The following is a 238,794-nucleotide window of genomic DNA, read 5'->3' on the forward strand; positions in this document are numbered from 1 at the left end:
CTCTGAAGTCAGCTCCCTCTTCTTTTCCTGCCTGGTTGTTCAGAGTACTGTACATCTGGGATGTGTGGCTGGGGCCCCAGGGCTGACGCAGATGCAGGCGTCCATCTTCCGCCCCATCTGCCCAATGCCCGGCTCCATCCGGAGCTTAACACCCCAGGCCATGCCGCGGTGTGCGGTGTGCATGCCTGTGGTTAGAGCAGGGCTGGCTGGGGTGCCAGGCTCTCGTGGGGAGCGGGACCCGGCTTGGCGGGGGCACCGGTGCTCTCACCTCTGCAGGGAGGCAGTCCTGCTGTCCCTCACCCCACCCCACCAGGGTCCTGTGGGCTCCGCCTGGTCTCCCCCATCCCGTCCCCTCAGCTCCCCTCTCCTGGTCCCCCCTCCCCGCCCCTCCCTTCCCCAGGGCAGCCGCACTGGAGCAGGAAAAGCAAGTGAAGCAGGTGCCGCCAGCGCCCCCTGCCAGGCAGAGAAGGCTAATAACAGGAGCGCACGCTCGCCCCGGCAGGGGTGCAAACCAAGAGAAAGCCGACTGGAAGAGCAAAGCTAAAACTCTCTCCTCTCCAGTTGTGGACATGGGCTCGGGCCACAGTTTCAAGACAAGGACATGCAGTTTGCTCTGTGTGTCTGTGTGTGTGTGCGCGTGCGTGTGGCAGCCGCAGCCGCTCCCGGGTGCCACCCCAGGGTGGAGAGCTGGGGCGCGGGGTACAGCTGCAGCTGCCGCGGGGCGGGAGGAGGCGGCCAGCCTCCAGGAACACCGTGACACAGGCTGGCTGCGGCCGGGGCTGCGTGGGTCACTGGCAGGCTCTCCCTGACATAACCATGGCATTGGACACGAGGCCCGGAAGACTGGGAACAGACAGAACGCAGTGGCGGCTTGACTTGTCCAAATCTGTGTGTCCCCAGCCGCCACGCGGGGACGTCTGGACTGTGGACTCTGCAAGCCGTGTGTGTGCTTAGATGTCGCAGGCAGCTCCCAGGTTGATGGAGGTTTTTCAAGGATTCGTTGCCTGAGTTTTTAAAATGAGTGATTTTAAAATGAAAAAAAGAAGTCTGTATTCACTGTCGAAGCGTGACGCACATCAGCAACGGATGTCAGCCACTAAGCACACATAAACGCCGGGCTCTGTGTCCTGATCAGACCTGTGGACTTTTCTTTTGGAAGTGGTGACATTCAGCCTTGGGAGATCCATATCACAGCCACGCGCAGAGACGATGTGGTGGCATCAGGACCTGACGCAGCCGCCGGGAGTCAGTCCGGTGCAGGGACAACAGGCACTGGAGATGAAAGGCCCTCACCACCGCTGGTGTTTGCTGGAGAATGGCTTCTAGACGCCCAGTGGGGCCGAGCCTCACACCCCTCACAGGACTGCGGGCCCCTCCCCCCAGGAGAAAAGCAGACCACCCCCCATCACAGCCCAAGGAGAAAGGAGGGCGCTCGGAGGAGCGGCGCAGGCCGCTGAGCACGGGGGGGGGGGGGGGGGCCCACCTTGCACGGCCAGGCCCCGAATGAGGCGAGACAGGTAAACACGAGGCCAGGGACAGAGGCGTGCCGGGCTGGGCTGCTTGGCTCTGCTGAGGGTCTAGTTCAGATCCCTTGTCCTCATCTCCGAGAGGGAACAAAGCACCATCTCTTTAGCAAGTTCTGGAAAAACGAACCCCACTGATGACCAAAGATGGGCACAGAGGTTCCGATGAGTGCCCCCCCTCCCCGCCAAAGTGTAATTCTGGGAATCATTTAGCTCCATGTGTCTCAGGGAGGACAAAACATTCAAGACTCGCGGAGATGGCACCTAATGTGCCATGCCTGCACCCCAAGCGTGAGGCGTGGGGGTCCTGGCCAAACGGGGTACAGAGCAAGACTGTTTCAGGAGGAAGAGGGAGGGAGGGGAGGGGAGGGGAGGAAGCGGGAGGTTGAAAAGAGAAAGAGGAGGAGGGAGAGGAGAGAGGAAAGATGGTGTGGGGGAGGGAAACCACATGTTCTCATTCTTTTGTCCTTTCTTCCTGACCCTCCTGCCGTGTCAGCGTTTTCAGTCCACGTGCAGAGTGCTTGTTGAACGTGCCCCGCGCCACGTGGCTTCTTCACACGTTCACGGCTCAGGCTTCAGACTGAGGCGTGGAGCTTGTCACAAAGATGCCAGCCATTGTTTTTGTGCCACGCCAGAATTGAAGCGCCGTCTCTCGCAGGGCCAAGGCGGGCAGTTTGCTCCCGCAAGCAGGTAATGGGGAAGAAGAGGCTCTCCAGAAGCAAGAGTGTTGAAGTCATCCTCAAACTCGGGTCAAGTTGCTCCTGTCTGCAGCCAAGTCAGAACAAATTGTCTTTCCATTTACCAGGAAAGGACGGGGGCGAACGGCGTCTTGACAAAAGCCAGCACCAGAGGGCGCCATTCTCCTCCCTACGGAGGCCACGGAACTCGGGATGCTCCCCAGGGCCCCACAGTCGGCCGGCTTTCTAGAACATGCGGGAGGCAGGCAGGAAAGCTCTAAGAGCAACAAGGCTCTCAGTTAAGAGGCTGTCTCAGAAAGGTCTGTATAAAACACGCCCCCAAAGTGCTTTTCTTTAAATGTGTAAATGAGACGCAGGAGGGAAAACAGGCGCTTGGTTCACCTTTTCCTCCCGGGAGGAGCTGCTCGGCAGTCAGGATGCCCCACCCTGCCTGCCCAGCCGGGGGAGGCGAGAATGAAAGGGGGAGCTGGTGGGGCCTCTGTCGGGGGGACCTTTTCCCGCTTGGTGCACACGCAGCTCTGCCTTGGGGTAGAGGCTTTGCAGCCACCGGATGGCTGGAGGGGAGGTAGGAGCCGGCCCTGACTGGGGCTGGATGGAGCGCTCAGTGTGGGAGAGTCGGAGGGGCGCTGGATCGCGCTCAGATCTGCACGTGTTACTACTGGCCAGCAGCAGCAGCAGCAGCAGCAGCGCCTGTCCTCTGTCGTAATTAACTTAGAAAAGGAGCCGGTGCGGCCCGGGGACCTCCGCGCCACGGGGAGGTGGGGCAGGGGGGAGGCGAGCGAGCCAGTCCTAATGGCTCCCCCGCATCCAGCTTGATTGACCGAGGCGAGAACAGCTTGTTCCATTCTTGGTGGCATGAGCGTGGGATTTGTGACAGCGTAGGTCAGCGTCTGTGTTCCTGTCTCGGGGAGCGGCCGGGGGCTGGTGGCGCACAGCCCGGCTGGTTCCCGCTGTGAGCACCGGGCAGAGCCCGCTGGTGGAGCGGTTGGAGCACGGGCGCGGCCTGTGTGTCGGCGCACACACGGCTGGAATTAGCAGACTTCTGGCTGCAGGTGGCTCGCTGGAGTTCCTACTAGGTACCTGACACTGCATTAGGCCCCAAGAACTGGAGACAAACAGGACACGCACCCCGTCCCTCCACGCCGGCCCAGGACAGAAGACGGACAAGCAATGGTTCGAACTAAGGTTCATCTAACTCACGACCCAGAGAAGGGCAGCTGTGGCCCCAAGTCCCTGCACTTCCTTATACTGACTGTGCTGATGCTCCCAAGAATCAATGTCACCTTCCTTATTCTTCATTGATCTGTTCCCTTTGCTCAGGTTTTTAGTGTCGTCCTTTAAAAATTCACCAAAGAGGGTTGTCAATGACACCAAAGTCAACATTTGACCAAAAAATTAAAACCATGACATGAACCTAAACCAATGGTGTCTTCTGGAATGCCTGACCAACCTTTAGTTCTGATTTGATTAAAAAACAACCTGGAATTAGGGAGAGAAATTAAATCAGATTCTACCCATCTCTGTTGGCAAATCACTGAAAATGGTATCCAAGTATCACACAAACAAGCGTCTTCTTCACAGCTCATCGGCACAGCTGTTTTCCCCTCATAGCCGAGTGTCTGTGTGGGTCAACTCTTCAATACAACGTGAGGAAATCCACACAAGTGCGCAACATGGCGTGTGCTCAAAACCTGCGTACAAGACCATGTCACAAACTATAGTTAAGAAGCCAAGTGGGAGATTCGGCCCTGTTCTCTGCCCAGACGGGAACTGAGTGGTCAGTGCACCCTACAGACGGGGTCTCTGTGTCCGTGGCCGTGAGTTAGCTTTCCAGCGAGGGAGACGGCCCTGAGGGCTTGCCTGCTGGGTGGAGCGTGGGGGTGCATCCCCCAGCAGCCCCCCCAGGGAAGCTTTACCATCCCCTCCTCGCTCCGTCGGGCTTTGGTGGTATGAGAAGAGTCGTACACCAGCTACAGGAGCCTCCCAGGCTGCACGGTGGTTCTCGATGTATGTCCGGCTGTCACCCGGGCCGTGGCCTGTCCTCTCAGTCACAGCCGCTGGCCCCTCGCCCCCAGCCCGCACGGCCAGTGGCAGGACTCTCTCACGGGGCTGGTGGCTTTGTCAGTGGGACCTGTGCCTTTATACAAGAGGCTGCAGAGAGCTCGCCTCTGGCCGCGGGAAAGCCGCCTTCACCAGACAGCCCCTGAGAGCCTGGCTCCCTGGAGAGCCAGCCTCCAGAACCCCGAGGAAACTGAGTCAGCACCCAGGTGTACCTGACTCCCGCCTTCTGCACGGACCAAGACACTCCCCAGCCCTCAGCCCTCCCTCCAGCCAGCTCCCTGGCCTGGTCCCTGCCCCCGAGGTGAGCACAGGGGCGTTGAAAAAGGGGCCTGCTCCTTCCTCCTCACCATCTGCAGATCTTCCACAGACCTGCCCGCCCCGGACCCGCGCTGCCACACACCGGCCTGCCACCCACCGCCCGCCGCCCGCTGGCCCCACACACGGCCCGCCACCCACCGCCATGCCGCCCGCTGGCCCCACACACGGCCTGCCACCCGCCACCCGCTGGCCCCACACACAGCCCGCCACCCGCCGCCCGCTGGCCCCACACACGGCCCGCCACCCGCCACCCGCCGCCTGCTGGCCCCACACACGGCCTGCCACCCGCCGCCCGCTGGCCCCACACCGGCTGAGGCTTGGTTATTTCAGTCATAGTGTGTGAGGTTTGCTAAGAGAGTGAGTATCTCAAATGCCCTCACCACACGCACATGTGCACACACACGGGCACACACGTGCACACACATATGAACATAACAACAGGAAAACTGGTAATTGGTTGGTGAAGGATGGGCTAATTTAACTGTTGTAATCATTTCATCATATATATATATGTATATGTGTATATCAAATCTATACCAAATCACTACATCATACACTTGTATATCAAATCTATATCAAATCACTACATCATACACTTGTATATCAAATCTATACCAAATCACTACATCATACACTTGTATATCAAATCTATACCAAATCACTACATCATACACTTGTATATCAAATCTATACCAAATCACTACATCATACACTTGTATATCAAATCTATATCAAATCACTACATCATACACTTGGACGGTGCACAATGCTCATTTGCCAATTACAGTGTGCTTCAATACACACGGAGAAACATTTAGGTGAAACTATGGGCACGCCCCTTTTGAGGACGGATGCAGGGGAGAGAGAAGCTATGGAGGCGAAGCATCTGGATCGGAGCCGCGGGCTCTGCAGGGCAGCGTTTGCGGCCCTCCAGGGCTGGCTTCCAGATGCTCTTCAGGCCACGTTTAGAAGCACGCAGCTTCATCTCTGTTTCTGAGCTTGTTAGAAGCACAATGTGAGCTACGTATGATCGAGTAATGGAGTTGAGTTTCAAACAAAACATCTTGACCGGGGCTGGGGCAGCCTGGGCCGCAGGTGCTCCGTCACGCCAGTCCTCCCTGGAGCCCGCGAGGTTGGACTGACATGGGTGGTTATACGGCGGGAACAAACCCGGGCTGCAGTCAAGGTTTGTTCTTGCAGAAACAGGCCGACTAATGCTGCTTCATCACCTTCAAGAAATTGGATACGGATGCTTTGTGAATGCTACAATGGTTTTGCAAAACCCGGCGACTGCCAACTCCAAGGAAATAGGATAGGAAAATCAGCCACTGCAAAAACATTGGTGCTCATGGAAGATCGTGTAAGTGCTGCTGCTGCCTCCTCTCCTCGCCCTCTCCCTGCTCCTCCTCCTCTCCCCCTCCTCCTCCTCTCCCCCCTCTCCTCCCCCCTCCTCCTCCTCTCCCCCTCCTCCTCTTCTCCCCCCTCTCCTCCTCCCTCCTCATCCTCTCCCCCTCCTCCTCTCCCCCTCCTCCTCTCCCCCCTCTGCTCTCCCCCTCCTCATCCTCTCCCCTCCTCCTCTCCCCCTCCTCCTCCTCCTCCTCCTCTCCCCCTCTTCCTCCTCTCCCCCTCCTCTCCCCTCCTCCTCTCCCCTTCCTCCCCTCCCCCTCCTCTTCTTCCTCCTCCTCTCCCCCTCCTCCTCCTCTCCCCCTCCTCGCCCTCTCCCTGCTCCTCCTCTCCCCTCCTCCTCCTCTCCCCCTCCTCCTCCTCTCCCTCTCCTCCTACTCTCCCCCCTCTCCTCCCCCTCCTCATCCTCTCCCCCCTCCTCTCCCCCCCTCCTCTCCCCCTCCTCCTCTCCCCTCCTCCTCTCCCCCCTCCTCCTCTCCCCCTCCTCCTCCTCCTCCTCCTCCTCTCCCCCTCTTCCTCCTCTCCCCCTCCTCTTCTTCCTCCTCCTCTCCCCCTCCTCATCCTCTCCCCTCCTCCTCTCCCCTTCCTCCTCTCCCCCTCCTCCTCCTCCTCATCCTCTCCCCCTCCTCCTCCTCTCTCCCTCTTCCTCCTTTCCCCCCCTCCTCCCCCCTCCTCATCCTCTCCACCCACCACGCCGCTCATGTCTTCACAGCCCAGGGAAATGGCTGGTGCTACTAGATTGTATTAGTGTTGGGCAACCCTTCTCAGTGTGGCTAACAAAAAATGTTGCTTCTTTGGAAAAAATTATATTGAACGAAGTTAGCCAGACCCAAAGAATCAGGCTGCATGTCCTCCCTCGCTGTGGGGACCAGAGTGTGCCTGTAAATCCACAAGGGAGCATGCTGGTAACTATGTGTGTATATATGCACAATACACATGCGACAACATACTAAATAAAATACATATGTATGTATATATTAAATAAATACATATATGTACACACACACTGGGGTACTGTGAGTCCAAAGAAGGATATTCATAGGAGTGGATCACAAAGGCTCAATATAAAATAATATTTTTCAAAATGAACTCTAAGTTGTTGTTGTTTGTGTTTTTTTTTCCTTTTGTTAGTTTATCTGTCTGGGGGAGGGTAAGAAATGGAGGGACAAGGGGTGAACAAGTGCGGCCACGGTACTCTCTAGACACTGTGTGGAAAACAAACTATGTAACTTGTAAGTGGGGTTGGGACGGGGAAAACTAGAGAGCGGAGGGAAGGGGTGGCGTGGTTCAAAAAGAAGTGAATTTGCTCCTGACTTCTGTAACTGTGACCCTCTCTGTCACAAGCACAGATTATAGGTTTTACAAAAACTTCTAGCTTCAGAGAAAGAAAATAGCTGGCTCTGAGTCGTTGGGGGGGATCAAGGACCGCCTTTTCAAAGTCGTCCAGGAGACCAAGCTGTGCCGTCTCGTCTTCTTCAGTCTCCTGTGCTCTTCCTTTTCTCGCACACCGGCTTCCGGCTTCCTCCATTTACTCTCTGGCTGACTGCGTTCTGCTGCCATCTCGAATCCGCACGCCAGGGCATGTTTCAGTCTCCTCACAGGTGCTATACTCTTCTACCTCTTCCCACACGCGAAAAGAAAAAAAGCTTCTTAGTAGATGGTTGCTGGGGGCGGGAGAGGGAGGCGAGGGCTGGTAAAGATGGACTGCCTTCAGATGTACATAACTGCTACGGCTCAACAGCCAAAGACTTTGTCGTACTTGGAGCAACATCCAATACTACATAAAATTACAGCTCCCTGGCAAGAGACCTCTAAACAAGGTAGGCCTGTGTCCAGTAACTTGCAGGTGAGAACTCGGATAGGATTTTATGTAAGTCTTTTTTTTTTGGTCGGTCGTGGGGCTTGAACTCTGGGTTTGGGCGCTGTCCCTCAGCTCTTCAGCTCAAGGCAAGCGCTCTACCACTTGAGCTACAGCACCACTTCCGGTTTTCTGGTGGTTTATTGGAGATAGGAGTCTCAGAGTCTTTCCTGGCTTTGAACTGTGATCCTCAGATCTCAGCCTCCTGAGTAGCTAGGATGACAGGCGTGAGCCACCAGCGCCCGACTTTTATGTAAGTCTTTATACCATGATTTTAATTTGAATCACCCGATCAAAATCCACTCCTTAGGTTTCCCTGTGTTGTGGGCACACAGGTGTGGGCTCCTCACAGGTGCGGGATCCTCACAGGCCCCTCACAGGTGCGGGATCCTCACAGGTGCGGGATCCTCACAGGCCCCTCACAGGTGCGGGATCCTCACAGGTGCGGGATCCTCACAGGTGCGGGATCCTCACAGGCTCCTCACAGGTGCAGGCTCCTCCCACGGATGGCCTCTCACCTCTGGGCTGCCCTCCCACTCAGCTGTGACACAAAAGGAGTTAATGGAGCCACGTTGACACTTAGGCTGCCACTGCTTAGCTGTCTTCTAGGAAAGCAGCAGGAGGTTGGATGGCCGGCCACCGTGTCATTTTGGAAGGTATTTAGTCAGTGGAAGATGGGGCCATGGGTTCAAGCCATCTCTTATTCTCTGGACATCTCCCTCATGAGTAAAATGATGGCTATACAACATCGGGGTCTGCTTATGAATGCATGAAATACATGAGTAAAACAAAACGCACTACTAAGGAAAATAGACTTTTGTTGATACAGTTCCATTCAACAGACACTGGAGCTAACCCTAATAGGTTTCCAATGCACAACCGGAAATGCTACCATTTCTAAAGAACGACCAGGAAGAGAATATTCTGAAGAGATAACACTAGCAGTTGTTTGCCAAAAATGTATCTTCTAGTTGCTATACTTTGTCTTTTCTTTCTGTGTGAGAAACAAAACAGCAGATCAGTGTCTCCCTTTTTTTTAACCATGTATGCTGTTCTTCATGCGTAGATGGAGGACAGTTACAAATCCTGGAGAAGGGGCGGTGTGTGCCACGGCAGGGAATGCCGGGCTCAGAGGAAACTCCCTGGAGGGTTTTTATGGAGTTGTTGAGCACAATGGCCCAGGAATTAGGGTAAGCCAGGGTTGTGAGCAGATCAGCCTTCTGATAACAGCGGTAAAAGGAGTGGGAGAGAGTCTGAGAGGAGAAGGCTTGTTTCTTACGATTCTAATTTCACATTTTTCTTGCCCAACCCATCCACCACCTTCATTTGTGGCTTGTCTGTTTAGGAAAGGTCTCTCCTTTCCTAACTTAAATTAGTCATTCTTGAAAGAAAATCAGCCTAAATTCTCAAGTGGCTATACTGGGGGTCTAAGCATCTTTAGTCGTCCCAGAAAACAGTCTTACTTTATATTCCTTTCACGGCCCTTAAAATCATACATAGTTTCCATTTTATTCTAAAGGAAAGTGCATTCTATTTTCCCAGAGAAATCTTACCTCTCTCTTCGATGCTCAGTGTCTGAGCCTCTCTTTCTTTTTGTTTTTTGTTTTTGTTGGTCGTGGGCCTGGGTGCTGTCCCTCAGCTCTTCAGCTCAAGGCTAGCACTCTACCACTTGAGCCACAGCGCCAATTCAAGCCTTTTCTGCTTATGTGGTGCTGAGGAATTGAACCCAGGGCCTCGTGCATGCAAGGCCAGGGCCTCATGCATGCAAGGCAAGCACTCTACCACTGAGCCACCTTCCCAGCCCCCAAGCCTCTCTTTCTTATGTGGGAGGTCTGTAGCGAGCAGATAACTCATTCCTGAAATCCAGACGGCTTGTGTAACTGGCCAAAAACCAATTGTAAAGACCATCATTTATGAATTTTTAGTTTGCATCAAATTTTGGATTTTTGTTTTGTTTTGTTTTAGAAACAGTGGAATGTCCACACTGTGTATGGAAATTCTGCACTGAATAAAAAGAGATTCCAATGTCTAAATGACTTACTGTTTTCAAAGAAAGACCGCAAATCCTTTCTACCCACTTTTCTCCCCTGGGGGTTTGTCTATTTCCACAATTCTAAGTATGGAGTTCAATCTGCAATAATCCTGGTGAGGCCCTGCTACCAAACACGGCTTCTGTCATTCCACTGGAGCGCTTGAAGAGGCACTGCCACCAATGCTGTGATGGTGATGACGATCATTTACTGTGTGTTGTACTCAACACTTTATGACATCCTAATAAACAGTCACAGCTGATCACCTGCCAGAGGCTATACTGATAGAAAGCCATGGAATCAAGTGAATCAGTCTCTGGAGCTTGAACGTCGCATGATGTCACAATCTCCCCAGAGGAGAATAATTCAGAGATGCACAGGGTGACAGCAAAGCTAAGCCCTAAAGTTTCCAGTGACCCAGAGTTACACAAATTTCACAGCCTCCCCAGGGGTAACCAGTGCCCCATGATGTCCCAGCAATCTCAGCTACATGGAATGCTGAGGAGGAGGATTGCAGTTCATTTGAAGTTAGCCTGAAAAAAGGGTAGCAAGATCCTATCTTAAAAACACAAGCGAGCCTGGTGGCTGAATCCAAGCTATGTGGGAGGCAAAATTAGGAAGATCATAATCCAAGGTTAGCCCTAGGAAAAAACCACAAGAGCCTTATCTCAAAAGTAAACTAAAGCAAAAAGGGCTGGAGATATCTCTCAAGTGATTGAGTACCTCCTGGCAAGCTCAGGCCCTGAATTCCAACTCAGGACTGCCCAGTGATCAAGTTACAGATCAGTACTGCCCAACGACTAAGTTCTGGATGAGTACTGCCCAACAACCAAGTTCCAGCTCAGTACTGCCCAAAGACCAAGTTCCAGCTCAGTACTGCCCAATGACCAAGTTCCAGCTCAGTACTGCCCAATGACCAAGTTCCAGCTCAGTACTGCCCAATGACCAAGTTCCAGCTCAGTACTGCCCAATGACCAAGTTCCAGCTCAGTACTGCCCAATGACCAAGTTCCAGCTCAGTACTGCCCAAAGACCAAGTTCCAGCTCAGTACTGCCCAATGACCAAGTTCCAGCTCAGTACTGCCCAATGACCAAGTTCCAGCTCAGTACTGCCCAATGACCAAGTTCCAGCTCAGTACTGCCCAATGACCAAGTTCCAGCTCAGTACTGCCCAATGACCAAGTTCCAGCTCAGTACTGCCCAATGACCAAGTTCCAGCTCAGTACTGCCCAATGATCAGTCAATCAGCATGGAATGCATCTGCTATAGATTTGCTTTCCCTTATTTCCAGATGGGATCTCTGACTTCAAATTCTCTCTTCAAGTCGGTGGCTAGGATAATCAGTGTATTTTCATACCATTCATCCACTAACCCATTTCTACTCGGTGGTTCTCAAGTCTGGCTCCCAAAACAGCATAAAAACCAAACCGAACCATAATACCCCTGCCCATGCCATTTCACAGACACCAAAGGAAGGTCTTTGGAAATGTAATATGGAATTTTTCTAAAGCTCCCTCTGGTGACTCACATACAGCCACATTTTGAATCATGGGCTTAAAAATAAAAGCCAAGGTTGCTTCTCACTCCAAACACCAGACCCGCCAGGACATGAGCCATCTTTCCTGTCTCAACATAGTGGTTTCTTGTGCCATGCCAAGAGAACTGAACTCTTCTATACAGTATAGTAATTTCATACTAACAATATATGGTAATAATAATCACCAGTATAGTAATTTGATGAAATTCCATTCAGGTCTTATCTGTCACAATTTAAGTTCAGGGCAGTCTAAAACCTGTGCTGTTCATTTCATACTGAGTCTCTATAGAAAGGCTTGAGGCCTGAACCACAGATCTCCATTATACGCTGTGTTTTTACGTAGCAGCAGATCGTGTAGCTACTGATCTTCCTAGAACTTTCCTTTTCTCTCTGGCTTGAAGCCGCATTGAGGAAACTCTCCCTTTCCCTACTCTTTTTCCTGGCATGCAACATTAAGATGTGCTATTTCTTCTACAAATCTAAAGTCATTATTTCTGGAATTCTTCTCTGCTCCCAGCTGTCTCTGTTGCCTTCACCTTGACTCTCTAAAGTACCTGCCTCTCGCTGATGCCAGGCACATTTTGTTTCAGACACAGAAATGCAAAAGAGCGCCAGGGATTGGGGGTGTGTGTGGTGCTTTGCCAGGCCTTCCCACAATTTGAGACTGAAATATATCCAAAAATTCATATAGAAACATAAAAGATCCCATATAACCAACACAATTCTAAGCAAAAGGGAGCAATGCCGAAGGTGTGATAGTAGCTGACCCGGGTATGTGCTAGAATCAAAGTAAGTGAGAGCATGACGCAGTCAAAGGATGCAGAGGACAACAGAACGGAATGAAGGGCCCAGCAAAAAGCCTAGAGGTTTCAACCATCTGTTTCTCAACAAAGGCGACCACAATGTACGTTGGGGAAACAAACAACAACAAAAAGAAAACAGCCTCTTTATCAAATGGGTATTGGAAAAACTAGAAACAAACCTTCTTCCCCAGTCTGTATGAAAAATGTATCCAAGACTTTAATGTAAGACCTAAAATTATGTAACTATTAGAGAAAATATAAAGGATATACCTTTCAAGATCTAGATCTAGGCAAAGACTTGAATGACTTCCAATAACTCACTAAATAATAGCAAAAATTAAAAACTGAACTCTTCTGTACAAAAAAGAATCAGCGCAATGAGGAGACAGCCCATCGAACAGGAGAAAATATTTGTCAGTTATTCCGCTGACACTATTACTATCCAGAATGCATAAAGACCTCAGTAATTAAGCACCAGCCAGGCATGCACAAGTCCATGTGATCAACCCAGGGCACTGTAAACAGAAAGAAAAGCAACCAACAAAAGAGAAAATAGCCCATACAATCAACGGTCAAGTGATCAGAGCAGATACTTTTCAAATGAAGAAGTACAGACGGTTAATAAATACACTTTAAAATGTGCAGAACGGTTAGCCATAGCAGAAATGCAAATCAAAACTACCAATGAGGAGAGCGATGGCTTTGGGCAGAGGGCAAATCCCAGTCTGATGAGAGGACCGACAGCTGGGCACGGAAGAGGGGGATACTGAAGTTCCGGGTGTAGTACAACCTGAGGTAGCGCTTCCTCTTCTTTGGGGAGCCCTAAGAAGACCTTCAGTTGGCTGCATGATACTCTCCCACATTCCCTTCTTTATACCAAATTTACTAATTTAAATGTTAATCTCATCTTAAAAAATGATTTGGAAGAAACATCTAGAATGTCTGACCAACCATCTGGGCACTCTGACCTAGCCAACATGACACATAAAAAACAGTCACAGATGGTATTTGAGCAATTCTTTCTATGAAAGTGAAAGAATTCATGTTTACTGAGAAAATATTGAATCATGGGCCAACATACGTGGGGAAAAAGAGTGAGTGTGTGGTTTTTCTTGCATCTACTTTCTTCTTGACAACACAACCAACAGATATAGTAGAATGAAAAGAAATTGTCAACCTCCCTGTTTTTAGCATAGGTAGACCAGTTGGCCACTTGTCCTTCTTTCCTTGCGCTGAGCAAAGAGCACCTGCCTTTACTGCTTGGTTCTAGCTGCGCATGGGTTCTGGGTAGGGGTGGTTGTCAAAGGCAGTTGGAGATAGCTTGGAGAGTGAAAGACCACACACATGAAGTCAGCATGAGGAACATGACCTCACCCCTCACCACAATCACATAGTCAGCCCCCATGGAGAGTGAACAGAGACTCTTAAAGTCAGAAAGGAGTTCCCAGTGACGATGAACCATCATTTGAATGAGGCATTCACGGAACTGTGAGGAGAGTAATTTGACCTAAGTGCAGAAGGTCGGGCAATGATGCAGTGTGAGCAGACATGGGGCATCAGGAGAGGAGCAGACAGACACGGGGTATCAGGAGAGGAGCAGACAGACACGGGGCATCAGGAGAGGAGCAGACAGACACGGGGCATCAGGAGAGGAGCAGACAGACACGGGGCATCAAGAGAGGAGCGGACAGACACGGGGCATCAGGAGAGGAGCGGACAGACATGGGGCATCAGGAGACAGCAAGCACGGGGCATGAGGAAACATGAGCCCATGGGCCCTTGTAAACCAAGACGATGTTTTAACTCCATCCTCAGAGAAACAAATCTGTTCAAAGTTTTCAGCTCTGGTGTGAAAGGCAAATGAAAACAAAAGCAAAACAGCTGATATGCTTGTCAGCACACCTAGTAAGGACATCAAACTTCCCTGAAAACAACCAAGATGCTAGATAAAATACGAATAAAATGAAGGGACAGGTGGAAGGTTGACATCAAAACTCTGTGAAGTCAGGAACTCGGACTGATACACGTAGCACAGAAACCAACTTTTGGCCTGAGTTCAGCTAAACTTGCTTTTCTTTTATTTTTTTTGTAACCTTGGTTTAAGGGAAAATGAGTCACACTGAGCAGCCAAAGTGCGGGAGTGAGAGCGGACCCTGAGTTCACAAGGCAGGCCCACCGTCCTCCTCATGCAAACCACCACCACCTTCCCTCACTGCCAAGGAACGCTCCCCGTGGCAGCGACGATGCCGAGGAGGGAACAGAGGGGGCCCAGCACAGATCTGCCGCTCAGACGCACATGTGGGGCACGCGGCGGGGCGTGTGGCCGGGAACACGGCGGGCACACGGCGGGTACATGGCGGGGTAGGCGGCGGGGCGCAGGGCAGGCACGCGGCAGGCACACGGCGGGGCGTGTGGCAGGCACACAATGGGGTATGTGGCAGGCACATGGCATGCAGCGGGGCACACGGCACGCACGTGGCAGGCACATGGCCAGGTAAGGCCGCACACCTGCTGACTTCAAGTCTCCCAGGCCTCGTGGTAAGCGCCTCCAGGTTCCAGAGAAGTGACGTGAGTGAGTCTACATAGAGAAGAGATGGCTTTATCCTGTACATCAACACATTGCCACACATCACCCTACAAGGACAAGCTATTGTAGTAAACATAATAAACAAAAGTAAGGTGCCAGGGTGGGTGTGGAGGTGCATGTCTGTGATCTCTGTGCTAGAGAGTGAGGCAGGAGGACCACAAGTTGAGGCCTGGGCTGTATGGTGAAACCCTGTGCTCACACAGACACACACACTCACACTCACACACACACGCTCACACACACACACACAGAGGTACCCTGTGCTCACACAGACACACACACTCACACTCACACACACACGCTCACACACACACACACAGGTACCCTGTGCTCACGCAGATACACCCACACACGCTCACACACACACACACACACACACACACAGAGGTACCCTGTGCTCACACAGATACACCCCACACGCTCACACACACATACACATACACACACACACACAGGTACCCTGTGCTCACGCAGATACACCCACACACGCTCACACACACACACAGAGGTACCCTTTGCTCACGCAGATACACCCCACACGCTCACACACACATACACACACACACACAGAGGTACCCTGTGCTCACACAGATACACCCCACACGCTCACACACACATACACACACACACACACAGAGGTACCCTGTGCTCACACAGATACACCCCACACGCTCACACACACATACACACACACACACAGAGGTACCCTGTGCTCACACAGATACACCCCACACGCTCACACACACATACACACACATACACACACACAGGTACCCTGTGCTCACGCAGATACCCCCCCCCACACACACACATACACACAGCTACATCAACACAGGATTTAAAACCACTGGAAACAAGCAGGAGAAACACCCACAAAGAATGCACACACATACACAAACATATGTACATACACATATCAGCTATATTTATTCTATTCAAAGTAACAGAATTAAGTTACAAATGGACAGCTAAAATTCCCTAGAAAAAGTTAAGGGATTGGATGAAAAATCAAGAAGAATATCAATAATCAGTATTTTAAATAATGACTGGATGGTGTTAATAACAGCTTAGTCAGAACTAAAGGATCTGTGAACTGGAAGTTATATCAGAAAAAGAAATAAATCCACAATGGAGAGAAAGTAGGAACATAGGAAAGGTTACTGCAAGGAGGACTGAGTAAGAGAGTCTAAGTCCAGAAAACGGGCTGGATTAGAGGTAGCATGTGAAGCAGTAATTGTGGAGAGATTTCCAAATCTAGCGAATTCACTAGTCTCACAGATTGAAGGACCGTTGAACAATTGTCAAGTTGGATGAACACAAAGCCATCTGTAGGCACTTGGGTCGTGAAAGCACTCTCCATAAAGAGATGATAAACGTTGAAGATGATGTGCGTGCCAAATTCCCTAATTCGTTGATGAGCTAATGTACATGTAAGGCAAAATAACACGCAGTACCACGTGGCGTGTCAGTGATAAAGCATAAAGCAAACCTTACGGAGCGCCTGGGGCCCACGTGAGGGGGTGAATTTGAGAAGGCCGTGAGCCGCCAGCCCGGGGTTGGAATGCTAAGGATCTAACGGGACCCGTCTGAAACCTGGTGTCGCCACTTGACAGAATGCAGAGGGCCCCAAAGGGAGGGAAGCATCGTTCTGTCTTACACTTTGGGGGTCTAGCCCATGGTCGGCTTGCCCCCTTGGTGCAGGCCTCGGGTAAGGGGCCGGCAGCATGTGGAAAGAAACACCGTGCACTTCATGATGGCCAAGAAACAGAGAGAAGCAACGGGAGGAGTCGAGAGCGTGGTGCATAGCAGCCAGGGACTCTCCCGCCGGACCTGCCTGCCACAGCCCCCCCCCCCGCCCGCCCCCAGCCCCATAGCCATGGATTAAACCATTAATTAGGCAGCACCTCGTGATCTGTCTCGGGAAACAGCACTGAGGGATGGACTCTATCCATCTCAGGCAGCGCTGATTTGGTCAAATTTACAGTCAAGGCAAACCACCCAGGCCACGAGGTCCCTGTTCCTGGGAGGCTCTATGTGAGACTCTTCAGTTAGCTAGTTTGCTTGCCTTTCCTCCCTCCGTATTGTCTCTTGAGTAGTCAGCACCGTGTTGTTCTGTGAAGGGGGGTTTTACCAGGTCTTACGAGGGCTCCTTGAGCTTACAGATGAATATTCTCATCTGAGCTAAGGCCTTACATGGATCAGCTAGCACAAAGTCCTGTGCTTTACCTAGGAACAGAGATTCCAACCTAGGTCTTGCATTCAAAAGTTCCGATTCTTTTCAGGTTTTGTTTCAAATATGTTATATTTGGGTTATCAGAAAGACACCTGGAAAAAAATCTGGGTAAAATAAGTATGCCCCAACTATCAAAAAAAAAAAAAAAGCCAAATACCAAATGAGATTTATTCAGAAGAGAAACTTCACCAATATGTTGTTCAACTTTATCTGTATCATTTCCTCTTATGATTCACTCTGTTTCCCATGAAACAGAGTTATACTTCTTTGCCAAACAAAGACTACTGTAGTGCAGGTAAAAAGGGGGAACTCGAGAGAGACTGTTCTTTGCAACCTACAAACTCCTGTTTCAACGTGACCCACTTGGCATTTTTTGAGTCACTTGCAGAATAGATTACAACTTTATGGAAGTCAAAAAATTTTAATCAGGAAGTGGCGCTGTGGCTCAAGTGGTAGAGCGCTAGCCTTGAGCTGAAGAGCTGAGGGACAGCGCCCAGGCCCAGAGTTCAAGCCCCACAAGTGACCAAAAAAACAACAATTAATCAAACCCTTACTGTCCTTTTAAGTCCTCCCAGCTCCCCTCCCTCCCCCGGCAGCCCCTCCGGCTAGGAATCCTTGGATCAGGGAGAACTCTTGTGTGGAGCAAACATGGGTTGGATAATCTTCATCGACTTTACCCTTCAGTGGTAAAGAAGAGTCACACGGGAGTTGTGCAGGGGGATTTCCTCTAGATGGACGCTTTACATGAATCACTGCTTAGTGCGCCCTGGGCCTCTCCACGCCTGCCTAATCCCACACAATGGAAAAATAAGTCAGCCCCGGCGCATTATTGTGCCGTGTCAGTTTTAGACAGCAAAATTGCCTGCTGCCATGTGGTGCCCGCGGTAGAGGAATGCCTTGCATGCATGGCTGCTCCTTCCTGGTGGAGCCCAAGGCGGTGCGCCCCAGCGGGAGGCCTCGGCACTCAGGCGGCGACTGCGCCAGCGCGCCACGACCGCACGGCGGCGCCTGCGGGAAACCAGCAAGACGCCCTTCACGCAACAGTTACAGCAGCAGGAAGTGGGGCCCGAGCCCTGGCCCCAGGGCTATGCCTCACCACTGGCCATCTATGAAGAAGAGGGGAGCGCGGTGGGGATGTGGGGGGAAAGCTGGCTGCCGGCTAGAACGCTAGAACGAGGTGCACACTGGCCCCGCACCCGCGTTCCCAGGCCGCTGGGGTGGCGGCAGCCTGAGCCCCAGGGTGCTGTCATTGGCGGCACAACCTGTGGTTGTCCAGAGGTCCTCAGGTTACTGGGGGTGGGGGTGGGCGCCGTTAAAGGGCTCCTTGGATCCCCTTCCTTGTGGTTTCTTTTTCGTTTGTGATGGCTGCTCCACCTCACACGCCAGCTTTGGCAAGGAAGCCCGCGGGCCGTTGGCTGGATTCTCCAAAGCCCGAGTCTCTCTACAGACCACCTGCTATGCAGGATGCTGGCCAACCTGTGCTATCTGTTTTGGGGTCTAGACCGTATTGATTTATACATTTGCTATTGCTTTTTGTCATATATATATATATTTTTTCAGTAGAATGGTGCAGTCTGAATTCAATAATCATGGTCATTAACTCATTTGTTAAGTATTCACAGCCCATCGGTGGAAAGGGGACATTAGACCGATCAGATCACATAGAGTCGCTGAAGCCATGATTACAGGTAATACTGTGAGTCTTCGATTCTGCTCCTTTGTCTCTCTTCATGACGCTGTGCTCATTGCCCTGATCACTGTACCTTGCCAGTGAGTTTTGAAATCAATGAGGATTTATCAAGTTTCCAACTCTGACACTGGTTTTTGGTTGCAGTTTCCTTTGTAACATCACATGAATTTTAGGACCAGCCTGTCCGTGGATGAAGGGAAAAAAGCAGAATTTTGATGGGGATTTAACAGAACTTATATGCCAGTTTGTAAAATAGTTCCAGCTTTATTCAGTCACCCAGTCCATGAACATGGGATATCTTTGCATTCATGTAGATCCTTCATTTTTCAAAAACAATGTTCTGAAGTTTTTGGTGGAGAAGCCCAGAAATTGTTTCTGTTAAATGCATTCTGAAATATTTTATTCTTTTGATGCATCCATAAATAGAATTGTTCCCTTTATTTCATTTTGAGGTAACTTATTACCTAAAGCACAAATGATTTTTTTGAATCTTAACCACTTTGCTGAATTCAATTATTCTCTCAAATAATTTTTTTCTTCAGGATTAGTCATATAACATTGCATAACATGCAAAATTTGAATGTTCCACCCATCTCCCTTTTTACCTATCTAATTGCACAAGCTTGCAATCCAGCACCACCTCCACTAAGAGGAAAGAGCAGGCTCCCCGCCTGGCTCAGAGCCTCTGTTGCAGATTAATCAATATGCCAGTCATTGAGTGCTTCATGGGTACAAGCAACCACTCTATCACTAAGCCACATACACGGCCCTCCTGAAAGCTGCCGCGACTGCTCACGGTCCACCTGGAGCCCGAACGTGCTAATGTCTGAAGTACTGCAGTGTCTAAGTATATAACTGCTTGTTGACGGTGCCGACTCTGGAGTGCTGATGTGTTAGGGTCAGCTCATCTTCTGTTGGGCTTCGTCCTCTGGGACCACAGCACTGACTGGACAGTCATCACTCTGCACTGGCTCAAGATGGGACTCGTTCATTTTTGGCTAATGCTGGCCACGTAGCCCTATGCAGGTGCTGCACAACCGTGGTCCTTCTATGGGCTCTGCAATCCTTATTTGAACCTTTGCCAACCCAAAGTGTTGTGGTAAAATTGTAAAACCAAGGTCCACTGACCGCTGGCATGATCCCAACCCTAAGTGGTCTTGGTGCCGAGGAGGAAGGGGCAGTGGACATTCACTGTTCTCATCAACATGGGATCTTGGTAGTGGCAACAGATGGGTCTGAAATGACCATCATGAGACCTATTACGTTATACACTTACACGAACAAAATCCCAAACTTGGCATCAACTACTTCTTAAAAGTACTTGCAAAGAATTACCACCAGAACGAGTGAGAAGCTAAACGTCTCTTGAAGGCTTTGTGTCGAGTCACAGTGCGAGCTGTTTGTAAGTCTCTTTGTGTCTTACCTCATAGACGGGCAGAAGAGAACGTGGGAAGATGGCTCAGAGCCTCGGAACAAAGGGAGGGCTGGATCCGTGATCCCGCCCCTGCTCCGGAGCGCCAGGGCCACTTGACATCCCAGGGACTATGCGTCCGTCCTCCGAGGGGTCTGTGGGCAGAAGCCGCCATGCTCACAGCTCCTTCTAGGGGTGGGAGAACATGTCTCCTTTTTCTACATATTGAAAAAAATGGGCTCTTGAAGCACTTTTGAAAGGTTATATTATGGGATGCGGATTACGAAACAAACATTCCCCAAGTTCTCTTCATTCCTAACAACCACTTGCATTCAAGAGGGCAAGCTTTCTTCCCCTCTCTCTCTCTCTCTCTCTCTCTCTCTGTCTTTTTAAATTGCACCTACTGGCCCTTTCAATAAAATGGAAATAGAGTTTAATCTTTCACTACAACGGGAATAGAGCCTGCAGCTGCTATGAGATCTCAGGGCAGGGAGTCGCGCCGCGGTAGTGTGGATGAGACACCGCACAAGAAGAGCATGCACACCCGGCCCACGCCCGCCTCTCCCCGTCTTTCAAGGACCCAGTCAACACAAACGAACAAAACATTTACTGCCCAAAGTTCATTACCAAGTCTGCACACTTCTCTGAGCCTCTATTTACTTACATAGAAGAAAGTGAAACCCAACGAGCCTATAAGAATCCCCTCACCTCCCGCCCCCGCCGCCCCGGCAGTGTTGCAGTTGAAAACTCGGCCTTGTTGCTGGAACAGGACGATGAATCTGAATGCCAGCACACAGGGTGGACCGGGCTCTCACCGGAAAACCTCACGCCCTGGGGTACAGCGCAGGGTGGAGAAGCCTTCCCAGAAAGAGCGCTTGGGATCCATCCTCATTCTCCCTTCTGGCTGTGGGGTAATACGACGATCAGACTACCTGGCTTCTTAAAGACCACCTTTTAAGAGCACATGGTCTAATCGTGGGGAGAAGCCTGTCACCTCCATGTGCGGCCATCACAAAGCAGAGCCGGCTTCGTTCCTGCTCGGCGGGTCATGAGATGCGCCAGACCTGGGCCGGTAGGAACTGATGACGGAAAAATTCCAGACCACCGATGGTGGTGCTGTCCTACGATGGCCCCATTCAAACTGCTCATAATGTGCCCAGAAGTCATTAGCCAAGGAGCTGAGTGAGCTCCACCAAGTCACAAGTCACAGGCCAGGCGGTGGAGATGCTGGGCAGCGCCCGGCCCCCACCCCCGAGTCTCCACACTGCGCTCCTTACACAGCACCACGGCGCGGAGCCCGGACAGCGGCAAGCCACAGGCGCTCGGCCTGGCATTCCGGCAAGCAAGCAGCGCAAAGAAGGAGCCGTCAGCACTGGAGCACTGGTGCATCTTTCTCCCTTCTGCGGCTGTTTGGTTATTCATCACTTGCAACAGCCCCTTTCACTGCAGAGAGGCACACCGCGAGGTTTGTGCTTAAATAGTGAACTGACGGAGAGCCTAGACCTACAAGGCGGTCACTGTGCACCATTCCCCAGGGGCCACTGTCCCTGCGGGAATGGACGCGAGTCCTGCTTCTCAAACTTGGAGAATCAGAGGGCAAAACTTCAGAGTATGTAACTACAGTAACATGTGCGCATTTTCCCCAGACAGAGCCAGACCTCCCATACAGGGTTTCTTCCACCTCCCCCCCCCCCCTTTCTTAATGTTAGGTTCTAATCCAGTGAGCTCTGCCATTCAGGTCAGTTTGGCTCGGCCAGCAATCTGTTAGGTCTTCCATCGGAAGGCACTGAGCAGATGGAGGCCTGGAGCCTTTTGAGATGTGGCTTAGTTTTCTCCTAGTTTAAAAAATTCTTTCGCTGAGACTGTTGATCCTCCAACTTGAGTGCCCCAAATGCATAACCAAACACTTACATGCATGGGACACCCACAAAATGTATGTTGGACTTATACCCTTTTCCCCTTTTCTTCTCTTCCCTCCTTCTCTCCCTCCTTCCCTTCCTTTCCTTTCCCTCCTTCCTTCCCTTTTTCCCTCCTTCCCTCCCTCCCTCTCTCCCTCCCTTCATCATCTCCTTCCTTTTCTTTTTTGGAAAGAGTGATTTTTATTCCTTCAAGCCTCTCAGCTCTTTTGGCAGGAGTCAGATCTGTGTCCATCTGGCTTGTGGTTCTAAGCATGTAGTGCATGTATCTGGCATTTAATGCACATTTGTTTTATTAAATTCTCATGTTCTTCGTTCCTTGTAAGTTAAACAACTTATCCTAATTTTTCAGTAACTTTCTTTCCGTGAACCCCTCCCCCCTCCAATGACCCAGGCAAATGGAGAGCTGGTTCTTCTACTGTGGCCGGTCAGTTTGTGAACTGTCTCCTGAGAATTTGTACGTGACGTTCTGCTGGGTCCCCGGTCAATTTAAGTATCTTTCTCCTGATATTTCTTCTAGACGCTAACTGAAACGCTCTCAGAAAGAGATTGTTTTTCCAGCCTCTTTGCAAATATCTACTAATATTACCCTCATATGACTGGAGTTATCTCGAAGAATCTTTTATCTGGCAGAAAATAAATTCCTTGTCATTAAAATCTGACTCACAGCCCTGCTAAAGTGACCGATGGTGGGGTGGTGGGAAGGGAGAGGAGCATCGTGACCCAGAGAGTCCTGCAAGGTCAGGCGAGTCTCACAAAACATCAAAGTGGAGAGAGCCATTTCCCCTGCGTGCACCATGGTCCTGCATCTTGTAACCCTGCTTTGATGTCGTGGAACGGGCAGTTCCATTTTTTTTTCTTGTTGGCTTTTGTTTTACATCTAGAGGTGTGGTGGTAAACGCTGGAGAAGGCAACCGTGATTCGTAGATGATTTTGTGTCCACTAGTTTGAGCTAAGGTCCCCTCTACCCCCATCCTGGCTAAGTAGTGCACTTTCCTCTCTGCAGGCCCAACAGTTCCAGAGGTTTCCACGCATGCCCATCTCCTCGCCACAGAGAATGGCAGTAAATCGCCAGGCACCTGGCTCTCATTTTTGTGTTCATTTGTGTACGTGGTATGCTCAAACAAACGAGATGTTCAGAAATAAAACCATTCTTCTGGATTTCTTCATGGATTTTTGGGGATTTCTATCATGAGTAGTAGATTTGCCACTTGTTTCTTAGCTTCCTGCCGAGCCAGCCGATGGTGCAGTAAGCACACTGTCTTCTGCTGGTGGCGTGCGTGGTGCTTCCTGGTTTTGGCACAGCGGCGGGTACCCTAATCATCGCTGTATTGAAGAGCATGTGGCTTTTTGGAGAGGAAATTGGCAGCATCTGTAAGTACCTACTCCCTATCCAGTGCCACGTCCTGCCCTGACTCCCAACCCCCCAAGGAACGGGGGTTTACCATGAGGACACCTGAGCCATCCCTCCCGTCCTTTTTCAGACATTGCTTTATGCTTTTGGCCTGTATCAGTCTCAGACCACGATCCTCTTATTTATGCCTTCCACATTTCAGGTATGCTAGATGCCGACCACCATCCCTACTTTGTTGGAATAGCGTCTAAATAACTTTTTATCTCAAACCACCGCCTCCGACCCCCATCTCCTAAGTGGCTGGGGTAACAGGTTTTGACTACCACAATTAGCACATCGACTGACTGAGTCTAACTGAGTCGCACTGGCCTGCTGCCTAGGCTGGCCTCAAACCACGGTCCTCCCAATCTCTGCCTCCTGAGTCACTAGGATTACAGGCATAAGCTACTGTACCCAGCTCCTAGATAGTACTAATCCTTAGAAAACTGCCAGTCTGGGAGGGGAAGATACGCTGTGATTTAAATGTCACTATAATGTTAGTTTGTGGGGCAAATTTCATTCGCTAGTTCAACACCCCTGCTGGAGGTAAAAGTATGAGTGGAGGCAGAGCCACAGGTCCTGCTCCCGAGACTTAGACACACACATACACATGCACACACACCACACACACACGCACGTGCACACACACACGCACACATACAAGCAGTCTCAAGGGAACAGATCACCCGCTAATAAATGAACATGTATGTCAGGTGCTCCGAAACGCTGCGGGCCACTGTCAGGAACAGAAGAACGTGGGGGTGGTGCCATTGCTGAGCATCACGGCAGAAGGCGTCCACGAGAGGGGGCAGGAGAGCCAGCGGGGAGCAAGTGGTGCAGTCCCCGTGCTCCCCGCAGAGTCCTGCGCAGTGCACAGCGGCTGCCGCCCCTCCGGCCCCGGCCCCGGCCCCGCCCTCCTCCTCCGCTGGGGACACACAGACGGACAGACTTCCGTGTGGTAGACAGTCATTCTTTCATTTTTATACTGCAAATATTTTCTTCAAATTTTTTTTCTACAAGAATTCCATTCAGTTTTTTTTTTAATTTTAACTTGCTCTTGTGAAGAGAAATTTCTCAGGTGTCTTGTAATGAAAAGACTCCTTTCTGGAGAGGTCGCTTTGACTTCCTCCAGACTCATTCCAGATGTCTCTGTTCTCGTGGGTTCCTGGCCCTCCCTCTCCAGGAGCCCGGCTTCCCGCCCGGCCCCAGGAGCTTCAGGAAAGGCAGCAGCTGCCCAAGGCCTGTTGGATGCAGCCTCCTTTATCCGCCGCAGCCCTGGGCTGGGAACGCGGTGGCCGCCGGCTGAGTGTGGGTGGCCCTGGGCTGGGTGCTGGGGGAGCGGGCCTCGGCTGGGGGGGGACTTTCCTTCAGGGCACCAGAGGAGCCTGGGAGGCATGCACTGGCGAGCCATCGGAGTGTGGATTCGAAGCGCTTTGGAGGGTGACTTGGTGACGAAGTCTCTCTGCTCACAGAGAACGATGGCTGGGAGCACAGGATGGGGTGCCCGGCACAGAGGGGTTTGTCCCCAAATCTACAGTGGGCGTCAGGCCAGAAGCGTGGCCGGGAACGTGGCCCGCTCCACGCCTCAGTCCCCAAGGCCCAGGCCCAGGTCCTGGCTGAGCGCCGGAAACCTCTGTCTGGTTTTCTGAAAACACCATCCTTGGACTTAAAAACCCAAGTGCACCCCACACAGACACCTGTCAGCTCTCCGTGTGTGACAGCCCCGCCCCCGCTCTTCACCCCCAGCACCCCCGCACTTCCTGGGCTTGGATATTGAGTGCTCACTCACTGTCAGAACTCGAGAGGCAACACCGTAGGAAATCAAGTGTATGTGCTGTTCATGACACACACACACACACACACACACACACACGTGTCATACATGTACACGTGCACATTTAGTTTGGGGACGATGAGACACTAAGTTTGCCCGCACAGCATGAAGGCATCTGGAGAGTCACGCTTGCACATGGCCTCCTGCAAATTTTGAGGCTTCGGTTTTGAATGTGGGATGTTAATTTGTTTTTCTTCTCTGTCTTTCCAATCCCTTGATATCCTGTAGGACTCATTTCTACTTTCCCATTGTTATATCCAAGAACAGTATTGGAAGAAAAAACATGGTTTATAAACATATACTATCTGACCCAATGCTCCAAAAATCAGGAGACTTCATAAATCACAATCTGTTTTTAAGAGCTGGTTGTGTAAACAATATAATTAGGTTCTCTATGTACTATCCATAAAAGATATCTCATTAATTAACAGTGATCATAAAACGGATGACAACTCTAGAGTAAAAATAAAATAACAGACTTACATTGCATAAAGTCCTAAACAACAGAGAGGGTATGAAATGGGTAAGTTTAGGAAATGCATCTGGAAATTCCAACCCCGAACTCAGAAGTGCAGTGACTTCTCCCTGCCGACGGCGCTGGCAGGGATGGGGTGCGCAGGAGGCTCGCACGGCCCTCGGCTCCAGCCGCTTTCTCTGTTTTATGGCCCTGTAACATCCCTGCAGGAGTATGTCATTCCAACCCCAGTCACAAGACAGAGAAACCCTCTCCCGCGACCTCAGATGCCTGCCAGCCAACTTTATGGTTCTTTCAGGAATCCGTGATTCACTCCGGATGCATGAGTGGCCAACGCAGCCCTGTGAGCCGCCTCGAAGCAGAGCAGCCCTGAGCGCAGACCTCCGCCGGAGGGACCGACTGCGTGTGACCCCCGCGGAGAACCGGCCCCAGCCCTGTGCCACACACTCACACACACGCACACACACGCACACGCGCACACACACACACACGCACACAGACTTTACCCCAGCCGTGTTGGTGCCAACTTCCCCCCCAGCCTCCTTTGGAGTTCGCACCTGTCGGTTTTCGGTGCAGGACATGGGAGGGAGGATGGAGGACTGAGGGGTGCGGGACCCGTCCCGCCTGCAGCCGTGTCCCCGGACAGGAGCTGCACTGGCCCGGGATGGCCGCAGAGCCGTCCCCAGGGGAGAGGCCAGGGCTGAGTTTTACCATCGTCACCTGCCCTGTGGGACCCTGTTCTGTCTCTGGGCTGCCCCCTGCACCCCAGGCCCTGCTCTGCTCCCGAGGAGCCCCATTGGATTTGGGCTGTAGGAAGGATGCTGGGAATTCCAGGCCTCGGGGGAGGCTATGACGCAAGCCTTTCAGGCGTCAGTCCTTCTTTGTCTCTTTGGAATATGTCTCTACCTGGAAAGGCCAGCTTACCCCATCGCAAAGACCCTCTGAGCCCCTTCCTTCCCCCTCCCACCGTCTCCCTCACCCCCCTGGGCCTCCCTCACCCCCCCCGGCCTCCCTCACCCCCCTGGGCCTCCCTCACGCCCCCCCGGGCCTCCCTCACCCCCCCGGGCCTCCCTCACCCCCCCCGGCCTCCCTCATTCCCCCCCCGGCCTCCCTCATGCCCCCCCGGCCTCCCTCATGCCCCCCCCGGCCTCCCTCCTCCCCCCTCCAGGGCCTGCGTCCAGCCATGCTCCGCGCTCTGTGTCAAGCAGCCCATATGGGTCACAGCTCGGATTCTTCTGAGATCGCCCAGGTCCTCCTGCCCTCACTCCTAAATCTGATCTTGGTCTTGGTGTCTCGGAGTCTCTGTGAGACTCCCCTGCCCCGTCCCCCAAGGATTCTGCAAACCTCTGCACAGTCTCTAGCTGCCATACACTAAAAGCCCACCGGGGCTGTGGGATCCATCTACTCTAGTCCTTTCTAAATGCCCCAAATTGACTGTCATATCTGACACACAACGTAAGTATGATTTTAAATTTAAAAAAAAAACAAAGTGAATGTGTGAATGGCAGCAAAACGGGAAATATAGTGGGTGTGGCTGTGTATCACGTGACACCTAGGAGGGGCGGGTGTGACACAAGGCAAGGGGTCACGTCTCTTAAAATCTGGGTGACCGCTCACCCCCACTCCCGATCCCTCGGTGCGCTTATCTTCCCCAAACCCACATGTGTTGCGTCTGGGAAGACCTTGCGTTATGACCACTACACTGTTTGCCGATTTTAATTCCTGCCTTTATTCCAGAACCCCAGCCCAGGGCTTGCAGCCCAGAGATGCTCCAGAAATGAGGCAGGGAGGATGCTTTGGAGCTCAGCCCTACCGCAGCGTAAATTATCGAGGGACACGTGGGCGCCCGGCCCCCCTGGCCGCCCCGCCGCGGCCTCTCCTCCACCCGCAGGCCCTTACCCACAGCGGCTACCTGCTCTGGGCCCCGGTGTCTGCCAGAGCTCTAGGCCGACTGGCTCCGGCTTTCCCAGACTCCCCGGCTCTTGTTGACATTCTTCTCCAAGGATTTCATAAAACTGCAAAACCACAGGGCGGGGTCAGCCCTGCTCCCGCACTGGGAACGCTCACAGATAAAAGACCCAGTGCCCCGAGCATAACCGACATCCAACATGGTCCCTGGAACTTTTTAATCAGTCCCTATCCCAAAGAGGGATGGAACCAAAAATCAATCAATACATCAATCAATACATCAATGCATCGATCAAAGCCTTGCGTCATTCCCTGCAGCTGGGACCTGGGGCTGCTGGCGGGCAGCGAAGGCACCTTCACAAACAGCCCCAGAGTGGAAGGGTAACGTGCGCTTAGTGGAAGGGTAACGTGCGCTTAGTGGAAAGGTAATGTGCGCTTAGTGGAAGGGTAATGTGCGCTTAGCATTCACGGCCACAGCCATTGTCTTCCCTAAGCTGTGACCACAACGGGACATGGCTTCCCACTTAGAAACCATGAGGACTTGTGTCCTGCTAAAATGTGCTACTTATTAGAAAAGGACAGTGGCGGCCCAGGGCATCTCTTCAGGCCTCCCCCGGGAGCCAGCCAGGGGCCACATCTCACCCTCTACTGCAGAGAATTCACATCCTGCCGGGCACAGTGGCTCACGCCTCTAATCCCAGCTACTGAGGAGGTGAGAATCAGGAGGATCACCATTCAAGGCCAGCTTCCCTTACACCATATGTTAGCCAGACGTCATCCCAATCCAATATCCAGATGTGGTGATTCATGCTCGGGATCCCAGACAAGGACAACCGAGTAGCCAACCTGCCGGTACCGGAGGCAGCCTGGGCGGAGGCCTCCCCGTGGAGCACCTTCGGAATCCTGCCTCAGAGGATTCTTGTGGGTTTTGTCTCTGCTGCACTAGTTAGTGTCATGTCTGCCTGGGCTGCTGTAATAAATACTTCTCTCCCCACGGTATGGCTCTTGGGAGTCCAAGGTGAACTGGCCCTCCAGGAGCAAAGGGGAGAACATCACTTCCCTAGTGGCAGCTGGACTCCATGCTGCAGGGCTCAGGGAAGCCCGGTCCTCCTTGTCCCTGGCCCTTCCTCCCAGCCCATGGCTACTGCCTGCCTCTCCTCCGCTCCAATGGCCTGTCAGAGCGAGGAGAGGGATGGGCTGCTCAGGCCACGCTCAGGGCGCGTGCTCCTGTTCTCTTCAGGCTCAGCCCGCATTTGCCCACGCCTTGCTGCTGGGTCATTTCCCCGCCCGCCCGCTCGCTCGTGAGCACAGCTCACCGCCTTGTGACTAGATCATGGATCTGTGCCTGTCTCTCCTGCTCTGCGTGCGAGATCAGTCCCCGGCCTCGCAGTGCCACGGAGCTCACCTCAGCACACGGCCTGCTCGCACAGCCCTGCCATGTAGGCCTGACGCAGGTCCTGTGACGGATGGTTTTTTCCTATTGTACTCCTTTGATGACTATAAATTCTGGAGACACAAGCCAAATACTTTGGGGACCAACAATATAGAAAAAAGCAAAAGGAAATCAATATAACTATGTACGTTGTACTTTGTAGCTGAGCAGCAAGACCGTATCACAGGCCAGCTTTCATCTGGTCTGCTTAGGCTTCGTCTCCCTTTATGCATGTGGAGTGTATGTGTGACCAGAACACACACACACACACACACACACACACACACACACACCACACACACACACACACACACACACACACACACACCCCAGGTTATTCAACCGTAAAGAAGATGGATACAGGGGAATATACGGGCGCAGGAGAGTTTATGGTAACTGTTGACTTGGGCACCATGCTTTGAAGATCTTTCTGTATTGTGCCGTGGCTAAATTGAGTTGATGAATTCACTATGGCTTTTTATAAGCAAATACGTGTACACACACACACACAAGCACATCTGTATACACATGTTTACACACACGTACACACATGCATGTATAACTACATGTACACATGCACACACATTTTTTCATAGATTTCTTTAGCTTCAATGTCAATCAAATGTCCTATGTCCCTTAATGAACTAAGAGGAGAGAATGAAAAAGGCTTGAGGCAAGATTTAGGAGAAGCCAAAATTATTGGCTGGAATAGAAAAGCAGGAATAAACAGAGAAGGTCACAGGTCATCAGGCAGGTAGTTGGGCGGACAGTGGAATGAGGTGAGATGGTTGTAGGTCAGGAAACAAGCAGCTGAGCCGGGCAATGGGGTCCAGCGCTTATCCTTTCATTTTTTGCCCAGAGAATCCTATTAGATGCCACAAATTGTAAGAAAGCAGCTTTATCACAAAGCTGATTTAGATGGAATTACTTTTTCTAGGCAACCAATTGCCTGACAGCCGCTCTGCTCTGGACTCCCGCCCCGCCCCGTCCCCGTCCCCCCGTCAAAGGCCTTCTGAGGTGTGGGAGGGGAATCGCGCACTGTCCTCTCTAGATCTTGATGTTTGAGAGGAGGACTGGGGCTTGGGGAAGGGTGTTAGAGTTAGTTGAACAACTAGGTTCTCCACGGCTTCACTGTAAGGCTTTCTTAACACCTGTTAAGATGCTCGGAGACTTGGGTGATGAGCTACTAATCTTTCTGCCACTAAAAGACCACAACTGGAGGGAGCAGGCACAGTGCTGGCGTCTGTAATCCCAGCTGTTTGGAGGCAGAGACTCGGAGGATCTTGGTTCAAGGCTAGCCCTGATCAAAAGTTAGCTAGACATCACGTGAACAGAACGTCCGGTGTCATCCTGGCCGGCCTGAGCGGAAAGCGCGGGAATCTACCTGAAAAACTAGGGGAGTACAAAAGGGTGTGGCACAAGGCTGGTCTAGTGAGCATGAGGCCTGAGGACAAACCCAGCCGGGACACGGTCACGTGTGAGGCCCAGGAACCAGCCAGGACACGGTCACGTGTGAGGCCCAGGAACCAGCCCCCTTTCAGCCCCACACGGCCCGCGAGACCAGGCCTGCCCGGTCCCCAAGTCCGTCCACTGTACCACATCTCCTCTTTCACATCGTCTTGCTTGTCTTTGTGTCTATGTAATGGTCCAAGAGCTGAGCAAGTCAAAGTTTAATAACTAGGTTCTACACGCACATCTCTTCTCTCAGAGATGTTCCTGATTTCACTCTTCTGAATGTAGACATTCCCCCCCATCCCGACATGAACACCTCCTGACACACCAAGTGCACTCCGGTGAGGCTGCTATCCACGGTTCCTCGCACACCCCAGCTGTGCAAATCTGTTTCTTTTCCTGTGCTTCTCAGACTGGGAAAGGGCCCTTTGTTAACTCTGTATCCCTTAACATCACCCCTGCTCTTCCTTTCTTCCCCGGCCACACGTGTCCCAGGTCCACGCTCTGCTTGTTCAGCCCCTCAGTCATGTCCTGGGTGTGTGATGGCATCGAGTCTCCTGGACCCATGTTCCCTCCTTTCCACAGCTCTAATAAAGCAGGTGACTTCCTGTTAGAGTGCTCGTGTGCCGGCCCAAGGGTGGTACCCACGTTCTTTGTCGTGGAGCGTACCACACCAGCCCCTGGTGCATTTCTAATAAATATTTAGTCAGTGGACCAACAAGTGACTGGATGGGCAAGGGCCACATGCTTCCAGCACGTGCACACATGAATTCTCCTTGGGCTTCAGAGACTCCCACCCAGGAGCAAAAGGGCCTTGAAGCTCTGTGATAGACAAGACTCGGTGGGTATGGCTGAAGCAGTAGAGCGCCTGTCTGACCAGTGTGGAGCTCTGAGTTCAATCCTGGTACCCACACACACAACAAAAGGTGGCAAGGCTGGCAGGGCCGGGGCGGGGCGGGGTGGGGGGAGGCTCTGGGCCGTGGCTACCTTAGTCAGAGCCACCTCAGTCCACCTCTCAGTTCTATCTCTGGAGATGAGACAGGGCGTGGCCCCAGGTCAGCCATGGCTCTCGGGTCACAGAGGACAAGGCCTACAAAGCTGACCAGGCTCCCTCCCTGCTGTCCTCCCAAGCACCGGGAAGCTCCCAGCCGAGGAGCGGGGTTACAGGGGCGCCCCTTTTCCAGCACAGAGGGAGGAGGCCACCCCAGGCTCCTCACGCATGTCTGCCCCCACCAGCGTCTGGATGGGCCGGGGCTTTATGTTCTTGCACGATTTCTGACTTTTACAGAATCAACTCCGTTTCCAAGGGAACCGCGCAGCTAACACAGAGCAAGAGAGCACCTTCTAGCCAGCCCCTAGCAGAAGAGTAAAGGCGCCTATTCATCTGCCCACTCGCCTATCTGTTCTGAAACCTCTCAGCCTTCCACTGATCTGCAAGCCAGCCTCCCCCTGCACGCAGCCAGCCGGGAGGGGTGCGACCTCTCAGCCTCCCCCCTGCAGCCAGCAGGGAGGGGTGGGACCTCTCAGACTCCCCCATGCAGCCAACAGGGAGGGGTGTGACCTCTCAGACTCCTCCCTCCATGCAGCCAGCAGGGAGGGGTGCGGCCTCTCAGCCTCCCCCCTGCAGTAGGGAGGGGTGCGGCCTCTCAGCCTCCCCCTGCATGCAGCCAGCAGGGAGGGGTGGGACCTCTCAGCCTCCCCCCTGCATTCAGCCAGCAGGGATGGGTATGATCTCTTCCGTGGAGAGGGTGTGCAGGGTGCCTTGACATTAGGAGGTAAATTACGTCCTCGTGGATACCGAATGGTACCAGGAAAAAGTCATTTACCTTCTCAGGCTCCACACGCCGGAGGACAAAGCACTCACCTAGACAAGCAAATTGCTTTCCCCTCCCGTTCTGAAATGCCATCCTGACGTGGCATTCTCTCTCTTTGCCAGGGCCATGGGCCGGCTGCCTTCTAGCATTCATTTCGATGCTCTTTCTCTCCCTTTCTGCATGCTAGAGAGCACGGGACAGAGCGAGTCTGGCTTTGCTGAAAGCGGTGGCCCCACCATTCTGGCTCTGTTACCCCTGGGTCCGCGTGGCTCAGGCATGGGCGTGTCCACGTCTACAGGAAACAGTGCATTTCCAGGCTGAGCACAGCCTTGAGACACACACACACACACACACACACACACACACACACACACACACACACACACACACACACACACACACACACACACACACACACACACACACACACACACACACACACACAGGTTCATCCCCTCATGTACAGCCAGCTTCAAACAGCCTGGACCAAGTAGAGATGGGGTCTCTTACAACAACTGGCACAGCTGCATTCTGGAAGTCTTGGGGCTGACCCCAGGGGCCACTGAGAGATGGCTCTATCCCTCCTCCCGACAAGAGGTTGCACACGTCCCTGCTGTACGCCGGGGACAGCAAGCCACGTCCTCAGAGACCCACCGTCACACTTGAGCCCATGCACTAGGGGCTCATGGGACCGGTTGTGTCATGAGAGACACAGGTGCGGCACAGGCCTATGACATGGAAAAGAAGCAAATGTTTACAGAATTACAGGCAGGAGCAAACATTAGACACGGATCAAGATGGGCAGGTATAAAAATACACAAGGCTGTCCTGACGCATCATGGTTTTCATGGAAGAATTAACTTCAAAAAGGCCGGGATGTTTGTGGTTTGTTGTATTTCATTTTCTGGGAATGCTACTATATTAATTGAGAGAAATAAAGCATAGACCACAAGGCTTCACAGGGACACTTATTAATTTCCTAATATGAGTTTGCCCTGAGCTTTATTTAGTTTTCAACAAGGCTTGAGTTGGCAGACGTGGGAAACTGGCATTGAAAAAGTCACAAATGTGGCATTTAAAAGGTGGAATGCTTCTAAACTATATCTATCTTAATCTTTTGGAAGAACACCTCCCGGCCCAGGATCTCTGGAGAAAACACGGAACAGGACTATTAGGTGAGGAACACCAGACAGTGGGGACACGAGATGAGCCTAAAGTTGACTGCCTGCATTTAATTTCTAGGATGCAAGAGACGGACAGGCAGGCAGGCGGCAGGCCCGCCCCTGGGCACAGCCTGGTAGACTTCTGTAGACATGCCATCCTAGGTTGTAGAGAGTCTGAGATCAGGAGGATCACAGTTCAGATCATCCACGGCCAAAAGGCTCTCACAGCTGCACTGAAGGAGTGGCCCCTGTGAGCAGCGCGAAGCCCTTCCTGGAGGATCTGAGAATCCAGACACAGCAGTAGGTGCAACTGGCAAGCCAGGCTGGGGGTGGGGCGGAGAAGCTGCAGGGCAACCGCTAACGGGCCCCACAGCGCCCCTTGGCCATCTAGCCCAGTCTTGACATGGTCTCTTTGTCAGAAGACCAGCCAAGGCCAAGGAGAAAAAGAAACGCAAGGTCACGCTTGGGCATGCTAATTATTGCTCTGATTTGATTATTAGGCATTCATTGTGCACAGGTATCAAAGGATCACACTGTATGCCTCAAAAATACTTCAAATGATCCACTGCTAGTCAAAATTATAAAAAATAAAATAAGGTGAAAACACAGTTTTAAGGTACAGAAATAGAGCATTACCTACTCGAGTCTCATTTGTTAATGGCCAATGAAGCGCATACACATCAACTGTAAGACACACGAGGCCATATTTTCCAAACCTGGAAAAAAGTGTTGGCCAGAGAGAGAGAGAAAATAATCCAACACATGGAGTGTGGCAGACAGGCTGACGGAAGTGTGAGCAGTCTGGCCGGCTCCGCGCTGGGAAGGGGCTCCGCGCTCTCTGGCTGGGGCGGAGGGTCGGGGTCTCATCCCAGAGCGGAGCACAGAGCCCCCAGCTCCTCATGCCGCCGCCGCGGACCCTGGCCATGCGCTCGCCCGTGTGGCTCTCAACCCGGGTCGCGGGGAATGCTGGGGAGCCCCACCTCAGGGACCAAGGCGTGACACAGGGAGTGCAGAAGAGGGGTCGGACGGAGAGAAGGTGCCAGCTGGCCAAGCAGGGCACTGGCCAGGGCCACCTGAAACCAAGCACGGCGCTGGCCGGGGCCGCCTGACGCCAAGCACGGGCGCTGGTGCGGGTCCCTTCCACAACCCCCACGGCATCATTTTACACCAGGAATGAACAAAAGCCACAGCACACAGAAGCCTGCAGATGCCCTCCACACACACCCCTACCCTCCACACACACCCCACCCTCCACATACACCCCACCCTCCACACACACCCCTACCCTCCACACACACCCCACCCTCCACACACACCCCTACCCTCCACACCCCCCTGTGCCCTCCACACACCCCCGCGCCCTCCACATACACCCCTACCCTCCATGCACCCCCATGCCCTCCACATACACCCCTACCCTCCATGCACCCCCATGCCCTCCACATACACCCCTACCCTCCACACACACCCCTACCCTCCACATACACCCCTACCCTCCATGCACCCCCATGCCCTCCACACACACCCCAAGCCCTCCACTCACACCCCTACCCTCCACACACACCCCATGCCCTCCACACACACCCCTACCCTCCACACACACCCCTACCCTCCACATACACCCCTACCCTCCACACACACCCCACGCCCTCCACATACACCCCTACCCTCCATGCACCCCCCCATGCCCTCCACATACACCCCTACCCTCCACATACACCCCTACCCTCCACACAACCCCACACCCTCCACATACACCCCTACCCTCCACACACACCCCGCGCCCTCCACACACACCCCACACCCTCCACATACACCCCTACCCTCCACACACACCCCACGCCCTCCACATACACCCCTACCCTCCACACACACCCCACGCCCTCCACACACACCCCCTCCCCGCACCCTCCACACACACCCCGCGCCCTCCACCCCCCCGCCCCCCTGCACCCTAGGTTTCAGCCCTGAGAATACAAAGACAACCCCGGACAATACAAGGACGATGCCCCGTCCCCCGGACGCTGCAGTCCCCGTGTGCAGCCATGTGACAGTCACTTGTTCCACGTCATGGGTGGAGAGGAGGGGGGGGTGTCTCCGCCTGAGGGCAGGGGGAACACGGCCAGCGAGGGGCTCCTCCTCCCCCAAGGCCACGGCCGCCGCTCTAAGGGCAGAAGTGGTGGCGTGGCTCAGGTGGGAGAGTACCAGACTTGAGCAAAAAGCTAAAGGACAGCGCCGAGGCCCTGAATTCAAGCCCCAGTTGCTGGCATAAAAACAAATAAACAAAACAGTAAGGAAACAGTGCTACTCTGTTGCTTTGTATTGGCAACTAGTATTTTCCAAAAGTCTAGAATACTCCTATCCAAAGTAAGTTTTCGTGGACAGTCCAGTCTTTCATTTATCTTGTTCTTCTCATGTTGGCTAGTAGCAACTTGCCATATAGAAATTTCTAGAAGTTACTTGCTGTATTCTCTGTCTGTGCTTTCATGCCAATTGTGGATTGGGGCTTTTTTCAACGTACCCAACGCCATGTGCTAAAAATTACAAACGCGTAGAATGACCTCTCATTCTGCCTTTCAAGTTCAGAATGACTTCACAGCTTGTGTCTGGCTGGAAGTCAGAGGACTGAGCTCCCGCCATGAGACCCACAGAGCCGTTCGTCCAATATCATAAAAATTTCATCTCTCTAATAAAAACAGCTTGTTAAATGTGTCATCAGATGTGGCTTAAAAAAGTCTGTGCCTTGTCACCGTTTTCACTCAATACATCTGCGCGTGGCGCAGCTCTCAATTCAAGGCTGAGAGCCGCAGACACCAGGTCCTACCTGGCTGGGCCTGCGGGCCGCCTCCCGTCTCGGGGTGTCCTCCGGCGATCCCCAGCCTCCTGCCCGCGCACAGCGGGGGCACCAGTGCGCGCGCGCACTCTCGAGGTCTCCCTGCTTTTCCTTGGAACACTGTCATGCTGCTCTTCCTGCTGAAAAAAATTCAAGAGTGAGTTCTATCATCCTCGCTCAGTGTTTCATAGAGTCTCTTTGCAAACCAGCAGCTGTATTGCTTTCTCATGCATGTCCAAACACCATTTTTTAAATATAAATTAACTTCTCAGCAAAGCAAGGATTAGGCTACTCTGAATTTAAGTTCTGGTAGAGTCTTTCTTCCCCTTCTCAACTTCTTGGCCATCTTAGTTATCTTTTCAGTGTGGCCACAAGCGCTTTGGACTCTACCCTTCAAATCCAAACCCTTTCCAAAGTAATTTCCAAGAGAACATGCCCTGCCTTTGGCAGGTGACCTTTTAGCTTTTGTGTAAGACTGGAGAGGTCCGCTCTTTGCAGAGCTAAGCCTGGCTTCACCAGAGCCCTTCTTGTGGACGGACAGCATACGGCTGACCAGGCCGCGGGCTGCTGAATGAAAGATGTACTAATCTGCTTCCTGTCCTGCTAGCTAATACAAAGAAAATGCCTGTTTTTTAGCTTGGAATTCTGAAGGGAATTTGAAGATAAATACAAGTACTAATCTTGCTTACACTAAAAAGGCACAGTAGGAGGTTGTAGTGATTCTAGAGGCTATTGACTTGCATTACCTATTTCTAGTTCTCAAACCAAAGAACTGTAATGCTGTTAATTTTTCCACAAGTGCAGCCCCGAACCACCCAGGTTCAGAAAGCTGCTTCCAGACCCTGGGTGCTGGGCCTCATCCCTGGGGTGTACATCCTAGACCTCTGGGCGGGGCGTGAAGTCTAAGAGCGGGAGATGAGCTGGTCAATCATGCCAGTACACGTGTGAAATTCTACAATGCATGTCCAGACAGACAAAGGCTTCAGGGCCCATGCTGATGCTCTGCTCATTTCCTGTGGAGAAGATCAGCCCCCTCCCCTCCCCTGCAGTGCGTCCCTCCCCCCCCCACGCATGTACCCGCATTGCCTCTGCAGGTAGAGTGCATGTCCTGCTGGACTTAGATGCGAGGGTTTTGCGCCTGTGTTTTGGGATGCCACTGGGTCTTGGCCTAAGACTTTAGGAATGTTATGTAATCGTGACAAGCTAGTTTTATGGAACGCTTAAGAATATTTCATGGTAGCGATTGTTAATTGAAAATTACAGGTTCCATTAGAATGACATTCTCATTACAACCATGGGAAACAGTGAGGCCTGTGGGCTGAAGATCTGAAGTCTGTGAAACTACAGCTAGTTTCTAGATGCTCTCAAATGTTCCTGAAACGGCAAAGATGAAAGACAGAGCCCGCATGCCACAGCAGCCAGCTGCCACTCATGCCAGTTCCCCTTAAGCCCAGCTTTGTCTTTCTATTGTTTGAATTTTCTGCAGTCAGCCTGGGTTCAGAATTGTTACATGGAACATTCTAGAAAGAAACAATTCCTAAGTGTAGCATCATGTTGTTTGGGGTAGTGGGCTGAAACCTAGGCTCACGTCGGATGTGAATCATTTCTTCACCTACAGCATCCGTGCTGTATGTCAGCTGCCTAACGGCGGCCTCAGCCAGCATCCTGCAGCAGCGAGTGTGTGGGGCCCAAGCTCCCGCCTTCTGGTGCCCCAGCATCCGACACCACAAAACGAAGGACCTCCTTCCACCCAACAAGGTATTTTGAGACACAGAACTTGGATGGCGGTGTATTGTTCTGATGGTTCTGTTTTATTACTGCTGTTAATTTCTTTCTGTATCTGATGCCAACTGGGTAGACACAGCTTGAAAAATATTTAAACAAAACTTGAAGTTTCCATTTGGAAACCACAGAACAACACATCCCCTCCATTTTCTTGGGCTTGACATTAAATGTCAAAATCCTTAACTTGGCCAAATTGTACGTGTGCTTCAAACCAGTAAGTGAAGAAAGCCATGACTTCATGGCACAAGAGTTTGAACTCACTGGTGTATGAGGAGACTGTCCAGACACTTCCCAGGGCAGGCTGGCTTTCTGATTCACTCACGTTTATACATCTTGACCTGAATTGTGGTAACCAAAGCAGGTCTTGACCCTCTATTCAACCCTACATCCAACCCCAGGGAGCCGGTTCAAGCAGAAAACCTTTCTTTGGCCTTCCTCTTATATCAGATTCTAGCACTACTTTTAGTGTACTTAGACCGTGTGAAGGGTCTCAGGGGCAGCACCCCTTCTAGACTCCCTGGCATGGGAGCGTCTGTGAAAGTCTCTAGGAAGAAGTAGTTAGGTTGGAGTGGCCAGGTGTCATTTTCTAGCCAGCGTTAGGAATTTTGAGTATTTCTCCTGAGGCACTGAAGCGCCGGGCTGGGCAGACGGCGCTGGAGAATGCCCACAGGTGAGTGTCACGGTGACCCAGCCGGCGTGCGCGGCGGGTGAACCGGCCGTGCTGCAAGCCAGCCGGCTCTGGGGAGCGCAAGCCCCAGCTCACCACACCCCCTCGCTCTCCTGGCACCTCTCCTCCCTCCCACGGTCTCTCCACCAGCGCTGAGCTTTCAGCCATCACTCCTGCTCTCGTTCCTCGCTCACTACCACCCCAGCCTTTCTTTCCAGACAGTGATCACCTGGGAGGGATGCGGGGAAGTCACCGAAGTCGGTGTGCACGCCTGAAGTAGTGCGATAGCTATCCCGATACACACGAAGAGTCTGTCCAGCCTCACTCCCCTTACACTGCATCAGGTTCCAGCCGAAAAGCTTTGGAGATTGCCTGGAAATCTCCAGCAGAGAGTAAGCTTCCAGAGAACAGAGACTTTGTTTATCTGCCTTGATGCCACACACTGTAACTCACCCAGCAAAGACACAGGTGGAGGACAAGCCATCGGTCATCCCAGCAAAGTCGGCCTCCAGCAAACAGCCAGGACAAGAAACCTCCAGCGGGGCTCGTTTGCACACCTGTTGGGCTGCATTTTCCTCTCCGCACTTTTCATATCTCTTCTCTCTAGGTTGTCATTAGACATAGAGCCTCATTTCTTCTCGTTTGAACCTATAAAACAGAGCCCTAACGTTGCTGGCTTGTGACATCACTTACCTCCTTACATCTGATCCGTTTCCTTTGTGTAGACAGAACGCCTCTCCCTCATGGAGCATATGACTAAAGCAACATCACCACAGGACTTTGAAATGTAGCGATTTGTCAAGACAAAGCACATTCAAAACACACGCTAGTAGCTCCCATCATTTCCCACAACTTTAACGTTGCTTATCCGAAGCTAGAACTTTCAGGACATCGGGCCCACTATTTAACATTGAGAAATGCATACATTTTTTGCTGTTAAGCTCTTGAAATGCCAGCTTAAAATTTAATCTTGGAGAACATGCCTCCTCCAATATATATATATATATATATATATACACACATATAAATATATACACACACATATACATATATATACACACACATATATATATACATATATATACAATAAACTGTGTGTATATATATATGTATATATATACACACAGTTTATTGTTTTCCTTTCATTTTGAAAGCAACTTACTTTCTAAACACTCTGGGAATTTTACTGTCGCACATTTCAGTCCCACTACTGCCTTTACCCAGGCAGAGGCAGGGACAGGTCTTTGGTGTAAGAGGCCATGTGGCTAGATGGCTGAATTATATTCTCAGATGATAAGGATTTCAGCTGTAACAGGTTTGCAGGGCAGCAATGACAGATTTCATATTGCCAATGGTCAGTTCCAGACCTCTGTAAGTGTCAGATTTTACCACGTCACAGCTGAGTAGGGAAGGCTGAATTCAGGAATGAGGGTCTGCTAGAGCCAAACATTTAAATATGTAAGGACAGATGAATTCAAAGCCATGAGACAGGAAGGGATAATGTAAGGAAGCCAAGCACTGGACAACTCCTCCACCAACAAGAATTAGCCAGCGAGTGCAACTGCAAAGAAAACAAAAATATGATTTAAGGAAAAGCACCAGCGAGACGCAAAAAAAAAAAAAACTATAAAAACCAACCAAACAGGCCACAGAGGTGATGAATGGATTTCAAGGCGAGCGTGTTGCAATGGTGGAGAGTAGATTAAATGAGAATGAGAAAGGAACCACCATAGTTCTCCCAAAGTAGAATTTGGTCCTCTCTCCCCCTCCCCAGGCGGGCCCCCTTGGGGACAGTGTTGGAAGGTGGAACCACTGTGCTCAGCCTGCATTTCCTGGTCCTCAGGTCTGCTCAGGCCCCTGCTCGGGGACTGGACTCTGCCTGTCCAGCCGTCACGTCCTGCCACATCAAGTGTTCGTGGGCTCTCCCAAGCATTCTGCTCTCCTGGTCCTTGCTTGGTCCTCATTCCTGCAGATTTACTGACTATTTTGCCCACACTGACGACTCCCATCTATAAGCTTCTCCTGGCTAGCAATATGTGACTAACTTCATCAAGGAAGGATACAACATGCCTGCTTTATTATGGGAACTGATATACACCGACCTTACATTTCCAGATCTACTTCCATCCGCACCTTGTTACAACACGACACAGACCATGACTAATCCCCGAGGATGAATATGCCTTTTGGCTTTCTTGGTCAAGGTGTTAATGGTGCAAGTTTCTTTTCAGAAGCCTTACCTTTCACATCTTCTCCATTTCTTCTCAGCCCCAAAGAACACGAGACACACAGAGGCGATGCATCCTCGAGCGTCACCCGGGAAACGGCGTCACAACACCCTTCAGGAAATTGGACACCTGTTGCTTCTCGTTCTCTCGTGAAACTTCCTAGAAGATAAAGAAAGAAAGAAGCATCACTGCATGGCACCAGTCCTTGTTTTCACCCACATAAAATGATCCTAGAAATGTAGATATTAACAACATTTTCACTGACAGTGTGCTACGTATAGCACCATCCAATAATTTTCTGCACTTTCCAGGTACAGAATGATGAGACAATCTTTGTAAATTCTCATTCCAAGCGCGCGTCCTTCACATGATGTATAATTATGCTCATTTCCTAGAGGCAACTGCCACTTATTTCTTAGGCAAGGGGCTTTTCCTTCTATCTATCTATCATCTCCTCATTTCTACCTTGCAACAAGGCAATGTAGCAATCACCCCTATTTATAGCTGGAGAAACTCAGTGCTATTAAGTGATTTAGCAAAAGGGGCCCCACGAGAAACCATCCACAGGTCTCAGGAGCTCACGAATCCATCAGAGCTCAAAGGAAAATTTCTACTGGATGTTTAAGATTAAAAATAACAAAGTCATTCCCCAGGATGAAGGCACTGAGATAATGAACTTCCAGCTCCTCGCATGGAAGAAGACCGTGGGGCTTGGCGTGTGACAGCACATGGCTCAGAGGCAGAGCACTGTGGTTTAGATCGGGCCTACTTTGTAAGGGAATGCCAGGAAAGCCCCTGTGCCTGTTTCCTCATCTACAGAATCCACACACTAACAGCACTTCTATCCTGAGCGTTGTGTGAATTGTGAGGTGCTCACCATATGGGTAACCTTTGGTCAGCTTTCAGGACAGACCTGATTCCTGGTATTTTCTTCAGTGCAACCCCCTTTGTTGTAATTGGCGATGCATATATGGAGAGCGCTGTGGTGGCTCAATGATCTCATTTGTGTTCCAAGTGTTTGGTCTTGCAATAAATACTGTCCGTCGCATGGTGCAGATAAGATGCTGAAGTGACCCGTGTAACAGCAGCAAGCCCAATCTTTCCCTTTTTATTTTTTTTATAAACTGTGAAGTATTCTGCTTAGATTTGTCTAGCTTAGCCCTTGTTCCTCCTCCTCTGCTGCTTTGGCTGGACAGATGGCCTGGGTTTCACACAGGCCTGCGTCCGTGCCAGCTTCCTGCGGCGGTGGACCCCATCCCCAGGCAGTGGAGACAGGACTCCCCAGCGTGGGACCGAAGAGCACTGATGCTCAGCCAATACACAAACAAATCCCTGCCGCGGTGGGTCATGCACTGGCCCACGAGGTACACGCTGCTCAGCCACTCTGAGCTCTGAGAAAGTGCCATGAGCCACCGCTGTGCCTGCTCCCGGCTGAGAAAGATCAGCCTGAGAGAGAATGTAAACCAAGCGGAGAACGGGAGGCCCGCAGCCCATCACCTAACCCGTGCCTGGGAAGGACAGGGTCTAATTAGCAGCCCTCTCTTTAGTGACCAAAGCCTCCATGTACCTGGCGAAAGGCCTGAAGACTATGGGAAAAATATCACATGTGGAGATGGCAGGATGCTGGGCGTGAGGTTTTCGGGGTGCAGGGGCAGATGGGAGGCAGTGCCAGCTTCCGGGGACAGGGTTGGAGGATAAGATTACAGGTGTAGGAATCCTACAGCACGTACGTGTGCCTGCGCAGCACAGAGCTTTCTACTGTTCCTCTTCACGGTCCTGTCTTACACGCATGTAGGAGCTCAGCTTAGTCTTATTTGCACCTTCCACTGTAGCAGCCAGGGGGCTCGGCTTGGGGCCTGGGAGCTACAGGGAGCCACCTGAACCCCGTCCCTCTCAGAGCGAGCCCGGGAAGGTCTCTGCTCTGTGCGTGGGGAAGGAAGGACTTTGTCTCCCTGTCTGAGGCTGAGGCAGAGCGGCCAGCCCGTTTTCTGCAGTGCCATCGTGTCAGGCTGACCCATTTCTCTGCCAGGCAGGAGGTTTTTTTTCCTTCCTCCACAGCAGGTTGTACTGGGCGTCCACCACCGGGCTGCAGCTGCAGCAGGAGGGGCTCCGGGCGGGAGGGGGGGGAGGGGGAGGCTGGGCAGGGGGGAGGAGCGGGGGAGGGCAGCGCCCCATGGCCGGCACTGGAAGCTTCATCTGGCTTCTCATCTGCCCAGGCTCATGATTGGATCTGCCGTCTCATTCCTCGGAGGCACTGGCTGTGCCAGCCCAGGTGACTCATGCACCTGAACACCAGTGAAACGCGTCTAATAATCAGCAATTTTGGCCACATGATCATATAGTGCTGCAGAATCAGGCATTTTCTTCTCTCTCCTCCCTCTCTTCTTCTTCTCCTCCCTCTTTTCTTCATGGTACTGGGTTTGAACTCAGGGACCCCTGCTTGCTAGGCAAGTGCTCTACCATGTGAACCATGCCTCCAGCTCTTTTTAAATTGGGGGTGGGTGTCTCATGTGTCTGGTGTCTGATGGCTGTGATTTATAAACCTGCACCTCAAGTCTGCCCCACACTGATTAAGCCAGTACCGTGAGCGGCGATGATGGACAGATGCCTGACCGCGCCCACTTTCTCAGCGTCGGTCACGTAGGAGAAAATGGAAACCTTAGTTTAAGTGCCCCTGTTAGTTGTACGAGCCCCTCATGCCAGTGGCTTCTGCCCGCTGGCCACCGATGCCCACACTCGCTTGCAGGGCGCTGCAGGGCGGTCCTCTTTGGATTCAAGCCATGAGTGGGCTCTGAGAAGACTGTGTTCTCCCGCAGTGTTTTGCCACTAGTCCCAGCTCACACATTTAGTGCGGGACAGACCACATTTAGTGCCACACACAGACAACTCTGACTCCAAACATATGCTCTTCCCCAAAGCACACACTGACGCAGCCAAGGGGGTGGCGACACGGTCCTCCCCAGGAACGTTTTAAAGGGTGGCCAGTTCCTTTTGTATCTAATCTTGGTTAAACCCGCATTACGTCTCTGTCCAATGCGAAGTTACTTTTCTCCCTCTAGAAACCCTGGGCTTCTGATGAGCTTGCTCATCTATCCAGTCATTAAATACCAAGCTTTTGAGCCAGACTCGTGTTTCGCACACAGTTTCAGAAAGTGTGGAAGTAACAGTGAGGACCTGCAGGGACTTTGCAGTCTAACTGGAGAACAGACATGCAAACAAACAAAAACTCAGAGGCAATAGTAATTAGAAAAGAGATAATGAAATAAGAGTTATAGTGGGTGTCAGTGGCCTGTAATCCTAGCTATGGAGAGGCTGAGATCTGAGGATCATGGTTCAAGGCCAGCCTAGGAGGGAAAGTCCATCTTATCTCCAATTAACCACCAGAAAACCAACAGTGGCGCTGTGGCTCAAAGTAGTAGAGCGCTAGCCTTGAGCTGAAGAGCCCAGGGACAGCGCCCAGGCCCTGAGTTCGAGCCCACAACCAACCAACAACAACATCAACAACAAACCAGTTATATCCAGCTGGTTGGCAATGTCATGCTCCTCCATGGCAGGCAGAGGTGAAGTAGTAGAGACAATACTAGGGTTCATTTTAGAGATGCTATGTTTGAAACGTCTGTGTGACAACCAAGCACAGATATGGAAGTTGGCTACAACAGGTTTAGAGCTGGGAGACAAGTCTCCAATCAGAAACCTCTGCAAGTTTCCATAGCCAGAATAACAAATCTAAACTGAAAGGTCTCTGGGCACAGAGTTTCACGATCTGGACACCAGATCTCATCCCTCCAGTCACAGTGGGCCACAGCACATGGACTGTGACCATTCGCAGGCCAACCTGAAGCGGGGAGGCGGCGGCAGGAGGCCGTGTGCCGGCCGTGGGTCTGAAGAGGAGACATGGGCCTGAGCAGGCAGCTGCTTCCTCGGTCTATGAGTTTCCTGGCAAATTTCATGAAAACCATCGATCCTCCCCCAGAATGAAGAAGAAACACATTTTTCGAGTGACTGTGGAGTTCTAGGCCCTCTGTGACGGCTCAGAGGTTAAGAATCCCTGGTGAAGATGAGTGATGCTTATATCTCTCATCCCTGGCATTCGTGTAAGCAGAGTTGTTTGGTAGCGCATGAGCTGGTGAAGATGGTGCTCGCTGCCATGGTAGCAGTGGCAGCCCGGCATTAAGATGAATTCTGCTGCAGTGCATGCGCCCGGCTGTACCAGACTGTGGGGAAATTTGCAGTGAAACAAGAGGGAACTAACCCACCTTGTTCCAGTTCCTAGAAATGGATACAAAAGAGATTAAGGTTTCTTTTCTTCTTCTTTCCATCTGTTTTCTTGGCTTTGTGTCTGTGTGACAAGTCTCACAGCTTTTTGTAAAGTTACGATGCCTTCCAGACTCTGTGTGAGCGGTCTGGTGGCAGTCTCGTAAGGCCGAGGATATTGAACTTGACCTTCGGTGTGGACGAAGACATTGAATGCCCATTGAGAAAAATGACAGGGGTGGCCTGGGTGATGGTGATACAAACAGCTCAGTTTGGTCACGAATGGGTGAAAGCCCTCTGGACGAGACCTGCTCCTCTCATTCTCGAGACTGGCCGTCAGGGATGGATGGGTAGGATGCTCCATCCAGCAAACTTGATTACAAGCCTTATTTGATTATTTAAAACATTTCCCACATTCCAATTTAATTCTAAAGTCCTGACTTTCTCACTTTCCCCCTCTCTTTCCATCTGACATTAGTTTTCCAACAAAATCTAAGACATCTCTAGCTTTTGATATTAATTTGTCTCTGTACAAAGATAATTAGATTGAAAACAATACCTAGGATCAAATCACACTCTAACCCACAACTGTGTGTATGCACTGGAATTAAGTTCCCAAAGTGCAGCCCATGCTTTTCTAGAATCAGCTTCCAAAACACCCACCCCAGTCTAGATCAAGCCCTCTGAACTCCACTCCCCGGCTCACAGAAATACTCTCAGCAATAAGCACCTTTCTTTGATAAGAAAACAGCATGCAGCTACACAGTCAGCTTCGCAACAAACAAGCAAGGAAACACCTTAGGCAGTGAAAGTCCAATGAAAATGTCTTTGTAGATTTTATCTAGACATAAGTTGGATTTTCTATTTGGTTATCTACGGCTGATTCCGTTCCATATCCAGCTTCTTCCACTATTGCTCAAGGCCATGTCCCAGTTCCCGGGTCATGTGGTGTCATATGCATATCTTTAAGAATATGCTTCTTGACAGGTTATACTTCTTTTTTATATCCCAAAATCCGTGATAGGCAGAGTTTTGGTTTTCCAAAGCTTTAGAGGAGCCCCACTTACGAGTGGGGCCGGGGGAGTCTACAGATCATGCAGCACAAATGTAGCCTGCACAAAGGAGGCCTGTCCTGGAGGGGCTGCAAGCCCTCCCCAAGATGACAGAGGCTCGCACACACGCAAAGCGAGTGCTTGCGTCTTCGTCTTCGAAGGAGGACTACGGGGATCAAGCTGGTGTGGTGCTCTGCTTGTATGTGGCGGGAGCCTGTGGGACGGTGTGCCATGCCATGGACCGCAGCTGGTCAGTCCACCACAGGAACGCCCAAGATGGACGTTCACCAGCACGATCAAACTAGGCAGAAACTCAGGGTATTTGGTTGTTTTTCAGTGATTTCCACTTTATACTAGTAAACAACTGTAAAAAGAGAAAACGGGCCAGGCACCAGTGGCTTACGCCTGTAATCCTACTCAAGAGGCTGAGATCTGAGGATTGCGGTTCAAAGCCAGCCTGTGCAGGAGACTGTGAGATTCTTATCTCCAATAAAGCACCAGAAAACCAGCAGTAGCAGTGTGGCTCAAGGGGTAGAGTGCTTGTCTTGAACTGAAGAGCTAACCCAGGGCGAGAGTTCAAGCCCTGCGACTGAAGAGAGAGAGGGGGGGAGATAGATAGAGAGAGAGAGACTAAGGAAACAATCATGTTCGGGAGAGATTAGGCAGCTCAAGGTGACATTCTGGGGGCTGGGAAGGTGGCTCAGTGGTAGAGCGCTTGCCTTGCATGCACAAGGCCCTGGGTTTGATTCCTCAGCACCACACAAGCAGAAAAAGCCAGAAGTGGTGCTGTGTGGCTCTAGTGGTAGAGCGCTTGCCTTGGGCTGAAGAGCTGAGGGACAGTACCCAGGCCCAGAGTTCAGGCTGAAGAGCTGAGGGACAGCGCCCAGGCCCAGAGTTCAGGCCCCACGACCGACAAAAAACCCCAAAAACATGATTCTGGCTTCCTCTGCATGTTTGACAGCCTCATCATCAGGCCGCTCTGTGGTATTTTGAAGGCCAGCTGTCCTTACGTCCAGTAAAGCCAAGTGAGTCAAGCAGAGTATAGGTTCTAAAGGAGGAGAAGCAGAATGGACCAGAGCCACGGCCAGTACACAGCCAACACTAATAATAAACAAGAATAATGACATGGACATCTAGGAGCTGGTTCACCAGCCTCCACAGTGAAGAATGGCTTTGTCTAAATAAGGCATCGTAAACCTAACCACATGCTGAGTTTCGCAAGAGCAAACACATTTACTTTACTTTCAGAATATTCATTTTTTTAATTTCAGTTATCTATTTCTAAATCTCAAACGTTGAACTGACAACTGATTCCCCATTTCCATGGTAGAACTCCTATGCATTGTTTGCTGCCTTCTGTATGTAGTTTTTTACTGTGATCCCATCAGCAGAGCCATAAATCCACCATGAACTAGAGGAGTTTATTGAGAAACATTATGGCATTTCATATCAAGATCTTGGGTCTAACCAGCTAACTTGGGTTGTAAGAAAAGTCAGTGTAATTTCGGGCTTTATGGAATCTTACAAATATTTCTGGTAAATCAGAAATACCAGCTTCCCAGATCCCTGAAAAGATCTAGAAGTAATTCAGTCAATCAGAAATCTTTAAATTCACTCTAGATTTTAAAAATAAGACTTGAAAAATGTCTATCAGAGTGATTATTTTTAAAACTTCAGCTTCAACAGGGAGAAGATAAGAATCAATGAAAATGCGTACTGTGGACAAAGTTTTTAAAAAGAAAGAAGTCATGGATCAAAGATTAAGAAGAATACTCTTTGTTTCTGGGCCATTGTACACACCAAATCACAGCAATTAAACTGATTAAAAATATAAATTGCTTTTTTTCATTCTCACCCTCTTTTAGACCCTTGCCATTCCCTTTTTATGTTAACCATCACGGAGCAATTGAAACTTTCCTAACCATTCCCTGACAGATTCAGCACTCATCAGAAAATGCAATCACGTATGATAGATAATATTACAGACAGTAAGCTCACTGTCACTATACTTAATAGTACAGTTCAGTTTCTTCATGACTACCAGAAATCTAGGAAGCCTGTGTAGATGACAAATGGCAAGTTCATGTTGGGAGAAACGCTCCCACAGCTTCAGCCATTTGTAACTTCCTGTTCCCCCAGGATATGATCTCAGAATGTTTGTCAAAACCTATTTGAGTTTTGTGTTCTCCCTTAGCATCAAGAAATCTAAAATGTCATCTTTTGTTTGTTTGTTTGTTTTTCCGGTTGTAGGGACTGAACTCTGGGCCTGGGCGCTGCCCCTCAGCTCTTCAGCTCAAGGCAAGCGCTCTACCACTTGAGCCACAGCGCCACTTCCGGCTTTTTCTGCTTGTGTGGTGCTGAGGAATCAAACCTCATGCATGCAAGGCAAGCGCTCTACCACCAAGCCACCTTCCCAGCGCCCAGAATCATTTAAAAATTTAAATCATTTAAAAATCACTAAAAATATCTATGTAAGGATAAGGAATTTTTGGAGATGAAACTAGCCAGACGTTTGTTGGGTAAGGAACATGTAACATACCTTTGGAATTATCTTAAGAGTGTGAGAAGAAAAAAGGTCAACAAAAAGCCTCCTGAGATTCTCTGACAGGCAATTGTCAGCACTCAAACATCACATGGGGAGTAAAGAATTACTTCAAGCACGACTTGAAAGAGTCTAGCCATGAAACAAAATCCAGAATACACTGGACTAATTTCTAAAGTGGCAGCTCATCCTTTCTTTTGCTGATCTGTGAAATATATTTTAGGGAAAAGGAAAACAATGTTGATTAAACTATGAGTAAGTTGAACAAGTAGCAGGAGGACACAGAGGCAGGAGACAAGGCTAGGAGGTGGACTGAGCCTTCCCTCATTTGGAGTTGCCTTGCCCATGTACTGTACTTTTTCACAGCAAAGGACAGCTCACACCAGCAGGGCAAGTGTGTCCAAGCCACCACTCTCCGGCAAGATGAAAAAGAAAGGTCAGAGTACTAACGAGGGGATGATGAGGAATGGGCCACTGCGGGCCATTTGAAGGACTTTGACCTTTACTGAAAGTATAAATCCTGAGCCAGAAAAATGACCTTTTCCTATTCAGTGGTTGGAGAGATGCATTATTAGTATATGCATCATATTATTATATATTATACATTAGTATCTATTGCTATATGCATCATTAGCATATGCTAGTGTACATTCAAAACTCTTGGATCATATTGTGCCCCTATTTTCCCACCATTTCTAAACTTCAGATGGGAAAGATGGCCAAGATAGTAAGAACACAACTTCATTAATGCAGAATTATAATTTAAAATGGCTCTAAGCTGGGCACTAGTGGCTCACACCTGTCATCCTAGCTACTCAGGAGGCTGAAATCTGAGGATCACAGTTCAGAGCCAGCTCAGGCAGTAAGTCTATGAGACTTATCTCCAATTAACCACCAGAAAACCAGAAGTGGTGCTATGGCTCACGTAGTAGAGCACTTGCCTTGAGCTGAAGAACCCAGGGACAGTGCCCACACCCAGAGTTCAAGCCTCATGATTGACAAAAAAGGGAGGGGGGCTCTAAATATAATAACTTAGAGATCTTAAATTATAAGGAAGGGAAGAACACATGTTCACTTAAAAGGATCATATGGGAAACCATAACTAGAACTGATTCACTGTGATAGGGGAAAAAGTGCATTATGTGGAATTTGTAAATATTCTACACATGAAGTCAAATGGTACGATGTGAATCTACGCTCAGAATTTGTAAATATTCTATACATGAAGTCAAATGGTATGATGTGAATCTACACTCAGATGCTGCAGTCAGATAATACGACCAGACACAAAGCTCTCACCTCTGTAGGGATCTGAGGAAAATCACAAAGCTTCTGAGCACCAGCTCCTCCCGTCAGTTTTGCGTCTGTCCAGATTTCCACAAAGACTGGAGGGACAGTGGGAAGAGCCCCCTCTGGATGGCTTAGTGACTTCTGGCCACCCTGGCCACACCATGACAAAAATGGAAAAGTTCTTAGATTTTTCTGGCCTCCTCTACCCAACGAAATACTAATTCTAAGGGACAGTCATTTGCTAGTCACAGTATAGCTACATTCAGCTGTGCTAGAATCCTAGAGCCTGAATCATGGTGGTAATTTAAACTTCCAAAGTGAAGGAGCATGGGCATCTACTTAAGCATTAACTAAGATGTTGGAGTCCCTGATAAGCCAATTTTCTTGACTTTTCTTTCTACTTATTTTAAAAATTTGTGTCAGAAAATCTTAGAAATGCTTTGAAGCAACTCACAGTTATATTCTTTTTTTTTTTTTTTTTTTTTTGGGTCCGGTCGTGGGGCCTGAACTCTGGGCATGGCGCTGTCCCTCAGCTCTTCAGCTCAAGGCTAGCGCTCTACCACTTGAGCCACAGAGCCACTTCCGGCTTTTTTTTTCTTTTTGCTTATGTGGTGCTGAGGAATCGAACCCAGGGCCTCAGGCATGCAAGGCAAGCGCTCTACCACTGAGCCACCTTCCCAGCCCCACAGTTATATTCTTGTGTCTGAACATCAGGTATGTTTCTATTCCTTTGTGTCATCTCCTCCTGCACTGGCTAGCTCGCCCCTTTTTGCCCCACCTGGTAACATTTTACCCATTCCTCCAATCCAGCTGAAATAGTTATCTTTGACAACTATTTCACCTGGGCACTAGCCCTTTGTTATTATTTAATAAGATCTTGGAGAGAGAAAGCAGCTCTAGAATTTAAGATTCTAAATGAGATCAGCGATGTTTATCACCACGAATCATATTTCACTAAATATTTGAGCACTGTATACAAGTACATTCACAATGTACAATAGGGAACGCAGTTCAAGCTCAATGTGCTGTGTGGAAAAGCCAGAATCCTGGAGCCAAACGGTTGGATCAGAATCTAGGGAGGGACATCTACTGATTGTGGGAAGTTAAGCAACTTGCATCTCCATTTTAGTTTCCTGAAATTGAGGGCAGTACGACTATTGGCACCTTCTCCCATGTGTAAGGAAAATTAAACAGCAGGCGTGAGGAGGTGGTCTCTGCCGTAATGGGTGAAAACAGTTAAGCAATGGCCCATGGGCAATGTGTGCTGCCACCCCTCCAGTGTCACAGTACCCAGACTTTCTCAAATTTTGGGCAGTCCTTTCACCTCGGACTTCAACAGCAAAGTCACTTTTCCTGCCCCCGAATTAACGTCTCAAATAGAATTACAGAATGCTACCTGAGTGAGACACAGCATCGGTGACCGAGTGCTGCATGAAGTAAGCAGGAGGAGGCCCTTTGTGAGCAGCTAATGCCAGGCACTTGCATGGAGCGCCATGCATATTGGCAGTGCTCCCAGGACAAACGCGAGTGAGTTTCTAAGCTGAACTTGAAGGCGATGAAGAGATTAACAATCTTTTTTAGCAAATAACTTTTATGGTAAATCCCGACTTCCAGCACATTCGTCAGCCATGTGCTCACCTAAAACTCCAGTCCCTGCAGGTCCCCAGAGTTCAGCGACGGCAGGTATACCCAAGAAGCTTGGCAGAGAAAGGGAAAACTGGAAGAACTTGATTAACAAGAATGGGGTAATGATATGAGCCAGGTACACCTATCTTCTTCTTCTCTTTTTTTTAAACACACACATACTTTGGTTGGGCTAGCCTCTGGCCGATGACGGGATGCACACTGAACAGAACTGGTCTTTTCACTTTTCTGTTAGCATATATTGGTTGTAGGAGGGAATTTCAATGTACTGTTTCCATCCATGCTGGCAATGTCCTTTGCTCAAACTCACCCCCTCCATCTTCCCTCCCCTCCCCCTTCCACACTTCGTAGAACAATTTCTCCCGAGTTGCCTTGTAAACTTTAAGTGTTGTTTTCACTGGTGAATACTTTCCCCAATGATTGTTATATATTGCTCTCTGGACAATGTATAGCAACGTATAAAAGTCGGTAGCAATATGTCATACAACAATAGACAAGTCTGCGTACCCCTTCCAGTCCCAGTACCTGCACCCAGAATAGAGACATCACATTGCTAATGTAGCTACAGAAAATAGTCTGGGAAACAATTTTTTCATCTACAAAGTCCTTCAAAGTTCTTAAAATAACTAGGGGAAAAATGAAACATTACTGAGGACTATGATTTAGGCACATCCACGCATGCTCTTCTATGCTACTAGCATGGGTCACGTATCTCCCCCCAAGTTCCCACGTGATCTAGGGTATGTCATCTTTATTGTTAGCATTAGGCTTTAAACACAGGCTGTATGTAAAACTAAAGACTGAAAAAGATTTCTTCTAAAAAGTCTGGGTCTGTAAAAAGGAAAGAAAACAATTTGGGACTTGCTGGTAGCATGCCAGGACTCTTCAGTAGGACACTGTGACCCAGGGCGTTGAGAGACAGAAATACTTTAGGCAATTTCTGGTTTTTTTTTTTTTTTAAATCACCAGCTTGTTTGAGGCTGATGCTCCTCCAACCTTACTTCATCCAAATAAGTAACACAAAGGAAAAAAGATTGTAAAATAGGTTAGAAGAAGATTCAAATGAGTTTTAGTAGAATATTATGTGCCGAAATCAAAAGGGGTCTAAATTGTAGCTTAAAAATGTCTGCTCCCCACACATCCCAGGATGGAAGAATCTTTTTTTGGAGGGAGGGGCTGTTCACATCAGCATATTTCCTCCCAATCCTTGACCAGATGAACTACTTGTTCCAGGTCATCAAACCCTTTAACGATTTAAACTCTCAAAGTCAGAGAATGGGTATGGCTGGCCACACATTGCTGTCAGTTCAGATGGCAGAGAAAAGTAAAGCAAAGCACGCACAGACAGACGCATACAGACACACAGATGCGCACATGTGCATACCACACACATGAACAATTCCTTCAAAAGCTCAGATTGAGACTCTTTTCAACTAAAAGCAATAAAAATATAATTTAAAAATATATAGAAATGATCCAGTCACTTAAGCCTTCACACATGAAAAGACTCTAGAATCCAGCTTATCCAATCCATGAAGAGACTCTAGAATCTCACTATCCAATCAATGTAAAGACTCTAGAATCTCACTATCCAATCAATGTAAGGACTCTAGAATCCAGCTATCCAATCCATGAAGAGACTCTAGAAATCCAGCCTTCCAATAAGGTCTGTGTTATCACCACCAGCCTTTCCAAAGAGCTCGTTTACAATGCATCACAGACGCCCTCCACCAACTGCCGTTGAGCTCATGGACAGAGGGTGGACCTCATCTGACCTTGACTTGTGTCCAGTCTGGCCATGCCACACACCGGCCATCTCAGCAGATGCTGGAAAGAGCAGACTGTGTCCACAACAGCTCAGGAAAAGGCTATGAAGACGCAGGCCAGGAGATAGGCTTGGAGTTCTTCTGGAGGGAGAGAACGGACATAGCGGCTAGCTCTACACTGCAGACAGGTTTTCTCTTCCATTGCTGGTGACATATGACTTTGTGTAGTCACTTTGTACTACACGGAGTACAAACGTTCAAGTGTCACTTTCCACTGCAAGTTAAATTTGGTATTTAGGGACAGGAGTACAGCTGTGCGTCACATCCCAGACACATCTGTGCTTCAGGATGAATTGTGTCCTGAGTGCAACAAGCCATGTGAGAATGTCAGGCTCCGATGAACAACTCTGGTGGGGGCCCGCTGGTTTGGAGGCCTCGCCCAGGGGTTGGAGAGAGCGCTGAGGAGCGCTGATATCTGTGCCATGAGCCAGCCCATTGGGTGCACGCTCACATGGAAGAGAGGTTCCAGGTGAAGTGCCAAGGTCACAGCCGCAGATGGCTCATTGTGATCATACAGAATGCCCGTGCCTCTGTCACCATGCAAGATCCGTCCTCCAGACCTCAGGGGGCCGTGTGCAGCACACCGCGGCCCAGCTGAGGGCTGCTCCCCACTGCCACAGGAGAGGCCTAGGTGATGGGGCTGACTCAAGCCTCTTCTGGTGCTCTTTGGATGAAGGACATTATAAATATGAACAGGGTAAAGAAACCTCAATCACCTCTTCCAAACTAACCCAGCAACACATGGGAAAGGAAGGAAGGAAGAAACATACAGGAAGGAAAGAAGGAAGGAAGGAAGGAAGGAAGGAGAGAGGGAAGGAGGGAAGAAGGGAGGGAGGGAGGGAGGAGGTAGGGAGGGAGGAGGGAGGGAGGAAGTGAAAGAAGGAAGGAACCAGGGAAGGAGGGAAGGAAGGAAGGAAGGAAGGAAGGAAGGAAGGAAGGAAGGAAGGAAGGAAGGAAGGAAGGAGAGAGGGAAGGAGGGAGGGAGGGAGGAGGTGAGGGAGGAAGTGGAGGAGGAAGTGAGGGAAGGAAGGAGGCAGGAAAGGGCAGTGCAAGGAGGGCAAGGAGGGGTTTGTGCCTTTCCTCTTAGGCATCACCTATGCTAATACTTCCTCCTCCTCGTCCTCTTCCTGGGCTCTCTCTCATTTCTCCCACTCCTGCTGGCCTTCGATCATTCTTGAGTCTGGCGATGAGCGAGCAAGGTGAGTATATTTTATCGATCACTCTTGAGTCCAGTGATGAGCGAGGTGAGTATATTTTATTTGGGATCTACTTGACTTGTGGCAAAAGAGCCAGAATTTGCTTTTTCCTAGAAGTGGAAGTTTAGGGATTTGAATAGTTCTGGCCACTTGACCAGGGCTGATCTTAGCTCGCACTCCAGAACCCTCCAGAACCTTCTGCCCTCCATGGGTGCGTCCAGGGTAGCCCACCGTGGGTGTGGGCAGGAACAGGAGACACGGCTGCTGGCAACCTTCCCAGGTTTCGTTCCTCTCTTCTGGGATTATATTTTCTTTAAAGTAATCTATTTATAATAATATAATTTTTCACAATTATATAATGAGTATTTCTCTTAATCCAATCATCACAGCTACCAAAAAGTTATCTGGGGGAGGTTATGGTGTGTTGCTTCTGCTTCTGCTTTCTAAAGGGTGCTCAGCACCGTTTTCCAAACGTCCAGCGGAGTGGGGTTTTCTGAAGCCTCGCTCCCCCCCTTTCATGTTCTCTCTAACAGACTCGAGGAGAGCTGAGAATCTTCGTGCGTTTTGCCGACCTGGAGTTTCACGCACACATCTTGAGGAAGAGTGGTGTTGGCACTGTTAGGTGATGACTACATTCTCATCTGGCAGCACACACCTTCTCTGAACTACAGTTTCCAATTGGTGTAATGACTTTCAAAATTAACATAGCTATTTGCCACCTTTCCTGCAATGGTGAGGGCAAAACAATCTTAAGAAGCCAAAATAGCTTGGCGGCAATTAAACTAAAGAGCCATTCCAAAGAAACCAAGTAACAGATCTGAGTCATATGTGCGACGGAACAGCTTTAAAACCTGCCTCCTAAGTATCTGGTAGAAAAGCGACTGCAGAGAGCTTTCCTGGCAAGCCCAGGCCCAGCACGGCCCTGGTTCAAGCCCTCGAGCTAGCCAGAAAAATCATATTTTACTTTGTATTTTCTTGTCTCACTCTTTAACTATAGAGTTCATGGTATATTAAACTCTTACATGAAAAAGTGAAATAGTAATTAGTACACAAGAATGCCAAGTGGTCTCCATATGTTAGTAAGTTCTCAAAAGACAGACTTTCCTATCACCTAAGAAGAAAATAATAATACATTTTGATTAGTACTTTCATTGAGTGAAAAGCTAAAAAAATGTCCAAGAACTCCCTAGACTCTTATAATAATTAGAAAATCTATATTAAGTAACTACTGTACTGCTTAGCAGAGGATTTCTGCTCTTCAGTTTCATCTTCAAAAAAGTGAAAGAACATTGTATGACTGGGAGCCGGTGGCTCACGCCTGTTATCCTAGCTACTAAGGAGGCTGAGATCTGAGGATCCTGGTTCAAAGCCAGCCTGGGCAGGTAAGTCTGTGAGACTCTTCTCCAATTAACCACCAGAAAATGAGAAGTGGCACTGTAGCTCAAAGTGGTCGAGTGCTAGCCTTGAGTGCAAAAGCTCAGGGACAGCACCCAGGCCTGAGTTTCTTAATAAGAGTTTTAAAAGTCATAAAACATATTTAATAAATATATTAAAGCTGCAGACTCTATCAGAAAATAGTCATTACTGTGGGAACTACGAAGCTTTGTTCCATACACAATAATACCCCAACACATGATGGCATGCTAGGCTATCAGCAAGGCCACTGCCTAATAATACTTGCTCAACTACGCCTTTCTAAAAAAATAAATTGCACCCTAGTCACAGAGCCATCGGTTTTACGTCTAAATACCAGAGACTTAATACACACAATTGTAGGTTGAATAGATTTCTGGAGGTATATTTTGGAGCTGTAAATGTTTTCTAAGCATGTGTCCACTAATTTCAAAAGATTTAGCACCAAATTCAATGAAAGGTCTGTTTGCTGGCATATCCAGCCTCTTTCTGTGGCTCACTCTGGTTGGGTAAGAACTGCACAAGGTGATTTGCACACACGGCCCACAGAATCACCCTTCCAGAACTGCATTACCCATATTTTCTCACTTTTCTTCCATGGAATTCCTGTCTTTTTCCAATGTAAAACTGAAGTGTGGCTTGGCATCTCTCGAAAGGCCTTTATATACTGTCAGTTCACACGAAGTTCTATTAACTACATTTTATAGTTCCTGTTTAATGGAGGTCTTTCTTTGAATATCTGGTCATTGCTAAATACCAGTCATAAGAGCAGTTTGAATTCCTGAACTTCTTTATGCCTGGCCTTCCTGATGCAATTCCTCTCCTGCCTCCTTGAAAACAAAGCTATAAAACTCTCCAGGCACAATTTGTAACAGACTGTAGTTAAATCTGCACCATAAATTTTCTCTTAATATCAGCACGACTTAGTTACATTATCTGTATTTAATTCATTCTTAAGGCCATTAAACTCCAAAAGATGATTCAAGTGTTTGTTTTGATAAAATTTGTTGTTCATTTGTTTTCTTTTTGCATAGATGAAGATAGCTATGCTATCTGCAAACGTAACACATTCAATAAGAAATCCGGAAGACCTCAAGCCTTGTCATTAGGACAAGGCCAAATGTGGTAGTCTTCATTGATTCATATTTATGATCCAAGTATGGTTACTGCTGACAATTAAATCAAGGACAGACAAGAATCCGCTGGCAGCTCAAGACAGTGCACCAAGAAATTGTATAATTGTCAAAGATTCCCACCAGCATTCATCCGCAATGTCATATTACCCAGGTTTCCTAAACATTAGAAAAGTAGTTCTGTTGCTACTATTGAGTCTTGCTTTCTATACTGTGTATGCTGGTAACAGGATAATTTTTCATTCACCGTAAGCTAGAACTATGCAATGATTCACTTACTAACATGGAAAATTTTTCTTCTATAGAACATTTAAATCAGATTTGTAAACACACACACACACACACACACACACACACACACACCTCAGAAAAAACTACCAAAATTTTCTTACAAGTAGTTATTAACTAGTTATTCACTATTTTGTTTAAAAATACACTGTCATTTTAAATTTATTCTTTTTTAGTTACTTAGTAAGTACATAATGAGGAATAGTACTAAACTTTGCTTTAAAAAAGATTCAAACAAATGAATAATTGTAGATTTCAATTGACATATATTTTAGGCCAATATATCTACTTGTGTTATAATGAACTAAAAAATACATATCAAATAGGGTAATTTGGAAATTATGTCATCATAAACCAAATGTTATGATTGTTTGCCATATCCCATGTATTTTAAGAATTTTCCCTTTGTTTTGAGGGATACCCACGAAATTTACACAAGTGGACTTGACATGGAAAGAATAAGAGCGGCTGACTTTCCTTGATCTATATTTTGTGTTAGTGAGATAAGTAAGTTGGAGTTAATCTAATTACATGTGTACTGACCTTGCTTGTCTAAAAACAAGCCAAGGAAACACACGACACACATTGAACCATTCCATTGTTGTTTCCAAACGCTGTTTTGGGCTGATCTATGTCAGCAAATGTGTTGTGTGTGGTGCTGCCACTGGTTATCTTCCTGCCAGCGTTTGCGTGGAAGGTGTCACAGCCATTCCGTTATCAGGATGACCCCACGCCCACGCAAGCACTAAGCTCCAGGGTTTTGCTACAGGATTTGAAGTGGTGACAGCCTCTCCCCCCGGTGTGTCTCCATCCACCCTGGGCCCTGAGGACACCTCCTTGGGTAAGAGTGGCCCCTAATGTGAGGCCCCTGAGCATTCTGGAAGCTTCCTCTTCTGACCTGAGGCGTGCACGCCCTCACATGCTCACTTCCGCTTTTACTCACCAAACTTGCATCGGCAACATTGATCTTATTTAGATATTTGGAGGAGGATTTTCGTGTGTCATTTGAACCAGTGCAATTGTAGTCTCAGGATGAGTACCTGGAAGACTCAGGGGTGACGCTACGGGGGTGATGTGGATACTTCCGCCAGTGAAAGTTTGCTTTTTCATATCTTTACCTCCATGATCAAACTAATAAGGAAATGGGGTTTCTGGCGTGACTTCCCTCGACATGTCTCTCGTGGGTGAGACTGAGCATCCTCCTGAGTTCTCAAAGTCATTTCTCCCTCGTTCGCGTGAACGTGCGGCCCTTTCCCACTCTGCGTGGTCACAGCCTTTAATGAGGTAGGTGACGTGTAGGTGCTTGAGGAAATGATCCCGTTGTTTCCCAGTTTACCTGGTTTATCTGGGGTGTTGGGATTGAACCCAGGGTCCCTTTGCCCTCCTGTCCTTTAGCCATTTTCAAATGGCTCAGATCTCCCGTCACCATGTGCGACCCAGCGCTGAGCTTTTCTTCCCGGCCATCATTCCTGCCACGCTTCCTTCCCTTCTTCACTCTCTCCTCTCTCACCCGTGTCCCAGCACTCATGTTCCCTTAATACCTGCTGAAACCTTTCAACGTCCAGGGGATGCTATCCTGTCCTGACCAGTTACATAGAAGAGTACCACCTCACGGGAGTCTGAACAGGAGCGCCCTGCATGGTGGCTTATGTCTGTGAGTAGCACCTTGCGGCCCAGGTGGCCTGGGCCGAGGGGGAATGCAAACTCACACGAAAAATAAGCACGCCAGGAAGGCTGGCGGTGACGTGCAAGCTCCCGCCAGCACGAGGCCCCAGTGCAGATCCCGGTACCATCAGAAGTGTTAAGATGTTCATTTCACGTAAATATGAGACACCTTTACTGGTTGACGGTGCAAGGGCTGCGGTCTGCTACCTGCTGCGAACACACAAGGCAGGCTAACGCAACGGCTTCACCACAGTGCCGCGTTCACGGAAGATATCCCACCTGGAGAAAGGGGCTGAGCACTTGTGATGGCCGTGGGCTTGGTTCTCCAGCAATTTGTTTTATCTTCTGAACAGGAATGGCATCATTCTTTGATCAAGGATAGTAATTTTACTTTATTTATTTCGCCTGTTCTGGGGCTTGAACTCAGGGCCTGGGCGCTGTCCCTGAGCTTCTTTTGCTCAAGGCTAGCACTCTACCACTTGAGCCACAGCACTACTACTGGCTTTTTCTGCTTATATGGTACTGAGGAATCGAACCCAGGGCTTCATGCATGCTAGACAAGCACTCTACCACTGAGCTACCTTCCCTGTCCTATTATTATTATTTTTACTGCTCAATTCTCTGGTGACAGGTTCTCCTGAGCCTGGTTAGCAGTGAGCACATTCAGACACCACAGTTGCGCCCCATGCTTTCATCTCCTTTTAGACCTCGCTCCCATAGGCAGTCGCTCTGTCTCCCAGCCCAGGAGTGCTGTCCGATGCCTGTCACTTCTGTCTCGTGTTTCCCTTCCTGCTGCCATCCTACCACACTCTTACTCCCTGTATCTGCATGCCTTCACGTGTTATGTAGTAATGTGGCTACCACGTAGGTCTCGTGCCCATCAAGAAAATGGTTACAAAGGATGAAAAGACCGAGCATATTTAATACAGGAACAAATGAAAAGTGTAGGTCAACATTCATTAAATAGATATAAAAATGATCAAAGACCTTGGTGAGAAAATTCTCTTTTGAGTGCTGCAAATATGGAAACAAGGTAAAGCGATCACATCAGATATTCCCAGAAGAGGGAGATGGATTCTTTAAATCAGTTAAAATCCATATTAAGTGATAAACCACACAAGAAAGCTTCAAGTACAGCAGTCCCCTCTTCTCTATGGTAAAACTAGGACCACGAGAACATAAGCGCACTGGGAACAAGACAGAAGATGCGCTGGATGCTCCAGAGGAGGACCAAGGGGCCACCCGCTGGGCAGCGCGCACAGAGAAGCCTTGCTGCAGGGGCCGTTCCTGCTCTGAGGGGCAGAGCTACAGGACCGAGGGCAATTCTAACCCTGACTGCCTCACCCCTGGGGCTCCCAGCTTCTTTTGGTTTTCTCTGTTTAGATCATGGCTGATTGCAGGTGGCAGAAACCACAGAAAGTACAACCCTGGATAAGGGGGGACCACTGTGCTCCCAGCAGTACCGTGCACTGTGCTCCCAGCAGTACTGTGCACTGTGCTCCCAGCAGTACCGTGTGCTGTGTTCCCAGCAGTACTGTGCACTGTGTTCCCAGCACCACTCTGCCCTGGGCTCCCAGTACTACCATGCATCTGAATTACTAGGACCACTGTGCATCTGTATTCCAAATCTCCTGGATGCATCATCAGCCGAGATGTACGGCACTGGTTTTGTGTCTCCATCCACCTCAAAGGACCTCTCAGGACTGAGTCAGGTCATCCTGAACGCACGCCTCTGGCAGAGCTCCACGGGTATAAGGTGGTTGCTAAGGATGCGTTAGGCCTCTCACAGCGCTGGAAAAATTGCCTCCGGGGCTGAGTAAACATCGATTGCATCTAAAAAAGAGCTGTGATGATAATGGCTTGAGCTTCAAACACTCTCAAGATCTTCCAGCCTGACTGCAGATCTGGGAGCCATTATCCCACGGGTCAGAGCGAGCCTGCGGGCCCACCTGAGCTTGCGGGCGTAGACAGGCTGGCACATGGAAAGGACTCCATGAACAACTGTTGGATGAACATGTGTTCTGCCTACAGCCGACGCCGCCTCTGAGCATCTCAGGACTCGGGTGTGAGTAACCAACGAAGCTTCGAGCGGAGCCAAGAGGCCATGCGCCTCCCCGAGCCCTGCCTTCTCACTAGCATTTCTAGACGCTGCACTGTCTCTGCCCTCCCAGGAACCCTTCTAACTCCCGCGCCACACCAGACCCAGAGAGGATCTGCAACACAAACAGAAGACCAGTCCGATGATACCTGAAAGAAGAGTTAGAGACTGGCCAGCGGGGACCTGGGAGCCTACGGAAGCGGGTCACGGGGAGCCTGTCCCAGTGCTACGGAGGAGAAGGTGGCTGTGGGTGGCGAGAGGCGTGGCGAGTGCTCCCCAAATGGCCGCCGGGGGCAGCGGCAGAGGGGGAAGGGCAGGACTTGGATAAATGCTACTTCAACAGAGATAGTAAGAGCCTGGACAGAACCAGGGTGAGAAGAGCAAACAAGAACAAATGCTTCAACTCAGAAGTCCTTGCTGACGGCTCTGTACCGAGGTGAGATGGGGCACCGGCACCGTGAGTTCAAGTACTGGTTGACCACCAGCCATACCCTAAGTGCTTGGCTAGGTAGTCGGGGTTGAATGGCGACCAAGCACCATTGACCACAAGAGGGCAGTGGCCTTGCCGAAGAGAGCACCATGTTGGATTGAGCGAAGGAAGGAGGCCTGGATGGCGTCTCCAGTCATGGCCCGGTCCACTGAAGGACGGTCACACCGCTAAGAAAGGGTAAGACAGAAAATACAGGCCAGGTGCCCCTGGCTCACGCCTGTAATCCTAGCTACTCAGGAGGCTGATGATACTGGTTTGAAGCCAGCCCAGGCAGGAAGTTCAATGCACCACCAGAAAACCGGAAGTGGAGCAGTGGCTCAAAGTGGTAGAGCGCCAGGCTTGAGCAAAAAGAGCTCAGGGACAGCTCTGGGGCCCTGAGGACCAGCCCTACAACAGAGAGGAAGGGAGGGGGAGGAAGGGAGGGGAGGGGGGGGAGAAAGGGGGGAAGAGAAAGGGAGAGAAGGGGAGGAAAGGGAGGAAAAGAAGTAAGGAAAGAAAAGAGAAAAATAAAGAAAAGAAAATACAGAAAGAGCAGACAAGACATGACAAGGCGTCCATGCCCGCTCCCGCTGCAGTAATAAGTTATGGTATACTCAGTAGCTCATAAACAACGGAAAGGCGCTTACCATGCTGAAAGCTGCCCGGTGAGAGGGTGTCCTTACAGAGCGTGCAGGGAGCCAGGGGCTGAGCCCTCCACACACGCGCACGCACACACGCACGCACACGTGCGCGCACGCACACGCACACGCACGCACAGACGCACGCACGCAAGATGCACGCACGCACACATGCACAGGCGCACGCACGCACAGACACACGCACACACACGCACGCACGCACAGACACACGCACGCACACGGACACTGACCGTGAGCAGCAGCAGCCTCTGCCTCACATCTCGGCCCACACCCTGCTACCATCACTGAGTTCTCAACACAACCAAAGTGGGCACAAACGTGCACAGCCAGCTCAAGGCAACACACAAACATATACAAGGCAGACCGTAATGACAAAACTTTGTTTTTTTTAAATGACTAGTTAAGACCACATGGCTTCCTCAAACAAATCTACTACACAGGAGGATCTTCACAGTAAAAGACAAAACAGGGGCTGGGAAGGTGGCTCAGTGGTAGAGTGCTTGCCTTGCATGCATGAGGCGCTGGGTTCAATTCCTCACTACCACATAAGTAGAAAAAGCCAGAAGTGGCGCTGTGACTCAAGTGCTAGAGCACTAGTCAAGCTGAAGAGCTGAGGGACAGCGCCCAGGCCCAGAGTTCAGGCCTGGACCAAAAACAAAACAAAACAAAAAAACCCCAAAAAACCTAGATAACTTGTGACTCTTTGTAAAGACTTTTTGATCTCTCAGAATGTGTGGTATGGGGCACATGTGTGTGGTGTGTGCATGTGTTGGTATGTGCTGTTGTGGGTGTTGGTGTAGGGTGTGTGCTGTATGGTGTGAGGTATGTGTTGGTGTGCAGTGTAGTGTGTGTGTTATGTGTGTTGGTGTGCTTGCAATTTGGTGCTTATACCAAGTCTCACACATTCTAGGCAAGCACTCTGTCCAAGCTACATCCTCAGCCCTGGTTTCTTAAACAGAGTAATTTCTAGGAAGGTTATTTTAATTATTGAGCTCCCTCTAGTGAACCCAAAATGTGATCTGCTTTGCTAATTTTAGAAAGTCACAAATATTTTCATAAAGTCAACTCTCCCTGGGCAACTGCTAAATATAACTGCAGGGAGCGCAGGACAAGCACGAATAGAGGTACGGCCAGTGGGAACAAGTCCAGAAACCTAAAGAATGGAATGGCTAGGAACAAGCCGCTCATTTGGAGTAACAACAAATGATGGAATAGTGTGATCTCAACAGGCGGTGAAGAAAGGCTGAAAACCAGAGCCTGAGAAAGTCTGATCTGATATAAAGACGTGGCTGTCGAGCAATGGCCTGCGCGTGGCGCTTGCGCGATGCCAGGCGGTGTGAAGAGGGTGGAGGGCTGAGCAGGAGCCCTGCACAGGCACCGGGGGGAGCGCGTTCAGAGCATTCTGCCCAGGAAACGCCCCAGGCATGCGCGGATGGAAGGAACGCCATCCCCAGGTGCGCCCGCACATTAGGAGGCTCGTGTGAGGGCAGATGACATCGCTCCCGAAGGCACCCCTCTACAAAGAGGAGATCCCCGGCCAAGTCTGGCAACGTGGAGATGACCGGACCTGCGATGGCTACCTCAGCCCTGGGAAGCCGCACACAAGCAGAAGGAAGGACGCGAGACACATCTCCACAAGCATACAAGACTCCACGCGGCCAGCTGACATGACATCATGCCAGCCCAAGTGTCCAGGAATCAGCTCACAACTATGAACATGCTATCAACGCAGAGACATAGATTACATCCAGAAACTCTAGGTTTTTCAGGTTACTAGCAGAGGAAATGGGGATCTTCACACACGCACACACACACACACACACACACACACACACACACACACACACACACACACACACACACACACACACACACACACACACACACACACACACACACACACACACACACAGACTTCTACAGACATCAAGACCCTGAAGTTTATGAGATGAACTCAGGCCAAAGGTTTTTTTGGGGTGTTTTTGAAAGACAATAGTGATGTGGGACACAACCCTTGAGAAAAATGTCACCTCTCAACTTGGATAAGATTTAGGTGTTTGATGTCAGAATTACTGTAGCCTGAAAAATACCTTCCTTTCAAAAGTGCCAACACTTTATTAATGGCACAGGGGAAAAAAAAGTAGACAATTTATTAGGTTCCTACATCGTTTTTGGTCAGCTCTTTTGGGATATGAGCAAATACAGCCATGTTGACATTAGCTGTGCTGTTAAAACACAAAGGCAGAAGAGAAACAGTTGTGCTGGCCTTTGCTCAAGTGGAGTTAGTGTTGGCCAAGTTTATAAAGCATACAACAGATGTCAAGATAAACATGCTTTTAAAGGTATTTTCTAAAATAGTAGTATGATGAAACAAAACTGTATTGTTTCACCACAAAGCAGAAATACATATATATATGTATATATTACCTCAGATACATTTATGTAGCTGTCACTCAGTAACCCAAGCATAGTGTGATGTGCAACTCTCTTAAAAATGAAAAGAATTAAGTAGTTTAGATTCATGTTGTAAAACAAAACAAAACAAAAAGTCTCTAGGGCCTAGGACGACCTACAGAGTGCCCGGTGTTAGGTCTGAAATAATTTCCTCCAAATTCTTGAATGAAGATCTAATGAGTGTGTCACAGAAATCCAAGACAGCACTAATGTGGTTGGCATTATCAAGCTCTGTTGGTGGGCTGAGCCGTAGCTCCTAAATGGCCGGGGAGACTGAACTCATTGGGAGAGATGCTCAGAGGTTAGACTGCTTGGCTCTGTCCTGGCTTCAGGAAGTCTGGAATAAGCCGTCTGGAGATCTGTCTTCCGTGAAGTCCCCAGCTCATTTTATGGCTAGTCACAGGACTGGGGAGTAGACCGGTGGATCGTGAAGAGTTGTTAGCAGAGACGACCTTGAGAAATCCACTCCCCATACTCTAGCCAACGCTGGCTGCTGAGCCGGAGCTGCAGGCAGGAGCTGGACGCCCACGCGAGCTGCTGACAATGCCATGGTCATTCACACGAGAGCCACACACGGGCGGCCAGGGAGCTGAGACAGGAGACGCACCTGAAGCAGGAGGCTCAGATTTCCCGGAGGGACTGGGAGTGCCACAGGGCTTTGAGGACAGAGACGAGGAAAGGCTTTAGGGAACGGAGAGACGGTCCCTGGCGCACTGGCTGAGAAGAGAGGGCCGCGGAAAGAAGCTCAGAGGCAACGCATCCATGAACAAGAACGGCTTACAGTTGAAAACACACAGAGGCTGAAGGCACAAGTAATTTTGCCATTCTTTGGGTACAATTTCCAACTGAAATAACAGCCGTTTTAATAATGGAGTGGCTTTTGTGATATGTTAATGCAATTTTAATTTCTAATTTTTCAAGAAAATACAATGAAAAATTATTGTACTATGTTGAAACTCAATTCCTACCTTTATCATATTCTGTTTGTCATCTAGCCTTGAGCTTAAAAGCTAAGCAAGAACAAGAGCGTCTGAGTTCAAGCTCTGATACTGACGCAAAAGGAGGAGGGAGGAAGAGGGAGGAAGAAGGAGGGAAGAAGACAGAAAAGGAGAAAGAGGGAAGAGGGAGGAGGAGGAGAGATGAAGGAGGAGAATGAAGAGGGGGAGGAGAGGGAGAAAGAAAGAGGAGAAAGAGAAGGAGGAGGAAGAGGAGGAGGTGGAGGAGGAGAAAGAGAAGGAAGAGAGAGGGAGGAGAGGAAGTAGAGAAAGAGAAAGAAGAGGAGGAGGAAGTAGAGGAGGAGGAGGGGCAGCGGCAGCAACAGAACTAACAGAGGAAGGAATGATGTGACAAAATTTCAAGCTGTTCACTAAAGCTACCAGCTCCTCTTCCTGGGCAATGACCTCTGCCACTCTTCCCCTGCTCTCCTGGAGCTGTGTGCAGGTGATGGGACAGAGAGCCAAAGACAAGCCCCATCCGCAGGCCTGTGCATGGAAAGTCTCCATCCAGAGGTCAAAGCAGAGGACGGAGCCGGACGATGTGCCACTCACGTCATGAATGCCGGCCACAGCACCGGCTCTGGGCTTGCGGTGGGTAAATCTGGCAGGCTGTGGAAAGCCACGGGATGAGTGTACAGGGAGGGGGGATCTTCATCAGTGGAATCTTATATATAAAGAATCGCAGCAGAAAAGAATAAGACCTCCACAGGAAACATAAAAGTCCTATCTCTAAATAAGAATGACTCCTGTCTAAGTTTGAAAGAGGCAAAGAAAGATACTTTAAATGAATCAAGGCTGTCCTGAAGTGGACCAAGGTTAATAAAGGACTTCAAGCAGGGTAACGGGGGTCAATCTGGCAAAACTAATTTTCGGAGCATCATTGCCCTGAGATCCAGGATGAAGAATGCACACAGAGACTCCCGATAACGAATCCATACCACGTCCGTGAGTCACTATGAGAAGCATCTTACTCCGAGGCGTGAGTGTGTTCACAGAATTCTCTCCATATCACTATGTAATACATTTCTACATATCATAACTATTACTATTGAAAAATAAGTGCCCAGCTAGCAACAAATTATAAGATAAAATGAGTATAGAAATTTGTAATAAAAGACCGTCAACTCTGATGAATTGCCAAACCTCCCAATGCCATTGCCAAACCCAGCTTTTAAAAGACGTTTTACATGCTTTTGACAAAACTAATTCACATTGAAAAAATGAGAATAGCTGAGTTCAGAAAGTGCCACTGTCTTCACCATGTCGATTACTATCTTTCAAAAGGTCATAGGTTATCCCAAATCAGGCATATCCTACTAAAAGTAAAACAGGAACAGAAAGACACAGCACACTATGACATTAACACATAGCACGGCAATGTGTTATAAAGAACTGCCGGTGAGGCAGCCTGGGCCAGCTGTTCAGATGGTCCAAGGAAGCAGCTCCTTCCACGCCACCACTGCAGAGATGGCCTTCCAGGAGGAGACAGAATTTCCCTGGCGATAACTTACATTAGGAAGTGTTTTCTTCTCTCAAAGCCTAATTTCAGTGGTCCATGTAGGCCTTTCAGAGAAAGTGAGACTATCTGTGTGACATTGGAGTATCTTAAAAGTTTAGCTGGATGTGGTAGCAGATGCCTGTAATACTAGCTCTGAAGAGGATCCTAACTTTGAGTCCAGCTTGCGCTGTATCATGACTCAAAACTTTGCAGTTGGCTTTTTACTTGACACTGAAAAAAGGTGGTGTGGTTCGTCACATCAATACCTATCAGACCCTCACCATGAAAATGTCTGCAAATGGTGAGCTTCCAGCCCAGGGCGGAGCCACACACGGAATGGGGTAAGATTGGTGTGGAATAATGCCTTGCTCTGCTTTTAGCAGCGATCCACTTTTGGGCCAAAATTTGATAGTCTGGGAAAACAGCTGTCTAGTGAGAATGTTCTTTGTGCAGGAGAGCAGAAGAATTTAATATCCGGAGTCTGGGAGGTGGCAGCCGTTGGCGGCCGGGGAAGGGAAAACCCTCTTTTGGGTCCCTTCTGAAATGTGTTCTTTGTGCCCAGTGATGTCTGATGCGCAGGGCTCTCAACAGACGCACCACGCAGGGGGCTGAGGGGAGCCAGGACCGCCCCCCACACAGGGACAGACAACGCCCTGGAGGGAGGAGACGGCCGGGAGAGGTCGGACCCAGGAAAAGGGCTTGGCAGCGCTGTGTGCGGCTCCTGAGCTCCCTGGAGATGACTCAACAAAGGCGATACCACGCACGACACCAAAGCGCCAGGAGAGAACTCAGGGACCGGCCCCTCCTCAGCCCACACCAGCCACACCGCAGACAGACCCAAGTAGCAGCACAAAGCGTTAGCTGCGGAACTACGTGGAAACCACAGGAAACCTTCGACGCATCACTGGCCGCCTCATCCCAAGCCAGGCGTCCCTCACTCAACCCCAGCCAGCTGCGTTTTCCCTACGGACTTCTACAAGATCTTACAGCTCATCCCTGGCATCACCTATAATTACCCATGCCACTGGCACCAGTAATTTAAAGTAAAATCTTTAGTGAAACAAACTAGTTTGGGAACTGACCGCGACCGTGCAGGGCCCTCAGGAAGGCGGTCTTAGGTGTGTGTGGCGGAGGACGGCCGGAGGAGCTGCAGGGCGAGAGCAGGGGAGACCCCACCACGGGACACGGAGAAAGCGCCTCCATCTGCCCCGCCAGAATGGGTAGGCTGTCTTCATGGCCCTGGGGCTCCCAAACAGGTGTGATGATTGAAAACAGAAGACTGCCCTCACCACACACACAGTGTGGTGGGATTTCTAATGGACACGTCACAGGTGAAGGCGGGAAGGAGAGGCCTTGGGCAGCGGTGAACTAACTGTCTGTATTCTACTTGCAGCAGCACAACATGGAGTCTAAGTAGACTGAGAAGCTTTTAAAACCAATCTCTAGAGCATACACTTAAAAACTTGGACAAAGCAGCATAGTGCTTTTAGACAATTGCTAACACAACGTCCTCAAGACCTCAGTACTAGGAACTACTGCAGACAGCAGAAGATGGCCAGGAAATATCCTCAACCAATGAACATTTACCATTAAAACAAACATCGGGAGAAAGATTACAAAGGATAAAATGCTGCATTTATAAAGGAGAAGTGAATGTGAAAGATAGAAAATGTTCTGTGAATGGCTTATTTGCATACATGGAAGAATACGATAGAGTAGAAAACAGATACATTTAATCTAATGTACCAGGGGAAATATTCAAAAAGGTGATATGATTAAAACTCAGTTATAAAAGAGGTAGAAGGCATGAACATGTATTGTTTGACTCCATTATTAAAGTTATTAACCAATGCACAAAAATGTAAAACTTACAGATACTAGTACCATGTAATGATTTGATACCCACAGATACTAGGCGATGTTTAAATACGATTAAACATACCTACCTTTGTATATCATTTTCATATGGTAAAAATATCCAGAATAATTTCTCTTCACTTTTAAAAAATGCATTATATAACTGTTATCTACACCTATTCTACTGTGCAAAACCATACACAAGAACTTCTTACAACTCACTGGTCAACTTCTCTGCATGTGTGTCTCTTCCGTACCCTCCCTGGATTCTAGCAATCTCTCCCTCCCTCCCTCCCTCTCTCTCCCTCCCTCCCTCCCTCTCTCCCTCCCTCCCTCCCTCCCTCTCCCCCTCCTGCTCCTTGCCTCCCACTCTTCACTATAGCAGTCTGAAGCCGTGATCTCCCACCTCAGCCTTCCAAATTCCTTGATTACAGCAGGACACCGCCAGGCCCACTACGCCTTTACTCTTAATAACACATAGTCTGATGACTCCTACTCAGTGTGCCCAGTGTGTGTTCACTATGACAAACCTCTATTTTTAGTGCTTGTACTCAGTCTTTCCTCCTGCTAAAGTAGTCTGTGTAGGTATGAGCTTTCAGCAGTAATTTGGAAAGTTCTCTAAAAGCCATATGACATTAGAGAGCAAAACGCTAGCCTATGTCATCAAATCCTGCAGCATAGATCTCCATGTCTATGTAGCCCGGAGACGCAGAATGTAACAAGAGTGGCCATGTGTGAGTGCCGAACCACAGAACCAAACCACGGCACCACAAAACAACAGACACGTACATCCAGCTGACGAAGAACCACAGGACCAGAGAACATGCCTCAGCCACCAGCAATGGAGAACACCAACGACACAAAGGGACATTCGTACATTTCAGACATTGCAAATGATCGTGAGAGTGAAACTCCCAATAGTCACATATGTGTTTATATATGTATCAAAATAACCAGGAAAAATGTATGAAAATAATGTGTTCACAACAACAGAGACCGTGAAGTTCTTCTTCAGGAAGATGAAGCATCATTGAGGATTCAGAAGAGAATGAGACTCCTCATCCTCCATCTCCCCACTTCCCATCCTTTCTAACTGAACCCCGATTTTGTTCACATATTGGTAGCAAAGTGCCCTCTGGAGCGGAATTGGCTGTAGGAGATGAGTCATGGGTGGAGAAATCAAATTCTCCCTTGAGTAACTGGGTTATAGTGAGCGGATGACTCAGTTCTGGCCGATGTTTGGATAGGATGTTGGAGAAGTAGGCTTTTAGGTACATTTCTTTCTTGATTGAAAAAAAAAAAAGACATGCCAAGAGGAACTCTTATTCCTAATTCTGGATGCATCCGTGTGAAACTCTTACTCCTAATTCTGGATGCACCCGCGCGATGCTTTGATGTCTGGGCTTTGGTGGTGGTCATCTTTGGACAGCAGGGAACAAGGAAGCTGACTGAGGCGAGCTGGCCTTGGGAACAGGCAGGAGCCATGAGCTACGGGGCTGCTGCGCGCTCTCTAGATGACAGTGGGCGTCCGGCAGGTGTCTGTGGCGCCCTGTGGAGCGCCCTGGCGTGAGGAGCCACACAGGTGTGAGCCACCAGGCTGAGGACGCCCACGAACACTAGAAAAGTGGGAGAAACACAGTAGAAAACTGGAGACCCTGTCAGAGGTGTTTTGTTGTTGTTGTAGTTATCACACAGGGCACAATGCATAAAAGTTGTCAATGGATCATTTATGTCTCAGTCATTAGCAACGTCTGCTCTTCCAAAGACACCATTGAGAACACAAAGACAAATGAGAATTCCGAAGCAAGTTTCAATGATCAGCAAACAACTTTTTTTTTAAGCAAACAAAGGCTCTGAAGCCCTGCCAGAGATCTGTGAGGAAGCCGTGTGGACGGGAAGAAAGACAGCTCTGCTTAGTTCCACCAGCGTCGGGGGAAATGCAAAGCCAAGCCACAGTGAGATCCCTGCACTTCCATTACAATGGCTGGAGTTAACGGCCACGATCCTACCGTCCAGGATGTGGAGGAATTGCAACGCAAGGCAACTAGTTTAGAAAATGGTCAATCAAATGCACACCTACCAGCTTAGTCCATCAGGGTTGCGGTGAGACTGTGAACGGCAAAGCTGAGGTACAGCAGGAATTTACCCCACACACAGGGCGGTGGAGTCTAGTCCCTGGGGAGGGAGGTCCGCTCCGCCCCGCCCCCCACCCCGCCCGCGCTCCCCTTCCTAGACTGCACCTGCTCAAGGTCGCCGGGTGTGAGAAGCAGGCAGGCCTCTTTCCCAAGGACCTCACCAGCTCAGCCCCAACACCCTGCCTGCCAGGTTTCAATGTACCATTTTTGTGGAGAGTATAAACATTCAAACTATAGCCTGCACCAGGACCTTGGAATGAATTTCTACTCAGAATATCTACTCTGCAATCAAAGTGGGGACTACTGATGCACCCCCAAAGTTACTGTGCTGAAAGAATTACGATGTAAGAACCACATTCCATATGGCCCAGGTTGGTGGGGGGAAGCAAACCCCATCTCAAAAACAACCAGAGCCAAAAGAGCTGAAGGGGTGACTGAAGAGGATAGCACCCACAGCTAGCAAACGCAAGGCCTTAGCAACACTCTGTGTGTGTGTGTGTGTGTGTGTGTGTGTGTGTGTGTGTGTGTGTGTATGCCCTACACCCTTCCCCCAAAAGGAGCCTAATTCCTACTCCACTACACACCAACATGTGTCTGTGGTGTGTAACTCTGCAGTGAGGGAGTGAATACAGACTCTGGACCTTTGATTTTCCTCCCCCAAACCAACAAAGCATTCAACTCATGGAGTGGCAGCCTACAATACTTCTCAGCTCTGTCAAGGTCATAAAAGACAAAGTTGTGAAATACAAGTCTGAGAAATTATTCCCACCAACAACTAAGTAGACCACAATAAAATATGGTGTCTTGGCTGGGATACCAGAGAGGAAAATAGACATTAAGCAAAAACTGAGTATCAGCATAGGTTATGGGTGTTCCTCAATCGTTACAAAACTAGGCTCTTAATATAAGGTGCTAAGAGGGAAACTTTGTAGACTATTCTACAAAGTAGCTGGGCACCGGTGGCTCACACCTATAATCCTAGCGACTCAGGAGGCTGAGATCTGAGGATCACAGTTCGAAGCCAGTTTGGGCAGGAAAGCCTGTGAGACTCTTATCTTCATTAAACCACCAAAAAAGAAAAAAGAGAAAGGAAAAGCTGGAAGTGGAGCTGTGGCTCAAGTGGTAGAACACTAGCATTAAGCAAAAGAACCTTGAGGACAGTGCCCAGGCCCTGAGTTCAAGCCCCAGGACTGGCTGGCTGGCTGGCTGGCTGGCTGGTGTGTGTGTGTATGCATGCACACACATACATACATACACACACACATGTCTACCAAAAAACTAATCAAGGAAAAAACCCACTGAGATCTTCAATACATGTAGAATACATCATTTTAAGTGTTTAGCCAATGTGAATATTTTAAAACTAATCTACAGTGAAAGAAAGCAGAGAGCAATGCAGGGGAGAGAGAGTGTGGTGAGGGCATTAAACATCTGCACGATGACTCTTATGCAGAAGGAAATGTGTGTCACGTTGTTTGGGTGATGGCATACACAGGTTGAAGACACACATGACAACAAATTGTTGTGTATGTTTTCGTCTATGCATCTTGGGCTGGGGACATGGCTTGGTTGTGGGCCTGCCTGCCCAGTGTGAGCCTGCAGCCCTGAATTCAAAGCCCGGCATTGGAATAAAACATGTGGTTTGGTGACACATCATACAGTGTAAACAGACAGCTTACTGTGTGACAATCGTGCCCCGATAAAGCTTGCTCCTCCCATCCTGCCCCCCCCCGAAACTGAGAGGAAGAAAGTGCTAAGTTTAAGTTTTCTTCTCTAAAAACGGCTTTTATGAATATTTGGAGTTAGCGCCACCACATCTTACTTTAGCCAGTGAATTCTGTTTTAGTCAGAGATTCAAGCCGGAGGTGTTGGTTTGTGCTGTAACTCCAGCCTTGGGGGTGGGCAAGGAGCACTGAGCACTGTCAGATTGAGACCAGCCTGGGCTGCAAAGTGAGACCCTGGCTCAAAAAATAATGTTCGCTTGAGTCTCGGAGATGCCGATCACCCAGCTTAGGTGTTACCAGGACACCCTGCTTCTGTTCTTCTCCTTTCTAACCTTATGGAAATGGCCTTGCGAGGTAGCGCGTCTTGAGGGGATGGACAACCAACCAAAAGTAGCCAAATGTAATTTGTTAGATGTCAAATGAGGCCAAGTCAACAACCAGGTCAACTACCTAGCGTCCAAAATTCAATTTGTAAGACGTCCTGAGTTTGGTAAGTTTGGCTCCAAAGCTACTCATCTCTCAAGCCTCTGGCTCCAGGTTTCACACTCTTTCTCTCTAGTGTCTTTGTCCAGGCTAGAGTGGGGGGTGGGGGGACTTCCCTTCTGTCCCCTCCCCTGCGGTGGGGGAGACTTGGAGCATCCGCAGACAGATGTCTGAAACGGGATGTTTGAGATGATGCTGGAGGCCCAAGGGCCTAAGGGCAGATTGTTAGTGACTGCTCCTGAAATCTGTCCTGCAATGTTCCTCTATTCAGAGGTGACTTTTTAAAGATATATTTTTTACTGTAAAGGTACTGTACAGAGGAGTTTCAGTTACATGAGTAATGAGCACATTTCCTATTGAGCATTGTTACCTCCTCCTTTGTTTTTCCCCTACCATCCCTTCCTTCCCCACCTCCCCAACTCCTCCTCCCCCAAGTTGTAATTCGTTTTCAACATAGTGTCTTGTACATCTCATTGTTACAATGGATCAACCTGTATCCTTATTTCAGCATTTTATTTCCCTTCCCTTCCCCAAATTAGAAAAACGTATATACAAGATGCAGGACACCAGGATCAAATACAGGGGTTATACCATAGGGGGAAGAACATACAAAGAAACAAACAAAAAAAACCCACATAGTACATTATAAATACCTTGAAAACCATAGCAAGAACCCCTATTGGGGTTATTTCACTTAGTATCATCTTATCTGGTCATATGTACATAGCTTTTGTCCTCTTTTGCTTGTCCTAAACATATACTAGTTATTGCAAATAAGGGAAACCATGGGACCTAAGTTTCTTTGGGCCTGGCTTACTTCACTTCATATAATTTTTTCCAAGCCTTTCCATTTCCTGACAAATGGGGCAATGTCAATCTTTCTGATGGAGGCATAGAATTCCATTGTGTATATATGTACCACATTTTCTTGATCCATTCATCTACTGAGGGGCATCTGGGTTGGTTCCATATCTTAGCTATGGTAAATAATGCTGCAATAAACATGGTTGTGCTGGTAGCTTTAGTGTGGTCTTGTTTGTGATGATTTGGGTAAATGCCCAAAAGTGGGATTGCTGGGTCATAGGGGAGCTCTACGTGGAGTCTTTTGAGGGACTTCCATACTGCTCTCTAGAGTGGTTAAACAAGTTTGCACTCCCACCAACAATGCAGTAGGGTCCAGGGGCGACTTGTAAAGACACAACGCTCACTACTTCAGGGTGAGAACATTGCCGGGAGGAGGAAGTGTTCAACATCGCTACGGGGTTTTGTGATGAAGTGCGGGCATGCACCAGGGCCAAAGAAACCTGTCCCGGGCAGGTGTCCGCGGGGAGGTGGTGTGAGACAGCCCCACCCACTGGCGTGTGGGCTCGCGGCAGAGCCTGCAGTCCAGGGCCATCTGGGATCCGTTCATTCTAGCAGGGCAGCCGCCGTCAAGGGTCTCCCAGTGTGGGGAGCAGTCACGTGCACGCGAGACTGCGCCACGGCGGCGCGCGCGGCCCCCGGGGCCGAGCCGACGAGGGGGTGGGAGTCGGCCGGGGACTTGGCTCGCTGGTCGGTAATCGGGTAGGAAGTGCGGCGGCGGCGGCGGGTAGAGAGCGCCGGGGCCGGAGCCGCCGCGAGTCCCGGCGGCGCGCGTGCGTCCGGAGCCAGGAGCCGGAGCTGCGGGCCGCCCCGCGGCGGCGGGGATCGGGGGAAGCAGCGCGGCCGCGGGGGCGCGCGGCGGAAGGGAGCGTCGGAGGGCACCGCGGTTCCTGCGCCTCCCCGGCTCCTCTCCCCGGCCGCCGCCGCCCGTGCGGGCTGGGGACGGGCGCCACCTTCTCCTCCGCTGTCGGCGGGCGCACCCCCGCCACCCTTCCCGCAGGCGGGGCCGCGCGCGCCCGGGCTGGCCGGCGCCGCGCCCCCTCGGAGGCGGAGACCCCGGGTCCCGCACTCAGCCCTCCTGCCCCTCCGTCGGCCCCTATATCAGCGGCTCCCCGCCCGCGCCCCCTTCCCCTGCTCCCTGGAGCCGGGAGGGAAGGGGCGCCGCGGTCATGACCGAGCCCAAGCCCAAGGACGCCCGCGCCCCGTGCGCGGGGGACGGCGCGCTGGCCCCGGCCGAGGTCGGGGCGCCGCTGCTGGGTGGCGGGGACCGCGCGGTCTTCGCGGGGCCCCAGCCGTCGGACGCCTCCCTGGACGGGCTGCTCTTCCCCGGGCCGTGCGCGGGCCGGGGCCCCGCGGACGCGAAGCTGCCGGGCGCGGACGCGGCGGGCCCGGAGAAGGACGGCCGGCTGCTGGACAGCGTGCTCGACTCGCTCCTGGAGCCGCCGGGCGCGCGCGCCAGCCCGCCCGCCTGCGCCGCCGCCGGCGCCTGGTGCCTCTTCGGCCCGGGGGGCGCCGAGCTCCCCGACGACCCCCGCGTTCCGGCCACCAAGGGGGCCCCGGCGCTGCTCGCCAGCCGGCCCGAGACCCGGGCGGGCGCCGCGGGCAAGGGGCCGCCCCGGGGCCCGGCCCCGTCGGCGCGGGCGCTGCTGCTCCCCGCGCCGGGGACCCCGCCGTGGCCCGGCGCGCCCCCCAAGCCACCCGCCGCCGAGGGGGACGAGGAGGACGCCGGACCCGACGGCCCCGGGGGGCCACTGTCCCGGGCCCGAGTGCCGGGGCCCCGGGGCGGCCCCGCGGCGGAGCAGGACGCGGCCCCGCAGCCCGGGCGCGGCCCGCCGGGCGCCGCGGTGCTGGACCTGGTCCCCGTCCCGCTGCCCGTGCTGCCGCTCGGCCACGCGCTCCTGGCGGCGCGCACGCGGCAGCTGCTGGAGGGGGAGGCGCTGGACGGCCCCGGCGACTTCCCGGCCTGCGCCTACCCGCCCGACGCCGACCCCGACCCCAAGGACGACGCGTTCCCGGGCTTCGGCGACTTCCAGGCCGCGGCGCTCAAGATCAAGGAGGAGGAGGAGGGCGGCGCGGACGCGGCGGCGCGCTCCCCGCGCCCGTACCCCGCGCCCGGGGCCGCCGCCTTCGCGGACTTCGCGCCGCCGCCGCGGGCGCCCTCCTGCCGGCCCGGGGACGGCGCGGCGCCCGGCCCCGCCGCCGCCTCGCTGTCGCCCGCGCCCGCCCTGGAGTGCCTCGTCTACAAAGCGCCGGGCGCCGCCGCCCCGCCGGGCCCCTTCGCGCCCGCGCCCTGCAGGCCCGCGGGGCCCGGCGTCGGGGCCGGCGTCGCCGCCTGCCTGCTGCCCCGGGACGGCCTGGCCGCCACCTCCGCCGCCGCCGCGCCCGCGCCCGCGCCCGCGCTCTACCCGCCGCTCGGCCTCGCCCCGGCGCTCGGCTACCCGGCCGCGGCGCTCACGGACGGCCGCCCGCAGCTCTACCCGCCCTATCTCAACTACCTGAGGTGAGGCCCGCGGGCCCCTCGCGCCGCCCGGGCCCTCCGGGGCCCTCCTCCCGGCGGGGCGCAGGGTCGCTTCACGAGGCGCGAAGCTTCGGGATTACCTGGTGTCGGTGCGGCGGGGCCGGGCCGGGCCGGGCCGGGCCACCCAGGCGTTCGCGGCAGGCGTCGCGCGCGCGCGGGCGGGCGTGGAAGTGGAGCGTCGCGCGCGCGCCCGCTCTGACCCCGCTCTGACCCCGGCTCGCCCGCGCGCTCCCGAGGACTTCTGAATGCTGCCGAGTCACCAAGGGCGGGGGGGGGGGGGTCCGTGCGCGAGCCGAGCCGGCGGGGCCAGCCGCGCCCCCCTCCACCCCCGGCCCCCGGCCTGCTGGGCCCCGGCCCCGCGCCCCCCCCCCGGCCTGCTCGGCCCCGGCCCCGCGCCCCCCCCCCCGGCCTGCTCGGCCCCGGCCCCGCGTCCCCCCCCCCCCGGCCTGCTCGGCCCCGGCCCCGCGCCTCCCCCCCGGCCCCCGGCCTGCTCGGCCCCGGCCCCGCGCCCCCCCCCCCCGGCCTGCTCGGCCCCGGCCCCGCGTCCCCGCCGCGCTCCGGCCCGGCCGCCTCCGCGGGAAGCGCTCTGCGGGCAAGGCCCCAGGGCCGGCGCCGTTCACGAGCCTGGTGTCGCCCTTCCAGGACGGACTCGGAGGCCGGCCCCAGCCCGCAGTTCAGCCTGGAGTCCTTCCCTCAGAAGATCTGCCTGATCTGCGGGGACGAGGCGTCCGGCTGCCACTACGGCGTCCTCACCTGCGGGAGCTGCAAGGTGTTCTTCAAGAGGGCCATGGAAGGTAGGGTATCCCCCGTGCGTCATGGAGTGTAGGGTGCCCCCCGTGCGTCATGGAGTGTAGGGTGCCCCCCGTGCGTCATGGAGTGTAGGGTGCCCCCCGTGCGTCATGGAGGGTGGGGTGCTCCCCCGTGCGTCATGGAGGGTGGGGTGCTCCCCCGTGCGCCACGGAAGGTAGAGTGCCCCCCCAGAGTCATGGAGGCTAGGGAGGCCCCCCATGGAAGGTAGCTTCCCCCAGGCTCTGTGGCTGGAGCTCTCCCCAGAGACCATCCCGTAGTCTATAGGTGGTTCTATAGGGGGTTCTATACAGCTTCAAGGACAGGATGGACCTGTAGCAATACCATTACCATGCACTTGCTCACAATGCATTATAAATCAAACACCTGCGCCTGGCCAATCTTTGGACAGAATCTGCAGGGTTTATTGATAAAATAGTCACACGTTCCCCAGGACGGGGATTTTCTCCTCTAGGAGATGAAGTGGTAGTGGCCGGCAGGTACAGAGGCAGGGTGTCTCCTCCCCTGGCCTAGCTCTGTTTCCTGGGAGCACTCCTGTGCTAGGAAAGCAGCAGGCACTGACTGGGCACAGCTGTGCTCAGCCAGCACCTGTCACCCCCATTGGTAATGCCCCGCTCTTCCTCTTGGGACACGGCTCTGGGTGGCATTTCCAGTAGTCAAAGTTGATGCAACCTGGTTGAGTAAGCGTAATGTAGTTAAGTTATTCACAGGACACGAGACCGGAGAGAGGCACTGGCAGGTTTTTTAATTGTGTTGGAATATCATCCATGTTCCTACTACTTACTCACGATTAAGGCCCTCATTACGTTAGTGCATGCATCCCTTCATTCATCGTCTGCCGCCATGTCCAAACACTGAGCGGTAAGGGGTAAGAGCAATGAGGAGGAAGGGGAGAGCGGAACTTTCTAGCTAATTCCATGCATGTCGCTGACCACAGAGGTGGCAGGTCATTGGTTGCTGCAGTGCGTGGACAGAGCTGGGCTTCATGTGGGAAGCGATGTGCACAGAGTCAGCGAGACATACTCAGGCCATCCACAGGCCATGGTGGGCGCCAGGCAGAAAGGAAAACTCTTGTGAATGAAGTATTTCTTCCGGGTGCCACAGATCAATGGGAAACGGGCAGTGGCACAGGTCCCTTCACAGGGCATCAGAGTCAGACAAACATTCAGCTCGTCATCACAGCAGTGTGAGTTGTTTGCCTTTTCTATCTCTCACAGTCCACAAAATCATCCAGTAATCCCTCCACTATCATTTATTTGATGAGTGGTTGGGTCTTTGAGAAGGCATTTTACCAATCATCCCATTTAATTTACTTTCCGACACAGTCTACCCTTTGGCAGTTTTCCCATGATCCTAAATGTAAACACGTAGATACTGACTAGCTTTCACGTCAAGCTCCATACCCAGGTTTCTTCTCAGTTTACTACTGAGCGTGAAGGAGCCATGGCACGGTGACCTGTCGAAGCCACCCTCTGCTATACTGAAAACTACATAGTGACAGATGGCATTTGGTGTCATGAATTCAGCCTTCTGCTCTTGCTCTGGCTTGAGTCCTTGTACTTCTAGTGACTCAAGTGATACACTCTCCTTAAAAAAAACAGAAACACTAGCCAGGTGCTGGTGGCTCAGGCCTGTCAACCTAGCTATTCAGGAGGCTGAGAGCTGAGGATCGCAGTTCAAGGCCAGCCAAGGCAAGAAAGTCTGGGAGATTCTTATCTCCAGTAAGTTACTCAGAAAAAGCCGGAAGTGATGCTGTGGCGTAGGGGGCAGAGTGCCAGCCTTACGCATAAAGAGACTCAGGGACAGTTCCCAAGCCCCAGTTCAAGCCCCATGACTGTCAAAAAAGAAAAAAAGAAAAGAAAGGGGGGAGGACAGAGACACTGCCAATAAGGTATAGGTCCTATTTGATCAATAATGAAATTGTGTGTGTGTGTGTGTGGTAGAGGAGGGCTGCTAAGAAAGTGTTCTACCGCCTGAGCCGTGTGTGTGTGTGTGTGTGTGTGTGTGTGTGTGTGTGTGTGTGTGTGTGTGTGTGTGTGTGTGTGTGTGTGTGTGGTGTGGTAGAGAAGGATCTACTGCTAGGAAGTGTTCTACCGCCTGAGCCGTGACTCCAGCCGTGGACTTTTTTTCAGATAGGATTTTGTGCTTTTCTTACACCAGCCTGGGGCCCTGGCCCTGCTGTCTCCAGGTCCCATGTAGCTGGGATTAAAGGCATGCAACACCATGCCTGATCCGATAGTGCTCATCTTTTCCTTCCTTTGTGAGTCTCCTGTATCTGCACCTCAATTTTTACCTGTGTGTATATCATGCATGCTTAGGATCTGTTACTCTATAACCAATACCACGTGCAGTGTATGTGTTGCCCTGCTTTTTCATGGATCCCTAAGCATGTTTGTATTCATGCATGCATCATGAATTAAGGAATCTGTGAATACAGAGGCAAGCACAGCCCGGCCTACAACCCCTCCCACAGTCACTGGGTTCTGTTCTAGACACTGGTCCACAGCACCTGACTGGCTTGATTCAATCTGAACTCACGTTTGGGTATTTTGTAGTCCCCAGGAATGTCTGTATATTTTTCTGCATAAAAATGTTTCCTTGTAATGAGTTGTTTTCTATCATCTTTTTTTTTTTTTTTGGTCTGGTTGTGGGGCCTGAACTCTGGGCCTGGGCGCTGTCCTATCATCTTTCTAAAGTACCAGTGGTTCTTAATTTTTAAACACAACTTGCCCCAAAAGGGAGGTGATTGGGCCTTGTTTTTATGAGACTCATCAACAGGACAAGTCACCTTGCAGAAAAGAGTCTCTTAGACTCTGAGGAGAGGTAGCTCAGCCTTGTGCAAGTACCAGAAGCTTCTATGTAGGGAGAAGGACACAGGCCCCCATCAGAAAGAGCTAGAGCCTGGCTCACGTACTTCCCAGCCTGCAGAAGAATACGGCAAGGATTTGTACCCGTGTAAGCCAGGCGGCTCACGGAATTCTGTCCCCATGACCCCAGTGGACTAAGACAGCTGAGTACTCAGAACCCGAGGACAAACAGTGAGGCCACGTGGTTCACGCTGAGGTCAGGCACAGGTTGTAAGGTCACGTGGTTCATGCTGTGGTCAGGCACACATTGTCTGTAAGGTCACATGGTTCACGCTGTGGTCAGGCACAGGTTGTAAGGTCATGTGGTACACACTGAGGTCAGGCACAGGGTGTCTGTAAGGTCACGTGGTTCATGCTGTGGTCAGGCACAGGTTGTAAGGTCACGTGGTACACGCTGTGGTCAGGCACAGGTTGTCTGTAAGGTCACGTGGTTCACGCTGTGGTCAGGCACAGGTTGTAAGGTCACGTGGTACACGCTGTGATCAGGTACAGGTTGTAAGGTCACGTGGTTCATGCTGTGGTCAGGCACACATTGTCTGTAAGGTCACATGGTTCACGCTGTGGTCAGGCACAGGTTGTAAGGTCATGTGGTTCACGCTGTGGTCAGGCACAGGTTGTAAGGTCATGTGGTACACGCTGAGGTCAGGCACAGGTTGTAAGGTCACGTGGTTCATGCTGTGGTCAGGCACAGGTTGTAAGGTCATGTGGTTCACGCTGAGGTTAGGCACAGATTGTAAGGTCACATGGTTCACGCTGTGGTCAGGCACAGGTTGTAAGGTCACGTGGTTCACGCTGTGGTCAGGCACAGGTTGTAAAGTCATGTGGTACACGCTGTGGTCAGGCACAGGTTGTCTGTAAGGTCACGTGGTTCACGCTGTGGTCAGGCACAGGTTGTAAGGTCATGTGGTACACGCTGTGGTCAGGTGCAGGTTGTCTGTAAGGTCACATGGTTCACGCTGTGGTCAGGCACAGGTTGTAAGGTCACGTGGTTCATGCTGTGGTCAGGCACACGTTGTCTGTAAGGTCACGTGGTTCACGCTGTGGTCAGGCACACATTGTCTGTAAGGTCACGTGGTTCACGCTGTGGTCAGGCACAGGTTGTCTGTAAGGTCACGTGGCTCATGCTGTGGTCAGGCAGAGGTTGTAAGGTCACATGGTTCACGCTGTGGTCAGGCACAGGTTGTAAGGTCACGTGGTACACGCTGTGGTCAGGCACAGGTTGTCTGTAAGGTCACGTGGTTCACGCTGTGGTCAGGCACAGGTTGTAAGGTCACATGGTACACGCTGTGGTCAGGCACAGGTTGTCTGTAAGGTCACATGGTTCACGCTGTGGTCAGGCACAGGTTGTCTGTAAGGTCACATGGTTCACGCTGTGGTCAGGCACAGGCTGTCTGTAAGGTCACATGGTTCACGCTGTGGTCAGGCACAGGTTGTAAGGTCATGTGGCTCACGCTGTGGTCAGGCGCAGGTTGTAAGGTCATGTGGTTCATGCTGTGGTCAGGCACAGGTTGTCTGTAAGGTCACATGGTTCACGCTGTGGTCAGGCACAGGTTGTAAGGTCATGTGGTTCACGCTGTGGTCAGGCGCAGGTTGTAAGGTCATGTGGTTCATGCTGTGGTCAGGCACAGGTTGTCTGTAAGGTCACATGGTACACGCTGTGGTCAGGCACAGGTTGTAAGGTCACATGGTACACGCTGTGGTTAGGCACAGGTTGTAAGGTCATGTGGTACACGCTGTGGTCAGGCACAGGTTGTCTGTAAGGTCATGTGGTTCACGCTGTGGTCAGGCACAGGTTGTAAGGTCACGTGGTACACGCTGTGATCAGGTACAGGTTGTAAGGTCACGTGGTTCACGCTGTGGTCAGGCACAGGTTGTAAGGTCACGTGGTACACGCTGTGGTCAGGCACAGGTTGTCTGTAAGGTCACATGGTTCACGCTGTGGTCAGGCACAGGTTGTAAGGTCATGTGGTTCACGCTGTGGTCAGGCGCAGGTTGTAAGGTCATGTGGTTCATGCTGTGGTCAGGCACAGGTTGTCTGTAAGGTCACATGGTTCACGCTGTGGTCAGGCACAGGTTGTAAGGTCACATGGTACACGCTGTGGTTAGGCACAGGTTGTAAGGTCATGTGGTACACGCTGTGGTCAGGCACAGGTTGTCTGTAAGGTCATGTGGTTCACGCTGTGGTCAGGCACAGGTTGTAAGGTCATGTGGTACACGCTGTGGTCAGGCACAGGTTGTCTGTAAGGTCATGTGGTTCACGCTGTGGTCAGGCACAGGTTGTAAGGTAACGTGGTACACGCTGTGATCAGGTGCAGGTTGTAAGGTCATGTGGTTCACGCTGTGGTCATGTGCAGGTTGTCTGTAAGGTCACATGGTTCACGCTGTAGTCAGGCACAGGTTGTAAGGTCACGTGGTTCACGCTGAGGTCAGGCACAGATTGTCTGTAAGGTCACGTGGTACACGCTGTGGTCAGGCACACATTATCTGTAAGGTCACGTGGTTCACGCTGTGGTCAGGCACAGGTTGTAAGGTCACGTGGTACACGCTGTGGTCAGGCACAGGTTGTAAGGTCACGTGGTTCACGCTGTGGTCAGGCACAGGTTGTAAGGTCATGTGGTTCACGCTGTGGTCAGGCACAGGTTGTAAGGTCACGTGGTTCATGCTGTGGTCAGGTGCAGGTTGTCTGTAAGGTCACGTGGTTCATGCTGTGGTCAGGCACAGATTGTCTGTAAGGTCACGTGGTTCACGCTGTGGTCAGGCACAGGTTGTCTGTAAGGTCACATGGTTCATGTGGTGGTCAGCCCCTGGTTGTTGTAAGGTCACATGCTGGGGTCAGGTACAGGTTTTCTATAAGGTCACATGGTTTGTTGTAAAGTCACATGGTAGGCGCTGGGGTCATGCACACATTTCTGTCCACCCAGGGATCCTCTTTTGCAGGTCCCTGACTATAATAATGGTGGGTAAAAAAAATCCATGTATCCAGCTTACTGCTCTTTCTACCATCAAATAACACATACCACATGCAGAACACGTTGGTAGGCAACAACACACAACTGGAAAACTGCCGGAGATGCAGTAAATAACCGCTGGGAAGTGTGAAGGAGCAGTTGCCGGTGTGTTGGTTTGCACGGCATGAAGTACTGCTGGGGCCGTCGGTGAGACGCAGGCTGCCGCACCGCGCAGCCCTGGTGCTGAGGCTCTGGCTTGGAAGTCCATCCGGTGGCAGTGGCTCCACACCACGCGTGAGCATCAGTGAGCATTCTGGACCTCCTGGGCACCGTCTCTCGCTTGCTCCCACTCTGCACGCCCACCTGGAGCCTGGCACGGGCTAAGCCTCCTGGGGTTCCCCACTTTCTCTGATCGGCTTCTCGCCCACCCCTCTCTGCTTGTGAGCTAGGAGCTAGCAGGGGGAGGGGGGGCGGGGAAGAGAATTATATTTTAAGTGAGCTAACACTATCATTAGATGCTTTGTGGCTAAGCTTTGATGGTTGCTAGGTTTTGTTTGAATCACGAAAATATAAAAAACACTTTTCAATGAGTCAATAAAGTTAAGATGTATAGAAAAGACATATTCTTGAAGGCACCTGTTTCCTGTGCTATAAAGAAAATTGTTCCTCTGTCCTCTTTCTCTCTCCCTCCCTCCCCACCCCCTCTCTTCTGTACTGAAGTCTGAAATCAAGGTCTCTGACTTGCAAGGTAAGTGCTCTGCCTCTTGAACCACACTCCTGTTCTGCTTTAGCTTAGAACCTGACTGAGCCTCTGATCCTACACCTCCAAGCCCTCTAAGTAACTGGAATTTGCAGGCATACGCAACCGTACCCAGCTTATTTACTGATGTGAGATCTTGCTAACTTTTTTTGTCCGGCCTGTCTTTAAACTATGACCCATGAGCCACTGCACTTGGCTGGACAGTGGCAGTCTCTTTGCTCACACGCCGTTGTTGCTGGTTTTCTCTGCCTAGTACTTGCAAGGAGTCTTTAGATGTAAAGATGGGCTGTGGTTTTATTTTGCAGAAGGACATGTTTTCTGAATCGCCTCTTCTCTGATGACAAGTGTCTCAATAGTATAGGGCTTAGAAGACATTCAGCAGACAGAATGACATCTCTTCAAGTTAAACAGAAAGCCATCTTTGTTATGTACAGAATATTTTAAAACTAGTGTTGGAGTGATGATTCTATTGTTATAAAAGTATTATGAGAGGTCAGAGTCTCACAGCTATGTCCTTAAACACTTGCAAGCAGGGTTTTCTGAATTGTTCATCTTTCCAGGAATTTCTCCAGTGAGGTTCAGAGCATGTTTTGTAACAGTTTTTATGAGGTGCTCACACCGTGCTGGATGGCTCCCACAAAGCGTAAAGAGATGAACTCGTGTGAGCTGGCAGGCTGTAAGGTCCTGTGGTATCTGTATGGATCAAAGGGAGCTGAGCCTGCCCCCTTGCCTGTTTGCTAGTGTCCCTCTGTACTAAGTATTTGCCAAACAAAAGACCCTCATTGTATCAGGGGAAGCAGAAGTTTGCTAGATGGATTTCTGGGGGTGGGGAGAGGCATCATTACGATAGAAAAGGAGTCTCATGACAAAGGCGTCTGTGCCAGTCTGCCCACTCCTTCCACAAGGTGTCCTGTGGGGGAGGGAGCAGGCGGGCTTCACTTCCTCTCTTCTCCACCTTCCAACATGTTCTGCCCTCATTTCAGCTGATGAGCCTGCTTTCCAATTGTGTGTGTGTGTGTGTGTGTGTGTGTGTGTGTGTGTGTGTGTGTGTGTGTGTGTGTGTGTTAGACTTGAACTCAGGGCCTAGGGGCTCCCTGAGCTTTTCCACTCAAGACTAGTGCTCTACCACTTGAGCCACAGCTCCACTTCTGCTTTTTTGGTGATTAATTGGAGAGAAGAGTCTCACAGACGTTCCCGCCTGGGTTGGCTTCCATGCTCGGATCTCAGCCTCCTGAGTAGCGAGGGTTACAGGTGTGAGCCAGTGGCGCCCACACTTCCCAGCTGGGAGCCAGCTTCATGAGCTGTCAGCCCGTGTGGCGTGCTCTCACCGTCCACCTGTGCCAGGCTGAGCGGGGCAGGCTTCTCATGCCAGCGCTCCTGGCTGGCACGGGACACAGGCCAGCCTGCCGTGCAGAGCCACGCCTGCTTCCCCTCTGCCTTCTGCCCGCTCCTCTTCACACATTCTGCTGTTTGTCCATCTTTAACTAAAACACAACCCAGATCTTCCTGCTGAATTCCTGTGTTTTTTCTTTCCCAGCACAGTTCTTTTGAGTCTTCTCCATTTCTTTCTCAATCGTAATTCGAATTCCAGTTCTGACTCTGTCTTGCTCCCGCCTCCCGACGGGTGATTTTCAGGCCCAGGTGTTGGACCCACTGGTGCCTTTCAGTCTGACAGGTGTGCCTGTCGGGTAATAGAGCCGAGCTGCAATAATGGCGTCAGCATCCGTATCAGATCCCTCTCGATTCCCGCTCGGCGGGAGGCATGCAGCGCCCGCTGGAGAGGTTCCCTCACAGCGACGGAAGGGGCGGGCCGCGGGAATCTTGAGGTCTGCCGTTACTTTTCCTGGGTACCAGTTACTGGGGTCACTTTCCCTGATTTAGCTTGTGTGTCCAGCACAGCAGACCCACAGGAAGCCGGTCTTTGTCTCTGCATTACAGGTGGGATGCTGATGAGATCACTTTCTCATGATGTAGGGACTGGTGGATGCTGCCTTGGTGCCAGGTGTATACGGTATGAATACTTTGTTGGGTGTATATGGTGTGACTACTTTGCCTGTTGTATACAGTGTGAATACTTTGTTGGGTGTATATGGTGTGACTACTTTGCCTGTTGTATACAATGTGAATACTTTGCTGGGTGTATCTGGTGTGAATACTTTTCAGTGTATATGGTGTGAGTACTACAACAGGTGTATACAGTGTGAATACTTTGTTGGGAGTGTTCGGTGTGAATACTTGGTGTTTGATAACATGTAGGATGACCACAGAGCAGCTCAATAATCCATTTATAGTGCTTCTAAAAAATAAACGAAAACAAAATCAAATCCAGTGAGAATACTCAGTCCTTACAGACAATAAATGTCAGGGGCCAGGTGTGGCAGCTCACACTTACAGTCCTGGCTTCTGGGAAGGCAGAGATCAGTCAGGATCACAGTTTGAGGCCAGCCTGGGAAAAAAGTTAGAAGACACCGCCAGCTTAACCTTAGGGTAGATCAGATTGTTTTTGAGATGACTATTCTCTGAAACTTTGATTTCTTTATATGTATATATATAAAAAAACCAGCAGACTCATTAGGTGTTAACTTCTCAAACCAAATAACAGCATTAGAAGAATAGTAACCTCCAGAGAAGTTGCGATCGCCGCTGCCCACAATTATTAATGCAATGGTCCTGCACAGGCTCTGAATCTCTGACAAGATACATGTTGAAGCCTTCCTGGTTATTCTAAAAGAAAGATAACATGTGCTCCCATTATCAGCAAAAAGGGGAAATGGCTTGTGTCACGGTCTTGGGGTCGCTCTGGCAGAGGCCTCTGGCTCTCCTGTTTGCACCCCTGCCCCCTCCCGTGCCCCCCACATGCAGGCCGGGCAGCAGAGGCTGCGCACCCCCACGGAGGGAGGGATGCGTGTGGTAAAGCCCAGGCCTGCCTGCGTCCCTGTGGACTGCACAGCGCTTGTCAGCTCATCAGGACGGCAGAGGATGCCGTTTTAACTTTTATTACCCATCCTGATTTTTATCAGCTCTAAAACTTTCTTTTTATAGTGCTGTCCCAACTCCCCGAGGCGATTGTGTAACCCGAAAATATAATTTATGACACCAGCCTAAAACGCTTAACGAGTTACCTCTAATGATCAATTTTCGAAGTAGCGGGTGTGTGCTGCGCAGTCTCCGGCATCCTCCCTTCCGCCGCGCCGCGCCGTGCGCACTCCTGCCAGTCGGACACTCCCCGGGCTCCGTCCCTGACGTTCCTCCCATGGTCCCCTCTCCGCCCAGCCTCGGTCCACTTTCTGTGGCTGACCACAATGTTCCCTGGGCTGGGTGAATGACAGAGAAGAGAGGTGTGGGGGCTCCGTCCTGGGGCGGCTCCAGTGGTGGGCTGGTGGGGCGAGCCCGTCCGGCTCGGAGCGCCCCACAGCGAGGCTTTGACCACAGGCCCACTGTGCCATCACCCAGTCACATGGAACACCTCCCCCAGGGGCAGAGCCATCCTCGGCCCCTCCTGGTCCAGGGCCCACCCCAGCCCGTGGACACATGGCCATCAGCCCTCGATGAAATCAAATGCTTTCCACAACCAAGCAGCCCAAGCTCCAGTCCTACATTTCCTGCCCAGTCCTTGATCCATCGTTTCTCCAGGAACTAACCACCGCCCCGCCCCCCCCAGAGCCCCTGCACTCTGCTTGCACAACGATGCTTCTCCTGACTCTGACTGTCGGCGATGGCCATGGTGGAGAATAGACTGGGCTCCAGGCTCCGCTTGGCGGGCCAGGTCTCCCTTCGAGGCTGTGACGTCACCCTAGAACCCCTCCTCCCCCACTGGAACGTTCCATGCTGAGCTGCTAAGCTCCTTAGTCTTTAAGATGGACACACACTGTGTTTTATTTGGTTGCACACTTAGCCGCACGTTTAAATGACGTGGTACTGACCGCCTCCCTCTGGCCTCGAAGCCTGGGTGAGGGGCGGTCAGCCCGGCTGGGGGGTCACCGGCTCCCCAACCGTGTCCACCCGCCATCCACTCACCTGCACTGCAAAGGCCGTGAATAATTCTGACTTTCTGTCTGCTTTTCAGGGCAACATAACTACTTATGCGCTGGGCGAAATGACTGCATTGTGGATAAGATCCGCAGGAAGAACTGCCCGGCCTGCCGCCTTAGAAAGTGCTGCCAGGCCGGCATGGTGCTGGGAGGTGAGCGCCGCCCGTCCCTCCCCGCGGGCTCTGGGTCCCCGAACCCCCAGGGCCCGAAAGTCCCGGTGGTCTTACCTGCCCTTGTTTCCTGGTGCTTTGGCTTGGTTTTGTTTTTCTGTCTTGGTGACTGGTAGATGAATGACGCCATCCACAGGATATCACATCAGGTTTACAGACATCCAGCTGAGGCTGGCGAAGAGGAGACGCGGTGACCGCCTGTCACATGACCATAGGATGCCAGAGCCAGTGGCCTGGGGCAAGGGGAGGAAAGGAAAGCACTTGTGGGAGCGTTGGCAAAGGCTTCGAGAGGAGCCTCTCAAGGGTAGACAGACGGACTACAGGTGGACAGACAAAGTCTGTGTGTGAGAAAGCACAGCACCCTGTGGTTTTTCTAGAAAGTCAGTCAGTTGGCAGGAACCAGAAGGAAGGGAGCGCCAAAGGCAGCCTGGGCCATGCAGCTTCTGGGCCATGCAGCTTCTGGGGATCTGCAGCTTCTGGGGTTCTGCAGCTTCTGGGGTTCTGGCACATGGTGGAGTCATGACCTTTCCAAACCAATGACCCAGGGCAGCATGCAGACGGAGCCGTCCCCCCCTTTACCAAGCACTTCTCCTGCAGCCCTGCGCCGCCCCCTGCGTGCCGGCCGCCCGCCTGCACCCAGCACCGATGCCTGCTGAACGGGCAACAGATGTAGCCTTTCGGGCTAGCCGGCCTTTGGGGAAAGACGCAAAATGGCCCAACTACAGACAGAATCTGCAGGGTTTATTGAGAAAATAGTCACACATTCCCATAATTCAAGTAAATACAAGTATTTAAATGGAATACAAAAACGTACTGATTAGAAGTACAACCTTACGAATTCTGCATTTCACAAACATTTTGCTGGTGTGTGTGTAAGAGTTTGACCTCAAAGCCCCGGCGCTGGTAGGCTGGCCCTTACCACGGAGCCAGGCCTCCAGCCCTGGGATTTGTTTTCCTTATGTTTGAGACCAAGTCTCATTCCATGCAAGCAGTTGGGCATGGCCTCCCCTTAGACTTCCTGTTTTGGCTAGGGTAACGTTGCTCCCAGCTCTCTACTGAGATGTCCTATGGACTTTTCTGCCTGAGCTGGCCTTGAACCACGAGTCTCCCAAACTCAGCCTCCCAAGTAGCTAAGGCTACAAGTGTGACCCACCAGTGTGGCCCTCAGCCATTTTATTCACATTCATTCCATGCATCTTTGGTGACAGAGTTCTGGCTTCACCAGAGCTGGTTCTGAAGTCAGCTGTTACTTTCAAAAGCTCATCATCGATGATCGAAAGCATTTGCTAGGCATCACCTTCGTAAGCCATGTATAGCGCTGTAACTGGAAATGGGTCAGCATCGCCCAAAGTGCCTATTTGCGTCATCGTTTTAATAGTTGACTGTGAAGGGTAAGTTTGTTACGATTCCTGATTATTTAACAACTTGCCATATTATTTTGTTATGGAATATATATCAAGTCTGCAAAAGTATTACTTAAAGTAGTTTTTCACACTGCCATACATACACTTCTCAGAGGTGTTTCAGATGTTCGTTTTTACTGTCTTTAAGGAGTAAGACATTGCAGAGTTTTGAAATAACTTGGACTATGCAGCTCTCTCCCTCGCCATGCTGAATCACTGCTTGACATCAGCAGGCTCGTAGTTCAGGCAGGAATCCTGAACTAACTTACCACCCTCGGAACTGGCCATCACGCTACACATGCACCTACTTCTTAAGCTTTCTTCTCCCCATAGTGCTGGGTTGATGAGATTTGTTCATATTTATATGTGACCATAGGATTTCATGTTTAACTACTTTGTGGTACTTCATTTTATGAACATCCCACATTGCTTTTCTCTGTTCTTACGTTAATGGGTATTCGTTTATAATTTTCCATAATTGTCAGTTCTCCTGCAGTAGATATTCTTGACCATGGATGCGTGTGCCTGTGTGTTAGGAGTGTTCTAGATCATGTACCAATAAAGAGATTTTCTGGTTTACTAAGCTCTTATGGGCCCTAGTGGTTGCTGATGTCTGTAACCCCCTCTACAATGGAGTTGGGGATCAGGAAGATCACAGTTCAAGGCCCATGTTCCCTTTTCCTTTCTTTCCTGTCCCTTCTCTCTCCCTCCCTTCTTTATTCACTTCTGTTTCTTGCTCCTTGTTGAGGTTTCTCGTTTCTGATATATGAACCAAACCATTTGCTCAACATGACACATAGAAGAACACTAAAGAACTTTGTGAAGGACTCCATAAAATCCCAAGTCAGAAACGTGGTTCTGACATGTCACTTCACAGATCTTGTTCACGGGCAGTTTCTTCCTGTTTGTGCCAGTGACTAAGTTCTCATTATAAGAATTATGTCTGGGCTCTTTCGTCTTCTGGTGCACACGAGTCTTGCTTTACTGAATCACTTCCCTTCCTTGAGTAGGTCACGGTGAACTCCTGCGCTGAGTTCTTTGCTGTGCATCGCTCTGTGGGAAGCAGGCTCCACACCCGAACGATGGTAATATATCTTCTCATTTAGGTTCTCTGCTTTAACTTCTTTCCTTTAGAAAACATTCCTGCTCGATGACTCACAAAAAAAATTCCAAAATGAATGCAGCTCTGTCTGTATTTTGCATTTATGGCAAGAACGCTAAACTATTACTGAGGTAATTAGTTCTTTCAAAGATAAGCACATCACGGAATGATTCAATGGATAGCTGGAGGTGTGCGTGGAGACATTTTTTTGAAAATATAGATTATTTTTGTGGTTTACTTTTTCTTCCTTTCAGCTTGAACTGTTCATCTGGCTTTTACATTGTCTTAGTTCTATGAACACTCGTACTTCAGTTCTGTTACTTATACCCATCTGAACCTGGGTCATTCTGCCTTAACCTCCTATTAGCTGTTATTGCCGACTGGCTTTCTTTGGCTTCCTTTCGTTTGCCCAAGCATTGCTTTGATGATACCCTCACAATCTGACTACAAGATTGAAACGCCGGGTATCTGGCTGGACACAGACGCTGGGGCGGCTACTGTGGACAAGTGTGTGTGGCCCAGGTCTGGGTCTGGCCACACCACCAGCCTGTACTGTGCTGTGCTGCCCGCCCAGACTGCGCCTCCCCCCAGACTGCGCCTCCCCCCAGACTGCACCTGCCCCCAGACTGCACCTCCCCCCAGACTGCACCTCCCCCCAGACTGCACCTCCCCCCAGACTGCACCTGCCCCCAGACTGCACCTCCCCCCTCAGACTGCACCTCCCCCCAGACTGCACCTCCCCCCAGACTGCACCTCCCCCCAGACTGCACCTGCCCTCAGACTGCACCTGCCCCCAGACTGCACCTCCCCCCCCAGACTGCACCTGCCCCCAGACTGTACCTCCCCCCAGACTGCACCTCCCCCCTCAGACTGCACCTGCCCCCAGACTGCACCTCCCCCCAGACTGCACCTCCCCCCTCAGACTGCACCTCCCCCCAGACTGCACCTCCCCCCAGACTGCACCTCCCCCCTCAGACTGCACCTCCCCCCAGACTGCACCTCCCCCCAGACTGCACCTCCCCCCCAGACTGCACCTGCCCCCAGACTGCACCTCCCCCCCAGACTGCACCTGCCCCCAGACTGCACCTCCCCCCTCAGACTGCACCTCCCCCCTCAGACTGCACCTGCCCCCAGACTGCGCCTCCCCCCAGACTGCACCTCCCCCCAGACTGCACCTCCCCCCAGACTGCACCTCCCCCCCCAGACTGCACCTCCCCCCTCAGACTGCACCTCCCCCCAGACTGCACCTCCCCCCCCAGACTGCACCTCCCCCCAGACTGTACCTCCCCCCAGACTGTACCTCCCCCCTCAGATTGTCTACCCCCTCAGACTGACTCCCCCCTCAGACCGCATCTCCCCCAAGACCTCCTGTGGGTTTCTTTGCAGCCTTCAAGGACACAGTTCCGTGTAGGAGAACTGCTTTGCTCCACACCTTGAGTATGAGAAGGAGGTCTGGCGCTGTCCATGATGCAGGAGATTCTGCTTTACGTACGGTTTGCTGAGGGCCGAGCAGGGAGAGGTGAACTTGTGAAGTAATGTCACTTGGCGGGGCGCTGCCAGGCTGAGCACAGTGGTGCGTCTGTGCGGGTGCAGTGGGGGACAGCAAGGAGGTTGTGGGGGACCGCGGGGGGACGGCCCAGATGATCTCATAGAGCCTGGAGTTCATCCTGAGCTCAGTGGTCCTGGACGCGCTGAGGAGGAGGCTTGCCCAGGCTCGCTTTGCTGCGGAGACAGAACCGTCCGAGAGAGAGGACGGCGCGCACGGGCGCTGCCGGACGGGGTCGGATGCCACGCGGGAGGCCGCCGCTGGGCCGCCGCTCCGCGCCGCGCTCTGGTCGGTCAGGTGGCCCGTGGCCCATGGCCCGTGGGAGGCCGAGCCGCCATCACAGGTCTGGAGGTCTGGACGGCGGGCTGGAGCTGTGAATGGTGGTCATCCCAGAGGGGGAGACAAGCTAGATTGGGCCACAGAGGGGCTGTGTGGTCCCCGGCCGAATCTGGGCACTCCGTGTGACGGTGACGATAAAGAGCAGACACGGAGGCCGAGTGGCCACGGGGGGGCAGAGGCGTGGGAGCGTGTGGGGTCACGGGAGGGCGGCCGCCGGGCTGGGGCACTGAGAACTGACCCAGCGGCTCTCGGCCCGCGGTGGGGACAGGGAGGGGCCTGCCGGGCCTCGCCGCAGCATGGGTGGAGAGCACGCGCGCTCTGGCGGGCGTTCGCTGGCGCTTGCTGGGATGGCGGCTGGGGGCAGTGGTGGGAGCGTAGACGGGTTCTGAGGAGAGTCGCGGCATGCAGGACGTCAGGCTTTGGTGCTGAGCCAGCAGAGCCATCTCCACGACAGAGTCAGCACAGCAGGGCCACGGGGATCGAGCCTCACCGCCCGCCCAGTGACACGGAGACGCCTCGCACTTTCCTCAAGCCTCCATCCCACAGACCCCGCGGAGGTTACATCCGTGTGCCTCGTTACTAACCCGGACCTTAGCTGAACATTGCATGAGGTGTCAGACACATCAGAAAACAATCCTCCCCGTACTCGAACTGTGATCAGACACAACTGAAGATACGTGGGTCTTTGCGGTTCATATTTCATAGGATGTTAAGTAGGATACGGAATATGGCTGAGCACTAGTCACTCAGGCTTGTGAATCTAGTGACTCAGGACCCTGAGATCTGAGGATCAGGATTCAATGGCAGACCAAGCAGAAAAGAGATTCTTGTCTCCAATTAACCATTAAAAAGCTGGAAGTGGAGGTGTGGCTCCAGTGACAGAGCACAACCTAGAGTGAAAGTCCAGTGCGAGTACAAGGCCCCGAGTCCAAGCTCCAGAATGTAAGGACGGAGGAGGCACAGAGACTGTTATGGCTGACTAATAATAACACCACAGTCAAATGACTTACCGTTTTGTTTAAAACGCTAAGAGAAAAAAATTGTGACCCGATGCTAGATAATGGAGTAATAAATCGTAGGCTTGATCTCCAAAGCAAATACCACCGGATAAAATCAGTCTAAAGAAATGCATCCCCAAATTTTAATTTGGGGAGGTAGTCAATGGGTGAAAAGGGGGTGGCCTCCTCTGAGCGCCGACGGGAGGAAGACGCCCCGCACCTGCAACAGAGAGGCTGAAGACGCCCCGCACCTCCCACAGAGAGGCTGAAGACGCCCCGCACCTCCCACAGAGAGGCTGAAGACGCCCCGCACCTCCCACAGAGAGGCTGATTTTTTTTTAAGAACAAAACTAACGGTCACAGTAGGCAGTGGATTGCGGCCTTGGCAACACTATCATCCTTTAGCCCTTTCAGGAAAGAATCTTTTAAATACTATGCATTTTTTTTTTCAAAATTCTTAACAGACTTGTCCTCTGATGAGACATTGCCTGATTGGATCCCAAAGAGGAAGTAGTCTTTAGAGTTCAAAATGCCAGCCGCTGGACAGGGCAGCGTCCCCCCCCCCCGCGTCCCCCCCCCCCGCGTTCCTTCAGTCCCTCCCACTTCCGTGGTCTGGGGTGAGCCCTCTCAGGAAGAGCGTCTCCCTCTTCCATCCCAGCAGCCCTCAGGGAGGCCGCGCTCTGCGGGCAGCAGGCTGCTGGCCACGCTGGGCTCTGGGGAGTGAGTGGCTGGGGCGTGAAGAAGGATTGAGCGATGGGAGTAAATGTAGCACGGACCGATCTCCGCACCCCACACCCACTCACCGTGGGAGCCCGGGCGCGGCCAGGACCCCCCAGACCTCCCCTTCCCGATGAGATGCGAAGGTTCCTTTCCAAGGGTTGCTTTGGTAAAATAAGACCTACGAGACCTGGTTCCAAATGGCTTCCCGCTTTGGTTTTGCTTTTGCCATGTGTCTCCCTCTTTTCCCCAGAGACTCAGGAAGCCTAGGCTTATGAGCAGACCTGACAGGGGCAGAAGGCGGCAGGAAATTGGGTGCTTAGGAGCGTAAGGGTCAGAGCCCAGCGAAGGCTCACGTCACCTTGGTGATGGGGACAAGGTTGGAGGCAGCCTTTGGGGCGCTGAATGACAGCGCAGCTCCTGCCTTAGCCTCCGCTGGGGACGTCTGAGTGGGAAGGCAGGCCAGGCCTCGAGCCCACAAACTCAGCCTCCAGCCGTCCCAGGGTGGGGCGGCTCCTCACTGCTCATCCCCTCTCCCACGCGGGAGCGGATGGCCGTCACGGCTCGGACGAGGCTGACGGGCGGTCCTGTGCGCGCGCGCAGCCTCCGGAGCACAGCAGCGCATCCTCGCACGTTCGTCGCTCTTCTTCCCATCCCTTCCCCCGGAGCCCATTTGATCTCCGCACCGGAGTCTGTGTCCTCTTCTTTTATCTACCTGAAGCTGTCCCCTTTGCTCTGAGTTCTGGATCTGCTCTGCGTCAGTATAGCACGGGTGTGGTCTCCATGTGTCTGACTGCGCAGCAGGCGCGACCCTGCAGCGGCACAGCACTGCCCGAGCTCGGAAATCGCAGTGATCACAGACACAGCAGGTAAATGAACGGGGAGGAGCAGCAAGACTTGTGCCCGCTGGCCTTCTGCCAGTCTTTGCTGGTAACCGAGCAAAGTGGACAGTCCACGTCTCCTCTAAAGGCCCAGGATCCATGCTCTGCTGCCAACCATCTAACAAGCTCAGAGGTGAAACAAGCTCAGCGGTGTTTTCACGAACGCTCGTGTGGAGTGCACTGGAAGCTGCCAGCCAGATGGGGCCTCACGTGGTCAGGTGACCTCCTCGGCGAGACCACGGTCAGCGTGAGCAGGCCTCCTTCCAGTGGACCAACCGCTCATTCCTGACGCACCACCACGCGACTGAAACCCAGGTGACCTTCCTGCCGGGCTGTGCACCCTGTGAACAGCGGCTGTGAGGAGCGCTCTTGGGGAGAGCCCTGGTCTCCTGCCTCCATCCTCAAAAGGCAAATTCCACTCAGCGGCTCCAGCCATTTCCTTCCTAACGCGAGAATTCATGGGACGAGAAATCCCAGAAATGTCTAGGAATACAAACATCCCCCAGCACGGACCACGGGCTGCAGCCTCTCCCCCACCGCAAGACGACTCCTTGCTTTTGTCCTTATTGTGATTCAAAGACCGGTTTCACGGAATCTAGGAACTTGCGAGACTGTAAAAAAAAAAAGATGTTATACGGTTTCATATCTATGCGTATTCTTAATGCAGCGTAATTGAGGACTCCGCAATTGTCTCGGGGAGGCCACCGCGTCAGCTCTGGGAGGCGATCTTGTCTGTGTGGTGGGTGCGGAGCTCTGGCTTCGGGCGCTGTCTCTTCCCGCAGAGCCTCCTGACCCCGCTCACGCCCAGCACTGTTACTTCTCATCCAAGCCCAAGGCTACCATGCGGGATTTATCTCATGTCCTTGGTGTGATGATCTATACTGCTATGATCTTGAGGCTTAACAAAAACGGCACTCGGGGAGGTGTTCGGCGCTCACCTGGCCTCCGTGTTCTTTCTCTCCCCTTTTCTTCTCTAGGTCGTAAGTTCAAAAAGTTCAATAAGGTCCGGGTGGTCCGTGCCCTGGACGGCGTGGCGCTTCCTCAGTCCGTGGGCCTCCCGAGCGAAGGCCCGGCGCTGGGCCAGAGGATCACCTTCTCACCAAGCCAGGAGGTCCAGCTGATGCCGTCCCTCATCAACCTGCTCATGAGCATCGAGCCCGAGGTGGTCTATGCGGGACACGACAACACAAAGCCGGATACCTCCAGCTCCCTGCTGACCAGCCTGAACCAGCTGGGCGAGAGGCAGCTGCTGTCCGTGGTCAAGTGGTCCAAGTCCCTGCCAGGTAATGAGCCCGGAGGTGGACAGACTGTGATTGAGAGTGCCCTCCCGTGGTGGTGGTCCCATGCGGTGTGAAATAAAACCCACTCACCTGACAGACCCTAACTGCACTCAGAGCACAGTGAGGCTTCCAAGGTCAGTGAAGAACCAGAATCCCTAAGCCTAAGTCAGTCATCTGGAGGTGGCCAAGTGAACCTCTGGTTCATTATTTCCTATGATTTACTCCCAGCAACGGGGATTTGGCCTGTGATTGCCAGGGGCGCACTTCCCTCGTCTTGGGGGGTGTGCTGCGCTGGCTTCCCTGGGCGCGGCTCTCCGGGAGTGAGGTGGTTGAGGAGTTACAGGATGACACTCCTGGTCACATCTCAGGACAGTGAGGTGAGGGAGGGGCATTGAGCTGGTACTTAGAAATACAACCCTCCCCCCTTGTATTTTCTCCAAAAAAATCACATTCTCTTTGCATCCGTAATATCCTTATACTTTCTGGAGACCAATTTATTTTTCTAATATCTGATCAAGAATTAAATGTATTATGTCTTTTTGGTCACCAAGTAAATTCAATGATTTTTTTTTTTATAAAAAGAATTCCTGTCCAATTTGCCTTAATACATTTCTTGGTTATTATTCGTTTTCCTTGAAAGGTTTGGAATATAATAGATGAATTATAATTTAATTGAACATTCAAGGTTATACAAAACAGAAAAATAGATTCCTGTTTATTGAATCTTTTTTAAAAAATAAGCATTGCGCCAAGTTAATGAAATCCAGTATTCTAATGGAGATGAAGTAATTTTACAGAAAAATCCAAAATGCCCAGTCCTTATCATCTTTATTCTAGTTAAAAGACCTTAGACAGGTAATTTTCTTTCTATTAGAGAAGTTCTGAATATTTAAAACTTGCTGTGAGGGGTTATTAAATTTGATAGACCTTTACTAAGCAAAATGTCATAACAGCATTGATAAATTATGCTATTTTAAAAAATGTGTTTTTAATTTTCTAGGCTTTCTCTTATTTAGAAATAGTGATTTCTTTGTTGATTTTGGTCACATCCCTTTTGTTTGCATTTTGGAGGTTCTTTCTTGCTTAAGAGTAGACAATATGCAATTAAGAAGGTATTTTATTCACTGTGCATCCAAGCTCAGCTTTTAAACACAGTTATAAGTTCAGATTTTTTTTGACTCTCATGTAACCTTAAGAAAGAAAGAAAATTTTTACATTGAATTTGGGTGGCAGCTTTTTTTTATGTTGCAAAATGTAATTTATGTGTATCCTTACAGAACAACATGGGTGCACACGGGGCGCATCCATTCAGTAGAACAGGGAAGCTTGGCATTGCCCACAGGTGGTGTGGCCTGAGCTCCTGTGGCGTCACCACGGGCGGCGTGGCCTGAGCTCCCGTGGCATCACCATGGGCGGTGTGGCCTGAGCTCCTGTGGAGCCATGCTTCTTCCTCAGACTGCATGAGTCATTGACGCAATGGTCCCTGAGCTCCAGTGACAATTTTGGCCTCTGAGAAAGGCCCGGGAGGAACACGTGTCATTAGCTATCCCAAAATCCTGTCGGCTGACGTGAACCAAAGCCACAGTTCCTGCTCCCTGAGCCAGCCAGCCACCCGCTATTAGACGCCAGCAGTGTGCAAGACCTAACCATTGCACCATGCGGGGAGAGTGCCACGCCCGAGGCTGGGCTCCTGGCGTGGACGTGTCAGCCGCGAGGCCGGGGGTCCTGGTGTGGACGTGTCAGCCGCAAGGCCGGGGCTCCTGGCGTGGACGTGTCAGCCGCGAGGCCGGGGGTCCTGGTGTGGACGTGTCAGCTGCGAGGCCGGGGGTCCTGGTGTGGATGTGCCAGCCGCGAGGCCGGGGGTCCTGGTGTGGACGTGTCAGCTGCGAGGCCGGGGGTCCTGGTGTGGATGTGCCAGCCGCGAGGCCGGGGCTCATGGCGTGGACATGTCAGCCCCGAGGCCGGGGGTCCTGGTGTGGACGTGTCAGCCGTGAGGCCGGGCTCCTGGCGTGGACGTGTCAGCCGCGAGGCCGGGCTCCTGGCGTGGACGTGTCAGACGCAGTGTGTCTGGCATCTGGGAATCGTGTTTGCACACAGAGAACTGTTCTGGCGTTCGCTGATGACGTCAGGTGAGGCTGCTCGGGGTGAGAGCTGGGTCTCTGCCTCTGCGCCTCCGAGTGCAGCGCCCAGGGGCTGCCTGTGCAGGATGCCCTGTGCCCCCCCCCGCCCTCCCCCCACGCCTCTGTGGGCCCCCCCGCGCCCTCCCCCCACGCCTGTGTGCCCCCCCCCGCGCCCTCCCCCCACGCCTCTGTGCCCCCCCACGCCCTCCCCACATGCCTCTGTGGACCCCCCACGCCCTCCCCCCACGCCCTCCCCCCACGCCTCTGTGCCCCCCCCCACTCCCTCCTCCCACCTCTGTGTGCCCCCCCCGCGCCCTCCCCCCACGCCTCTGTGCCCCCCCCCACTCCCTCCTCCCACCTCTGTGTGCCCCCCCACTCCCTCCCGCCACGCCTCTGTGCCCCCCCCGTGCCCTCCCCCCACGCCTCTGTGTGTCCCCCCGCGCCCTCCCCCCACCTCTGTGGGGCCTCCACAGCTCCCCCCACACCTCTGTGTGCCCCCCGTGCCCTCCCCCCACGCCTCTGTGTGCCCCCCGTGCCCTCCCCCCACGCCTCTGTGGGCCCCCCCGTGCCCTCCCCCCACGCCTCTGTGTGCCCCCCGCGCCCTCCCCCCACGCCTCTGTGTGCCCCCCGCGCCCTCCCCCCACGCCTCTGTGTGCCCCCCCACGCCCTCCCCCCACGCCTCTGTGTGCCCCCGTGCCCTCCCCCCACGCCTCTGTGTGCCCCCCGCGCCCTCCCCCCACGCCTCTGTGGACCCCCCGCGCCCTCCCCCCACGCCTCTGTGTGTGCCCCCGCGCCCTCCCCCCACCTCTGTGGGGCCTCCACAGCTCCCCCCACGCGCCTCCCCCCACGCTGCTTCCCCTGCCGGAGCCCCCTCATTCCCAGCGTCTTCCCCTACTCACTCTGGATGGTCTTCCAGAACCTTCCCTGGTCCTTCCACGTCTCTGCTGCACTTGTCAGCCGGACTGGTCGTGCTGTGCTCTGCTTTCTGTCCACCTCGCGGCCACGGGCGTCTCTGTTATCTGTGCGCCCGGCGTCACGCCCGTCACTGGGTGCTGAGGGGCGGCTCAGCACAGGCAGGGTAGTGGACGCTTGGACTCCCAGCGCGCTGGAGAAGATGGAGGCAGGAGGCTCATGGGTTCAAGGCCAGCCTGGGCTACATAATGAGACCTGTCCAAAAGACAAAAAACAAGCAACTTTTAAGTACAGGACTGATAGGGAAGTTTCTATTGTAAGGGCTGTTGCCTTAGGTCATTAAAGCATCCTATCCCTGTTAGTAAACGTACGTTGGAGACCACAGAATGGTATCAGAACTTTTCTTTTTTTTTTTTTTTTTGGGTCCGGTCGTGGGGCCTGGGCGCTGTCCCTCAGCTCTTCAGCTCAAGGCTAGCACTCTACCACTTGAGCCACAGCGCCACTTGTGGCTTTTTCTGGTTATGTGGCACTGAGGAATTGAACCCAGGGCCTCATGCATGCAAGACAAGCACTCTACCACTGAGCCACCTTCCCAGCCGGGTATCAGAACTTTCTACAGCCTTCAAGATCCATGCTTGTATGAGATCCCACATTATGTGTCAGAAGCTGCTGATTTCATATATCATCTAGTTATATAATACATATAAACAGTGTTATATATGACGCTCTGTCCTTGTTTACACTCTCTGACATTTTGCTTTTGGGGGAGCATGTATGAGTATGTATATATATATATATATATTTTTTTTTTTTTTCTTTTGGTCTGTCATGAGGCTTGAACTCAAGGCCTGGACACTGTCCCTGAGTTTTTTTGTTCTAGGCTAGCTCTCTACCCCTTGAGCCAAAGTGCCACTTCTGGTTTTCTGGTGGTTAGTTGGAGATAAGAGTCTCCTGGACTTTCCTGCCTGGGCTGGCTTTGAACTGCAATCCTCAGATCTCAGCCTCCTGAGTAGCTGGGATGACAGGCGTGACCACCTGCAGGGCCCCATCCTGCATTCTTTATCCCCACCCCTGAAGCAAGCGCAGCTCACGGTGAATCTCCTCTCCTGTATGTTCTTTACACTTTTTAAAAGCATTGAGAACCAGGCAGCTTCTTACCAAAGTTTTCTTTCTGGAATTATCAGGTCAAATCACTTCAGATATAAGGGTATTTTTCATACTAGTCACTAAGTACAATTCATGGTCATCTGCTGCATCTCTGTGTGAAGGTGCTCCATTTTCTTCTCACATCCTCTGAATTTTCCTGATTATCACCATGGGAATCTGTCCTCAGTGTTCCTTCGTTAAGTATAAAATAACGGGATGCGATCACAGTGCGTGCGGACACTGCACTTCAGCACAGGTGTGGAAGCCCCGGGACACCGTACAGCTGTTTATCACAGGGAAGGCTGCTAGGAGCTAAGGAGAGGGATTTTCTGAGTTTTGTCTGTCAGATGGAAACAGACTTCTGTGTGTGTGTATGCACGTGCACGTGTGCGTGTGCGTGTGTTGCCAGTCCTCAGTCCTAGGGCTTGCACTCAGGGCCTGGGCACTGTCCCTGAGTTTCTTTTGCTCAAGGCTACAGCTCTACCACTTGAGCCACAGTGGTACTACTGTTTTTTGTCTGTGTATTTGGTACTGAGGAATCGAACCCAGGGCTTCATGCATGCCAGGCAAGCACTCTACCACTAAGCCACCTTCCCAGCCTAGAAATATACTTCTTGTTAGCAATATTGGTAACTGTTTTTTATATGTTAAAAATTGTCCTTTATGTTACAAGCATTCCTCTGTTTCATGTCATTAACAGTCCTAGAATGCGAAAACAGAAAAGCACTGGTGACTCATGGCCGCACTCCTAGGGAGTCAGGAGGCTGAGATCTGAGGATCATGACTCAAAGCCAACCTGGACAGAAAAATCCATGAGCTTCTTATCTCCAATAAACTACTCAGGAAATGCTAGATGTGGCACTGTGGCTCAAGTGGTAGAGTTCTAACCTTGAGCAAAAGAAGTTCAGGGACAGCACCCAGGCCCTGAGATTAAACCCTGGGCCTGACAAAACAAACAAAAACCGGAAAAGAAAAAAGACAGAGTACAAAGTGAATGTAAATATAAACAGTCTATTTTCAAATAAAGAACAATTAAATTAAAAATTTCAAACTAGTAAGAGATTAAAAGGCAGCGTGAAAAAAACACTGAATAAATTGTGTCAGACACTTAAATACTGTAAAGTACTTTCTTTTGAAGGACATAAGAGTGAGCGAAAGTAGGCCTGGTACAGTAGCTCATGCTTGTAATCCCAGCTACTTGGGAGGCCAAGATTAGGAGGATTGCAGTTCAAGGTCACCACAGGCAAAAAGTTAACAGACCCCACAGCAAGGCCAGGACGGAGGTGCCTGCCCGACATCCCAGTGGAGCCTGCGGCGGCCTGAGGCCACTGTTGGGCAGCAGCACTGAAACCTAGCTGAACAACGACGGCTAAAAAGCGGTTACCTTCCAGCGCCCGTGCCCCGTCTTCTAGTCATTGTGCCTTCTAGTCATTGTGCGTGCGTCTCTTCCGCGGATTGGTTTCGTGTGTGTCATCTTCCTACCCCCAGTGCACACGCGCAGGTCTCGGTGAAGGGGTGTTGCATGAGGGAGGGGGGAGGGGCGGCGGAATCACCAAACAGATTCCCAGGTGCCGCTGGGCTCCGCGTTCGGGCCGCCCTGCTGATGAACGTCTCCTGATTCTGGGGAGAGCAAACACGGCCTTTCTTACAGCTGCCACCACCGAGTCCCAGCCGTGTGGGCGAACAAGGGACTGATGGGTGCATGGCCTGAATTAATCCTTCAGTGATCCCGCAGGTTTCCGGAACTTGCACATCGACGACCAGATCACGCTGATCCAGTACTCGTGGATGAGCCTCATGGTGTTTGGGCTGGGCTGGCGGTCCTACAAGCACGTCAGCGGGCAGATGCTCTACTTCGCGCCGGACCTGATCCTGAATGAGTGAGTAGTGCCTTGTGGGCTCCGGGCCCACGCTGGCAGCACGGGGGCGTGCCGGGGCTCACGCTGGCAGTACTGGGGCGTGCCGGGCCCACGCTGGCAGCACGGGGGCGTGCCGGGGCTCACGCTGGCAGTACTGGGGCGTGCCGGGCCCACGCTGGCAGCACGGGGGCGTGCCGGGGCTCACGCTGGCAGTACTGGGGTGTGCCGGGGCTCACTAGCAGCATGGGGGGCATGCTGGGGCTCACTAGCAGCATGGGGGGCGTGCCGGGGCGTGCCAGGGCTCCCTCCAGTCGGTGGTCAGCACTCGCACGCTGGGCATCCTTAGTGGTGGAACTTTCCAAAGGCCCCTCAGTATGACCTGCCATCTTCACGCACCTCACGCTCCACCCAGAGCCTCCCCAGGAATCTGCGACCATAGCTGTTCCTCTCCTTCCAATGTGCACTGTGGTCGGAAGTGGTCTGAGATCTCTCATTCTTCAAAAACATAGCAAGATATACACTGAAAGCGCGTGCTGGTGGCTCACGCCTGTCATCCCAGCTGCTCAGGAGGCTGAGATCTGAGCAGCACAGTTTAAAGCCTGCGCAGGAAAGTCTGAGGCTCTGATCTCTAATTAATCATCAAAAATAAGCCAAAAAGTAGAGCTGTGGCTCAACTGGTAGAGCACTAGCTTTGAGCCAAAAAAGCTCCGGGACAGAGTTCAAGCTCTGGTCCTGAGAGGTCAAGCCCCAGGTTTGGCACAGAAAAAAAAAATGTCTCAATACCCTGAGCACAACATTAAATGCTTTCTTTACCAAGTTTAGTTTTAGGCGTTGGTATTAATGAAATAATGAAATAAATTAGAGATGGCTTTGCTTGAAGTATTGACTTACCTTCAAAAAGCAAAAGCACTGAATGCCCTCCTGCAGGAAACCAGACCGGCGGCTTACTTCCAAAATGTTTCAAGAATCCTAGCTGCCCGGAGGCCGCCACCCCGAGGCCGCCACCCCAAGGCCACCACCCCGAGGCCACGCTCCTCCGGCGCCAGAGCCTTGCTGGTCACTTGGGGCTTGCTTGTCCTCTGTGCTCTTGCATGCCGCCGGAACCCCCTCCCTGTGCAGGGCACCGGAAGCCGTTCACCCACGGGCCTGTGCAGATGCGTGCACACACAGTTACACACATCCGTGCACGTGTGTTGCCAGGGACACATGAGTGAATAAGTACGTCCTTCCTCTCCACTGTCACCTCTGCAACTCTGCCGCCATCTTCATCTCCACTCACCTCCTGCACCTCTATCTTCCTCTTCACTGTCACCTCCTGCGCCTCTGCTCCAACTTTCACAATCCGTGGCCTCCATCATTAGTGCCACACAGTGGAATACATGAAAGATACCCGAAATTCCGAATGCCGAGCTTGCTTCCTAGTGACAGCAGACCCCTCAGCCCCCGAGCAGTGCTGAGCAAAGTCTCTCCGCTGGCTGAGACGTGGTTTCCTGTGGCTTTCTCCCCCGCGTGCTCGCGCGGCAAGGCAGCGCATGAAGGAGTCGTCGCTCTATTCCCTGTGCCTCACCATGTGGCAGATCCCCCAGGAGTTCGTCAAGCTGCAGGTCAGCCACGAGGAGTTCCTCTGCATGAAAGTGCTGCTGCTGCTGAACACAAGTGAGCGAGCACGCGTGACGCGGAAACGGACACGACCTCGACGCTGGGCGGGAGGGGATGGGGGACCCGCTCTAGACGCTGGGCGGGAGGGGATGGGGGTCCCGCTCTAGACGCTGGGCGGGAGGGGAGATGGTGAGGAAGGCCACTCAAAGCTAGCACCAAAGCCAGCTCTCCAGACCCCATCCCCGCCAACCCCAGGCTGCGCATGGTGACACACAACTGTCACCCCCGCCACGCGGGGAGCACACACAGGAGGAGGCGGGGCATACACATGAGATCCAGCAGCCCTTCCCGCAAATCCCTGTGAGTCACGGAGAAACAGATTCTTTCCCCATCCCAAAGGGTAAGTAAGTGTATGTACAGCGGGAAGCTGGCAAAGGAGAAATAGATAACTACCAAGTTCAGCTCCCTATTTGTCAATAAGAACGATCACACAGAGCTCCAGGAAGAGGTGGCTTCTTACCGCTAATCCCTCCAAAGTGACACCAAAACCTTGGGCAAGGCTTTGATTAAGAAAGTGTTAAGAAAAATAATTCAGGGAAAAGTTATTGTTCATGTTTATCAGTGAGGGAAATGTGGGCATTGTTTGGAAACCTAAAAGAGGTGTCCACGTTTTGAAGAGATAATTGAGGGAAGAGATCAGAGGTACATGCACATACGTGTAGACGTACAGACAGGGAAATCATGCTTTTTTGCTTTAAAGACAGGGTATCACTCTGTAGCCCAGGCAGACCTGAACCTTGTGATCCTACTGCTTCAGCCTCTTGAGGGATAAGATTAAAGGTGTGTGCCACCACACCTGGAATTATCTTTTAAAATGAGCAAACATTTCCTGTTGCCGTACTTTCCTCCAGAGAGCCCCTTCCATTCCGGACCTCAGCAATTAAAAATTCAAAGCCCAAAGCTTAGGTTTTCCTTCATGTGTATGAGTAGCCTTTCTTAGCAAGAAGAGTGGAATTCAAGGATGCATTAGGGTGCATATAATACATAGGCTTAAAATTTTTTTTAGTGTATTTCTCTTTGCTAAGCACATATTGTTGCCTTTAAACTAAGTGCACTTCATTACAGAAATACTGCTAAGGGTCAAGGTCTTAAATCCAGCAGCTGTGTGACTTTGCTGTCCACCAGCTGGTTATCACTGCAGAGGAAGTTCACATAAGGTTGCAGGTTTTTTGCTTTTCTGTTTTTTAAGTGCAGCGAATTAAGAAGTGCAGCAAGGAAGTCAGGGATGGGGCAGTAAAGTTACTGGAGAAAAGGAGAAGGGAACAACAGAAGGAACTAGAAGGTTTGGGAGAAAAACAAAGGTGGAAGGGATTCTGTGGTGAAGATCCCAGGGTGAGGAGTTGTGCCTAAGATCTGAGGAGCAGCACGGAGATTTTAGAGGAGAGAATCTAAGCCATTCACTCACCCCCTAATCTGGCTCAGCAACATCCTCATGAAAACCAACCATGAGTACCCGCCACCACCGGTACCCTCTCATGTCAGGAGCTGTTGAGCGCATCCGTAAATTGTGATTCAGAAATGAGAACCACAAGGATTGGAAGTGAAAAGTTTTGAAAGTGGCATTTTCATATATCAGAAACACAAAGGTCTTTGCTCAGATTAAAAACAAGTATTTTTTTTAAAAACCTAAGTGGGTGGATATGAGATATTTAAATAGCCCATAGCTTTCTTTCCATATTAGCAAGAAGGCATCACAAAATGGGATGAAGAAACTTAGAATGCATCCACACAAAAAAAGTGATAAACTTCTGGGGATAATCATCTAATGCCCAGTCACTGAGCTTCGCAGGACAAGGGTAAAATGTCCCAGAGAAACCCAAGATCTAGCTGAGCCTGCTGTGTGGTAAACGTCTAACACCACTGTGACTCGCAATTGCCTTGCTGCAGTTCCTTTGGAAGGCCTGAGGAGTCAGAGCCAGTTTGAAGAAATGAGGTCCAGCTACATCCGGGAGCTGATCAAGGCCATCGGCTTGAGGCAGAAAGGCATGGTGCCCAGCTCCCAGCGCTTCTACCAGCTCACAAAACTCCTGGATAACTTGCACGACGTAAGTACCCCCGTGCCGGACACCATCGGCCCTTCCCTCACTTTCACATGTTCAACGTGAAACCTGCTCGGTCGGTATTCTTCAAGTCCCGTGCTCTAAGTGTGTTTGCACCGCACAGCTCGATGGGCCCAAACATGCTCCTGTTGCCTGGTATCTGTACAGCTGAGGAGCAATATCCACAGGAATTGGGGCACAGTTTCTACAGTATGGTCCAAAGTGTTTCTGCTTCAAAATCAGAAAAATAGCCAGGCGCTGGTGGCAGGTACCTAGCTATTTAGGAGGCTGAGATCTGAGATCTCGGTTTGAAGCCAACCCTGGTCAGGAAAGTCTGTAAGACTCTTACCCCTATTAACCACTCAAAACAAAAAACAAAAAACAAAACTGAAGTGGAGCTGTGGCTCAAGAGGTAGAGCTCTAGCCTTGAGCACAAAAGCTCAGAACAGTGCCCAGGCCCTGATTTCAAGCCCCAAGACTGGCAAAAAATAAAAATTTAAAATTACACAAGTTCATGAATATACACTAACAGCAAAAGTATGGATGGAATGACAAATAACTGCCGACAGGCAGTCAGAAACTACGTATCAAGAGCTAAAATCTGCATGCTTTCCAAATTTGTTTTTAGGCTTTATCTTGAAGAAATAACTAGGCAAGAATTTGAATTCTTTAAGTTCCTTCTGGGTTGTTTTTGGTTTCTTTCCCCTTTGCTATGGCAAAGCTCCAGAGGTGCCCAACACCTTAACTATATTAATAAAAGAAGATGTGTGGTTAGATATGTGGCTAGTCAAGACATATTGAATACAGACTTTTATTACCGTTGGGTTCAGAAATCACATTAAAATGACAGTCAAGACATAAAAAGCTATCTACTCACCAGGTCAAATTCCGAGGGCCTAACGCTTGAATTATGAGCAGACTGTCAAGATTACAAGCTATTTGAGTAAAGCCTCTAAGATGAAAAGCAGAGAGAAAAATAAGAAGGATAAAAAGTGACTTGAAGGATAAAGCACCAGTAGAGAACAGAATAAGATCTGTAAGATCTTCAGAAAAGTAAAGAATAGCATGGTATCCAAGAAAGGAAAATAGAAAAACACTCAAAAAAAAAAAGAGAGAGTAATGGCACAATTAAATACAGAAGAGACACTTAAATAATTAAGATGTACAAAATGTAAAGGAAGTGAAAATAATTTTAAGATCAAATCACGGAAGATCAGAAAGAGATACAAAGTCTAGAGGATTAATCTTGGAGTCCTATGGTCCTATGAATAATAAAATTCCAGCAGAGAGAACAGCAGAAAATCGAGGAAACTATATAATAATAAAAGGTGTTGGGGGCTGGGTGCACACAGAGAGAGCCCCAGCCATGCTTGATTTTATCACCACGTGAGGCTAACTAAATGTGAAGCCATACTCAAAAGTAGTTAAAGTAAAAACATGGGACAGAGGCAGTGGCTCAGCCTGACCAGTATAAGTTCCTTAATTCAAATCCCAGCAATGCCAAAGAATAAAAAGCCATTGTGGAGGAAGGACTGGGGCTGTAGGCACCACACCACTGAACCAAAGAACATTATTACAATGCATCAGCATCCTAGGAGTGAGAAGAATACCTTGAATATACCATGCACAAAGCATATGCAAATTATTAGCACTTGGAGATCCTTTTTGACTTCTGAGTAGCAACAATGGAAGCTGGAAGACAGTGGGACAAGGCCTACAGAATGTGATGGCAAAGAAAATCTTCAGCCAAACCATCACACAAGTATAATGGCAACGCTGTTTTCCTATTTGCAGTCTCCTGAGAGTCTTTTCTTAGATGCAGGCTTTTTCAAGAATTACCTTAGGATGTTACAATGAAGTAATTAGAGGAAGAAGAATCAAAATCATATTTTGGCACAAGAGCCAGGCAAAACTGTCCTGAGTCTAGATTGGAGCTATAAAATATATCAAGGGGGAAATGGAACTGGTAGATGTCAGTGAGTGTAACTGTGTTAAGATGATACCTTTGAGCCAGGTGCCAGGGGCCCATGCCTGTAACCCTAGCTACTCAGGAGGCTGAGATCTGGGGATCCTGGTTAGAAGTTAGCCCAGGCAACGAGGTCCATGTAAACTACCAAAAAAGCTGGAAGTGGCGGTGTGGTTCAGGTGGTAGAGTGGTAACATGGAGCAAAAGAAGCTCAAGAACAGTGCCCAGGCCAAGTTCAAACAGGATTGCACACATGTGTGTGTATGTATGCAGACACACACACACACTCACACACATAGATGATACTTTTGCATTGCTGTCAGAATTTATCGATGACGGCAATAAATGTGGAGGAAACAAAACATGTAAGAGAGCTCTTGCAAAATAAAGCCATATAAGAAAGGAAGTGGGAATCAAGGACAAGACAAACCTAACATAAACGTGTAGTATCAATACTAAAACTGTATGGCAAAAAATTCATTCGAGATAGAGATATGTGTCAAAAACACTGCCCACACCCCCAAATCATTCAGAGTAGCTGTGTGTGGGAAGCCGGGATGAGAACAGAGCTGTGGGTGTTTCTGCTGCCGCTTCTTTTGGTGTTCTGGCTGTGCCGTGTGACTTGTGAAATTAAGTACGTTGGACTCCTTTGACAAAAATAATAGATTGCGATTCATTCTGTTGGGTTACGGACATAATAGTCAATCTATTGTTATATGAATGAAAAGTGATGAACGAATAGAATTTCTGAAATAACTGCGTTTTGAATGTATGTGTGCAGTAGTTTGTGTGTTTGTGCATGCCCACACATCTTTAAAAAAAAACTTGAAAAATGCACCAAAATATTCAACTTGGCTACCCTGTGGAAATACAGGCAACGTTCATTGCTTTACATCTTTCGTATTGCTGGGCTGTTTCACTGCGTGTAGATCATCGTTCTAGGTTTCTCTGGTGGGAGGGCAGTGGGAGAGTTTTCATTTGGTAGAGGAAGAAACCTCTTGACCAGTTAATTCTAATGTTAGAAAAAGAGGCTATGCCTGGAGAGCGCATGAACTCACTGTTTTCCTTCCCGTGTTTTCCCCGCTTGCCAACGGCAGCTGGTCAAGCAGCTTCATCTGTACTGCCTAAACACGTTTATCCAGTCCCGGGCGCTGGCGGTGGAGTTCCCGGAGATGATGTCAGAGGTGATTGCGGCACAGTTACCGAAGATCCTGGCGGGAATGGTGAAGCCGCTCCTCTTTCACAAAAAGTGACCGCCACGTTTTCCCTCCCAAGGAAAAGAAATGAAAATTCTGCGGCATGTCCTTTCACTGCGGCGAGGGTGAGGATGGTCCCGAGGTTTTGTGAAACCTTCTGAAAGCCTTACATTTCTAACATATCATACTGTGTACATTTATGAGGAAAAAATGTGAGATTCGAATTTTCTTTTGTAAAGGAAAGTTAGGACTTTTAAAGTGTATTTGTGTACCTATATTTTCTTTTAGAGTTTACAAGATTGATAAAATTCTAAAGTTGATGGTTGAAGCAAACTATATATTATGCATATATATCGTTTAGGTGGAGATTTTTAACTTTTGCTTCTAACAGATCTCCGTTAGAGGGGGAGAAAGCCTTTACATTTTAAATAAAATGTTATTATACGTTACTTCCACATCGATCCCTTTGTCTCCCTGGTTATATTTCCAAATTGGAACTTGGAAGAATGAGCAAGAGTTAGAACATCTAATGTTTTAACTAGATTTTCTACAGCAGTTTTAATGCAAAAAAAAATGTAGACAGACTTAAAAAAATATCATAGAAACTGATGTTTCCCAAACCAGAGCTAGCTCCCCGCACAGCTCATTTGTCATGGTCAGAGGTCCAAGGATGTGGGCAGATCATTGAGACAATGCACCTGGGGACTTGCTAGGTTTTTTGTTTTGTTTTTAAACTTTTTTTGGGAAGGGATTATCCTCAAATATGATGTGAATAGAAAACGGTGTCTACAGTTCTATGGCAGAGGCAACCCCTGACTGCCTGTGGCATGTGGAAAACTTACCCCGTCCTGATTCTCTCCTCTTTAAAACTAGTGTGATATGGCCTTCCCCCTAGAGGATGCTTTTGGTCAGAGCTATTAATAACATCTTCCCAAAGCAAAGAAGAGAAGGGGGACAAGGGAGGCCGAAGGAGGGAGGGAGGGAGAGGGAGGGAGGGAGGGAAGGAGGGAGGGAAATGCTCTTTTCTTTCTCCAACAGGTGAATCTCAGGTTCAAATGTCTTGAGTGCCTATTACCCAAGTCTAAGAGAGTTGCTTCAGGGAATTCCAGACCGTGGCTTAATACAGTCAATTACAGTGGCATAAATAAAACACATTTCACTTCACCATTTGAACTGAAGATAGACATAATTTTCTACAGCAAGTTACTGGACAGCCCTTATCTAAAATGGCCACCATACACACATATCTGTGTGTAACAATGCCTACATCATAATACATATATATCAAGTGAATACCTAAAATGGTTTATATCCATCTTAGGTATGGATACATATTATTATTATTTTTTGTTGGTCTGGGCCTGGGCGCTGTCCCTCAGCTCTTCAGCTCAAGGCTAGCGCTCTACCACTTGAGCCACAGCACCACTTCCAGCTTTTTCTGCTTAATGTGATGCTGAGGAATTGAACTCAGGGCCTCATGCATGCAAGGCAAGCACTCTACCACTGAGCCACCTTCCCAGCCCCATCTTAATTTTTTTTAATTCAAAGAAAATATTAGATGCCGTTTTTAAAAGAAATGTACCCTTGTTATCTCACAAATGTATATCCTTGTGCAGATTAGTAGATGCTAAAGAGGAAATTAAACTTTGAAAACATAGAGAAAAAATTTCCATGAAAGTTTCCAATTTCTTAATGAATCTCGAATCTCAGCCAGCAAATTACCTGCAGCTTGCTAGGTGCTGTGACGTGAGGGCGCTCTGCAAAAGCGAACGTTAAGTCCTTCAGTTTAAAAAAGAGTTAACTCTGGTGTTCCCCACACTGTGTTCTTGTAAGGCTTCCAAGACTACGGTTAACAGGGCTCCAGGCTTGGCTTTATCTGGCCTGTGTGGCAGATACACTGGGGAACCAGCGTCTCGCGCGCCTGGGTTGTAGCGCCGGCCGCGGTGCGCCCGTGCTGAGGCCGCTGGCCGGAACGGAGGCCGCCCCTCCTGACCGGGCAGCGCCGCCGGCCCGGAGATGCCGCTCGCACGCCGCACCTTCACTGGTGTTGGCCTCTTCAGGGCCAAAGGACGTTCACATCCTCGCTTCACCCTTCCTAAGAGAATCAAAGCACGCCGCTTCCTCACCCACAAGCCCGCTTCAGTACGAGCACTCACAGCTACCTGATGTTTGAGTGAACTTAAAAAAAGTATCATTGCCTTAAAAAAATGGGGCCCTATCCTGGCTCCATCCTCCAAAATTGTATTTTAATTTATTCAACTTAATATACTCCTATCCAGCCATGCCAAACTCCCGCCATCGACTGTCTGCCAGAATTTCCCCCCTTCGGACACCATTTCCACACACCGCGCAGCCGACTTCAAGTCTCGGCCGTGCATCTTTTCTGTAGCCTTCTCGCACCTTCCAGTGGCTTCTTCCCCCAGGGGTCATCTAGTGTGTGTGCACACGCGGCTGCGGGGCGGGGCACCTCGTGGGGCGGTGGGCGCTGTGCTTGTTGACTGACACCCGGGCAGCCCGCCCCGTGCTGGGGCGCAGGGCTCCGCCATGCTCGCTGCCTTCGCTCAGCAGCTCTGTGTTCAGGCCGTGCGTCTCCGGTCTTGGCTCTCATCTCCGCAGCTCCGTCTTCATTTCTCTTCAGCGCTTTCACATTTCCCATCTTCTCATTTTTTTAACTGTGTTTTTTGTCTTCTCTTTGTTGGCCCTGGGGATCAAATCCAGGACGCTGCACTTGCTAGGCAAGCACTTTGCCGCCGAGCTTTACCCCAGCCCTACAATTCTCCATCTTCTTCCTGTGCTTGAGCTGTCGCTTTCCAGTGGCCGGAACACGGGAAATACAGGTTTTATACCTTAAGAACAATAATCTGTTTTCTGTTCCAAATTTTAAAACTGGCTAATGGAATATTATTTTTTTCCTCATGAAAAACTCCAAAAATACAGTTCTTATACTGAAATACTCCAAAGTCGTTTTGTGTTGCAAACCTCAATGTAAAAATGTTCCTTGCTTGTTTTCATCCAGCAAACACGGAGTACCTACTGTGGACAAAGAAACATAAGCTTTTGATTATTTAGAGCTGAAGAAAGGCAAAACTCAAGAAAGTTAGAGCGCACAATATTTGTTAAGTACTGACAATCAATGTTGAGTCTATGAATTTTCATCTGGTTTGATCACTTGCATATAACCGTACTGACATAGATGAGCTGCAGTGTAAGGATACTACTTTAAAATTAATATTGTCTTCAGTCAAATATCAGTAATTCATTTGAATCATACTGATGTGTATCTTTGTTAATTTAAAAAGGTGTGAATTATCCTTTCTTGCCCACAAATGTTATCCTAATAAAAGAGTTTTTAAAGTGTCCTCTAATCAAGTGTTAAGGGGATTTTCCGTCAGTGGGAAGGGCGGGTCACGTGGCGTGCGACACAAGCCAGGGTCCTCGGCCCTTCCCAGCCCAGCCGAGCATCTTCCAGGGAAGACAAGGAAATCTCATCCCGGCGTGACCCGGCTCTCATTACCCTGAATTAAACAGTAATTTAATAGTAGAACTCCTTCTCATCAGCACAGCGTTCTGTGAGAAATAACTTTCCCGACTCACTTCCTTCTGAGGGACTGGGATGTGCCATCACAGGATAAGCCTGTGGCTTCGTGACCTCATAGTGGCTCAAGTGGTAGAGCGCTAGCCTTGAGCTGAAGAGCTGAGGGACAGCGCCCAGGCCCAGAGTTCAGGCCCCACAATGGGACCCCCCCCCCCAAAAAAAGAATGTTCCAGATTCTCGAGGGTCTACCTGGTCCCTCAGGTAGATGTCTCCAGTCTCCACGCCAGGGCTTAATATTGAAGGCTAAGTTTAAAGAAGAAAAAAAACGATCCCCCAAGAACATGACATGAAGAAATTAAGGTACCTGTTCTCTACATCTCCTTCCCCGACTTCTAGCCCTCTCGCTCCATCTCCGGGCGAGCGTGAGCACCGGCCTCCTCCTGTGCCGCTCACCGCCTGGGTTTCTCTAAAGTCACAGAAGGAGGTGAGTTGTGTGTCGGGAAATACTTGGTGGTGACTGAAATGCACTCTTGAGTGAATGGGATCGTCTATTCCTTACAAATGTTTGAACAGCGCTGAGCCCAAAGCAATTATGCCTTCCGTGTCAGGTACCAGATGAGTTGGGTTCTTACTATTCCAAGGCAAGGTGCTTTTTAATTGGACAAAACTGTGCCATTGTATATCTCTTCTTTAAACATTCCTCTTCAATCCCCTGAAACCGCTCAGGGACTCAGCACTACAGTGAGGTACTGAAGGAGGCGCTGACCGGGACTGGACTCCGCTGCTGACCTGCTGGCTCGACACGGAGAAAGTCCTGTAATCTCTTCACTAAGCCTCGCCCAACTCTCTCACAAGCAACAGGAAAGGAGACAAAGCAAGGCTACAGATACCCTGAAACAGTAACTACCATAATGATCTCTTACCTTAAGCCAAAGTTCTAGCTATCATCTGATCAAACTGCTGAGCCATACGCTCCAGGGAAACTAGGAATCTAGAGAACCCAGTTCCTTTTCTTCTATTACTAAATGCTCTGATCTGGTTGACTGATTTAAAAGGAAGAACAGAAGTATTTGATTAATTTCCTCTAAGACCCAAATCTGTTGAGCTTGAGACATGTTTCATGAGAATTCTCAAGAGCCTAATGTCATCCTTCCATTATGAATATCTAACAGCAGTACTGATCTTGACATTTTTCAAGTATCTCTGTGATATCTTGAATGGGAGACTAAGCTTTAGCCCCTCTAGAAAGCCATGCTACATACACACTACAGGCGTAAATTATGTTCATAGCGGAGTAACTCTGCAGACAGTACAGTAGGGTCACATGTAATGACAAAGCCATCAACCCAAGACTCATCTTCCCATCTACCCCAAGGATGGCTATCATAAAATCTCGCCATGCATTGATCTGGTCTGTCACCAGAGCGTTGGCCTGTTGCCATAACTTCTCAGCCTGTCGGCTGAGGTCAAGTCTGGTTGGGAGCAATTGCTCTGTATGCCCAAGAAAAGCCGATCCACTCAGCATTTGCCTGAGAAAAGCCGATCCGCTCAGCATTTGCTCTGTATGCCCGAGAAAAGCCGATCCGCTCACCCTTTACACAGATTTCAAGACAGAACATGAAGCTTTGAAATACTAAATACCATCGAAACCTTATAGTCATAGAAGCACTAAAAACTTGAAAAAATGTTTTTCACACTTAGAGACATCTCATTTTTTGTATCAGTAATTCAACAGCCACATTCCCCTGGAGAAATGAAATGGTCACGGGGCTCAGGAAGCAGTCTTTCTCTCTTTGCTGGTCCTGGGGCTTGAACTCAGGGCCTGGGCACTGACCCTGAGCTTCTTTGTGCTCAAGGCTAGCACTCTACTACTTGAGCCACAGCACCACTTCCAGCTTTCTCTGAGTAGTTTATTGGAGATAAGAGTCAGACTTTTTCTGCCCTGGCTGGCTTTGAACTGGGATCCTCAGATCTCAGCCTCCTGAGTAGCTGGGATTGTAGATGTTTGATACCAGAGCCCGGCAAGCAGACCTTTGTTATCCTCGAAGTGTGTGTCTACACGTATGGGTACTCACAGCTATTAGGTTTTAAATAAAATCTATACCGAGGTGCTTGAGTGAAAGTCACCAAATCCTACACTCTGGGCCCTTGCTGGACCAGGTCCTAAGTGACTTCAACGAACCAAACGTGTCTCACCCAGGCCTGTAGCCGTCCCCATCTCCTCCAGTCAGGGATGGGGAAATGCTTCTCAGTCAGCACCCTCCCTCCCTAGCAGCTGCCATGTATTTAGTGTCATGTTTGCTGGACCTTAAATCCAAAATGGAATAAAAGCAACAAAGCAATGGACTCTTCACCCATGCGGCAGACTAGCATTCACACCTAGTGCATGTCCCCAAGGAACAGGGACTAGCGTTCACACCTAGTGTGTGTCCCCTCTGAACTGGGACTAGCGTTCACACCTAGTGTGTGTCCCCAAGGAACAAGGACTAGTGTTCACACGTAGTGCGTGTCCCCACGGAACTGGGACTAGAGAGCTGAGCGTGGGTCGGATCACACCCCGTATTCTCACTCAGTAGGAAGCCCCCCGACACCACACGTGACCTGGACAACAGAACGCCCTGAGTGCTGAACGTAGTAGTTCACACCTGTAGTTCCAGCACTGGGGAGGCCGAGGCAGCAGATGGTAGGTAGAGCGGCTTCGACTGCAGTAACAAGCCGAGAGTCGCTCCTGTCAGTGGTTTATCTCTGCTCTGCTCTGCTCCTGCAGATATGCAAAGTGCAGGGCACGGGCCTAAGGTAAACAATGGCAGCGGGTTGCAGCTGCAGTTGCTTGGCTGGCGCAGGGAGTCCTCGGCCCTCTCCCCCAGCCCGGGAGGGGAGAGCACCGCGGGGCAGAGCTCGGGCGCCGGCGGGAGGCTGCGCCCAGGCCTGGCCACGCTTCCAGCAGCTGTGGAGCCTGGAAACTTGCAGAGCAGCTGGAGGAGTCCCAGAATGTCAACCTCGTTTGGATTTACTGGCTCTGGGGCTGTGTGTCACGCTGACCTTATTGTTAAGCACAGGTTTGTTTGCTTTTCCTCTCCTGGAGACCAGGGGGCGGCCTTCCTGCCAAGCTGCTGCAAAGCCGCCAGGGACAAAGGACTCCTGAGAAACGGCTGAGGCAGCTGAGCAGGTATCGCCAGGCTGCCCGGACCCCGGAGGCAGTGTGACCGCGCCCAGCCACAGAGCGGGACGCGCAGTGAACGAGCACCATAAATAACTTCCAGGACATGTACTGTAGCTTATTTTTTATTGTCTTTGAAATTGCTCTTTATAGATCAACTCCAGATGTATCCAACTTGCCAAACAAATTATTTTAAATAAAACCCACTTAAATATGTTTCTCTCATGTCAGTTACACAGACACTTGGGCCCAGAGGTGCTGATTTGTCTATCGCTTTTGAAGCCAGGCTTTAAGCTTTCTGCCATAGAAAATGCTTTTTCCCCCCAGAGAAGTTTGCATTTTAAATTATCTATTTACCAGGCTTTTCTTTTAAATTGTAGATGTTTTGTTTTCTTGTTCTATTATTAAGACATATAAATTATTAGAAGTTGATTTGATATTTTTTGCAGCTCATCTTGGTAAATTCAAAATTTAATTTTTATAGCAAAATAATCAATGGGATCCTATCATAGCTTTCCTAAATGATGCTCTTAACAAGAGATTTGAGGGTATAATGAATACCATTATTATTATTGTTCTAAAGGCTTTCCAATTCACAATAAAAACGAAAAAGAATGAATACAAATGTGCCATGTTCTTGTTAAACCAGGAGTAGGTCCCTGCTGCTCAAATATAGGGTAAAAATCCTGCCCAGAATTGTCTTCAGTGTTAAGCGTGGTACAGCCAGGGTAAAAAGAGCTTCACATGAAAACATATGACTTTTGTTTAAAAAAAAACCTATCTCCCTTAGACCTCAGTAGTCTGCATTTTAACATTTTTGAGATGTGCATGGCAACAGAAAAAAAATAAGAACAGAGATTTTCATTTTTAAAAAGAAAATGAAAAAAACCAGACATGTTTTTCACTGATGTCTGAAAAAAACCAAACGGAACCGAAGCACATAAAAGCCTTCTGTATTTTGGAAGGACTCTCCTTCATCATAACCGGTGTGTTCTCTCCAAAACCGAGCAACAGTCATGCCAGAACAATCCTTCACTGGGATCCCACGCTCTGCACTAGGGATGTAGCCAGCCCGACCCGAGCCACAGACAGACACCTGCTCAGACACGCTCGCGCACGGCTCCTGCGAATGGCGTGTCCTAATCCAACACCGTGTGGTTTCAGAAAAAGATCCACGGTCTCTGTCAGAGCCTGCGTGTGACGCCCTGGCTCCTGGGGGACTGGAGACAAGGAACAAAGGGACGTGGTCCCTCTTCTGCACCTTGTGCGTGGTGAATGCAGACAGAAGCTGCGCCGTGACGATGTACGGAAACAAACCCCCAAAGCCAAGACTAGCCAAAGGCATCCCGGGAAACCCACAGATCACAGCGACCCAGAGGTAAGCACGGGTCTGAGGGAAGCCGAGGACCCGCTGGGCACGCAGACAAGGTTGGTGTTGTCTGAGGCAGAAAGTGGAGAGTGTTCCAGACAAATGAATCCCACGTGCACAAAGCGGACGCAGACACCGGGCAGACGGGCAGAGCGCTGGGCGCAGTCCAAGCGCGAGTCCCAGTCCAGAACGCCAGGGCGGCGAGGGCCATCAGTGAGCTAAGCACTGGCACGCGGCTCTTTATCCTAAGAACACGACCTAATTCACATGGGCATGCTAGAAAATTCTCTCACAGAAGCACGGAGAATGGAGTAGGAGACAGGTAATCTTGGAGACAGGAGAACATTTTTCAGGGTGTTGCAATCCACAGGGGGCGCTGGGTGATCATGACCCCTCGATGTTCCAGAACGCGCCACTTAGCAGCACTGACAGAACAAGAGCAGACTCACAGCGGAGCCCGGGCCCAAGCAGGACCAGACCTCCAACGACGCTGCTTCTGTGCAGAGACTGCAAACGCCTCATCAGGAAAATACGAAACCTCACCAACTTCCACAGTCCCACCGCTCCAGGCCACCACGGCCGACAGCAGGCGCCGAGACTAAAGGAGCAAGCCCAGCTTCCCCACAGCCTTCCCAGACGCCATCTTCCAAGAAACATTCACATAACAACAACAAAAACCCCAACCGGTTCCATTTCCACCGCGGATGTGGAGTTCATGAGCCCTCAAAGGAGCGGGGAGTCGAGAAGGAAGAGCCAGCGGCTGAAACGTGGGGAACCATCTGTCTGTCTGAGGACAGGCCATCCGCCCCTCCCTGTCCACGGGGTCGGGTGCCGCCCCTCCATTCCACTTCCACGCAGCGTCCTCTCCCGCCTCCACCGGCCGGGCGGCGCTGGGGGAGGGCAGCGCGGCCTTCCGTCTCCTCTCCTGGGCCGCGCCAGGGCTGCCGGTTATCTGGCCCCAGCCTAGCGCTGCAGCTTGCTTACGCACGCACACACACACGCGTGCGCCTGTTCACACACAGGCCTGCTCACGCATGCCTGTGGCCCCCGAGTCCCTCTCTGCCCTGGCGCTGTGGGCACGGTGACTTTGGTGACTTGACACTTGCCATCCCGTCCCGGCAGGCCCAACAACTGGGGACGAGGTGTTTTCTCAGGGTCACCTGGTCCCTTCCCAGGAGCTGTGGTTCCCACGTGGGCAGAGTCCCGAGCAGGACACCATGGGGGACCCGGGCATCTCTGATGTGTGCTATGGACACGCCTCAGCGGGTGTAAATGCCCGCCGCCCGCCCCTCCTCTCACCTCAGGGCAGATGGAAGCGGGACCGTGCCATCGCACCCTCGTTTCCCCAAACCCGGAGCCCTCCACCTCCCGCCTCCGTCAGTGTGAGGCCGGGAAGAGTCTGGGTCTCCACGGAGCTCAGCCCCGCTGCAGGGCCCAGCAAGGACACAGCCGTGGCTGTTCCTCTAGGAAGGCCGGCTCCTCAGCCCTGCCTGGCTGCTGGTTCTCAAAGACAAACTTAAGTCCCACGCTGAGCACGGACGCAAGGACCCCGTTCTTGTTCTCAAGAGCGCCTCGGCTCGCTCCCACCGGCCCGGAAAATGGCCAAGTGCCGGAAAGAAGCGCACAAAGACGGTGACCTCAATGCGGATGCTCAGAGACACGCTGTGGGAACTCAGGAGTCTTCTGGAAGAGGTCGCAGGCCCCTTCCCACTGTGTGCGCCTCAGTTTCCTGCCCTGGAAGTGACTGAGGCAACTGTTTAACATTAAAGAAGGACGGACGGAGCACAGCGGTTAACACCGTGTCAGATGAGCCTGCACTGGTTTCATTGCAGGAATTCAACAGGCAGATAAAATAGCGTGTGAGGGTCACACGGAGTCTTGGAGGCAAAGGATGAGCAGGGACAAGTTCCTTCTCCAAGTCCCGCTAATCAGATGCCAACAACTCCTGTGTGAAATACAAATTTCTTATTTCTTTCCAATCAACTGCAGATTGGCCAAGGAGACCATTTTACTGGCCCATCTGACTGACAAGTTTCTACAGCGAAAGTGATTCCATTTATTCCTGGCTAGCACAACTTCATCTCTGCCTTGGCTTTCTCATCTGCAAAACGGGTACAGCAACAGTGTCTCTGTCGCAGACTCACGAATAAGATCACGTAGGGCAGAACCTCATCTGGTCGGCCCTGCCTTCCTGCGTGGCCCAACCAAGTGGCCTTTTCCCCGGTAGACAAGCGATGAAGGGTACGAAGGACGTTCACAATCTTATACAAATATACAGGAGAAATAACAACAGTATGAGGCCATGAGAAACTTCATAGCACCAAAGTTCATTCATCAGAGCTGTTTTCCAGTACAGTAAGGATGGACTGTTACAAGTGGAAAACAACCTAGAATTCAATGAAAACCTTCCATCTGGGCAGTCACACCCACTCTGAATCCTTTATTTGAAGTATACTCCTCAAATCCATGTTTATAGAAATGTTACCCCCCACAAATATTCAAATAAGCTTAGAAAAGCTAGGCGTCGGTGGCTCACGCCTGTAATCCTAGCTACTCAGGAGGCTGAGATCTGAGGATCCTGGTTCAAAGCCAGCCTGGGCAGGAAAGTTCGTGAGACTCTTATCTCCAATAAACCCGCTAGAAAACCAGAAGTGGCGCTGTAGCTCAAGCGGTAGAGCACCAGCCTTGAGCTGAAGAGCTGAGGGGACAGCGCCCAGGCCCAGAGTTCAAGCCCCAGGACAAAAAAAAAAAAAAAAAAAAAAAAGAAAAAAAATCAAATAAGCTTAGAAAAAGGCACACAGTAGGACAAAATTTAAAATGGTTATACACTTAGTAAAGCAATAAGACGGCAGCAACGGGGGGACCCAGGTGGACAAATGCTGCAGCGTCCTCACCGGACACTGTGTGGAAAACGAACTATACAACTGGTGGGCAGGAACGGGAGGGAAACGCTGGGAGAGAGCAAGGGGAGAGAAGTCCTCCTTACCTGACTTATGTAACTGCACATCGTCGTCGTCGTCATCATCATCCAACACGGAGGCCACGGTACACACGCGCCAGAGCCGGCAGCACAGCATTGGTGACGGGCGCCCTGGCCCTGTGCATCTGAGGGGCCAGCTGTGGGCGGCGCCACCTCCACGGCCTGCCACCGCTCATCACGTGACAGCGGCACGCCGGGGAGGGGTCTGTGACTCACCCGGGGCCCCGCAGGCACCGCGAGGACGAGGATCCGGGTCGTGAAGAGAGGAAAGCTCCTCCCTCTGCATCCGCGCATTCTTCCGCGCATCCCGCTCTCCACGCCGCCGTGGCTAACGCTGCCTCGGGTCTCCTCCCACAATTCCATGCTGCAGGTCTCCACAGGGCCTGGCCGTGCCGCAGCCCCCCTCGGTTTGGGGGGTGTCGCTGGAGCTGCCACGGACGTGGCGGGGCTCACGGGCCGCCCCTCCTCGGGACCCCAGGCGTCCACCCCCTGTCCAGCCGCACGAATCAGTGCTGCCCGGGGCCGGCCCCTGGGGCTTGTCGGGGAGCCGCGGGCTGGGGGTCCCGCGCGGCCGGGCCTGGCCCCTGGGGCTTGTCGGGGAGCCGCGGGCTGGGGGTCCCGCATGGCCAGGGCGCAGGGGTGGTGGTGCCTGCTGAGGTCACCCCCATGCCTCCCAGCTCCCCCAGGCTCGCCACAAGCCGGGTGACCGGACCCCGCGCCCAGGACAGACCAGAGCGCTGCCTCGGCTGGAGCTGCACAGCCTGCAAGCGAGGCGGGGACCCAACCACAGAAACGCAACAGGCGGCGCAAGATACGGGGACCCAACCACAGAAACGCAACAGGCCGCGCAACTAACGTGTGCGTGTCGTAAATTTATTTTTAAAGTAATTCATAACAGTGTAAACAAACAGGGATAACATAGCAATACACGTTGAGTGATAGGAGCTTTTCCCACGTTGGTGAATGCGCACACGCACACACACACACACACACACACACACACACACACACACACACACACACGAGAACAGATAAACACACATATTACAAAATAAACAGAGTCCCTTATAATAACTTAGTGACAACCGTGTCCATGTTTATTAATCTGGCATGTTGCTGCCTGTAAAGAAGCCGTGTTTCACAGAGGAACTACAGTACCTGAACCGCGCATAAATAGGGTTCTGAATTAAACCCCGGCATCCTCCCTGCCAAACTCCCTGCGTGTAAAAGGCTCGCCTCCGAGTTGGAGGACACCGGGATTGCGGCCTTCAGCTTTCGGCAGCTCTCCGCTGCAGGGCCGCGGCTGGCATCCTGGGGCTTGGGGAACAAGGTCGGTCGGTTCATCGATGTCTGCCGGGGGTGCCGAGACGCCGCAGGGCACGGCCATCTGCTGGAAGTCCTCCCGCCTCCTTCCGCCCCACGGTGCCGCAGTGCTGGGCGGGGGCAGGGCTCTGCTCCTCAGCCATCAACATGGGCTCTGCTCCTCAGGACGTCCATTTCCCCGCAGAGCTCAGGACACGGGGGCCCGCCATCGTGGCCTTGTTCCAGAACTGATGAGGAAAGGGACCCCTGGACTGCCAGCAGCACGTGCCCAGCACGCAGCCAGCGTCCTGTGAGACCGGACACTCCTGTCCAGGCCCCACGCTCTCCAAGGCCAGGCCACGTACCCGAGGAAGACCACGCTGACGATGGCTAGGTGCTGTGGTCCTGGGAAACAGAGTCTCGCTGCTAAGTCCCTGGGACTGAGCCCGCGACCCACACTAGATGGGCCGGGGCAGACTCCTCGGAGGCAATTGACCTCACTGACAGTGTTTTGATTTTGGAAAATGCCGGAGAAGCAGAGGTGAACTACACAGCGACCTCTGCCTTAAGGTGGAACTGAAATGAGAGGGAAACGCTGACCGCGGGAGGGAGGAGGAAGGACAGACTTGCATCAGCACTTCCCAGGACCTTCCTAACTTACACCTCCACCACCACATTTCCATTCACATTATTTCACATTTCCATTCATGTGTTCACTCATTCACTCATTCACTGACCGCCCTCCTGACGTGTCTGTCACTATTACACTTGACTAGTTCACCCTGACACATTTTTCAAATTTAAGTCACGAGAACTCTTAGGCCACAGTGGTGTGTGTGCTCAATCTAGAAATAGTCCAAATAGGAGGAACTGGGATTGCAGACACTCAAAGACATAGAGAGTTTTCCACAGCAGCTACCCGAGCATCCGGGGAGGAGAGAAAGCTCTGGAGAAAGACAAAGGCCAGGACACACACACACAGACTTACAGAAATCATATATTAGAATTACTGACACGGAGGGCTGCGGGTGAGCAGTCCCCAAGGTACAACGGGTAGCAAATGCATCTCCACTCCACGCCTCAGAAAGTCAGTGAATTCCTAGGAAAGAAAGAACCTGAATGGCAGACAGACAATCGTGTCTGGATGTCACTCCTGAGGGGACAGCACAACGTCCAACTCTGTGGTACAAATACAAGCGTCCTGCACTTTCGTATTGCTTTTTCCGTCTTAACCGAGGGCTGATCTACACGGCCGGCTTGCCTTCGAACGGCCTCTGTCACGAGTGTGGAAGGGTGTCTCCGTTAGCCAGGATGCGCCCCTGCACTCCGTGCTGAGCGCCCGCCCACGCGCCGCGTCCACGCGTGCGATGTCACCGTGGCGTTACCGGCAGATGTGTACGGAGGACTCGTCAGCATGTCTGTTTTAACATGAAACCGTATGAAATCCCACAGTTAGGAAGATGGTTTCACGGGAACTCTGGAGGAGGGCGTCAGTCTCGGCACTGACCGCGGAGCCGCCGCCGCCCAGCCAGAGCAGCTGTGCGAGGCCGGCCTGCGGCTTCCAGCATGCCGCCAGCACCTGGCTCTCCGACGCCACAGGTGCCCACCTGCGGCCCCCGCCGTCGACTTGGAAACAAACAGAACACCTCACATCAGAACACAGACTTCTCTCACCTTGAAATGTTCAGGACCAGCAGAACAACCACATACAAAAGGAGTGTACTTCTTTACAGACAAATAAGAAATGAACGATTTAAATTACTCTTTAAAGTCCTGATTCCAAGTTTCCCCAGAGACTACCAGGCCGGGGAGTTCCGAGCTCAAAATCCACGCAGCGGAGTTCTGGCTTCCGGATTTTAGGGGACGTAACGATGAACATGGGTGCAGTAACCGAGAGCACAAGCGTCACGGAGGGAACATCAGAGAGAATTACTTATTATCAAAAAGAAGCAGGTTATTAAAAACAAGACAGAGAACAAGCCATAAAAGAATGGCTGTGATCTAAACATATTGTTTTTTCCTTTTTCCATTAACGGAGCTACACAGTCTGCTGGTGTGGAACTTGATAGAAATTGACTGTTTACATTTCGTGGGCCGGTCCTCCTATCTGTGTCAGATGAAATCATCGCGCTTATTACTCGTTACCATGGATACCATGAAGATGCGGCCGGCACCGGCGACAGCACTAGAGGAAGACAACGTAGTTCTCGGGGACGAGTCCCGTCTTGCCTTCGTAGGTAGCTTTCAACCACCCGGGTTCCACGGAGGGGTACACTGGCAAAGCAGAGGCAGGAGAGGCGTCAGCGAGGGCCAGCTGCCAACTGGGCTGGGAAGCCAGAGGGGCCGGAATGCGCACACAGACATCCTCACACGATGTCCACGCAACACACACACACACGGTGTGCGCTGCTGCAGGCGCTGTGCTTACATTCATCACACACAGGTGAGAGGCAGGGACCACACACACACACACACACACACACACACACACACAGACACACACAGACACACACACAGACACACACAGACATAGACAGACACACAGACACACACACGCACACACACACACGCACACACACACACAGACACACACAGACACGCACACACACACAGACACACACAGACACACACACAGACACACACACGCAGACACACACACACACACACGCAGACACAGACATACACACACGCACACACACACAGACACACACACACACGCACACACACACAGACACACACACCAACCACACAGCGGGGGAGGAGGGCGTCTGCGAGGATTCCATGGGTTTGCTTAGGCCGCAGGGTGAGGAGCAGGACCTGGGCTCCCTGCTTCTCCTCCAGGCCCTCCGCCCGCCCGGCGCGCCCTGGGGGTGGCGCTTCACTCACCGTTGGAGAAGAGCGCCCCCTGAGGGAAGGAGAGCTCGTGGCTGTGTTCGGCCTTGCAGGAGTACATGGCTCTGGCTTGCCTGAAAGAGCAGGGACATGATAAACACCACGGCCCGGCCCGGCCGCATCCACACAGAACAGTCGTGGTGGCGGGGCAGCTGGCGTGTCACACGCGTGGAGGAAGTGTGGGCGGCTGAGACTGGCCGCACAGGCCGGTCTCCCACAAGCCCTCCCCCCCATGCTTCCTGAACACCACACTGACCTTGCGGGCTCAGTCTTGAACTACAAACCTCCTGATCTCTGCCTCCTAAGTAGCTGGGAGGTCAGGTGTGGGCCGACACGCTTCGGGTGGGCGGAGGCATCCCGTGTGTTCAGCTTCTAGAGATTCTAGAGGCAGCCTAGGGCCCAGTATGCGTCAGAGAAACAGGACTGACAGCGGGCGGCGGGGGCGGCGGGGGGGGGGGGAGGGGGGACGGGGGGGGCGCCGGGCAGGCGGGCAGGAGCGGTGTGACCTCTGGGTCACTACCAGATCCCAACTTCCCCTGAACACCAAATCACGGGAGTTTTGACAGAAATCTAGCCACATACAACCATTTACTTTAAGCGAGGATGGTAAAGCCGTTTCTTTCAAAATATGTAAATATTTTCAAACTTCCGAATTTTCTACCCTCAAAACTTCCTCCAGTAACAGCACCGCATTTCTCTGAGTCACTAAGACACACAATGAAACAACCTACAATGAAACAACTTCCAACGCCGTAGCACTGCTTACAAGACTCTATGCCACAATGCTTTAAACGCAACCCAAGTGGATACTGTTTGGGCAGAAAGCCTGCTCCTGGTGGCGTTTCGGGGGGAGGGCACCCCTACAGAGCTGACACAGCTGCACACGGCCCCAACAGAGCAGGCCGCGCTGCCCCGTTTGTGGCGACCGGTTCCCGTGACCTGACAGAGCTGTGCGCGGTGCGGTGTCTGCGCCGCGTGGCCGGATGAGTTAATGCAGCTCTGGGCCACGCCGAGCCTCCTCTCCAGGTGCTAATGCCTCCTCTTTGCCTGTGGCGCGGACTGAAGAGCAGGTGAAAATAACCTGTCAGCTATTGTCTCTCATCAGAAGACTCTAATGCCTCTTGAAAAGGGTTTTGAAGAGCTTGCCTCTGGCCGCGTGGAGAATGAGGTAATGACACTCAATCCTCAGAGCCATTGCTCCCATCATCATTAGGGAAATGATCTGCTCGCAGCCGAGCCGACTCCGCCTAGACCCGGCCGCGTGACCCGGCCAGGAGATGCGAGGCCTGAGAAGGCCAGAGTGGGAGACCTGCCAATCTGATCGAAAACATGAGGCATAAAAGGGCCCCACAGCGTGGAGAGGGGGCAGGTGAGGGAGGGCTGAGACACAGTTCTACACCTTGAACGCTACCAACCAAGATGGAAATGTCCATCGTCATATCTAACACACAGATCCGGACAGCATGAGATTCCGTGCCGGGCGGCGACCACAGAGCCGGCTGCCGGAGAGCACGTGGGAGGGGGGCAGGTGGGAGGGGGGCAGGTGGGAGGAGGGCATGCGGGGGGAGGGAAGGCGGGGGGAGGGCACGCGGGGGGAGGGCACGCGGGGGAGGGAGGAGGGCATGCGGGAGGAGGGCACGCGGGAGGGGGACACGCGGGAGGAAGGAGGAGGGCATGCGGGAGGAGGGCATGCGGGAGGGCACCCGGGGGGAAGGAGGAGGGCACTCGGGAGGGGGGCACGCGGGAGGAAGGAGGGCACACAGGGGGAAGGAAGGGGGAGGAGGGCAGGCGGGGAGAGGGTAGGCGGGGGGAGGGCACGTGGGAGGAGGGCAGGAGGAAGGAGGGGGGCAGGCGGGGGAGGGCAGGCGGGGGGAGGGCAGGCGGGGGAGGGCACGTGGGAGGAGGGCAGGAGGAAGGAGGAGGCAGGCGGGGGAGGGCAGGCGGGGGGAGGGCACGTGGGAGGAGGGCACGCAGGAGGAAGGAGGGCATGCGGGAGGAGGGCAGGCAGGAGGAGGACAGGCGGGAGGAGGGCAGGCAGGGCAGGCGGGAGGAGGGCAGGGGGAGGAGGGCAGGCAGGGCATGTGGGAGGAGGGCAGGCAGGAGGAGGACAGGCGGGAGGAGGGCAGGCGGGAGGAGGGCAGGCAGGGCAGGCGGGAGGAGGGCAGGCAGGGCAGGTGGGAGGAGGGCAGGCAGGGCAGGTGGGAGGAGGGCAGGCAGGGCAGGCGGGAGGAGGGCAGGCAGGGCACGCGGGAGGGCAGGTGGGAGGAGGGCAGGGGGAGGAGGGCAGGCGGGGCAGGCGGGAGGAGGGCAGGGGGAGGAGGGCAGGGGGAGGAGGGCAGGCGGGAGGAGGGCAGGCGGGGCAGGCGGGAGGAGGGCAGGTGGGAGGGCACGCAGGCACCGTGGACCAACCACAGCAGCGTCCTGCAGGCTTGTCCTCAGCCCGACTCCTCAATGGCTGGCGACCGTTTCCTAACAGCACTGTGTGTGCTGCGGATCAGCCACACTTTCTTATAGATCTGGCTGTTTTCAACAGACACTGGCTGATCCCGGCTGGACGCAGGGGTGAACGGCCAGGGGACAGGGCAAGCTAACATGACACACGGCCGTGCCCCCAAGACCAAGGAGAAGAGCGGGGGAGGCGAGGCCCGTGGATTCCATCACCCACGCGCTCAGGCAAGACAGTGAACACACATGCTTGTCCACGTGCTGAGCACACAGACCTCCAAGGTGTGACTCTGAGCCGTGACTGAGGCCAGGTCCCGAGCAGGCCCGCCTGACCGCACGTGCGTTCACGCTCTCCGTGTGTGTGCAGCTTCTGAAAAGCCATGAGCCAGTCCACAAGCGCCGTGGCTCAGCTGCTGAAGGAGAACCGGACCCTGAGCACAGAACGCGGAGCTCACTCGCACCAGCAGGTAGCTCAGAGCATTTAGACCGAGCCAGCACGGGAGCCTGCCCGCGGGTGGCTGAGCCTACGACGTCCGTTATATGCCAGCGTCTAATTTATTCACTGCCAGTTTTCTTAAGGCTCTGGGAATGTCTTTCTTATTGCAGTCCTGTCGGACCCCTTGCTCCTCACCCACCGACTCAACCAATCACACTGAAACATTCAGAAAAAAATGCGCCTTCATTTCCTGCTGTCGCTCTGACGCAAAGCATCCATGACCCAAGGATGACAAGGGGGCATGTGGGAAGGTGTGCACGGGTCACGGAAGGGACTGGGCAGGCTTCAGATTTTGGCACGCACGTGTGTGTGTGTGGTGCTGGAATCCATTTCCCATCAGCACAGGAAGGATGCTCTTGAGACTTTCCCCAAGACCGTGTGGAGCTTCCTAATGGAAGGGCTCCATCTAGTGGAGCCCGACGGAGGGAAAGGTTAACTCTCAGATCGCAGTGAGCTCTGGCTGGCCAGGGCTCGGGCTCCATTGTGCCCCGAGAGAAAGGAAGCTGATGAAGATGAGAAGGAGCCGGCACTGTGGGACCGGCAAGGCTGTCTTCACCTTGGTCAGATGTTAAAGTGATGGCGTTGTGGAGTGCCAACAAGCAGAAACCAACCGACCCAGGCACAAGCCCCAGATGCATGGTGAGGCGCGGAGCCGAGCTTGGGCCGCAGGCCAGCATTACCTCCCATGAACGGCACACGTGCTGTAATGGGTACGTATTCAACCAACAGCACACGTGCTGTAATGGGTACGTATTCAACCAACAGCACACGTGTCGTATTATGTACGTATTTAACAAACGGCACGTGTGTTGTAATGGGTACGTATTTAACAAACAGCACATGTGTTTTACTGTGTAAGTATTTAACAAAGTGTGGCATACTTTTACAAGGTTGATAAAATTCTTTGGTTGGATAACTTCTGTAAGAAACACAGCAATTCCTAAATTTTTCTCTAATTCCTTCTCTTCATGGACTGAATTAGCCCGACAGGCAAAGCTCAAAAATGCCCCAGTGGAGCCAAAGGAAGAAAAAAGGAAAAAGTCAAGGCTTATTCTTCAACTTCTCTCGTATCTCGCATGCCATTCTGACAACAAATACTCCAGTACCTCCTCTAGAAAGCAAGTGCTAGAAAACGTCAGCCTTTGTGACCTTCTCCTACTCAAATGCACAGCGACGGCCCACTGCAGATGGGAAGAATTGGCCGGGAACTGGACAGGGGGACAGCGGGACGGGGGCACAGCGGGACGGGGGGACAGCGGGACAGGGGGACGGGGGGACGGGGACAGTGGGACAGCAGGACAGGGGGACAGGGGGACGGGGGGACAGGGGGACAGTGGGACGGGGGGACAGCGGGACAGGGGGAGCTAAAGCAGAGGCTCAATGCAGCGGCACAGGATGCAGCCTGCCATTCCACCCTCCACGCAGGGCCCGACGCCCCAGGAAACGCCAGCGCCCAGGCTGGGGAAATTAGCTATCTCTACAATGCTGCAGTCATTCTCAAGAATGCGTATCCCTGAGGACTATGCCAGAAAAACTTATGTAACTTTTATAAGTTCAAAAAACCCTACTTTTGAAAATTGTAACCCAAACATTGTCATTGAAGCCAGCAGGGGCTGGCGGTGTCTGCCTCTTAGGAAAGCTGCATTCCCCCTCCTCTGCGGGGGGGGGGGGGGGGAGGGGAGGGGGGGAGGGGGAGGGGAGGGGGAGGGGGGAGGGGAGGGGGAGGGGGGAGGGGGAGGGGGGGCCCTGTGACCGGACGCCGTCTGGCAGGGGCCGGTGGACGTGTCTGGCCAGTGGCAGCATGCAGCGGCGTGTCGCCATTTCTTTCTCAGCTGTGCGTAAAGGTTGCTGGGAACTCACCGCCCGGAGGAAGCCGCCCTCACGGAGCCGGCGTTCTCAAACAGCTGCGCCTTTGCTGCCACTCTGAAAAGTAAGTGAATGCATTGAAATGCGGTTTTATGAATGACTCCGTGTTATCTTCGTGCTTCCACGTTTGAGAAAGATGACCTTCATTTAAAAAAAATGAAGTCGGCCAGAAAATCAACCGCCTCAGCGTGAACATTCAAACCAAACAGGATGAGCAGGGAGCCGGTGTACCCCTTCTGACCCCCCCCCCGCCCAGCTGTGCCTTAAACTTCAGTTGAGAGGGATTTGAGCTGCGGGGTCCTTTCCTGAGGACCTTATACCTCGAACCCCTTTTCTGCTTCAGAAAACAAGGAAACAGAGGGGAAGGTTTTCTTCCCACTCTGCTTCCAGCTGGAGGCGAGGGAAGAATGGGAGAATGGAGTCAGTGTGACAGGGGCGGGCGGCTAGGTCCCCCTGACTGCGGGTGCCCTACGCGTCTCCTGTCCCCTGAGAAGCCGAGCCCTGAACGGGTGCGGTGGTCTGCAGAGTCGGTGCGTGGCGCCCTGAACGGGTGCGGTGGTCTGCAGAGTCGGTGCACGGCGCCCTGAACGGGTGCGGTGGTCTGCAGAGTCGGTGCACGGCGCCCTGAACGGGTGCGGTGGTCTGCAGAGTCGGTGCGTGGCGCCCTGAACGGGTGCGGTGGTCTGCAGAGTCGGTGCACGGCGCTCTGTCCCCCCGGGGGACACGGGCAATGCAAACCTGTCCTCACTTACACTGAGCCAGGCCTCTGGTAGCCATTGCTGGACGCCGTGTCTGGCCTTAGCCTCCTGAACATTTTGGGGGGCAGCTCTGGGTTTGGTGTGGCTTTGGGTGACTCCTTGGAGCCTAGAGAAGTTAAGCTTTGAACGGATCCGCTGTAGCTCTTGTTTCCTAAAAAGCAAGCCCAGGAGAACAGACAAAATAATAGCACTAACGCTGTACGCATGCACCACAAAGGAAGCATTTTCCTCCAGGGCTGAATGGGAAGGCACAGAATGTTCTTTGGGTGCAGCCGTCCCTCACTCAGCAGATCTAAATCTACAGTAATTACAAAGACATCGCCTCCAGGGAGGCAGAGGCGGGCAGAGGGTGACAGGATCGGGAGGATCTAGGCTCAGGCGCCAAGCAGAAGAGCGTATGTCCTTCGTTTCAGCCGTTCGCCTTGCTGCGGCGTGGCGGGCGCCCAGGTGGTCACCGCCCGGGCCCGCGCTGCTTACCCTCAGCTGCAGAGACGGACCGGAGAGAGCAGCCCGGGGTTCTCCGGAGCCCCGGAAGCCCGTAGGGGCCCTTCTTGACGGAGTCCACGGGTGGGGAGCCGTCCCCCGGGCTGGCCACCGAGGCCACGCTCTGACTGTCCGACTCGGCGTCTGTTTTGGCGGCGTCTTCGCGAGAGCTCGATTCGGGGCTGGTGGTCCAGAGACCCAGACTCTTCTGCCCACTGGAGGGCGACGGGGTGGCGATCCAGGGGACCCCTCCGGGCTTCTCCCGGGGCGGGCAGGGGGCTGGCTTGCTCGTGCTGTTCTGTTCGGAGGAGTGGGAGGACAGGGACTCGATGCTGCCCATGGGCGTGCTGTCCGGGCTGCTGCTGTACGAGTCACCTGAGCGGCGGGACGCAGACAGACAACGCTGAACGCTGGCCGCAGCCTTCCCTGCACCTGTATCTCCCCCCCAACCCCCCTCCCCCACACCCAACTGGACCCCGCGGGTCTGCGTGGCCCAGGGCTGGCCTGCGGAACGCCCGCAGACAGGCACGGGAGCTCAAGCAGGATTCTGTCCAGAGCTCGGAACCGCTGCCTGGTGTTCACACACTGACCCCGGTGAGACCGCGTGTCTCGAGCAGTGCGGAGGTGGAAACGCGGCTCCCACTGGGGACGGCGCGGGACTCGGTGGACCGGAGGCCGGCACCCACCTTCACCTTCCCATCCCCAGAGACGGAGGCGGTCCACGCACACCAGCCCCTCCTCACAGACGCCCTCCACGCACACGCCCCTGGATCCATGCACACGCGCACCCCTCCACGCACACGCCCCTCCACGCACACGCCCCTGGATCCATGCACACGCGCACGCCCCTGGATCCATGCACACGCGCACCCCTCCACGCACACGCCCCTGGATCCATGCACACGCGCACCCCTCCACGCACACGCCCCTGGATCCATGCACACGCCCCTCCACGCACACGCCCCTGGATCCATGCACACGCCCCTGGATCCATGCACACGCCCCTCCACGCACACGCCCCTCCACGCACACGCCTCTGGATCCATGCACGCACACGCCCCTCCACGCACACGCCCCTGGATCCATGCACACGCGCACCCCTCCACGCACACGCCCCTCCACGCACACGCCCCTGGATCCTTGCACACGCCCCTCCACGCACACGCCCCTCCACGCACACGCCCCTCCACGCACACGCGCACCCCTCCACGCACACGCCCCTCCACGCACACGCCCCTGGATCCTTGCACACGCCCCTGGATCCTTGCACACGCCCCTCCACGCACACGCCCCTCCACGCACACGCGCACCCCTCCATGCACACGCCCCTCCACGCACACGCCCCTCCACGCACACACCCCTCCACGCACACGCGCACCCCTCCACGCACATGCCCCTCCACGCACACGCCCCTCCACGCACACACGCACCCCTCCATGCACACACGCACCCCTCCATGCACACGCCCCTCCACGCACACGCCTCTGGATCCATGCACACGCGCACCCCTCCACGCACACGCACACACCCCTCCATGCACACGCACACGCCCCTCCACGCACACGCCCCTCCACGCACACGCCCCTCCACGCACACGCCCCTCCACGCACACGCCCCTCCACGCACACGCACACGCCCCTCCACGCACACGCCCCTCCACGCACACGCCCCTCCACGCACACGCCTCTGGATCCATGCACACGCGCACCCCTCCACGCACACGCACACGCCCCTGCACGCACACGCCCCTGCACGCACACGCCCCTCCACGCACACGCCCCTCCACGCACACGCCCCTGGATCCATGCACACGCCCCTCCACGCACACGCCCTTCCACGCACACGCCCCTCCATGCACATGCACACGCCCCTCCACGCACACGCCCCTCCACGCACACGCCCCTCCACGCACACTCCCCTCCACGCACACGCCCCTCCACGCACACGCCCCTCCACGCACACTCCCCTCCACGCACACGCCCCTCCACGCACACGCGCACCCCTCCACGCACACGCGCACCCCTCCACGCACACGCCCCTCCACGCACACGCCCCTCCACGCCCCTCCACGCAGGCACCACAGGGGCACAGCTAGCTACAAGAGGCCGGCTGTCTGGTGAAGCTTATTTTCTTCCTACTCTTAATTGCATCAAGGAGCCAGAGACAGACGTGGAGCACCGCCACACACACCCGCGCACACTCAGACTGTTTTGTTAAGTGAGGACTGCAGGGAGGCGCGGGCGGAGGCCGCGGTGTGCAGACGGCGTGGTGCGAGCTGCCCGCGTGAGAATGCGTGGTGGGGACCTCCTTCCTTCCTTCCTCCCCGACACCCCGAGGCCAGGCTCTGAGAACTCAGCGTGAGAGCCAGCAAGCGAGACCACGGCTACTTTCACTGACTTTCTCCTGTTTTCTTATGAACCACTTGGACGACAGGACCAAACCTGGCCATTCCTACCGCGCTGAATGGCGCCGGGACCCGTCTTCCTCCCCCTTGGTGGCAACAGTGGATTTGCGGTCCAGGGAACCCGGGGGGGGGGAGGGGTGTGGCTGCACTTACTGTCGGGCTCGGCCAGGCACGGCGTGTACCGCCCCCGGGGCTTCCGAGGGCCAGTGGACAGGCAGATGGCGCGCGCCCTGCGGGACCCGGAGCGAGGCTGGGGCTGGGGGAGAGGCACGTTCGGGTCTGGGGCCGAGTGGAAGATCTGTACAAGAGAGACGGGGCCAGACTCAGGGACGATGGCAATGTCAGCAGGAGAGCCACACCGCGGAGACCTCAGAACCACAGTGCTGGCTGACACACGCACACGCACGAGTACACAAGCACACACACGCACACGCCATGTACACACACACCATGCACACGCCATGCACACACACACCATGCATGCGCATGCGCGCACACACACACACAATGTCAGCACAAGAGCCACACCGCGGAGACCTCAGAACCACAGTGCTGGCTGACACACGCACATGCACGAGTACACAAGCACACACACGCACACACCATGCACGCACACACCATGCATGTGCGCATGCACATACACACACAATGTCAGCACGAGAGCCACACCGCGGAAACCTCAGAACCACAGTGCTGGCTGACACACGCACACGCACGAGCACACACACACACACACACACACACACACACAGTCCTTGGGTGACAGGACGCTTCCTTCACAGGCTTTCTTTTCCATAGCTCCATACGTCCCAGGAGTGCGAGTCAGGTGAACCGATAGCTTTAAGCACCCGCACGCAGGACTGGGGTTCTGGGTCAGGACCCGCCCCGTCTGCAGGGCGCCCCTCCGCCCTCCTCCGAGGTGGGCTCAAGCAGGGCTCCCACTGTGAACGGAGGCGTGAAACCCAGCCTACCTTCTCGTAGTGCTCGATGAGGATCTCCACCACGATGTTCTGGAACTTGATGCTCATCATGGCGGCCACTGTCTCCTCCTGGGCTCTCATCAGGGTGGGGCCGAATATGACGCCCAGGTTGGAGACGGTCATGAGGTTCTGCTGGCTGTGCAGCGACACCCTAGGGGGAGAGGACAGGCGACAGGCTCAGCGGGGCGCCGGGCTGAGGGCAGGGCTCCGTGCCAGCGCGCGGCCGCACAGCGCCAACACACTGCACACGCTCCGTGGACTCACGTTCTGAGGCCAATTCCGCTCCTCAGGGATGGCCTGGGGAGCAATAACGTTAAGAATGTAGAAAGCTCCTATGAAGCTCTCGAGGTCATGCACATCAGGCAGAGAGGTGTCTCCCAAATGCAAGTCCAGGGTTTCCCTGAGCCCACCAAACCCATCTCTGCCCGGCAGAGGGGCGTCCAGCCTCCTCCTCCTGCCTCTCTTCCTTCTAAAACGTCCCCGGCAGCTCCCCAGGCTGCACAAGCACACGGAAGCCGCCATGATGGCTGCCTTGAAAACACACGGAGACAGGCGCCGCGGCTCCGCCGGCCAGCTCAGCTGCTCAGGGGGCTGGAGATGGGACACGGTATCAAGCACGTACCTCGCTGGGACATCTCTGTCTAACCACTGACATCCGTTAGCCTGCTGGAAGGTAATGTCTGAGGAAGCAGCATGCAGTTGCACACACACACAGAGCACAAGGTTACACTCCTGCCCAAAGGACATCACTAACTACTCCACAGCCACAAGCGAGCACAGTGAGAGAACACTTCAGCACAGAAGACATTCCCTGTTCACCGAAGCGGGGAGACACACCGCTCACGTCACAACACGCGTGAAGAAGCCCTGATTCCTCACACATTTCCCGATGGCTATCCATCTCACCATTATTTAACAACTGCAAAGGGTATGACTATTCACATAATAGAAGCCGGTAAAGCTACACACAAACACCCAAAGATGTATTCTAGACAGCTTCACGTGTTTTAAGAAGACACCAGCAGCTCTTAGCGAGTGAACACGTGGAGAGGTAAGCAAGCTAAGCCAGAGAATTACTTGACCAGGTGCTTGATTAAGATGTCCAGCATCTCTCTGTTCTTCTCGGGCAGTTTGTGTACCAAGGCGTGCACGGCCTCCACCCTGTAGTTCTGGTCGTCCGACTCTGTGGGGAAGAAAGGTCGCAGACGCTGTTTTAACTGCAGGCATCATAACCTCGCCTGCGTCCCTCAGCCCGCAAAGCCTCGCGTCACGGAGCGGCTGTCTTCATTCCCCGAGACACCAGAGCGCTCCCTCATCTGCTGGGTGTGGAAAAGGCCAGACTGTGTGAAGTCAGGGCTGAGGTACCCAGATGTCCCCAAGAAAACCTAACTGGGAATGGAAGACAAGATACACACACACACACACACACACACACACACACACACACACACACACACACACACACACACACACACACACACGCACACACACACACACACACACACACACACACACACACACACACACCACTTCCCAACTTTGAGTCCGGGGACCCAGCTGTGGGTCCGTCCCTGCCAAGGAATTGTGACACTTCTAGGTCTTCAAATGTCTTCTTTTACACTGAGATGTATTTAAAAACAAAACCAAAAACAAAAAGAAGAACTGAATTTCATTGAGGAACCTAGTTTGGCATAGTTCCCCCTTGAGTCATATAACAGGTGAATTCCTGGACAGACAATGTATTCTAAATATCACTGTAATGAATAATGGGATTGCCATTTGCATCGGAACAACTGAAGAACCAAAGTTCGCATTGAAAAATCCCACTTGTTATAAAGCAAACTCTGCATAAAGGGATCTGGGCTTAGAGTTGGGAAGTGAAGTAAAAAAAACAAACAACAACAAAACCCTAGGAAGCGGGTATCAGTCACGACAGCAAACAACACTGGAATTTTCACTCTTCTTTCTCATCGCACCAGACTGTCAACCGACAGTCTGGTTTTCATCAGATTCTGTCTTCCTAAGTGACAAAAACATTTAGTTTACTCTACGATCCGTATTGGCTAAGAAGCCCTGCTGCGGGCTGCGACAACACAGACAATGGTGTTTGAGCAACAGGTGGAGCATCCACGCCAGCACACAGTGTCCACGGGCACCACAGCCTGCCCATGGCGGTCCACAGCCCATCCACAGCACCAAGCAGTGTCCACGCACACCCCAGCCCATCCACAGCAGCCCACAGCATTCACGCACACCCCAGCCCACCCACAACAGCCCACGGCGTTCACGCACACCCCAGCCCATCCACAGCAGCCCACGGCATTCACGCACACCCCAGCCCACCCATGGCAGTCCACGGCATTCACGCACACCCCAGCCCATCCACAGTGGTCCACGGCATTCACGCACACCCCAGCCCATTCACAACAGTCCACGGCATTCACGCACACCCCAGCCCATCCACAGTGGTCCACGGCATTCACGCATACCCCAGCCCATCCACAGCAGCCCACGGCATTCACGCACACCCCAGCCCATCCACAGTGGTCCACGGCATTCACGCACACCCCAGCCCATTCACAACAGTCCACGGCATTCACGCACACCCCAGCCCACCCACAACAGCCCACGGCGTTCACGCACACCCCAGCCCATCCACAGCAGCCCACGGCATTCACGCACACCCCAGCCCACCCACAACAGCCCACGGCGTTCACGCACACCCCAGCCCATCCACAGCAGCCCACGGCATTCACGCACACCCCAGCCCACCCATGGCAGTCCACGGCATTCACGCACACCCCAGCCCATCCACAGCAGCCCATGGCATTCACGCACACCCCAGCCCACCCATGGCAGTCCACGGCATTCACGCACACCCCAGCCCATCCACAGCGGTCCACGGCATTCACGCACACCCCAGCCCATCCACAGCGGCCCACGGTGTTCACGCACACCCCAGCCCATCCACAGCGGTCCACGGTGTTCACGCACACCCCAGCCCATCCACAGCGGCCCACGGTGTTCACGCACACCCCAGCCCATCCACAGCGGTCCACGGTGTTCACGCATACCCCAGCCCATCCACAGCGGCCCACGGCGTTCACGCACACCCCAGCCCACCCACAGCGGCCCACGGCGCGTGGTACTCACTGACGGCCAGGATGAAGTCCTGGTGCAGCTTGTACGTCATCAGCGGCTCAGCCAGGCACCTGCAGCAGAGACGGAAGGCGGCGTGCTGATGGAGGCGTCCTCTCCAGCCCGCCCCGCCAGTTCCAGAGCCTCTTTAGGAACTCAGAGATTCTCTCTGCTCAACTAGTGTCAGCGGGACACGGGGCGGGACAAGGAAGGACGGTTACAGCGCTGAGCGCAGACTCCACAGACCCCGGGCCCCGCACGGCTGGCTCTCTCAGGAGGAGAGGCTAGGGATTACTTCATTCAGGACCAAAGCCAACCTCACATAGTTCAAAAAGCAAAAAAATGTATTTCAATTTGTTTAAAACATACATTAAATATCCTCACAGGTTAATATGAAACAAAAAATGATCCTTCAGAGCTGGGTGCTGGTGGCTTATTCCTGTAACCCCAGCAACGGTGGAGACCCATCCCAGGTAGAGGCCAGGATGTAGAGGCCAGGACATAGAGGCCATGCTGCTCAGGGAAGGTCGAGAGCCTTCTGGACACGCAGCCGGGTGCTGCAGGCGCGTCACCAGCCACGCTACAGCAGGAAGCCTGCATGAGGCGGCCATGTGCCAGAAACCACCGCGGTGGAGAGACAGACGCAGTCTCACAAGAACCAACCCCAAAACGGCTGCGGGAGAGCAGCCTCCACGCGCAGGCCCTGATTCACACTCCAGCACCGTGTTCTTCTGAACACATGAGCTCAGTGCTCACAAGACGCGGCCGCCTTGGAAGGTGCCACTGAAAAAAAACCTTGACCAGTTCCAGAACGCAAAATGAGCGCAGCAGGACTGTGTGTCCAGCCCGCCTGTGTGCACACAGCCCCCACGTGTGCACACAGCCTCCCTGTGCCCGGCCTGCCTGTGTGCACACAGCCTCCATACACAGAGCCTCCCTGTGCCCGGCCTGCCTGTGTGCACACAGCCTCCATGCACATAGCCTCCCTGTGCCCGGCCTCCCCCCAGTGCACACAGCCCCGGGTACACACCTGAGGTAGTTTTTTAGCCCACTGGTGATCGTCTTGTTGTCCCACAGTTCAACGTCAATGTCAATATCTGGAGGGGATTTGGGAGCTGGAAAGAATAAAAGTATTTCAGCTGTGTAATTCAGAATGTGACCCCCGACACCCAAGGTCGGGGGTCGGTCACTGCGCAGGACGCCGCAGCCGCCCGGCCGCGTGTGCTCACTGCATCCCGGCGAAGTGTCCGGCATGCACCGGGGGGGTCGCAGGGCTCTGCATGGATTAAAACAGTCAATCCTCAGAAGTCTCAAGACACGGGGAAAGCTCACCCCCCCCTCCCCCCTCCCGTAACAGAGGAGGCGGCTGAGATGTGGGGAAGTTGAGCGTGTCCAGGCTGAGCCGGGATGTGATGTGCGGGCATCGGGCGTTACCTCGCCACGGGTGACCAAAGCCAGCCTGGAAGCCAAACCCAGCAGTGCCAGGATGCCCCTCGCGCTCTTATCGTTCCCCTATGACAGCTGAACACCGCAGAGGGCTCAGTGCTGTACACGAGCCCATCTGTGAAGCCCCGTCGGTCTCGTCCAATAAACACACGGAGTTAAGATTAACTATGAATTTAAAATACACAGAGGGCCGCAGCCATGTGTGCACGAGAAGCCTGTGTTCCGGGGCCACGTGTGCTGGGGCGCCACTTACAGAAGGTGGTGCTCAGGAGCTTCTGGACTTTGGAGTTGACTCCTCCGATGCGGTACAGGCCGAGGACGGTGATGCCTGAGGGGAGGGAAAAGCGTGCGCATGGCGTGAGCCCCACGCCGCCGGGCGGGAGGTGCGCGGCTCGGCAGACGCCCGCCACGCGCCACGCGGCGCAAGAGCAGCCTGGCGGGTCCGCGGTATGGCGGGTCCAGCCGGCCCGAGACGGCCCTGCACACGCGCTTCCCAGAGCTGACCCCGCACGGCGGCCCGAGAGCCTCGGAGACCCTCCGGGAGTCGAGGGAAGCCCCCTCCCCCGCCCGCAGCTGCTACTCTACATAAACGGCATCGGGAAGGGAGGGCGAGGGTACTCCTCGTCCCCGGTCTTCGGAGTCGGGGATGCCTGTGTGCTCCACACGCATGTTTACAGGTGGGGAAAGGACCCGGCTTTCCCCGCTCACTCACCTCGCGTCTCCACGGCTTGGATGCATTTCCTCACGAAGTTGAAGCCGGCTTCGTTCAGGTACACTGGAAGAGGGGGTGACCGTGAGCTGGGCGCCCGCAGGGAGTGGGGCCCCTAGCTGGTCCCCTCCCAGACGCGCTGCCTCCCTGACGGGACGCGACTGTGGCCAGCGTGTGACAGGGACGCGCGGTTATCAGAGGTCGGGAGCCAACGGCTTCACTCCACGAAAAGAAAAACGGTTACCACTTCCTGGCCAGACGATAGGACAACGGAAACGTTAGAAGCAAAGAAGCTGCGTCACTCAGAAGAGGGTGAGGCACGCGCCGCCCCTCGCCTGACATCCAACAACATCTAAACACAGACTGCCCCACCAGGGTTCAGACTAGTCTAGAACAGGGTTCCAGACTGCTCTAGAACAGGGTTCCAGACTGCTCTAGAACAGGGTTCCAGACTGCTCTAGAACAGGGTTCCAGACTGCTCTAGAACAGGCAACGCCAAGTGCTCACTGACGGGTTATTCCTTTGCACCAAGCTTGCTCCAGTTCCTCCTCTGACAGGTTCCTGCGGGTGTGCAGAGCCTGGCCTCAGCTCGCTCTCCCTCCTCAGAGGCGGCCGGAGGGAATCAGAACCCAACTACGCGCGGTTCCCAGGAACTGAAACCGAGCAACACCCACGGTGCTTTGGCCTCCGGGGTAAAGCGGAGGACAGACCTAATAAACCTCCTTGATTCAGTCAGACGTTACCCGTTCAGGGCTACAGCTTTTACTGAAACCCAAATGACGTTTCCATAGGCAGCGTAGCAGCACAAAAGCTATTCATCGTGGCAGAATTTGAAGAGCCGCAAGGAGAGGAAACCGCGTGCCCTTCCACAGTGCTCAAAAACCAGAGTCCTTGTGCCGCGCTTCCTCGTCATCCAGACCTGACCTGACCCCGGATGCACCGCACGCAGCACACGCACCGCGCGCGGCCGCACAGCGGCTTCCCCAGCGGCCAGCGTGGAGACGCCCGCCTTAACCGCGTCTCCTTCACCCCCTGCCTTGGCTTTTCAGATGAAAAGACACAGGCATCTCCTGCTGGGCTCCAGAGCACAGGGAGACAGCGGCCCACAGAAGTGAGCACTGTGGTCTGCACCGCAGCCACAGGCCTCGAGGATCAAGAGCGGACACTGCAGCACTGCCCGTGACCCCCGTCCTGCTCAGCCCGTGAGTGGCTCCGGGGCTCTGACCTTGGACAGAATCAGTCACACTGGAGTCGAGCTGTGGGAAGGGCGGAGGGAAGGACGTGACCCAAGATGTCTGGGAACTGAATGCTGTGCCGCTCAAGGGCACGTGTGGCAGCCGGATTTGCATGGAAGTGGAAGCAGCTCACTGTTCAGTTGATGTCTGGTTGGACACGGCCCTGGGCCCCGTGGTGCTGGAGAGAACTCGGCCCTGGCACACGGGAGGGGACTCCGTCCCGGGAACAGCGCGGGGGGGGGGGGGGGCTGGGAGGAGTGCCGGCTGGGAGGAGTTCTAAGTGCCTCTTCCTCACACTCCACACATTGTCCAGGGTGAAGGACAAGCTGAAAAGCCACCACACAAAAGCCACGCATGATCGGAGACAAGGCTCAGGCCACCAACAGAGAATACTAAACAAAGAAAACAGGAGAGAGAGAAACTGCGTTTTCCCTTGCAAACCGCCAGGCCCAGGATACGTATCTGAGACAGGAAAGGGCCATGCAGAAAGAGGATCTGTTTCCTGGCAAGGTGAGTTCAAATGGCAGAATCCCGAGGAACCTGGGTGATGTAGTTTTTAATAAAAATACCTCAGTGGCACAGCTCGAGGGTAGTTTAATGTGAACCTCAGTTGGCACCTGTTTAATACTGACAGTAAATCTTACCTCCCTCAAAATGAATCCACTTCCAAAGTCTTAGGATTCTACAAAAAAGCCATTAACGGCCTAGCTCACAATCAGAAAGGTATTTGTGGACAGAATATCCTGCAACTGGCCATTTCTTGGGGAGTACTGCAAAAAAAAAAAAACCAAAAACACCAAACCACCACCCCACCCCCCAAAAAAACAACCAACCATCAGCTGCCTCAGAGAGCCAGCCAGACACAAGACAGGGCGTATCAAGAAGCAAATAAAAGCCCAAGGAATGAAAATGAAATCTGATGTAAGTGATAGAGAAATGGTTTGATTATGAACTATTTCTTTGATTCAAGATTTCATGTTTTCAATTCTATCAGATGGAAGGTTTGTTAACTTATCACAAATAACCTCAGTGATAAAATAACTAATACAACGTCAATGGTGGTTGGAGTGATTCTCTGGGCGCATACTGGGAAGGCAGCCTTCGATCCCCTTCCCCGAGCCCACAGCGGCTGCTGGTGGACAGATGGCTGAAGGTCAGGTTGTGCTGGAGTAGCGAGGGGAGGGCCGCTGCTGGCTTCCCCTCCCCCAGAGTCCCAGGGCCTCGCGCTCACAGGCAGAGGAGAGATTTCCCGGCCTGAGTGGCTCCTGAGTGGCTCGGAAGGGCTGGCGGCTCCCCCTCCGCTAACAGGACGTCCGCTCCCTTCCCGCGCTGGGGAGAAGCCGAGCCCTCGCCCTTCTTCAGCCGCACGATTCGGACGCGCCTTCTGCTCTTTTCTCGTCTAACTGTCAAGGCGCCTAACTGCGGTTTCTCTTTTCTGGCTTACTGCAAGGTTGGCCAAGGTAGAAAGAAAAGGATTGTTTCTCATTAGCGGCCAGAACTATCTGCCAAGCTCAAATCCATACTGTTTCTGCTTTTCAACTCTTAGCTGTGCCGAGAGCCGGGTCCACGCGTGCATCACTGCACCTTCCCCAGAGACGCCCAGACACCGCCACAGATGAAGGGTCAGGTGTGCATCACACCACACACCTGTGAAATTCACTCATCCATCAGGAAGAATACTGCCCCATTTTCAGGGACGTAAAAAAAAAATTACGTAAAGTGAAATGTCAGGCTCAGGGAGACAAAGGGCATGTGTTTTTCTCTCCTGTGGAATTTAGATCTAAAATAGATAAAGATGTGAAAGAATAGACAGGGTTGTATGCACGCACGTGTGTACACACATACACCAACTAACGTATAGTGCGCACAGGGCGGATTCAAATGGTTGTAACTCATTTGAACAACTGCTGTACAGTTCAGTGAGGCCGGGCGAGGTGGAGGGAGAGGAGCAGACGCAGGGGAGAGGAGGAGTGGGCAGAGTTAGCACACCACGTGTGTATGTGGAAACAGAGCCTGGTGGCGGGGCCTGGGTGGGGTGAGGATGGGGGGAGGGGGAGGCAGGAGTGTGAAGGTGCCCCACACGCTCACTGCAGACGTGTGGCTTGAGAGCCCTTCATACAGCCGTTTGAAGATAATGCAAATAAACAATATACTACAGTAAAACTAATAAAAGGTTGTGAAGGGGGAAAATGACTTACTTTCTTCTTTCTTGCTAATGATGGCGGGCAGGGTGTAAATCTGAAAACAGAGGATGTGAATCAGTGGCTTGGGTTACCGTGCGCCGGGAAGGTTGGCAGACGCTGCTGCTGCGGCCTGCGCCTGCCGTGGCCCGAGGCCAGGCCCCTTGCCCCGGCCCCTCCCTCCCCTGCGCCTGCCGTGGCCCGAGGCCAGGCCCCTTGCCCCGGCCCCTCCCTCCCCTGCGCCTGCCGTGGCCCGAGGCCAGGCCCCTTGCCCCGGCCCCTCCCTCCCCTGCGGTCCCCATCCATGAAAGGCTCTGGGCCTGGCCATCCGGCAGAGGCGTCCCAGCCTGCGGCCAGCACCGTGCCTACCACTCCCCAGAGTCCTCACGGCGCCTCCCGGGTGGCTGCCTCCGGCCACCTGCTCAGTGCCTAATCTCACCCGGACTTTGCTGAGCTAACCAGCCGCCCCTCACCCGGCTCCAGCTCGGGCTTCTGGACTATTGGTGGAGAAGTGAAAAGGCTTCATATTAAAAAAAAAAACAATAAATTGCAGACTATTTTTTAAATAAAATATAATGAAACCGAAATAGTAAACTATAAAGAAAAAAAGCAGAGCCCAAGTTTTGTATCCTTAAATTCAACAGACATACAAGGGCTCCTCCGAGTGACAAATGAACTCGGAACCACCATTCCCTAAGACTCAAGCAGCACCGTAGAGAGCCAGGGAGCACCACCCAGGGACTGGGAGCACCAGCCAGGGGCTGGGAGCACCTTCGAGGGCCAGGGAGCATCGTCGAGGGCCAGGGAGCATCACCAGGGGCTGGGAGCTCCACCCAGGGCTGGGAGCTCCACCCAGGGCTGGGAGCTCCACCCAGGGCTGGGAGCACCACCCAGGGGCTGGGAGCACCACCCAGGGGCTGGGAGCACCGTCGAGGGCCAGGGAGCTCCACCCAGGGCTGGGAGCACCGTCGAGGGCCAGGGAGCATCACCAGGGGCTGGGAGCAGCATTGAGGGCCAGGGAGACCGTTGAGGGCCAGGGAGCACCACCAGGGGCTGGGAGCACCGTCGAGGGCCAGGGAGCCCCACCCAGGGCTGGGAGCCAGCAGGCCCACCACAAGCAGCACCGTGGGTACCTGTGCCACCACACGGGTATTCTGCACAAGCTCCTGAACCTGGAAGGTTCTACAATGGCAGGGTGGTGCTCTCCTTCTGGTCCCAGTTAAAGAGATGGGCACCAGGGCCTCATGCCTGTAGCCCTAGCTACTTGGAAAAAGTTCCCAAGATTCTCATCTCAACCAGTTTATAAAAAGCTGGGCATGACAGCGGCTCCTGTGGTCTGGCTACCTGGGAAGAGTAAGCAAGGGCACCTGGGTCCAGGCTGGCCTGAGAATAAATACAAGATCTTATTTGGAAAGATAAGCAAAAAGAGCTTGGGGCCATGGCTCAAGTGGGAGAGTATCTGCCCAGCGAGCACAAGGCCCTGAGTTCAAACTCTAATACCCACCTTCTTCCTCACAGAACCCTCGGGGGGCACTGTAAGTTATCACACCACATCCAACTAAAATAACAGCTAAAATGAGAAAAATGCTTCACACGGAGAGTTCCACCAACAAGAGCTTTACCAAAGCAGTTTAACAACCAGCCGGGCTGGAGGCTGTGTCGCCTGGAATGGTTCATCGGCATGTGCCCATCGCTCAGTGCAGAAAACCACCCCGAGCGCGGCCAGAGCAATGACGAGGCTGTGGAGTGGATGCCACCTGCCCGGCCAGGCCGGGGACCAACACGGCGGCCTTCCCTCCTCCCCGACACGGCCACCGTGCGCGGCCCACGAGCGACCGAACCCCAGGCTCCACGCCCCCACCCGTGCGCCGCTCTCACCGGCTCCTTCCCGTCCATGGCTTCCAGCCACAGCTTCCGGTTGGCTTCAGAGAAGGCCTGCAGCGTGATGACGCCATGCCTGCGGGCAGAGCGTTCCCAGCGTTAGGCCACCGAGCGGACACGCCACTACACATTTACCAATCCCCAAGAACAATGAAGGTAAAATGTGACCAGAAAGAAGGGCAGAGGACAAAGACATGGGGAGGGAAGAAAGGGCACAGAAAACAAAGACAGATCCTCAGAAAACAAGCGTGGACAAGCACACACATTCACACACGCGTGACTTTAACTGTGATGACCACGGGTAGGAAACCCACGGAATGCTTTGGGTACAGGGCTGTCAGAAGAGCTACTTTTAAACTATTTTCTGTGATTCATTTCCTTTCTAAATAAGTATTTGTGGCCTTCCTATGTGAAAGAGGGAAACAGGCACATGGCTTTCAGACAGACTGGAAAACACGCACACACTTCCCATGTTGACATGTACACCCAGGAAAGGCAAACGTATCTAAAGGCACAAAGTGAAAAGATGAGTCCAGACCTTTCCACGACTTCTATGTCAAAGCAGAACCGCTTGTCGATCGAGTCTGTCTTTCGCCGGATGCAGGACTTTAACTTGAACATCTCTGGGGAGCTGGTCACGAGGCCGTTCTGGAATAGAAAAGACAGTGCACCATCAACACCACATGTGAACCAACACGTGCTCACCGGATCGAGCCACACGCCCTGCTGCCCCATAAGACTGCTCCGTCAGCTGCGAGAGCTACACCCGGCGAATCCCCCCTCGGCCCGACATGCGCTGCCCGGGGTGGGGTCACACACGGCCCGTCAGATGGCCAACGACGCCACTGAACACAAAGACCACAAGTCCCAAATGGCACAGCTTGCAGGAACTGAAATTCTGCAACGGGCTAGAAAGAGCGCCCTGCCGCGCCTAATCGACGTCCCCTAGAAGAAGAAAGGACCAGTGTGAAAAGGCAGAGACGAGTCCTGGGACCCCTGGACGGGGAGCCGAGCGTGGTGTGAGCGTGTCTGTCCAGTGCTGGACGGGGAGCCGAGCGTGGTGTGAGCGTGTGTGTCCCAGTGCTGGACGGGGAGCTGAGCGTGGTGTGAGCGTGTGTGTCCAGCGCTGGACGGGGAGCCGAGCGTGGTGTGAGCGTGTGTGTCCCAGTGCTGGACGGGGAGCCGAGCGTGGTGTGAGCGTGTCTGTCCAGTGCTGGACGGGGAGCTGAGCGTGGTGTGAGCGTGTGTGTCCCAGTGCTGGACGGGGAGCTGAGCGTGGTGTGAGCGTGTGTGTCCAGCGCTGGACGGGGAGCCGAGCGTGGTGTGAGCGTGTCTCTGTCCAGTGCTGGATGGGGAGCCAAGCGTGGTGTGATCGTGTCTGTCCAGTGCTGGACGTGGAGCCGAGCGTGGTGTGAGCGTGTCTGTCCAGTGCTGGACGGGGAGCCGAGCGTGGTGTGAGCGTGTGTGTCCCAGTGCTGGACGGGGAGCTGAGCGTGGTGTGAGCGTGTGTGTCCAGCGCTGGACGGGGAGCCGAGCGTGGTGTGAGCGTGTCTCTGTCCAGTGCTGGATGGGGAGCCAAGCGTGGTGTGATCGTGTCTGTCCAGTGCTGGACGTGGAGCCGAGCGTGGTGTGAGCGTGTCTGTCCAGTGCTGGACGGGGAGCCGAGCGTGGTGTGAGCGTGTGTGTCCAGCGCTGGACGGGAAGCCGAGCGTGGTGTGAGCGTGTGTGTCCAGTGCTGGACGTGGAGCCGAGCGTGGTGTGAGCGTGTGTGTCCAGCGCTGGACGTGGAGCCGAGCGTGGTGTGAGCGTGTGTGTCCAGCACTGGACGGGAAGCCGAGCGTGGTGTGAGCGTGTGTGTCCAGCGCTGGACGGGGAGCCGAGCGTGGTGTGATCGTGTCTGTCCAGTGCTGGACGTGGAGCCGAGCGTGGTGTGAGCGTGTGTGTCCAGCGCTGAACGGGGAGCCGAGCGTAGTGTGAGCGTGTGTGTCCCAGTGCTGGACGTGGAGCCGAGCGTGGTGTGAGCGTGTGTGTCCAGCGCTGGACGGGGAGCTGAGCGTGGTGTGAGCGTGTGTGTCCAGCGCTGGACGGGGAGCCGAGTGTGGTGTGAGCGTGTCTGTCCCAGTGCTGGACGGGGAGCAGCTGGACGGGGAGCAGAGCGTGGTGTGAGCGTGTCTGTCCCAGTGCTGGACAGGGAACCGAGGGTGGTGTGAGCGTGTCTGTCCAGTGCTGGACGGGAGCTGAGCGTGGTGTGAGCGTGTCTGTCCAGTGCTGGACTTGGAGCCAAGCGTGGTGTGAGCGTGTGTGTCCAGCGCTGGACGGGGAGTCGAGCGTGGTGTGAGCGTGTGTGTCCAGCGCTGGACGGGGAGCTGAGCGTGGTGTGAGCGTGTGTGTCCAGCGCTGGACGGGGAGCCGAGCGTGGTGTGAGCGTGTGTGTCCAGTGCTGGACGTGGAGCCGAGCGTGGTGTGAGCGTGTGTGTCCAGTGCTGGACGTGGAGCCGAGCGTGGTGTGAGCGTGTCTGTCCAGTGCTGGACGGGGAGCCGAGCGTGGTGTGAGCGTGTGTGTCCAGCGCTGGACGGGGAGCTGAGCGTGGTGTGAGCGTGTGTGTCCAGTGCTGGACGTGGAGCCGAGCGTGGTGTGAGCGTGTCTGTCCAGTGCTGGACGGGGAGCCGAGCGTGGTGTGAGCGTGTGTGTCCAGTGCTGGACGGGGAGCCGAGCGTGGTGTGAGCGTGTGTGTCCAGCGCTGGACGTGGAGCCGAGCGTGGTGTGAGCGTGTGTGTCCAGCGCTGGACGGGGAGCCGAGTGTGGTGTGAGCGTGTGTGTCCAGTGCTGGACGGGGAGCCGAGCGTGGTGTGAGTGTGTCTGTCCAGTGCTGGACGGGGAGCTGAGCGTGGTGTGAGTGTCTCTGTCCAGTGCTGGACGTGGAGCCGAGGGTGGTGTGAGCGTGTGTGTCCAGCGCTGGATGGGGAGCCGAGCGTGGTGTGAGCGTGTGTGTCCCAGTGCTGGACAGTGGTGTGACCTAATCATCCTGGCTGTGCTGCACTGCTGACGTGGACAGCCACGCTAGTGTGTGCTGCACTGCTGACGTGGAGCCACGCTGGCGTGTGAGGCAGTGCTGACGTGGACGGCCATGCTGGCGTGTGAGGCGCTGCTGATGTGGATGGCCACGCTGGCGTGTGCTGCACTGCTGACGTGGATGGCCATGCTGGCGTGTGAGGCAGTGCTGACGTGGACGGCCATGCTGGCGTGTGAGGCAGTGCTGACATGGACGGCCACGCTGGTGTGCTGCACTGCTGACGTGGACGGCCACGCTGGCGTGTGAGGCAATGCTGACGTGGACGGCCACGCTGGCATGTGAGGCAGTGCTGATGTGGATGGCCACGCTGGCGTGTCAGGCAATGCTGACGTGGACGGCCACTCTGGCATGTGCTGCACTGCTGACGTGGACGGCCATGCTGGCGTGTGAGGCGCTGCTGACGTGGACGGCCACGCTGGCGTGTGAGGCAGTGCTGACGTGGACGGCCACGCTGGCATGTGCTGCGCTGCTGACGTGGATGGCCATGTTGGCATGAGGCAGTGCTGACGTGGACGGCCATGCTGGCGTGTGAGGCAGTGCTGATGTGGACGGCCACGCTGGCGTGTGAGGCACTGCTGACGTGGACGCCATCCATGGTCATGCCAGTGTCCACCTCCCCCTGGAGCAGCATCGTGTGGGATGGGACGGAACCTAGGCTCAGCCCAGCAGAGCTGCCCGGTGCATGTGAGATGCAGCCCATCTCGCCCGGCACTGCTTACTTAGGTCTTTGGTGATGGAGCTCGTGGCCTTATTGACTGTTTACATCACTAACTCGGGCTGTCACAAAAGCAGAATTTCTGGCAAATGCCACTCTGCAGAGTGGAAACTAGCTGCGACAGTGGTGGTGCTGAATACTTTTTGTATGTTCTCCACGCTTTCTTTTAGTCTGAATTAAGACTGATGAACGCACAGCACAATATGCATCACCTGGTCTGTCCCTAACTTCAACCAATTTCTGTGGACTCGGCCATGATCTAGACTACAAACTGGCTGAGTCATCCTCTAGGAATTTTGTGTCCCGATCTGTTAAAGTTGGATTGAGTTATCTATGGGATAATTATCTATGGGATAATTCTGTCTGTATCTATTGGAAGCTATAGGATAAATTCCAGCCCACGGACACTGAGGTCTCGGCTTGACAATCTTATTTCCAAGTTCACTCATTATGCATGTCCATATCTTAACTGTCAAAAGAACACGCCCTGTGTGGGGTCTGCCCAGGGACCTCCCCCATCCTACTTCTAAATCAGCCGTGTAAGACGCATTTTCATGGACAAGTTAAAGGAAAACCAGGACCACGAAAATCATTCAGCTCACAAAGATCCAAGAAAATGTTTCTGAACTTTTCCATCTTCTTTTTGAGTTGCTGCTCCCAGGTTTGAACTTGGTGCCTTACGCGCTCACATGGCATTCTTGTTTGTGGCTGGTGCTCTACCACTTGAGCCACCCCTTCAGTCCAGCGTTTTGTTGATTAACTGGAGACTTTTCTCCGTGGTGGACTCTGAGTTATGACCCTAGGTCTGAACCTTCTGAGGGGCGAGGGTTACAGACATGGCCACTGACGCCCGGTGGCTTTCAATTGTTAGGAATGTCTACGTGTCATTAGAGAAGCGCAAACATGGATGACTATTTTCATTACCTGAATAACAAGCTTTCTATTGTTACTACTTTACAAAAGGAATGAAACTGGAGACTCACCACTTTTCCGCCGGACTTCATTTCTGAAACACTCATGGTGAAGGTTTTGCTTCCCTTGTCGTACGTGCAGTAATGTTTGGTCCACGTGAAACCAAGCGGTCCTAATGGAAGGAGCAAACCCCTGGAGGTCAGCAAACCACAGGCTCTCACTTGTACATTAAGGCACAACCGGAGCGTGTCTACGGGCACGGGGGAGGGGGGGAGGGGCAGGAGGACCCCACCCCAGGGCCAGCCGCCACCCCGGGGCCAGCCCTGCTCCACGCCACACAGGAGCAGTGCCCGCAGACTTCTGCAGCGTGATTTAAAAGCAAGAAGCTGAAGCATCACGAAGGCGCCTCCAGAGCAGTGTGCGCGGAGCGAGCGTTCCAATTCCCTTTACTAACTGCTGCCCGGGCTGTCAAGTTTAACTTGCTTTGGTAATAAGCTGCTCTAGGCTGTGAAGTTATGGGGTGTGGTTGTAGACTCCACACTCACGAAGGATCACAGCTATTAGCTGTGATTCCGGGTGGGGACCACAATTCCTGTTTTTGTCCAGGACCAGGACCTGAACTCGGTACCGGATGCTCATCGCTCCCTGGGAGGCGCTCTACCCCGAGCCACGCCTCTGACGAGGTGAGCTGGGCATCTCAGTGTGCCTGGTGCACACACGGATGAGCGGACGCAGCGATGCGGGAGCCAGCAGTGCGCGACTGCGTCCGGCCTGGCCGGGCCGGGCAGTGAGGAGGTGCGGGGCGTGAGGGAAGCATCTCAAAATGCTCCTCTCTGTAGGCAGCCAGGGTGGGAGGGAGCACGGGGGTGATAAACCACAGGGCATTTCCCTCTTCCTCCACGAAGAACCTCTGCGAAGTCCCGGCGGCAGCAGAGGCAGCCGGCTGTGGCGCTGGGAGAGAACACGCGGGACTCACGTTTCTCCTGGACGTAGAGGTAGCCTTCCATGGTCCACGGGCTGGGCGGTCTGTAGTCCCGGTTGGCCGATTTCATCCTCTGCATCAGCCGCTCCACCTCTTGTCGCGTGCTTTCGAAATTGTTCCTTGTCTTAAGTAAAGAGAAACAACGCACTCAGGCTGTGTGGTCAGGGGAGGGGGGGGGGCTTCTGCACGGCCCGTCCCTTCCCCGAGCTCAGCTTCTACACGGCCCGTCCGTTCCCCGAGCTCAGCTTCTGCACGGCCCGTCCCTTCCCCGAGCTCAGCGCCCGGGGCCTGCAGAGGAGCCCTGCAGCCTCACCCCACCCCTGGCCAGGATTTCCTTCCTCCCCCACACTGTGATTTTATGACCAAAAAGACAAAGGAAACCAATTAAAATATGCCAAACTCATTAAACAGACATCAGAATTTCCCAAAGCAGACCTTTTTTTTTTTTTTGAGGAGTAGCAACCTTAGTAGTTTTAACAAACATGGTGGCACCGCGTCAATCTAGAAGAAACTCTCTTCTCTTGTTCACTGCCACCAGGTGTTCCAAAGAGACATAGTTATACTAGGGTATGGGTGTGAAAATGAACCCCAAAGAATCACTAGCTTTGCACATGCTACCTTCTTTTGCAAGAAACAGCTCATCTGCCTTATGTCAAGTCTAAGTTACAGAAAATGTCAAACTTTTCTCCATGAAAATCTCTCTTGTATTCAGACCACATGATCTTCCTTATTCATGTCTAAAAACATAAAAATCATCACTATATAACTCTAAGATCTTTCTGTAGTCCACAATAAAAGAGCAGGTTAGGAGCCTGCCTTCCTTCCTTCCTTCCTTCCTTCCTTCTTTCCTTCCTTCCTTCTTTCCTTCCTTCCTTCCCTCCCTTCCTTACCTTCTTCCCTTCCTATTTTTCTTTCTAATGGACACAAGGATTCAATGGTCCCCCAATTCCTTCCTCTTTTCCTGTTCCTGCATCCCAGGGATCTTAATGTAATTGTGTTTAATACAGAATTGAACTATAAAATACCTTGGCGTTTACAGTTTTCCTTTTTAATATTTACTAGAAAATCCTAAATGTGTTCCGTGTTGGAAAACAATGGAAATGAATTAAAGGTGAAATCAGTTCTGCTCCAAGTTAACTAAATGCTAAACTCAAAACCCAAGAAGAATAAATCCAATTATGTATTTCTCATGGGACATTCAAACTGCAGTTTTACAGAACATCTCTGCAATAATAAGAATCAGATGGAAGTGGCACTGTGGCTCAAGTGGTAGAGCGTTGGCCTTGAGCTGAAGAGCTGAGGGACAGTGCCCAGGCCAGAGTTCAGGCCCCATAACTGACCAAAAAAAAAAAAAAAATCAGATAAGCAAAGAAATACAAGCTTTTTATAAAGACAAAAACTGAGTGCTGAGGTCGCTGCAGCAGACACAGGGGGCACGGGGGGGGGGGGCGCTAACGCAACATCCGTACAACCAGCGCCTCATGCTTGGTCCGTCGCGGTGATGCAGAAATGGGTCGGCTGCAACGGCTTTGCTGCTGCTTTGCTGTCCTGTGATGCCAGGGGGCCCTTGAAGGTTGGGAAGTGTACCGCTCTGCCGTCCAATGTGTTTAGGGTCAGCCGGCATCTTTTTCCAGCATTGATGTGTAAATGACAAACCAAAGTTGTACGTATTTAAGGCGCAGGTGCTCTCTTCAGGGACGCACACACTGCGAGGTCACAATCAAGTTCACCTCACCTGGGCACCATTTTTACTTGCCTATGGGTGAGCACACTGAAGTTACTTCTCACCGGCACACTTCAAGTATAGAAGAGAGCACTATCAGGTATGCTGTCTCCACTGACGTGGCCTCCAGAACTCGCTCCTCCTCCCTTTCAGATAAATTAATAAGTGCAAAAGGCTCCCAAATCCCCAGGGTCTACACCGAGCTAAGCTTGACTTTATGCTGTGTGTGTGCCGGGCCTGGGGCCTGAAGCCAGGGCCTGGGCACTGTCCCTGAGCTTTTCTGCTCAAGGCCAGCACTCTACCACCTGAACCACAGCTTTACTTCCAGCTGTTTTGGTGTTAACTGGAAATGAGAGTTTCATGAACTTTCCATCGGCCTCACACCTCAGCCTCTTGATTACAGGCGTGAGCCACCAGTGAGCGCCTGGCTCTAAGATTTACTTTTATAAAAGGTACAGCTGTATGCACATTTTCCCACAGTGTGGTCTGTCCTTTCCGGGCGTGCAGGCAGTGAGTGGCTACAGAGCCCTCTGTGATGATGGGCATGCCTGAGGCCCGCTGCACTCAGACAAGGTTTAAAGGCCCCAGGGTCGCACGGGGGCCACAGGCCTCGCTCGGTCCGGAGGGCAGAGAAAACAAGCATGCTCTTACGTTCTGCAAGTTGAACTGCAGCTGCTGCTTGTACGGGGCGAATTCCTGGGCGAGCTCGTAGCCCTCATGGTAGAAGGTGAACAAGCCCTGCAGGAATGACAAGAGCTGCAAAGACAGAAGAGAATTCTTTAAGCACGACGTCTGGTTTTTACAGGAGTGTCAGATGCAGAATACCCTGGAATTATATTTCATCCTAATACTAATCAATTTCAACCTGTTTGTTTGGCGAGGCTGGAGAGAGAATTACGGACAGAATAATTTTGACTTCCTTTTTGGCAGAGAGTGAGTAAACTTTTTAGGCTGACTGCTAACAGTTGTCATGCTAACGTGTGCCTCTCATTCCGGCAGATTCCAAGAAAACAAGAGGCCACAGGGCGGGAGAAACCGGCTCTTGGAGGTTCATTAGAGGTAAGAACCCCATGGACGTTTCCTGCTTGGGCTGGCTTCAGACAGTCATTCTCCAATCTCGGCCTCCCGAGTAGTTAGGATTACAGGTGTGCGCCGAGGTCTGGCTGGCGTTTTGATCGGTGAGGACAGCCAGACTGGCTTCCCACGGAATTACAGCACTTGGATGTTTACGTGAAGTGAGTCATAGCCAAAAAATAACTGTTTGAAGATGTTTACATTCACTTCCCCGAGATTTTATGCCACTCACTCGATCTCTTCCCGCTGCGAATGAAGGAAATGTTTTGGAAAAGAGGCCTCTGATAGGTCTGCAACTTAATTGTTTTAAACTAAGGAAGCAGTGCAGGTTGAAATAATTTCCGTAGGCGGGCAGCATCCCGCCGCGCCCTCCGTCCGGGCAGACAACTGATCCGCAGATTCACCTTCCCACAGCTAAACACGGGCTGCTGGAAAGCACGCCTAGGGCTTCCTTTCGTGAACAGCTCCGTGTTGCCTCCTCTCACACTCACTTCTAAACACCTACTATGCTCAAGTTATTTTCTTACAGGATTTTTGCCCTAACAGTTCCTCAGTTTATGGCAAGATGTACTATTTGCCAGCTCTGGACTGATTTTATACTCCGTTTTTGCATCTACTGGTGATTACTGCCGAAACTAAGTATTCCGTAGATTGTTCTAACCAGCTGTGGTGGCCCGTGCCTGTGATCTCTGACGCCCGGGAGGTGCAGACAGGAGAGTCAGGTGTCAGGTCAGAGAACCTCCCACCTCTTCTCTTTGTCCCCGTCTCTGGGTGGCAGCTTTTGAGCTGTGACAGTGCTGCTGGCGTGACCGCCACAGGGTGGCAGCAAAGTTAAGCTGATTTGAGGTTTGACTCTGTCCCTGTGCCTCAAGGGAAGCTCCCACTAGGAGAGCCTGGAAAACTTTAACAACTGTATGTCCCACGTCGCCTCGGGTGCAGGCGCTGAGCTGTCTCCCCGGAGGAGGCTCGACCTTTGCGACCACGGATGGTTCGAACCACCGGGCCCATCTGCCCTGGGACCCACAGACTCCACCTCGCCGTGAAAATAACCCCAGACGGCGGCCTCCCGTTTGCAGACGAAATTACTGTTAGTAACTCGAAGAACCTGGGGAGTCTGAGTAGACGCCGCCCCTGTGAGCCTTCAGACCCAGGAGAGGCTGGCAGAGGCCACACTCATTTCCTGGCCCGTGACTCCCCAGACACGCGGCTGGGGGGACACAGCTGGGTCATCCCCACACGCTTCCGCGCTTCGGGCTGTGAGGGCCCGCGGTTCCCGGGAAAGAGCGAGCGAGGCAGGGCTGAGTGGAGGGGGCGAGGCTGCAGACAGACCGGGCCGCGTGGCAGCCCCCGCAGCTTCTGCCCAACGCCAGCAAAAGTGCCAGGACGCAGCTCACGCCAATGAGGCCCCGCCCTGCGGGCCAGCCCACGCGCGCGTGGTGATCGCGACTCGTCAGTCTGTGAAAACCCGAGAGCAGTAGGATGCGCTGCATCGCACTGTCCCAGCACCGACGCCACGGCCGCGCAGTGGGGGGGGGGGGCCGAGCCCCCCATCTGAGCGCCTTCCTTCAAGACCCGACCCTCGTTCGAGGAAGGCAGCGGCACAGAGGGGACAGAGGAGGTCACAGCAGCCTCTCTGTGCGGAGCCCGCGCCCCGTGAACACAGCCCCCTGCGGCTCCCATGCCAACCGCCGCGGACCCCCCCCCCCCCGCAACAGTGCACACGTGGCACCGGAGAGCCCGGAAATGTAAAGGAGGCTTCAGTAGCTTTAAAAAGCATCCAAGTCTTAGCAGCTCCTGTTGAATTACAGGCTGGGCGCCGTGGCTCACGCCCCTCATCCTAGCTACTGAAGAGGCTGAGATCTGAGGATCTCGGTTCAAAGCCAGCCAGGGCAGGAAAGTCCATGAGACTCTTATCCCAATAAACCACCAGAAAACGGGAAGTGGTGCTGTGGCTCAAGCAGCAGAGTGCTCCCCTGAGCTGAGGCCCTCAGGGAGGGGAGGGTGTGGAGCGGGAGGGTGTGGAGGGGGAGGGTGTGGAGCGGGAGGGTGTGGAGGGGGAGGGTGTAGAGGGGGAGGGTGTGGAGGGGGAGGGTATAGAGGAGAGGGTGTGGAGGGGGAGGGTGTGGAGAGGGAGGGTATGGAGGGGGAGGGCGTAGAGGGGGAGGGTATGGAGCAGGAGGGTATGGAGGGGGAGGGTGTAGAGGGGGAGGGTATGGAGCAGGAGGGTATGGAGGGGGAGGGTGTAGAGGGGGAGGGTGTGGAGCAGGAGGGTATGGAGGGGGAGGGTATGGAGGGGGAGGGTGTGGAGGGGGAGGGTATGGAGCGGGAGGGTATGGAGGGGGAGGGTGTGGAGGGGGAGGGTATGGAGCGGGAGGGTATGGAGGGGGAGGGTATGGAGGGGGAGGGTGTGGAGGGGGAGGGTATGGAGCGGGAGGGTATGGAGGGGGAGGGTGTAGAGGGGAGGGTATGGAGGGGGAGGGTATGGAGCGGGAGGGTATGGAGGGGGAGGGTGTAGAGGGGGAGGGTGTGGAGCGGGAGGGTATGGAGGGGGAGGATGTGGAGGGGGAGGGTGTAGAGGGGGAGGGTGTGGAGCGGGCGGCTCTCCTTGGTTCCATGATGGGAAGGAAGTCTCCAGTTCCAGCAGGACACCACGAGGCCAGTTGGACAGTATTGCTTCTAACCTGGCCGGCCATCCCAGCAGGAAAGCTGGGTACCGAGGTGGGGAGGGCAGCAGCCACTTCGCAGAAGGCCCCTGTCCGAGGCTGTGGACAGAACGGGCCAGAACCACACTGGGACAGGGCAGGAAGACACGTGCTGGGGGGAGAGGGCGGTGCCCAGCCAGGAGGTGGGCTCGGCCGGCCGGGGGCACGGAAGGAGGGACACCGGGGAAAGGGTCAGCACAGTCCCGCACGGTCCCGTAGCCAGGGGTCAGGAAAAGCCCCACGGGAGGCATGTGAGGAGGCCGGTAGTGGGGACAGAGTCTGGCAGCAAGCGTGACCCGGAAACCATAGTACAGGCCGGAAAAAAGAACTGAGGTCAGACCAGGCAAAAGAAAGCTTGTGAGATCCCATCTCAAGCAAGAGCCAGGCACGGTGATACGTGAATCATCCCGGCTGCCATGCAGGCCAGGCCTGGGACAAAGCAAACCCATCTCTAAATAACCAGTGCGAAAAGGGCTGGACACATGGCTCACGCGATAGAGCGCCCAACTGGCCAGAGCGAAGAGCTGAGTTCAAACCCCAGGAATACCACACACACAGCCAAAAACAACGCGCAAGCCACATGGGATTCTGAATCCCAGGGTAGCACCTGGCCAGGGAGGAAGAAGCGGGGTTCCCAGACCGGCGCGGCGTCCTTGAGCCCACCGTAGGTTTCAAAGAAGCTCAGACTCCGTGAAACTTCATCAGACCCTCAAAAACGCCGCTGCTTAAGCTACTAATTCAATCAGAGGTTTACCGTCTTAGCGACTGAGCAAACAAATACGGACTTAAGTCTGCTACTGCGAATAAAAGGGAGAAGTTAAATCCCCAAGCTGGCAGAATGGCCTCTAGCTTCTTAATCCTCGAGCTGAGCAGCTGTCTGAGAAAGCTGCCAAGAGTCAGGCTGCGGGAGGGAAGCGGGCGCCCGGCGACGCGGTCCCCGAGGGCAGGGTGGGCTCCCCTAGGAAACCACCTCCAGAAGCCATGTCCTCCCCGCCACCCACGAACGCGGGGCCACGGCGTCGCAGGACAACAGACATCCCACAGAATGCCCAAGACTGACTCAGGAGGAGCAGAATGGCCAGGATATTCCGTTACCCGTGCCCGGATAAATCCCGTCTGTCTGTATCAGAAGCGGGCCTCCCTCACGCAGGAGGGAGACGCATGTGTAAACAATGGATCTCGCTACCAGAGAATGCTGTGGAAAATGAGGTAAGCCCCTCCAGTCCAGCCACCTGCTCTCTTCTGGAATGCGGCTCCCATCAGGAAATCCGTGGCTTTTCACCCTCAGGGAGGGAACGAATGACTCCTCAGGAAAGCTGGGCAGGGTCTGGCTGTCAGGAAGAAGGGAAGGCAGAGCTCCCCGGGCCGGGGGCCGGGCTGTGGCTCCCTTACTGTGACCTGTATCCCCTCACGCACAGGGAACAAGGTGTTTTATCCGTCCTCCTGCCCGCCTTCCCTTCCCTTCCCGTTTGCCTCCACCCCACCAAAGCTTCCTGCCACTGATTCAAGACTCCCAGTGGCAGCTGCACCCACAGGCAACACCACGTTGTAGGTCTACGGGGTTCTGATGACGTCCGGCACTCAGCCTCCACGGCGGTGCCACGCTGTCACACTGGGGCCAGGCCACCACAGGGCCCGTCTCCCCCGGTGTCCCGCCTCTCCCTCCAGCCCCACCCCTCCTTTTGTTTTCTCATATCATAATCTCCATTAGAAAAAAACCACCACAAAGGCTCCTGGTGTCCCAGGAAACTAACACTTACCGGCTCAACAAACTCGAACTTCTTCTTTTCCTGAACTTCTTGAATCTTAAAGACATATTCTAAGGACGCCTCGTAGAAGTTTTGGTGTTCTCGGTCAATCTGTGTGTCTGCCTGAAAAAGGAAAACCAGCCCATGAAAGATGCCGAGGGGCTGCAGGGGTCCACGCAGATGTGAACGCCCGTGAGCACAAACCCCAGGGCAGACTGCCCACGCTCCCCCTGGATCACAAGAGGTTAGAGCGTATGAAGCTGAGGACTGCACACACCCATGCGCGCACACACGCACACACATGCCGGCAGGCAGCACCCTGAGCAGTGCTCTCTTGGATCCCTGGTTCATTTCAACCAGACGCGCGAGCATCCTGACATGTAGGAGCTGGCCACCCAGGGACCCGGGCCGCTCCAGCTCCCTTGTGCTCTGATAACTTGGTTTGTGTGATGTGTTCTGATGTGTTTGGACGCCTCCTGTCACATGACCCCACATCGCACATCCACACCCCACGCCACAGCCACGTCCACACGCTAACCCCTCCTCAAAGAGAACCTGGAGCACACGGGTCGAGTGGAGAGACTGTGGCCGCCCCGCCCGCGCTTGTCCACATGGCTGGTGGCAGCCAGGCCACACTGGGCCCCCCTGGGACTCCCCCCATGGCCTGGGGTGACGGGTCATGGTCCCAGGTCCAGATACAGATCCACGTGGACCCTCACAAATGTTTGTTTGCTTTTTTTTGCCCAGGCTGGCCTCAAGACCACAATCCTGCTGATCTCTGCTTCCCAAGTGGCTAAGATCACAGGCTCGGGCCACAGCACCCAACACAGCCTAGTTATGAATGGCAAGATGTCCGTCTCCCATCCACTTTGGCTACAAAACCCATCACTGCTTTAAAAAGCCAAAAGCGAGACTGTTATCTTTTCTGCACGGGGAAGTAAAGCTTGAAAGCAAGGCCTCGGATATGGTAAATTTCACGTACAGGCCACCCTATCATCAACTTGGTCATTCTTGCCTCTCTTAATACGTCCAACAGGGAGCAAGGGGGGAAGTCTTGTCTCGGTGCTGAAGGAAATGCTGATTCAGAACCGGTGGCATGAGGGTGTCTAATGTCCTCGTCCGCAGCAAATTCAGCAAAGTGAGCCATTCTTCCTGTCACTGCACTGAAAGGAAGCAGGCTTGCAAACTATGACTCCCGCAGGAGGAACCTACCTCTTGGAGATGAGACTCCTTTTTCTTCGCAGACAAGTTCAAATGCTTGTCGAGAATAGAGTAGTATTTTTCACTCTCCTTGTCGAACTTCTTCTTTCCATCCTAGGAAAAGGCATTTACAACGCGAAGAAGAAAGATTCACTTCAGAGCATCACGCAAGCCTCCACGCCCCCCACCCCCAGCCGGAGCCCAGTGCGGTCATCTGACAAAGATCTAGTGAGCTCCAGCTCTGTGCGAAGTCTTCATCCCACGGAGCGGGAGGGAATGTGCAGCAAAACGCTTGAGTTTGTGTTCGGCTCTCGAAGGACCTTTCCATCCCTCAGGAACACAAATGCACAACAACACTCAAAGCCACACAGGACCTGCATGTGGGGGCCTAAGCGTAATAGGACCAGTAGCTTTGTAACTGAGAGCCAGTGGTGGCTCTGGCCTGGGTGCCACCGAGAGAACACCTCTCATTTATTCTGGTGATGGATGTGAGTTAACGTGCATGCAGTGTAAGGAACACCGACGCCATTCCCCAGCCTGGAAGAGACACTGGATATTGTGAATAACTCATTCTTGCCAGGGAGAAAAATGACACTTTTAAATGACAGTAGACTCAAATACAACAAGTCAAAGTCAAATTAAATCAAAAGTATTATGTCTACATTATGCTCTTTTAGTGTTACTTTTGCTTATTCCTACAATTTCAGAGGTGTGGTGGGTTGGAATATACCTGTGTGCGGGCTGGCATTTGTGTAAACCTAAAATACCAAATTTTATCACTCACATTAGAGATAAGATTATCTAATAAGAATAGATAAGATTATCTAATACAACAGATTAATTTTAAAGAAGTGGACAGCAATGGGCCCTAGTTGGACCTATGATTGTTAGGATAACAGACCTCCCTTAGGGACAGACAACTCCTAAAAGGTGCTTGTTTCAGATCAGATCAAACAAAACCAAAGTCTTAGCTCTCACACAGATAACCACGGCCAGTTTATCTCCTGTCTGACCACAGGACACCTGGCTCAGAGCACTGCACTGTAATATGGGCATGAGAATTCAAATCTAAGTATGCACTGTAATATGTTTATAGGATTGTATATGTGTGCACACACATATATTCTTGTCCTTAATTGATAAAGACTCCTCTACATTCTCTCCCTCATAGACAAAGCCGAATCACATTCTTGATTTACTCAATCAGTGACCACTGAACCCAGGACACTCAAAACCATAGCGTGAACAAGGCAAACATCACTTGTGAGGCTCTCCTAACCCAGCAGGACCAGGTGATCCAGCACAGAGCATTATCAATGTTGGAAACTAGAACATAGGCCAGGACCAGAACCACTTCTAAGAACAGCAGGCAATTTAGAAGCTTGTTTTGGGGTTCTTTATGGTAAAACTTTTGTGCATCTAAAAATAAAATGATGCCTTATACCTGTAGTAATAATAACAGCAACAACAGTAATGACAATGATTCAAAAATACTCCTTAACAGTCAAAAGCATGCAAGATTCACCACTGAATTCTATGAGATACTAAAAGAACAGCAATATTCTTACAAATATTCCACAACCGGGCTGGGAAGGTGGCTCAGTGGTAGAGCGCTTGCCTTGCATGCATGAGGCCCTGGGTTTGATTCCCTAGCACCACATAAGCAAAAAGGAAAAAAGCCGGAAGTGGCGCTGTAGCTCAAGTGGTAGAGTGCTAGCCTTGAGCTGAAGAGCTGAGGGACAGCACGCAGGCCCAGAATTCAGGCCCACGACCGAACCCAAAACAAAACAAAACAAAACAAAAAAATTCCACAACAACAACAACAACAAAAGGTATCTATAGGCCATTTTCCTTGATGAATGTTAAGTGCAAAAAATCCTAGCTAAAATACAGGCAACAAAACATTAAGGAAATCATACAATATGATTGCATTAGTTCCATTTGTGGAATGCAAGGATGGCTTAACACACACATACTGACTAAAGTAAAAGGATGGCTCAACACACACGTGACAGAAGATAGACAGAAGCAAGGACAAGGATCACAGAGTCATCTCAATACATAAAAAGCCACTGGTAAATCCAGCATCCTTTCAGGATGAAAATCCTGATGAAATCTGGAAACAAATCACATTTCAGTATATGAAAAGACCAAGCACCTCAGATCTACAGTCAACCAGCTATTGTTGTCCTGTCGTCTGGTTTTTATATCAGTAAAACTCATCATAGGATGAGGTTGGGAGTACTGCTTCTCTTGATACTGTGTGGAATAAAGAAGAAAAAGGAAAAGAAATGTGAAATTAAATTGAAAGGCCAACACAAGCAGAGAGCCTGTAAATCAGTGCTGCTATAACCCCAAGGCCAAACCGGCCCAGCTTTGGAGTGATCTGTGAGGAAGCACTCTGCTCGCTGCTCCACTGAGAACTCCTGCTTGCACTGTTTTGAAGACTTCTGGGCTGTTTCTTTTGGCTTTTTTTTTTGAATTTTTCTTTTTGGTGCTGGTAGTGGGGCTTGAACTTTGTACTCTCCTTTGGCTTTTTCACTCAAAGCTGGTTTTCTACCATTTGAGCCACGTTTTCACTTCCAGCTTTTTTTCTGCTGAATTCAAGTTAAGAGTCTGCTGGCTTAAGGCCATGATCCCTAGATCTCAACCTCCTGAGTAGATAGGGTTACAGGCATGAGCCACCAGTCCAGTTTAATTTATTTTTTTGCCTGCTGTGGGGTCCCGGCTGGCTTCGGAACTTCAGTTCTTCTCACCTCCATCTCCCAAGAACTGGGATTACAGATTAAACACAGTTTCTTTTGGCATTTTGAAGATTTGATGCTTTTTCCATTCTGTCTGGGTAAGCCTCCGTTCTATCCTCAAAAGACAAAGCATTCCACACTTCTCTTGAATCCAAAAGTTGTTGTCTTACTCTTAGTTCTCTGGAGGAGAATACGTAAGGGTTTGGAAATATTTTGCAGCATGAGTGATAAATTTCACTATCGAAAAGTCAAGATGAAATGAGAAAATCGAGAGGGAAGTGTGGGGGAGGGATGTGGAGGGGTCTGGCTCTGCTTTGCTTCCACAATGACAAATTTTCATTTTCGTGATCTCACCATCAAGTGACTCCATTTTGGCTCCTACCTAAGATTTCTGACCCAATTTGCTAGCTCATGTGAAATGATTCTTTTCAACACCTTCTTAATTGATTGTGTTTATAGGACTGTGAAAGCTAATTCCTAGCTATGAAATGTTGGCCCCTATAAAATAAATGTGAGATTACAAGGAAAGAATGCTACATGATGACCTACGATTAGATTTTGGGTAAAAGCACATATGGCTTATTCTAAACCAACGGCAAGAACAACCAAAAAATACCATCTAAAAAATAAAAAAGCTTTACAGTTTAATTACTGCTGTTATAAATGTTGAGGAAGTAATGACTTAAACAACTTAATAATAATTAGGAAGGAGAAAACAACACGAATGCCAGGCCCCACTTTGCTTTACGATCTCGAGCCTTGGCAATGCCTGGGGAATCACAAGGCTACCGTGGGAGAGCCATGTATAATTCACGAGCACGAAGTCCACGTGGACACAGGCATGGGCCCCAGGAGTGGAAATCTTCGCTCTCTGACATCTTTCACTAATTACCTGTACCTGGCATTGACTGAATGGTAAGGATTAATCTACGTACAGCCTGTTGTCTGCACCGAACTGTTCGGTTCTGATTGGACATAATAAATGATCCATTTTCCCAAACTGCTCTGTTGTCCCCAGCCCGCCCCCATCATGCTCGCTGGCTGGGCTCGTCACTACCCCACCAGGACCCACAGTTAGAGATTCTCTCTTAAAATTCCCGAGGACTCACATGGGCAAAGGAAGACAGCAAATCCCTACCCCCCCAAAAAAAACCCCACAAATCCCCCAAAATAAGATTTGCTTCCCCAAAGGAGTCTGTTCTCATGGCATAAATTAAACCCCGTCTTCCCCAGAGATTAAATGACCACCCTGAGATCAGAAAAGTCATCCAGGAAAATGCTCATGTGTCCATGCATTTGATTTTCAAAACAGAACTCTTGTTATTTATGGTTTCATTCAACCCCTGAAATATCAAGGGGGAAAAAACAGAATAAACACTACTTGACACTATTTCTAATAAAAGTCTTAACAAGAGAGTCTCAAAATAAACTCATAGGTATTACCAACCGAGACTGGTTAACCAGATTTCCCAAAGAAAGCAAGTTTTCAAAGTGCAGAATCCTACACTGCAGAGTCCTTCTACAGTGAGGTCGCTCCACATTGCCCTGGGTTTCTGGGTTTCTCACCTCCAAGTGGGACCCAGGAAGTCCCAGCGCTCTGCAGGCAGAGTGGGAGCGTGGGCCGCAGGCCTTGCCTTGTGGTGCCCTGGCCTGGGAACAGGCAGGAGCAGCTCACCTCTGTGAATGTCACTGGTGGGCCAGCCCTCCTTTCTCCCGATGTTCTGTCCAGCTGCAAACAACTGCTCGCCACTAAGCCTGAGTCTATATAACCAGAACCACAAATTTCCAGATCTCTGAACAACAACAGGCTTTGTCTCTACAAAGCCAAATAAACAAAACACTTTTGTTCCATGTGTGTGTGTGGGGGGGGCACTGAAGACTGAACACAGGGCCTTGCACGAGTGCGTGCGTGCTTGTGCGTGTATGCATTACTGAACTGAACGCAGGACTCGAACATGCCAGGTATGTGTTCAGCCCTTCCACCCTACCCCACAGCTATTTTGCTTCTATTCTGCTTTGTTGTTTTTTCTTTACTTTGGTTTGGCAGGGATTCCTGCACAGTTTGCCTGCACTGGACTTGAACTAGTGACCTTGCCTCTGCCTCCTGATGGCTGAGATTACAGATGTGTGCGCCATGCATGATCCCCTCCCCCGATACTTAACTGGTTGGTTTTCTACGAGGAAGAAGGGTACAGTGATGGGGCTATCTCTCCTCGTCATTAAATTTTAGGGGGCCTCTGTTCCCCCCTCTCCCCATCCCCACTGCGTTTGGGAGTGCCTACAAGCGGACTTCAAATACAGCACCAGTCTGATCCATCCAATGTATCTGCTTTTCCCTCTCTTCTGCTAAGTGAGAGTCACAGGGGCATCATCTTGTGCTATCTGTACTGCCCGGAGCAGGCAGCGTGCCCGGGGAAAGCCGATGAGCACCATCCACTAGACTGCTTCGGTGACTCAACCTAGAAGCGGGCCAACCAGACTGCGGCGGACTTCAACTGGAGGGAGGGCGGGGTGGCCGACGACAAGCCAGCAATCCATCACACCTCCACCACACCTCCGCCACGGGCCAAAGACCACATCAACGTGGAATAAAGAGACGACAGGGTAAGAAAAGCCTCCTGAATACACAGACACACAGACACAGACACAGACACAGACACAGACGCACCCCCCCCCCACACACACACACATACGCGCCATGGAAGGGCCCTGCCTTAGGAACTCTGCCATTCTTTTTTATTTATAGGGCCAGCCATTTTCCTGGTCAGCCTGGTATGGGCTACTTTCAATGCCACGGTAACCAGACGCTCTTCCTGGGCCTGCCCTCGGCAGCACTGCCGTAGGAGGTAGCTGGCAGGTTTTATTGGTAAATTAAACATGAAAGTTCTCTGGATTCCAGCTGCAACAGAAGGCTTGAGTGAATTTCCAAAGGGAAATAGTCTGAGGCCCGTCATAACTTAGAGGCGAACTCTAGAGAAAGTTCCTAATATCTGTCACTGGTTCAGGCTTCAGGTATCTTCTAATTATCTCACTGTATACTGACCACCAAGTTTCAAAACCAACCGGGCACACACACAGACACACAAACACATGCATACACAAGAGCCCAATAGTGCACAGCTGAAATTCAAATACTGACTTCATGCATTTTGCGACTGTCCCACAGAAAAGGTGCAAAAGTTAAAGTGTTCTATAATAAAAATGATTTCTTAAATCCTTCATCTCTTGTCTTCTTTCTTAGATCATCCTGCTTAAAAAAAAAAAAGATCATCTGACCTTTAGAAACATGAGCAACTGCAAAATACCTTAACTCCCTGAAGGCTGCCACGATGCCAGGCGACCACCGTTAGGGTCCATGGTTAGAGCCATGACCAATGCCCAGTACTTCTATAGTATGTCTGGTGTGTATGAAAGACGAATGTGAAGTAAAATACTTGTGACTTACTGAGTTCTTTGAATTTTCAATAGAAATGGAGCATTATCACTTTTTATAAGAAATCTAAGGCTGGAACACAATTGTAACCATTCTCTGTGGACTTCCTGAATCTTATACAGGAAGACAGCCACGTTGTAAGACCTTCTGTGGACAGAAGAAAGATATTTGCTGGATTCCATGACTGTCAACCGATATGAAATCCGAGTGAAAAAATCAAGTCCTAGTCTGGAGTTCACTATTGCTACAGTGTTTATTTCTAAATTTAAACCAAAAGATAATGCTCATACAAGTTCTAGTAAAGCCGTTTAGAACAAAAATCAAAGCGAGGCCTGGTGGCTCAGCCTGTCATCCTGGCTGCCGGGGAGGTAGAAAGACGGTTGGCCGTGGGGGTGGAGACTGAAGCTCTAGGTCGGTTCAGGGACTCAATCCTGACCTGTGGCTGAGGTCCCGCATAGCATCCGTTTAGGATGAGCATGACAGAAGGCAAATTTGATCAGGAGGTGTTTGGTGCTGGTATGAAATCCTCTCGGAGGACCAATCACACAAAATGCAAACGATGGTAAAAAGCTGTTTTACCATCATTGACTAAAATTAGAATCTATTCTGTGCCTAATTCCCATCTTATTGTGATCAGGACCTAAATTTCATGTGTGTGTGTGTGTGTGTGTGTGTGTGTGTGTGTGTGTGTAGCACACATATATGTATATACATATATGTGTGTACATACATACGTATATGTTATGGTATATACACAGATATACACATATACATACACATATGTGTGTATATGTACATATACACACACTCATGCACATATATATATATATATATTTTTTTTTTTAAATCAGACTCTCATCCTAGCTTCCAAAGTTATTTCTCCACAGCTGTTGTATGGCAGAATTCACTCACAACACGCAGACTGCTTTGCTGTTCTAAATAAGGGCATCATCGCCGAGCAATAGCACGCAGTCTGTTCCTGACTCTGTACACTGGCATTCAAGGCATTCACAAGGTGGCGTTCGTGTCCGAGCGCTGGCATCCAGAGCATCACCCTCCAGATCACTGGGAGACTGAGGAGGGGTTCCAAAAGCACACTTACTTTGGCTGCCCCAATCTGCTCTTTCCGGAATTTCTCCAGAGGCGCAATCAGGACGTCATTGGCATTCTGAATCTGAAATGTAAAATGCACATATGCTAAGTTGTGTGTAGTCCCATTAGAATGACACTGAAAAACTGACTCTGAGAGGACTTGCTGAATACAGACAGTGTGTCCCCACATCCATTGCTACTTTTTTTTTTTAAACCATTCTGGGATTGAACTCAGGGCCTGGGCCCCAAACCTAAGCTCCCAAACTCCTTTTGCTCAAGGCTAGCACTCTACCATTTGAGCCACAGCGCCACTTCTGGTTTTCTCGTGGTTCATTGGAGATAAGAGTTTCCATGGACTTTCCTGTCTGGGCTGGCTTTGAACCATGATCCTTAGATCTCAGCCTTCTGAGTAGCTGGGATTACAGGTGTGAGCCACCAGCGCCCATCTTGACTATTTCTACTTTATAATTACATCAATTCCACATATTATTTTACTTACCATCAATAATGGGACAATAAGTACTTATTTTGGTGCAATTGTACCTTGAATGTTCAAGTTTCTTCTTCTAGGAGTTAACTAAGAAATAGTACCCTGGGTATTAAATTTACAAATATTTAAATTACACTGGTTTGATGTAGCCAGTACGAGCAGCTTTTTGAAAGTTGAGTCATATAAACCTAGTTGCTAACAGAATGCTAGAACTCCACCGCTGGAAAAGAAAAGGCTCCAACAGGGCTGACTAGTATCTGCTTCCACTTCAACAAAGAGAACTGAAGTCCCATGTTCCAACATTTCCTTAAAACTTTGAAAATTATATAATATTACCATTAATCACTGAGAATACTGATGGGGCTGATTGCCGGTGCTCACTCCTGTAATCCTAGCTACTGGAGGGTTTGAACTCAGGGCCTCATGTTTGCTGGACTGATGCTTTAACCATTTGAGACAAACCACCAGCTCTGTTTGTTGCTGATTATTTTGGAGATTATATCTACAGATCTTTTCTTCCTGGGCTGGCCTCAAATCTGAGTCCTCCGATTTCAGCCTCCTGAAGAATTTGGATTTTAAGTGTGAACCATCAGGGTCCAGCTCTGCTTTATTTCTTGAATTGTATAAGCCAAATGCACATAAATAATCAACACAAACACACAAAAAACCCTCCCTCTCTCCCTCTGCTTCCCTTCCTCTCTCTTTTCCTTTCTTTTTCTAGTATATAGGTCTTGACATGTCTTATTTCAGTAACACAAACATGGTTAACTGAAAATTCCTAGTCATTACCTAAACCTTGGATTTAAACAAAGTTTGATTTTTAAAAAATACATTTTGGGGGGCTGGGAAGGTGGCTCAGTGGTAGAGCGCTTGCCTTGCATGCAAGAGGCCCTGGGTTTGATTCCTCAGCACCACATAAGCAGAAAAATGTCACAAGTGGCACTGTGACTCAAGTGGTAGAGCGCTAGCCTTGAGCTGAAGAGCTGAGGGACAGCACCCAGGCCCAGAGTTCAAGCCCCACAACCAACCAAAACCAAAAGAAAAATACATTTTGGCCCCTATTAAAAGCTAAAAATGTATTCATGAGGGATGTCACTCATTTTCAGTGAAAGTGAAGCAAATCGAATACCAGGCAAAGCAGCAAGTCCCGTATTTCCCGAGAAGACACTGGCTGGGCTGTGGGTAGGTCAGCACATTACAAGCAATTACTGTTTCCTGGCTTTTTTGTGCTGTTTCAAGTGGTCCTAATGAACGGCCCCCAGGGGGTGCTCATAAATCACTCAAGAGCAACAGCTAGAGACACTTTTATGTGGTTAGAAGAAAGCTTCTCCAAATAGGCTCACATACATTTTTCTCCATGTGGCTGTTTCCCCATGGGCTGCGGGTTTTAGGCGCTGGCCTCTGAATTCTCAGCGCTGAAAACTTCACTCCACTGTCGGTCAAAGTAACCAGTTGGATAAAAAGAATCTTAAAGATAATTACCTCGAGCGCTGCTCCTGCTCTTCCATTTCCTTCCCTTCCCAGGACTTGGGTAAAATCCAGGTTGCTGGTGCCAGGCGCAGCTGGCTAACCATCAAGACTGGAGGTCCCTTATCCTACAGCTTTCCCTGCCTCGGGATCTCCAGAATAACCATCCTCGCGCTTAAACTTCTCAAGACCAAACTCACCCGGAGTCTGGAAGCGAGTAGACAATGCGATTCCTCTCAGCGCTATCAGAACTGAGAACGCGGCCTGCCGCAGAACACAGATGGTGCGTCGCATTGCAAAACAAGGGAGATGTTGGTATCCATGCAAAGAAGCGAGGTCGTAACACGTGGAACACGCGGTGTATGAAGTGCACATTGCGATGGTAATGTAGGCAATGAAGACAGGACTGGGGGTGAGCACATTAAAAGGAGCATCCTGTGCTAGAATGGGCGACGTCGCCATTGGGTCTTTGTGACGGGAAGACCGGGGCTCTCATTCGGGGTGAAGTCTGAAGTCTGGCCAGGAGGAGAGGAGGGGGCTCCCCAGCTGGGTCCCAGATACTGACTTCCAATCCACGTGCCCTTCCCCCACTGCAGGAGCAAACTCACGAGCCCTCTGCAGCCTGAAGCGAGGCCCCGCGCCCGCGCCGCGCAAGCCACGCCTGGAGGCGGCAGCCCACTGGATTCACGGAGCGCCCCGGGAGGGCCGCGCTCGGCCATTCTGACCGAGGGAGCGTCCACTCTGCACAGGAGACCCCACCAGCTACAAATGCGGCTGTGACGAAGGTGACAGCGCCCCCCAAAAGCCGAGCATAAGCCCCTCTGCGCAAGCAGCTTCGGTCTGCGCCAACGGGTGCCTCCTGACCCTTCCCCCGTGTGGAGTTCGCATTACCAACTGAGCCACGCTCCTGGCACTGTGTGCTTTAGTTCTTAGTCAGATACAGTCTTGTACTTTTGCCCCCCATGGCCTCAAACCATGAGCTCCAGTGCAGCGGGGAGGACCGCTCACTGGTTCTCTGAGACAGGTCTCACCGACACTTCTGCTGGGATTAAAGCATGAGCCCACACCAGGCTCTTTCCAGTTTCTCCACAGTGGCCGCCTGGCAACACGTCCTGTCTGGCTGCAACTCGCCAGGGAATTGCTGACTTGATTAGAGAAAACAAAAGTTGACCTGACAGCCTTCATAGAAACCAGGAATGATTCTCCTCCACAATCACGAAGGACAGTGTCCTGCCTACAAGAAACGGTACTTTTGCAACACAGGGACGCAGCTCAGTTGCACATCTTCTGATACGTGCTGTCGTTTCCTGCCTGGAGGAAGTGAGGTTTGCGGAATCATACACACTCCGATCCATGCTTTATGGCACAGCTGGGTGGGAATCGGGTACGACCTTTACTGATTTTAACCTTGGGACAGAGGTCGGTCACAGAAATAAACCAGCAAGGCGTCTTAAGCTTCACAGAAGCTTCTGGTGCGCAGGGTGTGAGGCGGGCGGCCACAGAGGGGGCTGGCGGGAAGACAGCGACCACGCCGAAGAGATCCTGTCCACCCCTGCCAGGCGGCCTCGCCCCTGCGCCAGCCCCAACCCAGAACCGGAGAAAGAAAACCAAGGACTGTGATGTCTGTAAGCCAAGGAGGGGCTGGCAGCTGGGCGTGGGAGACGGCCGGGCCTGGGGGCAGTCACCGGCGTCCACCAGGAAGGGGAGGTGGACCCCGCAGCACACAGGGGGCTGGGGCTCCGACCTCACAGCTCCCCCGGTGTCACGGTTCCCGCCCCGCGCAGAAGGCCGAGGCCCAGAGTGCTGAAACCAGCAGCCCAAGGCAGCAACTCCTAGCAAGTGGCAAGGCCACAACTCGAACCCGGGCAGTGAACCTGAGAATCCAAACCACTCCCAAGCTCTTAATTCACATGGCCCCACTTCCCTGATAATGAAGCACAACTGCAGGGCCAAGTTACCCCTGGTTAAAGCGACAGGAAATGTCCTGATAATAACAATATTAACAATAATACTACTATGTGGACAGTGACAATAAAGCAAAGAAGACGAGGCTCCAACGCTCTAGAGCTTGAGGAGAGCAGGCATTGTTTTTGCTTTCTCTGACTACGAACCCTTGAAACAGGAATGTGGTTCTGTTATTAAAAATCTTTCTTGGAGGAGCTGGGAAGGCGGCTCCATGGGAGGGCGCTTGCCTTACACGCATGAGGCCCTGGGTTCAATTCCTCAGCACCACATAAGCAGAAAACGCCAAAGTGGCACTGTGGCTCAAGTGTAGAGCGCTAGCTTTGAGCTGAGGAGCTAAGGGACAGCACCCAGGCCCAGAGTTCAAGCCCCATGACCAACAAAAAAAAAAAATCTTCCCTGGAGGACCGGAATCGCTCATCATACCTTCAAACCCAGGTCCCGCTTGCCGGAGACACAGTCAAGCGGCGCGGGTCAGCGGTGACTCCCCTGGCTGTAATGATTCACCTGAAGCAGGGACGTTTCCCTGCGGTGCTGGCAACAACAGCCTGGGAATGGAGGGGAGAGATGTGCTCTCGAGACCGTGCCAGCGCGGCCTCTGCCTAGCTCCCGGGACGAATGCTCAGAGCACACACAGGGGGTGTCACTCGCTGTCTCCACACGAGTGAACACGGGGAACTCAGGAACCTGTGTGGAGCAGCCGCGGGGGCCGGGGGGCCGGGCCAGCGCACGCCCACAGGGCATCTTCACCACGAGCCCCCCCTCCCCCGCAGGCATCTGCTCCCATGAGCAGCTTAAGAAAAGATCCCTGGGGGGGGGGGGGGGCTCCAGGGGAAGATACAATAGTCTAACATAAATAATTCCTTAACTGAGTAAGCCGGCAAGTTGAATCACCGTGTTGTCAAAAAGAAAATAAAACCAGAAAAAGGTAACTGGAAAGCGCCAGCATGGGGACTTGAACAGAAAATCACACAAGTCCACACACAGCCGAGAGTCAGCCGAGCCCTGCCCTTCCACAGACCAGTTTTTTATGATGTATTTTGCACAATTTTTCTTTTAAACTTTCCCAGGCATCACTTTCCAAATCAGTTCCATATGCTCGGACTCGCGTTCCTGGTCCTCTCGATTCCAGATCTGGTCGTAAACCGTGCGCCAGTGCTCCACGCTGCACAGCTGTCAAAATCCTTTCTTACGCAATGAAATAAAGGCATTCTCTCGGCCCCTTCTGTGAGGTCTGGGTCGGCCCGCGCCCCTCCCCGCGCCCCTCCTCCCGCCTCCCGGGCGGGCGGGCAGCTTCCAGTCCTGCCCACCGCTCACTTCGATCCCCCCGGGGTCTTGACTCTCTCTAAAAGGCATGCTGAAGATTCTCCCGGGCTCCCTCCTTCCGCACAGCCTGAGACCAGAGGCCGGGCTTTCACGCGCGCGCACCCCACCAGAAACAGCAAAGCAGCGGCACCATCGCAGCCATCCCGCACAAGCTCTGCCGCGGCTCCCCAGCCGCCGCCCACCCTGGGCGTCAGGGGACACCACACCTGCCACCCTGTCCAGTTCATCTGGGAAGAGCCGTGTCCTGATCACTGCTGCCCAGGCCTCCAAAGACGGAACCTCAAAGTCAACCATCGCAGCGGTGGGCAAACTCGCTGCTCCATGAGCATCCTAGAGACGCATTGTGTAACTCACCCCAAATGAGTCTAATAAAACACAACGAATCGGGTTAAATGGCTATTCGTTACTGAGTAGGGAAAATACATCTTTTCGGATGATTCAAGAAGACAGTGAAACTAGACTGTGCATTACTACCATCAAAAGACAACCAGAGTGCCCGCTAAGAGGGGACACAGGCTCCTAGAGCCAGCATGCTCTTCCCAAAGCCTCGGGCCGGCCTCAGGCTGTCATTACAGACCTTCCAGCGGGACGGTTTCCAGGATCATCCACGCTTCTGATCAGAGATGAGCCTTGGGGAACGCCGCTACAAAACTGTTGGAAACCTAGCACGTGAATGCTCCCGAAATCTCCTTTAAAGTGGAGTCCTCTCTCATCCCCCTCTCCCCTCAGGGCTCTTCCCTTTCTTTGCATGTCCTAAAATCAACTTAGATACTCAAAACCAAAGAAGAAAACAAGCATTAATCCGTGATGTCCAGAGCTGGAGGTTCTCTGGATCTCTCTGCCTAGGATGTCAGCCTCACCCCCGGGCATCGGGAGCCCCTGCCCTGCCCTATTACCCTGTCCCAGAAAAGAAAATGCCCCGTGCACACACTCACTCCCAATCCTGGTCACTAGCACAACCACACACTCAAGCCCCAGGCGGCACGGGGCACAGGGCCCACTTGCACTGTCTGGCGTACTTCTTTTCAAATAAACTTTCCTATCACCTTCCCTTAAATAAACATAAATCTCTGCACAATCTCTACACGCTCTTCTTGGGCAGGTTTGTTTTGGGAAACTGGGAATACCAGTGCTTTGGGGACCTTGTCTAATGATGGAGCCGCGGCGTCCCTGAACCGCAGACAACACGCGGTGGAAGTTTCTCCCTCTACTTGCTGGCCACAGCAGCTGTGCCGGGCGGGCGTTCCCGCCAGCCTGCATTCGCACGGGGACACGCGAGCTCCAGGCGCTGTGATAGTGCGCCACGTTGACACGAGGAGAATGAACTCTCACCCAAGTCCAAATGCCGAGCACGGAAAAGTCCAGCGATTCGAATCGCCCAGCACGTCACTGAGCTGGGCCACCTTTGCCCCGTGGTCCCACCCGTGGCATCTGCCAATGAGAGGCAGAACATGATTCTCTCTGCGTTCCCTCCTGGGTCCTGCGGTAGCAGCCTCGGGTCCCCAGCTGGCTTTCTCTGGGCAGGACGCTGCCCTGGGCACTGTTCTCCTATGGACCCCAGCTGATCGATCACTCACTGCACCTCATCATTAGGACGGCTGGCGCTCACTAAGCCACACAGGTAATTCCAATCCACGGACTTCTCCTAAAGCTGAAATTCTACCGGAGCAACAATCTGACCAGCCGGTCATCATCAGAGATGACCTGAGAAACGCCTCTCTAACTCAGCTCCCGCCTGCTCCTGGGCTCCAGGAGGTGACCAGGCTGGACCACACCTTCCTGAAACCAGGATGCGGGTCCACACCGCAGATCCAAAGCCACGACGAAGCCAGCCAAGCACGGGCTCAAACCACGGGCAAAACAGCTCCTCCACGACAGCTTCTCAAGTGTTCTGTCAAAGGGGCGAGCACAGCGTGGCGTGGTTTTCTCAGATGCTAGCGCCAAACTGGCCTTTTTATCCACCACCTGTGCTGAAGTAGTTGCTGCCCCACAGACTGCGCTGCTAGCATCCATCACAATACTGCTCACGCTCAGGAAATCTTCCCTCTGCAAATTCTTAGTGAGACGCATGCATGAGATGTGTTCTAGTAAAAATATGAGCTGTTTAACCAGGGGCTCTGAAGGTGACAGGGTGTGGGGCCCTGGTCCTCTTAGCATTGCTAACACTGCTTCTGTGTGACTATCTTACTCAACACAGATTTGGAAAATAAACATTTGGAGAGTAGAAAGTATGTTGCATTGGGCTGGGTACTGGTGGCTTATACCTGTAATCCTAGCTAGATCTGAGATCTTGGTTCAAAGACAGATTGCACAGAAAAGTCCATGAGACTCTTAACCTCCAATTAACCAATATAAAGCCAGAAACAGAACTGTGGCTCAAGTGGTAAAATGTCGGCCTGAAGTAAAAAAGCTCAGGGACAACACCAAGGCTCTGAGTTCACACCCCTGTACACACACACGTACACACACACACACACCACACACACACACATACACACACACACACACTCTAAATAGACATTTGCTATTACTAGGGCCATCAAAGGATGACCTTCGATTTATTTTAAAACTATTGGCATTGTAGACATCTTTTATGACTGAGTTGGATGAGGTTTTTATTGAATATTAACTTCAGAGGAAGAAAACAGCTCCAGTTGTTTGTTTAGTTTATAATGGAGGTCTACATAGTCGTTTGGAGATTTTTAAGCGCAGTTGTGAACACGGGCCGTCCCTCCGGGTCCCCCTAGGCGGGAGCTGCTGGGCCGCTCCTGACCATGCCAGCAGGTGAGCTCGGGTCCCTTCAGCAGCCGGCAGCGACTGCCCTGGCCTGCCTTCCACTCGTGTGCCCACAGACCTGACCGCGCGGGTCTGCGTCGGGAAGCACCACTGAGGCCCGGGGGGCGCGGGGTGTCTCCTCAGCCGCTCACAGGCACCTCTCCGTCCTTCGCGGCTGCGCGGCTCAAGTCTGAGGGTCCTGGAGGCTGTGGAGGCATCCTGAATCACAGGAAATGGTTCTTGGTATGGTTCCCGGGCTGGTCCGGCCAGCCAGGCCCCAGCTGAGACCGCGCGGGTCTCCACGGAGGCCGCACACGCAGGCTCCCTGAGGAGATGAGGAGAGCCCAGCAGAACGCAGGACAGACGTTTGCCAAGTGTGACTGACGCTCCGCTCCGAAGGCAGGGCACACAGGTGCTCAGCCCGGCCACGAAGCCCGGCTGGTGAGCTCTGCAAAGCACAAGATTGAAAAAAAAAAAAAAACACCTGCAGAGGGCGTCACAAAGAGGGGAGGAAGGCACCCTCGTCCGCCCGCTTGTGAGGCGTGAGCAGCGGAGCCCTGGCCCCGCATCAGGACTCCGGACGGCACTGGGTCTGTGGCTGCTTCACGGTCCCTCTAACACACTCAGCAAGGGCATCTCTGACTTTTCTGAGCATCCGGGACACACAAAGGGGTGGGAGAAAAGGCAGGCAGGAAACAAGACTGTGTCAGCTACCACACAGCAGCCCGGTCGGCCGCTGGGACGTATGGACGCTCGAGTCAGCTTCTAAAACCATCCGAGAAGTGACATATCCCCAGCCCCGGGGCCATGGCCGCCTCCAGGCTCAGACCACCACATCCGGCCTCTGGCAATGGGGCCACTTCAAAATACATAAACATAAAAGAGTATGTTCTTTTTTCAAAAATAACTGCTTAAACCGGAGATGCAAAACACACACAGAGCGGGCGAGGGTGCGTGCCCACACAAGCCGTGCGTGTGAAGACTGCAGACACACAACGAGACACAGAAGCCGCCGTGTGGGAGAGGTCTTTCCAACAGACTCACGGAAGAGTTTGCATAAGCCAGGGAAGACTACACAAGCCCCAGCCCAGGGCTAGGAGACCTTTAGGGAAGACAAGACCCACAGATCTCTACGGACAGATCAGGTACTGAAGGAATGGTAAAAAAACAAAACATTTTCTGGTCCAATGAAAATTGTATTGTTTTTAATCCGGATAAGAGATATAAACAAAACACAAATGCTATTACATGTCAAGTTTTTCTAAACACTGAATGGAGACTTTCCGCTGCCCTGACTTACTCTTAAATGGATAGGCTCTCTTGTCATAGGTGACGTTATTAACGGAGTTCCGAGCAAGGCACATGAGACAGGAACTACAACGTTAAACGAGCTGAGTATGACTGCTGAAACCCGGGAGCTCACGAACAATCCGCTGAGAGCAAAGCGTCTGCCTGTTAATTAAAGGTACACATCTCAGTTTTCAGGTATTATTCATCCCCAATTTTATCAATAACGAAGGTGCTCAATACTTCCCCAACGGGGGCCAGAGATGAAGCTCGCTGGTAGCTTGTTTGCCTAGCACACACAAGGCCCTCGGTTCAATTCCCAGCCCTGGGAAGGAGGTAGAGGAAGAGAAGGGATATGCAACTTCAAAAGGTTACTCAGCAAGTTTCTTTCATAGACAAAACTCACGTGTCAGGGAGGGTTGGAGCCTGCACCCCAAGATCAGCGCTGTCAACCCTGAGACAGACAGCGGACCAGAGCCAGCGGGACTCACGGGACGCTGTGTTCTGTTCTCTACCTTAGAATGCACGGGCAAAGGCTCGGACACCGTGGTGCACACAGCCAGAGCCTGAGCTCCTGCCCGCGTCCAGCCCCCACACACAACTCCTACACAGCAGCGAGAGCCCGAACCTCTGACATGTCACTTTCTCTTAACCTTCCTTGTCATCCACCCACCCCCCTCTAGTGGGCAGCAGTTAGCCTAGTAGTAGACTGCGTGAAAAGCCAGGAGGGCAACCTGAAGGTCAGTACCCAGACCTTAGCTTGAAGTGCGCATCTAGGCCTAAACTTGGAATGGATCACTCAGTGAAGGAATGTGCGGGAAAGAGTGGGCCTCCATTAGCTCCGGATCCCGCACCAGCCTGGGAAATCTCTCACACACACGCATCCCACAGCTTCACGTCAGCACCCCGTCCCGCCCCCGCCGCACTCTTCTACCCCACGCCCAGGCCTGCGGGAGGGGACGCACAGCTGACCCCATGAGCCAGCAGACAGACTCCGGGCCAAACGCGCCTTCTTGACTTGATTGAAAAACCTCTCGCTTTAGAACGCGTCTCCTCTGCCTGTCCGGACGGCAGGCTCTTCTCGGGTTTCCCGGGCACAGACGCGGCCTCTGAGCGCAGGTGTGGCCGCCCAGGCCATTCCTGGCAGGCTGGTGACCCCGCGGAGGGTGACACGTGGCGTCTCTCAGAATCACAGCCTGCGCGCGTGCGGGAGCTGAGCAGCTTGGTATCTGATACGGTCAGTCAGCGAGATTCACGAGGGAAGGGTTAATAAAGCTGAGACCTTTCCAGTGAAAAGCTCTCTCAGACTTCGCCGAGTTACTGCTTTGGTTCAAGGACTCCCAGATCTCTCCAAAGAAAACATTCCCTCTAGTAATACTTGGAGCAAATTGGTGATTTGGACGTTTTCAACCAATTAAGACACTGGGGGGTTGCAAGCCCTACCAGACACGGCCTCCGTAACACGAAACTGAACCACAGGTGGTGTGGGTTTCTCAATCACACAAATGTGGCGGACGGAGGCCAAGCCAGGAAGAAAAGCCAGTGTCACCGTGATTTCTACACTGTTAACTAGTCAGCAAGGAGCGAAGCAAGGCCGCTTTCGGGGGGAGACGCCGGGGCAGCAGTCAGCACCTGGTCCACTCAGGAAAGCCACAGACAGCACAGTGCCCGGCGCTCGGGGTACGTGCTCGCCAGGCTGTCAAGCAGAGCAGACCACGCCGAACCAAGCAAACGGTGCCCCCACACCCCAAAGGAGTGTCCCGGTCTCATTTGCCCCATCAAAAGCATTTCAGGATCCCCACGTTTCATGTCTAAATTCCAGTCACAGAGTAACATCTGCTGGGTAGAAAAACGGAGCTCTGAGAAAGTAAATAAAGAGGAAGAGGAAGCGGAGGAAACCGGCCACGGCTAGAAGCCTGCCCCGTCTGGGTGGTGGTTGTCCCTCAGAGGTGACAACCCCGCAAACACCGCGGACGCAAGGACTTCAGGCCTTTTGCGTTTGCCCCAGCAACACATTTGGAATTGTTGTACCACAGGTTGCTCTATGTGCATAACTGTGTCCTTTCGTTCTTAGGGCTTACTTTCCTTGCTGCTGAGACAGGTAGAGATTTCCCTCTTGGTAAGTAATCGTTCTGTATAACTGTATAACTTTCCGCTCTGTTAAAAACAAAGGGTGAGCGTCAAACCGCGTGCGTTGCAGAGGGCGCCCACAGAGGCCGCACGGGCGTCCGGAAGAGAAGCAAGACTCTGCACAGCTGGCAGCGCTTCCGATGAACCCCACGGCTCACAAACAGTGCAGAAATAACACACGCACCCAACCAAGGCCGAGGGCGTGAAGGGTGAACACTTCTCAGAAGGAAATGCAGTAGTAAGGTCCAACTCACTAATGTTTTCTACAAGAAAAGCAACGGAGTTGCAGAGGACAAACAGACATCTGTTTCAAGGAGTAGAGTGCCAGCCAGCACAGCAAGCTGGAGGCCCGAGTTCCCAACCTCAGCACTGGAAAAACAAAAATAAAACAAACAGAAACAAGTGCACCGCCAACGAGAACAGCAGTCCCTTTACTCATGCCTGTTATACACCCAGATCCCTCCCCAGGCACCCTCAGGACACCAAGACTGGACAGCACGCAGGCTGAGCTGGTGCTGAGAACCTCCCGTCCGTCAGAAATACCGAAGCTGTTTTGAGGACAGACCCTAAAATGTGCAAACAACTGCAGAAGCAACTAAGGCCATGCTTTCAACCAATTATGAATTATTTTCTGGAGCTAAATTACTGAAAATACTTGTGTAGTAAGACATCCAATGTCAACTCCTAGAGCTACAGATGCCAAAAAGCCAGAGTCCAGCCCGGCCTGCAGTCCTGTGGGGCATGTCTCCTGTGGGCAGATGGGGACACACCGCCACCAACATGCATGTTTTGCCACGGCCGCCATGTTTTGCTCTGACAGGTACCTGTCTCCATGGCAACAGTCTAAGGACCTAGTAAGGAATCAGCAGAATGTAACTCCTGCTTGAGAAATGATTGAAATCCGGAGCCCTCACAAATGAGCCGTGCGTCCCAGAAGAAATGTGGTTTTAATTAAAGCAGAATGAGATAGAACGCATAGACATTCAAGATGTTTCAGCTGCCAGAGTAAAGGACCGCTTCGAACTGCACACGCTTCAAGAAAAGAGATACAGACACGCGGGGACAGAACACGGAGTGGGAGTGAGACCGGAGAGGAGGGAAATAAGAGAAGGGACAATGGCCTGGGCCAGGCCACTGCTGTTCTCTCCCGGTCTTGAGGCTCTGGGGGGGGGGTGGCGGCGGAGGTGGGGCAGGGCTTGTCCGGGCATCCAGCAGTGTTTCTGTCCGTCTGTCTGTCTTACAGACAGAACAATGGCGACCGGCGGCCAGCCAGGCTCCTCTGCCGCTGGCAGCTCTCAGAACCGGACGGTCTGGAATCTCCGCTCCTGCCTGCAAGGCAGGGCCAGGGCATTTCGAAACCAGCTAACAAGGCAGCCAAGCTCCAGCCAACGTCGCTCTCCTCCTCCTGGCCGTGCTTTCTTGGGAGGTAAAGGTCCAGGCAGCCTCTCGGGGAGCTCCCCACCCCCAGCACTGAGAATCTACCTACTCTTGTGTGTCTCTGTCTCTCTCTCTGTCTCTTCCCAAGACTGGGACTTGAACTCAATATCTGACACCTTTGCTTATTGGCTGGAGCTCTACCACCTGGGCCATGCTGCCAACCTTCCACCTACTTTGCTTTTCTTTCTAAAAGTTATTTTTGATTGTTATTATTAAGGTGTTGCACAGAGGAGGGGCCATTTCATACGTCAGGTGATGAATACAGGTGTTTTATAGACAATGTCGCTCCAGTGGTCACAAGTCTGGTGACATCCACACCATCTCCCCACCTCCCTTTATCCTGACGGGCCAATCATCACAACCCGGTCAGGCCTCGTAGCAAAGACCTTAGACCTTTCCCCATGTCTTCCCAGAGAACAGAAAAGTGAAGCACTGGATACTAGAAGTCATCATAGTCATAATCATAAACCTAATTTTTTTAAAGAAATGGTTATCTCCTCAAATATAGCAAATCCTCACATCTCTCTATTTTACTGTGTCCTTGAAATGCTAGTGTGTACTTTTATTCTGCATGGGACCAATACTGAACAACTGATCATTACATTCATATCAAGAGACTGAAGCTATGACCAGTAATACATTACAAATGAACAGAAGCCAGGCATCAGTCACTCACGCCTATAATCCTAGCTACTCTGGAGCCTGAGGAATTCTGAGGATCTCAGTTAGGACAAACAAGTTAGCATCTAAGTCAGCCAGGACAAACAAGTCCTCGAGGCTTTGTTTCCAAAATTACCAGCAAAAAGCTGTTATGTTAAGAGTTATGGCTTAAATGGTAGAGCACAAGCCAAGCAAGTGTACGGCCCTGCATTCAAACCACAAGCGATCTGCAGTCAAACTGTGTTCTCAACACCAAGTGTTTGCAGGTAGAACGTGCGCACCTCGGTGCATATACATGTACGTCTACACCCATACGCAGCCGGGCATAGGATGCTAATGGAGCAAGACGGATTTAAAAAGACCAGAATGCACTCCACAACATTAAAAGCCTGCCTTCACACACGCTGATCTGTCAGCCACGATAAACATCACTTAACGAGGTCTCCGTCCTTTAAAAACATCACTTGAGTGAGTTCAAAGTTTCTTTTAATCTTTTTAAAGCCTCTTAAAAATTTTCCAGGGAAAACTTTCAGTAACTTTCCAAATGACAGCCAAGCATTCTCAAGCAGCCCTGCGCTGATGAGCGGGGCTCTTCACTGGCGTCTCCTGGAGACGGGCGGACGTGGGCAGGGCACCTGCAGCATCTGAGGCGCTCCGCTGAGAGCTGCCTCCTCCACGCTGGCGCTCCCTGAGAGCTCACTAAGAGCTGTGTCTTCACTAAGACAAAGGAAGAGCAGTCACGTTCTACCGAGGTAAACTGGTGGTCCAGACTTCCTTCTGGCTTTTAGAACGTGTCTGTATTACTGACACCAAGAGTCACGCTGTGCTCTAAGGATCTTTTACCAAAAATTAGAAAGTAGATGGAAACCTGAGCAATCACATAGGAATTCCCCAAAACTAGTACAAATGGGAAAAGCTGGGGATGGGATTCCAAGCTGAACATGAGTATTACTATGTCAAGAATCTCTATGGGGTGTGTACGGACCCCAAACCCATCTTCCACCCTGGGTCCTCCTCATCCTTCCGTACCTGGAAACAGAGGTGAAAAGGAAACAGGTACCGTGGTCAAGCCTGAGTTCGCCCACAGCTCTGGACGTGAATGAGAGTGTGTATCTAGGGTGTTTAACACAGTACCTGCTAAACAAGAAACACAAAATGCATTTTACCATGCAACAATGTATTTGACTCTAAGACCATTTTTTGCACAGATACTCTATCTGAATTCAAGTATGTATCTATATTCAACTATTTCCAACTTGTTACACATAAGGAAACAAGGCTAGCTACTAAGTAAATAAAATCAAGAAGCTGCCCTATCTTTTGAAAACTTAGATCAAGCAGAGGGACTAAGAATTATCCCGAATGAATGGTGAGCCAGGTTAACTCCAAGAGGTAACTAAGGGATACATTAGACATACATTAGACCATTAGACCAGAAGTTCTGGACTTGACTGCTCCCAGGAAACCCACTACACAGCAGGCCTGGGGGAGAGGAGGGGCTGCCTGGCAATGTCTGGAAGCCATGTCTGGTCTTAACCAGAGGGGAGAGGTCTACGTGTGGCATGTGGTGTGACACTGCTTCACACCACGACTCACGACACAGTTGACGCAGGTACACAGCCGCAGGGCTGCTCACAATCCCTGCTCTCTCGAAGCGCAAATGGACTCTGCTTAGGGCCAGGCTCCACCCAGCCCGATTCACGCCTCCTGAGCAGCCTCTGAGGGGTGGTGGCCTGCACCCCGCAGGGCTGTCTGTCCAGCGTCTGTCTTTCACTCACCACCACACACCTGGCCAGAGCGTTGCCACCACCCCGCTGCCCCATTTCCCACTCCCCATCCCATGTGTAAACTCTGGTCACATCACTGTGGAAACACCAAGCTCGTCTCGTTTTTATAGCTTTCTTTTCCGAGGCTGGCAGTGAAACCTTGTAAACGTTTGTCTGAAAAGAGCAAAAGGCACAGGAAACTACTGCCGCCAATTAAAATAATGAAGCTTCAAATGACTAAATTATCCGGGGTATAAACAGACGCTAGACAAGATTCTCTCCACGGTGAACATTATCAGCTGTGTCATAGACAAACATGCCTATTTTGGGTGCCAGTCCTGGGGCTGGAACTCAGGACCTGAGCTTTTCTACTCAAGGTCAGCACTTTACCTCTCGAGCCACAGCTCCATGTCTGGTGCCTGGGTGGTTAAGAGGCTTGCAGATCTTCCTGGCTGGCTTTGAACTGTGATCCTCAGATCTCAAGCTCCTTGAGGATGGCAGGTGTGAGCCATGGGCAACTGGCTTTAGGTTTATTTCTTCCCTGTCTTGTAAAATTAAACTCCCCATGCAGATGTCAGAAGATGTGCAGAGTAAATACCTAATTCTTTACATTTACCTTTCAGAAAATAAAAGGTGTGTTTCCCAACCTTTAATGGCGAACAGGAGGACATCATTTATGAAGACAGTAGCGTTGACCACATCCCCAACACTACTCAAAGCAAAAAGAGCAACAACCCTGCCGAGTAAACGTGAAGTACAGAGGCAATCATGGAGAAATTTCAATCGGATACACGGGTAAGCCAGGCTGTGGAGCTGGCACAGACGGCGATGGCAGGTAACTAGAGATGGGCGGGTTGGGGAGGAAGGCCAGGGGCTGAGTCCAGGTGCCAGCTACAGCGGCTCCTGAGAGTATTCACAACCAAAAGCAACGATAATCCCGCCCAAAGATTCGTGCTGAAGCAGCAAAACTGAAGAGGAAAGTGTACCACGAAATGTCATTTGACAAAGAGGAAAATGAGAAGCGTGTGAAAGTACTTTACCTCGACTGTCCTATTTTAAATGGATGGCTCTTTCCATAGGACATTTTTTTGGGGGGAAGGGGTTTGCTCAAATCCTTACCATCCATATAAACCAAAAGAGGGGGGTAGGAAAGGATCTTGGAAAACAAGAGTGTAGAACGTAGAAAGTTCCCATGAAACCACTTGTAAGTCTTTCAATCTGGCAATTTTCTAGATAACCACCAAATATCAGCCATCATGATGTCACTCTTCAGAAAAGAATTCATGAACTAAGTAGGGCACAACTGGCCAGCAAAAAGTGGATAAATACACAGATAAATAAATAAGCAAAATAATCACGTATCTGAAAATTAACCTAAGAAACTTCAAAACTGTGATCATCTCTATAGTGGCTTTCGAGATATCAGTAAGGCCCCTGGAGTACTTATTCATGCGCCTTACATACTATTAACAATCCAGATGGTCTACTGATATTGCTGCAGTTTTAGTTAAATAGAAATTCAATTTGGAACAATATAAATTACAGGAAGATTCTAGAGCCCAACTCCTGGGCTCCAATCCTTGCAGGGCCTCTAGTACTGCTTTCACTTTTGAGTTTCCTCTTCTTCAAAATCAGTGCACAAGTAAACCTTATCTGAAATGCTTGGGACCAGAGGACTTTCAGAGATCTGAGTTTCTGAGATTTTTCATAGACCTTATTAGTTAAGCGGGCTGCAATCCAATTGCTCCAAAACCATTCACTTTTTGAATGTCATCAGCCTAAAAAGAGAAAAAAAAAGTTGGATTTTACAGCATCTGGACTTGGGGTTAGTGACACTCAGCCTGTATGAACTCATCTCCACTCGTGAGAGCAGAACTTGCCCTCAGCCCACACCAGAAGCCCAGCCGAAGGTCAATGTGGAGATCTTTGAAGCACAGAGAGCAGGTGGCTTGACCTTCACACCCCATGGGGCTCTCCCTCACCTGTGACCTTTGCCCTGTGTGCACATCCAATACTGGCCCGCTCCACTCCCGACCCCGACGTCAGCCGAGGGGCCCGGGCTCGGGAGTCATGCCGGCCCTCCCTACGTGCTATTTCTGCCTCCACTTCTCTTCCATCAGCCAGTCACAGAGAACAGGTCCCTCAAACCCAGAATGTCTTCTGACAACTATTTACTCAGATCTGACCCTCCGGTGCACACCGCACACACACACAGCCCAGTGTCGGACATTACCACAAAAGTCCAAGAATGCGTGGAAGTGCTCTTTCTTCCCTTAACGTAATTATGATGACTAACTCGAATGGCTGTTATCTCTGGCCTTGGATCTCCTCCAGAGCCTGCCTCTGTTTGTTTTAAACTACTGCCACCCCTCCTGCTTCTTTCTTCCATTCTCCACCTGCCCCATCAGTCCCTTCATTGTTCCCCACTTTCTACTGGGTTTTCATGGTTCCTATCTTCCTCTTCTCCCAGCTCAGAAGCAGCGCTTTCCCCCGGGCTGCAAAGTCTCCCCTGTACCACGGGACCACGGCCTGACCACGGCCCTACTGTGTGCATCTATTAAAGTATAACCCACGCCAGTTGGTTTATTGCTCTCCTTAGATGTTTGTGCAGGGTCTGAATCAGAGCCTCGCCCTTCCAGAACTGTACCTCCTCCCCCATCCCCTGCCCCGTCACCGCATCCACAACACTTTCCACCTTCATCTTCACACCTCCCAACTCCTCTCTCCTCTTCTGTCACCTACCCCCTCTGAGGCCATGCGTACATGCATTCACACACACGACACACACGTGCACGCACATACTCCACACATGCAAATGCATGCAGATACAACACATGCAGATGCATGCACATACAGCACACATGCAGATACACACATGCACACCCATGTGCACAGACAATGCACACATGCTCACATGTGCACACATGCTTGCACGTACACACATGCTTGCACGTACACACGTGCATACACAATATATGTGATACATGCATTCATGTGTGTGCATGCACATACAATACACATGCACGTGCATGCACACAATACACATGTGCATGCACATACAGGCACACAGTGCATATGCACACACATGCATGCTTGCCCTCCCCAGGTCCCCCTGTAGAAGCTGGGTTTCAACTGTGTCATTCATACAGCTAAAGTGTGGATGAGGCGCAAAGCTCTTGAAATAGCATCTAACCAGGCTTCAAGTCCCAAGTCAAAGTCACGCTCACAGCAAAGCCCTCTGACCACAGAGTAGCGCTCCTGGATGGCGTGTGTGCCCCAGCGTGAGGTGGCAGGTGCTAGCTCTGATGGGAGACCCGCGAAGAGCTGCTGCTTCCCGAATGCCACGTCCTCCCTCGCTCCCCCCCCCACAGGCCCCACCCCCTCTCCTTCCTCACCTCAGGCTTCCAACAATTCTGCCTCACAGACACGGCTGCTCTGCCCTCCTTCTACAAACCTCCCGGCCGCCATCCGACGCCCTGTGCGATGAGTACAGCGCTTGTTCCTGCCTGGGACCGGTCCACGCTGGCGCGCCGGCCACACTGCCCACCGCGCCAGCCTTCCGCAGCTCTGGTGACACCCGAGGGGCTCACCGTCACCGAGGCAGCTACTCAAACTGCGTTCCCCAAGCCGCTGGGCAGAACGGCAGCAAAGCATGCCACTTCCTGTCCACACGCGCCTTCTGTGTATGGCGCGTGTGATACATAACCCCAACTGCAGCCTGCAGCCAACAGCACCCAGATGCCATATCAACACAGCCGCGTGCTTACACATGAGCGTGGACTCCCACATGCCACACGCACGCAATGCGTGCTCTGCAACGCACATGCTTTGGGCTCTGCATTAATAAATGCATTAGGGTTTGCATGACAGCTTCCCCATGTTACAGCTGAGAACAGTGGACCACAGACAGGGACTGCACAGAAAGAAAGCTGAATACATTGAGTCCAGTTTTTTTTAAACAGATAAATGTGTTTACCCAGAATTGTGCTCTCATGCAAGTTAACCTAGAAAGTTCTAGAAAGTTCTCTTCATTCCTCCCAGGAAGAAAGTTCTCCCAGCTCTCATGAGCCAACTCACGGCACTTTTCCATGAAAATCTTCTGCTAACAAGTACCAGAGTCAGTTCCTCCTACAAACTGCCTTTCATGCTTGAAATACACCAATATTTTTAATACTATAGCTGTTATAAGATAACCCAGGCATGCTGGCTCAGTTAGAAATGGTTTCTGATGGCCCATTTTCTTCAATAGTTTCAATTCCCAGAACAATTGAATGGCAAGAGGTTCTTTGTATCTGCTGAACAAATGAAGTAAGTCATACAGTGTACCCTGTTAATAATATTTACAAATGAACAATTCCACAAGCATATGTAGCATTTAGTAAAGGTATCACATCATAAGGTCTTATCTTGCTATCTGACATCTTATCTTTCTTATAATATGCCCAAATAAAACAATATTATAACAAAATAAAGACCAAACTTACCAGTCTTCTCCTCTCTTCTTCTACAGCAATAAGTAGCCTTGCAAATTCTTTGAGTGACTGAGCTATGTAAAAACAAAAAAGAAAAAAGAGCATTGGTCTTCCTTCACTTCTAATCACACAAGAGCAAGCACGGAAGCGAGCTTGCTATGCCTCATATACTTTCAATTCTGTGGTTTTGTCTGTGTAGCCATTACATTATCGAAAATAAGATCCTAATGACTAACATCCACTACAACAGAGGCTGATAAACACGCTAAGAGATGAATGCTTCTCTGTGTATTTGCAAATTAAAAGTGGAGCAGGTGTCTTCCTCGAAGACGCGAGGGGAAGAATCTGTATTTAATGTATAAGACATACACACACTAGGATCTGTGTCACTTCCAAGCAGTGACCTATGAGGAAGAAGCCATTTTAATGCTACAGGAAGCAATGCATCCAGTACTACTTAGGCGCACCTACTACTTAGAGCGCATGCCCAGTGTGAGAGGCACAGGGTCAGAGCCCTGAGCCCGTAGGTACCACTGACGCACGTGGCATCTGAGGTCCTACTTCCCATGTGGACGGGCGGTGGTGAGCAGGACCTGCCGTAGGTACGCAGACTCACACGGCCCGTTCGGAACTAAGGTCCAAAGTGTTTCTTTAGAAAACTGCCTGTACTGCCCTAACTTTCTTCTGTAGAACTGGCATTAGAACTCAGGGCCGTGCGCTAGCTAAGCAGGTATTTCCCCCTCAGCCACAGCCCTCCACGTGCTGGTTACTTCTAAGGCAAACAACAACACAATCATAATAAACTAAGTGCTGAGCTGTAACTATTTAACAGGCATAAAGTCACTATGGCCAAACATTGAAAGTTAACTTCATCAAAACTATCACTAGTGAGGGGTGTATCTGGAGGATGCGGAGGACAACAGAGTGAAATCAAGATCTAGAGATGGCACGGCACTGTCTCAGCAAACCAGAGGAAACGGCCGCGTTCAAGTTCACAGTGGAAGATGCAAAGGTAGTGGAAACGGGCGGGCCGGGCAGAGGGCTGGCTGTCAGCAATGACGCTCAGGTTCTCACTTTACCCTGTTACCTTTGTCCAAATCGAATGATGCTGTTTTCAATTTCACTTGAAATCTTTTCTCCTCCGTTTTTCATCTAGATACTATTTATGAGCTCAATAAGATAGTAGTTGTTTATAGTGGAAACGTCTGAAAAGAAAAACTCTGACATACAAAAGCAGTTCAATGTCCGCTTCTTCACCACTAAAACTGAGTTCCATTTCACAATCAAATTTTTTCCCTCTTTTCTCTTCCAAGGGAAAGGATATCCTTTAAAAATTAAAAAGAAGCCGGGCGCTGGTGGCTGGTTAGTAAATGGGAACATTCTCCAAACAAGCCCCGCCCACCAAGGACTGCGTGACAAGATGCTGTCCGAGAAACAGAAACCAGACTCTCATCCCAGCCAAGATGATCATCACAAAAGAAGACAGCAGAAACCCCAGTGAGGACCCTCACCCATCCCCCACTGTGGGGCACTGAGATCAGCACAGCCACCGGAGACCAGTATCGAGGCTCCTCAAAGGGCTCAAAACACCAGTGCCATGTATGATCTTCCACTGCATGGCAAGTGCTAATACCCCATAGAAGCACTTTTTAGTGCTTATCTCTGACTTACTTATATTTGCCTAACTATCACCTTACCACCGGTTTTTCTTTAAGAGTCCAGATTCACATCTCATATGGACCTCCATTACAGATTTGACCAAACTGACATTTTGTGGCAGGAATTTGATTTAGTGAGAACTGTATTACAAAAACAACACTTGATACACAGAAGGTTTCCAATAGACAAATGCTGAGTGAGTTAATGAGCTAAACAATACTTTGCTCCTGCCACTGATGCACTCTACAAGGAGAAACAAACCAACTCTCACTCTAGGACGCATGAAACAGTAGGAAAAAGATGGCCAACTACCTTGGGAACTCCCCTTAGAGACTGGAATTCCCGCCACCTGAACGAACTTTCCTTGCTAACTAACCACCCCTCCCTTCCTGTCCACCTGCAGCCTGTGATTACTGGAGAGCAATCAAAACAGCTTCTCCTACAAATTCCAACTTTCCAACAAATTATCGAGGTCACAAACACTGCGATAGGTTTCCTTTTGTTCTCCACCACATAATATTGGGGGGAAAACACTTCTGGAACAAAAGAATTCTATTGTTCACGTGCATTTCTGGCAAGTCCTGGGAGGCTAAACTTCAGCGCACAGGAACGAAGGTTGAATCACACCCTAGACGGTGATGAAAAATGATGACATTTTCTGCAGTTGCCAAGAACATAAATCCTCCGACATTCCTGAACCAGCTAGAGTATCTATTTCCTAACTTAATCTTCTGAGCAGGCTCGAATCCACCTTACTGTTTCTGACTGGAAAATCGGTTTAGTGTGTGAAGGTAAGAATGAGAAGAAGCAGCGTACCCTGTCCGTCCTGACTTAACTCCATGCTTTAACTCCAGAATATCTTATTCATTCAAATAAGCAAATCGCTTGTGACTTTCAGCTCTGCCACGGCGGAGACATGGGAATCTATCGAAGTTTATGAAAGCCAGGTTAAACCAATGCAATCACGTTTCAGGAGTTCAGCTGGTGCCCGGGAGCAATCTCCCCTCTACCTGGAAGAGGACCGGAGGCTCTACCGGGCCCCTCCCCAGCTTCCTTCTGAGCTAGCTGTTCCCACACGATAGGAACAGAGCCACGCCAGCCACGCAAGCTGGTGAGGGGCCTGGGGAGGTGCGCGGGGCCTGCCCTCCACCCAGCGGCACTGGAGACGCGCAGGCACAGCCAGCATGATGCGACACAACTGTGCAGGGCTTGGTGGGGGTCAGGCACAAGCAGCTCAGGTCTGGAACTTGCATGGGGAGCACTTCGATGCGAGCACCGAAGCACAGCGAGGTGGCATGGAGCACGCAGAAGAAGACAGAAAGCCTCCACCGCGGAGTGAGTTGACCCCCGCAGGCAAAGCACTATCCGCTCTGCGACACCTGCACAGTAACGGCCACCAGATGGACAGGTGTGCCAGTGGCGGGCCCCCGATTCCCACCCAACACGGTGCCCGGGCCCGGCCGCCCAAACGTCTGGCTGCTCACCTCCCCAGCGCTCTGGTTGTGACTTTCTGAGGGCCAGAGCATGAGGTAGGGCCTCACCCCTCCGTGTACGGCTCCACTCCCTCAGCCAGCGGCGGCCCAGGAGGGAGGAGGCAGCCACAGAGGAAGACAGACAGACAGCCACGGGGAAAGGAGGGCAGACAGCAAGCTCTGGACAGCAGGAGTGGAGCCCACTGCTCACTCCAGCCTGCTCTCCTCTAGACTGTCACTGCCCGCCGCAGTGCCCGCGGCTCCAGGCGGGAAGGGAAGGCAGCTTCCTGTCCTCACAGGGGAGCCCGCACAGGGGCCGAGGCCTGACCGAGCTCCTTCACCCTCCCCCGTCCCTGGCCTCCCCTCCCCCACGGTCCAGCAGAGCCTCAACACCCACCTCCCTGCCAGCCTCTCCTTTGCCAGCCTCTCCTTTCCAAGGCCTCTGCTCCCCTCATACACCCACCAGCCGGCTCGGCCTGCGACCCACCCCTGTGCTCTGCTCCTGGCTCCAGCCATGCAACCCCTGCGCTCTGCTCCTGGCTCCAGCCATGCAACCCCTGCGCTCTGCTCCAGCCATGCAACCCTGCGCTCAGCTCCAGCCATGCAACCCTGTGCTCTGCTCCAGCCATGCAACCCCTGCGCTCTGCTCCAGCCATGCAACCCTGCGCTCTGCTCCAGCCATGCAACCCCTGCGCTCTGCTCCTGGCTCCAGCCATGCAACCCTGCACTCTGCTCCAGCCATGCAACCCTGCGCTCTGCTCCCGGCTCCAGCCATGCAACCCTGCGCTCTGCTCCAGCCATGCAACCCTGTGCTCTGCGCTCAGCTCCAGCCATGCAACCCTGCGCTCTGCTCCAGCCATGCAACCCTGCGCTCTGCTCCAGCCATGCAACCCTGCACTCTGCTCCAGCCATGCAACCCTGTGCTCTGCTCCAGCCATGCAACCCTGCGCTCTGCTCCAGCCATGCAACCCTGTGCTCTGCGCTCAGCTCCAGCCATGCAACCCTGCGCTCTGCTCCAGCCATGCAACCCTGCGCTCTGCTCCAGCCATGCAACCCTGCGCTCTGCTCCTGGCTCCAGCCATGCAACCCCTGCACTCTGCTCCTGGCTCCAGCTATGCAACCCCTGAGCTTTGCACTCAGAGCTCCTCTTCTCCAACTCTGGTTTTCTCCCCAGCGTATTTCCCACAGCGGCTATCAGGAAAGAATGTTCTTCTTTCTCAAGAGCCCAACCCCAAATTCCCCTTCCTCTCACCAGATGTCCTGGCCAATCGCTTCTCTAAGAGAAGTTCAACGTTCTGTGATCAACACGACCTTGACAACCCCAAAAAGCTAACAACTCCCCGCTGAGCTTCTGATCTCACCTCTCCTGCCCCACCCCTGCAATCTTGCCCTTCCCCATGCTTCTCTCCTCCCTCCCTCCCTCCCTCCTTTCCCTCCATCTGTGTGTGTGTCTCTGTCCATCTTCACCTCTCACCCCTGTCTCTCTCTCTCTCTCTCTCTCTCTCCATCTCCACTTCTTACTCCTCTCAAAGCTCCTCCTCATTTCCCTTGGTCTACAAGTTGATAGAAGGTGTCTCCGGCATTCAGGAAGATCAGGAAGGCGCAGGGCAGAAGGAAGCTTATTAGACCCAGCCCAGGCCCGGTGTTCAGTCTTGAATGCTCGTACTACTCGAGGAGAGCTCCACATTTGCAGTACCAAACCTATCCACATTCTGCGCACTGTTCGGATAGGAAGACTGAAGTAGGGAGGTTTACTAACCTGCATGGCCAGAGCTAACGTCTCCCCGGGTTGAACTCTGAGCCCCAACTGGCTGACCTGAGCCACCCCCTCCCCCCTCCCCCGGGAGGCCCACAGCCCCAGCTCACTCTTCTAAATCTGGTCAATCAAACCACCACCCAGGATGTCTCCAGGGAACGTGCTGCTTGCATCTCCACTGTGACAGGTCACATCCATACCCACAAGGCAGCTCTGCCCGGGGACCTCGGCCGAGACAACACGTCAGTGTGCGCACAGCCCTACCCGCAGTAAGTCCAGAGATGAACGAGTTCTTCCCTCACAAGGCCGGCCCCACCTGCTGATGTCTGTCCTGCCTGCTCCACGGCCTCCTCCCCTCCCCCTCCCCCCTCCCCCTCCCTCCTCCTCTCCCTCCTCCTCCCCTTCCTCTCCCTCCTCCCCCTTCTTCTCCCCCTCCTCTCCCCCTCCTCCTCCCTCCTCTCCCTCTCCCCCCTCCTCCTCCCCCCTCCTCCTCCCTCCTCCCCCTCTCCCCCCTCCTCCCCCCTCCTCCTCTCTTTTCCCCCCTCCTCTCCCCTCCCTCCCCCTCCTCCTCCCTTCTCCCCCCTCCCCCTCCCCCTCCTCTTCCTCCTCCCCCCTCCTTCTCCCTCCCCTCCTCTTCCTCCCCCCCTCCTCTTCCTCCTCCCCCTCCTCCCCCTTCTCCCCCCTCCTCCCCTTCCTCCTCCCCCCTCCCCCTCCTCCTCCCTTCTCCCCCCTCCTCCCCCTCCTCTCTTTCTCCCCCCTCTCCTCTCCCCCCTCCCCCCTCCTCCCCACTGCAGGCCGCAGCTCCTCACTGTTGTGTGAACGCCAGGAAGGGACACCCACGCTGGCTGAGGCCATCCTTCCCAACTCACATTCCCTGGATGGGTGAGGCGGCATGCACACACCCCGCCCCCCGCTGCCCGCGGCAAGGGCCCGGGCCTCTCCGAGGGTCTCACTGCAAGACCCAACCCTGTCTAATCTCAACCTCGGCGCTGAGAACCCACCAGCGGCTGCGGTCATTCCATCCGCTTGTCCTTCCTCCGCCTGCCTCTCCCGGCTGCATCCCACCTCACCACGGCCCCGCTGCAGCACCTCCTCTCTCCGGGAGCTCCGGGGAGCCCAGCCCCCGCTCTGGCTTCACCCCCTCCCGGCATTTCTATCCCGCTGGACCGACACTACTCAGCGCGATCTCAGTGTACAGTGATTACGTCGTGATGCTATTTTTTAACCCTTCCTGTTCTGTAAGCCTCATGAGGGTAAGAGAATCTTACTCCAGTCTGCATGTGCTGTTGATTCTCTGTACACAGAGGACACATTACTGCTAGAGATTTCAAAGTCCAGGCCGGTGCGAGCCATACCCTGTGTATCATTTTAATTACGAGGCTGGCCGATTAGCACACCACCTACACCGGGCCCTGAAAACCATCTCTTATTCCAAGGCTGTGAGTGGAGAGAAATGACCAGGTTTCTGGCCTCCGAGGCTCCACTGGCAAAACCCTGTGATCCAAAGCACACACATCTGGAGGAGACAAAGGGCCCGCCCTGCCCATGGGGGCCGCTACAGAAACCACCACGGTCTCAAGGAGCTCTCCACACAGAACACCAGCTCCCGAGGCCCGAGGCCCCAGCCCGGGGGTCCCCTAAGTTCACATCTAGGGTAGGGCCAGCAATCAAACTGCTAAGACCCCACAGCCGATTCTGATGGTCTGGCAACTTCTGACCTCCAGCATAAAATACAATGCAAGCTTCGTGTGGGGAATTAAAGGGCAAACTCCATGAAGCAGCTGGTAGTGAGATTTGTAAGGACCATGTCTCCAGGAACTTTGGGGGCATGAAGCTCCAACTTCAATGGTGGAAAACAGTGCCCGGCCCTGCAATGTTGGCTTGGGTCTCAAGATTCAAACATGACTCCAAGGATCTCCTCTCTCCTCTCCCCTCCACCATCCCGAACCAAGACCCGGCAACTGTCTGGAATTACTCCAAATTAAGGTTTGGTTTCTGCTGGGGGATCTGTTCATATATTCTGATGCAACTCTAAAGGATCATATTTGCCTTTGGGGGTGTGTGATTCAATGTACTCTTTTCCAGTCTCTCCCTCTACTTTCTACCTCAGCTCTAGATCTTTTCTTCAGTGCTTATACAATTGCCTTTGTTTTTTGCCAGTGAGCTTAATTCATTTTGGAGAGTCCTGCCTCTAACTCTCTTCTTTCAGACCCAAACTCCTGGCATGTTGCCTTTTGGTGAAAATGTTTTGTGTCCAAAGTCAAACTACAATTTTTATTATTTCATTCACATTTAGAAAAGCATCGTCTTGCTGATAAAGAATGTGTTCATAAAGGTCATCTGACTTACTCCAAAATGGCAAAGATATCCAGCCCAGAATTCATCAACAAATTCAGGTTCAGGATGCACCTGCTGAGTGTGACTTCAACCAAACATCTTCAGGTCTCTTGAGAACCTTCCAGTAAACTCACTATCTTCAGAAGCTGTTCTTGGCACTAAGAGCATGGTTGACTACAGAGAACACCAGCCGGGCAGCGCCGTGGCCCGGTTCAGACTAACCACCCACAAAAAAAAATTACTGTCAAAGCTGAGGGAACTCACCTCACACCCAAAAGGAGGAATAAACCCCACAAAGCAAAATAGGAAAACACCAAGTTTAAAAAAAAGTCAGGCTGTGAAGGCTGCCCTTTGAGAAATCACATATTGCTGGGAGCAGTGGCTCCTACCTATAATCCCAGCTACTCAGGAGGCTGAGATCTGAGGATCGCGGTTCAGCCCAGGCAGAAAAGCCCCGTGAGACTCTTATCGCTGATGAACCACCAGAAAACTGGAAGTGGTGCTGTGGCTCAAAGTGGTAGAGTGCTAGCCCTGAGCAAAAAGAGCTCAGGGATAGCTCCCAGGCCTTGAGTTCAAGCCCCTCGACTGACCAAAAAAGAAAGGAAAAAGTAACTCTAGTCCTCCGATCATGGCGCCACGCTGTGAGCTGCCTCATCTCCCGAAGGCGTCGCGTCACCGCCTCTTCCCTCTCCGTAGACGGGCAACGCCTCCCCCTTCTGCTCATCTAACCCCTCTGACACGGCTGGAAGACGGCTTCCTTGGAGGGCTCTATCCTGGACGTCCACCCACCCAGCGGGGCCTGGTGTGTCTTCATGTCTTGAAGACGTTTCCTGCCTGTCTGCTGACACTCACTGTCACAGTGGCCTCTGCTCCAAACATAAACACAAATGAGCTCAACCGTGGCTGGGCTTCGGCCCTGGCGAGAGCCGAGCCAGTGAGTCAGTGAGCGAGGCAGACAGGAGTGGGGGGGAGGGGGAGAGCCACGGGGCAGGTTTCCGACTCGAATCCTTTTGTGTTGGCACACTGCTCCCACAGAAGGAGAATGACTCTCCCACCACAAATCTTCAACAAGATGAGGCCAATGGCCACGCTCCTCCACGCTTACTATGCAGGCAAGCTGGTGGCTCAGACCACCCAGCCCTCCACCCCGCGTGTCCACACAGGCACCAGAGTATCGGCTTCGGAACTGGGAAATGACAGGTTTTGCACACAATGAGGATCAGGCCGATGTTAGTGGACTCCAAGTTACTGCACTGTGATCTGCTACACTCATTTCACTGTCTAATTTTGGCTTTCGGGGGGGGGGGGAGTACTGTTGAGATTCTGGTAAGTTACTAGTCACGGGCAAAACGCTTTCCCTCTTGTTACCCATTTTAAACTCAGACCTGATCAAGTCACCTCACCCTAAAAGGTGGGCAGTGTTACCACCTTAGTTTACAATCCACATACTCACAGGGCAAAGGTTTGACGACCCTGTAAGCCATGGGCCAAGCCCCTTTTGTGACTGTTGTTTGGTCTGAGAGAGGGTCTCAGCCTGGTCTCAAACTTGAGATCCTCCTGCCTCAACCTACTGAATAGCTACACTTACAGGCATGCACTACCACACTCAACTGAGTCTTTTTAAACAAGACTCTAAAGTTCTACTGATATAGTTTGAAAGGATTTGCTTCTATAGGGTTCAATAGGCTTTTCAGAGAGGCTGTTCACACAATGAACGTTTACTAGGCCTGGCTACAGCCAAAGGTCAAAAGCACTGGGCAGGAAGACTTTCTGACTCAAAGAACAGGGAACACACTGGAGGAGACAGAGCCCACAGTGGAAAAAGACAGAACTTCTTATTGCACACCTGTGTGGGGGTGGGGGCGGGGAGTGGCCGGGGACTCACGTACAATCAGCAAGCTGAAAGACAACTTTTTCTTAGGCTTGTGACTTGACAAGTTTTTGTATTACTGTTTTTCACAAAAGCCTGAAATTTTTTAAAAAAGATAATAAGACTTCTGAGTCTCAAATTAAATCAAATAATGTTTCTTAACAGTACAAATGATACGATGAAAGCATCTTTCCACAGGTGATCCAGAATATACAACCTTCCCAGCTGTTGCTTCACTGTGGTACACAAATAAGAGTGGTTTTAAGACACAGAAGACAATAATTCAGTTGTCTAACCTGGAGCTCTTACAGGGTAGAATGCGCATCCTCTGAATAGTTCAAAAGGAAAAGTTGTTTGTGTGAACAACTCGGGCACTTGGAAATGTTCTGGAGAACAGAGGGCTTCTGGGAGGGCTGTGAGTGGCCAGTGGGAGTGAGGGGTTCTGGGAGACCGGCGGGATTTCTGGTTTGGCCAATGAGCAGCGACCTGCTCCCTTGTGCTGAATAAAAGGTCTCAGGCGTCATCTGGGAGATTCTCGTCTCTGCTGCCCAACTCTATTCCCCCAAGAAACCACCCAGAGGAGTTTGGTGGCCACCACCAGCTCCTCTGGCATCACGATATCGAGAGACACGCAGAAGAGCCGTCTTGCAGGCGTGAGCACACAAGGCGCAGAGGGAGCCCAGGTCTCCCCGCTCCTTCTTATTTGTCATTTAGAGCACAGGACGGAACGTGCTTCCACAGAACCGTGGGTCTAGGCAGTGTCGGTGCAGCGCACACGGCCGAGGGCTTGCGCATGCCCCCTGGGGCGGGAACGAGCCTCAGCCACTGCCCACGGCCGGGCTGCGGTGTGGGTCAGCATGCTGCCACCCCTGGACGAGGTCACGGGGCCACACCCCGCGTCAGGCACGGCAATCAAACAGCAAATATTTGCGGTGGGTAAAGCCACACTGGCTCAGAAAGACACAATGGAGTCCTTGTGACCTGAGCTGTCATCCTCCACACGCAACAGGAAGAACCCACAGCACAGAGCCTCCTGGCCCGGTCCGAGCCGACTCAGCCACGATCCTGTGGCTCCGGTGTGCGCGTGCATTATCCCCCACACGGCACTGATATCTGAAGGCAGCTGGCTGAGGGCCTGGTGAGCACCGGCTGCCCTGCCTGCCCCGGGACGCGGCGTACGCAGGGCCGCAGGCCTGCCGGGCAGGCCCTGGTGGCGGGTGCTGTTACACTGGCGAATCCGCCGTCTCACTGCTCCCCCGACCCCGGATCCACCGCCCGGCTGACAAGGGGCCGTGTGTGTTGCCTACTTTCTACCACAAGAGTGTGGTGTTTCAGCATGTCAAAGGAACGGGATCCCCACCTCAAATATTGGCCAGCAAACGGACGCTCTGTCAGGGCTTCCGGTGTGAGTGCAGAGCTGCCGCCCGCACGCAAACGCCAGGGGCCCGCCCGGGCTCCCTCGGGCATGGAAGGAGGGACCCCGCGCGTACGGATGGCTCAGCTTGGCCAACCATGTCTGAATTTACTGCTAATCTAAGACGCCCTCCTTGTCCTTTGCTCTAACTGCTGACCTGGCCCGACAGCCTGCCTCACGGGTGTATCCGCAGTATCCTCTTTAACTCTTCTGCTTTAATTCTTTATCTTTTGCTCTGAACCGGAGCCAAAAAGGGCTGGGGGTGTGGCTCAGCAGTGGAGGACCTGTCTAGCAAGCGTGAGGCCCTGGAGATACCCAACAGCACCAAAGAGAAAAGGTAGAGGAGAGAATGCTGTAAGAATCTGATCTCTAATCAGTAAAGACTCAGATATAGAAACTCCAGAAGAGCACGTGGCTCAATCTCTTCCTTTTAGGGGAAACAGAGCCTCGTAATTCAGAAGGGCAACGCTTCCCCAGGGTAGAACGGCTTGGTCTTCTCAGTGGCATCTCCTCATCCCCAGTCCTGGGACCCCCAGACAGTACCACTGGCTGATCAAATCTGACTCCTCTATCAACAAACCCACGAGTCCAAAAGAAACCAGCACTCAGTTAAGAAAAAAATGAGGTAACTCTCACAAGCTCTATCAAGCACATTTCATAGCAGACGTTGAGTTGGTATGTCTGAATGAATGATGCAGACACTGCCTGCACCTTCCCAGGGGCATGACCTGAGCTACAGAACAATTACGTCCTTTCCTTAAAGAGTAAAAAGAAAAAATATCCAAAAAAAAAATCACAGCTTCGAGAGGCTTCTCACAGAAATCCCAAATCGACCTTGGAGTTTTACTAAAGCTAGAGAACACTTCAAACGTGTGTCCTGGAGGTGTGAGTTGTCTGACTTCAAGGCAGTGAGGATCACAGGCTGGGCTTGTACGATCAGGACGTAGGGCAGGGCTGGGGGGGCACTCACCAATGCTAATCTCATCGTCCGTTTCTGCGTCACCAATACACTCAAACTGGAAGTCCTGGAGGGACTGGGAAAACTTCTGCACTGCCATCGAGAGATCTACGATAAAAAGAGAAACTCATGAGCAGCAGTGCCTGGGCCGCCCAGGGCTGTCCACGCCGGTGTCATGGCCGGCCCCAGCGCCACATCCACCCGCACTGCTCTTCATTTCCTCCTTATGAGGGGTATCATGCCGAAGGGTTTCATTATGATACCTTCACACACACCTAGGATGTTCCTGTGGTGTCTTCACACACTTACGATGTACCTGTGATATTTTCACACACACCTATGGTGTACCCGTGGTGTCTTCACACACCTGTGATGTACCTGTGATATTTTCACACACACCTGTGATGTACCCGTGGTGTCTTCACACGCCTGTGATGTACCCGTGGTGTCTTCACACACCTGTGATGTACCTGTGATATTTTCACACACACCTATGGTGTACCCGTGGTGTCTTCACACACCTGTGATGTACCTGTGATATTTTCACACACACCTGTGATGTACCCGTGGTGTCTTCACACGCCTGTGATGTACCCGTGGTGTCTTCACACACCTGTGATGTACCTGTGATATTTTCACACACACCTATGGTGTACCCGTGGTGTCTTCACACACCTGTGATGTACCTGTGATATTTTCACACACACCTGTGATGTACCTGTGGTGTCTTCACACACCTATGGTGTACCCGTGGTATCTTCACAGGCCTGTGATGTACCCTGATCAAATTCGCCTTTGCTACTGCTCCTTTTTTTCCCTCACCCTCATTGTTAACCAGTTTTAAAGGATTTCATTGTTCTCTTTCCATGAATACATATAAAACACTTTGGTCCTACTATAAATAGCATGGCCCTACTTTTAAAAGACCTTAAAGATGCCACCAAAATAAACTTTAGAGCTGACAAACACTATCGTACAATTGGAACCCAACGAACAAAGATCTTCACCTTTTCATGCACCAATAACAAACAGGATGAAGATGAAATCAGGATAGCAACCCGGTCGCCGTAGCCTCGGGTAAACTCAGCTATGCAGGAGGAAGACCTCCACAGTGAAAGCTTAGAATTATGAAGCGGAAACTGGAGAATGCAAAGTCAGAATGCTGAGCACACAGCTGTGCACCGACAGCCGGCCGAAGACGGGACACACATAATCCTGTCTGCAAGGGGGCTGGATCCAGGGACTCTCCTCCCAACCTCAGCAGGGAAAGCGGAACACCAAGACACGCACTTCGCAGCTGCAGGGGTCCAAGCAAGCCGAGGCCAAGACATGAACCTGTTTCAAAAATTACTGGAGCACGAAGGACTGGAAGCATGGCTCAAGTGGTAGAGCACCTGCCTACTAAACAAAGGGCCCAGAGTTCAACATCCTCCCGCCGACAAAAGATATTCCATGCAATCCTCCTCAAAACCACCGGCAGCTCTGACAGTCTGGCAAGTTTAAACACAACCTGAAGAGTCTACTACAATTACTTCCAAAACGGAATCAGCCTGGCCCACAAGGCCTGGCTTTGTGTTGCTGATGCCGTGGGATATACCTTTAAGTCAGTAAGCCCAGGAGCCGGGAGGCTGAGGCCAGCCCGGGCTACACAGCGAGACCCTCTATAGCCAAAAACAAGGGAGCGGGGAGAGGGGGAAAAGTGTTCTGATGCCAGAAATATCTTATCTGGAAGCCAACTGTCCAAAGCCTTTGTCTTTATTGAGAAACTGTCACTCCGACATCATAAATGAAGTGTTTACTTAAAGAAGAACAAGGGGCAGCCAGGGGGCTGCTGGGGAGGGGAGGGCTCTGTGGGGGGAGGGGGAGGCAGGGGCGAAGCCTGTACCGCCCCCTACTGGTTTAGATGCAGTGAAAGACCATCTGAGAGGCTGTTTGTAAGTGAGTGTGGTTTACAGTGGACTCGACCCCACATCCTGACCCGAGTCCAAACAAAGACAAAGAAACACCTCCTTCCCCAAAACAGGTTCGGCCCCTCGGCTGTCTTCTCTTCACCCCTGCTCATTCCTCTGGGCACCCGCACGCCGCTCAGAGGGCCGCGGGCACTGGTCGACGTGCGTGCGGCTGACGTGGAGTCCGGTAACTGGGCGGTGCAGTGATGGCCAGCCGAGGACATGTAGAGAGGTGACTGGAAAGGCACTCGGCAGCCAGCAGGGGGCGCCCACCTGTTTCTGTCATTCCCCCACGGGTGCTGAAGGGTCAGGCTGCCCCTGGCGGCGGAGCCCGCGTGCTGTGTCCTGGGACGGACCTGCGTGGAGGCCCAAGCCAGCCTCACGTGAGTTGGTTGCGTACAACGGTGCACAGGGAGCCTCCTCCTGCTGAGGCCGGGGGACAGCCCCCCTCTGGCGGCACTGGAGTCCACGCATCTGGGTTCTGCGCTCCGGGCCTGGGAGATGAAGGCTGGCGGCTGGGCTGAGGAGCTGTTGGGGTTCAGACCCTCATTCTTTGTGTGGTGGGGAAAGGACAGGATGGCCATCTAGGGACCGCGGAGCGCCCAGCACCCCTGAGCGCCAGGTCCCCGAGTGCCCGGGAGACGCCACGCCCTTGTTTCGTGAGAACCGCTTAGCGGTTCGGTCGTGGGACCCAGCGGAGAGGTGAACTGTGATCCTCAACAAATGCCAACTCCTAAAACACAACTTGTTATGATGTCAAATGCAGCACAAAAAATATTTTCATTGTAAGCATAACATATCTCCGCTGTGTATCCAATTACTATCCTCAGATCTTCAGTGAAAACAAATAGTGGCGCTGGGCTCTCATGAAGACCGAACAGCTCATAATCCCATAAATGCTATGTGTTTGGCATGCAATTCCAGAAGATTCTAGCCTAGAAAATAACAAAACAGGAACCAATACTTGGGCAGATTTTATCCACAGTTTCTATGAAGCTACAAATTCCAGAAAAATTAAAAACCACAAAGACTCCACTATTGCTACAACTCAAGTTAAAAATAGACGGTTCAAAGGAGGAAATGGACCGCCCCTCTTCCTGCCCTGGGGAGCAACGGGAGGGCGGCGGCCAGGCTCTGGGTTAGCTCCCTGCCCACATTCGCCCCCCGGCTGCTCCTCAGACTCAACTTCCACAGGGTCCGCTTCAGTCCTCTTCTTGGACATCAAGGCCCGCTCTCGTTACTAAGTTCTGCCTCAGGATGGATCCGCAGCTCCCATGCTGCGGATTAAGCTTACGTGACAGGACACCACGCTCCAAAATTCCCCTCGTCCTCTGGGACGGGACAATACCGAGACACCCCGCCGAGGGGAGAGGTGGTTTTCCCAGGCACCCGCGGCCCTGGGCTGGCCTGCCAGGCGCTCCGGCGGGGCCCCTCCTGCCCCACGGCCGCTCCCCAAGCCCAGGCATTTCTCCAGTGTCCGCTGCACTTGCAGGACTGGCCAGGAGTCGCGGTCCCATGGATCTTCCAACGCTGCGCTGGGAAACAAACACCCAGCTCTCTAGACCCGGTCTCAGCACACTTCCTTTACTCCTGACGACCTAACGTATATTCCCGAGATAGTCAGATGATGCATTTGCCATTCTGCTCATTTCAGCCTTCTGCCAGCTCCCACGTTTTACTTCATTTTTCTTCCACTCCGCCCCTCTCGGTATCACAGGCCAAATGTATTTGTTGTTGTCATGATGTGACCGGTTCCATTTCCTTCCAAGCTCCCGCACCGAGGTCTGCTCTTCCAGGTCATGCAAGTGTCTCCCTTCCCTCTCCACTTTTTCACATCGTTTCCCGAAAACGAGTCTTTGTATTCTCAAAATTTTAGCCAAAGGAGCTAATTTACACTGGCTTTCTCGATGTCCAGTCCTCCTTCCGGCTGAGGGGCCCCTGGTCTCCCACCAGCCTTGGCGCAGACCGGTCCTGAGCGCAGGGCAGTGGCACACACCCTGCAGGTGTCCAGCGTTGAGCACAGCCCGAGCGGGTCGGTCTGTGGAGATGAGTAATTCCTGCGTCCTCTGAAGAACCTCCAAGAGCTGCCTCTACCAATGAACTACCCCAAAGCCACACCCAGCTACTCAACCAAGGCAAGGCACCCACTGAATTGCAAATATGAAATGCTCTATTCCCAGGCTGCCACAAGAATCCAGAAGCTGCTACAACTTTTTTCAAAACTGGGGAGACGGACGCCCTCAGTAACCTTACGCTAACATGTTTAAGGTACAGACACCGCAGGCAAACTACAACTCACAGAACTTAACTCTTATCTATTTCCATTTTGGCAGCCAGATGGCCTATGTCCCAGGACCTCTGTGTCAGAACAGACGTATTTTAAGAATTCAGCGTTACCTCACTGTTCAGAACCCCTGATGGGGCGCCCCGGGTGATCCTGCGCCTGCTACTGGCCATGTTGGTGCTGTCCCCAAAGCCCCATGGACAACTACGGCAGCCCCAGCCTCTTCACGGCCTTCGTGCCAGTAACAGCCAGCATCTGAGAAATAAGGCCAACTAACGCCTTTCTAGAAGATGATGAAGAACAATCCAGGCTGAGAGGCCAGGTGGTCACCCACAGATGTATTCCTAGCCATAAAAGGAGCCAGAGAAAGGCCGGGGGGAGGGGGCTGGGGAGCTGAGGGGACGGGGGGGTGGGGGCAGCTGGCCAAGCAGTGGGTGTCCCCCTACAATCCCAGCACAGTCCCCCCACAATGACGCTGGGGCTGTCACTAGGCTGCTGCAGTGAGCCATCCGCTCAAAGGAAGTTCAAGTTTCACGCATCATGGAGAAAACATAGGTCTCACTGAAAGACAATTGGTTAGGGATAATGACTCCGGTGCTCGATAGGCTCCATTAACTCCGGTTCTGCTGTGTGAGTACGTTTCTTAAGCTCCCCAAGTGTGCATTTCCCTATCAAAGGAGGAGGACACCACACGGCACCCACCGTCCAACTCACAAGGACGGCGCTGATCCACCGCCAAGGGACGGCTTGCAGCAGCCGCGGGGTGCGGGGAGCGCCCCGTGCCTGTCTTGAATTCCTAGGGACGTCCCCAGCGATGAGGCCGGGTCGGCACGTCACCAGACCTACCCAGACGGAACCCAACACCGGGACAGCCCGGCGGCCTGTGATGACATCACCAATGCAGCTGAGCAGACACCCATCAGGGACGACGCCGGCCACCTCCCCCAGGCCCCACGCCAGGAGCAGTCACACCACACTCCACGCCAGCGAGCAGTCACACCACACTCCATGCCAGCGAGCAGTCACACCACACTCCACGCCAGTGAGCAGTCACACCACACTCCACGCCGGCGAGCAGTCACACCACACTCCACGCCAGCGAGCAGTCACACCACACTCCACGCCAGTGAGCAGTCACACCACACTCCGCGGCCCTCCGTGGCCCAGTGTCGTCCCAACTTCAAACAGGCACCGTGCTCTCTGTACTGAAAATAGTGATCTGCATTCCAGCATTCCTTAAAGAAAAACTTTCCCACACCCAGAAGTGAATCTGCTTGATCAAATGCACACAGACTCACCCAGACAAACCTGCGCGCGCGCACACGCACACACACACACGCACACACACACACCTTCACTCACAGGCATGCGCACGCACACACGCACACACACATGAAATGCTTAACAACAGGCTGAGAACGTGAGCCCAGCCCAGCGCTGTTTACCCTTGTATCTTCACTCTGTTGGGTTTTTATTGTATTTTTACTCACTTTTCTTTAACCATACGAGAGTGTTTAGCATCATGTGTAGAAAAAAGAAAACGTTCCCTCAACCATCTGCCGGGCTCCTCCTGGGTGCTTCTCAGCGGACGGTGATTGACAGGAGGAGATAGAGCCGCTGCCTTGGGCCGGACGCAGAGGTGCTGGCACCGTGCCTCCCGCTTCCCAAAAGAAACAAAAGGCCACTGTCAGGCCGGGCAGAGCGGATGCCAGGAAAGCCAGGGCACAAAGATCACTCCGCTCCCTTCGCAAGCGGGCTCAGTGACTCGCTGGCCCTCCCCCATTGTCCCTCTCCACTCTGAGCGCGGTGGCAAAGCTGGGGATCCGGTGGAAAACAGCACAGGAAAACCAGGAAGGACCGGGCAGAGGACGTGGGGCTGCTTTTATGACTTGTTCTCTCCCAGGTTCAGATCCCTGCTCCATGTTTAATAAGCTGACTTCCACCGTCGGCGCCGGGGGTGAGGTTCTGCAGCTTGCCCCTGGCCCGCCCTGGGGAGGGCACCCGCTGTGCAGGGGGGAGGGGGGAGGCGGCAGGCTCCTGGCTCAGAAGCAGACGGAGGCTCCATCTCGCAGGCCTCGGTCACACCAAGCTTCCACGGCCTCCAGCAACCTCTGCGAGTTCCTTTTAAACCCACAGCTCCACCACGCTGGATGCAGCTCACTAAGAAACAAAGTCATCTCCTCGCCACATCATTGATGACTGACTTACTGAAGATTCTGCGTCTAGTGGATCTCTCCGTATCCTCAATCCCTGAGCATTTCAACCGCCGGTGTCCTCTCTGTTTACACCCGCTGGTTATTGTGACTTGGAAGAAGACCCGCATCCTGTCTACAGAAACTACTCTGACCAGAAAGCAGCATGGTGACACACCTCAATCCGTTATTCCAACACGAAACACAGACTCAGACTCACTCCCCTAAAACGCTCTGCTGTGCACGCAGCCTCAGACACGCGCTCCAGGGATCTGCGTGTAACCGGCACCCGCTGGCTGCGCCGGGCAGTGAGGACTTCCTCCCGCAGCCAGAGCCAAGGAGCGCCTACCGCGTCAGCGGGCGCAGCCAGGCCTGCCCGTGGAGCTTCCCACACCCCGAGAAGGAGCTGTGCCTAATTCTTTTATTGTTACAATAATAGAGACTCTCCGCACAGATGATACACACAGTTCAGCCTTTAATTAGACAGCGCGTAGCCCGTCGACGGATGGTTAGGGCCCTGCGAGGCTCAGAAACCTCCTGAGGACCGGGGCTGTCGGCACCTCTCACGCACTGCCCGTGCTCTGGCCTGCATCAAACCGCCCCGGAGGAGAAGGTTTAAGTGCATTCACCTAAGTTTCTGGATGCGTCTGTCCTTCCTTCAACGACCTGAAACTCTAGCACGATGATTTCTGTCTGCCATCCTGCATGCATTCTAGGAGGCTACATTTTAAAATCCTTATCCAATTCCGGAGTGAAAGACAGAAAACTAGACAAGGGAGGCTCCGTGAGTCACGGTGAGTCTACATTTCGTACTGCCGCTGTCATGGTGGATGGTCGACATCGCACAGAGCATCTGGCATCATCAGTGAAAGAAAACGGCTACCAAGAGCCAAAACCTACCAACAGATCTCCTGCATGTGCCACTCAGCCATCTCTTCCTGTTCTTTCAGTGTTCAAAAGAAACAAAACCCTGGCATCCTGAAAACTCTGCTCGGGAAAGATTCCATTGTCTCTGCGAGGAGAGAAACAAGAAACCAGCTCCACAAGACCCGGCCTAACTCTTCCTACACGCGGGTCCCCTCCTGCGTGGCAGAGGCTCCGGGTCTAAAACAACCAGCCGCGGGCGGGCGACTGCAGTGGGCCGTCCCCAGCAGGGAACCCTTGACAGGCTGAAACACGGAGCGGGGTCTCAGCACCAGCTCCCCAGAGGAGGAGCTGCGTGCGGGTCGGGACTGGAGTCAACACCCACGTCTCTCCCCTCGTCCCTCTCCCCGCGGCACCGTTCCCATCCGCCAGATGCCCTGGCCAGGGAGGCCAGCATGCCCTGGGCTCCACACTGCCAGAGAGGAGTCACAGATGGGCTCCCCAGAATTCCGCCCCTGGAGACGGCGAAGTGGAGCTTGCCAGCCTGTCCGCACGCGGCTCAGGACTCCTGCAAACCCATCCGAGGCCCTGGGAGATGGGGAGCAACAGTGCACTTCCAGTTTAACAGCTGCAGAGCCCGAGGATTTACTCCAAACCAGGGCTCTCCTCCCTCCAGTCCTCCAGTCCTAAACACAGAGCCAGGCTCACCGCAGTCTACGGGGGTCTCCTTCCCCGTCAGACTCCCTCCCGAACCCCAGCGCCTCCACCTGCATGTCATTCCCGCACGGCTGTTGCTGAATCTAGTGTCGCTCATTAAACTGCCACAGCTGCACCATCCGAACAGAACGGTCTTCAGAAGTTTAACTTATCCCCATGTGGTGGGAGCGGTGTCAGGGATTCTCTCTCCACAGGGCTGAAAGTGTGCAGGACAGAGTCGGAAGCCGAGGGCCGCACCCTCGGCGGGCTGGCATTCGCCTTCCAGGTGACTCTAAGTGACAACCGCAGTGCATTTCCCAACTGCCTGGGACGGTGCTTAGAAAACCCACAGAGAAAGCCTCACAGCTAAGGGCCCTTTCAGTGATAAAATACTGAGTTCCTGAGGAACTCAGAGCCGCACCCGGCCCAACCCCTGAAACAGCTGCACAAAACGAAACCCACTAAGTGCAAGCCTGAGAGGGCGGCTGCTGCTCCAGGCTGTGACTGGGCACCGGGCCGTCCTCGGGGCAGAGACCAGGCCCAGACGGGCTCAACATCACCTCGCTCCCACCGCCCCAAGGCCAGCCAGCCCAGGACAATCAGTGCTACACCACCGGGGAATGATTATCACACACACACACACACACACACACACACACACGTGTACACACACACACACACACACACACACGTCTCTCCATCGCAAGCTAAGCCTGCGATTTCTGTCTAACAGGCTGCGTGAGAGGGCGCCTGGGCCGGGACAGGGAGCGCAGGGGGCGGACGGAAGCGGGAGCCTGGAGGGAGGGACAGCGGAGATCGGAGCCTTCTCCTTCCTTGCGGCTCTGTTGAGATCGTCCAGGGCTGTTCATTTCCCAAAGGGATCACCACTCGGATTTCCTCTCGAGGTGTTTATTTTAAAACCCGCAAAACTAAGCCTGGGAGGGGTGTCCAGGTAGAGCCCGCGGTCTTCCGGCCGCCCCCCAGCGCCCCCCCCCAGCCTCACAGCGCGGAAGGGCTGAGCACCAGGGAGGCACAAAGTAACACTTTGGGGTTAAAATAAATATTCCCATGCGAGGCTGCATTATCTCAGCACATGTAATCTCTACACTCACAACAGGCGCCTCGGGAAAGCTGCGTCCAGAGAAATCCACTGGGCGGCCCCAGCCTCCTAAGGATGCCTTCGCAGGGCTGGGAGCAGAGCCCAGGGCGGGGTCCTCAGCTTGGCGGGGGGCGGTCTGCAGAGGTCAGAGGGGCCCTCACACTGACTGCCATGCCCCTCCCCTGCACTTCCTGCTCTCCTCCCCAGTACTTCCTGCTTTCCTCCTCTGCACTTCCTGCTCTCCCCTGCACTTCCTGCTCTCCTCACCAGTACTTCCTGTTCTCCCTCTCCTCCCCTATACTTCCTGTCCTCCGCCTCCCTCCTCCTCCCCTGCACTTCCTGCTCTCCTCCCCCTCCTCCCCTGCATTTCCTGCTCTCCTCCCCCTCCTCCCCTGCACTTCCTGCTCTCCTCCCCCTCCTCCCCTGCACTTCCTGCTCTCCTCCCCCTCCTCCCTTGCACTTCCTGCTTCCTTCTGTACTCCTCTCCTGGCCCCAGCCCTCACCACCTCGGGGACCCAGGGATTCTTTTGTCAGGTTGCCTTCTCCATACCCTCCCCGCCACACGGAAATCTCCTGGTAAAGCTCATGGCTTGAGCAGTATTGCTGTGGAAAGATGCCTGGACATCAGACCGGTGAAAATCCAGTGTTCAGGACAGAATATCTTTGCTCTCTCCAGCCGATTACCTCTTCTCACAGCTCGTGTTCTGTCTGTAAAAACAGCATGCTCACTGCATTGTTATTCAGAAAATTAGAGACATAACTGCAGTGCCCTCCTCTAGGGCTTACTCAGCAAATATCTTTTCTCCCTTTCTTCCTTTCTATACCAGAAGAAGAAACTTCAGTGTGCATTGTAAACCAGCCAGGGGGAGGATGTTGGACAGCACTGACAATCCTCTGAAAGCTTTCATGTGAACGGTAAAAGTCACAGTACAGAAAACAAAGTGTTTTAGCATTTCAGACTTCATCAAAATAAGAAAGTCCCAGAAATCACTCAGGAAGGAGGAACACACAGATACAAGATTTAGTATGTCCAAAAACAAAATAGTTTTTGAAGTCCTCTCAACTCCAGATCGCACCAAGTAACTGAACTTCTTTTTGTTAAAACACACACACACACACACACACACACACACACACACGCGCGCACTCAGCAAAGATGGATGCAGATCTACAGGGCTCTAGGTGAAAGCCTCCTCCACTGGTGCTCGCAGAAGCTGCAGCTGGACTGGGGGTCAGATGGCAGTGGGCAGCTGTAGGGGGGAGGTAAGAGGGGGTATGTCAGGAATGAGTGTGGTTATCAAGGCATTTCTGAGTAGGAGCCCTTGGAACAACATGAGAGTGAGGGTCATGGGAAAAGTCATTCTCCTCACCCTACTTCCTGGAAGCCTTCTCCCCACCCAGCCATAGCAAGTTGTGTTTACAGAATGAGGGGAGCTAGGAAAGAGGGAAGGAGGGGGAGGGAAGAGAGGGTGTGGGCACACTACATGTTACTAGCACACTGCTCTTTATGCCCCTTATTTTAAAACTCCAGACCTGGTTTTAAAGACTTAGCACACTTTCAACATGTAAAAATATTTAATCCCTACTGCCTTAATAAATGGGATTATTCTTGAAGTTAACTACACAAATAAAACTCAGCTGGGTCTACTTCATCCCTTTCAGAACAATATGTAATCCAAAATTGATTTTTTTCAGGGTCATAAAAAATGTTTCTCAGGATTTGGATTTTTCAAGTTAAGAGTTTTATGTTGAAGCAAAATTGTTTTAGAACCAAGGAACAGATTCTGAAATTTCACTGAAGTCCAGTCACTTTTCAATTGCTTTGACAATTGACTAAAGGTAATCCATCAACAAGTCTTTAATTATACAGTTAATATTTCTATCTCACTTTTTTTAAGGAGTTCAAGATAATTTAAGAAGAAAATATGTCATTCTCAAGTGTGTATATTGCTGTTGTATATTTCTTTAACTTAATCCTGAAATTCTGGAAGAGCACAAGCACTCTTCAGAACGATTTCAAACTAGGTCTGGTTTTAGCATTTGAATCTTACTTCTTTTGCCCTTAAATTCTGCAGTCCGTGGTTTCTTGATAGCATGGATTACCAGTGGGAGTGGCCGTCTAATTGCCTCTGCATGAAGATTATTAAACAGGCAGACAAAATAGGGAGCACTGACCTTGGCACGAATTCAACAGGCACCCGCCCCTGCTTCTTCTTAAAGAAAACAAAACAGTCAAACATGAATAAAATAACAGGTTTCCACATGTTCACTTTATCCATGATAAAATAATTCCACTCTTATACTCTGTCTCTAGGAGTTAGTAGAAACCAGAGTTCCATGAAAACTTGCTTTTTCACCTAATCCGGGAAAACAAACTTCACAAGCACCATGCATAGCTACATCCCATGGATAGAAGCTGTAAGCCGAGCCCTGCAGGACACCAAGGAGCAATTCTCTGACTGACATGCAGGGCGCAGGGTGAAAACATGCTCACAGCACAAGCCTGGCCGGCAGGTGTGAGGCCTGGGGTTGGATCCTCGAACTAAAAGGAGGGCCGAAGCTAAAGTCCATGGCCACTTGGTGTCTTCCCCTTGGGCCTGTATGACTCAGGACCCATGGTGCTTGCTGAGGGGAAAGGTCTGTCCCATCATGGCTGACAGGAAGCAGGGACACAAAGAAGCCAGAGTCCAAATATCTCCCCATGGCCCCTCAGACCTGACTTCCTCCTGCCAGGCCCCGCCCCTCATGACCTGACTTCCTCCTGCCAGGCCCCACCCCTCATGACCTGACTTCCTCCCAGCAGGCCCTGCCCCCCACAACCTGACATCGGCCCCCATAGACACCATACAGGCCAAGCCCCTAACACAGAAGCCTCCAGGAATGTTCCAGATGTAAATGGAAACAGATGTCCAGATTCCTCCCTCAGAGGCTGCCTGTGTCCTCAGCAGGTGGACCGACCTCCTTCCTGGCCACTCACACAGACCCACCCCTCAGCCCCAGGCGCTTTTCCTGAATCCCCAGGCGAGTGTCTGCCGCCCCTCGGGCCTCCTCTCACCCCTGGGATGGAGGCCGACCCCCGTTCCTCAAGTCCAGCTGCCGGCTGTCTTTCCCCAGGCTCCTGCCTGTCTTGGTACAGATGGGCTTTTCCCTCCGCCATGCTGGGTGGTTGGAGCTGTGAGGGTGTCCCGTCAAGGGGAATAACACAGTGCTTGTCTTTTCTTTGACAAAAAGACATCTTTGTGTAAGCAACACACACATAACAATTTTAACTGGGAGAAAAAGACACAGTGCTCTGCTTACGTAATACAGTAACCAGATCCTTCAGGAGGTGACAAAGATGGGGACTGCAGACACAACGCGGTCCAGATAAAAGCAAGACGATGGGGCTGGGGAGGTGGCTCAGTGGTAGAGCACTTGCCTTGCATGCATGAGGCCCTGGGTTCGAGCAAAAAGAAAAAAAGCTAGAAGTGGCGCTGTGGCTCAAGTGGTAGAGCGCTAGCCTTGAGCTGAAGAGCTGAGGGACAGCGCCCAGGCCCAGGGTTCAGGCCCCCCCAAAAAAGCAAGATGATGTCCGAAAAATAACCTAAAGCAAAAAGGGCTGGGGTGTGGCTCAAGTGGTAGAGCACCCACCTGACAATGGTGGGGCCTGGAGCTCCAGCCCCTGACAAGGGGGTGCTCTCCCCAGCCCCTCACTCTGCACCTCAGTCCATGGCCTGTGACGCCAGCGCCCAGGATTTCTCAACCCAGGTTTGTTCCAGGAAAGCTCTGGAGGGAATTTCCACTGGGCTCACCCCTGAGCTATGCCGAGGAGACACCCAGAGGCCACAAAGGCGGGCAGGGGAGCAGGGAGAGGGGAACACGCTCCAGAGAAGTGTGAGAACTCTCCCCCTCTCTTCACCAGCCAACCGGGACTAAGGACACCCACGCCCAGACCTCTCCCCGACTCCTTCAAGTCACCTCCCAGGCAGAAAGCGCTGGCTGTGATGCCACAGAAAACTGGGTCCACGCTCGGAAAGCACACCTGTCCTTTCCGCCCGACTTCAGGACTCTGTGCGTGGCGCCCAGCGTGCCGTCACCTCCAGTAAGGAATATTCCTGTGAGAAAGACACTGTTCAACCCAGGACTTCACCCCGACTCCCTCAAACCGCTCCCCAGATCCCTACGGATTTAAAACAGCGATGCAGGGACTCGGCCACTGGAGTCGCTCTGGGTGTCTCCTCCCCATGGTTTAGCAAGACTCTTAAAAGGCCAGAAAGCAAAGGGCAGCACCCCTGGGCAGGAGAAAGCAGAGTAAAGCAGAGCCTTGCTGGCCGCAGTCACAGAAATGAAGGGAGTCACAGAAACGTTCACGGGGTGGGGAAGGGGGGTCCCACGCGGGAGCCTCCTCCACACTCACTCCTCCCCAGAGAGCAGGATGAGGATTCTGGGGGCCACGGGGAAGTCATCTGCGTAGGCCAGGGCTCTGGAAACCCCAAACACAGGTCAAGTATTATGGACAGCTCTAGAGTGCCTGTGAGCGTGTGCCCGTGTCGGTTACGCTGTGATCCGCCGCATCTTTATTCCGATCAGCTGGGAGTACCCAGCCCTGCCCGAGGGTCCTCCCTCGGCACAGCGGGTGTACTCCTCCCTGGATTCCACACCCACGTGCTCTCCCAGCACGGCGCTACGCCGTGAATCAGCACGTGCGCTGCACGGTTAGATTCAAAACACAATAATGAAGAAGTCCACATGAGGCAGACTTCTCTGAAGAAAGAATGGTGCCCAGCGTCGAAGGCCGGGCTCCACGAAGCCATCTGGCGACGGCCCTGCAGCTGGCCCGCGGGCCTGGCGGGGTCAGACGCCCAGAGCACACCACCCTTCCCTGGAACCCAGTCGGCATCACGACGCCCCGTTTATCATCACGGAAGAGGCAGGCCAACTGCTTTGAAAACATGCTGTCCATGCCCACCACCCAGGGCACAAAATGCGTGCCATCCAATCAAAGTGCGTTCCACTCACTGCTTCAGACCTCGGATGGTTATGTGGAATCAGAAAGACACTAAATCTTCTGCACAGTTAGGAATCTCTTTTGAAACGGTGTAAACAGGGGTCTCTTGTAAAATCGGACCCTCGATCACAGAACGTGATTCTTGTCCTCTGGTTGAGGTACATCCTATTTGATGGACTTTCCATGAACACACGCATAAAAACGAACCCTAGTTTCCTGGACTGTCCCAGCCCTGACCACTTCTCAGCACGCAGACGCGGCCGCCAACCTGGGAACGTGGAACCACAGTTCAGAGGCTGCCGCGGCCGCTCCACCTCTCAGCCCTGTTGCATTTCACCTCCGCAGCCAGCTCCTCTCAGATCAGATCGCAGTGAGGTCTCTGTGGTGCCCAGAGCCTGCAGGAAGCCCCCGAGGGTCACCCTACTTCCACAGGGTCACCACGGAAACCACACCGGGTCAAGACTGACAAACTCTGGGTGAGGCACCAACGGAAAAACAATCAGAAGGGAGGGGGCGTAAGACCAACTATGATTTTTAATTTTAATATAACGTTTCGTGAGCAAATTGTATATTTTAGCAATTTCTACCAGGTATGGACCTGCACTGAGTAATCCCTGTATCTCCTGAATTCACTCTCCCTACACACCACTTCTTTTATTTGGCCGGAAGCCCTGAAGAAGACATCCTTGCTTCCACCTTTACAATCACCAACTTGTCTCTTGTGCCTGATTTTCATGAGTGCTTTGGTTAATCTCATCTTAAAAGCAGCAGCTGGCACTCAAGAATTTGATTTGACAGCTGTGGGTGCGATCCTGCTGTGTTTGACAGTGGAAGATGTCATTGTGTACTTTAACTTTGTTTTGGTAAGAAAATGCGAGCATAATAGACTAAATAGAAAATGAGATGCATCTCTGTAAGTGCGCTAGAGTAGACTAACTGGCATGTACTCCCATCGACAGGTACAAGTCAGAAACAGAACCAGCAAGACTGCTTTAATAAAGTGGCAAAACTCAGGCATTTGGAGGGTGTGTTTCGTCATCAGTTGCAGGAGGGTGAGGGTGAACAGTGGGCGAGAAGGTCTCCTAGTTGCCGTTTCTATTTGAATCCCGTATGATAATGTGGGAAGGGGGCAGTGTAAGTAAACCGCACACAAGATTTCATCTACGGATTTGAAAAAGGAAATAGCAAATCATGCCCTGACTGATGTATTTCATGCTGACAAAAGGACAGAGCTTTCCACTCTAGTTAAACTTTACTTAAACTGCATGCCTTCTTCGCTCGCCTGCAGACTTCTGATATGCTCTGCCAAAGCAGCTGGGCCTTCCTTAAGCCTTGAAAGTGTGAGCGCGAAGACAACAGAGGAGGCCGGTGAGGATGCTGCCCCTGGCTCCCCTGTCCCAACAAACACTAAGTGTCCCCTGCGGGAGCAAGGCCTCACACTAAAGCCTTGCACCTCAGTTTCTATTGCTCAGTGCTCAGCGGCCAAAAGAAACTGCCTGGAGAGACAAACCAAGAACCAGACCCAGACTCAGATAGGACATGGAGCTCTGAATCATCACACTGGGAATTGTGAAGAAAATGTGATGGATATTTTAAGGGCTCTAATGGGAAGAGCAGAAAACGTGCAAGAACGAATGGAAAAGTCAAAACTCTGAGCAAGGATCAAAAGGAAATGCAACAAATTAGAGTCACAGAATGAAGAATGCCTTTCGTGAGCTCATCAGGAGACTACACACAGCCAGGAGAGCAGCAGAGTGCTTGAAGATGGGCCAGAAGACGTTTCCCAAGCAGAAACGAAAAGGGAAAAAGAGGACTGGCTGAAGACCGTGGGACAAGCACAGAAGGTCTATCTATTATACAACATAGAAATAGGGAGGGGGAGGGGGAGGGAGAGGAAGGGGAAGGAGGGAGGGAGGGAGGGAGGGAGGGGGGGAGGGAGGGAAGGAAGAAGGGAGGGGGGGAGGGAGGGAGGGAAGGAAGAAGGGAGGGAGGGAGGGAGGCAGGGGGGAGGGAGGGAAGGAAGAAGGGAGGGAGGGAGGGAGGGAGGCAGGGGGGAGGGGGAGAGGGCCTGGCAGAAGCAGCAGCAAGCCAGCCCCCAGGGCTCAGCACAGCTGCCTGGGAGCCTCCTCTCCCTGCACTTCATCTGTCCTCAGGGCCACTAGGTTCTCTGAGCTAAACAACTGCAGGACGTCCTGTGCCAGGGACGGGATGAGGCCTGGACCGTCCTGGACCGTTCTCCTCATGTAGAACAGGAAATGCACGGGGAGGGGGGACGGTCCTCCCCAGTGCCAGACATCACTGCCACTACGTTAAGCTTTTCCCAGGCCTACATACACATGAGCAGAAAGAGCCGAGTTATCTTTACCAACTGGCAACAGAGAGAAGAAATAGGAAGAGAGAGAGAGAGAGAGAGATTTTACAAGAGTGAATTAATTTGGGTCCAAAAGTCAACCTGACCTAAGTAAGAATTCTTTAGGTCTGCCTAAAATTCTTCAACTTAAGCAAGTGAGAGAACATGAAAGCCTAGCCGACGTGTCTCTACCTGAACCAACGTCTGTGAACCTCTTTGTCCCGCTCAGGCCGCAGCCGCAGAGGCTGAGGGTCGGCATTCACACCTGAGCTGCAGGTCCTTCCCACGGTGCCAGAAGGGAGCCAAAGCGGGGAGGCAGCTTCCAAGGGCGCCACATCCTCCCAGGATCACCCACAGGCACACGAGCAACCCCGAATCTGTGTGCTCTTTCACACACAAGCCCACTTCAACTCAAATCCACCACTGCTCCTCTGAAGGGCTTTCAGCAAAGGTAGCAGAGTTGGACATAGGAAAGGTCACAATAACCTTTCACCTTGCACCCCACAAATGTAAAACAATGCCCTTACAGGAACATTCAGTCTTCAAGAGCTTCAGGGCTCTGCTAGAAAGATTCTGCACATTTTCACAAAAAAAAAAAAAAAAAAAAAGTTGAGAAAGTCTTGCATCATTCTGTCGGCTCCAGTCCCTCGTGATTGGAGTAACAGAGAGGCTTCTGAGGGCCTGTTACAAAACCATACCTGCTGGGAGCCGCCGGGGGCCCAGGAGCCAACATTTTTTACTTGTTTTCTTCTTTTTCATAAGAAAAAAGAACACGAGGTAACTGTGGTGTGGCAACAGGAAGGCCGGCCTCCGGATGGGAAAACTCGGGGTCACCAAAGGAAACAGAATCTGCTCAGACAGGAGCTCGGGACGGATGGCAGCGGCGATCACTTGGACAAGACAGAGCCAAGGTGTCACTACGGCCGAGTCCTCCAGACTGGATTCGCTGACGTCCCCACCTATCCCCTGGCAGAAGGCAGAGAGCCTGGCGTTCCCCTGCAGGCCTCCGGCTGGCCGCCTCGCTCCGTCCACAGTGGCAAGGCTCTGAGTAGGACAGTCCCTGGAGGAGATGGTGGGGTGCCTGCTCTCCTCCTCGCTCTGCCCCCTCCCGCCCGCCCTGCGCAGACCCCGAACGCAGAGCCCACCAGCCCTTCGGAGGCCAAGCCCCCAGAGCTGCCGCCTGCGGGGACCTGCCCCCGGTGTCTGCCGCAGCCATGGTGAGCTGGCACAGGGGCAGTCAGCTGGCACAAGCTGGAGGGTCTGCATGCAGCCGTGTCCTACACAACACGCCACCAGCCTGGGCCGAGTCTCCACCAGGTCTACGCAGAGGCCCCAGCCTAGACCCAGCCACAGCCGCCCGGCTGGTGGCCAAGCTGCCCGGACAGAGCAAGGCCGCTGTGGGGCTCCACACCTTCCACTCCCATCTCCCCGAGCATCAGAGCCCAGAGACAGCAAGTAACTGTGTGCCCTCCCACCCCAGCTCAGACACCAGACCCGAGCCCAGGCAATCAGAAGACGTCCCGGGGGAAGCAAGCTCACTCCGGGCTCAGGGGCTCCACACCTAAACCTTATTCCAGAAACCCTGAGGGCTATTACTACTAGACACGATCCAATGAAACACCCACCTGGGCTGGTGCATCTGTCCACAAAACCATATGCTTCCCAAACTGAATAAAACAGTCCAGACCTCAAGATTATATACGTGTGTGTGCACGTGAGCACACACGCATGTGTGCACGTACATGTGTGGGGTACACCTGCCTTGATGTCATTTCTAAAGGAGTGAAAGGCACTCTTCAAACACAGTCGGAACTAAAAAGAAGGAAAAGCAGGTCAGGCAGAACATGACATGGAAAGGCTGGTGGGCAGAGCACAGGAAGACTACAAACTGAAAAGCTGCTAGCCAATAACTGACCAAGGACGGGTTCACAAATGGGAAAGAAATGTGGTTACAGAACACAGATGGTGGGTGAAGGCATGGCTCCGGGGTAGAGTGCCAGCCAGTGAGCAAAAGCAAGCATCAGAGTCCAAGTTCGAGTCCCAGTCCTGGACAAAATAAAAAAGAATAAAGACTGTATTTATCCCGGCTTCTTCCTGCCCAACTCTCAGTAACCTGCTGGAGTTTCGCAAGCCATGCTGCCTCCTACATACACATGCACACACACATAGACACGCACACACGCATGCACGCACGCATGCACACACGCATGCACACACGCACGCGGGGGGCAGGGGGAGAAGAAATAATTAACCCCAAGTTCTCATGGAAAGACTAAAGGCCAAGCAATCAGAACCACCAGCCATGCGAGGATGTAATGGAGGCCGCGAGGTCTCTTCAAGGCTCCTGGACCTGTCACCAGTCTGCAAGACCCACTCCTCCCTCCTCTTCACTGAGTCTCCGCCCAGTGCCTGTGTCTCCTAGGTAACTAGCACACCTGGAGGTGGACCGGATAGCTGCCCTTGGTGCCATTACAGCATAATCAAAGAGTCTCAACACATACTTAGCCAAAAGCATTATATTCACATCCGTTCGTCACCGGGTAACTGTGGGTACCTTACTCTCGACACAATGCACAATTCCAAAAACGGAATAATTTAGGACCAAAACAGAGGTGGGCCCTGACGGAAACCAGGGGCGAGAGGCTGCTTTGGCCATGGCGGATTCTGGCTCCTCCTCGGGCTGAGCCCCGGGCCCCGCCCAGGCTGTGGGGTGGGGGCTGGGCCCACGGCAGGCAGGCAGGGCCCTGTGCGCGGGGGGTGCTGGCGTGGGGCTCTAACTCCACGCCACCATGTAGACACCACAGGCTCCATTAGGAAAAAAAAAGATAAATGCACATTTTGGGCAGGAAAAATTCTTTAAAGGACAAAGTCTCATGGATGGCATGGCTGACACGGGATCCAGTCTCCTGCGGTGCAGGGCGGCTGGTGTCCCCTACCCAACACAGCCCACTCGGGCTTCCCACGGAGGCCACACCAGCGCCTCATCCTTTCCTGTTTGTTCATTTCCAGAGGAGGTCTCCGGCTCCTTGCCTGCAGCTAGTGGACGGCAACCCTCTGACCTCCATCTCCCACAAGGCTGAGATTACAGACCTGCATCACCATGCTCAGCATGTTTGCTGAGATGAGAGGTCATGATAACTTTTTTCCCAGACTGCCCTCCAACCGCAGCCCTCCAAACCTCCGCCTGCAGACTAGATATAAGTGGGTTTATGAGAGAATTAAATCTGAATACTATAGACATAAAGAATGGAGACTTCTGATTAGCCAAGAATTTCAATTTGATGCAAACACTCCCCCCCCAGCACCCGTGCTCCCAGAGACATGCACGCTGAAGGAGAAATTCAACTGGCCCCAAGCAAAGTCATCACAATGGCCTTTCCTCTGGCTGCCCGGTTTTCATCCTTTTTCTGTTCCTCTGCTTCAAGATCTGTCAAGGCAGCCCCACGAATGACGCTGCCGCCGTGGTGGCGTGGCATGTCCGTGGCTGCTGCCCTCCAGCCAGGACCTGCAGGGAGCGGCCAGGGCTGGGGAGGCCCGGCCCCCGGGACACACCACCAGGGTTATTTGATTCTGGGCAGAGGCCCAACAGACTGGGGGAAAGGTTGAAAGCTGGCCGAGTAGCAGGCTCGCACTCACTCCGGCTCCTACCCAGAGAGCGGAAGGAGCAGGAAGGACGTCCCCCTCGGAGGGCCGGGCAGGCACAGGTGCCGCCTGGTCTGGTGAGAAGCAGGACTGTGGGAAGCGAGGGCACACAAAATAACCCCCTTTCCCTCCCTCCCTCCCATCTCCCCATCGTGAATGCTTCACTGCTAAGTCACACTGGCTCAGTGAGATTTGATTTGTTGATGTCTCTAAACCTGAGTAGAAGAGCCTACCGGCGTGGATATACAGATGCATCCAATCAGCACGGTCCTAGTCTCCTGGGAACGGGGAGGGGTTTGGGGGGGGGTGAGGGGCCTGGTGAAGCCACCTCCTCCCCAAGGAAGAGACCAACTTCCAGTTCCCACAGCTACTGCCCAGAGAACACTTCTATGTCTACTCTGGGAAGGAAATCCAGGAGAGCTGAGGACTGCTTAGAGGCACAGAGAGGGAGCGTGAAGCCACCATGCCACGCAGCTTCGCTCACTCCAAGAGTGCCAAGGCTCCGGGAAACTAACACGGGTGCAACACCAGGACGGAATCAAAGCCTCTCAACATTAATCACAGTGCGTTCAAGGGTGCAGCCACTTCTGCTCATTTGACTCAGTCCTGACCTTGGCTTGAGAGGCCCAAGCCAAAGAGCAGGGCCCCGCCGGATCTGGGGTGCTGGCTGACCTCTGGCTCACAGGCCAGCTGGGAGCTCCGCCCCTGCGAAGCAGAGGCTGGGTACAAAATCCAAAGCTGGAAATGGCCCGGAAGAGCGTTCTCACTGTAAGCTGGGAGTCCCCAGGGACACGGAGACCTGGCCAATGTCTCACACTTTTCTTTTTTCCCTTCTTAATTCCTGGCTTGTGCCATCAACAGTTCTGGCAGGCCCCGAGCGCACCGAAGCCTGGCTTGGCACAAGATGCCTCTCGGCCCGGACAGCTGCAAAACACTGCGGACGGAAGGAAGAGTCACGTGGATTCTGTTCTCTGGGTTTTCTCTTGGGGTAGAACCTACCTGGTCCCCAACCACAAGACACCACAGCCCTGAACCTCAAACCTCGGTCTGAAACCATGGGTGCTGGCTCCAGCCGTGCACCTCCCTGGCCACGTCCACAGAGTGCACACAGCATGGACCGGCGCGAGCGCACCTGGGAGCCATGCCCTCCTGCTGCTTTGGGCACGTGTCCCCTCTGTCAGGAACTTCTGTTCCCAGAACACAGGCCATCTGGCCCCTAAAAAGAAGCCAGCAATGGAAGCAGACAGGAAAAGGAGATTCCCAAGCGCAGCCTCCACTGGGAAAAGCAGGGAGAACTGAACCACGGCTGCAACACCACGTGGAATGTGATGAGCCGTGCCTGAGTGAGGAAATCCCTGCCACAGCCCTGCCCTGCCCTGGATCCATTCACCATGGCTGGCAGGCTGAGCGCAGCCCTCAGCGCTGTCTACGTGGAAGTGGTAAACGGATTCTCTTTTTAAGATAACACATTGCACACAAAATCAGTTCTGTGCATGCATACACGAACCATCATAGTAAGTTAGATGCGAACTAGAGCCCAGTCATTTTCCTTTTCCTTTAACAGAATCCTAAACATACAGGCTGGAGAAACTCCATCTTGAAGGCAGACTAGACAGCTGGCCAACTCAAACCTGAGGTAATGAAAGAAAAGCCTTGGTCAGATTTGGTCAGGTGTTGCTGGGCAAGGTGCAGCAAAAGGCTCTCCCCGCCAAATCAGTGCTGTTGCTAGGCTTATTTCAGAGCATACCACCCCACCAGGGTCCCGGGGCCTGTGGCCTCGCTGGGAAGGACAGTCACAGGGGCACTAGCCAAGAGAACTCGTGCCAAAACACCAGAAAACTTATCAGCAAGAACAGAAGTAATGCCAGGCCCTGGAGCCACTCAAGAGGCCAAGAGCTGAGAACCTGGATTAAAAGGTCAACATAGACAGGAAAGTCCGTGAGACCATCTCCCAACTAACCAGCAAAGAGCCAAAGAGAAGAAAGAAAGCAAACAGGTAGAGTGGGAACTTGAAATACCAGGTGCAAATATTGTCTTAGTAAGTCAGTACTTATTCATGAAACAGCAAAGTGTAAACACACACACACACACACACACACACACACACACACACACACACACACACACACACACAGTCATAATAGCTCAGCCTGCTCCAAGGCAGAAAACAAGAACTAAGCACTGAGCACTTGCAGCTGCAGGCTGAGCTCAGAGCAAGGCACAGCAAATGGTGGGACAGGAAAAAGCAGCACTGTCACAGGCCCAGGACCCCACGCCACGGGCCCGGGACCCCCACGCACGGGCCCAGGACCCCACACCACGGGCCTGGGACCCCACGCCACAGCACCTTCACAGGCCCAGGACCCCCAACACCATAGCACCTTCACAGGCCCAGGACCCCACTCCACAGGCCTGGGACCCCCACGTCACAGCACCTTCACAGGTCTGATACCCCACACCACAGGTCTGGGACCCCACTCCACAGGCCCAGGACCCCCACACCACAAGCCCAGGACCCCACGCCACAGCACCTTCACAGGCCTGGGACCCTCAATGCCACGGCACCTTCACAGGCCTGGGACCCCACTCCACAGGCCCGGGACCCCCACTCCACAGATCCAGGACCCCCACGCCATAGGCCCGGGACCCCACTCCACAGGCCCAGGACCCCCACAGGCCCAGGACCCCCACGCCACAGCACCTTCACAGGCCCAGGACCCCCAACACCATAGCACCTTCACAGGCCCAGGACCCCACTCCACAGGCCTGGGACCCCCACGTCACAGCACCTTCACAGGTCTGATACCCCACACCACAGGTCCGGGACCCCACTCCACAGGCCCAGGACCCCCACACCACAAGCCCAGGACCCCACGCCACAGCACCTTCACAGGCCTGGGACCCTCAATGCCACGGCACCTTCACAGGCCTGGGACCCCACTCCACAGGCCCGGGACCCCCACTCCACAGATCCAGGACCCCCACGCCATAGGCCCGGGACCCCACTCCACAGGCCCAGGACCCCCACAGGCCCAGGACCCCCACGCCACAGCACCTTCACAGGCCTGGGACCCTCAATGCCACGGCACCTTCACAGGCCTGGGACCCCACTCCACAGATCCAGGACCCCCACGCCATAGGCCCGGGACCCCACTCCACAGGCCCAGGACCCCCACGCCACAGCACCTTCACAGGCCTGGGACCCCACTCCACAGGCCCGGGACCCCCATTCCACAGGCCCAGGACCCCCACGCCACAGGTCCGGGACACCACTCCACAGGCCCAGGACCCCCACAGACCCAGGACCCCCACGCCACAGCACCTTCACAGGCCTGGGACCCCACTCCACAGGCCCGGGACCCCCACGCCACAGCACCTTCACAGGCCCTGGACCCTACCACAGCCTCCTTGAGGCAGCAAAGCTGAGAATTCGTTCCACAAGGAAGCAAGTCACAGTCACATGTCACTAAGGTGAAGCTCTGTGTAAGCGACGTGTGGCTCAGTGGAAGGCGCTGGCCTCCAGTGAAAAAGCCAAGCACGCGTGTGAGGCTCTGAGTTCAAGCCCTTGTCCTGGAACAAAACAACGCGCCCCAGCGCACAGGGCCAAATTCATGAAGCTGGGGTCTGCGTGGCTGGGGAGGTCAGGCCTCAAGCACGTTCATTCACTGTGGGGCGGGAAAACGCATCTGCTGTTTACCAGGCTACGCTCAAGAGTCCTCCGAAGGACGGTGTCCCTGCGCAGCCTGGATCGGGTCTGTGTGGTATTTTCTACTCTGCAAACCCTGGTTGCCCTACACACACCGCCACCGCCACCGCCCCAGGGTAGGGGACAAGGGGGGCCCTGCTAGCCTGCTCCGACCCAGGTGCAGGGCAGCTCTTTCTGAAGAAGCGTGGGCAAGCCACGGTCCAGCTCAGAGGTGGCAGGGAACCTCTTTTCCTGACTCCAGCTAAGCAGCAGAAGTGGCAAGTCAATATGTTTAGTCTTCTGGCTGGTGAAAACAAAACAGGATTCTGGAACGCATCCTCTCAAGGCACATCTCCGCCGCATCGCCACTGTGGGTATGCAACGCAAAATACATGCGGGCTGCACAGATCCTCGCCTGCGACCCAAAGGCCCCCAGGTCTGCGGTTACTGGACCACTGGAAGGACTCCAGGCCGGGTGGGCACTGGAGGCTAGATTCAGATGTTCACTTCAGAGAAAGAGAGCATGGAAAAGCTCCCAAGACGCAGGGTTAGGGGGAAAGCCTTCGCTTTGAGTCCTTCAGCCATGTCTGGAACACTTAAGTTTCTGACAATGTCTTCCTCACCCAAGCCAAGTTCTGCAGCTGGAAGGCGAGAAGGCCCCACCTGGAGGGCAAGGAGGAGGGGGAGCCCTGAGGCCGGTGGGGGTCCCCAGACCACGGGCAGCGACCTGACCACAGACACAGAGAAGGACCACAGCACACGGATCACGGGCACAGCAGACAGGACCACAGACACAGGACAGACAGAACCACAGACACAGCGCAGACAGAACCACAGACACAGCGCAGACAGGACCACAGACACAGCGCGGACAGGACCACGGACACAGCAGACAGGACCACGGACACAGCAGACAGGATCACGGACACAGCAGACAGGACCACAGACACAGCAGACAGGACCACAGACACAGCAGACAGGACCACAGACACACAGCAGACAGGACCACAGACGCAGCACAGACAGGACCACAGACACAGCGCAGACAGGACCACAGACACAGCAGACAGGACCACGGACACAGCAGACAGGACCACGGACACAGCGCAGACAGGACCACAGACACAGCGCAGACAGGACCACAGACACAGCAGACAGGACCACAGACACAGAGAAGGACCACGGCACACGGACCACGGCACACGGACCACGGGCACAGCAGATAGGACCACGGACACAGTGTAGACAGGACCACGGACACAGCAGACAGGACCACGGACACAGCGCAGACAGGACCACGGACACAGCAGACAGGACCACAGACACAGCAGACAGGACCACGGACACAGCAGACAGGACCACAGACACAGCGCAGACAGGACCACGGACACAGCGCAGACAGGACCACAGACACAGCAGACAGGACCACGGACACAGCACAGACAGGACCACGGACACAGCACAGACAGGACCACAGACACACAGCAGACAGGACCACAGACACACAGCAGACAGGACCACAGACACAGCAGACAGAACCACGGACACAGCAGACAGGACCACAGACACAGCGCAGACAGGACCACGGACACAGCAGACAGGACCACAGACACAGCAGACAGGACCACGGACACAGCAGACAGGACCACGGACACAGCACAGACAGGACCACGGACACAGCACAGACAGGACCACGGACACAGCAGACAGGACCACGGACACAGCAGACAGGACCACGGACACAGCAGACAGGACCACGGACACGGCACAGCGGAAGGACACGCAGGACACCATCTCCCCGAGCGCCCGGCGTGCGGGAGGGGCTCTCGATTCCTCCCAGCCACAGACTTTCTAAAGTGCTTCAGGCGAGGTAACCCCAAGAGCACAGGCAGCGGCGCACCCCCTGCCCAGCTCCGGGACGGACCGGGCTCCGGGGATCTCCCGGGTCCGCGGGGCTGCGGCGGGAAGCCGACCGTGGACGCGGACGCGCGACACCCGGGGGAGCGCGGCTCGGCCCCCGCGCCCGCAAACAAAGGAAAAGGAACCGGGACCACGGCACCCTGGGGTCCAGGGCTCCCCTACGTACCCCGCGCCCCGCCCTGCGCCGCCCCGGCCCGCGGCCCTCGCGCCGCCCGCGCCCCGCGCCGTCCCGGCCCGCGTCCCTCGCGCCGCCCGCGTCCCTCCCGCCGCCCGCGCCCCGCCCTGCGCCGTCCCGGCCCGCGCCCCTCGCGCCGCCCGCACCCCGCGCCTCTCGCGCCGCCCGCACCCCGCGCCGTCCCGGCCCGCGTCCCTCACCCCGCAGCGCCCCGATGAGCAGCGAGCCGTCCTTGAGCAGCTCCTTGATGAACTTGTTGGTGCGCTCCAGCTCCACCTCGTGGCACCGCAGGCGCTCCCTGAAGTCGGGGCTGTCCAGGAGCGAGTCGCTGAACTCCAGAGTGGGCAGCCCCATGGCGCCCGCGGGCTGCGCCGGGCTCCGCGCCGCTCAGGCTTCCTCCGCCGGCGCCGGCCGGGACGCGGGGCGGCTCAGCGCGGGCGCGGCGGGGCGCATGGCCGCGGGGCGCGGCGCGCGGGCGGGCGGGGGCTGGAGGCCGCGGCCCGGGCTCAGAGCGGCGGGCGGCGGGCGGCGCGCGGCCACTTCCGGCGGCTCCGCACTCCGACTGGTCCCGGCGTCAGCGGCGCAGTGAACCCCGAGCTCCCAGGGCGAAGCCGCCCGGCCGGCCCGAGCCCGCGCTCCGCCCCGGCCCCGCGCTCCGCCCCGCCCCGGCCCCGCGCTCCGCCCCAGCCCCGCGCTCCGCCCCAGCCCGCGCCCCGCCCCGGCCCCGCGCTCCGCCCCAGCCCCGCGCTCCGCCCCAGCCCGCGCCCCGCCCCGGCCCCGCGCTCCGCCCCGCCCCGGCCCCGCGCTCCGCCCCGGCCCCGCGCTCCGCCCCGCCCCGGCCCCACGCTCCGCCCCGGCCCCGCGCTCCGCCCCGCCCCGGCCCCGCGCTCCGCCCCGGCCCCGCGCTCCGCCCCGCCCCGGCCCCACGCTCCGCCCCGGCCCCGCGCTCCGCCCCGCCCCGGCCCCGCGCTCGGCCCCAGCCCGCGCCCCGCCCCGGCCCCGCGCTCCGCCCCGCCCCGGACCCGCCCCGGACCCGCGCTCCGCCCCAGCCCGCGCCCCGCCCCGGCCCCGTGCTCGGCCCCAGCCTGCGCCCCGCCCCGGACCCGCGTTCCACCCCAGCCCGCGCCCCGCCCCGGACCCGCGCTCCGCTCGGCCCGGACCCGCGCTCCACCCTGCGCCCAGGCCCGGACCCGCGCCCCGCCCCGGACCCGCGCTCAACCCCGGGCCCGCGCCCCGCCCACTGCGCGCCGGCCCCCGCGCCCCGCCCCGGACCCTCGCCCCGCCCACTGCGCGCCGGCCCCCGCGCCCCGCCCCGGACCCTCGCCCCGCCCACTGCGCGCCGGCCCCCGCGCCCCGCCCCGGACCCTCGCCCCGCCCCGGACCCTCGCCCCGCCCACTGCGCGCCGGCCCCTGCGCCCCGCCCCGGACCCTCGCCCCGCCCCGGACCCTCGCCCCGCCCCGGACCCTCGCCCCGCCCACTGCGCGCCGGCCCCTGCGCCCCGCCCCGGACCCGCGCCCCGCCACTGCGCGCCGGCCCCCGCGCCCCGCCCCGGACCCGCGCCCCGCCACTGTGCGCCGGCCCCCGACGCCTCCCCACCCACCCCCACCCGCGAGCCCTGCGCCCAGTGCCCCCTTCCTCGGTCCCACGACCCCACGCGTCCGCACCCAGGCGGTAGCTCCGTCCGTCCTGGACGCCCCCAAGGTCCTCCTTCCCGGTCACCGCTCCCCTCCAGCTCCTGGGGGAGAAGCCGCCAGGGCCGCCCGAGGGTGGAGGACGCCCTGCGGGAGCGGCGTGAATCCGGGTGGGAAAGTCGCGCCCTCGCGCACCCGGCCGCCGTGCGGTGGTGCCCCGCGGGGAAGGCCGGCGGCCCCTGGACTCGCCCTGGACGGGGCGCCCGATCCTGGTGACCTCCAGATCGTGGGTGCCCGCAGGAGTTTCGAGGAACACGTGGGGGCCTGCATTGGGGGCACCTCGTGCACCCCCGCTCTCCGCAGCCGAGCCAGCCAGAGAACCCGGAGGACGCGGTCCTGCCGGCAGCCACGCCACCCAGAGCTCGGCCGCATTTCCTCGTCTCTCCGTGGTCGTCGCTTTGCCCGTTTAAAACATCTGTTAGAAGAAAAGAAACTCCTGCAGATCATGGGAATGCCATTAAACTGCTTTACATTTTTCCCAATTAACTGCACGGACTAAAAGCCAAGAGGTTTTCCAAGTTTTGTAAGCACACAATGAGCATTAAAAATTGCGCGAGACCTTTCAGGCAGGTGAGGCCGTGGAAGCCCCTGTTGAGGGCCAGACCTGCGTTCTCCTGGGCCAGGAAAATCCGGTTTAAAAGTCTCATGTCCCCATGGATATCTTGGTGGCTAATCACAAACGTAGTCATTCTGACTGACTGCGAAGGGCGGGTCTGTGGGTGAAATGCGCCCGGCCTGGGTGGGGTGGAGGGGGGCAGAGGGGGGCGTTGTGTCCTGGGCCAGGCCTCCCTGGCGTTGGAGCTCATGTCCTGAGGCCGGTGAGCAGGTGGCCGGGGCACAGGACTGATTTCACCTGATGTGATGGCAAGCAGAGTGAAAGACAGAAAAACAGGCCCAGCGAATGGTTTTCTTTCAACCTTTGCAGTTCCAGGCAGCTAAATCCAAGCCAACTGGAGAGATTTGAAATGGGATACTCTGTAACAACCGCTCCTGGTTTGTGCTCACATCAAAGCCCTGTGATTAATTCTTGAAAAATGCATCCACCCGCTCTGATTGGGCAGTTCAGGGGTTGGGTGTCAATTCCCAGTTTTCTCTGGGAGTCCTGCATGCTAGGACAGAGCTGGTCTAGATTCACTTGCTGTTCATCTGTGCAGCCGCCTGCTTTGTATGCACCCCAAGGGGTGAGGGGAAGGGGTTTATAGGGGAAGATCTCAGAAAGTAAGACAGAGCACGAGCACCCGTGAACACTTACGTGTCGGAACCTTGCACAGATCTTCTGCCAATAATGCCTTAGTGCTGTTGTTAAATAAGCCCAGCTGTGGCCATCCGCACGGTCATGTGGCCCATTCCTGCCTGGCGCTGGGTGTGTTCCACAGAAGTGGACATTTTCTTGTGGGTGCTTTCGGGGCTACTCATGGCTTCCTCTGTGAATCATGCGTTAATGATAGCTGACCGTCAAGCTTTCTTTTATACCACATTAACCCACGCCTTGAGAGACACGGGGAATGGTTCTGCTCCGAACTATTGTTTTCATGAATTATTCTTCCTAAGGAGTGAACCGGCTTCCTTCTAGAGAAAAAGGTTCCCACGCAAAGGGATTCTCTACCCGTGAGCCTGTGTTTATGGGAAACCTTAATGCACCTAAATGCAGCCTCTCCAGAAATTTCCACTGCACAATACGTGCCACTGTTGGCGGCCTGGTGAGCGCCGCAGATATTATTGGCTGACACACTCTTGGCACAGTTGTTGGCACAGAAAAATGTCTCTGTTTGTTTTCTTAATTCAGAACTGGGATGCATGGAGTTTTGTTTCTATTTAAGAGCAACAGGAAACAGGAGATCATAAACTAATATCTGATGTTTGCAACCTTACCTAACACTTTGTTCTGGACCCAGCATGTCTGGTTCTAAACAAGTCACATTATTAATGTTTCTCAATGAGACAGAATTAGGCATCCCAGACTCAGCTATTCTAAACCAAGCCTGTGCTAAATAAACTGAGGAATGTGGGTTGACTCCTCAGCCCTACATGGCGGGGGAGGGGGATGGGGCGGAGGGGGTGGGAATCTACGCATGGGTATGGCCTGGGTGGGTCTCAGCAATCACTGAAGGAAAGCTGGGCACGGATGGCTCACACCTGTAATCCCAGATACTCAGGAGGCTGAGATCCAGTTCAAAGCCAGCCAGGGCAGTAAAGTCCATAAGACTCTAAACTCCAATTCACAACTGGAAAACTGTAACTGGTGCCATGGCTCAAAGTGGTAGAGTGCTAGCCTTAAGCAAAAGAGCTCAGGGACAGTGTCCAGGCCCTGAGATCAATCCCCACAATCAATGAGAGAGAGAGAGACAGACAGAGACAGACAGACAGACAGAGACACAGAGACAGACAGAGACAGAGACAGAGAGCTTTACTGAAGGACTTGGCTGTCCTTGATCCGACAGTAACCCCTGAGGAGCCATTTGTTTGCTTACAAGATCTTGCTGTATAGCCAAGCTCACCTTGAACTCTCAGTCTTCCTGCTCCAGCCTCCCTGGAGGTACATACCTGTAATCCATGCCTGGTCTTGAAGGCAACGATTTTGTAAAGAAGAAAACTCTCAGGTACCACAGAGCAAACAAACAGATAAGCAAAATCACCCGGATACTTTACTGCAAGATAGATCTGTCTCTGACTCCAAGAGTGTACCACAGCAAATGTCTTTATTAGTACAAATTTGTATCTGTATATAGCTCTTTCCCCACATTTATTGCAAGCGTTTGGGCCGCAGCTAGTTTGTCTCTGTGTCCCTCAGCAGATATCTGTTCTGTGACTGCACCAGTGCCTTACACATTTCCAAAGCTTGTCCCTAGGGTTTTGTGGCAGAGGTGGCGGGGCAGAGTTGTAGGGGAACCAAGGATGATTTCTCCCATTTGGAATGGAGGTCCCTACTTGTTGCTTAATCTCCAGTGAGCGTGGAAACAGAGTGGAGCTCTTTCCTGCTCCTAGGTCCTGAGTCTGCGCGCCAGGCCCGCAGGCCTCCAGCGCTGGGACCCCTCTCCCAAGGGCATGGAGAGACACCACCGGGAGGGATAAGCGGCCCAATGAGGCTGAAAAAACCTTAACTAAGTGGCTCCACAGCCCACAGAGAAGCCATAACTCAATCTGTGACCCCCAGCAGCTGTGATAAGGCCGACTGACAAAGAACAGACCCTGGGGCTCTGGTTTGACAGCTGTGGGTTCAGACAGAGGACTGAGGCTGGCCCCAGCAGCCACACAGCACCGCCTCTCAGGAGTTGGGGCTCAGCTTTGCAGTGTCCTCCATCTGCCAGCGAGGACTGTCCCCAACAGAGCTAGAAAAATGCGACCAAACTACATCTCACAACAGCAAGACAAAATTTATTTTCCCAGAGGAGAAGCTCTTCTGTCTTGTTAGTGATTCTCCAGTGTAGTAAAGTCCGGTCGTCAGACGGGCATGGGTTTTTCTGAGATTAAACATTACTTTTCCTAGATAAAAGAACTGATCTGAACTGTAAACGCAATTTCACCTTCCTGACTGTCATGGTCTGTCAGAGATCTGCGGAGCCTTCTGAACTGTTAGGCCGTTCTGTTGACTAGAATATGCACCATCCAGTGAGAGCCCTGTTCGTTTGGACTCTTGTTCCGTGGACTCTTGTAACTTTCTCAACCTGCTTTAGGCACTAATTTGGCATTATGACAAATTTCAAACATTCAGGAAAAGCTGGAAAAACCCCACCGTGGATGATATCCACATTTTACCACATTTGTTTCCTCTTGTCTCCTTACACGTGGATGTGTTTGTGAATCACTTAAAGTAAATGTAGCAACCCTCAGTATTTCAACTTGTATTAAGAAAGAACAAGGAAATTTACCAACCTAGCTGAAATTTGAAGAGCATTAACATTTGGTTAAAAATGAAAATAGAAAGTAGAAATTAACCAGTGCACCCAAAGTTTCCAAATTCACTCTGAATCAGTGGCCTATCTCACCATGTTTTGAAAACAACAAGAGGCTCATGGTAATCTCTGCACTGCTTCAAAGCTGGAAGTCATTGAGCCTGCGTGAGCACAGGCTTCTTTGGGCACTGTCCTCAGGAAGGTGTGTGTTGATCAACTTAGCAGAAGGCTCTGGAATATCATCCTAAGGAGAGGAAATGCTTCGCAGACAGCACCGTCCTGTCCGGCATCTGCTGTGCGGGCAATCATATATTTGGTTAAATCAATGAAAGACCTACCAGAGATCTAATGATAAAATCCCGGTGTGGAACTGGTAGAGCTGCAGCTTAGGCCTGCCCTCAACCTACCCAAGAGAAAACTCCGTGCAGGTGAAGCCAGCCCGGAGCCCAGGCTGAGAACAGCTGATCTAGAACCATCGCCCAGGCCTAACACAAAGGGAGCGGAGGCCCGAAGGACCAAGGGATGAGAGGTAGGTGGACCGTCCAGTGCTGCGGGCCTCAGCCTGTGCTGGGGCCACCACAGGCAGCTGACAGGGCCAGGCCGCGTTCCAGCTCGTTCACGGCGTGACACTCTTGCTGTCATTCCCACTAGCAAGGCGAGATTGTGGGTGGACTTGAGGAAGGGATTGTCGAAAAGGAGATCCTAGCGCTTCCCTTTTGAATTTGAGGGCTAACGCCGTTAGCATCGTAACTAAGAAAGAAAACTCGGTTTCGGCCTAGAGCTCTGGGTGAGGAGCGCATGGAGACTGGCGGGTAGTGGGAGCTATGGGTGAGAGGAGACGGAGGTGAGGGGAAGAGGTCCTGAGGGCCATCAGGACTCCAGGTGCAGGGTTGAAGGCCAGTGACCCCCGGAAGCTGCGTGCTGAGGTCTCAGGTGCTCACTCAGAAGGCTGAACCTCAGCTTCGCATACTGGGAAGGGCGTGAAGCAGGAATAAAGAAGGGCAGAAGACAGCTCAGAGTTTGGTGGGTAAAAGGGGAGCTGGAGAGAGGGAGGAAGAGAGGGGGGCAGGGGAGAGGGAGAGAGGAGAGACAGATTTCTATTTCTCCACCGCTGATGGATGACGACTTAGACTGGGAACATGGCTCAGGTGGAAGAGCACCTGCGTAGCTAGCTCAAAGTCCTGAGTTCAAACACAAGTAGTGTTAAAAAGGGTGTTTTTTTAAATTCGAAAATAAAAGGAAAGAGAGTAAAAGACTGTTTGGTCCATCCATCTATCTCTTTATTTATTTATGCTGGTCCTGGGACTTGAACTTAAGGCCTGAGCTTTATTTATTTTTCTCAAGGCTGGTGCTCTACCACTTGACTCACAGCTCCAGCTTTTGGTGCTTGCTTGGAGCTAAGAATTTCATGGACTTTCCTGCCTGGGCTGGCTTTGAACCACAAATCAGTCAGATCCCAGACTCCTGAGCAGCTAGGGTTACAGGCCTGAGCTGCTGGCACCTGCTTTTCCCCGCTCAGCCTTTTCACTCTACTCTTGAAAGCCTGCAGGCCTGTGTGCTGCTTCCCTGCCGGCTCCGTTGTCCTAGGTCAAAAGCAAGCCACCGCTGAGCAATCTTCTCTGTGGAGTGTATTTTCTCCACAAATGAGAAAAAAACCAGATCAGCCCTAAGCTATTCAAAAACAAGACTAGCATATCTTCAGAAACGACAGGTTCTCAGCAACATGGCTGTCACTGGGTCTGATTGACGGTGGGTAGGGCCTGGTGGGACAGACAGCAGGCTGTGCCGTCCGGAGGCCGCCCGGGGGCCGCCCGGGGGCCCAGGGGCCGTGTGAGCTCACCCGGTCCTGATAATGAGCTAGTACCTGCTCATGATCCACTCACCCCAGCATCCAGGGGTCCACACGGACCGCGGCTCAAGATCACAGAACTGCCTCCATTTGACAGGAAAAGACACTGGCTCGAGCCAGATTTTCCGGATTCGTTTTTGGATAGGTCAGAGAGAGGGGGTTACTTAACGTCAGCCGCCACACTGCGCGGTCTAACTCTGTTCTCGGTTTACCGATTTCATTGACCCCTGATGTCTTCGCTCCACCTGTGAACCGTGTGCTAGATGCACTCCCGTCCCAGGAAGCTCATGTTGAGACAGACAGCTAGACAGTTGGCGTTCTGATCCTCTTACGCCTACACACTCACCACAGCTGTTTGCTTATTCTCTGCTTCCACGGGGACAAATATAGTCACTCATGTTTGCCTTTTAAGGTAACAATCCAATGAGGGGTTGGTGCCAGAGGGCGGGTGGACAGGAGAAGCCATCAGAGCCACAGATGAGACAAAAATACAACACAGAGCACAGTATCTGTTCATTGAACATTCCTGCTGAAGAGAAAAACAAAGTTTATACTTTTTATGATGTTTTCTGAGAGGGAGTCAGTCTCCCTGGGCCGCTCAGGCTGGCACTGAACGCACAATCCTGCTGAGTGCCTTCCAGATGCTGTGGTTACAGACATGCCCGCCATAGCTGGCCTGTACAACAGCCTTTCAGGGAGCAGGAGTAACTGTGGTGTGTTGCTCCCGCCAGCCAGTTGTAGACGGTGTGAGGTGTGATGGTGTGAGGTGTGATGGTGTGAGGTGTGACGGTGTGAGGTGTGATGGTGTGATTGTGTGAGGTGTGACGGTGTGATGGTGTGACTATGTGAGGTGTGAGGTGTGATGGTGTGAGGTGTGATGGTGTGACTGTATGAGGTGTGATGGTGTGAGGTATGACAGTGTGAGGTGTGATTGTGTGACTGTGTGAGGTGTGACTGTGTGAGGTGTGACTGTGTGAGGTGTGATGGTGTGATTGTGTGAGGTGTGAGGTGTGATGGTGTGAGGTGTGAGGTGTGATGGTGTGATGGTGTGAGGTATGACTGTGTGAGGTGTGATGGTGTGATGGTGTGAGGTGTGACTGTGTGAGGTGTGACTGTGTGAGGTGTGACGGTGTGAGGTGTGATGGTGTGAGGTGTGACTGTATGAGGTGTGATGGTGTGAGGTGTGATGGTGTGATTGTGTGAGGTATGATGATGTGAGGTGTGACTGTGTGAGGTGTGATGGTGTGAGGTGTGATGGTGTGAGGTGTGACTGTGTGAGGTGTGACTGTGTGAGGTGTGATGGTGTGAGGTGTGATGGTGTGAGGTGTGATGGTGTGAGGTGTGATGGTGTGAGGTGTGATGATGTGATTGTGTGACTGTGTGAGGTGTGATGGTGTGAGGTGTGACGGTGTGAGGTGTGACGGTGTGATGGTGTGATGGTGTGACGGTGTGAGGTGTGATGGTGTGAGGTGTGATGGTGTGAGGTATGACAGTGTGAGGTGTGACTGTGTGAGGTGTGACTGTGTGAGGTGTGATGGTGTGAGGTGTGATGGTGTGACAGTGTGATGGTGTGAGGTGTGATGGTGTGAGGTGTGACTGTGTGAGGTGTGATGGTGTGAGGTGTGATTGTGTGATGGTGTGAGGTGTGATGGTGTGAGGTGTGAGGTGTGATTGTGTGATGGTGTGAGGTGTGACGATGTGAGGTGTTATTGTGTGACTGTGTGAGGTGTGATGGTGTGACTGTGTGAGGTGTGACTGTGTGAGGTGTGACTGTGTGAGGTGTGATGGTGTGAGGTGTGACAGTGTGAGGTGTGACTGTGAGGTGTGATTGTGTGACTGTGTGAGGTGTGACTGTGTGAGGTGTGACTGTGTGAGGTATGACTGTGTGAGGTGTGATGGTGTGAGGTGTGACAGTGTGAGGTGTGACTGTGTGAGGTGTGATGGTGTGAGGTGTGATTGTGTGATTGTGTGAGGTATGACAGTGTGAGGTATGACGGTGTGAGGTGTGATAGACTTGTATTCATCGGGTGTCCTGTGTGATGCAGGCAGGACTGTGCTTTGTGATGGGTGCTTCTGCTCACGATGTTTATCAGGGTTATTTTGGGGTGCGTGGCATTGCTCAGTGACTTTCGCACGTCCCATCCTGTGGCTCATTGGACCCTCTGGGTCAGGCAGGCCCCTTGCAGTTGCAAGTGGCAAAAAAAGCAGCTTGGAGCAGCGTGGTTCGAGGCTGGCCTCTCTTCTGAGGTGAAGCCCTTGCCCAGAGCTACAGGGCCCCGCTGACTTTGAATCCGGCCCGATGACTTCCCAACTCTCAGCTCACGTTTCCCTAGCTGAGGCTCCCGCCCGAGGCTGGGGGTGGGGGCGGGGGTGAATTGTGGAGTCACAGCCTCGAGGTTGCACTGTGGTGTCAGAGCTACGGGATCAGGCGGCTCCTGCAGGGAAAGGCTAGCTGAAGACCACGCACCATAAAGTAGTGGGCAGGGTGCCAGTGGCTCGTGCAGTAACTCTAGCAGCTTGGAAGGATCAGAGTTCCAGACCAGCCTGGGCATAAAAGCCCAGAGACTCCATCTCTAAGGAAGACACTGGATGCGGTAGTGCCTTCCTGTCATCTCAGCAACAATGAGAAGCCTAAAACAAACAGAGCACAGTGCAGATACATCACCTGGCAGAATCAGGGCCTCACTGAAAACAAAACAAAAACACAGAAGAGGAGCTGGGGCAAGGCTCAAGCCTGAAAAGCTGGGGCCACAGTGCAGCCTCCACTGCCGTGAGGAGTGAAAGTGAAAATCTCCACTGTGCTGTCGCGAGTCCCGGGAGACATCCCTGACCTAGAGGCGCAGAGAGACTGGTTGGACAGAATCCACACGCTTCCTGCTCCGCATCCTTCTGTGTGTTCGCTGATCTTCAGGTTGAGGGATGGCGCCATAGACAGAGACAGGCGTGTGAGCTACCGTCTCACAGGACTGGTTTGGTGTCCTTGATGACCTGGGAAGAAATCTGGAATATTTTTCAGCTAGTTGCCAACAATCAAAAAAGATGATTTCAAACATAGTAAAGAGCTGTAAGGAAGAAACACCAATAGTTGCAACACATTTTTCTGTAACCTATTTCTTAACTCAAAATAATCATCTGTCACACATCATGATGGGGTTTTGCTGTTGGTACCATTAATTAAAGAATTTAAAAGGAAAGCCAGGCAACATTAGCTCACACCTGCAATCCTAGCTACTCAGGAGGCTAAGATCGGAGGATGATGGTTCAAAGCCAACTGGGGCAAGACAGTCTGTGAGACTCATTTCTCTGATTAACTACCAAAAAGCTGGAAGCGGGGTTGTGGTTCAAAGTGGTAGAGCCCCAGCCTTGAGGGGAAAAAGTTAAGCAAGAGCTTGAGACCCCGAGTTCAAGCCTTGTACACACACACACACACACACACACACACACACACACACACACACACACACACACACACACACACACACGGCTCCGTGAGTATAATGTAATTAAATAAACAGCGGGCATTGTATACTCATTTTGTTCACTGTATCCCCTGCTTATCCGTCTTTCTAAAGGAGACCCTGTGGGCTCTGCCAGCTCCTCTTGAGTCATCCCCATGGATTTTTGGTGTCAAGATGGTGAGGGGGAAACCAACCGTGAGGAGAAGCTTTCCAGTCTGTTGTTCACCCTTAGTCTCCCTTGTGCTGTTTCCCTGAGGCGCTTGCTGCCTGAAGCCATTCCATCGGGTTAGGCTGACAGATAGCCATGACCACGCGCCGGGTGAGGCCCGGGGCTGGGGGTGGGGGCTGGAGGTGGGGGCTGGGGGTGGGGGCTGGAGGTGGGGGCTGGGGGTGGGGGCTGGAGGTGGGGGCTGGGGGTGGGAGCTGGGGCTGGGGGCTGGGGGAGGGGGCTGGGGGAGGGGGCTCACCTCTGCCCAGCGCCTCCCCATCGCCTGGGCGGGCAGGGGCCGCACCGCCTGCCCTGCCCTGTGCCCTTGCCTACCGGCAGCTCCCAGGGGCCTGCCTGCATTTCCCTGTGTGAGAGCCATGCTATGGTGGAGGAGGAGGAGCGGTCAGGGAGCCGGGGGCCCCCAGGAGGCCACCCCAGGCTCATTTGAGGGCCTGGGCCCATGTCCAGCACCACCCCGGGCTCATTTGAGGGCCTGGGCCCATGTCCAGTGCCACCCCGGGCTCATTTGAGGGCCTGGGCCCATGTCCAGCGCCACGTGGAAGAGATGGCCTTTCCGTTTACATGACTGGGGAGCCCAGCCTGGTCATGCCAACTCAGCCCATGTCCAGTGCTGGTGGAAGAAGTTGACCAGGGCGTCTGGACCAGCAGCGGCGGCGGCGGCGGCGGCGGCACTGGGGCCTGCTGCCTGTCACACCAGGAGACCATCGTGCTGCTGTCAGCCCTCAGGACGCACACCTGGCCTGCACTGCCCGCCTGACGGGCAGCCTGACCCCGGCTGCGAACCCACGGTCTGACCAGCGCGAATGAAGACTGTGATCCGGGAGCCGTGCACCCTGTCCCCACCCACAAGAAACACCCCAACTTGTCTTGGCACCCAGTTTCTAACCTCTGTCAGGGCTCCGATGAAAGGTGTATAATGTTTTTTAAAAAATTCATTTTTATGGGCTTTGCCATGTGGCCGTGTTTAATATTAACAATCTGCATGAGTGCTTAAGCGTAGTACTGCATTTCGTATAATAACACTTAATTACTATTTTCTGCTATTTATCCAATGAGCTCATGGTAGGTTGTAAACACTAATTAATTGAGATTTACAAACCCTGGCAAGGCCTGGGTGCGGCCTCCATTTGCGTCTGCCCACTTTCTTTGCAGAAGGCGGCTTTGAAGTTTCTGGGTGTTTTCAAGCCATGATTTCAAGAGAGGAAGTGACAAAGCCTGGCTCTTCAGCCTGGCAGTGCTCTGCGGGGCCTGGGCTGGGCTGGCGTTTCCCCCGCGGCTGTCCATGTGCTCTGCCCCCCAGCCGCCCCCGCCCACAGGACCACCCAGGCCAGCCGCCACAGGCCCTGGGTCCGGATGCTCCTGCACCTGCTGGCACTGTGGGGTTCTGAGAGGATGTCACGCGCCCTCGGTGACATCACGGGCCCTCAGTGACATCATCGTGGCTGTGAGCTCTGCCCGGTCTCAGGCGTCAGCCTCTGACCAGCTGTTTTCATTTCCCTGCCTTCAACCCCTGACTTCCTCTCCCGGACCTTACCGTCTAAATATTGCTCCAGTCCATCTGCTTCTCCTCCTGTCTTCCATCCAGCCTGCCCACCAGGGGCTTCCTCTCATCATCTTGGTGGGGGGGAGTCCTTCTCCCCCCCCCCATTGTTAGACACCCCTCCCCCACCCATGTCAGACACCCCTCCCCCACCCATGTCAGACACCCCTCCCCCACCCATGTCAGACACCCCTCCCCCAATCTCAAGCCCTCCCCCTCCCGGGCCTCCCCTCCCCTCCCCTCTCAGCCCAGGCCGGAGTGACCTCAGGTCAGCAGCACTGAGCCCTTCCGTGCGGGGACCCACGGCTGGGGCCCTGGAGACTTGTTTGTGCGATGTCTGGATTCCTAGTCCCCTCAGAAGCAGCGAGCCGCGGCTCCGCCCCCTCCCCGGCCAGCTCCAGCCGGCGCACAGCGTTCATAACTAGTCTAATAATAGACTCCGAGTAGGGACGCGATTCTCAGTGTCTCTGAATCGACTCAGAAAAGCGGCTGGGAACGGAACAAGACTAATTTTTGTAATGTCACTGAAGTTTCCACTTGCTCGTACAGTCTCTTGTCAGCTACTGAGCTGCACACAGCTCCAGAACCACCGTGAAGGGCGGTTGGAAATCCACGCTGACACCTCACGGGGAGCACCATGTCGTTTGCAGACGCTCCTTGCGTTACTGGCACGCGTCCTGTTGTTGGTGAACTCACTGGCTCCACCAGCACGGCCAGCGGGCCGATGCACTTATGGGAGGCAGCCGGGGCTGCGGCCCCCGGAAGAGTGGCCTGCGCCCCATGAAGGCCAGGCCAAGTCCCAAGTTTGTTTTCCAAGACAACCGAACAGCCAAGCCCTGTGTTTAGGTCTGTGGGTCTCATACCAGATAGACATTTCCCTGGCTTTGTGTGTTGTGATTGTGGCTTCTTGTGGGTTTTGTGTGTGTGTGTGTGTGTGTGTGATTTGTGGTTTTTAAGAACCTTTGCTTTGAACAAGCTTTGAAAGAATGAACCAGCCGCACTGATGTTCCGTTGAGTGATGGAGATGCTCTGACACGAGCTCCCCGTCTGTGTCCGGGCTTTGAGCTGGTGGCCAGCCAGCTCCTCTGTCCTCATGCTGGTGGCCAGCCAGCTCCTCTGTCCTCATGCTGGGATTAAAGTGTATGCCGCTATGCCCACCATTTCCCCCCTTTCTGTTTTCCATTCCTGGGGCTCAAACTCTGGGTCTGGGCACTGTCCCTGATCTCCTTTGGCTCAAGGCTAGTGTTCTACTACTTGAGCCACAGCGCCATTTCCAGCTTTTTCTGTGATTAATTGGAGATAAGAGTCTCATGGCAACTTTCCTACACAGGCTGGCTTTGAACCATGATCCTCATATCTCAGCCTCCTAAGAAGCTAGGATTACAGGTGTGAGCCAATGGTGCCTGGCTGCCTTTTTAATTACAAGTGGACCGTAATTTTGAGATGTAATTCTGAGATCATCCCGAGCATACAGAACGACCTTACCATGGAATCATTTTGATGCCTTAGAAATTGCTCATTATTATTTTGAGATTCAATTAGTGGTATGTGTTGCTTGAGTTGAGAGAGTAAGTAGTTAATTAGTACATGTTATCCCATGAAGATGAGTAGTGAGACTCAGCTCGGAGACCTCTAATTAACGAGAGAGAGTTGAGTGTGTCTCCATGAGGGTTCTGGGTCAGGATCCTGCTGTTTGGCTGAAGTTTTCAGTATTGGGGGAAGTGGGCGGTCCCGTTTTACAGCCGGATCGTGGCTGGCCCGCAGCTACCTTCCTGAGCTGCCTGGCGCTCCCCCGTCTTTGAACCTGGCACGACTGCAGCATCTTGTTGAGCCTTTGTGTCCTCTCTGACAGACAGGCAGACCGTCACAATACGGAGCCGCAGTCCTGGGTCCTGGGTTCTGAACCTCCGTCTAGAGCACAGGGGACGCCAGGGAGTGTCCTTTTATCTATCAACATTACTTTGCTGTGGAGGGTTGAAGCCCCCAGTAAGCACACGCGCTCCATTCCACATCCCTGAGCATGGCTTCATGCTTAGCCGGAGCAGGAAGGGCTGAGTGAAGCAGGGCAGGGCTGTCCCTACCTGAGAAGCTTCTTTGCAGAAAGAGGACCTGTAAAAAGAGGCACAGTGCGCTACATGCTCCAACTGTGGAGTTAGCAGAAAAGTTGAAATGCTGGCTTGTTAAATCATAAAAGGAGAGTCATAATGATTGCGGGAAATGCACGGAAGCTTACAGGGAGCATACAGGGAGGTCGCATCTATTGTGATGAAACCCTAAATGGAATCTCAGGCACCCGGTGGCACCGTGTGCTTCTCCGATCGCATATTACATCATGCGGATACATTTCCACAGCGTTAACCACCATGTGCCTGGCCTGCCACTAACAGCAGCCCAGCCCTTAAAAAATCTGTTATATCCCCAGATTGCCCAGTAAGTTTTGAAAAAAAAAAGATAAGCAAGACTAATCTGATGCAGAAAAGGAAATCTCCTGGACAGGATGGCCGTCCTGCATCACATTCCCGTATTCCGTTCCTGCATCACA

At 52.9% G+C, this 238,794-nt stretch overlaps 2 protein-coding genes and 1 long non-coding RNA gene across 4 annotated transcripts; 1 reads left to right on the plus strand and 2 right to left on the minus strand.

Moving 5' to 3' along the window:
* Window positions 1–35,950: 35,950 nt before the first annotated feature.
* On the minus strand, window positions 35,951–41,193 carry LOC138824420 (uncharacterized). Its single transcript, XR_011371081.1, has 3 exons — window positions 41,065–41,193; window positions 39,278–39,472; window positions 35,951–36,512 (listed from the first exon to the last, which is right to left on the minus strand). It is a non-coding gene; the product is annotated as an uncharacterized lncRNA (long non-coding RNA).
* A 34,564-nt stretch (window positions 41,194–75,757) lies between these two features.
* Window positions 75,758–110,744, plus strand: LOC138824431 (progesterone receptor-like). The gene is made up of 8 exons (XM_070018277.1): window positions 75,758–77,088; window positions 77,749–77,900; window positions 88,555–88,671; window positions 96,653–96,958; window positions 102,869–103,013; window positions 104,518–104,648; window positions 106,539–106,696; window positions 109,754–110,744. The coding sequence occupies exons 1-8, from the start codon at window positions 75,758–75,760 to the stop codon at window positions 109,907–109,909; spliced, it is 2,496 nt and encodes an 831-aa protein (XP_069874378.1). The 3' UTR covers window positions 109,910–110,744.
* Window positions 110,745–123,177: 12,433 nt separating this feature from the next.
* On the minus strand, window positions 123,178–224,001 carry LOC138824466 (rho GTPase-activating protein 42). Of its 2 annotated transcripts, XM_070018359.1 has the most exons (24): window positions 223,792–224,001; window positions 197,761–197,856; window positions 186,295–186,356; window positions 166,521–166,592; window positions 159,254–159,355; window positions 158,054–158,164; window positions 153,169–153,273; window positions 150,789–150,918; window positions 149,884–149,984; window positions 145,650–145,759; window positions 145,109–145,187; window positions 143,249–143,288; window positions 139,819–139,881; window positions 139,360–139,434; window positions 138,691–138,775; window positions 137,676–137,734; window positions 135,600–135,705; window positions 134,514–134,673; window positions 133,696–133,840; window positions 131,133–131,513; window positions 130,650–130,806; window positions 129,892–129,954; window positions 125,085–125,164; window positions 123,178–124,472 (listed from the first exon to the last, which is right to left on the minus strand). In XM_070018359.1, the coding sequence occupies exons 1-24, from the start codon at window positions 223,943–223,945 to the stop codon at window positions 124,384–124,386; spliced, it is 2,625 nt and encodes an 874-aa protein (XP_069874460.1). In that variant the 5' UTR covers window positions 223,946–224,001; the 3' UTR covers window positions 123,178–124,383. The 2 variants fall into 2 exon arrangements, with proteins under 2 accessions (XP_069874460.1, XP_069874461.1); XM_070018360.1 differs by lacking the exon at window positions 159,254–159,355.
* Between the last annotated feature and the right edge of the window lie 14,793 nt (window positions 224,002–238,794).

Source organism: Dipodomys merriami, unplaced genomic scaffold, assembly GCF_024711535.1.
Source record: "Dipodomys merriami isolate MVZ:Mamm:240054 unplaced genomic scaffold, mDipMer1.0.p SCAF_129, whole genome shotgun sequence".
NCBI lineage: Eukaryota > Metazoa > Chordata > Mammalia > Rodentia > Heteromyidae > Dipodomys > Dipodomys merriami.

Bases quoted from the DNA above. Each gene is read 5' to 3' on its own strand.
- LOC138824466 (XM_070018359.1), bottom strand. From the start codon at position 223,945: ATGGGGCTGCCCACTCTGGAGTTCAGCGACTCGCTCCTGGACAGCCCC. The intron at 186,357-197,760 runs GTGAGTGCCCCC...GTTTTTACATAG, and splicing joins GGACGATGAGATTAGCATTG to CTCAGTCACTCAAAGAATTT. The intron at 139,435-139,818 runs GTGAGTGAGCGG...CCCTCCCCTCAG, and splicing joins CCAAGCCGTGGAGACGCGAG to GCATCACCGTCCTCGGCCTG.
- LOC138824431 (XM_070018277.1), top strand. From the start codon at position 75,758: ATGACCGAGCCCAAGCCCAAGGACGCCCGCGCCCCGTGCGCGGGGGAC. The intron at 77,089-77,748 runs GTGAGGCCCGCG...TCGCCCTTCCAG, and splicing joins CCCTATCTCAACTACCTGAG to GACGGACTCGGAGGCCGGCC. The intron at 106,697-109,753 runs GTAAGTACCCCC...TGCCAACGGCAG, and splicing joins TCCTGGATAACTTGCACGAC to CTGGTCAAGCAGCTTCATCT.